General features: G+C 41.1%; 13 protein-coding genes across 36 annotated transcripts; 8 read left to right on the forward strand and 5 right to left on the reverse strand.

Moving 5' to 3' along the window:
* The first annotated feature begins 6,539 nt into the window (after window positions 1-6,539).
* On the forward strand, window positions 6,540-21,377 carry cdk4 (cyclin dependent kinase 4). 3 transcript variants are annotated; one of them, XM_075460813.1, is made up of 8 exons: window positions 6,540-6,789; window positions 13,344-13,578; window positions 13,670-13,805; window positions 13,919-14,086; window positions 16,624-16,733; window positions 18,588-18,638; window positions 18,742-18,877; window positions 20,514-21,377. In XM_075460813.1, the coding sequence occupies exons 2-8, from the start codon at window positions 13,361-13,363 to the stop codon at window positions 20,613-20,615; spliced, it is 921 nt and encodes a 306-aa protein (XP_075316928.1). In that variant the 5' UTR covers window positions 6,540-6,789; window positions 13,344-13,360; the 3' UTR covers window positions 20,616-21,377. The 3 variants fall into 3 exon arrangements, with proteins under 3 accessions (XP_075316928.1, XP_075316929.1, XP_075316927.1); XM_075460814.1 differs by having other exon boundaries at window positions 6,540-6,751; XM_075460812.1 differs by lacking the exon at window positions 6,540-6,789 and adding an exon at window positions 10,840-10,944.
* A 2,562-nt stretch (window positions 21,378-23,939) lies between these two features.
* LOC142377076 (arf-GAP with GTPase, ANK repeat and PH domain-containing protein 1-like) lies at window positions 23,940-41,558 on the forward strand. Its single transcript, XM_075460815.1, has 20 exons — window positions 23,940-24,705; window positions 25,226-26,462; window positions 30,415-30,473; window positions 30,570-30,657; window positions 30,840-30,925; window positions 31,666-31,807; window positions 31,908-32,042; window positions 32,171-32,292; window positions 32,450-32,608; window positions 34,210-34,293; window positions 34,568-34,672; window positions 34,766-34,913; window positions 35,890-36,012; window positions 36,104-36,241; window positions 36,501-36,560; window positions 36,742-36,893; window positions 37,271-37,361; window positions 38,253-38,475; window positions 38,642-38,945; window positions 39,366-41,558. Exons 2-20 carry the CDS (start codon window positions 25,310-25,312, stop codon window positions 39,645-39,647), a joined length of 3,654 nt encoding a protein of 1,217 aa, XP_075316930.1. The 5' UTR covers window positions 23,940-24,705; window positions 25,226-25,309; the 3' UTR covers window positions 39,648-41,558.
* Window positions 41,559-47,525: 5,967 nt separating this feature from the next.
* Window positions 47,526-54,712, reverse strand: LOC142377782 (phosphatidylinositol 5-phosphate 4-kinase type-2 gamma-like). Of its 2 annotated transcripts, XM_075462096.1 has the most exons (10): window positions 54,539-54,712; window positions 54,348-54,445; window positions 53,533-53,629; window positions 52,835-52,984; window positions 51,093-51,239; window positions 50,805-50,843; window positions 49,258-49,371; window positions 48,934-49,192; window positions 48,672-48,775; window positions 47,526-48,550 (listed from the first exon to the last, which is right to left on the reverse strand). In XM_075462096.1, exons 1-10 carry the CDS (start codon window positions 54,686-54,688, stop codon window positions 48,470-48,472), a joined length of 1,239 nt encoding a protein of 412 aa, XP_075318211.1. In that variant the 5' UTR covers window positions 54,689-54,712; the 3' UTR covers window positions 47,526-48,469. The 2 variants fall into 2 exon arrangements, with proteins under 2 accessions (XP_075318211.1, XP_075318212.1); XM_075462097.1 differs by lacking the exon at window positions 50,805-50,843.
* Window positions 54,713-57,671: 2,959 nt separating this feature from the next.
* On the reverse strand, window positions 57,672-60,076 carry LOC142377783 (insulin-like growth factor-binding protein 6). Its single transcript, XM_075462098.1, has 4 exons — window positions 59,643-60,076; window positions 59,100-59,128; window positions 58,697-58,816; window positions 57,672-58,583 (listed from the first exon to the last, which is right to left on the reverse strand). Exons 1-4 carry the CDS (start codon window positions 59,950-59,952, stop codon window positions 58,479-58,481), a joined length of 564 nt encoding a protein of 187 aa, XP_075318213.1. The 5' UTR covers window positions 59,953-60,076; the 3' UTR covers window positions 57,672-58,478.
* A 1,397-nt stretch (window positions 60,077-61,473) lies between these two features.
* spryd3 (SPRY domain containing 3) lies at window positions 61,474-78,340 on the forward strand. Of its 3 annotated transcripts, XM_075460823.1 has the most exons (12): window positions 61,474-61,572; window positions 63,323-63,475; window positions 64,019-64,094; window positions 66,487-66,611; window positions 67,252-67,384; window positions 67,524-67,712; window positions 71,922-72,071; window positions 73,591-73,648; window positions 74,850-74,969; window positions 75,069-75,193; window positions 75,290-75,391; window positions 77,485-78,340. In XM_075460823.1, exons 2-12 carry the CDS (start codon window positions 63,342-63,344, stop codon window positions 77,488-77,490), a joined length of 1,218 nt encoding a protein of 405 aa, XP_075316938.1. In that variant the 5' UTR covers window positions 61,474-61,572; window positions 63,323-63,341; the 3' UTR covers window positions 77,491-78,340. The 3 variants fall into 3 exon arrangements, with proteins under 3 accessions (XP_075316938.1, XP_075316937.1, XP_075316936.1); XM_075460822.1 differs by having other exon boundaries at window positions 61,474-61,585; window positions 75,290-78,340; XM_075460821.1 differs by having other exon boundaries at window positions 75,290-78,340.
* A 499-nt stretch (window positions 78,341-78,839) lies between these two features.
* On the reverse strand, window positions 78,840-92,834 carry lima1a (LIM domain and actin binding 1a). Of its 3 annotated transcripts, none has more exons than XM_075460816.1 (10): window positions 92,597-92,834; window positions 89,318-89,460; window positions 88,232-88,277; window positions 84,340-84,771; window positions 82,860-82,914; window positions 82,664-82,761; window positions 81,584-81,662; window positions 81,400-81,431; window positions 81,162-81,295; window positions 78,840-81,071 (listed from the first exon to the last, which is right to left on the reverse strand). In XM_075460816.1, the coding sequence occupies exons 2-10, from the start codon at window positions 89,437-89,439 to the stop codon at window positions 79,979-79,981; spliced, it is 2,091 nt and encodes a 696-aa protein (XP_075316931.1). In that variant the 5' UTR covers window positions 89,440-89,460; window positions 92,597-92,834; the 3' UTR covers window positions 78,840-79,978. The 3 variants fall into 3 exon arrangements, with proteins under 3 accessions (XP_075316931.1, XP_075316932.1, XP_075316935.1); XM_075460817.1 differs by lacking the exon at window positions 92,597-92,834 and adding an exon at window positions 90,497-90,519; XM_075460820.1 differs by lacking the exons at window positions 88,232-88,277; window positions 89,318-89,460; window positions 92,597-92,834 and adding an exon at window positions 85,624-85,727.
* Window positions 92,835-95,564: 2,730 nt separating this feature from the next.
* Window positions 95,565-116,766, forward strand: znf740a (zinc finger protein 740a). Of its 14 annotated transcripts, none has more exons than XM_075460826.1 (21): window positions 95,565-95,899; window positions 97,747-97,909; window positions 98,117-98,299; window positions 98,787-98,903; window positions 99,549-99,669; window positions 99,938-100,021; window positions 102,123-102,206; window positions 103,470-103,553; window positions 104,049-104,132; window positions 104,601-104,684; window positions 105,087-105,170; window positions 105,922-106,005; window positions 107,806-107,889; window positions 108,297-108,380; window positions 108,746-108,829; window positions 109,277-109,360; window positions 110,721-110,804; window positions 111,264-111,347; window positions 112,849-112,932; window positions 113,380-113,498; window positions 113,709-116,766. In XM_075460826.1, the coding sequence occupies exons 2-21, from the start codon at window positions 97,865-97,867 to the stop codon at window positions 113,880-113,882; spliced, it is 1,935 nt and encodes a 644-aa protein (XP_075316941.1). In that variant the 5' UTR covers window positions 95,565-95,899; window positions 97,747-97,864; the 3' UTR covers window positions 113,883-116,766. The 14 variants fall into 14 exon arrangements, with proteins under 14 accessions (XP_075316941.1, XP_075316947.1, XP_075316951.1 ...); XM_075460824.1 differs by having other exon boundaries at window positions 95,566-95,899; window positions 98,787-98,933; XM_075460825.1 differs by lacking the exon at window positions 95,565-95,899 and adding an exon at window positions 96,078-96,258 and having other exon boundaries at window positions 98,787-98,933.
* A 1,934-nt stretch (window positions 116,767-118,700) lies between these two features.
* On the forward strand, window positions 118,701-121,568 carry LOC142377784 (single-strand selective monofunctional uracil DNA glycosylase-like). Its single transcript, XM_075462100.1, has 2 exons — window positions 118,701-119,195; window positions 120,246-121,568. The coding sequence occupies exons 1-2, from the start codon at window positions 118,803-118,805 to the stop codon at window positions 120,774-120,776; spliced, it is 924 nt and encodes a 307-aa protein (XP_075318215.1). The 5' UTR covers window positions 118,701-118,802; the 3' UTR covers window positions 120,777-121,568.
* A 1,719-nt stretch (window positions 121,569-123,287) lies between these two features.
* On the forward strand, window positions 123,288-131,083 carry LOC142377081 (calcium-binding and coiled-coil domain-containing protein 1-like). 3 transcript variants are annotated; one of them, XM_075460839.1, is made up of 14 exons: window positions 123,288-123,387; window positions 124,007-124,155; window positions 124,280-124,382; window positions 125,332-125,534; window positions 125,690-125,902; window positions 126,037-126,185; window positions 126,272-126,341; window positions 126,549-126,803; window positions 126,882-126,995; window positions 127,296-127,391; window positions 128,318-128,405; window positions 128,481-128,650; window positions 129,798-129,880; window positions 130,182-131,083. In XM_075460839.1, exons 2-14 carry the CDS (start codon window positions 124,024-124,026, stop codon window positions 130,207-130,209), a joined length of 1,704 nt encoding a protein of 567 aa, XP_075316954.1. In that variant the 5' UTR covers window positions 123,288-123,387; window positions 124,007-124,023; the 3' UTR covers window positions 130,210-131,083. The 3 variants fall into 3 exon arrangements, with proteins under 3 accessions (XP_075316954.1, XP_075316956.1, XP_075316957.1); XM_075460841.1 differs by lacking the exon at window positions 129,798-129,880; XM_075460842.1 differs by lacking the exons at window positions 126,037-126,185; window positions 126,272-126,341.
* On the reverse strand, window positions 130,988-171,409 carry LOC142377082 (retinoic acid receptor gamma-A-like). 2 transcript variants are annotated; one of them, XM_075460843.1, is made up of 9 exons: window positions 171,252-171,409; window positions 156,763-157,144; window positions 137,351-137,499; window positions 136,053-136,194; window positions 135,773-135,936; window positions 135,454-135,630; window positions 135,086-135,290; window positions 134,696-134,854; window positions 130,988-134,111 (listed from the first exon to the last, which is right to left on the reverse strand). In XM_075460843.1, the coding sequence occupies exons 2-9, from the start codon at window positions 156,932-156,934 to the stop codon at window positions 133,792-133,794; spliced, it is 1,488 nt and encodes a 495-aa protein (XP_075316958.1). In that variant the 5' UTR covers window positions 156,935-157,144; window positions 171,252-171,409; the 3' UTR covers window positions 130,988-133,791. The 2 variants fall into 2 exon arrangements, with proteins under 2 accessions (XP_075316958.1, XP_075316959.1); XM_075460844.1 differs by lacking the exons at window positions 156,763-157,144; window positions 171,252-171,409 and adding an exon at window positions 148,467-149,034.
* Window positions 171,410-185,285: 13,876 nt separating this feature from the next.
* Window positions 185,286-196,156, forward strand: LOC142377083 (nuclear receptor subfamily 1 group D member 1-like). The gene is made up of 8 exons (XM_075460845.1): window positions 185,286-186,131; window positions 191,460-191,771; window positions 191,865-191,953; window positions 192,059-192,203; window positions 193,668-194,230; window positions 194,349-194,534; window positions 194,658-194,868; window positions 194,962-196,156. The coding sequence occupies exons 1-8, from the start codon at window positions 186,029-186,031 to the stop codon at window positions 195,156-195,158; spliced, it is 1,806 nt and encodes a 601-aa protein (XP_075316960.1). The 5' UTR covers window positions 185,286-186,028; the 3' UTR covers window positions 195,159-196,156.
* Window positions 196,157-203,791: 7,635 nt separating this feature from the next.
* Window positions 203,792-206,322, forward strand: faim2b (Fas apoptotic inhibitory molecule 2b). Its single transcript, XM_075462101.1, has 12 exons — window positions 203,792-203,806; window positions 204,240-204,291; window positions 204,454-204,521; window positions 204,628-204,692; window positions 204,798-204,851; window positions 204,932-204,982; window positions 205,101-205,140; window positions 205,239-205,276; window positions 205,400-205,487; window positions 205,580-205,675; window positions 205,930-205,983; window positions 206,077-206,322. The coding sequence occupies exons 1-12, from the start codon at window positions 203,792-203,794 to the stop codon at window positions 206,224-206,226; spliced, it is 771 nt and encodes a 256-aa protein (XP_075318216.1). The 3' UTR covers window positions 206,227-206,322.
* Window positions 206,323-207,565: 1,243 nt separating this feature from the next.
* LOC142377084 (RNA-binding motif, single-stranded-interacting protein 2-like) lies at window positions 207,566-237,429 on the reverse strand. The gene is made up of 14 exons (XM_075460846.1): window positions 237,277-237,429; window positions 224,984-225,150; window positions 219,512-219,570; window positions 219,133-219,224; window positions 216,096-216,253; window positions 215,879-215,958; window positions 215,642-215,751; window positions 215,388-215,431; window positions 215,124-215,217; window positions 214,825-214,875; window positions 214,356-214,466; window positions 214,155-214,235; window positions 213,541-213,628; window positions 207,566-211,632 (listed from the first exon to the last, which is right to left on the reverse strand). Exons 1-13 carry the CDS (start codon window positions 237,346-237,348, stop codon window positions 213,548-213,550), a joined length of 1,200 nt encoding a protein of 399 aa, XP_075316961.1. The 5' UTR covers window positions 237,349-237,429; the 3' UTR covers window positions 207,566-211,632; window positions 213,541-213,547.
* Between the last annotated feature and the right edge of the window lie 15,816 nt (window positions 237,430-253,245).

Genomic DNA, 253,245 nt, shown 5'->3' on the forward strand with positions numbered 1-253,245 from the left:
TGACCTCTCATATGTTAAATGCTTCAACCAATTGTGGTTTTCTTAACGAACATGTAATCGCTCAATGTTAAGCTTGACTATTCTCTGCAGAGATTCATAAATGCACAGCAAATGTATATCAAAAAGGTGACTGAGAGTTTAAATGCTCTGTTAGAATCTTAATGTGCACAACACTTCATTACATTTCCTGATGTCTTTAAAACAAAAACAGAACAAACAGATTGACAGTCGACTAAAAGACAGAGACTGATGGAGAAAGGACAAATAAAGGAAATATGGAATGGCTTAGGCAGGGCTGTAGTCAAGACCACCTTTGTCGAGTCCAAGACAAGTCCAAGACCAGGACCGGTCGAGACCAAGTCAAGACCGAGTCCAAAAGACTCGAGTAAAGACCGAGTCCAGGACAGAAAAGAACAAGTTGTATGCATGACAGTATAAAGTCAATAATTTTGGATTATTATTTGTTGATCTAAAAGCAAAAATAGTGTCACAACACCCAGGATTTGTAAGTATAACCATTCCCCTTGATATCACATAATCTAATCTAAAGAAAACAGAATGATATAAGGTGATACCTATAGTTACAACTGATACAAACTCCAATCCACTACTATTACCAATGCTAAGGTACCAGTACTGAGCATTTGAGCAACTAAATTACAATATAGCTTCACTCCAGACATAGACAAGAATGACCAGTATTACCAGTGTACTCCTATGGTTGGTTTATGCCTTCCCTGGAAAAACAATATTGTATCATTTTGTTATTTAGATGTGCGCTAATGAGAAAGACATCTATTTTTAGAAAACATTAAAGTTTGGTTAAATAACAATAAACAGAGTGCAATTTAGAATATGTTCTTTTTATTTCCAAAAAAAGTGCAGAAGTTGTTTACGGAGGACACACACACACACACACACACACACACACACACACACACACACACACAGAGATTGCACTCAAGGAGTAAAATCAATTGTAACAGTGGTATACTTCAAAACCTTTTTTTAACAAAAAGTCTAACAAGAAAAACCAATCTGAGTAAATTATCGACAAACTTTTAGTTGCAAACAGAATGCAATACTCTAAAATTTGTTGATGATTAACTCAGATTTGTTTTTCTTATAAGTGAAGTAAGTAAAACTACTAATGTGAATGTCTTGTGAATTAGTAGCTTTACTTACCTCACTTACAAGAAAAACAAATCTGAGTAAATCATCAACAAATTTTAGAGTGTAGCATTCTGTTTGCAACTAAAAGTTTGTGGATAATTTACTCAGATTTGTTTTTCTTGTAAGTGAGGTAAGTAAAACTACTAATGAATGTTTGTGAACAAGAAAAACAAATTGTGTAAATTATCAACAAACTTTTACATAAATGAAGTTTGAAGTCGTCCCAGATGTCTCCGAGATAGTCGATTTGCAGAATCTGCAATCTGCCCTGTGTTTTTTTTTCAGTGATGTGCTAAGAAATTATTTGTGTTTAGTAAAACCAAGTTTCACTATAGCGGAATTGGCCGACATCTTCTCACTGTGTGTGTGAATCAATAAATGAACGATAAGGATCAGAACGTTGGCAAGGCTCAGATGCAGGGCGCGCGAAAATAAACTGGTGTGTGATTGGTTATCAAGTGGTTACTTTTCCCTTGAATATTGTAACAAAATAAAGACGCCTGGACTCGGTCGAACCAAGAACCATATTTGGCAAGACCAGTGGCCGAGACCGAGACAAGTCCAAGTCAAATACCAGCGAGTCCGAGACAAGTCCGAGACCATAAAAAAACGATCTCGAGTCTGGACTCGAGTCCAAGACCGGACTCGAGTACTACAGCCCTGGGCTTAGGTATGATTTGTTTGATTGCGGTAAACATCCAAACAACAGAGAAATGATAACACATGTTCATCATCCATGTAGTAACATAAAACCTGATAACAGAACAGAACACAGAGGAGGCCGCTGGATCGTCGGTAAGATAACAAAGGGTTCAGCGACTGTTAGTGGACTGTGGTAAACATCCTCACAGAAACTGGTGTAATACCTTTTGTTTGTATGGATCTGTATTATTTATCGATCTTAATCATATATTACGCATTTGGACACTTATTTTCTTTTCAAAGTGGTTACACAAAACATAAGACACATTATCAACACCGAGTACAAGGCAAACATTATTAGATTTCTCAGCACAGCCACTGCTTGTCCTGATAACAGCTCAACAATTTCTCCATTCTCTCAATCAACCTCATGAGGTCGTCACCTGAAGCTTTCAAAACCGTTTTGTAGGAGTTCACACGCATAGTAAACTCTCGTTGTCCTTTTTTCCCTCACTCTGTGGTCCTACTCATCCCAGACCATCTTAGTAGGTTTGACTGGAAGAGTTGGGTCATCTGAAGCAGCACTTACTGCACTTACAAAGCTCAGAGGGGACCTTTGGTCACTGCTGTAATTGTTGGTCAGATGTGCCTTAACTTCTGATTAAATGACAATGTCAGCGTCCACCCACTATCACCTCTCCTCCCATCGCAGTTCACAATTAAAAACCACTCATGCAGTTTGCCTACATGTACCGCCTGGTTGCCCTTTTCTTTTCACCTGACGAAGACTCAGCAGTGGGAACGAAAACATCCGAAATTGAAAATAACGAGACCAAAGTATTCACAATCCACTCTCTTTGTTTCTTGACCAAGGCTACTTTCTTATTTGTCTTGTTCTCTCCTAACAGTGGTTTCCTTGCAGGATTCCTACAATAAAAGAACAATAGAAGGCTTTAATCTGAGGTGGCATTAATCATTGATTTGTGAGGGTGGTAATCTATTGAACCTCTCCTGCAGCAGAGGTTTTCCTGGGGGAAGTCCTCATGAGAGCCAGTTCAATCATAGTGTTTGATGGTTTTTACCACTCCATTTAAAGTAACAGTCTTACTGTTTACTGAATGAACGCTCTTGGTATTTTCAGGCAAAAATGGTACTGTCTCTTTCCTCAACTACGGAGAGCAATTTGTGTTGTAAACATTAGCAGTTAAAAACTGATGTGGGTTATTTGCCATATGTCATATCAACTTACAAACAAGTGAGGTTGTACGGCCTGACAGGGCCTGTTAACTGATTAAGATTCAGGAAAACTTTGTTCATCCAAAATGGGCTCTTCAGTTTGACAGCCTTCCCAGTTCTCACAGTTAAGCTCGAGCACAATAGCCTAACAGTAACAGCAGTAACAACATGTCAGTGGCAACAGATCAACATATGATACCTACAGGTTGCCTCATATGAGCGGATCATCTGAGGATAACAACATCAGAATCAAAAACATAAACCTAAAGAAAACACCTACTGTCTGTATTTAGCAACGTAACAGCAGAAGGAATAAATAAACTAGAAAAAGAGTTTGTTTTCCTCAGGGGTGCATAATAGCGCCACCCTGAGGTTATAAAATCAAATTTACTCTAAGAACATGGCCAGATTGACTAGTAATACCTACCTCCTGTTTTTTGGACTACTTGTATCTTCCAAAGTGAACACAGATCTTGTAGATGTAAATGAGAATGTTAAGAGACTTTTAATAAAAACCTGAAAAAAAATTACACAATACATTTCTAGAAACACCAAAAGAGTTCAGCGTCCACATGAAGGGGATTCTTTGTTGTCCTTGCTTGGTAACTGACTCTGTGTTTGCATTAAACTTAAGTGAGGAGTCAAACACTGTTCCCAGATACTTGTATGTACTCACAATTTGGACGTCCTCACTGTGAATTCTGGCAGTTAAAAAAAAAATGTAAAAGTCACAATAAGACCCAATCAGGCAGCATAAGATAAGAGGCAAACCTCTCAATCAAAATCTGAGGCTGTAAACGCTGAAACTGAAGGGATGTAAGAGCGACTGGTCTGAACTCATTCAGTTCTCTTGATTTTTTTTAAATTTATTTTGAAACCGATATTGTAACTGGAGTTTTCCATATTGTAGCTATCTGGCCACACCTGACGCACCCGTGAAAGGTGCCTCACTGATCTGCAGCATGCGTCCACAGATTGCATCACTGCTTTCCTGATATTCACTCCCCTAAACAGAGTACTGACATATTGCTGTGGTATCACAATACCATTCCCATTTTCATTCCTAAGTATGAGAGACTCTCTTAGCTTTGAAATATTTTCTTGAGAAAATCAGAACATTCAAAAGGAGAGGAAAAATAAATTAAAGTGTTTGGCATAACCTTTCCAGCTGTCCTCCCTGTGATGCTGGTTGAGATATTGTCAGCAGTCACCCGGGCAAACAAACAGTGGCTACTTTGAAGTCTGAAAATGTTCTTTTCTGGGTTCTTTTGTAGTTTTGACATCCTAGGTGATGTCCAAAAATAGCACGTGTAAATGATAGAATTGGTAATGACTGAATAATTGCAGCTGCTTTAGTTTCAGGGTCCTGGTATCGTGCACATTGTTAACACACCGCTTTGACTTATGGGGTCATGCAACACTCAGTAACAGACAGAGCCATTATTAACAGCTGCACTTTTCCATTCAGCCTCTTCCTCAGAAATCACAAGAACTGAGTCAGTGAGTTTTTTTGCCTGCAATCCTCCTGGTGATGCAGAAAGCCCTCAGGTACCTTAACATTTTTACAGAGGCAATGCTTTGTTTTACACTTGTCACAGCCACTGAAGAGAGTTATGCCATTTTCAATATACTGCCAATGCCATTTCTTTCTTACAGCGTTCACTGTCCTACCCGCTAGCATGCTATAGAAACTCAGGAACTGTAAAAGCAATGAAAGACTGCAAATGGATTTGTTGTACACAGCACAGAGCAAACAAAATGTAACTCACCAACTGGGATCTTATTTATAGACAACCACAAGTCCTCCATTCACTTGTTTTATTATCACATGTGCCAGTGCAGGCAGATTGGGGAGTTAGTTTATAACCAATCAAGATCTCTTTAAAGAGTGATAATTACCTTTAAAGTTAGTGACTTTAAAGTAGACTCTTTATTACACTGACTCACAATAACTCAAACTGCATACAGTCCATTTTTTTTTCTCTCTGTGGACCCCTTTATAAAAGTAAAATTGCTGAATTAAATCATCTTTATACACAGTGTGGCTAGCACGGTGCAGTTAATCTTTTGTAAATATGTTCCAATAAAGCAACGGTAGACCTCAGTTCTTTGTTATGAAACTTAAAAGATAAGCACAGATGAGATGGAGAGAACACTCGGTTTTTCACTGATTTCTTCACACTTCGCTTACATTGTTTTGTTAAATAAATATTTACATATTTGAATAGTATTAGATATTGTGTTTTTTAATGTAATAATTGGATGGATTGGATTAAATGTATGCACAGGCACATGAAGATGGATGTGTGTATCTACTGGTTAACTTATGTTAATTTGTTTAACAGGACATATATTTCTCTTGTGTGTATCTTGGATGCACTTTTTTCTATTGTTTTCTTTAAACAAAGGCGATCCCATTTCTTTATTAGAGTTTGGATGAAAAAAAAGAATGATTTACAGGTTTTTAACCCACTCAACATGGAAGATAAAGTTATCTCTGGTCCATAAATACATATTTAGAACAGATAGAAAAAAATTAGTTCAGTTTAACTGAATTTTTAAAAGAACAAGCAATGAATCTTTACCATTAACTGCACAAATTTCTGGTTTAACTCCTTCTACCTTTATGATAGTGGGATATTTCTTGTCGTCGGGCACTATGTTTGCCAACGCGTACCACCGTTTGTAAGTACCACCCCTCCAAGTCAAGTGACCAATTCCGCATCCAAGTTTCAAGTCTTTACATTAACAAGCTACAAAGCTACCGTACTCATAGGGAGGTAGGAGGGGCAGGGCGTGGATCCCAGTGCAGTTACACATGACACTTTCAATCGTTCATGTATTTACAAAGGCGGGACATAATTGAGACCAAAGTATGACAACTATTTTTGTCAGTTCTGACTGAGGTATGATTACTTACTAACACGAGGACACTTCACTAAAAACAGTTCTGTCACATCCTGGTTAGGTTTGGGCAACAGCAGTACTTGTTTAGGCTTAGAGAACAATCATTAGGGTTCAAATAAAGCCTTATACAAGACCATTTCAAGAAAAATGTGGGATTCTGTGTAAAACTGAAATAATATCTCATAAATCAACATTTTATGGACTACAGAACAATATTAGTTCATCTTGAATTTGCTGGTAGCACTTGGTCAAGGGACAGTAGTGATCAGTTTATCGAACCCTCACCTTGCGTCAGTCGAGATGCTCTCGACCAAGCAGACGACTGCATAAAAAATGGCTCACTTACAAGCTCAACTTTTCTGGGCATAGTAGCTCAAAGTTGCTAAGCCCACATGCAAACATTTAATCTAATAACGCCTACTTTATACTGAAAGGACTTTTTGTCATCATTCTCATCTTGTTTTCTTTTCTTTTTTAAACTAAACAAAGTGGCAGGAATGGGCTTCCATATCACTGAACAACTTGAAAGTTTTTTGTACATCATTTGCTGGTGACTACTTTGGCTCCGCCTCCTCACAGAGTTGCTGGAAGCAACAGGAAGACAATCGAAAAAGAGTGCAAGGCTGGGAGGAAAAACAGTGGAGGCCCAAATCATATCGGCTGATTGGCTTCTCCACATCAGAGCCACCGCTGGGCTGCAAACTTCAGCCTGGACCTGCTGTCCCCCTCCGACCCGGTTCTTTACGAGTTATACGTGGCAGATTCATGAGCATGTCTTGCTCGTGGAGCTAAAGTAAGTTTACCTGCCGCTGAAGAGGGGAAACAGCCGAGGTAAGCACTGTGTGACTGTCGATTACACTAAACTGCTCGTGGTTTGCGTGTCACTTTGCCAGCGGATATGCATGTAGTGTGGCACAGATGTGAAATGAAGGCTGCAGTCGGTGATCCGTCTCCTCCGCCACCGGCTGCAGTTTTCAGGTTTTCCTCCGCCACGTCAGGGCCCATGTGGCGGAGGGGGGGGGGAGTCCGTGTAGCCTGTTGTTGCTATACTTTCTTGCCAGTTTAATTAACAAAGGAGCGCAATGGAGGAGCACCACGTGTCTGTGTGTGCTGGCCTGCTGATCCCTCTCAGCCTCCGCCCACTGGTCCTCCGGGTCACCGGCCTGCTTTTCACTTGCTCGAGCAGTAAATGAATGAAATGCGGGAGATTAAAGTCGGCTTCTGTCTTTCAGATAAGCAACACAGACTATTTTATGATATCAACAGTAACCGCTGTTAATGTAGCCTAGTGAAACTTCAAGGTGTGCTAAAGGCTGCCTTCTGGTGGTGTAAGCTCCTCTGTTACTGGAACAGGAAATCAGAAGATGTTTTTAGGGTGAGAAGTCATGAACAGCCCCAGGAGGACATGGAGCACAATGAAGGAAATGGAAACACCCCATAACGTCACTTTAAATAAACTGTTTTATACTAGTCTAATAAAAGTGTGAGGGGAATGAAAATGTTTCTTGACTTATTGTTTGGGGCTTTATTGATTAAAGTTGCTTTTTAGGGTTTATTTTTCCCGCATGTTACAGTTCTGAAAAGTTCCAAAGCTCAAAGCCAGCGTAAACTCGCCCACAAAAGACTTTGCTCCGTAGCTGCTTGAAACTAGTCATTTGCAGTTCAGGCTTTTCTTCCATTACTAAACAACATCACAACGTGAAACATTTGCCTACCGGCTGGTTTAGCATGTCCCTCAAACAGAAGGTGCTGACAAGTGTGACTTTGGCTGGCTGCAGCTGACTTGATGGTCAATAAGCATTTTGGATTGCGTTAGATGGATTGATAGATACTTTATTCATCCTCAGGTGGCGAATTCAGGTTAGGAGGACTAATACTGAACTTATGCACGTAAACTTGTTCATCCAACCAAACTCAAAACTGGGCGAACACACCCAGATACTGTGGTCGGGGATAAAATCACTCCTACATGTTCGTCTAGACTCAAATGGGCCTTGGTGCTCCAAAATGTAATGTTTTTGTTAAAATAGTAAAGTATAAGTGTATGCTAACCCAGTGAACTTTCCAATAAATTCACATATCTTTCTATTTCTTTTGCCAGGCGGTTAAACGCATCAAAATTGTGGCTGAAAATCGTCCCGTTAAGACTAGGTGTCAACTCGCAGTCACTTAAAACATTTGGAGACTGCCACTCTGCTCTAATAAAATTCAGATTTTATTAACGCAGCGTCATCTGACAAAATCATCATTAAAGTAACTTGAAGACATCTGGCTGTACTTGCATGCAAGATGATCTCCACAGAGAAAGTAAGCGGCAGAACTTGGACTTTTACACTGTTCTTGCACAGTCCACAGAGTCACGACCTCTGACATGATTTGGTCAGTAACTCACTTCCCCTCCCACGCTACATGTGTACTGGGAAAATGTGGTCCAGTTAACTGAGGAAGTTTTGTAACCATGTTCACTGAGAACTGCAGGCAATGTAAGATGTGACGCTGGGTGGCTGTTAATTAACCTGGGCGGACTGCCCAAGGATTAACAACATGTGGGGGCCACTAAATTACTCCTTCTCAAACGGTACAGTAATTCTCGAGCAATATGTTCTTACAACTCTTCCGAAATTAAACCGTAGTATTGGGTGTCCGTATGTACTTTTGTGATTATACAAAAAGATTGATATGTTACCATTTGGCTTTGAGAGGTACCGTATACGAGCAAAGGCCTCTAACCCAGCAATGGAGTAGAATAACAGTATTGTTCTGCAGTGCTGCAGAGGGACCAGTGCTGGTTTTATTCTACTGTAGTTATTTGGAAAAATGACCAATACTAAGGATATTATTAGGCTAATGATTCCATGTCAGTAGTAAAATTGATTGATCTGAACCCTTAGAAGTTTGCGCGTCTTGTTAGTTTTTTAATCGATTGAATCACGCAAAGACATTTTTTTCATCATTTATTTATTTTTGTGTAAAAGATGTCTCTTGGGTATGCAGTGGGTTTTGAGGTTTACTGAGCTTATTATCGGTCCGCTAAGGGGTTACGCACATAGTTTAGAACCATACACAAACTGGCTTAAAGCAACACTCGAGAACCATAAACCTATGCGCCTCTGACTGTTTTGAAGTTCACCTACCTTTAGTCATGTGCATGCCCGAACCTAAAACTGCCCGAGTACGGGCAGATTCACGGTTCACGTCTTTGCTTTCCAGACCCGCACCGCCCTGTTTAGCCTTACAGTTGCTTGATATTTTTCTGGGCTTTTGATGGAATCTTTGTGGTCTCTTCAACATGATAACAAGTTCATGTTTATGCCTGTACATGTCTATGGGCTTTCACTGGCTAGTTTCTTTTATGATGGTGGTGTCCAACAACTGCGAGGGAAGCCATTTTATGACTTTCCAGCATCTCGCTGTGGTTCTTGTCAGCAGTACCTATCCATCCCATTCACAGTCTGGCAGAGATGTAAGGACAGACTGCTCCTTCCTCAACAAGGAGCTAACAGAATTAGCACTTATAGCAGACCAAGGGACAAGGTGGCGTTCTGCAGCACCTGTAGTTTAAGAAGATTTCTTATAAGCATGCATGGCTTCATGGCCATCGTGCACCACAGTGAGTCGGCACTGCATAAATACAAGTGAACCTTAGGAGTAAGAAACTGCTGTGAGCACTTGCATTTCATGTCATCTGACGAACAAGAGCGCAGCGGTCTTTGTTGGAGGGAGACTTTAAAGAGAAATGAGATAAGGCAGATTGCTTCTCTGAAGATGACAAGAGGGGCTGTAGCAGTCAGTAGGTCTGCTGGGAACCCTGAATGAATATTATGAACCAGTATATCAGCATAAAATGGGCTCTATTAGGATGTCAGCATAGCCTTTGTTTGCATGTGTTTGCTAATACCCAAATGTAAGGTGGTGCCCCCAGCATCTTTTTTTTTTTTTTTTTTTCAAAAACACCCGTCTTTGTTGTGTGGGCACCCCGAGGGAACCGAACTTTCTCACGACTTTTCAGGCATCCAATCGCATTCCCATTGGTCGAAATTGTCGTTGTGGTAATCAGGAACAGATGCAGGCCTGGCTGCTTCCGTTTGTCCTGAGTGTTAAATGCTAAAATGCGTCGGGTAGAAATGGCCAAAACAAGCCGTTGCAGTTCAGTTGTTGTCTCTTTAAATGCTCTCTTAAAAACCCTGCCGGCACGTTTTCCCCCGACAGAACAGACGAACAGACATGCTCTAAGTCTGTTGTGTTTTTCTGTGAGGGGAGCAGTCCTGTTATCTTAAGTCTATTGTTTTACTTAAGTTCTGACATTATTAGTCATGTTGAAATGAATTTGTAATACTTGAATGTCAGACAGATTCTTGGCTGCAGACAGTCTGACTCAACTGTCTTTGCGTAACAGGAAGAAATGCGGTGTCTTAATGGAACATCTCTTCCTCTAAAAGCCACAGTTCATATTGACCACTTCAGTGCTTGTGTTTTGGCAGCAGATTTGAATAATATCATTAGTATGTTACCCTGTATTTTAGCGATGTATTAATGCAGTAGATAAAATCTCCTTCAAAACGTTGAAATGCCAATAACTCCCATATTTAAGCTTTCTGCTCACATGAGATATTAGTGACATTTTTGACTAAATGCTCTGAATTTAACCAAAACAAACTAAAGAACCTTGTTCTGTTATAAATATTTCAGGCTGACGATGATGAAGGAGAGTTCATTATTTATCACAATGGTCACGTTGGTTTTTAACCTAAAGAGATCAGCAGTTTCTTGAAATAAGAAACTCCAAAGAAAGCCCAGTGGTTTCTGTTAATGGAGAGGAAGGGTGGATCTGTGTTTATCTGTTCCACTTTTACTCAGCAGAACTGCTCCTAGTGATTAAGTGAGAGCAAACAAGGCGAGAGCAGGATACGCACAGACACATGCAACTTGTCTCTCACGTGCAAGGTAGGAAGGCAACGGGACACCTTCAGCCGCCTGCTCCTCTGGGTACGTCTTTGCGTTTTCTGTTATGTGCTTGATTGCGCGTTGTTCTTAAGGACTCTTCTTCAAATGTTGTGTAGGTCGAAGGGGCGTAATGGAGGAAGGTAGGTTAGGGGCCTGGCTGAGCGGGGGAAGTCTACCAAACTGGTTTGACAGAGTAAATGCTGAGACTTGAACAAAGAGAAGGAAGGGGTGTGATGACGTTCTCTCCGGTTGTGTGCCTGCCTCCTCCCAGCAGACTTAATGGGTAGAGTGAAGTTCAGGGCAGTGTTGAATGTGCTTACTGTGTTGCAGAGCTGGCACAGAGTCCTGCGTCAAATGTATCCAAATAAAAATGGTGTCAGACTCAACGAGTGCTTTGACTTTCTTTCGAGAGATCAGGTTACTGGCTAATGCAGTTTGTGGACTTCATTTATATTTTGGGGAATGTCAGATCTGCGGTGAGCAAAGAAATATTGAAAGTAGAAATATAGATGTGGGAAACAGAGAGAGAGACGGGAGGCGGATTGGCAGGGAACATGGGACCCAGGAATAGATTGTATAGAAAAGATGGAAGCAGCTTCCTGGTCGAACAAACAAAGCCTGTGAGAAGGAGCTTTGAACGTCTGTGTTCTGTTCAACATCCAGCAGCGATGGCTACACATGGAAGACGGTTTGAAAAGAATGTGCTACTTCTCACCGGATCTTTTACCTCACTTTCCGCATGAGTTTATGGGTGTAAGTTGCTAGTTTCAAGTAATCAATCAGAAACTATTGGAGAAGGATATGAAACAGTGGCGGCTGCTGACTTTTAAAACAGGGGAAGCCCATATTACGCGTTCAGGGTTGTAGTGGCTCGTGCCATCCCAAAGCAGAAGATAGCAAAGTTAAAAAGAATTAGTTATAACATAGCTGTGTCTAGTATGACAAGTATGCCCAGCAAATACACAGAAAGAAGGTATAGACTTTGAAAATTCACACAGCAAGACCAAAATCAAGTATGATGGAATCTAAGGCCTGTAAATGGCTGGATCTGTGGCTGGGTCAGAATCTGTGGAGCATTTTGCCCTGTCATAATGAATACTTAGAGTTTGATGGTGGTGGTAAGTATTCTTAAAAAAGGTAACATTTGTGAATGGGCAGCATGAATTCTAGAAAGAAACAACTAAAAGTATGAGTGAAACTCCGACAGCACTTTCACAGACAACCAGTCTCTTTCGTATCCGCTTTGGGACTGAAGTTCCAGCGTGCTTCTCCCTCCTTCGGCTGCCACAGAATCTCTCACGACGGACAAACACTAACTCCAATCATCACGATACAGCCCATCCTATTGACACGCCCACGTCTAATCTACCCCCAGAGACGCCGGGCTTCCGGAAGTGAAGAGTTTTTGTCGATTTAGCCAATGATGACCCAGAATTGTAGAAAAAAACTTGACCCTCCCGCCCCCTCCTGAAGCCGGGCAGCCCTCGGCTCGGAAGCCTGGCTGTTAGTGGCGGCTTCATAACATGATTTCCTCAGTGAACGGCGGCGATTTCAGAACAAATCACTTCATTAAGCTACAGGACAACATGTTGTAGTTATGAATGTAAATGCAGTATTGGGCATATCTTGTGTTTTGTGAATAACTGTTTTATCGTCAATTTAACATTGAAGATGTAGCAATTTCGCCAGAGAATGGGAGAGGCTGTCCGGCCTCCCGTGTTGTCTCTGAATAGCCGCGGCTGATATGAAATGTAATGATCTTTTCATAGCCCTCGATGAGCTAGAACTGAACGGTTCAGTTTCATCCAGAATTTGTATTACGTAAGCGTGGTCCAATTAATGTTATAGAGCAGCTTGTTTGTCTTTCTTCATGCTGTGTTTTCTCTGTTTGTTGTTACCTGGTCTCACAGAACTTTCCTGTGGTGAGATACTCACAGTACAGCAGCAAACCTCCCTCGCTGTGGATCACAGGGCAAAATTTCTCCAAGGCGATTCATGATCAACAGCTTAAAAACCCCTCTGTTGTGCAGGAGGTCTAAATCGCATAGATTTGACGGGACTTTTTATTCAACGCTGCTCTATTCTTGAACGTAATGAAAATAATTGTCGACATAAATAAGCGAAGGAGCATAAGTCTTGAGTAGAGATAAACCTGGACTGGCACACATCAAGGCCAAAGAAAGTCCCGGAATTGTTCCTGTAATGTAAATGAGTGGTCTTCTCTTTCCATTGATACAGTCTTAGACGGCATTTTAAACAGCAGCACAGAAATGAGCCAAAAGGAAACGATAAGCTAGAAACATTGATCAGAGTTCACCTCCAACAGGAGATTAATGAAAAGTCAGAAGAGTACATTTTCATTTCTAAGTTACTCGTGTTGCGATGACATTAATATAGTGGCTTTTTTTGCCGTAACTTGTGTGCTAATCTTTGTCTTTTAGTCTGTCTGAACGGCGCCATGGCCCACTGCACCAGCATGCAGTACGAGCCAGTGGCAGAGATTGGTGGCGGCGCCTATGGGACCGTTTACAAGGCCCGCGACACCGAGAGCGGGAAGTTTGTGGCTCTGAAGAATGTGCGCGTCCAGACAGACCAAGATGGAATCCCAGTCTCAACTGTCAGAGAGGTGGCTCTGTTGAAAAGGCTCGAGCAGTTCGACCACCCCAACGTGGTCAGGTAAAGACGGTTATCAAAGGGTTGTATTTTTCAGTTTGTGTTGCCTGTTATCACCTCTCACAGCGGACACATTTTTCCTCACTTGTGCCAGGCTAATGGACGTTTGTGCCACCCAAAGATCAGACCAAGAGACTAAAGTCACCCTAGTGTTTGAGCATGTGGACCAAGACCTGAAGACGTATCTAGATAAAGCTCCGGCTCCAGGACTGTCTCCAGACCGCGTTAAAGTGAGAATATTTCAATTGAACCAGACTAAGGCTGCATCGTATCAAACCACATTTTAAAACGATTGAAATATGAAGTTTTTAGTGAAAATACACCCGGGTTCCTCTTTTTGTAGGATTTGATGAGGCAGTTGCTGTGTGGCCTTGCGTTCCTTCACTCTAACCGTGTGATGCACAGAGACCTGAAACCAGAAAATATTCTGGTGACCAGCCAGGGTCAGGTGAAGCTGGCCGACTTCGGCCTGGCCAGGATCTACAGCTGCCACATGGCCCTCACTCCTGTGGTAAGAACGTCTGCGTGTGATCTGTCCTCCAAACCATAATGGTTGTTTATTATTCTTAAGATGGTTTTTCAGTACAGGGGAAAAGTCTTAATTTTTCTATATACATTACTGGGGAAAAGTGAAATGGATGGAGCCATTCACTGAAACGTTTACATGTAAAAAAACAAAAAGAGTTTCTACAATTCTAACATTTCTTGAAGTAGTCTTCAGGAATAGTTCTTCAGGCTTCTTGAAGAGCATTTCAAAGCTCCTCTTTGGATGTTGGCTGCCTTTTGTTTTGTTCTCTCGTCCAGACGATCCCACACTGCTTCAGTAATGCTGAGGTCCCTGCTCTGGGGAGGATTTTTTTACTCCATAAGACCTTTTGCCACCGATTTCCAGTCCAGTTCTTGTGTAACTAAGACTTTCCGCAGTTACTGTCTATCATAGAAGTTTCAACGAGGTTCTCCGTTTAAGATGCGTTTGATATCGTAATATTTCCCTGTCGGCTGCGACCCTTGCGTAAACACGCTTGTCTGCTTTCTGGCTGAGGAAAGACGAAACCGATATCACTTTCACATCTAGCCGTGTTGTGAAAAGTAGCAGATGGTTGGCTTAGATGAGACTGGCAACAGGAGTTAGCCCAACTCTGTCCAAATGTAACACTTATCTGTCCACAAATACTAAAACCTAATGCTGTATGTTGCATATTGGTTTTTAGAAAATATGTAAAACATCCGGTGTTGTTTCTTTGATTGATTTAAAATTGGAAAAGTGCCCACATAGTTCCCCAGTTCGGAGTGTGGTTTGTACGAGGTAGTGACCTCTATCGTGGCTTCAATTCCAGATAGAAGCCACTGCTACAGCTGAACCGCAGCCAAGTGCATCTCAACAAGATGATCACTGTCGTCTAATCTGTTACTAGTTTGAATGTTTTTCATGTCCCTCTATAGTTTTTTTTGATCCCATAAGGAATTCTGGCTGAAGGGCTATCGTATAGATGCGGTTGATTTTTAGAGGCTCCTCCTTTTTAGTGTAGAGGCTGAATAAGTAACACAGTGTGTAAAAATGGAAACGCATCATGTACAAAAACCACAGTGTTGCCGTTTATAAACACAGGATGTTCAGTCAAATAAAAAGATTCGGTGTCGAGTTGTTCGGGAAGACTTTCGGGGTTTAAGGCTCGTGTATACTTCGCAGCAGTGTGTCGCAGTGAGCTTGTCGCAGACACGACGCAGTTATTTTTGATTTATGCCTTGAAGCGCTGTCTGCGCTATGTTAATCCCACGCCACAACGCAAGAGGGACAATCACGAACAAGCTAGGATTGTGGGTGTTACGGTTACGGAGGTCATTCAACAACAATGGCAACTGGACAAATGCGCACTTTGATTGAGATGCAGCTGATCGATCTAGAAATAGAAGAAATATTGCTACTACTGGAGCTGGCAGAGAGGCGAAAGAATCGTCACGGTTAGCACGGTTAGCGTCAGCCGGTTAGCAAACCGGAAATACGCATAGTGTAGAGCGGATGTAGAGTTGACCAATCAGAGGCCTCCTTTCTCTCCTCCCTGCGGCGATGTCTGCGGCACTGTCTGCGGTGAGTTACAATTTTGAGGAGGTGCACCAGAGTGTCTGCGTAGTGTCTGCGTTAACTGCGACACACATGCAGACGACCTGGTTTCCGAGTATAAATCAGGCTTTAGAGTACCCACTGTAACCGGAGAGTTTATATTTCGGAGCATGGACTGAAAGGTGAAGTGTCGGCTTTCACCTTGAAAACATTTGCAGCTTTAAGGCTGGATGTCGCATTGTTTCCGACGGCATCCGCTCACAGTGTGTCATTTCAACTTGGTTATCTATTTTCAGGCGCTCGACATTGTTTTTGATACAGCACACATCTTTCTGCCTACTGTATGTGGGCGTTTTTATATTCAGCCCTTTTTGTTGACTGAACATAGTTATGGCTGGCAGCAATAGCTTTCTGGAGTCTCGGCCGGTTGCCAAGAAATATTCTGGCACATAATGCCCCTAAAACCATGACGTGGCATTTCTACCTAACATTTTTTCATAGAATAAAGAGGGTAAAATTTGGAGTCGTGAATCAGCTGCAGATATGCAGTTTGGCAGATTTTGTGATAGTTTTGTCCCTAAATGCAAAACACAACCAACTTAAAGCAATAAGCTTTTGCTCATATGAGCGTTTCTTTCAGTAGTTGACGAATGGTCTGCAGCTCCATTGCGACGATTGAATACGGCTCTCAGTATTTTCACAAAAACAGACCGTGTTCACATTGTTGATGTTTAGCAGGTCGTGTTTACCAGTTTTTTAGCTCGATATTTAAACTGCAGTAAAGAAAAGAAAAAGAAGCTGGACACCTCAAAGGTAGGAGGTTGAAATATTAGTAGCGTGCTTTGGAAAAAGTCAATGGAAATGAGCAAAAAGTGCAGGTGTTTTGTTAAGAAAATGCTCTTTGCTCCTTTAAGTTTCGTTGCAGAATATTCCTGTTGGCATGTCGTCTTAGCGATGTGTCTCGGCTCTGTGTTTGTGTCTCGCAGGTGGTGACGCTGTGGTACCGACCTCCTGAAGTTCTGCTGCAGTCCAGTTACGCCACTCCCGTGGATATCTGGAGCACCGGCTGCATCTTTGCTGAGATGTTCAGACGCAAGTGAGTCGAAACGTCTGATAAGAGTACTGCTGCTTTACTGTAAATTACAAGGAATTAGTCATCTTTTTTTTTTTTTTTTTTTTTTTTTTTTTTAATCGGATTAATGATATTTTGAAGAGGGACGTCTATCCAGTATGTCGTCATCTGTAGGTCCAGGATAAGAAACAATGTTTGCCGCTCAATGACCGTATGCCAGAAATGATGTGTAAAGATAAAGAATGATGACTAACGATTTGTCCCATCTTGTTTTAGATTTTTTTTTCTTTTCAAATTCATTTCTGTTACTTTAACGTCTCACTAATAGGCCCATAGGTACGTGCGTGTGCCTGTAATACTTGGGCTGCTTGAGAAATAGCAGTGCTGCTTTTTGAAGAGTTTTGGATGAACAGTTCTGTCATAGTTTGACAACCATCAATTCCCTACATGTGACACTTTTATGGACCCCAGCCACCACCATAAGTCAATTCTCAAGCTGAAATCATAGGCTGTACATAAGTGACAGGCTGGCCACCCTGAAATTTCCCATTGGTATGTGGACTGTGATTTAGTGGGCTTGGGTTGTATTTTCTCTCACCTTCTTGGATTTTTTTAAGAGCCAGAAGTGATTTACAAGGCGTGGCTGACTGAGGACCTGGGGGAACTCCACGCTTGTCCCTTGTTTATGGGCCACCGCACTCACCTTCTGCAGGATATTATGTTCATCTTCATGTCAGAATAGAAACTGTTGATACAAAGTTGCTTTGAATAAGAAAACTGAAACCTTCATACCGGGCTGTGAGCTTATTTATTTCTGAGTCAAAGTGGTGCATTTTAGCATGGAGGTCTAAGAGGATTAGATTGAATTTGAAGCCAGCCTTGAGGAACTGCAGTGTTCAGCACTTCTACATTGGGTCACATTGAGTCATCATCCGTCTTCAGAGGCTGCTACGTGTTAATTAGTCATGTTACTTTTTAAAAAGAAAAAGAAAGAAAAAGCTAAATTTGCCACAAGAGCGACACCAGACAAGTGTTTTCCTCCTCATTGAGCAGCTGTCGGGCTCAGCAATAGACCTTCCCCTCTGCCCAATATCATATGTTTTACCTTTAGAATTTCATGCAAATATGTCTGTAACTTTTGGAATATTCCTGCTGACAAACCGTCGCCAACACAACACCTCCTCCTAAGATTTGTTTTAGGGAACATGGGTGCATTGCCACGTCTGTCTGTAGTGGACATGTTTACACATTGTAGCACATCAGTAATGCAAACTAAAGACATAAAGCTGTTTTTATAATATTTTTCACGGCCCCATTCACTGACACTGCTCTATCAGATGTAACAGATGGTCATTTGATATGTAATTCACAGATAACCACAGCATTACCGGTAAGTTTTGTGAATGAGCAGCCTGAGGTAATGTGTTGCCTCCCAGATCAGCTGAGAAACAATGCAGTGCAGCTCAGTGATACACGCAGTAGCTCCACCTGGTGGTGAAAATGACACACTGCATCAAATTATTGGCTAACGAGGCTAAAGGAGTAAATGCCTGAGAACGATTGCTTTATGAACCGTTTACACAAATATGATGATGATGATGTAATGACACAATGAGAAACCCGAGGCAAAGTCTTTCAAGGTCATCACTCATAGCATAGTATTTGTTAGTAAACATGGGGAGGGGGTATGATGCTGCAAAGTTTCATATACACAAGCATTTGTGTTTGAAATGTCAAGCGGCTAATCTGTGTGTAAAGAATGTAGAGTTGCTGTTTGCCCTCAAGCACAAATGGCAGAAAAAGCCGAGCAGCTGTCAAATTCAGCCTATTAATGAAGCTTAAACTCTGTGTTTTTTTTTTTGTTTTTTTTCCTTTTAGACCTTTGTTCCGTGGAGAATCAGAAATGGACCAGCTTGGAAAAGTTTTTGAGTGAGTACCTCATGCGTTGCATCTCATTTACCTTTCGAGAAGAGCCACGAGCTGATCGATCATGTGGCTCCTTTGTGATTTCATAAGTTTCCTGCCCTTTCAGAGTTATTGGCTTGCCACCTGAGGAGGAGTGGCCGACCAATGTCACAGTATCGAGAAAAAACTTCCCCCCTCTCATGGCTCGCCCGATCACAGATTTTGTTCCAGACATAAATGAGCAGGGGGCACAGCTATTGCTGGTAAGACTCATGAATTAAAAATTAAAATGGCTATCTGTCTTGCCTGGCTCTTGATTCATGTCTCAGCTGCATACAGAATTGATATCAGGACAATCGCAGATAAGCCTGTAACACTAGACCTAAGAATTCACCTGCTTGTGGCTAATGTTGCTTTTCTAGGTGTGTCAGTCTGTAGGAGACACCAGGACTCACTTCAGGGGATCTTTTGGCATCACTGCTAATGTGCTGATAAACCTTAAACGATGACAATGATGATCCTTTAGTGTCATATGACTGTGGGATGTTTCTTGCATCACAGCTGCCTCATTTTGCGGCAGTACAGAAAGACTAAAATTTGGGAAAGAAAAGCAAATGAACTAGAATAAATAAATCCCTTTAACGAATAAACAATGATTCATATTTAGAATTTTCAGGAGTCATTTCAGTCTAATTAATTCCTCGAGTCAATTTTTTTTTTAAGGAAATTTACACCAAATGTTGCTTCTCTGTGACTGAACATACAACTTTCTTGGGTTTTTAAATTGGACAGCATGTTGTACTCTTTTCTGGATTAGGATTACTTTATAACTGAAAGATGATTATATAGGAAAATTACAAAATTTTGTCGACCATATTATGGTCTTATCACAGCTAATTTCTTTTAGGCTTTTTATTCCTCTTTGTTTTACCGGTTAAAGGAGTCGTTTATCACTTTTCAGCCATTTTCTACTAGTTGCCTGGCAACAAGCCATCCTGTGGAATATAACTGCTGATTCCACCGTTGGTCTTAAGAGTTTAGAGCAAGACAACCGGCTGCCGATATACAATGCAGATCAAGTTTTTCTTTTTTATTGTTTAGGATTTAAAGTTGGCATGTTTTTCTACAGTGCAGCAAAAATGTATGTCTGTAATTTGTTAATTTGTTTGAACCTTTTAATAGACCAAAGCACAAAGGAGATCGCTTTTACTGTCTTCACTGTCCAAATAGATTTGATTAAAATAAATTCAGAATCGGATGCCAGCAAAGCTCTCAGAAGTCAGAGAGGGGCATGCTTACCATTATGTTACACCACCCATCCTTTTAACAACACTTTGAATTATGTTGTAACCGAGGATACCGACTATTGGAGTTTTGCAAGAAGAATCTGAGTTTGTTCTTACAGATTTCAGCTGCTCAACAGTCCCGTGGTTTATTTATTTTTTTATCTGATTTTCTTCCTGATGCTGCTCCATACATTTTCAATAAGCTGCCAGGCAAGCATGCAGTTTGTGTCTATGATGAGATGACCTTTCTCCTCTGTGGCATGTAGAAACAAAAGTCTGCTTTTTCCAAAATCAGATAAACGGTAGACTATGATCACAGATCACAAGTCCACCATCTTTCTGTCCATCTGAGATGAGCAGAAGTCAACCTATCCTAGAGCCTATAGACCAGGGCCATTCAGCTAACATCACTCCCCATGATGCCTTGTACTGTGTGAACAACAATGGTGGGCCACAAGTGGAGGGATTTGCACTAATATTCTAAAAGCAAAACCACCTTGAGGCTGTTAAATACCACATTTATTTAATCTGTGATCATGTTAGTCTGATTAACCATACAAATCCTATTAGTTGGGCCACGGCTCTGATCTTGTTTCCTTTCTTTTTTCCACAGAAAATGCTGACCTTTGACCCATTGAAGCGGATATCAGCTCTGAATGCACTAGAACACCCATATTTCCGAGACGAGGACACATTGATTCAGACAAGTAGCTGAAATCGGCCAGTAAACGACGCAACAGTTTTCAACTGTGTCAAAGATTAGAATTTCACTCTCTGCGTTGCCTTTCAATGTGTATCGGTTATGCTTTGGAATTTTATTTTGTTCTGACATCAAAAACAAGGATTAAACCTTAGAGAAAAGCACGGAGTGAACTTGAGGGTCACCGGAATGCTTTTCGACTTGTAAATGTCCCAATTAATGACATTATCATGCCACTTTTTAAAGGACAGCACCAGTGTTTTTGACGTTCTGTATCAGTCATCAGCAGGAAATGAAATGCCTGTCATGTCGTCCGAGTTGCTGCTCTTGTTACATTGTTGAGCGTCTGGCAGAAGTGACACCCCTAGAGGGTTAGATTCGGGACTTTTGCTATGTGTGTGTTGATATTTATCAAAAGAACGATGACACCATAAGGCTGTGACGGGCTATTAGTCATAAAATCATGATCGATTGTATTTGAATCATGAAGAAACGGCAGTAGTTTGAAGCAGCTGTGGAGAGACGCACAAGAAACGCGCACATTACAAAAATACTGGTATTGCCCTTACATTATCTCACCAATTAAAAGTATTGTTTTTGTGGACTTCATTTCATGTTTAACATTTTTTGTTATGTCGCTGTATGCATCTGGAGTCAACCAGCATGACACCCATGAATAAAAAAAAAAAGCAGTTTTAATCATAGTCAGACTTAAATTGTGTTTTAATATACTGATGACAGTCCATAGAAAATGAATAAATGTGAATGTTGAATATATGGCTAAATCAGGTTGGGTCTTTTTTTTTTCACTCTGGGTTTGTTGGATGAGTCTTAACTTCTTCACGTAGTTAAGTATTAAAAGAAAAGAGGACGTGATAATTTAGGATTGCCAAAATTAGGGAGAATAAAAAGCTCCAAAAAGGCTACAGGAACCACATAAAGTTGTGAAGCAGAAGTGTCGCCTCAAAAAGACGACTCCAATATTTACCCAAAATGCAGTTCTGGAAGACTACTTTTTCTTCTAAAGGGTCAGTTTTTTTAACATAGTTCTTGAATCTCAGGATTTGAGAATGGAAGGTTTCTGAGAATAATCCAAGACAACCCTGATAACAACACCTGAAGTAATTTCCTGAAAATAGTGTAATAATAATGTTCCCTGTTAAAGCAAAAAAAACTTTTTTTTTCAGTGCGTGCAAGTATACATTTGGGTGTCTGAACTAACTAAGAACTCAAAAACTCAGACAAACACACAAACCAGGCATTTTGCTTTGAGCACCATTAATCTAAAAATGAAATATTGGACATGTAAGTAACAGTTGTTCATGCAAGCTGCTGAAAATTTATACAAAACACAGAGGAAGGGAACAACACAGGAGTTGCAACACTGGCCAGCAGTCTATGTTCTGCTGTGTCTGTTTTAAAAACTTGGGCTGTTCAACACATCACTGGTGATAACTTCCCGCTGTCCATCGTTGAACTCCAGACAAGGGGATTATAAGTATTGCAATAAAATTGTCAGTCAACTATTTATTTCAGTTTGGTGTGTGGTCAGAACAGAATCGACTATATACTTTCTCGTAGGGCTTTATTTAGTACTGCAGATCCTGAGAAAAAGAGGGGAGACGTGGAGTCGAGTCACTCCGTGACCTAAAATAATCTGCATAAATTCATGGAAGCTAATAGAGCTGCTGTGGTGTCTCTCTGTGTTATTTTTCACCAAAGCATGGCACAGACATTAGATGAAGACCAAAGGAAATTGTTTCACTTATTTCACCAGAAATATTTATGCAGTTTTTCTTCAATTTCTGCTTTTACAACCTCATCAGCACCTAAAAATGTGAAGTAAACGGAGCTAGAAACTGATTACGAAAGTATGTGCAGCTGCTCTTGAAAATAGTGAAGCTGTGGTCGCAATGTTGAATGAAAAAGAACACTGGATAATGTCTCCTTAGTTAAGTTAAATATAAACAGTCATTGACCAGTGATGAGGAATTATTTGTTCTCGGCATTTGAAAACTTTTCTATGAATTTATTTTATATGATATGAAATTATTGTCCTCCAAAGAGTGCCTCCTCCACCGAGGCCAATGCTGTACTTTTTGCAGTGTTGAAGAAACTATTATAAGCAACAAAATGTCATTGAATTTGTTTTGTTGGCCCATGTCATAAAATTTGAATTGGCAGTTTTTTCATTACCTTGTTAACAACCTTCTAAAGACAGACAAAGACCACATACCTCCTCGTAAGCTTCGCTTTAGTGGAGAAATATTAGAAAAATATGCTCTTTCCCTCTTGTCAAGTAAATAATGGTAGGAAATATTCTCTCTGATGTCTGTAAGTAGGTTATACTGACACTATCAGCTGTTGGGCTTAGCTTGGCATAAAGCATGGACCAAGGAGCTGCCTGGTCCAAAGGTAGCGAAATCCACCAGCTCTAAAGCTAAAGTACTCACCTGGACAAAAACCAAAGTGTAGTTGTAACATACTTCTCTCTCACTCTTTAATAAAAAGCCATCTTCATTTTGATCCTCCATCTTTTCCAATTTTTTTTGTTGGTAATGAACAGACATCACAGTGCCTTTTATCATCCCATCTGGCTCTCTAAGTGAATACATTATGTGTATTTCAACCCTTAAATTCAATGTTGTTTTATGTTCATTATAAAGTTAGCCATAGTGGCTGTATTTCATTGAAATACAGAAAAGTTCCCTCTGTTAGTGAGATCAAATTAAAGTTTGTCCGAACAGTAAATCTAAACGTATAAAAGATCATTTGTGTGTCATGAAAGAAATGCATATCTGTCCATCTCTCAAAAGGGTGAATCATAACAGCTCCATTTTTTTTGTGAGAGTTGACCTCCTTTCAGTTTAAGGTGTTTTAGTTGTAATCTCTTATTTTGTGGGTTAGAATTGAGGGGCTGACTTTAACTGTGTAATGATGAGAAGACTAGCTGCAAGCAAAGACAAGTCTTCTTCTTGAAGAGATTGTTTGGTGTCTACAAAATGAGGTTTTAATTGTGAGCATTTTTTGTACTTTTATTTCGTCCTATATCTCCTCTACTGCATATTTTTGCTCTCCCAAAACCACTGATTTGCACTGGTATGCACTGTTTCTCCTTATTTGCCCAACTATTCAATGTTATATCATTCAGAAGAAAGCAGGCGTTTTCCTCCTTTTACCACCTGCTTGTTCTCTGTCTTTTATTACCATTTATATGTCCACCCTGTGGATGCACACAGCTTCATTGAGAGAGAATATGTTGTCAGGGAGAGAAAGCCGGAGCTCCCTTTAAAGAGAGTGAATAGAAAGAGCTAGAGACAGAACAGATCCACCGGTAGGAGCAGAGCTGAGGTTTTTTTTCTCCCACCTCCCTCCTGTCTCTTTTGTTGTGTCGGCACAGATAAAAATCTGTTTAACGTGGGCAAGGACCACCACCGCTGGCACCTCAGAGCAAGCTGCTCACTCCCAGCCTGATTTCAGAAGCTTCATCCATCCTGTGTGGAACTGGTTGTGCGGCAGGCTAACGGCGGGGAAACGGGGAGCTGCAAGGCTCAGTGGCAGCAAGAAGAAGAGGAGGGAAAAAAAGGAGGAGGGGCTGGCTTTGGTGAGCTGGTGGGCTTCCTCTGCCTCACAGACACATTTTATTGACTTGCTAATTGGATGAGGCTCTCGGAGGAGAGGATGCAGTGACCGAGAGGAGCTGCTCTCCAGAGGAGGGATTCAGGCACAAGAAAGCATCGCTTGGCTTGCGTAAATCCGGCTACTTAATCTCATTTTCTTTCCTTTTTTTTTTTCCCGCAGACATAACAACAGATGTTTCTGAGCATCTCTCAGTGACCCTCGCACCGTGCATATAATTTTATGCATGACATTGTCGAACGGAGGCTTCTGTTGCCAGACGCTTCGTGACTGAAGTGAATGATTGCAATTTTTCCTGCTCCCTTTCACCTGTTTTCATCTTAGGCTCATCAGCTGGAGCTATTTTTTTCTCAGCCTTCTTTGATATGCCATTTGATATGGATGGTAATCTGATGGCTGGATAAATTCTTCATCAGATCAAACGCACAAGAAACTGTGAATGGATTTTCTTCAGGAGAAAATGAAGGTATGATATGAGCAAAAAGCCGAGACACATACTGTAGTAAGGTGGCATTACTTAACCTGCATTAATTCAATCCTGGTTAAAAAAAAAAACGAAGGTACTGACTGTTGCATAATTACAGGCTGAAATCTGTGGCACATACATTAATTCTGAGGAAACAAATGTCTTTTTATATATGACTGTGTGTCTGGTAGATTTGTGTTGGATGAATTAGTTAAAAAAGGAAAGCAGAGAGGGTAGGATTATGAATGAATCGGGGAAGAAACCAGTAGTAGTGGTGTGCACTGAAGAGGAATAATGGAGGCATTTTAAAAAACAGTCTAGACTTGTTTAACCACTGGGTCAGCCCCCTCAATACATTTAGGAAATTTGCATTTCCCAGTCTTGTTTCATTTTTGTAACTGACGCCAAGTTTTTACGAGGTATAAGAAATGATAATATGGGATGACTGTCAAGTCCACTAGGCTGACATCAAATAGTCGGTTTGATCTTTCTCATAGATTTTATGTTTTCTCTGCTTTAGTCTTGCCCCGTTTGCCATGACTGAGGTGTGCAGGTCTGGTGAGGTCAGAGAGCAGGTGCCACCATTCTGAGGTCTGCTGTCCCAATGAGCCAAGCAGCCAGCTCACAGAAACGCACCACCTACCTCATCTCCCTCACTCTGGTGAAGGTTGAGGCTGTGCCAGATGATGTTGCAGGGAACCAGACAGAGGCTCTTCCAGAGGGGGAAGGGAGCCCTAAGAGGGAGAAGGAAGAAGAGAGGGTGGACGTGAGCCTTGCGCCTGAGAATGCAGAAAGATCTTTATGTGTGGAAGTGGTGGAAAAAGAAAACACACAGGTGGAGGAGGAAGTGGAACAGGTGCGTGTCAAGTATGGCAGCCCCACTGAGAACCGTGCTAAGGCTGAGAGGAGAGAGATACACGCACACCAAAAAGACATTGTGTTAGTAGGTAAGAGCAAAGACACTTCCTTTGTACATCAACCTGTGAAGCAAATGGTTAAAGTTTACGGAGGAACTGCCTCTGAGGGAACCGTGCGCAGAGAGGGACCTCGCTCAGATGCTATGCGCCCCAAGACAGAGCTCTACCGGGAGCCTCCCATGTTGTTCCTGAAGGGTGAAAATGGAGCAGACTTGAACAGCCGGTCACGTTCTAGTCTGCCCTTTTCCATCCCACCACCAATCAGCCAGCACCCTGAGGTTGTAATGAGGTCACATGCAGGAGGTAACTCTGCATGCTGGAGGGAGCTCAGAGAGGCCAACACAAGCTTGTATCACTCTGCTAAGACTTTGGAACGAAGGGATAACCGTATTGGGGACCAGTCCCCCTTAATGGCAGCTACAACTATGGGGCCTTACAGGGCGTCCTGGGCTGACAGTGACGGCAGAGGCACTCTCATTCGACCCGGGGCTCCCATGAGTGGAGGATTTTCAGGCGTAATGACCCGGGACAGCCCTCAAGGGGAGAGATATAAGGCAGTTTGTGTCTCTTTACCTGCCCCTGCTGCCCCTGATGTGCCCAGGCCTAACAGAAAAGGTACAAGTCGTACCCTTGACAACAGCGACCTACACTCCCTCTCGGAGGACCTGAAGAAGGCGAAGGAGGGCCAGGGAGGAACGATCCAGCGAGCTCCTCCTCGTGATCGCAAGATGCTCAAGTTCATTAGCGGGATTTTTACCAAAAGTACAGCTGGACCTCCCAGTGTCAACACTGCAGCTCCTCTCTATCCAGCTGTGGAGAGGGGCTCGAGTGAGGAGGAAGGTAGGCCTACATCATGCCTCTGCTGCACCTGCACACAAAACTCACCATCCCCGTCGTATCCGATCATAGAGCTATTAACATCATGACTTGAGATCATTTTTTACAATCTGTGTGCTGGACATACTAAACAAAATACAGAGGACTAACTTCATCTTACGTGAAACTATTCTCCTCGAAAAGGTAGTGGGAAAATGCCATCAGATTTGTTGATTTGCTTCACACACAAGTGGTCCCATGGGTTAGAGGATAATTTAGTTTTATGTGTTTAATTAGAGCCACAAATGCATCATTTATTTTACTCTCTTTGGAGTTGGGATACCCCCCCAAAAAAAGTCCAAAGCTCTTAAAACAGATTCAATTACTCAACATTGTATCCATTTTGGACAGTTGCGGTAAATGATCCCATTTGAAATACTCATTTATAAGGTGAGCATAAATTGATTAATGCAATTTAATTACATTTGGCTTCACTGTCAATATAAATTACCTGTAGTTATTTTCGGTGGATGAAAGAGTTTGAAATGAGTGCATGTGTTAACACAGACTCGTGGTAACTGGTGATCAGTATCATTTTGGTGACGCATAAACGTTAATAACCTGAACGGACACCACAGTTTAACCTCTCAGTGTGTCTGAAACGTCATGTGTGAGGGCTTCATAATAACTTTCCTTCAGTACATTTGGTGAAGATGCATTCACGATCAGATAATCAAAATGGTCTAGGAGGTCAGGGTGGGCTTGGAGCATTTGGCTTTAAGGTTACGTAGCTTTCTATTTTTTTTTTAAAAAACATTCAGTTATTGCTGATTTATGGTATAACTAGATAAACCATTTAATGGCAACGTAGGGCTAAAATGTTTAGCCCATAACAGAAAAAAACGATGGCTAAATGTGAATACATTTGTTTGCTCATTGCTTAGGTAATTTATATATGCAAATTCCAAACATTTTTAGTTTCAAGTGATGCGTTGATTTGAAAAAGGCTATTTGAATATTTTACCTTAGGGCTTTATATTTCCTCAACTTCAAGACATTTTATTCACAGAACAATTAATTTCTCATGGCAGTAAGAGTCAGAAAATTGATGATGGAAATAATTCAGTCACAGCCCTGCATTGATCTCTAGGTTGTCCCACGAAAATGGATCTAAATGTCAAGTTAACTACCTTCCATGAAAACAGTAGCTGGCTCTGTTTGATCCTCCTCTGTGGAGAAAAGATTAGAACACCAGGTACTTGTGCGATGATTAACTGCTGCTGCAGAAAAGAAAAAAAAGCTAAAGTAGCCAAAAGATAAAACATAATGAAAGTTGAAGACAATATTTTCAAGTGTGGCCAAAATCATTCTTTATCCGAACAGAATGCCAAATCTTAATTGCTTTGGTCTTTTTCTTCATTTTCACTTATGTATTCTTTGTGTTGGATATCTGTTTGAGGACTTACTCAGACTCCAGACACTCAAACAAGCTGACTCTGGATCAGTGTTGTCAAAAACTACAGCATTCATGACAAATTCATGCTTTTCTATCGGAAACGAGGGAAACGTTGCAAGTTTATAATTTTTTAATTGTTATTGACATAATCATGACCTAAATTCATAATTTTTTACAGAAAAATTATGTTTGACACAGCGTATAGGATTGAAGTAAGCTCAGAATAATTTGTCAGGAGTAAGTGGGACATGAATAATTAAGGTTGGGGATACACAGAGCTGTGTTCATCACAGGGTGAGGGGAGAGGGATGGAGAGGGAACCTGCTACTTCCTTCTCTGCGCATGCAGTTAATCAGCATTCAAATGGAGCCTATTCATTTGTCAGTGCCACGTTGTGTTTAAATGTTTGTGGGCAGCATAGTCAAGGTCGTGCCACAATGAGCCTGTAATGATGTATATAATGTCAGCCGTCTGATGACGGATGAAAATTAATGATCGGATTTAATTCAGAAATTATTGGTCGGCAGTGACAAAATGTGACAAAGCGTCATGTGTGCACAGGTGGGCATCGTGTCTTGATGCCGCTCACACAAATTGCTGTATCCATGAGAGACCATTTATTGTATAGAGACCCAGGCTGGAGGCTTCTGGAAAATGGAGTTGCCATAGCAACAGCAAGCTGTAAGAGATGCTGTTTGGTCTTTGGTGTGACGCTCTTGATGAAGGGGATCTGAATGTGGGGATTGCCCGAAGATGGGGATGAGGGAGAGTGGCGGGGGTTTAAAGTTAGAATCTGTGTCCCCAGACAGAGACAGGCTGACACCGCTGCTCCGCCCAGCACAACATGACCCAGCAGCTTTGCAGTGTGTCCACGTAAATTGTGTCTTTGTCATTGTCTCTGGTGGTAAATGGTTACCGCATTGATGTAAATCTGTAAGCTCTTTCGTACTGTAGCTCAGACTGCATATTGGTCATCTTCAGCGTCGTATTTGCAGATGTTTATGGTGTAGGTTATGGCTCTGTCTGAGCACGTATGTTTTATTGAATGTTCATTCACACACGTATCTTTGCTGAAGCTTTGCTGAGCTAAGACACTCAAATGTTAATACCGGTTTAGTGCACCTCCTCTACAAAGATATAGTTAGCCTGTCATTTTTTGTAGAACATAGATTGATTCAGCTAGGTTCTCTAACATACAATACAATACTTAAGTGAGTACATCTTACACAATCATATCACTTTTCAGTGTTATTTCTAAGTTGTTAAATAAAACATTTCCTTTTAGGAACAATCAAAAACAAATTCCACAGATGGGAATGTTTTGAAAGTACAGGCTCCAAAAAAGACATTCATAGTGATCACTGATGCCCAAGCTGGAAAAATTGCAGTCACTCAAACTGAATTAGTTACATTTGGGATTTGTCTAAAATCTAACTCCATGAACACTCCATGTAAAATGTGACCTGTGAACAATAGAACTTTCCTAGTTCTTGCATTGTGGCTCCACAAGGAAATGACTCGCCAAAACAGCTACAAACTCTGATGGTTGGACAGTAGGTTACAGGAAGATCAGTGGCCAACAGAAACGAGTGGTAATGTGGGCAGCAGTCGCCTTCCAATCGGAAGGTCAGTGGGTTGACTCCTAGCTTTGTCAGAGGAGTAATATTCCAGCATGATAACAATCTGAAGCGCGCAGGAGTTTTATAAGGACAAAAAGGTTATATCTTGTTGACTGACTCCAATCTACTAGAACACCTTGGAGGCATTCAAATTCGGGAATGGTAGAGAAAAACAACCCTGCAAGGAACAACTGGAAGAACAGCGAGGGCAAGTCATAATGTGTGTCTGGGTAGCTGAGTTTCAACAAATCAGAACCAATAAAGAGAGTAATGTAAATAACTCCATAAAAACAGTTTTACATTCACTTTTAAGAAGTCTTTTCTTCTCCTTGACAACAGAGGGTATATCTGTATTTTTACCCTTTATTTAAAGACATTGTCACTCCCACACCCTGAAACTACTGAGGATTATGCCGCCGTAATGTCATGGACAAGTCTTTCATATCTTTGAGGAAAAATGTTACTGCTGAATATGATGATAAGTGAGTCGTGATTTATATTTCTGCAGAGTTTAGAGACAAAAATATGTCCATGACCTCAGAATTGAATTAAAGAACAAGCGACAGAGTAATAAAATAATAATAACAATAATAAATTTGAACAATTGTCATCGTGCAGTAACTCCTTTGCTATGACTCACTATGATAAACTCAAATTCCCCTTGGCCCAAGGAAGAACTTATTAGAGGGTAAATGGTCATTTTTCTGCCACAGTCATTCTAAATAGAAATTTCTTCCCAGTCGGTTTAGAAGATTAGCCTCATCCATAAGAGACTGTTTATTGAGGCCGTGGCTGAAGCAAAGAAACAAAAAGTTGTGGGCTTCTTTTCTCGTTTCTTTTATTTCTTTTATCTGTGAATCCACCCCTCCCTTTTTCTTCTAATGCTAATGCTTTTCATCAGCTCCATGCACCAGCAGTCAAGAGTGGACAATGAGTCAAACAGTCCAAGAACTTCACCTGGTAAGCACGAAGACCTACAGAAACCTTAACAAATCTCTAGGTTTGATTTGATAGTAAGTAAATGTTCTCTCTGTCTGCGTTTGTGGTTCTTTTTAGGGTGTTTTGGGAGGTCTGTGCAGTGGGAAGTCTGCTCTTGTCCACAGACACTTAACAGGAAGTTACCTGCCACTGGAGAACGCAGAGGGTTAGTTTTGCATCTCTTCATTATCTACAACTTCTATGTCAGATGTTTTAATTTTTCATGCAAACTACATTGTATGTAGATGATCCAGGGCAGTGCTATTATCGATTTCGCTAGCAATTTTCCTGTTGCAGCAAGTCAAAATGTTTGAAAAGACAACTCTTGTGATTGAAAATGATCACCAGGACGGCAGTACATTAAGGACGTGCTGGTGGATGGACAGAGCCACCTGCTGATAATCAGAGAAGAGACAGAACTTCCAGGGGCTCAGGTGGGTTTGAAACCGACCTTAAAGGATAAGACCGGTTTTTTGACATTGGGCCCTTGATTTCACATTATAACATGATGTTCTACTCACCCCTGCTTGTTGTTGGTCATTTGGAGCTGTTCCGAAGATATTCGCGAGGCGTCTGGCTGCTCTCTTGAGATATTCGGCCATGAAACGGTTTCCTATGGGCAAGCTTATACAGGCACAAACAATGCTGTTTATAATTTATTAATTACTGTACACTAGCACTGATAACGTGGAGGTGCGTCGCTTACTTAAAAAAATCCGGGTTACTAATTTTGAATTTTAGCCGAATGAATAAATAGGCAGCAGGTCTGTGGGCTGTCTGGTAGTAGCACGACGAGGACGTCAGTAACACCCACTTTACGACAAAAAAATCAAAATTACAATAACCCGGATTTTTTTAAGTAAGCGACGCACCTCCACGTTATCAGTGCTAGTGTACAGTAATTAATAAATTATAAACAGCATAGTTTGTGCCTGTATAAGCTTGCCCATAGGAAACCGTTTCATGGCCGAATATCTCAAGAGAGCAGCCAGACGCCTCGCGAATATCTTCGGAACAGCTCCAAATGACCAACAACAAGCAGGGGTGAGTAGAACATCATGCTATAATGTGAAATCAAGGGCCCAATGTCAAAAAACCGGTCTTATCCTTTAACCTGTGAATGTGAACAGTCTTTTATTGTAAATTCTGACCGCTATTTCACCCTTTCCTTTAGTTTTCAAACTGGGTGGATGCTGTCATCTTGGTCTTTAGTCTGGAAAACGAGGCCAGCTTCCAGGAAGTTTACAAAATCTACCACCAACTCGCTATGCATCGGCCTATCACTGAGATACCTTTCATAGTCGTTGGCACTCAGGGTAAAACTCTTACACTAAACATGGTCTTCGGTTCCAATGCTTGCGTACACAAACTCTTACTGTAGGTAAGCAATTTCTGCTTCTTTTTCTTTTTCCCCAGATAAGATCAGCAGCACCAACCCAAGGGTAATAGATGACGCCAAGGCCAGACAGCTCTGCTCAGATGTCCGGCGCTGCACTTACTATGAAACCTGTGCGACGTACGGCCTCAATGTGAACAGAGTTTTCAATGATGGTTCGTGTCCCTGTCGAAGCCATACGACAAAATGAAGGATCGTATTGCAGAGGATGCACACATCTGAATACTGTGTGTTTTTTTTAAGATCTCATGCTTTATTTATTTGTTCGGTATTGTCTCCACAGCTGCTCAGAAGATCATGGCAGCCAAGAAGCAAGCTGCTTTACTGGCTTCTTGTAAATCTCTTCCTAACTCTCCCAGTCACTCTGGAGGCTCCACGCCAGTGTCCGGCATCTTTCCAGGACAGGTAAAACTTACAGACCGTTGGTTGTAAGCTGTCTGTTGTAACATTTATCCTCTGCTACAGAGTGTATTTTGTTGTGTCAAACTTATTTCGTCCTTGTGCTCACTTATCACATCATCCTCTCCCTCCCCCTTCTGCTCTGTCTCTTTCCACTCTGTAGGCAAGTAACGGGGGTCAGAGCAGTGATTATTCTTCTTCACTTCCATCCACTCCTGTGATCAGTCATAAAGAGATTGGCAGAACACTAAGAGGGGAGAAAGCAGACAGTGCTGCCCCTGGATCCGTCCGCAGTGTTCGAAGGCGCACGCCTAGATTTGCTGTAAGTTTAGTACAAACTCCAGCACTAATGCCTTCTTACTTAATGAAGGGATAGTTACTTCTTCTGCCATTATCACCTAACATGTCCTGACGTTTTCATGCTTAAGAACTAAGCTGTGAATATTTTATGCTTATATTTGCATTATATTAGCCATGCGTGTTGACCTAAATATAAATATCCTTGTCATTTACTCTTAATCACAGCAGCTGTACTGTTTTTCTGACATAGCCAAAAAAAGCATGGTATGTGAAATCAACCATCAAAACGATACAACGATGCACGATGATATGGATATATGCTTCATAGAAGGGCTTTATTTGTTTAAGCAACACACATGTGTACCTTATAAAAGAAGATGAAGAAGAATATGTAAAATGTACAGTATAATGAATGAGTCAGTGGCTGTGGCCCATGTTTGTTTTTCAGGTAATCATTAACTTGGTTCTTTATCCATCAATTGGTGTTAAAACTTGGTGGGTTCATCAGCTTATTTCCTGAAGTCATTTATATCTCTGCCCCTGAAAACAGCTCGACTCTCTGATTCGCATTCATTCTAACTCATATTTGTGTCCACCGAAAGAATTCAAGTCTAATATTCAGTTCTGTTTTGTTCTGTGCCTGTTGCTCTGTTAAACATCTGTCCTTTTGCTTCTAAATGCAACATGTGCTTACATGTTACATGATCATTTTGTCAGAATGCCCTGTCAGGCTGGGGTTGTAGCATAGCAGTGAATTTATCAGATATTTCTTTACTGGAAAATGTAAAGAAAGAGTTGTTGACAAACCTTTGGAAAAATAAAAGTGCAGCAGAGACGGGATAGTATTTCAAATCTTCTCTAGACATCTCTAGAAATCTCATGAATGCATTGGGGTGTTGTCTTTATACATCTGTCAACATCTGAACTGACGGCGTCACATGTGGACGGGTGTACTCACCCTGAAAACAACATGGATTGAATCTCTCAGCCAACAGTTCAGCATCTGGAATGCGAAGACCCTTTTTCTCAATAAAATGTTCAGAATTACACCTTGTTTAGTTAACAAGTCCTGCTATCCTTTCTCCTTTACTCTTATCACTCTATCTTAAGTCTCTGTTTGCCCATAGTGTCTAAAAGCCATTTACAGAGGCGTCAAGATCGGGAATATCTTCCTGCAGCCATGTGTCTGCTTTCATGATATTTCTGCTGTATCTTCATCATTGCTTCAGGCTTGTCCATGTTATTTGATGTCATATTCCCCATGATAATCGCAGGAAGTAATGGTTTAAACTCTCCCTTTGTTTGGCTCTTGCCATTCATCTGTCACGTCTCCTCTTTAACTCATCGGGATTTCGAATCTTATTGCTGGCATTAGTAGATTGTGGAAAGCTCCAAAAATGTGTAATGTATTTTCAATGTAAAAAAAAAACAGTAGGTGAGTAAGTAGGAAATATCATAAAGATACAAAGAAAGACCCTACACGACAGTAGCTACAGGCTACCACTAGTGTGGTGCCAGTCTTAAATTATGATCAACATTGATTACAATGATAAGTGAAAATCTTAACAAATTGCCTCATTCTGACCTCTGATGCAGCAACTGCGCTCCTTTCCTTTCCTCTAGGGTCGGAGAGGCAGTGACTCCAACAGAAGGAGTGCAGACTATAAGGGGGATTTTGGCAGTGGACGCTACATTCCCATCAAGCAGGTAGGACACAGATTTGCACTTGATACAGAAACAGATATGATGTCTCTGATTAATATCAGTCGAAGACATTGCACCAACACTCAAACACTCAAAATGTGTAAAGCCAGTTTCATCATGTGGAGTGATGAAGTGCTGCGATCACCCATACCGGCCTGATGAATAGATGGTGGGTGTATTTGGCAGCCGGCAGTCATTATGATACAGAAATGTGTGAAAGGAACGCACGAGCCGTGAGCAATGAATTCTCACTGTTCAATTTCCTTACCCCCGTCAGGGCATCCTGCTGAAGCGCAGTGGGAACTCGCTTAACAAAGAGTGGAAGAAGAAGTATGTCACACTGTCCAACGACGGCATACTGTCCTATCACTCCAGTGTCAATGTGAGTCGGTGTGTTGACACGGTGCTGTGAAGCATTATGCTGCTGAAAGCATGACTGATGTTTGATGGCAGTGGCTGATGTTTGGTTTGGCAGGAGTATATGCTGAATACCCCGGGGAAAGAGATGGACCTGCTGAGAGTGACGGTAAAGGTACCGGGAAAGCGACCGCCCCGTGCTGTGCCCACGTGTGGCCCCCCAGCAGGGCTCAATGGGCGGGTTAAAGATGTTCTGGGACCTGAGGGTAAAGACTGCACCGCACACCAAGTCATGATGTGAAAAATTCTACTTTTAGCTGCCTCATGAAATACACCCATACGGTAGCTAAAACAATCCCTTTACATTATTATAAATCTACATAAAAGTAATAATAACAATAATAATAATAATAATAAGAAGAAGAAGAATATAATTTTCTTACTATTTTGAAATAAATCTCACATAAATAAATGCTATTCCACTGGGAAAAAAAAAGCTTAAGCTACAGTGTTTTGGTCCGAGCTCTGCAAGAGAGAATAGAACACATAAAAGTCAAGTTATATAACCGATATTTTTCAGCAGTTTATCAAAGCAAATCAAATAATCTTTGTATATCAGCCTGTTCTTCGCCAAATCTACTGAGCAACACAGAAAGTGCACTTGTTAAGCTTGGGACGCTCTGATGAGGGGTGATCACTGACAGTTCTGTTGGTTATTTTCAATTTTACACTATTACTTCATAATTACGTCACAAGACCATGTCACAAGGGCTCTTTCTATACAAGCTCTAGCACAAAAACTTTCATCTCCATGCACAAAATGTAATAAATGGGCGTCATCTGTGTGTCACAGACAGCAACATCTGAAAACAGCTGTCCCACTGCGATAGACAAACACTTCCATGTGCTTTTGGTTTTGGTGGTAGGCCGAGAGAGCTGCTCAACCTTGTTAACGTCGACATACTCATTCATCACCTCCATCTGTTTTTAAGTCACCTCCGCTTACTTACAATACCATAAAATCTTCAGACTTTCAGCTCAAAATCAAAAACAGTGTCATAAAAAAAAAAAACATTATTAATTTACTAGACAGAGCAAAATGATCAACAAATTAACCAAAAGTATCGAAACTAAATGTTGCTGCCAACCTCAAACACATATCAGCTGTTTCATAAATACTTTTATACTTAATGCACGGCTTAATCATCACATTTACGGTTGCTTTCACATCTGTTGTCACAGTGGGTGCAACTAACCTGCTCCAAGTGGAGGAGATGGAAGGCCTGGGGAGCGCGTTGTTTCTGAGGAGTAACATAGGTGGGCAGCGATGTCCTTCTACACTGTCTAATCATGCTCAAGGTGTCGGTGAGTAGGCTGAAAGAAGATTTTTATTTAGATATTCAGCTTATAGCATCTAAGGTAACTTGATAGATTTCCCCCTTGCTCTGGTTGCTAGATTCTGCAGTTGAGGGAGTCTCCAGCTCTTCTTCTACCAAAGATGTGGGTTCTGCCTCCCCATTGACAGACAGGAAGAAGAACCGCAGAAAGAAGAGCATGAATCAGAAAGGAGATGCAACCATGGGCCAAGCAGATGGTACAGTTCACAGTGAAAAACTTCAAATATATGTCAATGAACAGCATTCGCTCTGTTCCTTGTAATCAAAGCAATGATCACATTCCTCTACTTGTAGTCTAATTTGACATTATAGATTTTCAAAGAATCAATAATTGATAGCGTGACAATAGATTGAAATATTTAACATGTACATTGTGTTATGTAACATATATAAAACATTAATCTTTTCCTCTCCTCCTCTCTTTGTCGTTCCACTTCTTTCTTCTTTCTCATGCAGCCAAGCGCAAAATGTGGAAACTCAAAAGTTTCGGTAGCTTAAGAAACGTAAGCAAGACAGGTAATGTCAGACTGTGTTTTCACATAGCTTCAATAATGCCTTTCAAACTCTGAGCGAGCCTCTGTGCATGCCAAAGTGTCCGACTGTGTTTCTGTCACATTAGATGAAAGGTTTCTGCACAACAGTTCAGGAGGTCAAAGTAACATGTGCTGAAAAATCTGTTTGTGTGGTCCTATGTCAGATGAGGACAATTTTGACTTCCTCGTCGTGTCAAGTACCGGCCAGACGTGGCACTTTGAAGCCCAGAGTGTGGAGGAGAGGGACTCCTGGGTCCAAGCCATCGAGAGCCAGATCCTGGCCAGCCTGCAGCTGTGTGAGAGCAACAAACACAAGGCAAGAACCAGCAGAACATATGAGTCGTGATATGGTTATTTATCTGTTTATATTATTTATTTTTGTTTGTTTGTTTTACAGTCAAAATCAAATGATAAAACATTAGTTTAACTTTTCTTTTTTTTGTCATTGTTTAACACATTACAGGCTCTGTTTGTTTCTGGGTTATTTCTAGTTATATGTGATTATTCTTTTTCTTTTTTTAAGTTTAAAGCTGGGCTTTTAGGCAGTTTTATAAATTGTCAGTATGATAATATGAGCCAATCTTAACCAACTTTTTCCAGAACTGTAAATAACCATACGAAATATCAGCAGTAATTTGGAGAAGTTTGCTGGTAGTTGGTTTCTTGTAACCATTTAACGGGGGTTTATCACAGGATCGCAAGAACAGTCAGAGCGAAGCTGTGGTGCTGCAGGCCATACGCAACGCAAAGGGGAACAACTTCTGTGTAGACTGCGATGCTCCAAGTTAGTGACACACTTTTACAGTTTCACTCAATAACCACATTGCATGAGTCTTCCTGCTGTTAAATAAAACCTATGTTCACTGTAGCTTCCTCTCAACTTTTATAGTGTTTTTTTAGTTATGTTGAGGAGTGAATAACATGCAGAACTCTGTGCATAATATCACTGGAGCAAAGGGATGTGATTCTCTCTAAATGTCTGAATAGAGCTTTTGACATCTTGTGGTAAAAGTGTTTTTAAAATGTACATTAAAGTTTAAAACATTGACAATGTCCTGCTTTAGAATTTTAAAGAAGGTGATCTGGATTTTGCTCTTTTTTCCCATGTTCCACCTCACCTACAAGCTTCATGAAACTTGTCATGGTGGTATATGCATGATCTTGCAAAAAAACTAGCTCAAGATCACAAACTGACATCCAACAGTATAGTTACGACGTAACGAATGTTGTCAACTCACCTTGATCGGACAAAATTAGACAAACAGACATTTTACATGGTAATGTAACAAGAATCTCAAAAATAATCATTGTTCTTTTTTTACGTGTGTTTTAAGTATATTTTTTTACATGCTTTGGAAAAAGACGTGCTCTTTCTCTCTGTATTATAAGGCTACATGAAGTCTGATAACTTATTCAGATTAAACTGATTACTTAAACTCACATCTTAATTCAGTCTTTGGAATGACTTATTTACTTTTACAAGGATAATATCTAGCAAAGAAATTGCTGGAATTAGAAACTAAATGAGTCCACAAACATGCAGGGTTAAAAGGCAAATGAATGGTGTAGGGAATTCAGTAAGCAAAAGTTCCAAAGATTTTATTTGATTTAGATTTAGTTCAGTTTCAAACGAGTTGTCAGCCTAATTAAACGTTTGTACCATTTTTTCTCCAAGATCCAACATGGGCCAGTCTGAACCTGGGAGCTCTTATATGCATCGAGTGTTCTGGGATTCACAGGAACTTGGGAACCCACCTGTCACGGGTTCGCTCACTGGCCCTCGATGATCTTCCCCGAGAACTCACGTTGGTTCTCAGTGCCATCGGCAACCACATGGTCAACAGTACATGGGAGGCGCGCACAATGGGCCACCGTAAACCAGCCCCTGATGCCACACGGTAAATGACTCACTGCTTCAAAATCAACACACTGTTAGAGCTGAATTTTTCACTCTGAACTTTTCCCACATATGCAGCAGCAGTCGACAAATTTGGAAATGGAAGTGCTCATTGTGATTCTGCATAAGATTATTCAGCTTTTCCCTGTTTTCCTGTGCTTGTCTAGAGAGGAGCGGGAGTCTTGGATCAGAGCCAAGTACGAGCAGAAACTGTTTGTGGCGCCGTTCCCTCCTCCCACCCCCAGCGATGGCCCAGACATCACTTTATCCGGCCGTCTTCTGTTGGCAGTGATGGAGCGCAATTTGCCCAAGCTGCTGCTCCTTTTGGCCCACTGCACGAAGGAGGACATTAATGCCCCTCTCAGCCTGTCGCTCTCCTCCAGGTCGCTCTTAGCGTTGCGGCTGCCTGGCTCTGCCCTGCACGCTGCCTGTCAACAAGCTGATGTGGTGATGACGCAGCTTCTTGTTTGGGTGTGTTTTTCTCTCCTTCTTATCTATTATATCAATGAAACCTTCGAGCATGTGATCTAATTCCTATCACCAAATAATTACATTGCATAGGAACAGACATAATGTTTCAGTGGAGTTATCAACAAAGTGGTCAATTACTCTAAAATTGTTCATCACAGCAAATGTCATGTTGCATTATGCAAAAATTTCTGAATGATGACTTGCAAGTAATCAGATTAAAAAAGATGACTCAGCAGACAACCGAAGGTGACCTGCATATGTAAAAAGCCATAAAGCTCACTAAATGATATCTTCTTGAGATCATTTATGATGGCCCTGTCAGGTCAATGTTGACCTTAATTCCACATGATAAATCTTCGTTAAAGTGAGAAGTATCTAATAATTAATCCGTCTCGTTATGCTCTGTGTTTCTGTCTTCAGTATGGCTGTGATGTCCGGTATCGGGACGCTCAGGGGCAAACAGCTTTGGCTCTGGCTCAAAATGCCGGCAGCCAGGAGTGTGTTGACATCCTTCTGCAGCACGGATGCCCGAATGAAGCGGCCCCCTCTGTCGCCACGACGTCCGGTTTCGCATCGGCTGCCACATCCAGCTTCCCAGTTGCCATGACACCAAGTCTGACAGTTGCCACGACACTTAAAATCTCAAACAAGAGCAGCAGCGCCAACTTGAGCTACAGCACCTCCAGAAGAGCAGTATCATAATCTCAATGTGATGTGGCATAATGTGTGCGTGTATGTGAGCTTGTTGCTTTGCCCTCATAGTGTCCTGTTCATGCAGACAGGCGAGTCGGACATATTGACAGATGTTGCATTCCTGGAGCCAAATGGGGTTTTAGAGGTCCATGTTTCAGGGATGAGAATTGGTGAGCATGCAGCGCTAGAATGATCTCACCAAAACAATAGCAGAAGTTTTCCCACCTACACAACATCTGTGTATTCAGATTTAATAGGAATGTACTGAGCAGTTTCAGAGTCATATCTCATCATGCAGTCAATAATCAATTTTGTTCTCCACTCAATTAAGAACGGGAACTCCGCCCGTAGCCTCAAACATCTTATCTAAGCAGCTAAAGCCCAGAAGTAAAAAAAACTGCAATAAGTTTATTTTTTGATGGAGGGATGTATTGAATTCTAAACATTAAACATGGCAGCAGTTATTAATTCTGACACTGAATGTGAGTTTTAAATTCACTGGTCACTCCGCGCATAAATTATGTTTTTGTGTAAGTCGATGTGAAAAACGTTAGTGACTGGAAAGGGAAGGGTACTTTAGGGGATGAAATAACTGTATAAAACAAAAAAAACACATTGAGAAAAGGCTAAGATTCTAAAAATTTAAAAGTGCTTAATTTCCCAGTTTGTCAATGTACGATTTGTACAGTTTGTCCTGTGTATAAAACTCAAAGTTTTACTCGTTGCTGTTCAGAGATTTACTGTACAGAGTTTTGGTTCTGTTCTCCTTTGATAAGCACCTGATTATCTGAGATTTTTATGTTTGTTTGTAACAGTGTGTCTGACATAAATACTGTATAGGATGTGCGCATTATGATGCCAGCATTAGCGTATTATTAAGGCGAGTGTAATACTTGACATGTAAATGAAGAAGTGAAATGACTTGATTTTGACTGAATGTAGACAAAAACAGATGAGTTCATTATTTCAAATACTAACATGTTTTCCAGATGATGCAGTTTTCAACTAATATTATTCCTGATGTGACTAAAAGAAATTAAAAGTATGTTTTGACTGCTGAAAGCTTCTCATCTATAAAACCTGGTCTCCAAATGGCTCAATGGTATTTCTAAGTGTCTGAAAATAGAAATGCAACAGAAGAATGTTTCCCGAATTTGAGTTTTTAAAAACAATCCTCTTGCAGTACTGTATGTATCTTTGTGTTGACCTAAAGCTGACTTGTTCTGTGATGTGATGCACATCTCTTTCCTTTTCTTTCACTTATGCCATGACTCACAGAGCATCAGAGGTTGCTGCCCATGCTACAGTGTTTTGTTTAGGGTTTTTAAATTTGTGTGATTTTATTGACTTATTTTCACTCTCTCATGAACTGTAGACTTGACTCCTGTTAGGCCACCAGAAACGTTGCATTACATAGACTGGTGTTCAGAGGGTTTTGTGGGAGATGCAGTGATTCAATAAACAGCAGCCATCGTTCTGCGCTCAACCAGTATTTAAACATGAGTCCCTCTGGAACAAACCGGCTCTTATTAAAAGCCTCTGCTGCCTCCGACCTACTTCTTTTTAGGTTGATGTAATGGATTCATTTATAAACCATATTACCCTCTCTGAGGTGGTTTGGGTTTCTCATAAACCAGAGACAACAGTAACACAGTATGCCAAGCAGGAGATTATCATTTTTATTTTTTTCAATAACTGTAGATGTTTTTGCTGAAGATTATGACTGAAACACAGGTTGTTGCCACTGTAAAGGTGCAATATTATATAGATGGGTAGAATCATTAAGGAAAAAGCAACTGTGAAGTCAGTCAAGTGTGACCATGTGCTGCCAGATCAAGTCTCTGCAACTCTTTTGCTGTGACCGAACACGTTCCTCCGAATGATATTCCCTCATTTGGTGATTTGATGGTGGCGATAAAAAGCGTTGTCTAATGTATTGATTAAAAATCTCTCTTGTTCAGCAGGGCTGAGTTCTGGTCACTTTGAAGGTCAAAGCATTTGATACACATTAAACTGTTCGGTTACCGCTTACGATCAATAGATGGAGGCATGGTGACCCGGGAAAGGCTGCTTCTGTCAACATCCATCTATAAATGTTTGATCGTAGAATAAAGGTGATCACTCACAACGCCGCACATGCCCTGATATGGAGGACATGACAAAGGAGGATTCAGCTCATTGTAACATATCACTTGTTCCCACATCTCTGCCCCATCTCGGTACATCGCTGCCTGTAGCTTTTGCATCAGTAAACTCAAATGTACATTTAGACATTTATATATAGATATTATTCAATATAAACATCTACATATATATAACAAATCTATATTTATGTGTTTACATTGTTACATATATTTATATGTATAGATTTAAATATACATGTGCATACATCCCTTGTTATATGTTTGTAATGAGGGTTCAACCCTACTCTAAAATCTCTTGCTATGTTACTGTTAATGGCAGTTATTGCTCACGCAGTAAATCTGTCAAATTCTCCACTTTAGCACAAATCTGAGGTAATGGTGCTTTTAATGAGGCTTTTCACTTTATACTTATTTTACATGGCATCTCAAATGGATATATTCAACTTTTAATGGAAATGTAAAAACCTTTTACTTGATTACATGTACCAAATTTCTATTGCAGGATTTTTTTTTTCCTAACAAAAACAAACGGAAAGGGCGAAGCTGATGACATGTCCTTCTACAAATCCCGTAGTTTTAAAATGGCGGAGCGACATGGAGACATTCATTGGGGTGTTACACTGTTATGTACATTCGCATGCTGAATATAAAGAATATAAGAACACTGCACTTTTGTGATGGAGGTAATTAATAACGATTGAGGTAATACTTGTGAATGATAAGACTCAAATTTGTTAATAGACAACATGAAATATTACACATTATGGCTTTAAGGCACACGTCGGCATTTCTCGTTATTTTCTGAATTTGTACAAAACTAATAATTGATTTAAGGAGAAACTAATCAACAGATTACTTCATGATAAAAATAACTATTAATTGCTGTTGGATTCAATGCAGTTCAAAATAAGCTGTATGTCAACAACAGTGAAATCCTGCTTTAACATTAATAACACTGATGATTGATTATTGCATAACAGTCACAGGGGACTTTTTTTAATGCATTTACTACTTTTATTCATAAAATCCTTTTAAGGTAACAGGTAACAATCATTTTACTGAAGTGCCATGTTCAGGAGTGTACTTTAACAACATGGTGTTAACACTTTTATACTTTTTGCTAAAAATGGGAGAAATTCGTCATGTCCTTCTTTGTCACTTCAGGAAGAGCTTCTCTTCTGTCTATTTTCCGTACAACACATAATGTACGGACATGCAGGTCATCAAATGTGAGCTGTTAGCTCTTGACTGTGGCTCTAAATTGTCACTGTCTGTTTGTGTTAAAACACCAATCGAGCAGTTGTTGTGCTTGAGGCTCCTGCTGTCTCCAAAAATGAACTCTCCGTCAAAGTGAGTTAAATCTTTACCTCTTTCCATATTCATACAATATTCTAATCTACCAAGCCAAATCCATGTTTTTAAACATACCAGAGAGCATGGTACGTCCAGAGACTGGATGTCTGATGCTGAAATGTGCCATGACACAAAGACAGGTTCTTCCCCCAAGCAGTCACTCTGTTGAACACCCAGGAATAGCTCCCATCCCTACAGCGAACATAGTCAATCAAACTGTTCTGCTCATCTACCTCATCTGCACCTTAAAAACTTTGATCTTAGTTACAGTATTGCTATTAATACATTGTTATTGCACTGAATTGCCTTGCACTACAGGTATATCTAATCCTTAACCTGCCTACTCTGATATTACAATATTGCACTATTGCACAATTCTCACCCTCTTCAATTGTATTATTGCATTTTGCTTGTACCTGTTGAGGTGTCCATGACCATGGTACACTGACAGGTACAACAAGAAGGCGGACATTCCCAGCCGCACACCCCTCTGGACAATTGCATTCCCACCCATAGTGCCTATTTATTGCAAATGTACATACTGTATTTATTATTCTCATACACAGCCCTATTTTACCACCCATACTCAAATTCCATTCTTACTGTTCTGTATTTCTAATTTTTATTCTTTTATGTTATTGTTGAGTGTTGTACTTTGCGAGTGAAGTTTTACCGGAGTCAAATTCCTTGTTCGTTTAGTCAAACCTGGCCAATAAAGCTGATTCTGATTCTGATGTGATGAACCTGTTTGGAATAATCTGCTCTGCCCATTTCTCTACATGGGTTTATTCAGGTTTTTCTCTTTCATTTGTCACCGGTCTGCAGCTTCTGTTCAGTTATGTATATGGCTATGCAACTAAAGAAAAAACTCTCATGGCCATTAGCGTTAAGGCACTACAAGCTCAAAAAGGAAAAAAATGTGCAGAGAAAAAAAAACAACTCATCAAGGTCACTCTTAATAGGTGAGTTAACGGTTGTGAAAGGTTTCATTGAACAGCGGAAGGTCACTGAAAGCTACTGAATCATTGGATTTGCGTTGAGTTTTTAATTCATACTTTTGTGGTACAGAAGTACCTCTGAAATGCTTGTGCTCACAAAACTATGAAAACTTACAACATCCTGCAGTGTGGAGCCAGATTTTAGGTCCAGTACAAAGACAGTGATTGGAACCAAAACAACCAAACAGACTTAATGGTACATTAAACTCATTTTCTTAATCAAGCTCCTCTGATTGTATTAATGGCTTTATAAAGAAAGTTGTTAAAAAAAATAATCTCAGATTTTCTTTCATATCCTCATTTCGCTTTGACTTAAAGGATAAGACCGGTTTTTTGACATTGGGCCCTTGATTTCACATTGTAACATGATGTTCTACTCACCCCTGCTTGTTGTTGGTCATTTGGAGCTGTTCCGAAGATATTCGCGAGGCGTCTGGCTGCTCTCTTGAGATATTCGGCCATGAAACGGTTTCCTATGGGCAAGCTTATACAGGCACAAACTATGCTGTTTATAATTTATTAATTACTGTACATTAGCACTGATAACGTGGAGGTGCGTCGCTTACTTAAAAAAATCCGGGTTACTAATTTTGAATTTTAGCCGAATGAATAAATAGGCAGCAGGTCTGTGGGCTGTCTGTGGCAGTAGCACGACAAGGACGTCAGTAACACCCACTTTACGACAAAAAAATCAAAATTACAATAACCCGGATTTTTTTAAGTAAGCGACGCACCTCCACGTTATCAGTGCTAATGTACAGTAATTAATAAATTATAAACAGCATAGTTTGTGCCTGTATAAGCTTGCCCATAGGAAACCGTTTCATGGCCGAATATCTCAAGAGAGCAGCCAGACGCCTCTCGAATATCTTCGGAACAGCTCCAAATGTTCAACAACAAGCAGGGGTGAGTAGAACATCATGTTATAATGTGAAATCAAGGGCCCAATGTCAAAAAACCGGTCTTATCCTTTAAGCTTCATATCCATGACGCTCGACTGCGCCTGGATGTCCACTCAGTGCTTGGAAAAAAGTTAAATTTCAATGGTAATTTAAAGGAGTCCCAGGAATGTGTGCCAGGAGTACTGGGACGAGACAGGGGGCTAAATAAGGACAACAATTACTGCTTCACCACTGAGAATATATTTCAAATTAGCACATGTACAGTTAGATCTATATCACTCAGTTACATTGAACAGTAAGATGAATCTTCTCAAAAACTTTTAGTCAAAAAGTTAAAATATGGCAAATTAATAAAGGCTAAAATATCTGACTAAAAAGCTCTCTGCTTTTTAGGCTTTCCTCTTTCCCCCAGTGTCTTGCAAAGCCTTTTGTGCAAAGTTACAAAGCATCAAAATCCAAAACCAAGTCCAAGGCTCCTCTCAAACAACCTAAAATGCCAGGGTTATCTTCCTTTACCTCACGGCCATAAAAAAAAAAAAAACTTTGTATAATGCCTGCCTATTCACTTGATTTGCCAAACCAAGAACAAAGAATGAGCAGCTGTCTTACAATCCACCATTCTTGACCAATAGCTGACCAATCGGAGCATGCTGTGCCTCTCATAAAGGGAGTATTGAAGAAACAAGAGCTCATTTAGTTTTTTTTTTTTTTTTTTCAAAAGGGATATGCTAATAAATCTAATATATCTAATAGAATGGAAAGCTCCTACTTGAGGGGTGAAGTAAATGTAAAAATATTGAAGCTGATAATACATCTCCCTCACTCCTTACTTTGAAGTGTAAAACAGAACACGGCGCTTTTTCCTTTGAAAGTATTTTTAGACTGTAGTATTAATAGTTTTACAAAAGAAGGACTTCAAGTTCCTTTTTTCTTTTTTTTTTTTACCACTACCAGTACTAATATGTAGGCAAAAAAAGGCTGAAATTATAGCAAGATAGGGTTTGTTTTGTTGATGTGAAATTTACTCAAAGCACTCTGAGAGTGAATTTCTGAAAGATGCCTCGGATGAAGCTTTGACCATGTGAAACAGAAGTTACATATGCGCCTGTTTGCATAATTCAGTTTAAGATGGAAAACCACATTCAGGGGAAAGACTGTTTTTTTTACTCAACAGTCGATCAAACATATCATTCCCCCCTGTGTTTCCTCATGTACATGCACCAGCTGTGCTAAGAAAAATTTTCCGGCAGAGCGGCGTGTATCTTTCTCACAGTTGTACATTGATAATAAAATTTCACACAATGTAAGGAAAGGAAAGGAGCGAGTCGTTCTGGCTCTAACGAGAGCTCTACATACACAATCAAGTTTCTGATGCTGGTCAAAAGTCATCTGCTTTAAAAAAAAAAGAAAAAAAAAAGAGGGCGAACGGTGATTAGACAATAGTTTTGATGAAAATATGGGGCTGCTTCCTTACAAGAGGATAAATGCTGCAAACCAGTTTGTTTTTCATGTTTTACGGAACCACCGGCACTCTTCACAGGACTGGACAGCAGGCAGAGAGAGGACATACTCAAAATAAAATGTATGTTTCTGCATGAGGGAGTATGTTCTGTCTGTCTGTACAGGTAAATACAGGCCGCTAGTAAACTCTACATGATGCTTAGCTCTCTGTCATTATCAAAAGTGGTCTCTTTCTATGCTGACATAGCGCTGCACCTCATGATCTGTGCGGTCTCTGAGGGAGAAGTCACACGAAGAGATTTTGAAAGAGAGAAGAAGAACCACTGGCAAAAAACACTCAGCTTACTGACTAACGGGGTAACTTAGATGGCCTGAGACAAAGTGACATCACGACAGATCCTGAAATTGGTCAAAACATTGCAGATTCACAATAAAAACTGCATGATTACGTTTTCCTTACTCTATTCCCTACAAGGATACAACTTAATCAAGTTCTTATGTGATGATGTCCACAAGTGTTTGACCGCTAACACTTATAAGGAGACCAGGGGGATGGTGGAAGGTGCCCATTATAGACTTTTGTGGATTACCATGCAAGAAATCAATGGTTTGAGACTCATATTGCACATATATCTTCTTTGTTCTTACTTCCCTACAACTCACAATTCTTTACTTTTCTAATGCGCTCTCACCTGTAAATGGTTGGGTTAGGTGTTAGGTGTACAATCTCGGACATTGACAAAACTACGGATTAGACAAGAAGGACAAATGTATGAGTTAATGTCAAGTGCCTAAAAGTGAAATAGCACTCACAGTTGATAGGGGGCAGGCTCCAAAACATCGTATTCTCACTTTCAGAAAACATCAACTACTCTTGGGAATAATTAGTCAATAAATGTTTCCTATGAGTCAGTATGGTGTGATTCACAGCCAGATGCCGAGCAGTGTGCATAATTACACAGATATTCGGCACATTATTGTTCAGTCAATTTTCAAATGCCACTCTCAATTTCATTTATTTCATCTGTGTGCTGTAGAGCTGCACGGTTAAAAAACAGTCTGTTAGAATTCAGGGTTAGGGGTGGTCCATGGCGTGGTGGGTTGAGCAGGCGCCCCATGTACAAGAGGCTATAGTCCTCGCTGCAGCTGGCCCCGGTTCGAGTCCCTTTGCTGCATGTCGTTCCCCCTCTCTCTGCCCCCTGCTTCCTGTCTCTCTTAACTATCCTATCCATTATAGGCATAAAAGCCCCAAAAAATGATTAAATAAATTTAAAAAAAAGAATTCAGGGTTAACGTAACAGGGGATGTTACGTCAAAATATGTTAGTGATGTTAAATTTGCACTTGACAAGAAACAGATGTAAAATAGCACCAGCTGAAATCTCCCATTAGTGCTCAGTGTAAAATGGGCAATGTGTTGTTCTTAACTGAGACCTGCAGAATCAGCCAAAAGTATGAACATCTACGGCAAGTCTAAAATAAAGGAGTGAAATCGGCATTTTAAAAATAAGCCATGAACACTCTCACTCAAGCTGTTACAAGGGATATTGCCACTGGAGGAATTCTGGACATATCAAGAAGAGAGAGAAGACTATTTTTTCTTATCAACACCCACTCGGGCCGATACATTGTTTATTTTTCAGATTTTATCATTTATGTTTGGCTGCCACCCAGAGTCAGGAGTGTTGAACAGAAACATAAACTGGCTCCAAAGAGGACATTTTCTTTGAAGTGCATTGAGATGACACTGTTGTGATTAAAAAAAATAATTCAATTGAATTTAATCAAATTTAGCTCTTTATCTAAATTCTTCACTTAAAATAAATGTCGTATTGCAGTGCAGAATAATATGAAGGGCAGAACCATATAGATGATTAATTCAACAGTAAATCTCGAGGACTTCTTGATGTTGATTTGTCACAATGTAACTACTGCACAGTAGAACCCATCATGTGCCAAACGCCGGTCCTTGAACTAGGCAAAGATCTTTGTGATGAACTCTCTGAAACGTTTGGCGTACTGTTCGGGATAAACTGTTGAGATTTCAGCTCCAGCCTATAAAACACACACAGAAATGCGACTGATTTAAGATAAGTGAACAGAACATGAAAGTCGCTCCTTAGTTGGCAGAAAAAGACACGTTAACTGATCCTTTTAAAGGAAACTGATGGCTCACCCCGTGTTTGACAGCCCTGGCAGCGTGAGCAGCTTTCTTCTTGGTATCGTACTGCGTCAGCACGTCAATCAGACCCATAAAATACACCTCCCTCCGGGGTGCACCTACAAGGGTGTGATTCACAGCATTGGGTGAGTAGCATTGATCTGCATATACAGTATGATCTTATATTTGCAGCACAGTGTGAGATGACGTTTAAGTGTGTCTCAGCGCTTCTGTAACCTACTTAAAATTACCAGAGAACTCAGCTGTCAGCACTCACCTACAGCGCTCTGAATCGCGTACATGTCCACATACGGGTCGAATTCCCCAGGACCCATGGATTTGAAGGAGTTCATGTAGCCTGCAATACCTTCAGGTGAGGTAGAGCACGGAGGAACAGCCAGGCCATTTTCATCCTCCTCTTCCTCATCATAGGAAGACTCCATCTCATCCTCCTCCTCCTCCTCCCTCTCGGCTCGCTCCACATCATGGATGCCCAGCAGCAGGCTGTAGTCCATGATCCTCATACATACTAAAAACTGCAGTGACACACATTAATACAAAAGTCAAGAAAATCCTGACTTCAAACACAAGCAGCACTCACCTCGATGTCTCTGTTGAGCTTGTCCATCATCTTCTCCTTCTCCTCTTCACCCACGTAAACCTTTTGCATGTTATTAATGAAGTCTGCATCCTTGTATGTGGGCAGCTCTTTCACCTGGACACACGGAGTGAAGATCAACTCAGTTACATTCAGCCTAAACATGATACTATTCATTAGCATTTTTTTTTTCCCATTTTAGCGTGACTCGCAATTCTATTTTCAGTTACATCAAACACTATTGCTCCAGATTTTGTTTTTCCAAATAAGATGTGGAAAATATCAAAGGTCCCCACAGCTCTGTAGTAATTCAGACTTCACCCATTCAACCGGATCATATAAATCTAGGTCAGCGCCGCTGCGGGCCACACAGGCTGCTTTTGATGTTACTTGAAAAGCCCGTTGCCGAGTGATTTTTCTCGACATTCTTTTCTGAAAATCTGATCTTAAAATCCTGTTTGTCACAAACAATAATAATCCCACGCTGTCCACAGTCCAAAAAGAGAGACACTCTTGGTTTGCAGGCAGAGATATAGCCCGCCAAATCAAGAGGAACAGCTGGAAAACTACACTTTCAAGTTGACTGCAGTGACACAGCAGAAGAGGTTTTCAGCTGAGTCATGCTCTTCATTCACAACACAAATAATCCTCGTTATGTACAATATTTGATCTACTTCTCCTTGAACTGAAGGCTGAACTGGAAACTTACTTTTTCACCTTGATCATTTTTTTGTTTGATGTTTTGTTCATATAATCAAATGTGTTTAAAAGTCACTTTAGCAATTTCAAATATGAAGGTTTTCATCGATTGAAAGAAGTCAGACAGGAATTTCTTTAATGAGTTCTCCTGTGAGAACAGATTTATCAGAATATCATCTAATAGCTTTCCTGGGTATCTTGGGTGGCGCGTGAGACTTTCATTCTTTAATAAAATGCCTATGTTAGAGGTTGCAATCTTGAGGTTTCTGGGCATTCATCATCTTCAGAATTCTTCATTAGTCACGGTGAACATCGGCTATTCAGGCTGGTCTGTCTCTTACGAGTGTCCAGGCTTAAAGGGGTTGATGTAAAGACAATTCAAAAACCTGTACACCAAACAGTATTTTAGTGGCTTATCAAGTACGGTAATGTAGTTAGGATAACATAAAGCCTTTTTTCGTTTTGCAATTCAGGCCGCATGTCACAGCAGACTTCCTGCCAGTGCAGCACCTTTCGATTTGTTATAAATTTACAACAAATACTTAAATCTATTTCCTTTTCATGCCTGCCTAATGGGCCTTTACTCTGTATTTGGGCCCCCATCGTTTAAGCTACACAACTGTGACAATAACATAATTAAAACAAAGACTTGCCGGTACCCTTGCATGATCCTCTTTATCATCTCTTCGCTAAGTGGAAATAACAGTGATCCATCTTTTCAAGCTGACAACTTTAGTCTTCATCACAACTTTAATAAAGTTGCTCCCTTCAGTAAATGGCCTGTAGAGCTGCTGTACTGCAGGTAAGTACCTCATACTTTTCTTACAATCTGTGCACTAATCTGATCTTACCCTCTCTTTAAAACTTGCTTCGCGAGACGGAAGGGAGCCCTGAGGAAGAGAAAGACCATCAGTATGACTGTTGAGTCAAACTCGAGTATTTGCAAATACTCAGAAAACTTGTGTTGGTTAATTCTGATCAATTACGAGGACCTGGAGGTCAGTGTCATATATGATAAATGAATGAAAGGTGGTTATGGCGAGACCGATGTAAGCCAATGATTGTCAGCAGTCTGTGTGATATGACGACACTGTACTGACCACATCTTTCTTTAGTTACCCCACTCCTGCAGGATTTACCTTCAGGTCATACTTCCTGTGTACGTGCAGTCTGTGGCTGAACATGTTTCTCATCACTAACAGGCAGGTGTCCTCACTCTCCACAGTCACCCTGTACATGGCCAAAAACTGGGGAAGCAGTGTGCTGCCATGGCAGGTGACAATAAGCTGGAAAAGAGCAAAAAAGGAAACATCACAGTAGCATGAGGCGACACATTCAAGATGAGTGCCCTCCGTCAATGGTTGGGTTGAATGGTCTTCCTAAGGATCAACTGGCATGCGGCTGTGATTTCTCTTACAAAATTCTTAGCAGAGGACACATTGAAGCACAAGAGCGTACAGTTCATCCAATACGCAGTCCTTTCAGTGGTTTCACATTATCGGATTGATCTATCAACTCCGTCTTACCATAATTTGTGAAAAAGTTTATTTATTATTTCTGTTGGATTCACATATAATGACCCCAAAATCATCCCCTAAACAAATCCTTGCCTTATCTGTATCATTAACCAACATGAACCATGGCTTAAAGCATGTCATTTCAAGGCTATTCACGTCCTATGTCAATAAATCTAAAGCCTTTTGGGTGTCATTTCAGTTGGTTTTGCCCTCACTCATGTCCCCACAAAACACTGCAAGTTCAAATCTTCATGGATAGAGCTGCATCATGCTATAACTAGTTTACTGTTGAAGGCAGCACGACTGCGCCTACATTTACTTTATTATCTCTGTTCCTCAAAATATCAGTAAAAACAGAAAAAATCTTTTCTTGATGTGTGCTAGGGATGCTTAGCTTTATCGATCAAACATCGGTATCGGCAGCAACTCAGTTTGTTGATAGGATAATATCGACCATTGGCAGTGGCTGATAACCAGGTGTGTCCTGGTTGTGTCACACTCACTCTTTTAGAGCTTTATGAGGCCATTTAAGCACCGAAACATCAGTGAGTTGGCAATGATTTCACACACTAAAGTTTTTTGAAAACCTTTTTTTTTGTATGAATTTACTGAAATACTCCAAAACTGTGAAGTTATTTCTTATAAGGCATTAAAAGCCTTAAAAAAAATGCAACTGAACTCCCGAATGGGGCCTTTCTGTGTGGAGTTTGCATGTTCTCCCCGTGTATGCGTGGGTTCTCTCCGGGTACTCCGGCTTCCTCCCACTGTCCAAAAACATGCATGTCAGGTTAATTGGTGTCTCTAAAATTGTCCTTAGGAGTGAGTGTGAGTGTGGTTGTTTGTCTTGTTTGTCTCTGTGTGGCCCTGTGATGGAATGGCGACATGTCCAGGGTGTACCCTGCCTCTCGCCCGATGACCGCTGGGATAGGCTCCAGCTATTGTAGCCATATTGTCGTCTTTAACATTGGTATTGGTCTGGAAACATTCGTAATACCATTTGTAGTACTGTTCTTCGAAAGCTCCGTTTAAATGTAAAAACTGAACCATGGTTGTGTGTCAATATTTCTGGAAGGAAAACTCTTGAACTGCTTGAAATTCTATTCATCTCTCAGCTTTGATGATGTGAGTGCAGTGTGTTTGCCATGGCAACCAGGGTTATTCTAAAAAGGGTGCATACTCTCCTACAATACAAATTAAAGAAAAATAGGAAAAATGAGGGTAAAATATGTGAGTACAGGAACACGTGATAGGATTTCACATTTTGAAACCATTCAGGAATGTGAAATATTGTTTCTTAAAACCTCCTGCTGCCTAACAACAGAGGTTTAAAAAAAAAAGAAAAATCCACCTTGTGTCGGTCCTACCTGGTGATACTCAGAGAGCATGTTGTGCATTTCTTCTACCTCCTCACTGGAAATTTCTTTTACCACCAAAGTGCGGTCATATGATGTCAGCAGCCGTCCCACGCATTTCCCCTCCTCATCTTTGATTGGAGAGCTGCGGGCCAGAGAGACCTGTGGAGGCACCATAGGCACAGTCAACATGCGGCAGAAGTGAGCTACCTCCTCCCAGTGAAAACATTTACATTTTAACACCTGTTCACTGAAACATTCGACCAAATTTAGTATGTAAATTCAAAGGTTTTCCTCTAAAGGGATATTTGGGACAGATATTGGAGCCTCATTCAACTGTGGCACTAATGCGCAGTTAGTTTTTAACACAATTCTTCCTCAGTAATGCGACTTATCAGCATGTGCTTTAAAGGGCTCATACACCATGCTTCCCATAATTGTGTGTTAAGCAAATGTGTACTGCGTGGAATGGACAACGACTCTGTGCACCACCTGGCACATGCAAATATGACACAAAGACATGCAAATGTAGAAGGTAGGAGATCAATAAAAAGTATCTGGCTTCCACAAAAGGAAAATGCTCAAAGCCATCTGTGTGTGAGAGTCTGTTTCCCTTTGTTGCATCCTTCTATTTTATTCAAAACAGTGATAGGTACCGTCTACACTTTTATTTCTGTCACATCATAGGCTTACTTGGGGTGAACTGATACCTGGTAATCTTGATCCTCAATGCCAAAGCGCTCTCGCAGGTTTCTGAACACCTGTGGACAGTACTCTTTGAATTTGAACTGTCCAGGAAGATTCTCTCTGAGGAAGAAAGACACAGTTAATGAAATAATAAAGTGCCTATTTGATCTTTTGCCCCATTAATCACAGAGCATCTATGATGTTTACTGATATCATTAATCTGAATTGTTTTCAGGATCTTTGCTGTTGAATTGCTTCCAGATCGATGAACGTTAAAAAACAACTTTAAGTCATTACAGTGAATTCTAACCGAAGTAAGAACACTTCTGCTTGAGAAAACATATTTCACCATTCCTCCCACCTCTCTCAATGAAATCTTTACACAACCTGGATTCCTGAATGGATTAAGGGATTACTGAAAGCCACTCAGTTTTACTGAACCCGTGTAAAAACTGAACCTCATGGGAGACTTTGTGTAAAGCACTGCTTTCATTATTAATCATTATTCTTCATCTGCGAGGAGCCCATCGCGTTTGCAGATAAACGGGTCATCTTAGCTTTCATCTCTTTCTCTGAATTTTCATTTTACTCATCCATTAAAATGCCTCACTGGGATTAAACTTTGCAGTGTACACAAAAAAGGCATAAACCAATGAAAATAATCATGCTGTGGTGGTGCTAAGGTTTTAGAGAAGCGTCGTTAGTCTGCGAAAAAAAAATAAAAAAAGGTCTGCTCTTGCTGTTAAGTGCAGATAAGTAAAGCATAAGAGGACAACACAAATCTGTGCAGTTCACACAGGTTGACGGTCCCCACAAAGAGCAGAGCAGAGCACAGTACTTGTTGAAGAGGTGGTTGATGACTTTGATCTTGGTGCTGGCTTTGAAGTCGTCTGGGAGCAGCATGACAGGTACGGGCACCTGGCACAGGTCATTAATCTGCGCATGATCAATGGATAAATAGTTAATGCACACTTTTACACTCAGGCCCACACGAACTCACATCTAACGCATCTTGCAGCCCACATGTACCGAATGATTGACTCCCCACATCAGCACGCTCAGCACGGGGTCACTGGCTCGGAAAACCTCCACTTTCTGCTGCACGAAGTGTTTCTTCTTGGTCTTCCTTTTGGTCTTCTGGGTGCCCAGAGGGCTGGAGGTGGCACTGGGAGAAGACATCGCACTTTCTCGGATACCAGTGCCTCAGTCAGTGAGCAGTCTTGTTGTTTAGTGTGACGTACTGTTTATGCAAAGCAGGCTGAAGTCCGCCTTGTGGTGTCCCAGCAGCAGCTGTGAACCAGCGCGCTCCCCCTCAGCGACGTTTGGTCGGTGCGCGTCCAACAACAGTGAAACAGGCAGGTGTAGCCCCCTCAACACCGGCAACTGTATTACAGGCTGTATTGATTTTAAAAAAAAGTTACCAGAATGTTCCTTATTTATCTCACGAATGGGATACTTGGTTTTAATGTGAAATAAAACTGCGTGTCTGATATTTGACAGGCAATGATTACACTTTGGCCCAAAAGACGTTCTTATTTCTGGGTCTTGCAAACGAATGATTGTTTCTCTTTTTTTTTCTTTGCAACAATGTTTTGGTTCTTTGGAGATGAGGTATGGCCACAGTACAAAAAGAAATTCCCGTTATAGGTGAATACAAGCGCCAGTTTTTACAAAGTGTAAGTGAGATTATGCTTGTTTGGGCTGTTCCACTGGAATGTGTTCCTGTGTGTGTTTCTGTTTTTGTTGTCACCAAAGTTCAATACTGTTGCTTCTGCAGCTCTTATGAAAAGAAATGGAATACCAGATGGTTTTGGTAGAATCACTCATAATGTTCACAGGAAGCAGTGAGCACCAGACTAGAACCACAGACAAGTGAAAAAGAAAGTACACCCTCTTTCAACTCTAAAGGTTTCACATGTCAGGAGTTGATTAAAAAAAAAAACCCTCTGGTCTTCAAATTAGGTGAATACAACCTTGGATAAACAGCAAAACGTGAGGGATAATTCTGTGTCATTATTTATTTAATAAAAATTCTGCCAAAAATAACACAATCGATGGGTTTTTGTGCTTTAGTTTTACTCTGTCCTTTAGTTTCTTAGTTTTCCTAAATCACTTCCTGTTTTATTTTGATTAATCCTAATCTTTTGTTAACTTTGTAGGTTTCTCTGGTGTGTTTCTCCTGTTTTTTCTTTGCCCTTTACCAGATCATTGTATGTTGTTGTGCTTCTTAGTCAGTTTCTTGTTGTTATGCTGTCCGTTGGTTGGTTGGTCCACCCGTTGTTTCCCTTTAATCCTTGTTGATTATAATTTTCTCTCAGCTCTCTCTCAGTCTCTCAGCTGGCCTGGGAACGCCTCGGGGTCCCCCCAGAAGAGCTGGAGGAAGTGGCCAGGGACACGGACGTCTGGGTTTCTCTGCCTAAGCTGCTGCCCCCGCAACCCGATCCCCGGAGAAGCGGCAGATGATGGATGGATGGATTATAATTTTTTTGTTTGCAGTTTATTATTCTTGCCTTGGCAGTTACTTTGGTTTTCCTACTTGTCTTTGCTTCCTGCAATAGTCCAGCATTTGGGTTCTCCACCTCCCGCCCCACCATGAACCATGACAAAAAAAACAGTCCACTCTCACTGTTTCCACAGAAATGAAGAGGATAAGTAGCAGCCAGGTGCTGCAAAATTAAATGAATAAATAAACATTTAAAAAATTGGTTAATTGCCCATCAGCAGGCCAGAGCCCCTCTGTATGGGGCGGCCGTGGCTCAGTGGTTACAGTCAGTCGTCCAATGGCAGGTTCGATTCCCACTCTCGCCACTCAAAAAGATTGGTGGAACTGACAGCTGGAGGGGTGTCAGTCCACCTCCTTGTCACAGCCAAGGTGCCCTTGAGCAAGGCACCGTACCCCCATGCTCCCCGGGCGCTCTGAATGGCTGCCCACCGCTCCAGGTTGGCATCTGTCTCTATGAGTGTGTGACACTGTGCATGTGTGTGTCAACAGGTGCCAACCTGGATGGGTTAAAAGCAGAGGACAAATTTCGTGTGTATGCATGTATGCATGACAATAAATCTGATCTTAAAATGTCTTAAAAAATTGAAAAAGCTTAAATAACATTCTTCTTCAGAACTGAAGAAGCCTTTTGGATGGGAGGTGAAACATCTTCAAGAACCAAGAAGAAGTCAACTTGGCCTCAGGATGACCATGACCTCGATGGCTGAAAGTCAGTGGTGGTTAGCACTGTTGTCTCACCGAAAGAGGGTTTTAGGTTCAAATACTGGTTGGAGCCTTTCTTCCATGTTCTCCCCATGTATACGTGAGTTCCCTCCGGGTAGTCCGCCTTCCTCACACTGTCTAAAAACATGTTAAGTTAATTGGTGACTCTGAAATGTCCCTAGGACAGAGTACATGGTTGTTTGTCTCATTTTTCTCCGTCTGGCCCTGTGATGGACTGGAGGTGATCTGTCAGGGGTGTACTCCGCCTCTTCCCCAATGGCAGCTGGGATAGGCTCCAGCCCCCCTATGACCCTGAATGGGATCAAGCAGGTATAGACTGTCTGAAATGACTGAGAATCAACACTAACATTCAGGTGTGTGTTAACACAATGCCAAGGAGGAAAGACATCAGTGGAGCCACTGATCTCAGAGGAGCAGCTTTTCCTACTCATCAATATATGGGGGGTTATAAGGCCATTTTCCAAACAATCTAGAGTCCATCATTCTACAGTGAGAACAATTATTTACGAGTGGAAAACAATCAGGACAGTTTCCAATCTTCCCAGTCTGGAGCGGGTGTATTGCCTTGAACGTCGATGAACTGAGGCAATATTTCAAAGAGTGGGTTAGACTCCCTCCTTAACAGTGAAAGAGACTGATAACATCATGAACTAATTTATTTGATTTCTAATAGCTTAAAAAGTACATCCTGGGATGTACTTAACAATTTCACACACGGCTTCCACGTTTTGGCTGAGATTTTGTCATGTGAGGTTGCATTTACATAATTTTGGACCAGATTTTATTCTTATTTTTACAATTTTGTCCTGATATCTAAAAACCCTAGAAATGAAAGAAGCTTTGTGAACCTTCACGCAAAATCAAGTGAGAGCTTACAAGCTGGAGGCAGCACACATTTTTCTCTGCATGGATTTGTTTAATGAACAATATTTGACTGTAGAAATATATTTAAACATTTATTTTTAAACATTTCCTTTCGTAATAACAGCTCATAAAATAAACAAATAAATAAGTATCTTCAGGACATTTTTGTAACACTGCATCAGTACCAGGCTAAACACATCTCAGGTTAAGATGCTTAAAGATACCTCTGGTCTCTGCTGTTACAGGTTGTCACTGACATTATGATCAGTATTGATATAAATAACCATAATAAAAAAAAAACATAAATAGGATTACAGGTGGGGGAATAAATGTGGAGATTGTATGCAGCAGTTACAGTAACACAGTTATAGTGGTGTCAAAGTAAAAAAAAAAAGAAAAAAAAGAACATACTGAAAATGAATAAATATGAAACACTAAAAACATATTTAAAAAGAAAACAACAATGAGCTAGATAAAGACTTTTGTATTCAAAACTGGTACGTTACTATATATATATATAGTAACGTACCAGTTTTTATATATATTTATATATAACATGACATTTGTTTATTTATTTGCTTAATTCCCTACAAGTTGCTACAAGGACATTCTTCCTGGTGTCCGTGAACATTGTAATCCACATATTAATGCACATCTAATACAAGCAGATGTGAAAGAATCAATTCAGCTTAGTTTGATCTTGTTCAGCAGAGGGCGCAAGGTGACAAAGCCTCATCTGACTGTGAAACGGATTTCTGTGATGGAAAGGTGACTTAAAATGACCAACGAGATGCTGTGTTCTGTTTGCGTAGTCTTTGCTTGGTGCTCCTTCATGTCGGTCTCATATTGGCAATGAAGCTTCAGCTTTCTTCATGCACTTCAACAACTCAGGCTGCCCCTCTGTTTGGTGTTTGATGAGACGGGCATGCCGTTCTCGTTCACACACCAACACCTCCCACGCTGCTTACCTCGGGACGACCAACACTGCACAAACAGACAGACTGTGAGGGCCTAAATCTGAGCAGCAAATACATCTGCTCTTTCTATGTTTTTTCTTCTTGTTAAGTGTTCAGTCATTTCCTCATCTGCAAACTCACCTGCTTCTTTCTGAAGAACCCGCGCTTGTCACAGTTGGGCATGTAGATGTCATGATTGGTGTTAAATAAATGGGCATCAAGACCTTTGATAAGTGTAGTTAGCAGTTTCCGACATGGAGCCTGTAAGATGAGACACATGGAGTATGTAGTATTGCTGACTTCCTGTCAGTTTTGTGCTATTTCACTTTTAAGAAAAAGGACCATATGTGCCATAAATGAATGGCTTCAGTTGTTATGAATTAGGTTTATCCAAAAGATTAAAGTCTACTTTTCAAGATAATTAATCCACATAAAAACACTGCCATCACTAAATCAGAAAACCAAAGAAAATTTGCATGAAAAAATACTTCACATTAACTTTAGCTTCAAAGCTATTTACAGTGTACATATAGAGGACAATTACCTCCTCTGGATTCCCATTAGGAACTGGGTCTAGGATAACAAAAAAGGAGAAGGACAAACACAACAAACACAGTTCAGTTATTTCTATGGGAATATATATTCAAATCAGTACAAAATATAAATCAGCATCAAAGCCATTTGACTGTAAAGATGCACATCTTTTCAAATACTTCACTGAAAATGTTTTGTTCTTCATTGAATGATAGCCATGAAAGAACCAAATGGATTCTAACTACTGCAAAACCATTTTCATACAAACTAAATAACTAAACATCATAATAAAAAAAAAACCAGAAACACAGTTATAAAATAAAGGTCATGTGTCTCATTCCAGATTTTCATTCATATCTCAATATCATAACTTAGTCAAGAGGAGAGTGATTAAATGTGATTCATTAGTTTACAACTCTGTTAAAAGTAAGTAACTAAATCATTAATCACATAAAAATCTATTATGACTCCTTTCCAACTGCATATCCAAAGCTAAAATCAGTCGTTCATTCATGCCAGCTTCCAAACACAGAGAGTATTGTGTAATTCTTACCTAAACCGGGGACCTGTTTAGTCGGGGTGGCACTGCTGGCATTACAGCACACTCCTCTGCCCTCCAGCAGGGCACGGAGGGGCCTCTGCTCATCCTTTGGAGGTTCACAGCGCAGACCGTGAGAGCAGCTCAAAGTGTAGACACCACATGGCTCTCCAAGAGCCAGAGAAGTGGCGTTTAGCTCTCCAGGCAGCTGACTCGGGGAGAGCTTTCCCTTACAGGTGGGACATCCTCTCGATGGTGTGGTCAGTGGGCTTGAAAGAGCTGTCTCCAGGAGCAGCAGTACCAAGATGTGGACATGCACAAACATTTTGCACTTTCCACTGATGAATGGATCCAGTCTGACAGAAATGTTTTTCTCCTAAAAGATTTCCTGTTCTAAATGTTTTTTAAATCCTAAGATTGTTATTTCAGGGTGGGTATTATTTCTTACAGCCAGGACAAAGTGATGAAGAAGTGCAGAGACACCCCTGGCAGCAGCTTTTAAAGAACTTAAAGTAGTTTGAAAAGGTATGGGAGGGATTATGGATTATGTTAGCTTTTGGTCAACTGAGCACACCCCCATTTGACATGACTCTGACACATACACAGCCTCACGCATGCTCATACCGTTTGTTGTCTGTCATCCAGGAGGAGTGTCATTTTTTCTACACCGACATAAATCACAGGTGATCGCTATTTGCTGCTCCATTGCGTTGCCTTTTCCCCACTTAGAGAGCCATTTATTTACGGAGGCAATGCTTTAATGTGAGAAGCAAATCAAAACCCAGCAAAAGAAGAATAAATCTTCTTCAATGATCGTTAACTTGACAATATTTTCATGCTTAATTGAACATTACTCTTATAACTGATAACTGAATAAATACAGAAACGATCAGGGAAACTAAAATAAATTAAACAGGAAAGCCATCAGCAGCAGGTCATTCAAGTATTAATACTGCCACAACAGAGAGCTGCAGTTAATTAAGAGTTTCTAAGCCCCAATTTTACTGAAGCTAAAGATTTTTCTTCTTTCCACCACATAAATGTGTCAACTAAAACTGCTCATTTCTTCAGTACTGCCTTTCATAGAAAGTCTATACTGACCATATGAAAAATAATAGTTAAACTAGTTCAATATATATACACCATGGTCATGACTATGGTGCATTATAAATAAATTCACAAGACATTATATCGCGGAAGTACAGCTTTTTAAAACTTTATAGATGTTCATTATAGATGTATTGTAAGTCAATTTATTGGCCTCATAAGCTTCTTAAACAATATAAATATTTTCTCTTTTCTTACATGGTCACTTCACCGTCATTCATCTCAGTTTTTGACATTGTCACAATTTTCTCAAAAGAAAAAATATATAAATATATATAGAAACTATAGCCTTTAAACAAACTCTGCTCAGATTATCTCCGGTTACTCAGGGGAAGTGACTGACACTGAGAAGAATAACTAAGAGATTAATAACCGTGGGCAAGAAAGTCCCACCCTGTACTTTCCACAGTCTATGAGTCACAGACACGCTAAAACAGTTAACTGTAACATCAGACATTGATAAACACAATGTGAACACACAATGTCAGCGACAATAAAATCCACGTGAAGCTTGATAAACAGGATTAGAGGAGCGTCTCTATTCAGAAAACCAAACAAAACCACAGGCAAAAAAAGGGGAAAAAAATAAAGAAATATAATAAAATAACTACACACACACACACACACACACACACACACACACACACACTCACACTACCACATTGTGACACGTATGACGACACGGCACTGCGCAGGTTAAAGACTGTATTTATCCTCAAATCTGATTGGTTCAGAGGGCGGGACTTCCGGCAATGCAGGTTGGACATAAAGTGACAGACTTCACCTCCTTAAAATTGGAAGAAAAACCGAAGGACGACGCGTTACGAGTAATAAAACAGTAAGGAATCAACGTAAGACAGTGGGGCTTTGAATAGTCTGGGTCTAACCAGAGGTATATCAATGTTTACGTGGTATAATCCGCCACACTGCTCGATAGTGTTGTAACGCTGGAAACAGCTAGCCGGCCAACTGAGTCCTCCGTGTAGTGTGGAAATGCTAGGCAGCGTTTTGTAAATCGAAGGAGTTAACACGGAACTAAGACAATAATAATAACCTCAGATATTCATTTACTTTATCAAAACACCCGACCAGTTAGATCGTTGAGTTAATCGCATTTAAATCACGTTAGTCGCCACTATACAGAAAAATCAACCATACTTTCCCTCCATGAGTATTTTTCTTATTTTGAAGAGGAACAGACATTTTCGGTTTCAGATAAATGAAATTATAGTATCGGGCAGCAGAGGCCATTAATTTATTTGTTGATGGATTAAATAAAAAGTCTACCTGTAATACCTACAATTTGACTTTATTGTAGTTCTTTATCAAACTAGAGTAAATACGATGCTTTTGTTTCTTCATGCTACATTCTTCGTAACATCAGTGATTTTAGATTTGAAATGTCATTTGAAGAAAAGAATAAACTTGATGACAACACCTTGGGTGTTTGGAGTGATATGGTTTCTTTTAACCGTTTCTGGCATTTTTGTACACCAAAGGACTCACGAACTTGGAAAAAAAATCCCTTACTAATCATTTCATAATCAGATTTAGAATTAGATTTATATAGTGATGTGTTGAGTTCGTAGTTGGTGTTTAGATTTCTGTCTTAAACTGAGATAAAGTCTGGGTTACTCCTATTCACAGGACAATGTTTTGAGTAGTTCACCTAAGGTTAAAGACACCTGAGAGAAACAACTTGCTCTCATGGGGCTACCAGGGTTTTGGATTCGCCTGTTTGCGGTGTCACGTCCACGTCCAGGTCGTTGCTTGTCTCTGGAATGTGGGATTGAATGAGAATGGAAAAACACAAACTCCTCACAGGAAGGATTTGGCCCTGAGGATCAAACACGGATCTCTCCTGTTGTTAGGCAACAGTAATGATCGTGTTTTGGTCACCTTTTTTTCTTTTTCAAAGGAGAAACTGTGCTGTTACTACATGTCCCCCTGGTGCAGCTTACAGTTTTAACAGTTGCACTGATTTTGATTGTTACAGTGTTTCTCTTTGACTTAAGTTGTGGTTAGTTATGATGAACACAAATAGCCTACGTAAAGGGTACCTCCAAAAAACCTCTCCGCTCATAACTTGGCCATTGTTGACCAATGAGCAAATGTAAATTAGTATTGTTTTGATGAGGATTCTCAGTCATCCAGGTCGTGGTTTTCATAAAAGCTTGAATAAGAGCAACTGGACTTCTTCTTGGATGTTGAGGACACTTCACATCTCATCCGACAAGCTTCTTATTCAAGCTCTTATGAATTAGTGTTGTGCATTCTTCAGACATGTAAATTCTCATATATATTTGGCAAAACTGTGCTGTTAAAGTCCGATCAGAAAAGTGTCCAACACTCGGTTTCCATGTGTATTTTCTTTTTGATAGTGTGGCTTGTTATTGATTATTGATAATTCCCACTAAAAGTAAAATACATAAGGAACATGAGTGTCTTTCCTGCTCTAACTCATCAGCATCTCACAGCAGTTCTTTATTAGCTATACTTTTTTTTTTTATTATCTAATGTCAAATCAATCAAAGTAACCATAAAACTGTAAAACAAAGTCTTGTCTTCTATCTGCGTTTTTGTCCCAGATTGTAATGATTTTCAGACATGGACGACATAAATCTCCACTATCGCTTTCTGAACTGGAGGAGACGTATTCGTGAAATTCGAGAAAATGAAGTTCGAGCTGTGCGCTACCGGGAGCGGCTCAAGAGGATGCTGAGAGATGGAGACATACTCAGGTAACAATGCCAGTGTGTGTGAGCTGAAATCGCAGACACTGATTTACCCTGCCGTACTTTCTACAGTGTCAGCACCCCACTTTGCAAGCTTAAAGGGATAGTTCGCCTCTTTTGACTTGAAGCTATATGACATCCCATATGAGTAATATCATTTATTAATATTTTCTTACCCCCCGCTGCGTCCTGTGAGCCGAGTTCCAGCTGAGTTTTAGCGTTGACGAAGGTAGTCCGGCTAGTTGGCTGGGGCTACAAAAATAAAGCGTTTTGCTTCTCAAAACAATATGAGTTCAAAAGAGTAATACATTTGCATCACAAAATCGTTGTCCAGGAAAAAGTCAGACCTCACAATCGCTTGGCGCTATTTTCTCTACCTTCGTATCACTGCATGCTGCCGCCTGCCGACAGCCACGCCTGTTACGGTGTTTACTGCTCGGTCTGCACTTCGGTCTGCACGGTCTACACAGCATTGCAGTAAGAGGCAAACTATCCCTTTAAGTCTGATGAAATGTTTTTTTTTCTTTGTCCTCTTGATTCTCAATGCAGGTATCACGGTAATTCAGATGAAGTTGGCTGTTTTGTGGCAGCCCGGCCGTTGTCCAAAAGGAACCGCTACTTTGAAGTAAGAGCTGATGACTTCCTCTCATCTCATAGCTGTGCTTTTAACACGGGGGTTGTTACCCCCGCTGATCTGTACGCCACGGTGCACATTTCCATGAACGTGATGTCCTTGGTTTTAACGAACCGACAGTGATGGGGTTAAACGCGTTTCAGAAAGTCACTTTACTAGGAACAAACACAACTCTGTGGTGGAAATTGTTTCATGGGCTGAGGAATACTTCTGAAAACCATTGTCGGTGAACAAAAATTTCGTCGGTGAACAAAAATTTCATCTCTGCATCTTCAAATGCAATTAAAGTCTTGCAAATAGTAACGAAATGGCTTCCAGACCCACTGTTGCGTTCTCTAGAACAAAATTTGTTTAAAATGAAAACCCAGAAAAAGTGGGAAAATGGTCCTATAGTGCAATTAATGAAGATTTAAAATTCAGTCTGGAAATCATGGATGCCGCTCCCTTCAGACTGGGAGTCTCAGTGTGGTTCCATGTCCGTTCTGCGCTGGTACTTTGCACAGCGTGTTGCTGCCTCTTGTGCGCTGTTTAGAAAAATACGTGGAACATTCTGGCCCCGTTGTCGGTCCTTTAGCTTTGCCCCTAACACAGTCAATGCAGAGCTCAGACGCCTGAGCGTGAAGTGACGAGATAAGAGTAGAAAAATGATTAAGAATGTCCAGTGTCGCTGTTGCCTGAGCTTTTTTTTACCTGCTTGGTACTGTTTAAGATCAAATGTGTTATTGGCAGCCCATCCCAGCTCAAGGTGAGACACCTTGCAACCAACCTCGTCAGACTACCTGCCTTATAAATCAGTATACCAGTCTTTAATGTTGACAGAATGTTGACCCTTTCTTTGAAAACCACTTCAACCAGCAGCCTATGAAGCTCTGATCGCCTATAGGCTTGTATATTACTGTACTGTTGTTTTTTACAGATGTAAAAGCGCTGCATTGACAGTTGCTGCACTGAGACGCCGTAAATTTCAGTGTTGTTTTTGACTCGAGGGTCTGATGACTCAGTTTACATCTGCCAGAGTGGTTTTGATATATCCAGACAAGTCCCAGCTCTTTGCTCATTGTATTCTTCTTTGTAATCTTGATACAGTAGTGCACAAACGGCTGATGCCAGTGACTCTTTCTGAGCAACCCATGCTCAAACTTGCCTAAACAAAAGCATCCTGCCTAAAGTCTGGTGAAACAGTAACTCAACCTTTAAACTTACGTGCGCTTCACCCTTGTGACTCAACCTAAGACGCGCTGTGCAGTAGGAGGGAGGAAACCATGTGCGTAAATGATTGTTCAGTGGGTGCTGAATGTGGATCTGCTCAGAGATTTTAGGGTTCATGTGCATGTTTTGGAGAAACTTAAGTGTATTACTTGTTACTCCAAGAAAGCAGTGGTGAGTCATGGGAAACGACTTAAAAGTTTCCTCTTCTCCTCACTCTGGATTTGTCAGTAGTGCGTCCATGTAGGGCTCCCTAGGAATGATGTCATACTGTCAGAATTCAGTAATGATAACAATGGTGAAGGCCTGCTTTTTATTTAGGGGGTTTCAGTTTGAACCATCTCGCAAAGTTGCGCTATGAAATGTTATCTCACTTTGACTGGGAATTCTATCAACTTTAAATAAAAGGAAGCAGTTTCTACTGAAAATTAAATGTAATCGTATGTTAAAAAAAATTGGGAAAAAAAAAAAAAACTTGAACGGACCCTGAAGGAACCTCTTCTCAGGAAAATGAATCGGCTGCACTCGAATGGCATTTCAAGGCTATAATAAACATTTTAAAAGCCCTTCTTGGGGGTTCGAAAGTCCACCACAGTGAATAACATCTTCTTTTGAACTGCTGAATGGATTGTGACGCCCTGTGATCCACTCGCATTTGTTCCATCAACAAATTAGCTCTGCCCCATTCATCAGTTTATGACTGGTTACCTGCTAAACTTAAGACCTTCCCATGGACTTTGTTATGGTCTGTGCTAACAAAAGCTGTTGCCATGTTACCATGACAAACACAGATGTCGACAGGCATGGTAGTTCATCCATTGTGGGCGCGATGCCACGCCACAAAAAGCATTTAACTTAAAGCACTGCTGTGTTTAAATACCGACTTTCAGCTGCTTATGTGTTGTTGGTATTAATAAAAAGAAGTAAACTAGCTATCTTAAAACCTGTTGGCTTGGGAATAAACTACATTGGCAGGAGCTTATGCTTAAATGCTGATTATGTTAGGATGTTGTTAAATTAATGTGAAAGGGACCTCGCTGTGAAAAATGAAAGTCTGGTGAGACTGCCATCTTGAATTTGAGGGAATTGTAAGACAAATCTCAAAAGAGAATAGGTTTGTAGCTGTCGGACGTGTTGTCTGACGTTGCTTGATGATAACAGACTGTGGTCTTTCCAGGTGACTATCGTAGATACAGGAGTGAGGGGGATGATTGCTGTTGGTTTGGTGCCTCAGTTCTACAAACTGGACCATCAGCCCGGCTGGCTCCCACATTCTGTGGCCTTTCATGCCGATGATGGAAAGTATGTGACCGTCATCTTCTTCCTGCAGAAATGCATGACATAAAGGCGTAGCATATTAATTATTTTCTTGCACAATTCAGACTTATGGATCTTATGTGAACATTAGTGACGCCAAACACTTTAGTTCAAGTAGTCTGTGTTTACACCTGGCAGGCTAACCAAAGCATGTTCTTTATAGTCGGTTAAAAGTTCAGTGGCATTTTGGGGAAGGGCCTGACTGGGCCCATGATCAGATTTTATGCCTACCTTACAGAAATTCTTCCTGCTTTTAGTAAAAGCTTTGCCAGTTAGAGCGAGAACAGTACTTTCAGGAGGTATTTTAAAGAACTGAAGGAAGTTTAGAGAAACAACCTGTTTCGGTTCACTACAAGTCAGACGACATGAGATTTTCATTAGATTTTGGCATTAGACAGGTGAGGGTAAATCATGTGAAATGTAGATGCTGCATGTTTCATGTTACATTCATTTTACAGAAGCTTAAACTCCTCAGATATGAAGCTTCTTCTTTTTTCACTTTTTGTAAATAAAATGAATCTCATATCATTTGTTGAAAGTGCCATTTTTAAAAAAAACAGTGCATTTCTTAAATGTCTTCTGATGTTGTTTTTGACTTGAACTACTTCTGCTTGCTTCTCTGCAGGCTGTATAATGGCAACACTGTGGGGCAGCAGTTTGGTGCTAAATGCAACAGAGGTGACAAAATCGGCTGTGGGATATCGATGGACTCTGACGATGGACAGTTAACAGTGTTTTTTACCAAAAATGGGCATGAAGTAAGAACCCCATTACCACAGAATCACTGGAGACACAATATATTCAACCAATACAATTGGCATATCTCTTTGCGTCCTTTCCTGCGGGTGTTAGATCCTTTTTTTCCCCCATGCTGTACCATGTCTGATGTGTGCGCAGGTCGGCAGCGTTGACATCCCAGCATCTCCTGATGCTCTCTACCCCGCAGTAGGGATGCACTCTCTAGGGGAAGAAGTGCTCCTGGACCTGAATGCTGAATGGGGGATGGAGGAAGATGATGGACAAATGATAGTTGATAGTCACGAAGAGTACTGGAGCCGTCTCCATGACGTCAAGGTGACTGGCACGGTAAGTCTTTGAGCAATAGATAAAGTGCCTCAGGTGGGTTGCTTCAGTCAACAAAGCAAAGCCATATCTCCAGTTAGGTTTGTTTAGTCAGTCAGAGTTGTACAGTGACTAACCGTGTGTGTTTTACACCCATGTTTTCAATGCTACCCTCCCGTAATTTAAACAGCCTCGAATAACAAGTATGATAGTTATATTTTTTACGTCATACCTTATTGTCATTCATTGTGACAATCTCATTTTCACAGTAACCTTAACCTTCAGTAACTAACTGGATAGACATGAAAACCCGAATACCAGATTCCAGCCAGTTTGCTGGCATGTCTCATAAAGACATAAATGTCCATCACCAAAGATGTTCCTCCTAAGAAAAGCCAGCCAGCTGTAGGGCTGGCTGGCTTTTCCTCATAATTTCCAGGTCCTTCCAAGTCCTTCCACTTCTCAATCTACTTTTTCTCTTTGAGCTATTGTGTATTCAAAGGCACAAAGTCTAAGTTGCAACAAAAGCTCAAACCTGTAGAATTACAAGCACAAAGCAACACTCTATGTGTGATGTGCTGACTACTTTACATAGCTGGCTGTCTGAATTGCTACACAATACCAACGTAAGCAGCAGGGCAAGTTATGGCGCTCTTCCACTAGCTCGCTTCGGCTCGGCTCGGCGCGCTATTGCGTGTTTCCACTAGCACGTAGTACCTGCAACCAGGTAGATTTTCCGTATCACCTCAGCCCTGGTTCCAAGCGGGCCGAAGCGTTACTAAAACGTGACGTCAGCCGACTGCCTTCCACTGATTGGCCGATGAGTGTCGTCACTTTTCAATACTGTTTTGTCTGGCGGCCAGGAGTCTTCTCTGGCTCTCTTCTCTTGACTTCTGTGCGACACAAAGCCACAGGGTGAGCAGCAACACGAGCGCCTCGATGTCCTCCATGCTATCCTCCTCGTATGTTGTTGTTGTTATTCTGGTCGCGCAGCCGTGTTACGGCGACCCCGCCCACGTTGAGGAGGCACGAAGTGATACTCGGTTGTAATGGAAACACAACCAAACCGAGCCGTGACGAGCTAGTGGAAAAGCGCCATTAGAAGGCTCCAACTTGTCAAAGAAAATGCTTAATATGACCAACTTGAAATCTGATTGGCGAAGACATACAAGGGTTTTTATTTTAGTGACTTGTTGGACCAACTGTGGCTACTTTCAGTTGGAGAGGAGTCGACAGAATAGAGTGAGGACTCGCCTTTCTTCCCTCCCTTCTGCAGAGAGGTTGAACATTTCATTTTTGCTTCCCTGAAAAAGCCATAATCTGGATGGAGGCATTCACATGGGCAAGTTACCCCTGCCATCAGTAAGGATGTTTGGCTTCGTCCCTTGTGTTAGACATTTATTTCCAGGTTTTCTGAAACTTATAATGTTATCATGTACAGTGGAGGATGCAATCGCAGATTTCTTTGCAGTTTTTACACTGCAAAGCTTTATTCTTAGAGTGTTAAACTATTTTCTCACACAGTATTGGACAACGTAAACCTCTCTGGACCACTAGTCAGATCTATGGAAGAAATGTCCACATTGAAATTTGTTCAGAAGTTTGGTCCATAGTAGTAACTATGGCCAAGTACGTAGCAGATCTAAAAAGATAGGGATAGAGAGAATTAGCCAACACGAAAAATATTTCCTCAAAGGAACTACTCGACCCCTTTGACGTCAGTGCTCCAGTGTTTGTGTCTGACTCAGCTGTTGAGGAGTCACTTGCATGCATCTATTTATCCATTGTTTCTTCTTAGTGGGCTCTGTCCTGTGTGAGCACAACCTTAAATCAATAACAAGTCTGCATGTAAGCAGTTAGGATTGGGGGGAAAAAACAGACGCATCAATAGCAGGGAAAGAGTAATGGTGTTCTGGGGGATTTGAAAGCTCTTGGGGAACGGAACAGTTTTGCTGTAGTTAATGGTGTAAACATAGGAGGTTTGTTATTATGCACCCTGCTTCTCTGGGATTATTATTGTTTCACAATAATTCAACACAATCTCACACGAATCTTAAAAAAAAAAAAAAAAAAAAAGAATTGCATCCAATTTACTTTTTCCATATCATTTACTCTTCTCCTTTTAATAATGTGAAGAAAAAAAGCAGCTCTGCCATCACCTCCTTTATGAACTCACCTGAGCTGGAGGCGGAGGCCATGCCAGTGCATAATCAGACATGCCTTCACTAGCAGAAAGATGCTATGCAGTCATTATGATCATTTGAATAAACTCTTCCTTTGGTTTCACATAGTCCAGCTGACGCAACTAATCAAACTTTAGTCTGCCAAATCAAGCTGTTTCCATTGATCTACTTAAATAACTGAGAGAGGAAAGAAAATGTGATGCCTCATTAGCCTTCTAGAACTTTCTGACCATAATACATCGCACATTATGACTGTTCGTAGAACAGAAGCAGCCTGGAAATGAAGCAGGACTTCGGCTCTTGAACTTGTTAGTCTCTTTCTGAAAAGTCCCGTGATGTGACTTTTGTTGTGAATCGACAATGAATAAAATAACGGATTCAATCGTAATTCCATGTTTTTAAAACTACAGCCACACTTGTCACAAGGGACTATAAGATCAGAATGTCATGTTGCATACCACAACATATTGTAACTCTAACATAACAAAGGGCTACACACCTATCAGCCATATCATTATGACCACTCGTCTAATATTGATTCGGTCCTCTTTTGCTGCCGAATCAGGTGTAACATGTAAAGGCATGGACTCCTGGATCTATTCTGTGGTATATAACACTAAGCCATCAGGAGCTGGTCCTGTAAATTGAAAGGAAGGAACTCCACGGGTCAGATTTGTTTGAGTAGCACACTCCAGCCCTGGGACTGAGATCCGCAGGCCACGTCAACGCCCCAAAGTCATCATTTTGGCTCCACAGGTGCATTACCTAGCCTCGGGCCACCTATAAAAGTGTTGCACATTCACTTGCTCACCGGTTCACCACTTATCTTGGACCACTCTTGGTGGGGTCCTGACTGCTGCAGGCCAGTAACATCAAACAAGCTGCAGTTGTAGAGATGCTACTTCTAAGCCTTCCAGCCATCGCAGTTTGGCCCCGTGTTAAAGTCGCCCACATTCTCGCACTTTCTAATTCTTTCTTTCTTTAGACACATCTACTTTAAGGACATAATGATCACTTGACTGCTAATATATCCCACCCACTGACAGGTGCCCTTGTAACAAGATCACCAATAATTTTCACTCCACATGTCGGCTGACATAATGCTCTGGCTGCTTGCTCTAAAGTATTGCACTTTTTAGAATTGTTGTGGTTTTTTTGCAACTACTTCAGCCGAGGTTCCAAGGAATCCGAGTCATTACTTTAGGATGATGTGGAACGCTGCAGAGCCTTGATTAGTCAGAGAGAATCATCAGCAGTATTACACACCCAGCCACACTTCTTTATTCTGCGGAGTCGTCTGAAATTCTGTTTTAAATTGTTTTGAATGCTCATATTGCATATTGTGCACATGACTAACAAATGCATAAGAATGTGCAGTAACCTGAGTATGTTTGCACAGGATGATGTTGTTGTTTTTTTTTTTGTTGTTTTTTCTTCTGCTGACTGGAGTTGGTCTCGGCTGTAACTTCCAAAACAAACTCGCACCCCTCTGAAATAAAAGTCTGTTAGAAGTTAATTTAGAGCTGTGACCACTCTTTACTCCTATTTTCGAAGTCTCTTTGGATGAAAACGTTTGTTGGGTCAATGTAAGAATCACTAACTCGCGGGCGCGATGACGAACAGCTTATCCCGCCCACAGTCAGCAGACGCTCTCTGTAAGAGAAAATGAAGCATGGACGAGCAGCGCCGAGTTGAACCGTTCTGTGCTGTGAAGAACAACGACATAACTGACTCGGTTATCTTAGCTGCTTCCCTATTTACCTGATAACTTGGCTAACATGTGCCACCAAAAGCCACAGAGGAGACGAAGCCGTAGCCGCGGAGTTTTCACTTCAGAATATTTTGATTTGTTGCTTGTGACTTTGAACTATTTATACATGAGACTAGAATGATTGTTATTTAAAAGGTTACCCAGAATAAAGTGGTTTTAAATGGTAAAAGTACTTTAATGTGGGTAAAAAAAAAAAACCTTCAAACTGACTCTGTTTTAAATGACTGTTGTAAGTGGTCATTCTAAGTGATCTGTATGTCTTATCTCTCATGTTCGCAGCTGCTGGAGTACGTTGGGAAAGGGGAGGGCATCGTGGATGTGGGCTTGGCTCAGGCCCGTCGACCTCTCAACACACGCTTCCATTATTATGAGCTGGAAATCACAGACGCTGGAGAGAAATGTTACATTGCCCTGGGGCTGGCACGCAGGGTGAGAGCCTCCTCCGTTTAGTCAACACAGTAATGATCACGTGTCATTGAAACGGATACAGGGCATAATTTTCAGTACACACTTGGTGGTTATAAGTTGGTAAAGAACGCTTCTCTTTCCCCCCCTTGAACGCCTCGTCAACGGTCTCCCTCATATGCGCCACTGGTCTCACTGTTTCCACTCTAAGTGATGGATGAGCGAGGGAGGAAAAGCTAACAACTGAATAAATATTGTCTCATTTTACCCTCACGTCTGGTTTTCCATCAAATGCAGCTTGTTCCAGTTACATGTTAATCTACCATGTAAATTGGACAGCTCGAGTTCGAAATGGGAAAGCAAATGATCAGATAAGATGAGAACATCAGCTTGTTCTGTTGTTTTCTCTTAAATAAATGGGGTGGGGGGGGTTTGTCAGTCAGGCTGTAACATTTACTGTTGATATCTTACTTAATTGGTTCAGTTTTACGGTGTTTTGATTATAAATAATGATATCCAATAACTTGTATCTTGAATGTTTGCTTTTAAATTAAATCATAAACTGAGCACATCCTGTTTAGTATAAATAAGAGTCTGCAATAATTGTAGAGGGTGTGTTATTTTGTGTGTGTCGTCTTGATGACTGATATGAAATGAAGTGCGGCTCCCACACTGTTGCTCGTGTCTCTCGGTAATTGGGCTCTAACTGATCGAGCGTCGCTCGTAAATAAAAAAAATTTAAAAAAAGTTGTGCCGCTGCTGGGATAGCTCTCGCAGCCCGGCAGATGATGGATTATGGCAGCAGACAACCTTGCCGTTAAGTTCCCCTGACTCCTCTCCTGTTAGTTCCTTTGTGTGGGCATGTCGTGCCCCCGGGTCAAATGGTGTGGAGAAAAGGGCTCTGTCATTTTGCTAAATGTTTTCCAGGAATTGTTTTTCTCAACGTGTCTGCGGTTTGATGGAGCATTATAAATCCATCAGACGGCCATTCCTGAGGTTTTGTTCCATCCCCCGTCATCTCCTGCAAGGCACATCAGTCTGCTGATGAGAAGCTTTACCTCTTGCTCCAAAAGAAAAAAAAAAAGAAGAAAAAATCAAAACAAATCTCTTTCCCTCTTAACTCTTCGATGTTCAATCTTAACATTTCATGCTATCATCTTCCCAGTGGCCTGTTTTAGTACATGTTGCTGTGCCCACCATCACTTTAGTACTCAGGCTTTTGAAAGTTCAGCCACCAAAAATTTTGACTTAGCACCTGTCAGATGTACATGATACAGGAAATGGAAATGCATGACCCCCCCCCCTCCCCCATGCATAAAAGTTGCACGTTACGGTGAATAATTTTCTGTTTGACAAATAGTCATCAAGTTATCTGTTGAAACCCAAAACTTTACATAGAAAATAAAGTTTCTCAGACATTCACTTGATTTCAGAAATCATAAGACACATAATACTTGGAGATTTACAGTAGTTTGGTTGCTGTTTTTGTTTTCAACTAATTTATCTTGTTTTTTTTTGTTTCTTTCTTTGTTTTGTTTTTTAGGACTACCCGAAAAATAGACATCCAGGTTGGAGCAGAGGATCCATAGCTTATCATGCGGGTGAGTCATGCCTGATTAGTCTGAACATAATCTTTAGACTTCAGCCCCAAAACAACTTTAATGGCATTCAAAAGGCAGTTGCTTTAACAGCTACTCAATGCTTGCAACACATGAAAACGAATGAGAACACAGTCAAAGGAGAACCAAAAGGCCTTGGATGCAGAGTTTTGTGTGTTATGGCGACCGCGTGGATGACATCGCATGCCTTTGTCAGATTAGCAGTGGGAGGATGGAAGCAATAACTAAGACTGTCCATTATAAAGTGTGTGTGGTGTGTGTGCATATCTCCACAGTTTCTCCACAGTATGTTATGACGGTATGCCAGTACTGTTTCGCAGCACTTCATGCACCTCTTTCCTCAGCGTTTGACTCTTGTTTGGCTAAACCATTGGTGATAATGTGATCTGGAGTCAGTTCCATTGCCAGGTCTCTGAAACAAGGCAGTAAACTCACTGAGGTCCTCTAGAGTTCCTGACCAGGGTCAGTAGTTTTTTTATGAGGTCTATTGATCTCACTGTGTTCATGATGATGGAACGTTGTGAGATAGGGTTCCTTTGGTGAGAAGTTTTTATTCTGCGGGCATGTGCTATGTTGCTATATTAAAGTGGGAAGAAAATCAAAATAAATCTCCCAGCCTGCATGTCCAGAGGGTGGCGCAGCTCCAAAACTGCAACGAGCAACAGTCCAAGCGAGGCTGATACATGGTGTTACATGCTTGTTTTTCTCTACGTCTGAACATATATGTCGTCCCAGTGTCACATTCTGAAGTCTGTATCATTTTGTCATCAACAATCGGAGTGATGAAGATACAGAAATGTCACATTTCTGCGAAAGTTAGAAAGGAAATGTATATTTAAAGATGATGTAATAGTCAAAAGGGTGTTGGTGGATACTGTGTAGTTTTCTTTTAATCCTGCTTGCTTGAGACTGCCGGCGACTGCTGAAAAGGGTTACCCATAACCTTGGAACATTTAATATAGAGTGTCTGTATGAATTTCTTGCTCTACTTTCCTCATGACGTCGAAGTCGTGCAGATCACATGAACGGAAAGCTCAATTGCCCGTTTGTGTGAGTGGAAATAAAGATGCTACAGGGATGGCACATGGTGTCATGTGTTCTGATAAACGCACCCATGTCTCGTCCTCTGTATTTTCACACTCTTGTGGAATAAAGCTTTAACTGGCTTCCTTGTCCTTTGCAGACGATGGGAAATTGTTCCACGGCAGCGGAGTTGGGGACGCATTTGGGCCACGCTGCTTTGAAGGGGACATCATGGGCTGTGGGATCATGTTTCCACGTGACTTCAACCCCGATGGTGGAGGTGAACATCTTTGCATTGTTCCCACATTTTTTTATTTATTTTTTTTGCCTCAACATGTGCAGCCATTAACCTTCGTTCTTTCTGATTGGTTTCTTTCAGATGACGCAGAAGACTGTGACCTTGATGTGGTTTCTAAGCCCAGCGAGGTTCAGAATGACTTGTATGCAAACAATGAAGATGAGGAGGACGATGAGGGAGAGGATCCTGAGGGAAGGAAGGTCATGGTGAGATGCTACAATGCAGGAACATTAAACCAGGGAGTCCTAAACTCTCAGCACAGATATTCACATTGTTTCTCTTGCGCTCTTGTGTTGGAACAGGTGTTTTTCACCCGAAATGGAAAGGTGGTGGGAAGAAGGGAAGTGGCTTTACCCGTAGGAGGTTTTTATCCCACAATTGGAATGATGAGCACGGGAGAAAAGGTTAGGGTGGACCTGCACCCCCTGAGTGGCTGAGTGGTGAAATCAGAGCAAGGACAATTGATTGCGCTCTGGCAAATTTTGGAGATCAGGCAGAAAATGATCCCTCCATGAACAACAAGTTCCCAAATTTCGCTCCAGTTTAGGGGGGGAAGACGGCTCCTTTGTGGTGTGAGAATCACTGGACATGCTGGCAAAACGTTTTATAAAGACTGAGCAAAATGAAGTGTTCGTTTTACATTTGTGCCTAAATTATGTGCTTTAATGTGAAATGATTTTATACTGTAAAGAAACAGTTGAACCAATCAGAGATTTATCGGGGTAAAATGATATTTTTGGACAATTTGATCAGAGTGTGAAGTTAATGAAATGCCAAAAAGGGTCTCACCAGAATAATGAATGTAAAGATCCAAAAGGAGCAGAACTCCGGCTCACAAGTGGACCCTATTTATGAGCAATAATATAAATCAGCATGTGTGTGCCACTTTCTCAGCCTGCAGCTATTCTGCAGTCTGAGCTCCTACTGACGGCGTATTACTGACACTCAGTGGTGAAAGAGCTCAGACGGTCTTCCAAAGAAATAGCCGTACACTGATTGGGCGGTGGGTTTACTCTGCGAGGCCCAGTCAGTAAAACCAGCTGCTTTACTGCTGTGGCTCAGTGAGCGCGGGTGCTTGCTCTGACAGGGAGTCATTCCATAACTTTTATCACAGCATATTTTGTGGAAACAGCTGCAGCCACAGTCACAGTAAATGATGGGGTATTTAACTTTAATAACAATTAGTTGGATTTAAATCAAAAACGTTTTCATGGCAGTGACTTGTTTTATTGCCATAAGCAGTTTTTGAAAAGCAAAAAAAATCCAAAGACGTTTCGTTTATATCTTCTTTTTTTTTTTTTCCTTTTGTGATTCGAACCCATCTGTATTAAAGCAAGCCGGTGACAGCTACACAACGCATGTGGGGTCGTTTTGAATCGATGTGATACGAGCCATTTACGTTCCATTTTACCTCAGAAGTCAGGGCTCGGACTGACATTCCACCCGAGCTGAAACTATTCCAGTCAAAGTCGGCGTGTTTTTTTTTCCTCACTGACCTGATGATAACAATGAATCGTGGTGCTTATGAGGCATGATGTTCAGATGCAAGTTGGACAGTAATATGTGCGCGGATCATTTTCACGAGGCTTAGAGTAAGCAGGTGAACGGCTTAAAAAAAACAACAACTATAGCTTTTACCATATTTAATGCACACATTCATTTTGTATTTCGAGGCCAAAGTTGATTAAGGTTGCTGCAACTTTACTTGTCGGAAATCCAACTTTGGGGTGTGTTCCAATCTGGAAATACTGACTTCCCAGTTCAAATGGAACAGACCATGAAATCAGAAAGCCAGAGGACGAAGCCCAAAAATATCTACACCTGCCGTTACTGAAGTGACAGCGCGAGTCTGTTTCTTTTTCTTCTTCTTTCTTCTCTCTCTCTTTTTTTTTTTAAACATTTTGATATGACTTTAAATATGTTTTCCTGTGTAGATGTTTGGTGTCCAAGTATAACTAAATATATCTTCTTTGTGCTCATATACCTTACATTTTCCCCTTTGCACACATACATAACTGAAAAAAGAAGCGAGACAATTACTGCTGTCTGTACTTAAATGAATGAAAGAAATGCTGCATGTAGCCTTTTAAAAAAAAAAAAAAAAAAACAACAACAACTCTGAGTTAAACGGAAAGGAAATGACACGATTGGCTCTTTGGTTATTTTGGAAAGGGATACCAAATATCACAACAGGAAAAGTAAATTATTTAAACCCCATCAGGACAAACACTGTGAAGCAGTAATTTTTTTTCTTTTTTTCTTTACTAATTCAAATTTTGAATATTTGCTTGAAGATTTGAATGTTGAAATTGAAGCCATACTGTAATGATTACTTGCTGCTCTCAGGTACATTTGAAAATCACAAGTAAAAGGCAAAAAACGCCTGTTCTGCAGCTGGGTCATTTTGTGAATTTTTGCTGCGTTCATATCAGCTGTTGTTTACTTGTAATCCTGTTGGTTTATTTTTGCCACCATTTTCCACTGTACTTTATTACAGATTTGAAGACGGAAAAAACACTCGCCCGTGAGATCTTTCATGAAGGATCTTCGGGGCGCTTTGTAGACTGTTAGCGGAAGTAAAACGACACCAAACCGACTACACGTTTGCTAGCGTGTAAAAGATTGTGGGGCCTGCTTGTGTCAGCTCACACATTTGTAACAGGGTTCTCTGTGCATCTCTATACAAGCTTTGAATTATTCATGAAAATATGGCAGTAAGCTGTTAATCGCTGGCGACAAATGCATTTAAAGGCTTTTTACTGTTATTCCCAGTACTGTATGCTAATGTTTTTAAATCAGCTGCAATTGCATGTCATTAATGTAGTAAATACCTTTAGATTAAAATACAGATGTCTTAAAGAGCTGGACTAATTGTAAAACGTATGATATAATTTGCAAAGTGCGTGAAACTTCCACACTGGACCCTTTATAAAAATGAGACCTGTGGGAACAGGGGGTTCAAAATGTTTCGCGCTACTGGGTTCACGTTGGACTTCAGACTTTGCTGGAATATTTATTTGAATGAGGATTTATGTTAATTGTCCTTTTTTTTTTTTCTCTCTCGTTTTTAAAAAAAAAAATTAAATTCTGGTTCATTGGATGCCGAGTTGCTGCTATGTGTGCTGAGAATTCACTTGGCACAAAGTCCCATCAGCCTGTACTGTAGTAGGTGTATTCTTTCAGTTTTCTCCATCGCTCAGTCCTGGTCATCACGCCTCTCGTGAGCGAAGAATCGTCTTCTGTTGCCGCTCTTCAGCGTCTTTGTCCTGTCTTTGAGTACATACTACCCTGTACGTTTTACTTTCTCTTTACACATGAATCATGCCAAAAATGTTAATAAATATTTAAACTCACTGCTCCGCTGCTTTTCTCTGACGTTCCTCCCTTAAAGTGTCGTGTGATAACACAATCTTGGTAAACATGATGGACTTACCAGCACTTCTTAACCTATAAAGTGTCTCTGACACATGGTTTAGGGAAGCTAGGGATTGAACCACCAACCTTCCAGTTGGCAGATGACTGCGCTTCCTGCTGAGCTACAGCCACCCCCTTGATGTCATTTGATGTAGTGATGTTGTGTTGACATTTGTCAGTATGTTGGAAGTCTTAAATTACTTATTACAGTATGTGTGGTACTTAAGCAACCCAGAAGGATCTATATAGTTGCAGTAACAACTGCATGTTATTTATTGGGGTGCAATTCACTAAGTCCTCGAGAGGAGAGTAGGGGGAGAGGAAAACGCATTAAACCAGAGGATACAACAGATATTTAGCATCCTATTAGTGGACCGATTCTTTCTTTTAAAGTCTAAACACAAGGGGAAAATAATAAATCTCAAAGACGGCTTCAGCTGTAGATGACCTCAGGGGCAGGTTTTAATTGTGTCATAAGACAAATTCTAACAAAAGAGAAATTGTTGTGCAAACACATGTTCCATAACAAAAAGAAAATACAGTAAAAATGTTTATATACAATGATGATTATGACATGGAAACTGTTTAACTTAGTCTTAGAAGGCCCCAAGAGATGATTTAAAAAAAAACAAAATGCAGATATTACACTGAAACTTTGGTTGCTTACATGGTCTTATTCATTGAGGGAATGTGATTTAAATATTTCAAGACAACTGTTTGCAAAAGCTGCAGATTTTATAAAGTTACGCTTTATATAAGGTTACCCTCCTATCGCGTAATACAAAAAGGCAAATTTAAAATGCACCAGGTGATCCCTTTGCAATTGGTCACTGCAGCGCCGGGTGTGGTTTTACCCAACAAGGGAGAGCTCAGGATGTTCTAGTTTACTGAGCTGTATGTACTGCACATATAAAGAACCTATGATTCTTATGAACGTACACAATCAAGTATTCGCCATAGAAAAATACGTCCTTATAGCTAAATCGTACTAGCATGTAACTGCAAATTAAAAAAAAAAAAAAAAAGCCAATATTAAGTAATTTCTTTGTATTCAAAATGAGCATAGTGGGGATGTACTGAGGGGATACAGTCCAGAAGCAGGACCATAAGGGGGTAACAAAACAAAAGGACAGCTTTTTCATCCCTGAGAGAGGACATGAATTTACTCTTGGTGATTAGCTAATATCCAGTACTTAATAATGCAGAATTCTAGATCCTTTCTACATCCTACAAAGGGCAAATAAGTCCTGCCTGTCACCCACAAAGATGCAATGGTTCAGTTTAACCGAAGTCAATCTTCCAGTAAAATCCAGGGTTACAAAGGTTGGACAGATTTTTGACAATATAGTTAAAACTTTAAAAAAAAGAAGAAACAATAAAACATTTGCACTTTAAAAGTTAAAGGCTGTTCCTGTTAAATGTGTAAGCACAGACACCTATTACACGCTTCTTTGCCTCTCCAATAACAAAAGAAAACCTGGCAAAGCTAAATTTATGTTTCGTCTATAAAACGAGAAAATAAAACTGCCTAAGTGTTTTATGGAGGATGAGGGTGTCGTTGCGATTGTATGGTGATGCTATGCCGCAGAGTCCTCCTCCTCATCGTAATGGCGGTTCTTCTTGATTAAATCCTCTGGACTCAGCTCCTCAGCATCACTTCCTTCTTTGTCCTCTTCCCAGAAGCCCACATCCTGGGAGGTGCGGTTCTGTTTTGGTTGTAAAGGCGGAGAGGGGGAAGATGACATATCAGGAGAGGGGCTTCTCAAAGAGCCCTCCGCCACAGCCATCTTGTCTGCTGCTGCATTTCCTTTTTGTGCTTCTTCGCATCTTTCCTCCTGTTGTTCAAGCGGCCTCTCCAAATCCTCTGAGAGGGTCTTACTTGCAATCGGTGCATCTTCACTTGGTGTTTTAGGCATTTTCTGCTCCTCCTTTTCCCGCGGTTTCACCTTGTGCTCGTCTTGGTCGTTTTCTTTGGGTTTTTCTTCGGATGATTTTTTTTCCTCAAGCGATGCTCTCCAATCAAGTAGGGACTTAAGAGGACGACGGCGCTCCTTTGGACCCAAACTGGTTGTATCATCGCGTCTAACTGCGACAGTAAAAACGCGACTGCGCTCCTTTAGAGAGGTGCTCCTCCTCAAGCTCGACAACTCGGCCCGCTCGGAGCTCTGAAAAGATGGGATTGCCTCGTCCCCTGGAGGCCACTTGGCTCTCCAGGGTCTACTTGAAGGAGCCCCCTCTGTAACTGGACTCAGTGCTGCCGTCCCTGCCTGGCCGTCACCCGCCTGCGGAGGCCAAGCGACCCTCAGCTTACGCTTTTCAGCTGGCCTGTCAGTAGACGGCTGTTTCTCTCCAGAGCTAGCATTTGCCTGCCCTCGTGTCTCCATTAAGGCTTTAAGGTCTGTAACCTTGACCTGTGGGGATGTTTCTCCATTTGAGGCTGCTGGCTGCACATCAGAGCTACTCTCCGCCGGATGTTTCATGCTCACCGGTTGCACTTGCTCTTTTGGTTTCACTGCTTCCTCGCTTTCCTCTCCGTCAGCTCGCGGTTCCCAAAGCTCTTTATGCGGACGATGGCCAAAGCCTTCGTCGTAGTTGCCTTTAGCTTTGAAAAGCTGGCTGAAATGGGGCTTGCAGTAGATGCTACCATGCAGCGAAGCGTAGTTCCCTAGACTAGTAACAAAGTAGCAGTGACATGATGTTACTTCAACACACGATCGTAGCGTCGTAAGACTGGAAGAAATATGCAAAGGAGAGACTTACCTGAGCTTTGTGTTGCAGTGAACGCAGCGGAAGCAGCTTTTGTGGTAAACATGCTGATGAGCCACCATTCTCTCCAGTGGATACACCGTCTTCAGGCAAGCAATGCACGTCTCCCTCATTGGTGGGCTGAACTTCTGCAAAGAAAAATGCAGACGTTTTCGCTCACGCCACAGGAGGACTGAAAGATTTTTTTTCATTTAAATGAACGGCTCATCCAGGTCTGACCCCGACAACTCACCCTTGGCACTTTAGGTTGTTCTGCGCTCTCTCCTAAAACAAAAGAAAAAACTGGATGAGCTTTGCTCAGTAACTGAGAGGAACAGGCAACGCAAACGAGCTGTTGCTCTGGATGCCGGAGTAGTAGATGTCATGATATACTGCGCAAATGAGTGATGTCGCTCGGACTATCCGGTAAATCTTACCGTTGCACTCATTGGCCGGTGCGTGTTTCTCAAGTACAGGTGCAGATGTTTTCGTAGGAGACATTTCTGGAGCCGGACCCTGCAAGAAACACAGAGAGAAGGATGAAGATAATAAATCGTTAGGCATGTCCATGACTTCTTGTGCAGGAATGAAGATTAAAAAAAATAGAGAGAATGGTGCAAACAATAAAGAAACTCTTGTGATAACGATCATAAATCATGGAAAGAAATGGCTCTTCCTTCTTAACAAGTTTAACTGGAGGTCAGTCATCTTAAGACTTTGATATTTTCTCTTTTTTGACAATTTCTAGAATGTAATGGCTAAGTGGTGTGACTGAGTGAACGGTTATAAAGTGTGATTAGATTATCTCTTTCTTTAGAGTCTACCACAGATTATCGGTTTTTTTCGTAGTTCTTCATCAAAACTAAACTAGTTTCATTTTTAGTCTGCAAACACTGTACAAGTTCCCGTTATCACAGTCAAATATTTCTGACATTTCAAACTTCTGACCATGGTTCTTGTTTTTGATTTAGGAATTTAAAGCCACATACTTAAAAGACCAAATGTGAATGATCTATTATTATCTACTATTGATAAGATGCTGCACACTGAACTAACCCTGGACTTTCTGTCTTCCTTCCCCCTTTACCCCCCCATTACAGATGTGGTATAACTCCACCTATTTACATTTCCAATCAACTCTGATATTCATTCAGTATTAACTAGTCACCGGATGGCAAGTGTTACTTTTGCTCCAGCCTCAAAGTTTTCTGTGTCTCCAAACCTTTTCTTCTGTCTGTCTTTTCCTGTTCTTCAGATCCCAAGGACTCGACAGCCTGCCACCACCCGCCCCTGTTTCCCTGACATTCCAATCTGGCTCAGTTTGGACAGAACCCCTCCTGGCTCCAGCTCCCAGCTTTGAATCTTTGGCTCAATTCTTATCCGTGTCTTTGCATTAATTACAACCTACACCTGCAAACCTCCATATTTGGGCGCCCATCTCTTCATTTGGTGGCGGTATTTTTGCTGGTTACATGTTTAAAACATGTCGTTTTGAATTGATTTTCTACTGAACTCACAGAGCGGGTAGTCTCTTGTTTACAAACAGCAGCCTTGTACTTGGCCATCTTGTCCTTCAGGGATGAAGACTCCAGCACTTTGTCTATCCCAGACAGACCTGACGCAGAAGAGATGATCAAGGTAAATGCGTCTGCGTGCGTTTATCATTTAACAAAAATGTTGCTGTATTTCACAAATGAGCTGATCTTTGCTTACTGCTGTGTTGATCCATGTCCTCTGATGAGGTGCTGCGTATTGCCGTCCTGCCTCCCTGCAAGAGAGAACAGACCGATGAGAACAGAGCCAGATTATGAAAGCAAAGCTATCAACTTGTGTAAGGCCCAACCCCGTTTTTCTTTTCTCTAGTTGCTTTCAGCAGAGCTTAAATGGATCCCTTCATTTTTTTTTTTTCAGTGTATGTGAGGAACTGTGTCACCCATTTTCTTCTGCCTGCCTGTGTCTCAGGATGCAGTTATGCATTTATTCACCCATTAAATTAAAGCCTGCCGGGACAAAACTAAACTAGGATTCGTATCCTGGTCTTATATTCTACCCTGTCGGATCACATGGATACCTCAGGTGCAGTGTCATACGATCATCTTTGGAACACGCTTTCTTAAAAATCCAACTACAGACACCACAGACTACAGCAAGACAAGTCAACAGTGCCCTGCGGTAAATAAGCTCTATAAGCACGATATCCGCTGCGACTGCCACATGGATGTGTTTGATCTGCAGTCAAAACACCCACAACTACCAAGAAAAATGAGCTCTGTGGTTGTGTGTGTGTGTGTGTGTGTGTGTGTGCCTGTAAGCGCCATGTCACTGACTCAAATGAGTAAACCAGAGGTTAAACTCTCAGCGGTTATCCTGCACACACGAATGGAAAGGAGTTGAACAAAAAGTGGTTCAGGCTAAATGAAATGACATGACAGGAGTGACGTGTTCCTCTCATTTGAAACTATGCTAATTCAAAACAGTACACACACGAAAAAAAACTGAAGAAAAGAAATCCAGGACTGGGGAATACACACTCCAGCTAATGAAACGTTCAAGATAAAGACGGTAGGTGCTCCGAGGTGATCCTGTGAAGAATGAGACAGGCCTTGGCCAGGAATGTTCCTGCATTCCTCTGCTACAGAAGCTAAAGAGTGGAGCGCTTGTTACTTTGGGCCAAGATGGAGAAAGGCACAAAGAATGGCCGGGAGAGATAGGGATGGGTGGGGGAGGGCCTAAATCCAGGTGGAAAAAGGCCTCTTCAGAAAATGAAGAAAAATGACAAGGGGAACATATATATTGGACAATAAAAGGATTATGAGGGGACATGAGAATCTTGAACACAGTTATGCCCAACTCTGAAGATTCCTGAACAGGCAGCAATACTCACCAACATGTGATTTGGATCATCTTTCTCATCTAAAGAATTACTCTCAAATCATATTCCCGATGTACAATTGAAATGATTCCGCAAGCGGTTTTCCATTAACTTTTCTTTAGTGACTGATATGGCGCCAAGATCCTAAAGTCCCTATGGTGACCTCCATGCATTGTTCCAAGTGAGAAACATCTTTTACTCAAGAGGAGTTTTATATTTTTTAATATTTTAATTGTTCTCTCTCATCTCCTCTACTTTATACAGTAGACAGTCGCAGGATTACAGGGAGCAACTTTTTTTTTCTTTTTTTTTTTTTTTTACCTTGACCACGGCGTCTTCTCCTCTCTCAAACTTCATCTTCAGGTTGTTCAGTGGCACTCTGGGTTTTTCATGTGTGGCACACGGGCTGGTGGGAACTTCTTCAGGCTTTTCGGGTCTTCTGCTTGTCACAAGCTCATCCCTGTCCATCTCTCTCTGGTCTTCGCCCTCCGGAGCTGCAGGCGGCTTCTGGACTCGGCTGGCTGTGCGTTGCCCTCCCTGATCGGTCAGTGGGGCAGGGCTCTTCGCTGGGGGGCTCTCCTCGCTGATAGAAGCAGGCTTGGTCAAGGGGGGAGGCCTGTGGCGAAAGCTGGACTGGTTTGGAGGTGGAACAGAAGGAGTCTTGTCCTGATTTAGGTTTCCTGATTGCTCCCAGCGCTTCTTCAGAGCACTAAGGTTGCCAGAGCGAAGGGAGGATGTAGTGCTCTCAAAGGACTGTAAAGAAGACGAGATGAAAAAAAGAAGAAAGAAGTTCAATTTGAATTGAATGTTGATTTGAACTTAAAATAACTTCACAAAGACTGACCACCACAAGCAATAATTTCATCCTTTAACACAGGCTAAATCAGAAAAGTGTTTCTATTTGACTGTTGTAGACAGACAGCTTCAAACTGAGTTCCGTTCACTGGAAAAGAGGAAATGCCTGAATCTCAGCTTGGCTCCGCTGATAGATTAGGCAAACAGCTGTTCAAAGCTGGTCCAGCAAGTAGATACTGTTGCTGCTGAGGTCTTAAAGGCTGGCTTATGACAGAGATAACAGGGCTGAGCATGCAAGCAGATTTTTCAGCTGCATTCCTTTCCTCATGACAATTTCAGCTCACTCAAAAAATGTCGGGAGTTGGCTTTGTTCACCCCACATTTACTGCCTTTGGCAACAAAGCACTGAACAGCATGACAAATCAACAGGAGGCACAACACGCTGCTGCTGACGGGAACTTCCCTTAATTACAAAAAAGAAATGACATGTAGAAGAAAGAGGGCACGGACATGAGGGTAAATCATCTTAGAAATCATAGAGAGCAAAGTGAGGTTTTCTGTCACGGGTTCCTGGACAAAATCCGGTCGGTATCGGAACATTCTGAAAACAATGCGATCTCATTCCAACCACAGTTCCTCAGAAAACAAACTGAAAATATCATTTAACCATACAAGAGTAACCAAAACACATTCCCACCTCAACCGACAGATATGACAGAAACAAAGGAAATAAGAAGTCAGAGAAGAGCGGTTAAACAATAGAGACAAACCCCAACAAGGGAGAGAAAAAAGAGACAGAGGCACAATTACTGTCTTTGTGAAGCTAGTCCAGGGTGAATGGAAAAAAAGTGGATAGTGACGAGATTGTTCCCCATTTTTCAAGCAAACAGAAAAAAAGCAAACGAACAACAAAAAGAAACCTTTGGAATTGCGATGAAATGGGCAAACTAAATGCAACCGCAACTAAACAGCGAGGAAAGTGAGTCCTTCGGGTTAGTCCTCCTCAAAACGTCTGCGGGTGAGAGACGGCAAAAAGGTCGAGCTCTCCCAGATGATAGCAGCAAGACAAAATCTGCTTGTGAGAGCTGGTCCAGCCCCTTTAACACCAGGAAAGTGAAAGAGTCAGAATACCCAGGAAACCAGAGCAGGAAATGATACATTCAGGGAAAAGTTAACTCTTTGTTCACTGTGAGGGCTTCGAGCTGTTTCCACAGATAGTGGCTATCTGGAAAGAATACAGCTGAAAAATGTATCCAGAGTGTGTTTCTCAACAGACTCCACAAATGTTTTAGATACTGCACAAACATTTAGGCTCAAAAGCTCAATTTAAAACGAAAAAAATAATGTATTAGCTGTGGTTGAGTTAGCTGAATTGTGACACAGTTAAATAGAGAATTTTGAACACTGCTTTATCAACTGAGCTCAGAAATAAATTCCTTTACCAACAACAGGTTCCAATGGCAGGCCAGTCAGTTCAACATCATACTATGTCATGGAAAATGACTGCATTTTGACTCAGGGGTTACTCATGATTATGTCTGCTTCTGAAAGGATTCGCCAACTCAGGTGTTAATCTTTAAGCGTTTGGGAAAGCAAGTTGAAACAACAGTCAAAAAAAAACATCTGCGGCAATCAGGTTTTCCCACCGAATTATATTAGTAAGCAGGATCATAATTCAGTTGTGAGAAAATCTAAAAAGCTTGTGGTAAATATTAATTTTTCAAAGCTCTTTGGTTCTCTGTTCGGCTCATAAAAAGAGCCTTTTGTTATCACTTTGATGACTGTGAACATTCAGCATCAGCTGTTTAGTTGCAAATTAACCTCAGGGTTTCGTGGACACGCGGGTCACATTTTAGCCCTTCTGGTGAAAAATTAAGCAATTTGTCAGGCTTGGAAAGAATGATCTCTGAGGGCGACACTTTAAAAATTCACCGAGGTAAGATTTTACGCGGTCCAATCAACCTCTCAGAAATGTTGACATCAATCTTTTCAACAAAATCCATGACATGAAGTGGGAGGGTAGGGTGAGTCAGCAAGTTATGACCCAATACTGAACAATCGAGGCAAGATAAGGAAGGACCGCACACGTTTTTTACAGTCACACAAACAAATTTAGTCAGTAAAGAGGCAGGAGACACATACAAAGTTATCCCACAATGTGATGACTCTTCAAAAGCTAAATGAAAAAGAACAGAACTATTTCTCAGATTCTTGTCACATAAATGATGCCGATCAGTGACTCCGTTATTGATATATACAGTAAGTGACTGACTAAATATATATGTTTCCTAATGCATTCTGTCACTTACATACGTGTGTGGGATTTTATCTAAAGGACTAATCTCATACTAGTTCCAAAAGCCCCCCGTTCCCCCCAACACCCCTCACATGCACACACATAAGCAGATGGTAACTCGGCTCAGACACTCAACACGAGTGTTATCCACAGTACACTTAAACTAGTCCTCTGAATGCAAGAAATTCAGACACTCACGAAAAACTAGATGCAAGAATTTGAACCATGAACAAATCGATCAAAATGAATCAGACTAGTGCATTAATTCGTACAAAATAATACTTAACATGACAACTTGAAGTTATGATGATGCTTGGTTAAAAAGTCCCAGTTACAGCTGCAGCTAGGCAGGACAGTTACCCTCTAATCCATTCACATCATGTCTCCATAGGAGAGGGGAGACGGACTATTGTCAGAGTCATTACCGGCATGATCATTAAACAAAGACCGAAGTTGCTGACAACCTTTTCAACCAGCTGCTTCACACAGATGCTGAGAAACAGTCATCCTACTTCACGCAAACCACAGCAACGTTACCTCGTATTTCCTCATGGCATTAGCTGATCGGTTACTCATTTGATCCAGGTTTTATCATCAGTCTTTCACACTGGCAAAGCAGCTAACCTGCAGTTGGAACCTCAGTAAGCATTACAAGGGGATTACACTGAAGTAGGATTACGGGTTTGATAGGGAGCCTGTCTTAACAAGTAGCCAATGAGAGGTCAGCCAGGACAAGACGTTTGGCTCAGACAACATGTTGGCATGGTGAATCAGTGAGTATGTGTTTGTCTGTGTGTATTCCTCATCACTACCCACTTTAATTAGTTTGCAGCCACTGAGCAAATCGAGCAAGACATGCAGCACTAACGCACCTCATTTAATCATCTAGTTCGCTGTGAGAAGCTTAGAAGAAGACAGGAAGTTGTAAATCACCAATTTATCTACTTGACTGTTCATCTTGGAATGAAAAACCTTAACCTGTATTTGTCTTTCTTGTATCAAATTCAGGACCATCTGAACACGGGTTTAATTAAAGTTGGATATATCTTTCAAATGACCGCCAACTGGAAATGAAATGCCTCTGCAATCCATCTGCTCAAACTGAGAAAGAGAAATACTTACTCCTTTCTTCTTCTCTGCACTCGACTCTTCAGCAGCCTTTTGGTACCTGAGGGGCAGGGAGATAACACTGACCTCTGGTGACTCAAAACAAGAAAAAAGCATCATGCTTGTATCACGTTTTTCCATGTTTTCCCCCTTAGTGCCTTGTTGGTTGGTTAACTACTTTGAAATTGTAATCTAGATTTTACTGTAGCTTTCAGCTCGTGTAAATATACGTCTTCAATTTGACTTTTGATATGTTAATATGTTTTACCCCTTAATGGCTAGGGTACACTGGTGCTTGACGGTTTGACAACCTGCTAGAAATGTGAGTATTTTTCATGATTATGTCAAGTTGTCCTGGCACCGACACAAGAAAATATTCTCTACCTCCAACATGCTTCTTCTGTTCAAAATGCAGTGTTTTCAGTGCTCCAAATGTAGGGCTTGTCATCTAAACCAACATGTTCTCTTCTGGCCTCATCTGTCCACAAAACATTTCCCACTGATCTTCTGACCTGACCACATGATTTTTAGCAAACTGCAGACAGGCAGCAAGGCTATTTTTGGACAATACTTGCTTTCTCCTTGCAGCCCCGGAATGCACGCCATTGTTTTTTAAAGTTTTTTTCCCCTAATGATGGAGTCATGAATATCAACATTTATTAAAATAAGAGAGGCTGTTCACTACTTAGAAGCTGCTCCATCTCACAAGGGAGGGTGGTCTTTAAAGACAGTTTTGTAACCTTTTTCGAGCCCGATGAACATCCACAACTGTCGTTCTGAGATCTGTGGTGTGAAGATCATCCTTTGATCGAGCTCTATTTGACTGATTGATTGCAAACGCCTCATTTTCACCTTCAAGTTTACTGCTAATCCAAGCAGTCTGACAGAAATTTAGGTCATATTCATGTGGAAATATAGAACATCATAAAAGGACCATTGACTTTTAAGCCCCACTGTATACAGGATAGTATCATATTAAAGCGTATTTACTATTCAGTAGTACTTAATATCATTTTTACCATTTCCTTTTGGATTTTACAAATAACAAGGGTAATATTAAGAGCAGAAAGGAACAGTTAACATTAAAAAGCTGTTACTGACTTGGTGAAGCGTTCAGCAATGGCGTTGCTTTTCCCTCGGCCACCGACCAGTGACAGCTCCCTGGCAGTGACACGCAAGGACTGTGTCGCCCAGGACCTTCGGTTAAATGGGCCGCTTTCCATCTCTGCCAACTACCTGATGACCTGAAACACAAACACATCCATTGTGTCACATGTGTCAAAGAAAGCATTTGGTATTAATCGACTTCAAATACGACATCTTTTTTTTACTTAAACTTAAACTGCAGATTGATCTTCTAGTTGCAGTTATATAATACTTATATTGTTATCATACCGAGATACGCTAGAAATATGTTTGCCTTCAGTCAGCAACCGGCTACACAGCTGCGCTGACCATGTAATGTTTATAATGCTCCCATGAGCTTATTTTTGGAAAGGGATGCAAAAAAGGAATTTGCAGCATTTCTCTCCCACAACCATAACAATAATTCATATTTTCGTATAATTCCATGTGTTAATGTTTAGCGACTTTTTTTTAAACACACAAAAGAAAATTGTTGACAAAATTGAAGGTCATCTATAAGATAAATTAAACACACACACTTTCGATCTTGGAGGGAAGCACCCCTAAGAGATATGCAATCAACACCAGCAAAAACAATTAAAAAAAAAAAGTTGTTTTTTTTTCAGGACAGAATTAAAGGACCACTTCTTCTTGCCTGTATCTGTTAGCAATCAGTTCATATGAAGAAAAAAAAAAAAAAAAAAAAAAAAAAAAAAAATCACAGTAGTCCATCATAGAACATCAGATTCATGAGAACGTTGACGTCATTGTCAGTGTTTGTGCATGTAGAGGACCTGTCTTCTGTCTGTGATCATCGATAGGTTTATCACATGCTATCTGTCACTTAAATCTCCCCACATCCGACTGCCTGATACACATTCCACACAGCGAATGAACAGGTATGTGCTTTACAGTTACGTATACAAACAGATGAGTGTGTCAACATGTTCAAACTCGTACGGCAGCCCGTGCCGCATGACTGCAAAATGGAAACGCAAACTGAGAGCAGCTAAGCGGAACGAAGGTACATTATCATTTACAAGAGGCCAAGTCACCAATGGCAACGTTTCACAGAGGACGAGAAGGGTAACAAGCACACACTTTTCATTTTATTCCACTATGACAAACCCATTCTTTGAGCGCTGAGACACGAACCTCTGACGGTTTTCAGCGGCTGAAAGGACAGACGACAGTGTCAGGCCACGAATCCATTCAGCAGACCTCAAAAACAAGTCAGAAAAAATAAATCTAAATGACTGCTGACTACAGGTGGTTAAGTAGTGATCGCTTATCTTCAGATCTGGGCCATTTCCATCAGGCACACCCACAGGATTACCTCATTGCTCAGACTTTGTACTGAATTTCAACATACCCCTTAGTCAATACACTCAAAAATAGTCAAACGCAAATACAGCCCTCACTTGACCCCGAATATGATCCGTTTAGATTAATACTACATTAAACTGATTTATTTCATAAAACAGCTTTTCTATGTAATTATTCCACTTACTGTCAACATAGGGTTTGGAATTGTACGTTAGCAGAGTAAAAGTATTTAAAAAACATAAAATACAGTGTTAGGAGGGACAATCCATCGCCAAAGTACTTCCACCGGGCTTTCTTATCTAAATTCCTTGAGGCTATTTATTTACTACTTATTGCTACAAGATTTTTCTCCTGACAGACAAGTTGGTTTTTACATTGTCCGCCAATTAACCATATGCCATTTCATGACTGCGCTGAACAGGCGTTGTTCATTAGTTCGTTTCTTGTTTATAACGCAAGTCTGTTTCCTGGATGTTAAGGCTGAAGCCAATCCCCCGAATGCAAAGGAAGGGACACACCTGGGACAGGTCACCTGTCCTCAACAGAGCTAACACGAGTTAGCCAAGCTCTTCTGCATGCATTTGAAACAACACACAACAATAGATGAAAATGAGTAAAAACAAAGGGGCTCCTCACAAAACAAAAACATGCAGGCTTGAGAACCAAACCTGTCCTTCTTGCTACAAGAGAAATCCCACTAACAGACAGCAGAAACAGAATAGGGTGGGGCCACAGGAAGCTTTTTGGGTACAGCAAAGGGTTTGAAACACCTTTAAAACGTTAGGCCCTAAAAGTGACTGTTGCATGACTTGGAAAGCTAAATCTTAAAATAAATAAAAAAATTGAAAAAAAACTCAACTGTTTTCATTTTCAAAAAGTCCCTTTCAACGATCATGACAGCTGTTGAACAGCTGCTATAGCCACTATAGCCACCAGGTTTCATGGAGGACTCCACAACCTTTGCCATTTACCTCTCCGAGTGTGAGCTCACAACAAGAGAACTGGCTGAATCAGCAGTATCATGGGTTACGAAATTTAAAGATTAAAGGACTTTTCAGCCGTGGCCATGTTTCAGCAGGGGATCAGACACACGTCAAGAGGAGCCTTGCATCCATTATAGGCTATCTCACACAGGCTAAAAAAAAATTGGGAGGGGGGGAGTTTATCTCATTGTTGGAATAAGATCCCTCTGTCACTTTTGAACAGTGAAATGCGGATATACAGACATTTAAAACCCTCCCTAGTTTTCCATGACACAAAAATCCCCAAATTTGGCAACACTGAGTCATAAGTAATGGTGACTCCACAATGCTTTGCACAGAGTTGATCAATGAGTTAGTCATCTTTTTAAGTTTTTTAAAAAAAAAAAAAGAAAGAAAGAAAAGCGTCGACTGAGCTGTTCATAAGAACACAACTGAATCTGAGCTGGAGAGACAGTCGTGAAGTATGCAATAAACAGACATGATTTCATCAACGGCAGCCAGCTCAGAGGCTAACATGTCATCTGGAGAACTTTAATTACAGGTGTATCACGGGCGCTTGGAAAAGGCAGTTGTCTGTTTGACACGAAGAAAAAGCCTAACTGGGTTGCAAATGGCAACAAAAAAAAAGAGGCTATACGGTTCATACCACGCATACATATATCAGCCGTTTGATTTAACTGTATGCAAGTTCGTTTCAGACAGAGGACGATGGCGACTAGCTTAAAATAAAACAGCTGGACTTGTATGAAACCGATCATTTCGAAGACAGTCGGACCTCTGAGGACAGGGCTGAGTGTGCGCACGCGCGTTTATTAAAACTTCATTACCTAGCCCTAAAAAGCCCCAAACCACAGACCACTCGCTCTTGTATGAAGAAAGCATACTTTTGACGTTATTTACGACTATTATTTATGTTCCTTTGCCCTTGCTTTGAGTTTCGCCCTACCTGTGGGAACTTCCGTTGAGTCACTCCTTTGGTGAAACCTGCGGGACACCTGACACTTTCTGCTGCCGCTGGCTGCACGGAGGCGGAGTGAGCGCAAAGGTGCAATGGAAGTGGAAGAGACAGCTCATGTGATCTTTATGCACCAATGACCTTCGGCATTACATTACCCTTACCTGGTATAATTCGGTTAGTGTGTGTGTGCGTGTGCGTGCAGCACAGAAAAAAAAGTTCCTTAGAACGGACAGGGTTGTGCTTTTTTTTTTAGGTGAAAGAGAAACTAGGGCTACGGCTACACGAAAACGAAACGAGGTTTTTTTTGAAAACGGGTACGAAAATTCTTGCGACCACACGGAAACGCGCTGCTGTCCAGACGAAAACGATGAAACGATGCAGTACACACGCCACTGTGTCACGCCACGCTGTGAGACAATAGAGAAGTGTTTAAATTGGCTCACAGCGTCAACGTGTGACTGACGCAAAAACGTTTTAGCTGTAACAATGGAAACGAAACGAGGCCGTTTTCAAACTTTCCCACTCTGGAACCCGTTTTCAAAAACTATCGTTTTGGGGTAGTGGGAACGCCGGCTCCGTGTGGCCGCGACAGCGAAACGATAAGAAAAAGTATCGTTTACAGTGAAAAACGTTTCCGTGTAGCCGCAGCCAGGTCTGCTGCTACTGGAAAGAAAACACAGATAGCGCACCGATTGTCCACTATCTCCCCAGTTACTAGCATAACAACAACAACGATGATGATAATAATCAAAGTAGGAGCTAGAAAAAGAGTTCACACAAAAAGTCACTCAAAATCTTTTTAGATAAAAAAAAAGATATTGGTGCATATGCAGAGGTACATACTGTATAAAACTATAACCTGCCTTTCAATTGTAGAGCAAAAGGGAAGAACAGAGTGTATTTTCAGGTTGCATTGGATGTTTGCATGTTATTTGCCTCCTAAATAAGATCAAACTGGACGATCTGGACAGAAAGTAGACCATGCACAGCATCCACTTTGCCCAACTCCCTAAGTCCTTGAATGAAGCAGGAGCTCTTATCTGCCCCTAGGTTGTTAGAGAATCAAACTAATCACTCGCGGGAATGGGGCCAAGTGCAGTAGGTCAAAAGAAAAGGAAAGTGGCTTTTGACGTTCATTCAAAAGATGAAGCTACATTACTGTATCTGCTCACTTTTGGAGCAACAATTCTGATCATTTCCGGCTTTTTGTTGTCCAGGAAAGAGATGTTGCTCGTTTAAAAGCACTAGGCGACGTACTTTCTCAAAAGAAATCACACCATTCAGTCTCATCATTACAACAATGTAATGATGTGCATTTATTACCGTACAGGGTTTAACATTAGCCACGGCAAGTACAGAGGCTGATAAAACCATCCCAGACTAATCGGTGGATCTGATGAATTTTATTGCAGTGCTTATAAAATAAAAACACGGCCGGTTGTTACAGTCCCCTGCATCCCTACTGGCCTTGCGGTGGCAGGACAAAAGTCATTGGGTGGTAAGTGGACTATCATTGCCTTTATAGGCGGCACCTGTGGAGATATGGATAAAAAAGCTCACCCAGGTGAGGCAAAGCTTATTTTCTAGCATGTCCTAAACTGTAATGTTTCTAAAATCCATAGAAAAACGTTATTCTTCCCCATGTCCGTCAGTTATGATGTGATCAATGAGCCAGGCAGTGATAAGAATATATGAAGATAAACAAAAAACATCTCCCAAAACTCTATATCTCTCATTACCCGTCAGTTCTTTCCTTATTCCTTTAAAACATATCAAAATGCCATAAAGAAGAAGTGGACAAACAGACACACCATTAATATAGCTCATAAACTTTGAGGGTCTCTCTGCCATTGTTTGTAGCTCTTACTTACTTTCACAGACACCTTCCTGCAGGTGTCTGTGGCTCCAGGGCTTATTTATTTCTGATCTGTGGTTTCTGACCCGACCAACGTGCTCAGTGCTTTACCCTTTGTTTTTGTTTCTTCTCTCTCTCGGTGTCCCTATAAACCCTGACCAGTCAAAGCAGATGGCTGTCCCCTGTCCCAGAGTCGAGATCCAAGTCCTCCTGTCAACAGGGGACCTTTCCTCCTCCTTGTGCCAGCTCAAAAAGGGAATAGTTAGGGTTCGTTCAAAGTAAAGACCACGTTAAAGAGATTCAGAAAAACTGAATTGGGAGGAAATTCTGTAAATGCAAAACACAGAGTAACAGAAAAAAGAACTTTCCTCCAGATACAGTGAAGCAAAAGAAATCACACTCGGAAAACTATTCTGAAAATACAGCGAGGAAACAGAAACAAAAAAGTTGGTGAGATTTGCCTGTTTTGTTTTTGTACTATACTTTTCTTAAATTTGCCTTTAATGTATGTCTGGTTGTGCTGAGTGAAATGTTGTACTTTCTACTCTTGTTTTCCTTCCAGAAACATTTTCTCAAATCAGTCTATGAGATTTTTGTTTTCATTATTTGCATTTTTCTTCTTCTTTTCTAGAAATGCTGCGTTTTTAATTTATTTTCTAAAGGGAAATTTCGTGTCTTCCTTTTTGCTGCTGTTTTTTTCTTGAAACGGAACCATGTTTTCTGAAACTTTGTGTCTTTTAATTTGTTTTCATACAAAATTAGGGTGTTTTTTAGTAAACACCCAGCATTCACCCAATGTAAACTAGCAGATTTATGAGAACCATAATGGAGATTTCTTTTAGAGATTATAAGGAAACCGAAAACAGAGGCTGAGGTGTGCAAAAGAAAGAGAAATAATTCCAAAAACGTACCCTACAGTTGAAAATTACGTCATTGTCCGTACGCTAATAACACTGAAAACGTTTTTAAAAATGCCACGATGGCAGTCACATACATAGCACAGCCAGTCATCAGTTTAGCCTGACGTCTGCTTCAGCCAAACAGAGCAATGTGGTGGTAGACTGAAGCCACTTCAAGCCCCCCAGTGGTCGTCTCCTCGTCCCTGTTCTCTGTCATTTTAAGTGCTCACTCCCTCTTTCTCATCTGCCTCTCTTCGGTCGTAGACTGTATCTGCTGCAAACTGAGAGGCCAGAGACAACGTACAACCGACATAACGTTAGTGGGCGTCCAATCTCCACATCAGGGATGAAAATGGACTAAAAGCTTCGCCGGTTGTTTCGATTCAATCAACGCTCTCTGGAAGAAGAAGATGAGCCTTTTCTCTTCGCCTAAGGAGGCTTTGCTGCTGTTGTGTGGGGGAGTGGGTTACATCCTGTGGCGTTTCCTGTGTTTGTAAACTAGACGGCACTGAAAACGTCTGCGAGTGAGGCTGAAAGGTATGAAAATCTTTTTTTTAAATGTATTCTTTCGAAGTGCGATTGGTTTTAATCGTGCAACGATTGGCCCGCTTTTTCGTGTGAAAAAAAACCCCACGCTCGAGCGACGGGAGCAAAGGGGTTTGCACATTGTTAGAGCGTCAGTGTTAGCCAGTGCTAGGTCGCTAACAAATGTTAGCTTAATGCTCGGGAGGGGGGAGGTACTCGCAGCGACGGCCATCACGAATGTCTTTATCGCCTACCCTCGACTGAAACCAGTTGAGCTTGTGTCTTTCAGTAGTCTCACGAAGAAAAAAAGAAACGATACAGTCTGAGACATGTGTACTCCCGTTAAGCAGATTTATCAAATCGATGACGAGGTGGGCTTAGAATTTGTTAAATTAGTGGCCTTAACATTACAGTGGGCGAGGGCGCCAGCGAGCAGCTAGCTGCTGGCTAGCTGATGTTAGCCAGCTTGCTCAACATCAGCAAAACTAGCGCTAGGTTGGGTGGCAATGCGAAGGCCACTTTAGCTTGTGCAGGGGGGGAAAACGTTTGTTTACATGCAACGTTATGTCGGAGTCATTTAATCTTTCTGTTTAGCACTAACACAACTCCAACAAATGCAATGGAAATTATATACTTATTACCCAACTCATTTAATTAGCATGAGCTGTGTTAGCGGTCCGCTAGCTGTCTGTGTTCTTACCTACGTTATCTCACGTTAGTTGACCAACGCAAAAACAGTATAACGGTTCAATTGACCTGCTAACCCTCTGGATAACGTTAACTTTTGCGGTGGCAACCAAGCTTCGAAGTTAAGTTGTACCATTGATGGACATGTGTGTACTAAAAATCTAATGGACACAAGCTCAAGTAAATTTTCTCTCCGCTTATTGTGCCCTCGTAGAATTTGAGTTAAACCTCATGTCAAAATGCAAAACGCCACCCGTCTTGTTGCATCTGGATGCCATATTGTTGTTGTAGACAGAAAGCCTTTCACACTTGTGCGTGTGTCCGTTGATGAAAAGTAACGGATTACATTTGGTCAAGGAGTGTAGTTGGGTACAGCTTTAAGATGATTGTATTTGAGTAGTTACATTTTATGGCACTCAGCACTTATAAATATTGGCGTTTCTTTCCCCCTATTCTATTTGACGAGTTTAGCCCCTTGTAACTTTGAATATGAAGATTTTACCCAGAAATGACAGAATGCAACATGCTGTCTGGTGTCTCACACTTAACAAAATAAGTCTTTAGTCTGGGGTGTATTTCACACATTTAGGTTGTAAAGCTTCACCAAATGTTGAGTTATTTCTGTGCTTCCTATGTGGTTTAATGTCGGATAATATCCAAATCTGAGGGAGAGAAAATTTCTTTCACTCGGTGCCCATTAATTCAAGAGAAACGCACTTAAATAGCGGTTTATGGTTTTATTTAGCAGCTTTATAACTTTTCGGGCTTATTGAATGCTGAGCTGTGTTTTGTATTTTACTCTCAAAGAGAACCTTTTTTTTTTCTTGTAGAAAAAATTGATGCATGTGTGTTTTAGAGATGCTAGTGTTCTTGACGTTAAAGACACTATTGAAGATGCCAGTTATTTCATCCCTCATGCTCACTCGTGTCAATGAATTGTTGTCTTTTGTCTTGCTTGTGCTGTTCATTCGCAAATAACTGTCAGTCATTCTGCTGCTTGATCTCTTTTTCAAAGTTAACTCTGTTGCTGAAGTCATTTACTCAAACCTTTGTACAAGTAAAGCACGTGTATGCCTTGCATTGTATTTTGGAGTATGAAGCCGTAAAGGCAGCAGATGCAGCCGTTGTGATTTAATGTTTGTCTGTTTCATCCACATCCTCCTCTTCTTCAGTTTTAATGCTAGATGAGTGAGGTGGGTGTGGCTTCCCACCAGCCCGACCATCCTGACTGACGGATCTCTGGATGACCTTGTCCCCACCCCTGTCCCTGCGCTCACATATACCACAGCAATGTCGCATCTGCCCAGCAGCTCAGTCCGCGACCATATGAAATGGGTTTGTTTTGACAACTCCAAAGTGGTTACAAATAACTTTACTTGCAGTCTTGTGTCACTCAGGATGTTGTCGTTGGTGACTACCTTGGCAAACGCCGTGTCACTGGCAATACTGTCTTGAGTTGTAGATATTTCCGAAATTACAGATTGCGTTGTGTGTACGATATAGTTTGTAAAGTGTTGCTTCTTATTTCTTTTTTGTGTGCAGGCGGGGCTGCTTGGCTGCGAAGCTGTCCTCTCCAGCATGGCCCTGATGCAGGCCAGTTCAATGGCTGCTCCGCCAAAGAAAATGATGGCTCCGCTTGGCCATGGACCACCTCAGAGAGATGGACCTGACCGTGCTCCCCAGAGCCATATGATCCTCCCATCTGGAATGAGCTGTCCACCCCTGGTTAGGACCCACATGGGAAATGGGGAGTGAAAATGGGGCTTTTATTAGTGTAAAGGGTGTAAACCCTTTGCTTTAATGAAATTGAAAATTAGATTGTGGAGGGAGTTTCTCAGAGAATGCAGTCTTGATGATTTATCGTGATTTAAACCCCCCCCCCCCCCCCCCCCATGGTTTACTAGAGCGTTGGCCTTTTTATTTGGAATATGTCTTAATGCCACATGCTTTTAAGGATTACACTTTTCGTTTCAGTTTTATGTTTCCTAGCCAGCAAATGAAAGGGCAGATACTCATCATATGTCGTTGCACAAACCCACTCGTATACAATTGGCTTACGCAGTTGGCAGTGAGCATAATTGCCACAACTAACATTCATCCCTCCATTTTTAGTCATGGTCAGATACTCTTTGTTTGTAGTGTTTTAAGGTTTTTAAGGTTTTCAGAGACGGCTCTGAAAATAGGAAATAATTCACTTTCTCCCACTTTCCAGCTCATCCGGAAGGAAGGTGATTTCCAAGCTCCCCGCTTGCTGGATGAGAAAGAGATGAGAGCCAACGAGGACATGCAGCAGAAAAAAAAGAACAGGAAATCAGTAACGCCCTGTAAAGTGAGAGAACAAGAAGGAAGGGGAGGGAAGGTCAGTGGCTATGACTGCTGAATGGGGAAGGGTCTCTGGAATTTTTCTTATTATATAAATGAGCCTTTAGCTCCTTGTGCCTAAATATTTCCCACAGCATTTAACTTTGCTGAAGTGTTGGCTCACTGTGGAGCTTTCATGGGTGCACATTCTGTTTGTGTGGGGGTGGGGGGAGGAGCACAGGGAAGATGTGGAGGGGGTGGAGGTTCTCTGGAGAGGAAAGGGGGGGAGGGGAGCAGAGCAAAGCTGAGCACAATAACTGCAGTTGTGTGCATAACAGGGAGCAGTAACAGGAGGGCATTAGGCCATTGGAAGGGTCTGTGGGGTATTTCTGCTTTTAAATGGAAGTTGCAGATGATAGAATGAGCACCAAGCAAAACGTTCACGCTCCTCTTGTTCATACGAAAGTTAGTTCAACTTTGAGGAGAAATAAAAAGGGAATTTTCCCCTCCGTTTGTGAAGAGTTTCTAGATGCACCAGTTAAAAAAAAAAAAAACTTTGCCATTTGTGTTGAGATAAAAAAAAAAATTAAAAAAACAATATTTTAACATGAATTATTAGTGAGTTGTAAATGTTGTATTAAACATGTTTGTGTTCTTTAATGCGCCCCCTTAGGGTGTAGGTGGAGATGAGAATGGTCCGGCATCCAAGGTGCAGAAAAATTTTATTTGTGATCACTGTTACGGAGCTTTTAGGAGTGGCTACCACCTGAAGAGACATATCCTCATTCATACAGGTATGGTTCATGCGTTGAACAGCTCGAGCACACAGTAAAGCAAGAAAAGTTTTTTTGTTGTTGTTGATGTTGTTTTTTTTTATTGCCTGAATACATTAATAATTGTTGAAAGAGGCCTTGAACGCTTGAGTTGGACTGAATCTAGGAGTGTGCAGCAGCTGTGAGGTTTTGCAAAGGCCTGCTTTAAACCTTGTTTGGTAATAGCTTTTGCCTCACAGCTCATTGGTATCTGTGGGGACTTGAACTAAACTGGTGCTCTTCGGTTTAGGGGAGAAGCCGTATGCTTGTGCCGTATGTGACATGAGGTTTATTCAGCGTTACCACCTGGAGAGACACAGCCTCATTCACACGGGTATGCGTCCTTTAACCGTGCCCATATTGCATAAGTCTGACTACGCATGTAGTCGTGTCACATGAACAAAGGGACAGATGCTGAGAATTCATTTTGTCTGTGGACAGTAATTTCCAACAAAGCCAACCCCCTTATTATGTTCCTCCCAAAACTGCATGCACAGTCTTACAAATGCTTGTCCCCAAATTTTAGGATCAATTCAATTAAGCCAGCGTGGTCCAGTAGTCCAGAGTCCACTATTAAAAACTCTTCTTTTTTTGTTGTTGTTTTTTTTTTTTTTTTTCTTATTTATTTATTGTACATCCAGTCGATATCCTGTTTTGTGCATATTAATCTGCACTACCTGTTGAATTTTATTATTTTTTTTTTTTTGGCTGAATATATGAATCCTCATTATTTAAAAATTTCTTTTTTTTAGGTTTTTAATTTATCTGTAAAAACTGCTTCTTTCTGGTTTTTGTCATTGATGACTGTCGACCTGTTTTTACTTATTTTGCTGTACTCCATTTACGTGTTTATAGCTCAGTGTGGGCCAAATAATTACATTACTGTCCTTGTATACAAGGAGTGGAGGGTGATTGGTTTCTTGATTTGACGAATGTCAGACTTTCCCACTGTAGGTGGCGATGTTCTCCCTTTCAGCTTGATAGTCGTGTGTTTCCCCAGTTAAACCTGTTGTGGCATGGACCAAAACAATGGCCGAATGATTTAGCCAGTGGACAAAGTCGTGCGATGAGCATAACAGCTCTGAGTATTTTGTGGGTACGCTTTGTGTTCTTTTTTTTTTTTTTAAAGCTCATTTTGGCTTTAGGTATATGTGCCAATGCTGATCGGTCCTTCAAAGATGTCAACTCGTTACTTTTAGTCTTCACGTGGGGAACAGTCGGTGAAGAAAAAAACGACCTCCGATCATCTTTTCCTAAACTGTCAAAAGCATCATGGCTTTAAGGATATTCTCTTTAAGCACATTGTCCAGTACGATCCTTTGCTGTGCACTAATATTACAAGTTTGAAGTGAAGTCAGACTTCACTTCACTGAAGTCACATCTGACCGCCCTCGCTGCTCATTACGCAATCACTCCCGTCGAAGCTTCCGTCCTAAAATGCGTCGTGTCTACATGTGGACCGCCGACTTAAAAAAGGCTTCTGGCACATATTCCCGTTAGAGGTGTTGGTGTTGAAGCAGGTTTGTCCCGCTAACTTGACTTTCCAACTTTTTTTCTCGAGGATATTTAAAATAAAGGAATAAATAAATCATTTGAAGGTATGTTAGATTCCCAGGTTTTTTGTTTTTTTTTTAAACGCCAGGTCCAGGGACACATAGTCGACCACATTCACTTTTCAATAATCCCGATTTATCATTAAAAGTGCTTCTACTGGAATACTTAGACTTTTGTTTTCTAATAGTTCTAAATATAAAAGCGATATTGCTAAATTGGCCATAGCAGTCAGGGTTAGCAGAGAACGACTTTTTGATAGTGGACTTAAAAACAGGCTCAAACTTGTGGACCCCCCCCCCCCCAGTGTGCAGATTTGAAACCCTCTATATCCAGGCTGAAAGAACATACAATACATACCCTTTTTTTTTTTTTTTTTTGTGTGTGTTTTTGTACTCAAAGACTTGTCCGGCCGGGGTGGGGAATATCTGCATGGACATCAAAGGACTATGTCTTTTTATCTTTTATCTTTTTTTTTTTTATCATATACATTGCAAATTAAGGGCTTTGATGGGGGAAGAACATTTGCATATTATCAATATCGGCATTACACTTAACACAGTTTTGTGGTCATTGTTTGATAAATATGCCCTGTTGGTAAGCCAGCTTTCTTCCAAGTCAGCAGCTACTGCCCGAGCATTCACGATAAGAACATGCATCAGTATTTAACAGACTGACTTGGGTTATATGTATGTATTTAAGATATTTAATTCCAGTAGCTCATTAGTTTTGTTGAGCACTCGCTCTTTTTTGGCAACTACCATCTGTTCTTCCCGTCTTCTACTTTACGTTTTGTAATTATTTATTTATTACCCCCCATCCAACAACGTTATCCCCTATTGAACAGACTGAATAGCTAATCATTTTATGCTTTGTGTGTGTAGGGGTGAAGCCGTACGCTTGTACCATGTGTGACATGAGGTTTTTCCAGCGTTACCATCTGGAGAGACACAGACTCACTCATACGGGTATGCGTCCTTTTACCGTACCCAGTTTTTTTTTTTTTTTGGTTAATATCAGTTAAGTTGTAGTCTCTGAAGTGAAGAACATCTGTCTGAGCATCCATAAAAAGCAAACACGCAGGAACAAAAACAACCCTTTAGGATTGAATCAGGGGAGGGAAGGTAAAACGCAGTAACTTTCAATGTGTCGGGTCGGGGGCTTTGACTAAATGTTGACTGGACTGCTTCTTTGGTCTGGTAGAATTAAGAAGTGAAAATCCTAAAACAGATTAATCTTATAGCTCTGATTGTTTGATGGTTGAGGAGTGCATAAATCCTTACCGGTGACCGTTGTGGGCGTTTGGTTGTAGGAATTATTTAAATTTTTTTTTTTTCTGATGTGCTTGCTCTCTGACTAATTTTGCAAGTGGTCTGATGAGATTATTACCAATACTTTGAACTGTAATAGAGAGGGTGCTATGAACCTAACAACAGACGGTGTCATAAACAAACCCTATTTAATGTAAGGCAAACACTTTAACACTAACCGTTATCGCAGTTGTTTGATATTGCTCCTGTGGACTCGTCAAAGTGCGTCAGTTTAACAGAGCAAAGGACCGTATCCTGTTAATTTAGTTTTATTAAATGCAGGTTTTTGATAGTGATGCAAGTTTTTATGTAATTCGTAAGAACCAAAATTGTGAGTAGACTTGCTCATTATCTTGTAAGGAAAGTAAAGCGCATGCAAACGACCTCCACTTGGACGGATTTGCTTAGGCTCTGGAATATCATGGGGATAGTCCTTTGATGTCCACTCCTATTTTAGGTGCAGACAAATGGCCGCAGCTCTTCTTTATTGAATCCTAACTCTTTGGCCTTTTTTTTTTTTTTTTTTTTTTTTTTTAAATGAATGTTTCCATCTCCCAGTTGCTTATACAGCTTTGTTAGTTGCACGTTTGGCAGATATCAGAGTTGAAGCTTTTGAAAACTGAAGTAGATGATCACTTTGTACACGTACGTCTAATGGGAAAACAAAAATGTAATAAATGTGTTTAGGAAACGATAAATATATTCTCAAACTCAAAGCTGAAAGCAGTTTATGTTTCTTAGCTGTGTAGCCACTGTTGAACCCTGTTACTACTCATGTGTCATTTTAAAAACCAACAGCCCGTTATTTGACTAACTTCTAAAATGCTAGATACCCGCCCGGCGATGTAATCTGGTGTTCATGAATTCCTTTTGCTACTAAAGAAACCTCGTGGCTAATATGTTGATAATTTGTGTGCGTAGGGGTGAAGCCGTACGCTTGCTCCATGTGTGACATGAGGTTCTTCCAACGTTACCATCTGGCAAGACACAGCCTCACTCATACTGGTATGCGTCTGCTCTCCATAGTTTATTGGGTAGAGTTGTTTCAAAAGTGTCTCATCTTTCCAAGTTAAGCATTCAAAGGTAAAAGTGTACCTGTTCAGACGCATTGGGATGTATCCAGACATGTATGAGGAAAGTGGAACATGAAGCTTTAGTTTTTGTTGTAGATGATGTGTATACATATTGGGCCTGTGTGTGTGTGTGAATAACTTCAGCTTTTCCCCTGCTGAATGCTCTGCTTTGTTCTGTGCAATCATCACTCTGTTCTGACATAAATTTTTCGGCCTCTTAATGACACACTTGTCATGACGCATCTCTGCATAAAAACTTAAAAACCATTCAAAGATAAGCGCGCTTTTCTTGTTGTTGTTGCGCAGGCCGATGGTACAATGCGTAGAACCAAAAGAAGAGCTCCTGTAAGGGAAGAGTTGTCGTGCATGTGTTGAAAGTCACATTTTCTGTTTTCTAGCTGATATTTACGTACTTCTATGTGTGTAGGGGTGAAGCCATACGCTTGCTCCATGTGCGATATGAGATTTTTCCAACGCTACCACTTGGCAAGACACAGCCTCACTCACACGGGTACGGGTTCACCCTGCTCTACTTCACGAGTGCCCAGATGCCCAAATTTAAGTTTGCTGGTCTCTTGTCTGTAGAATTATGTCTAGAAAAGAATACCTTTTGAACAGTTTATCTTTAATGTTGAGGTATATTAGGAGTACTTTTCAGTTTTTTGCCGTAATCCTGTAGGCAGTGGACAGCTTTCCCTTTTAATTAAAACCTCACCAGAGTGCCTGCTTATTACCCTTCACTGGAGTCTTAAAGATTGTTTTTTTTGCACTGAAAAGATTCGTCAGATTCACCAAAAGACATTTTCATTGAGGTCCCTTTTTTCCACTCATGTTGACAGATTAGACCATGTTAGTTGAATGTAGCAGTGTCTCTTTTATTTATTTTTTTCTGGCATGTCTGGATACACAATACAAGTGAGCGTGTTTCTGTTCAGTTCATTGTGTTGTTTTTACAAACTACTTTGCTCTGTGTGTGCAGGGGTGAAGCCATATGCTTGCTCCATGTGTGACATGAGATTTTTCCAGAGATACCACCTGGCAAGACACACGCTCACCCATACGGGTACAAGTTTACTCATCCCTCTAACTTGAACAGCATTAGGAGTTTTTTGTTTGTTTGTTTGTTTTGTTCGCCTCATCTTCAGGTTTGAGGAGACGCAAAGCAATGATCATAGTGTCTTTCACCCAGTTTATATTCTTGATTGTAAAAGATTAGATTGCATTTTAATGTTTTTTTTTTTTTTTTTCTGGTGTGTGTATTGTATTTGCTAATTGCCTCTTGGTTTGGCATGACACCTTTATGTTTACTATGTTCAGAAAATAGCTGGCCACGAAGTTTATAAGATCTTCTATTGACTAAATAACTAGTTCATATAAAAAAATTTAGATGTATATATTTTTTTTTTTTGTAGAGTATATTTTGTGAAACACAACTAAACTAAAATATGGTACTGTATACATTTAGGGGTGAAGCCATACGCTTGCTCCATGTGTGACATGAGGTTCTTCCAGCGTTACCATTTGGCAAGACACAGCCTCACTCATACTGGTATGCTTGAATTAATTGTTCCCCTCTCACTATGAAACCTTTCCCCTTAATCAATTAAAAGAAAGAAAAAATAAATGTTTTTGTTTGTTTACTCATAAGCCCGTCTACTTACTATCATACAGTTATGCCATTGTTGGTAAATTAGATCACATTTTTAGGCTTTGTTGGAAAACTGTCCACTGAAAAAGTGACTCTGTCAGTTATCTCGAGTACTTGTAACACTGTAGTGGTACGTTTGCATGCGTTTTTGTTTCATACTCTACAGGTTTTTTTTTGTTTTTTTTAAATTATTTAATGGAAGGCACATTGCACTAAAAAAAAAAGAAAAGCATATTGAGTGCAGGCATCACCCGTTGACTCTGTGACTTTAACAGAGGCGATGTTTTTCCTGGGGTTCAGATTGGGGGGGGAAAAAAGCGGGGGGGGGCGCACTGTCGGCCTGGTGCATTTTGAACAAGTTTCAGCGTGAAAACAAGAAAACCCGTTTTTCACAGTTTGATTGCTGGAGGATAGAATATTCAAACTGGACCAAACTCGTCTCATTCGATGCCCCACCTGAACTCTAGATGTCTGCAACTCACGAGGTTCTTTTTAGTGTGATGTCTCTCGCATAATTCTGTTATTAATAATGCATGCCGTGATAAACGATCTGAACAGTTTAATTTGGGGCCTTGGTGTTGATTACCTTAGGCAGTGTTTATAGAAAAAAAAAAAAAAAAAAAAACTCTTAACAGTGTTGTGTTGTGTTTAGGGGTGAAGCCATACGCTTGTACCATGTGTGACATGAGGTTCATTCAACGTTACCAGCTGGAGAGGCACAGTCTTACTCATACAGGTATGTCCTCGTGTTTATTTAACCTCGGCTCCCTCTCTCTCCCTCTCCCTCTCTAACTTTGGTGATGCATGTGCCGCACATTAATGTTCACACGGCTGCTTCAAACTCGAGTTTGTATTGCTTTTTGCCACCGAGCCGACAGTTGCTACGTTGTCATGCAGCGTCTTTGTCATGTAACTTCCTTCAGCACATGTATAATCATACCTCCCCCATACTTTGTATATGAAATGACATGGACAGCCTTCAAGGAAATGCCAACATTGCTCTGGTTTTACGCTCAAATTTGCATCGCAGGCCAGCCGGAATATTTTAGTTGGCCGCAATCTCATGAAAATGTAGTTCCACCTCATTGATGCAACTTTCTCGGGTGCGCAGAAGAATCCTAATATGAACCGTTACGTAAAAGGAATTCTTTATAACAACCATGCAATGCACCGTGGCTGAGAAGAGAACATCCAAATGTTAAACATTACGAGTATAAATCTTATCATTCGTCACTTGCAGATTAAATCATTTTTTTTTCCTTGGGGATGAAACTCGAGTATAATTTATCTGTAAAATGCAGAAAGAAAAAAAGAATGATCGTCCTTTCTCATGTGAAACTACCACATTCAGATGGTTGACGCACAGTAAAGAGCTAAATCAGAGATTGTGCAGAGATTTGATCACATTTATTTAAAAAAAACAAAAAACATGGAACATTTTCTGTGAAACATCTGTAAGTGTGCGGAGAAGGTTGAATCCCATTTCTTTACGTCACCTTTATAGAAAGGTTTATCAGCTTCTGAACTGACTGCTGTGTATTCTGCATCAGCAGAGTGGGACCTTATCCTCGGGAAGAGTTTTAGACCAATATCGAAACCCCCCCGTTTAAGAATAACATGCAAATCTAGAGCCGACTGCCCACACAGTCGTCATTGTGTCATTTCACATTCAAAGTATTGGTCAGGAAACTGCATTTCCGTCGTTATGAATAGTTTATGTTTGAAATCATGTTTGCACAAGGCTCTTCTCTATTTTGTCAGTTGGCTTTTGCTTTGCAGATATTTGCTTTGAAGATGAAACAGAGCTTTAATTTTACTCGGATGATAAAAAAAAAAAATCAGTTACGGTTCTAAGAGTTACTTCTTTTTAATGTGAATCATATGTTTTCCTGCTAAAGAACCAGCATGTGTAAAATTATGTTGAACACAGTTTTTTTTTTTTGTTGTTTTTTTTGCCAACTGCCTAAAATTGTCCCAACCTCTGCGATCAGCGTGACAAAAAATGATTTAGTGGGACAAATCATGTTCCAGAAATCTTTTCTATGTTGAAAACGTGAGCATTTATTGGCATTGTGGTTTAAAAAAAAAAAGAAAAGAAATTAGCTATTGCACCTTTTTTAGGAAATATGCATCCAAGGAGTCTCACCTCAGTTTACTGAACTGCTCATATGATCAGTTGTTTTTATTTTTTTGGGGAGGTTGTTTTAAAGTCCATTTTGCTTTCTATCCAGAAGACTGTGATTATTCCTCAATTGTTCAATTCAAACTTTGGCCCCGAGACTTTGAGCGTGTTTGTCGTAACTCGAGTTGTGGGGGGGGGGCAAAAAAAGCCAATTGGAATCGCAGATTGTTGTTGCGTGCTGGAGTTTCCAGTTCAAACAAAAGCGCTGATAAGTGCAGCCAAACTTTACTTTACTAAGCAATTAGTAAAGTTTAGTGTCGATCATTTTTGGCAGTTGAGTCTTTTTTTTTTTTTTTTTAAATAAAAAAAAATATATTTTTTTTTTATGCTAAAGCTGGTACTTTGTGTGTATAGGGGTGAAGCCGTACGCTTGCACCATGTGTGACAAGAGGTTTTTTCAGCGCTACCACCTGGCGAGACACAGCCTCACTCATATGGGTATGCGTCTGCCAATCTTAACCCAGTCACAAGAATAGGATGCTACAACATGAGTATGCTTGATCTAGTCTTGTGTATCTGTATTCATACAAAATGCTGTAATTTATTCATTATACAGAATGACATCATCAGCTCATGTGTTGTGTAAGTGGATTAAAGAGACTCCATTTGTGTAATTTTAAAACCAGCATCTTATTAAATCATATCTGTACCCTTGTAAGTTAAGACAATGACATTGGTTATTAACCACAGATATCAATTTAGGCCAGATTGGCTTATTTCTTTATTCATGAGATGGGAGACTAGATCTTTTTTTTTTTTTTTTTTTTTTTTTTTTTCCTTTCTTTTCATTTTTTCCCTTTTGTTGCAGAGGCACAAAATTAATTCTCTTGATGCTCTGCGTTTAGGTGTGAAACCTTATGCTTGCACCATGTGCGACATGAAGTTTTTTCAGCGTTACCACCTGGCGAGACACAGCCTCACTCATACGGGTATGGGTCCGTGCACCGAACCCATGACATTCAATGTTAGAACTGTGCACATTCTGTGTTGTCAGCTCACGTCAGATTTTCTGCTCGCTCATGTCTAAGGGAGATGTCATGTGTAAAGTCCAGGGTGTTGTCAGGACCAGTCAGGATAACCAGACATTTGCATCATTTTGTTGTGATGTTTGTTGGTTATTTTAACACTGTGAAACTGGTTTAAAAAAAAAAAATCATAATATTCTAAAAGAATTCTGTTTTTGCATGAATTGGCGATTTGTGTGGTTAATAACCAATAGCGTAAAGATTTGTTTCCTATAATTAGACCATGGAACGTGAGGTGAAGTGATGTAATGTTGCTACTTTGCATTTAGGTGTGAAACCTTATGCTTGCACCATGTGTGACAAGAGGTTTTTTCAGCGCTACCACCTGGCGAGACACAGCCTCACTCATATGGGTATGCGTCCGCCCACCTTACCCATGTCACAGAGATCAAACTGTATTTGCATTTTGTTAGACACAGAGTCAGACACCTGTGGTAGTTATCCATTCGCTCTCAAACCGACCAGAAGAATGCTCTTAATTAAGCCTCCTGTATCTTATTTGCCTAAATGTAGCAAGTCTCAGTACATAACGACATGCAGCACTGCAACACCATCAGCTCATGCGATGTGTTAGGTTGTGGATTTGAATTGGTTCACAGAGTTTGGATGTTTTTACTGGAATTGGATATAGTTTTTTCTTTCTTTTCTTTTCTTTTTTTCAGAATAATTTCACATCATTTGTAACGGTGGTTAATAACCCATCAATCCCCTATAGCTGTTTTAAGTGTAATGCCTATTGATGGATTGTGAACACAAAACACATGCAGCTTGAACATAATACCTCAATGCTCTGCGTTTAGGTGTGAAACCTTTTGCTTGTACCATGTGTGACATGAGGTTTGTGCAGCGTTACCACCTGGCGAGACACAGCCTCACTCATACGGGTACGCCTCAGTGCACCTGTCTACTCACAATATATAGGTCACTGTTACTTTAGTCTTTATTGTGTCAGTGTCGACAATGTTACCAGCTTTAAAGGAAATCCCTTACAAACTATTTTTTTGGGGGGGGGTTGCATAAATTCTACCAAATTCTAAGGTGCTGTTTACACATACCCGGGTATTTTGAAAAACGAAGACCTTTCCCTTCGTTTGTGCCTTTCGTTTATACACAAACGGAGTTTTTTCCTCCGAAAACGAAGCTAAAAAAAAAGTCAGGCAAAAGTGGAGATTCTTTAAAAACTCCGTTTAGCGTTTGTGTGTAAACTGGTTGAAAGAGACGAAAACGGAGTTTTGGGAATGGAATGAGGAGTTGTCGTCATAGTACAGAGCCCCGCCCCTATCCGCCATGTTGGCAGGATGCTAGCGTGAAAACCCCATTCTCTCCGTCCATTGTTTATCTGGCAAGCATGGAGGTGCTAGCAGCATTTCTGTTGTTGAGAGCTATACTCGCGTGTGTAATTTTGAAAATCACAGTCATACTATAATTGAACATAAGACATTTTTCACGGCTTTAGCAGTTTTATAGTCCAGCACAACGTGTAAAAGTAGCTCAGTCTCGCTATCAGTCCACACACATGAGCCTGGCGCCATATTTTCTTCTTGAAAAGGATCCGGAAGTTCTTCCTGTCAGCGGTTCTCTATTAGGCTTCTGATTGGCTTGTGTGGAATTCTCATTGTTCTAACACTGCCACCGTCAGGCTTGGCGTAATTTAACAGCTCCTGATAGCGTATTTATGCGGATCAATGTAGACGTGGTTTTTTTTAAAAACGGGGCTGTGTGCACCTAGTTTTTTTTTGCAAACGAAGGTTAGAAAATATGCGTTTATCAAAATACCCGGGTATGTGTAAACAGCACCTAAGAAAGATTCCAATGCTGTGCTTTTAAAACTGTCTGGTTCCTGTTATTAGGGTTCCCCACATTTGTTAGAACAAGACAACACTTTATTTATTTAAAAAGCACTATTGTCGAAAATTCAATGCTTGAATAATCACGTTTAGTCTTTCCATTTTAAGAAGCTGATTGGACCAAATATCGCTTCCTATTTGGTTTATTTGAAGCCTTTTATTTATTTATTTATTTTTTGTAATTGTAACACTAAAGAATAACAATGGCAAGTTATTTAACATTGAAGTAGGCTCCAGCGGTTAGTTGTGCAGTTCTTGTTGAATCACGTTTGAGATGTTGTTTTGTTTTTCTGCATGAAATTGGCAAATGTGTGGTTAATAACCAATCATTTAGGTGTTTATTGTAAAAGAATGGAACGTGAGGTGAAGTGATGTAATGTTGCTACTTTGCATTTAGGTGTGAAACCTTATGCTTGCACCATGTGTGACAAGAGGTTTTTTCAGCGCTACCACCTGGCGAGACACAGCCTCACTCATATGGGTATGCGTCCACCCACCTTACCCATGTCACAGAGATCAGCCCTCACTTACTTTATGGCAGATATAGGTTCATGATGTCTGTAAGATGAGCGACATTTTCACTTTATCAAAGTTATCCTGCTTTGTTTGTAAAAGAAACATTTAAACAAGTCTTGCTCATTAGTAATTTTAGGATTGTGATATCATCAGCTCATGAGATGTGTTTAGATGTGGATCCATTATTCGATCAACACAACATGATGTCTTAATTGTATTTAGTGTTGGGGAGGGTTGTGGGAGGGACCCAAAAACCTTAGCATGTATTCTTTTGGATGGCTTTGGAAGTTTTAACAGGTGAAAAGTGGTTAACAACCCATCAATTGAAAGTCAAAGTTTTAAAGTACTGCTGTTTTACTGATTGATGGATTGTCAAACAGTAAGAAAAACTCCTGACAATAACATATTGATGCTTTGCGTTTAGGTGTGAAACCTTTTGCTTGTACCATGTGTGACATGAGGTTTGTTCAGCGCTACCACCTGGCGAGACACAGCCTCACTCATACTGGTACGCCTTAGTGCACCCGCCCTCTCACATTACACACAGAGGCTTTAGGCGCCAAGAGTGAAGTGAAGATGTGACACGAGTCTTTTCCATCAATAAGCAATAAGTGATCTTGACAGCCTTTTTAACAGCTCCAACAGTCCCTGGTACAATTCAGCCAATTTATTATTTTTTTTAAGGTACCCGGCTGGTACCGGTTGTTTGTTCCAATTTCTGAGAACTCGTCGCTGCCGTTTCTTGATTGAATGCAGTGTCACTGCCACCCAAGGTGATCCTAGACACAAGACTGCGTGTACTCGGTGTACCATCTGCTGCCGGGCAGAATAAATTAAGGACAGATCGACTGTTTAAGACGGCGACGGGTCAGAAACCTCACATCTCGTGTGTCTTAAAAACTTTTTCACAGTAGTGTAAATCAGTTTTTTTTTTTTTTCTTTATTGTGCTACACGAGGAATCCTGTAGTTTGTATCTCAATACAGTCACTTTACAGAGGTGATTTCTTACGTTTTGTCATCATTATGTGATACATTTGCCCGATCATAAAGTTGACAACGGTTCTAGTAGATGCTCAGAAATGCCCGAGTCCTTCATCTTTTCTCTCCTAAACGTTCATCGACATTATTAATTTATTTATTTTTTTTAAACTGCCCCCATGAAGTAATCCGGCTTGTTTGTCGCACGATCCTTTTCGAGCAAAAAGAAAATGTTGACGGCACCGTGACCACAATTGGCTCTTGAAATAATTTCTTGTAAGGAATTGAGAATATGTGGAAAAGAGAAAAATACTCTTTTGCAGTGGGGTTTTTGCCTCGTTTAGTCTGTAGTCATTAGACGGCTAAAAATTGGTTCTCATTCTCGTCATGCACGCAGACGTAGCCGTAGGTGCAATCTCGGCTTATCCGAAGCGCACCAAGTTAAGAAACCTCTTGTTTCTTTCAAAATGAGGATTTTTGAAACCCAGCCATATTAACATAAACCCCTCTTTTCGGCCGCGTCACTTATGAACCAGCTCCCAAACAACTCTTCTGCAGTCGCTACCCTAAAGCCTCTTACACACTTGCATTGTGCCAGCTGATAGCCTGTTGTTGCGTTTGCTCGACGCCACATGAGAAAAAGAACGGATAGCCGATCAAAAGACAGGCTTATAAACTTTGAGGAAACACTAGGGGGGAGGGGGGGATAACTATGTCTTTAAAGTGTAAATGTAGTTCTTGTAGATCTTTAGTGAGTTTTTTTTTTCTCTGCAGTGTTAACATATTTAGCTTCATTTTATGTTCAACTATAACTTGACTCTATCCACAGTTTAACTTATGGTCTGAATTGCATGTTTGAGCATATCAACAGTGTTGCTATAGAGAAGTAACTGCACGATGCATTCTTGTGTAGGACGAGTTATCTGTAGATATTTAATCCTAGAGTCAGGTCGAGCTTGAAACTTGTTTTTTTTTTTTTTTCCTTGCACTTTGGGGGTGGTAGGGCTAATATATTGCTCTGTGTGTGTAGGGGTGAAGCCGTATGCTTGTTCCATGTGTGACATGAGGTTTATTCAGCGTAACCACCTGGAGAGACACAGCCTCACTCATACGGGTATGCGTTCCTCTACCGTACCCCTTGTTGCTGAGAAAGGCACCGATACTTGCAGGATAACCACAAACTCGAGTTTGGATCGTCAAGTCATTTGATGGGATGTTGAACCAGTCTCAAAAAACGGGCCCCCAGTTTGTGGGGGCCTCTTATGTTTGCGTAGATCTGGGCCACGAAAACAAGAAAAATTCCATTCTCATCTACACATAATGAGTTGATGACAAGGCCTTTTTTTTTTTTTTTTTTTTTTTAAAGAGCAGTTTTCAGATGCTGAATGTACACTGATGTTTGATATTTACTGATAGGGCAGTATTTGTTTTCCCCAACTTCTTGTAAGTGTTGGAAATGTATTCTGCAAAGAAAGATTAGTAAAAGTAGCAGCTGCACAGAGTTTGTTGGCACAAGGCTCTAAAATTGATGCATTGACTGTGTATTTGTGTGCTCTTTTAGGAGAGAAGCCATTTGCATGTGACATGTGTGATATGAGGTTTATTCAGCGCTACCACCTTGAAAGACACAAGCGTGTCCATAGTGGAGAGAAGCCTTATCAGTGCGAACGGTGCCAGCAGGTACGTACGAGTTAACTTGGATCAAACGGATGCTACCATCCGACTTGTGTATTCATCTACTGTTTGTTCCAATCGTTTGCATTTCTGATGTGCGAAATGTTCAGTTTGAAGAGCTCCGATATCTTAAGACAGAGCCCTTGTTTTTTTGTTTTTTTTTAATGAAAACAGAGATTCGGTCGATTAACTTTGTCCAATTTGTGTCTCTTGAAGAACTTTTCACGCACAGACCGGCTGCTGCGACATCGGCGGTTGTGCCAGGGTCGCAGCGTAGCCAAAGTGGAGAACCAGCCGTGCTGCGAGCCACGCCCGTATCCCCAAGAGCCCCCACCCGCACCCCCTACCTGGAGCCCGCTGCATCCACCTCCGGGGCGGCTGGCAGTCTGACATTCCACCTTCCCTGCATTCACAACATCGCAGGAGATGGGACAAACCTTTGTGTTTCCTTCTCTCGGCTCCGTGCAGGGTGGCGCCGCAGTCTAGCACAGACTGATCCCGCAGCTCCAGTCTTGGGATTAATAATGACAGCGGGGACATTTGTTTTCTGGGATTTTTTTTTTTTTTTTTGGCTTTTGACTGTGTTCCCTTCCTTGTATTTTTTTCTCCTCCCTTCTTTTTTTAAGACGAGAAGTTTCTGTGATGAACAGTGGTCCTGTTTTGTACTAAATCTTAAGATTTTTTTTTTTTTTTTTTTTTTTTTTTTTTTTTTTTTGAAAAAATAAGAGGTTTTTATCATTTTAAAAAAGGAAAAAACAATAACAACTGTAAATGGTGGTACTTCGGAGGGGCAGTGGGTGCTTGTCCTGATTTTCTTTTTTTTTTGGGGGGGGGTGAAGTGGTGAAGAGAAGTATTTGAGCTTCCATACGGTTTTTATCTTAAATGGCCTATTTTGACTCAACAGAACTGTCACTCAAGTGGAAATTGCTCAAGCTGAACTTTCCCCGCAGGTAAAGCGCAGACCCTCCTCTGACATCTCATTTATGGACCAGAGTTTGTCTGCTGATGCGAGCCGAGCTCGGGACTCTTCACTGAAAGCGACGTCTGGCTTTATCAGCGGGGGAACATCCAGTTTACGATTTCTCTGTAAATAACTGAAATGTATATTATTATTTCACTATGAAACTTGGGTGGTGCCCGTGTCCCCCCCCCCCTTTTTTTTTTTTTCTTTTTTTTTTTTCCATGTACACAATGGGTCAAAAAGAAAGTTCAAATTGAGTTTGGTTCAAATACAGTCTGTTACCACTGTTGCAGTTTAGTCCTGTGGGAACCTGAGTACCTGAGTGTGTTATCAAAAAGGAAAAAAAACAAAAACAGAACAAACTGTAATATCATGTGTAAACCAGGATGTCAAAGGTCCTCCAGATCCTGGTGGAAAAGGATGCAGGTTGGCCAGTTGAAGTCCCACGATGTTTGTACAGATTGTCACATTGTGAGATTAGCAGCAGTATATAAATCTTGTGGCCTTAGTATGGTTGTCTCTTTTTTTTCTTTTCTTTTTTTTTTTAACTGTTTATTGTGGATCAGATGCATTTACTTGCCTTTCATTGTCATGGTTTTTGTTTGGTTTTTAATCTCTAAGCTGTCATGGTTACTGAATGTTGATGGTTTCAGTGGCGCTAAAACAGATTGTGTTCTTGTGCTGAGAGCTCGTCTTGATGATGAAAATGAAAATTTTAGGTCATTGTTACGGCTAACGGTAATTGTAACAGTTTCTAAACCGAAAGGAGCCCCCTTTGACGGTCCTGGTGAGAAAACTAGAGTGCTACGTGGTTTCCTACTTCAGTGCTTTGCGTGGCTCTGCGACACACTAACAATTGCCTTTTCATCCAAATGTTATGAGTTGGTGTGTAATGTCTTATGTCATTGGGCATAGCCTTAAGTTAGTTGCAGTTACACAAGTTATCATTGTAGTACTAAATGACATTGTAACAAAGTATTTCTTTTACTAGTTATGAACTACGATCGTACTCTGGAAGTCTTTTTTTTTTTTTTTTTGATGAAAGAGACGGCTGATGGGAGCTGCTGCTTGTTGAATCTCAAACTTGATCCTTTTCCCTTACCGATGAGCTGATGATCAGATCTGTATTGTTTAACATTGAAACGTCGGTGCTGAGTGGGAAGAATAATCTGCAGGCGGCCACAGTTTTACTTGGATCTTTACTTGGATAAGAGGTTTTGTTTTTTTTCTTAATCTTTAATGAAATGCGGAGATGGAGTCCCACAGTGCATCATCTGCTCTCTTTACGTTGTGATAAACTTGCTTTAAATGATCCAGCGACTATATATCGAGACAAGTTGAAACGTGCAGATAAGGGATTTGGTTTTAAGTGACTCGATTAAATAAAGTTGCAAACCGCGCAGCAGCAAAAGGGCCAAGTTTGAGGAATGCAGCCATTTGCTTTGGAAACACTATTCCAAAATCTGTGGAAGGGACACCGCTGGTGTGAGCACATCTTCTCACTTGTTAATACCTTTTTGTCGTTTTTTTTTTTTTTTTAATTTAATTTTATTTTGGTATTATCATTCTCATTGTTGAAATGCAATAGAATCCTCTAGTGTCGGATCATGTGTCATAAGGTTGAGTTTTCATTGTGTTTCCTGAACGGTCAGAGGAAGGATTTGTCTGGCAGTTTCTCATTTTGATGATCAATTCAAGGACCTTTTTTCTTCTTTTTTTTAAAATTTTTTTTTTAATTAATATTATGATGATGAAATTGTACACTGGAGTGAAACAAAAAGAAAAGACACAAACGGAGATTTGGATTTTTTTTTTTTTCCCTTCAATATGTCACAGATTTTTAGGGTTTAGACAAAAGCCTTTTTCTCAACTCGACGTGGAAAGCAGACAGAACAATTTGGATCAGTACAGCTGTGGGAGCCCAGTATGTTCTGTGATTTTTGACATTAGCAGATGTAGTTCCACAGGAAAATGTTTTCTTTCTTATACAAAGTCCCTGGTATTTGTAGTAAATTATATTGGTAATGGTATTAGATGAACAACAGCATAACAGTAGCTATCACAGATTAGTTGTTTTCTTTATTAGTCTTGCATGCAGAGTTATGGTCCTCAGTTAAGAATAGGATCTTGATATTGATTATTTTGTGTAGGAAAATGAGTGCATAAGAATAACTTCCTAAAAATGTTACAATGATTATTGTAAAAATGGGCTAACAAATATGTACCCTTGTGATCCAATTAGTTTCAACTGTATGAAAATCAGAGGAGAGGCTTCTTACTATTATGCTTAAAATAAAAGAATTTGTAAAGGACTTTTGTATGTTCCTCATTACCGAATACGAGACGAGAGCCTGAGAATTCTGATGAAGAGAAAAATGTTGTCGTAGAACAAAAATGATCCCTGCCGCTCGGGTGTCTAAGGTCATATCTTAAAATGGATTATTTGTGTAACTCTTGTTGAAAACTAGAACAACTGCATCACATTCACTTTTTACATGACCGAACCATTAAATATGTGAGTGTAAAGTGTTGGGTCCACAATTAAAGGTGAAATATCCTCAGCTTGCCAAAATGCTTTTTTTTTTGTTTTTTGTTTTTTTTTGTTTTTTGTTTGTTTGTTTACTCTTAAAACTACTTGAGCTGGTTTTAGTACTTTGGGAAAATTTCTACCACCAAAACCTGCCGGATGAGATCAATTCTGCGTAAAAAGGCGATGATTTTGATGAAACGTGGCAGCCCTGGAAGTTTTTCAGTATGAAGTAAAGTCGAGGGTTGATGTGGGTCACTACTGGGACCTTTCAGTAACATTTTTCATGTTCATAAAACATTTTATTTCATGGTTTATTGAAGTGAAATGTCACTAGTCATGCTGTCCAAACTGTACTCAGGTAAAAGTATGTTTGTATGAGCACTAAAAGAAACGGACTGTAAACGTTATATTTTAAAAAAAATATTTCACCACCACATGGTAACAGCTTTTAAATAATTACTGTAGCTCTGCAAATAAATATATTTCTTAAGTAATAATATATTGTGTTGTAAGTGATATAATTCCTTACACCATGATGAGTTTCTATAAGTCTTAATTTGTAAAGCAATGAGTTAACTGAGGCTGTCAGGTAAATGTTATAGTCAAGTAAAATATTTTCCTCCGCAAAGGATGTATTAAGAAACATGAAATATCAGAACATTACACCCCCAACCCACCTCTCAAGATGTTAATCCAGCCATGAAGAGGTCAGTGTATTCAATCGAAAACCATAACAAATACTTTGTCCCTTTGACGCAATAGCATCAGATGTGATGTTAAAGGAGATAAAGAGTAAATACAATTTAAAATATTCATTTCCAATGCACTTTTCAACTCTCCTGTGTGAAGAGTTATGTTTAATGTGATAAACGGAGAGCACCATTTCTGTGAATTTATAAAGATTCTGAATCGGGCTTACAGGGCACAGCGGCAAACAAGTGGTCTGTTGCCCTTAAAACCTGGTATGTGAACCAAAAAAATCATATATAGCCTATAAGTGGTGTAATCTGATGAATTAATTTGAAGGAAAAATTTTTGTGCAGTTTTCAAACAATTCATTCGGGTGTGACGTTATTTTTAATATCAGGAACGCAGTATATGTTGTCGTTAAACGATCTTAGGTACATGACATCTAACAAAGTAATTGGATTTTTCAGTTCACCCGTAATGCATCAGCCCTCCGACTCAGACAGTTGGTTGGTCATTTGTTTCCCTATCTAAACATGATCAGTTCTGTTAACATGATAGTAGAGGAGCAGATTTCAGTTCCTTCTTGGCCTGAAGAAACAGAGTACCAGCATCACATACTCAGTTGGGGCCTTGTGGTCATACGGCCTCAAGTGTTTTTCGACCTCTTGGTTTTTGTACAGAAAAAAATAGAGGAATAGTTTAGCTCTGACAATGTTTCTTTCATTTTCAGTAACAAAGTTCATCCCCTAACCAAACACAAAGCACACATACAACAAAGCATTGTTCCCTTTTTTGTTGTTGTTCAGCTTAGATCTAATAGAGGCTACAGTGATCATTTAACATATAAGAATATATATATTCCCTTAATCCTCAAAAGGAACCCAAAGCTAAGCAGTCTGACCCTGTAAACAGATTTATGTTCTCCCATCATCAGCAACGGTCAGCAGCTTGTTCGGTGTTTTCGCTGTAATGACACTGAAGTATCTGTAGAGGGCAGCAGCCGTTTCAAACTGACAAGACGACGCAGAGGAAGAAAGTACCGTGAATCTACTGTGTTCTGTTTGGTTTATCAAGAATCACAAATAGCCTCAATCATTGCAGATAATTAGTTCTGGGGGAAAAAAATGTATGCTACGGTTTAGTTGGACAGACAGGAACTTATTTGAAATAAGTTATTTCATATTCCCTCCATTGAAGATGTTAGATGGCAACTCATTTGGAAATGAAACGGGTAACTTCGCCTGTGGAGATGCAGAAGGGGGTCTGCCCCTTGGCGTATCAGAGGACCAGGTCTCAAAGCCTCCAAACGGGACACCGTCCTCCAGATTCTTGGAGGCTGAGCTGGAGCTGAACGCCCATCTCCGTGGGCTCACCTTCAGTGAACCTGTCCGCTACATTTACAACCCGCTGGAGTACGCGTGGGACACCCACCGCTGCTACGTGGAGAAATACTGTCAGGCCGGACAAAGCGTCTTGTTTTTAGGGATGAATCCTGGGCCTTTCGGTATGGCACAGACCGGGGTGAGTACCGCATGCAAAAACATACAGGCTGTGGCTTCTAAACGACCACAAGGTTGTAGTTTCAGTGAGTGTAAACAATCTTTCGATGGCTGTGAACGCGGAAGCTACCCCCCAAAACAGTCGTGACGTCATTTCTCACACAGATCACAAAGGACTCAAAGAGAACTGGGTTTTCTTTATTAATTTATTAATTATCAAAGTTGAATTTCACATACACAAATGCAAATTTTTGAAAAGAAAACCAAATTTCTATGTTTTTTTGATTGAATTAAAGCAATAGCCTACTTGCTCACAATTAAACCTTCAACTAATCATAAAGCAAAAACAACAATATGGGCTTGTTCCCAACTTGGGATTATGGACAAACTGTTGTCCTAAATCTTTGTTTTATTTGTTGTTGTTTTTACACGAGACTCCTTGGCACATATGTCAGTTTGTTCAATAGTTTTCTTTTTGCAAGAGTTTTGTGACTGTCATTCTCTTATTATTATTATTATCCTTATGCTCCCCTTGGCTGGCTTTTTTTTTTACGTTATGTACACATTTATATGTCATTATTCTGCTTTGTTGCAAATAAAGTTCTTAAAGAAAAAAAAAACTCAAAGAGAAATGCAAGAAAAATGAAAAGAACTGCCACTTGTACCCTTTTAACTACAGCAGGTACAAGTTGCACATCGGTGCTGGTCCTGAGGTGCAAACATAGTTGTACAACACCAGCGATTCCCGAGACACAACACAGCACTTTATGAAACCCACACCTCGATGTTCAGAAAGCACCACCAAACAGAAAAGGACAAGATTTCACCTCAAACATTTTAGATAAGTGTTTGTTTGTTTTCTTTTGTTTTATGAAAGGTGAAAGAACAAACACACAAAAAAATAAAAATAAAACAGACAGGACAACCTTTACCAAAGCACATTTCATAAAACGTAACACGTTGTTTTTAGTTTTTTTTCCCACAACATTTTCTCGTCCAGTATTGCTGTGCTTTGCAGCTCGGGGCTGCTGTGATTGAAAGCAGCGTGAACAATCTGCTTCTCTTTGCACAGGTCCCATTTGGAGAAGTGAGGTCAGTTGTGGACTGGCTGGAGGTCACGGGGGAGGTCGGTCACCCTGACAACGAGCATCCAAAGCGACGGATCACGGGGCTCGGCTGCACCCAGCGCGAGGTGAGCGGTGCGCGATTTTGGGGGTTCTTCCGGCAACTGTGTGGTGAGCCGACACGGTTTTTCAGGCACTGCTTTGTGCACAATCTGTGTCCACTGATATTCATGAATGCCAATGGGAAAAATTTAACTCCCCCTGAGCTGCCTGCAGCTGAACGGGACACCCTGCTGGCCAAGTGCGACACTGCACTGTGCCAGGTGGTGAGAGCTCTCAACGTCTCCATGGTGATCGGCGTGGGAAGGGTGGCGGAGCAGCGGGCGCGGCGAGCGCTGTCTGCCGCAGGTGTCAGTGCTCGAGTGGAGGGTATCATGCACCCATCGCCCAGGAACCCGCTGGCTAATAAAGGCTGGGAGGAAGTAGCTAGAGCCAAGCTGGCAGAACTTGGAGTTCTGTCACTACTGAGTAACACTTGAGTTGATCAGCTCATCAATGGCAGAGTCTTTCTGACAATGAATCGGGATGTGAAGAGGTCCAGTTAGAGACAGATGGCTTGTTGCACTTCTCCGCACAAACTCCCAGCTTCAGTTTCTGCTCCAAGCAAAGTAACACACTAATGCCTTCCCCAGCGGTTATTCTGATACACACATTGGTATCACAAGTACTGTGAATGCATCTTTCCTTGTCTTCTGTTATCTTCATCTTTCTTAATGGACCAGTGGATGTGGCGGCATGGCACCGGATTATGGAACCTTAAAAAGGGTTCCCCTGTACAACGTGCTTTGTATGCGTCTGTAACGTTTTATCCAAAACCTAAGCTCAGTGTGTGTGTATATTCAGGTTTTTTTTTGTGTGTGTGTGTTTCAGTGTTTTGTTTAGTCAATTAAGACTGTAAATTGAAAACAAAAAATCCGCCATTGATTAGAGTTTAAATGTCCAACCAGATCCAGTATGTATCAGCTGATAAAATGCGAGTTGTGTGGCTTATAAACTGAAGAGTTCTCACTGTTTTTACAGACATTCTGTAGCTTTCTGACATGTAGCATAACCAAATACAGAAACAATGCAAGACTCTAAAAAACATTTAGTAAAAACACAGTTTTATGGAGTAGACTACTAACACTCCCTTTTTATGATATTTTATAAAATCTTTTGGTAATTTCTTTTGAGAATGTATTTTATGTTTTTACACACTGATACTGTTTGACCAGTTTTGTGTATTCCATGGTTTATGCTCTATAAATGAAAAACTTTGTGTTTAAATAAATCTTGGACTGTGAGAAATGTAATCAATTTCTTCCTCTTGTGTTTAGATATGAAGGCTGACAGTCAGATTTAATATTTAGCATATTTGCATACAGCACACAGTAAGTCTTAAGCTGACAGAAAATAAGCACGTCGCAAACCGGAAACTGGAAAAATAGAAATTTGAAGTGGCTTGTGGCGCAGCCAGATGTAGTATTTTAATGTGTCATAATAGGACAAGCGCATGTGTAAATAACGGATAGAACGTCAGCTTAATTTAGCGATTCGCTTAGCTACATCCAACCTTTTCTTGGCAAAACAATTCAGAATGTTTGTGGCGTGAAGGCCTCTGCCAGGGCTGATAGTACAACCTGCCAGCGTTTTCAGTCGTTCACCCACAAAGCACCACGAACTGTTTGCATTTCTAAAATGCTAATGGAGGTTTTTGAGCCTCTGTGGGTTTCTCCATCTACATGAACAAGCTGTATGGAGATCTTCATCCGTCTGTTACTGCCTGCAGCCTGCAGCTGCACCCAGAAATGAAAGTAGTTTTTCTCCAGCACGTAGCCAGGAAGCAGTCCAGCAGTGAAATACTGATGGCATGGACTATGTATAGTTAAATAACACATTTCAAAACAAATATATAGTTTCACCTTTTAGCATCCAAGTAACTAACCACCATATGGAGTAAACTAACAGATCTGGATGAATCTCTAAAGTTTTGATGCACTTTTTTTCAGTTTAGCACAAAATGCAACTGAGGTCGTCAGTAGTGTTTTTTTTTTTTTTAGCTCAGCAAGCACTCAGTATTCCTCACAAAATAAATTATATTTAGGATTTCCGAAGTATGTTGAAGATCTGTTCAAAGTATGGCTAAATGTACGATCCAAAACTGAAATACCAAAATCAGATTACAGTCAAAACTCTTTGACGTGGTGCGTTGATGACTGAAATGAAAATAGGTGCATGCCTGTGCACCCTCCCCGACTTCTCATTTTCAGCGCGTCTAATTAAAATACCCACAAAGAGCAAAAAATAGATCCACATGAAAAGATCTCTACAACTATTTGTTACTGAGCATGAACACATTTCCATGTAAATCGTATTACAAATGATGGCTTCAGCCATCAAGCGTCAAATTTGAAATCTATCACAGGGAAAACACGCCTAGACTGGCTTCTACACCAACAATAGTTTATCTTTAATTTCTAGTTTTAACCATCTGCTACTACCATTTTTGAGATATAATCATGGCTAGACTTTTATTCGTGAATCCTACAAGTCAGACATCACTTTGCGCTGCATTGCCATCCAGTGTTCAAAGTGGGAATGATTCTTGCACAATCACGGAATCAATTTAAAGGTGCTCATATTTTTAGGTTTTCACTCTAAAATGTATACATTTTGAGATAGTTGATGATTTTAACACAAAACAGGATTTTTTTTCTCATTATAAATGACTATATATATGTATGGATTGTGCCATTTTTGATGCCTTGTTATTAAAAGAAACATTACCCCTTGATGATACCCCCCCCCCACGTGTGCCACCACAACTGAGAATTGCAACATGCAGTAACTAGCAGCAACAGATTCCATGTCCAGTGAGTGTGTCCCGTTGTGGGAGTTGAAGTCTGCAGCGCTGCTCTGCTATCTGACATGCTGTGTACTCACGAACTGCACCTCCCAGAAGTCCCCCGGAATTGCTTGTGGGGTCCACAAGTTGAAGAGATGTTGTGAAACACTTGCACCTGACAGGATTGCTCATCACTATCTGCAGACTGATGCAAAGCTCAATGCTCCATGAGATAGCAGAAAAGATCAATTCAACAGCAGACTAAGGTAAGATCTACACCACAGGGTTCCTTAACCATTAAATCCAACAGACGCAGAGTTTAACTTGAAACTGGCTTTTAATAATTTGTGTTAACTATTTCTGTCAGTGTAGTTATGATGTCAAGTTTGTAGTTTAAATATATGGCATTAAATGAAGAGAGCTGTTTGGTTTCTGTGTATGTAACGTACTCTCAGATTATGTTTAGTTGTGTGTAGGATAATGACTTTTTATGATAAATAACTTAAAATATGAACTTCATTACAATTGTTTTCACAGCAGACTGAAGTATACCATGCCTCTGTGATCAATGTATGTAAATGTGTATATATATATATATATATATATATATATATATATATATATATGTATATATATATATATACACATTTATATACATAAAGCATAAAGCATACATAAGCAGCTTGTTTATAAACAAAAAAAATCATAAATATATACATATTTATGAGCTTTTTGTTTATAAACAAGCTGCTGAGCCATAAGGTGTTATGACTATGCTGCTACATTCCTGAGCTGGCTCTGCGATCGCCTTTCATCAGCTGTTCTTTTCCACACTGAAACTGGAGCAGATCAAACTAAATCCTTGAGTGTTTTCTTCTTCAACAGCAAAGCTTCCTATTACCATGGATAAACATCCCACGGTGGTGTTTCGAAATGTGGGGCAACTGTACTTCCCCCAAACCAGAGTGGAGTGCCACTACAGTCTGACATCAGAGCATCAGTGGAGCAGCGGGGACTGGATAGGGATTTTTGAGGTACAACCCCCCCCCACCCCTCGAGCGTGCCTCATGTTTTACTTTAACACATTGAAAGTTGGGACTCAGGGTAGTCACATTGATCCATATTATGTGGCTTAAAATATCTGTTGTCTTTGAATAGATGGGCTGGTCTTCTCTCAAACAGTATTACACATACGCTTGGGCTCTTGTCCCTGAAGGCTACACGGAGAGGACCACTGTCGACTACTGTACACTTTTCCAGGGTAATTAGAAAGTTGAATATCATTCTAAATATATATATAAACATTGGTTTAATATGTTTTCTATTTGAAGGCTTTATCTCTGTCGGATCTCTCACCACATCTAATATCAGTGTCGGTCTGCGCGGTCAGGGATGTGCTCTGTGACTCATAAGACCGTGATGGCATATCATACAGACAGAGTCCTGGTGTGCACTGCTACATCACTATAGCTAGATGAGTGGGTAAACCACTGGAGACCAGCAAGAATGGGCAGTTTCCCAAAAAGTTTTGATCCAGTGGACCTAAAAAGTAAATGATTTCACGGACAGACACATTGTGTACAAAAGGAGCAACTTCACAGTCATCGTTACCCTCCCCAGCATTGGTTGGCTATGACTCATTTCAAGATGCGTAAGCTCTAAGAAAAAATAAACAAGAAGGTTATTGGATAGATGTTTTATAAATGATTAGACCAAAATGAGATTTTATGGTTTAATGACTAACTAAATTCCAGCATGAAGAGCTTATCCCATCTCTCAAAAATGGTTTATACATATTTTGCTGCATCTAGATTACAATAGTTTGCAATATTTCAACCATGAATTCTGAATTAGATCAGTGAATTCTTAAGGAAAAGCACATATACTTCAACCAAAGAATGGGGAAATAAGATAAAAGATAGCGTTTGAGAAATCAAAGTTCTGACTGCAGTTTAATGGAAAGGTTGTGGAAGGACTTGAAGTGAACAGTTCATGTGAGGACACTAACCAACACTGCCGAGTTAAATTTCTTCTGCTGATGTGCAGAACCGATGAATAGTTGCCAGAACTTTAAGTTTATTTACCATTCACCTCTATGTGACATTGTTTCATCAACAAATTACCATGTCGTTTTTTCCCCCTGTAATTATATTATTTAGTTTCTCTTTTTCTATTGCTAAAAAACAAACTCTTGACCACTGTTTGTGCAGCATCCTACCTGCCCCGCCCCAGTTCTGTGGAGTACCAGTTTGTATATGTGGATAAGATGGGAAAAGTGTGTTCCCAGAGCCGTCCCTTCAATTTCTGTGCTCCCAAGCCACTTGAGGAGCTGGAGACTCTCAAAGAGGAACAAGATGAGGAGGATGGAGAAGAGGAGCTGATGCTGGTCATCCCCAGGGCTCAGCTGCTGCAGGTGATGGAAAGAAAACACACACAAACATACATTCTACAGATTCCAACATTCACTGAAATAACAAAAAAAACAACAATGGGAAGCATTTCAACATTTCTCTCTGGTTGCTGTAAAAGAGATTAAAGCTGAGGCGTCTTGTTGTGTGTTGTTACCAGAGTCGGCTGGAGGAGAGCCTGAAAAAGCAGGAGGATTTACAACAAGCTTTGGACGTTGCTAGAGAGAAGATGGAGGATAAGAAGGGAATCAGCAAAGCAGCAAGGATCGAATGGAAGAGTGAAAGAGGTGCAATGAGGGAGGAGATCACCGAACTCAGAGATAACCTGAGACACAGCTGCGAGATGCTGAAGAAGATGGAGGAAAAACTTAAGGTATGTACAGGTCATGTCCCTATCCTGGCAAATGTAGAGTGTTCTGTTTCATCCACAAATGCACAAAACAATCACTAAATTGACAAGAAGAATGATTATCCATGATATTTGTTCACTCTCTTTCAAACTGAAAGGATGCGATGTACACTCAGGAAAACCTGACCTCTGAACTGAGTAAACTCACGGCTGAAAAGGCTGAGAATCAGCAGAAAATCAAAGACTTGGAGAATGACATGAAAGTTCTGTCTGACAAAGAAAAAGAAGCAAGCAATGAACTGGAAAGGCAAGAGTGTGAGACTAACATTAGCCTGGACATTTGTCCAAATTCAATTTTGGGCCTCAAGCTAGCCTTTTTTTTTGCTGTTTCAGGCTGAAAGAGAGAGTGAAGAAAATGTCCAGTCAAATGAAACACGACGAGGAAAAGAGAAAGACTCTGCAGGTAACTGGTGGATGCTAGAAAGAACTTGGTGAAAAATGTAGGAAGAGGATAGTTAAACAATATAAGGCCCGTAAAGCAGCACCTCACTGTGACTAAGCCATGTGTGGAGGGTTTGTCAGCAGTGATAGTAAATCCTTAAACGTGTTTGTTCAACTCTAATTTTTTTACTTTACTGTTTCTGTACCTCTTCTGCTCATTTCTCAACAGGTGGAGACTGAGTCCTCTGTGATTGAGGTGCGAGGGCTGCAGGAGCACCTGGAAGCCAGTGACCATGTGGCTGAGAGTCTGCGTCGAGAGCTGAGGGAGCTTGGGACCAGACAGAGCCACACCCACACCGAGCTGCACCAAGCCCGGCTGCAGGTAGCCCAGCTCACCCTACAGCTGTCTGAGGAGGACCTGATGCTCAGGGAGGAGCGGGCCAACTCCACCCTGGAGAGAGAGGCTAACAAACATGCAGCAGAAGTGAGGATCCAGCACGACCTGAGCTATACGTTGATCCATTTTCATCTCTAACCCTGTCTCCATCATTGTTTTGTGCAGACTGATAAAAAGAAGATACAAGAGCTGACCTGTGAGCTGCAGAGGAAGGAGGAATGGCTCCAGGAGGAGAGGGTGGAAAGGGACAACCTGGAAGCAGAGCTCGGAAGAGAGAAAGTAAGCAATCTAAATGCTGCTCAGTTACTATTATCCAAGGCTCAAACATCTTCAGCTCTAAATATAACTCGGGTGCTGCAGTTCTGCATCATCAGTTGCTCAGGACGTGTTTTTGGAAACTGGAGAAGCAGGTTAGGGTTCAGCAGACTTCTTTTATTACTCATATGCTGGCACAAATAGAAAAGCTTCCATGAACAGTGAGCAAACATTTCGTTCCATCATCATGTGATCAGCAGGAAAAGGGGGGAAGCCATGTCAGGTGGTATGATGTTCTGAGGGTAATGTTGCTGCCCCCTGTAGGTGCTGCTGAACGATGCCAAGAGAGAGCTGCAGGAACTGAGGTCCGTTCTGAGAAAGGTCCAGAAAGAAAGAGAAGAGGAGCAAATACACAAGCAGGCAAGAGTTCTTCATAATGTGCCATGATAATTCTTCATAGTATTTTAAAAGGCTTTGTTCATCTAATGGATCATTACATCATAAATATCCTGATTAAATTGAAGCCAAAAAACTTTTCATGAACTGGCTAAACATATGGAGCTCTGACATCTGTGTTTGTACTTAGAGTATTATGTTTCTTACAAAGTTGTATTCATAATAAAACTAGAATATTTTCAATACAATCTCGTCAGTGGCAAATATTTAACATAGAAACCATTTTAAAAGACACTTAATTTACTTTTGGGTGATATATAAAGCTATGCAGAACAGTTAAGGCCTTGAATCTCTTTAGAAATTACATCTATCGAGTGCACTAAAACAAAGTGTGTCAAACGATGAGATTGAAGTGCAGTGAACATGTGTAATGACACCATCTAACAGTGATGGTGATAGTTTTTTTTAGAAAAAGGTTGGCAGTTCAGTTGCAGTTCAGTTCACATCAGCACAAAGGGGTGGATGATATACACAGTATGTTCTGTTCAATTCCTTAACAAATCCATTATTTTTCTGCCTGGTTGAAGTTTACAGGAAGTAACAAAGGGGATATGAGTACATTTACATTTAAAAAAGACTATATAATGTATTTTGTATTTTTCATACTTCTACTTCTACACTTTAGATAATTTGAAATATAACAGGTAAAGAATTTTGAATATTATTGCCACCTTTTGATATTTAAGTATATTTTGATGCAAACTTTTGACTTTTTTTAGTAGTAAAATGAATGGATTCATGATTTTTACTCATAACAGAATCACTCTGCATTTGAGTGTATTTTTCTTCCTGATATCTGCTCTTTTTTTTCAAGTAAGAAAGTATTTTGTAAACTTTGCTGTCTTGTCTCCTTACTTTAAATCTGCTGGTTTGAAACTGAACACTTGTAGGACCTGGTGAACTACATTCGTCAGTTTGAGCAGAAGTTAGGGAATGTACCAGAGACCGAGCCACAGAGCATAGTTACCTCATATATCTGTAAGTAAAGACTCTCCATTTGTGAGCTGATCTTCAGCTTGACTTTAATGAAGACTAAATAGTCAACTTTAACAGTTCCTGGCTCTTCCTCTGAGAGAGACGAGGGTGATGCTCCACCGGCGTCGTCCAGATCAGTTTCTTCACCTCTTTTCGTGCCTGCTCAGCTGGAGCAGCCCGACAGAGCCGAGGCTCCGGCTGAGACAAACACCCAGAGCGACGCTGACAAGCCAGCCTTTGACACACTGGTACGCAGTCCCATTGTGGAAGCCAATCAACCAATAATGTTACCTGCATTTGGTTCCAGTAGAACCTGAGTAGGTTGATATTTGACTAATTTCCCAAATGAGTCCTCAAGCTTTGTTTTCCCATGAGTGCTTGCTCTAACTGTTGTTGAACACCTGGGTGTGGTGCTGCCATAGAAGCAGGCCATTATTTCTCTAACTGGATCAGATAAAAACAAAACATGTAACAATGACATCTGACAAAAACACCAAGACCTTCAAGGATGCTATTTCTACCCATCTTTTTTTTTGTTTAATTATTTTATTTTATCACTATCTTTAGTCAACAGTGTTTATGATACAGAATATAGTTTGATTACTTTAACCAGCAGTATTGTGACAAGTTGAGAAAAGTACATACATCATGTTTTAGATATTAAGCTGTGAGATGAAAAGGCATTTGGCTTATTTTTTTTCAGATAATATTCATCTGATATAAAGAATATCAGTGCTGCACTGCACAAAGATTTAGTTTGCTTCGGTTATATAGATTCTTATCCTTCACACGCACCATAATGGTTTCAAACGGCCTGAGTCAGGCAGAGCCACCTTCAGTAGTCGAACAAAGAAGGAGAAAGGAGTGCCTCTACTTCTGAGATACTTATCTGTTCGCCTTGAGTTTCTGTCCATTTTGTCTACTGAGAGAGTTCACCTGTTTTACCTGCCAATAGTGCTTTTGATGTAATTGGGTCGGTCGTTGCCAGGCTACAAACACAACACCCCGATGCATTCACGGTGACCGCGTCTCTCTGCTACATTTCCAACTTTCCAACAGCATGTTGGAACTGACTTTATTTTCAATTCTTATTTTCTCACTAGAATTTATTCTGCAACAATATGATTTGGGGGGTTAATACATATAATTAATGTCAATTCAATTCCATTTCAATTAAAAAACGAACAGGGTCCTACACCGTAGCAGCTTTTTTTCTGTTTACTGAAGTTTGCTTTCAGACTGGATAACTAACAGTACTGCACATCTAAGAAATGCTACATGTGGACAGAATAATCCACAGTGCCTAGAATTGAAAAGCTGCAGATCTTACTTTGGAAGCACTTGTCAGCATCCAGTATTTTGACACAAGTGTTGTGCTTCTATCTGTTAAATCAGGATGAGAAGAGGCAGCACTGTGTAACCCAAGCTGAGGAAGGGAAGCAACTTATCCTACCTGAGCTTGTCAACCCTGTCCTAAGGTGACGAGTCTGGAGTTCCACCAGCTGCAACACATACACTCTGTTTTAGGAATCCCCTCTAATGATAAAATTTCTTGTGGGGACTTCATTCACACTCTCTGTGGCTTGCTGTTGTTTTTAAAGTTCATAGAGGGCTTTTTCTTTTAAACCTAACAGGCGTGAGTTAGATTGAAATTAGCAGCAGCAACAAACTTGTGTTCACCAAAAGCAGAAGATTAGCACGGAGAGAGGAAAGAGATTCATTCTGTTTTATTTTGGTATCCACAACCCTTTTTTAAAACTGATCTATTTCCCTCTGCAGTGAGCTGGCTGACTCCCCCATGTGGTAACACAGGGAAGACTGGATGGATGGGATGTCACTTGTGTTCCACTGAAATGCTAATTCATGTGTATCATAAGAAAACCAGAAGCTTTTAGTGAGCTTTCTCTTCTCAAAGTGTTATTGACTGTTTCCAGTGTTTTCAAGTCTTAAGTAGGTTCCAGTTCCTTTTTCATAGTAAGTCATACTTAACTCGTCATTTTTATACTTTAGATGGATACTTGAGCTGTCTCCGGACAGCCTGCATTTTATTTTAGTGTTTGTAATTGCTTGATTTCAAGCCCTTAAGTTTTCTGTATATGTTACAACTGCTGTGAGAATTATGCTTTGTGACGCAACCCGTTGGTTTGGATTTCATACACTCTGTGTTGTTTTAGTGCCATTTAAGCCCCTGAGCTCTGCATGTGAGCGTGACTCCTGAGACCGTGACAAATGTGTGGGTGTGCTTTACGGTCAAGTGTGAAATGACCTGTTTCAGCTCTCTGAGCACCGAATCGGGTTGGAGGAACGTGATGGTTTGTTCATGATTCTTTTCTTTACTGATAGAGGCTTCTATCAGTAAAGGCCCATCAATAAAAAAAATCTAAATCCAAACAGGTGCCGATGACGGTATGATTTTTTGGGTGAACATGTGTGAGGTCTTATTGGTTTAAAAGACTATCTATCACTTTGTATATTATCTTACAAAGCAGAGATCCTGTGAACTGAAATGGTGCATATAGATGCTCTTCTATCCCATGTCATATAAAGGTGTGTAAAGTGCGGTTAATGATGACAACGGAAAGATCTGAGACCAAAAAGCGCCTTTATCAAAATACAAGAAACAACACGTAACGTATAAGCAAATAGCACGCAACAAGGAAAAAACACAAAGAAAAAAACAAGCAAACGTCGTATTAGCTTCTCATACAAATGTGAAAAGAGGAAATCGATAAACCCAGTTTTTGTTTTTCATGGTAAGGCTGCATGTGCACGTGTCATCTGAGATCAAAAGCAAACTGAACTATGAGATCACATGAGAAGCCTGAATCCCTGAACATGTTTTCGCTAGGAGTCAAAAACGTGAACAAACAGCAACGACAAAATGTAACAGAGATAAGTTGTATCCAGCTTCATTGTCAAAAAATGTCCCGTCATCACAAATTATAAAAAGTGAATGTATATTACGCCAAGTAGCAATATAGGCCTACTCCCTTGTAAAGGAGCCTCCAAATGTCCTATTTGTCTTTGGTCTTTTTTCTTCTCTTTAATTGAGAGCTTATGTATACATGAATAAATGAATGAAATAGAGGTCTTGATGACCTCCTCCATGGCTTGTTTATTGCACCAGCTCAAATTCAGAAAAAGAAATAGGTTTAAGATATAGACAAAAAAACAAAAATTCTATTCAGATATATCATGTTTATATAATGAAGAAGATGAAGAAGCGTATTCAAATGCTTGACAATCAATACAACGTGTGTGACAGAGGAAGAGAGAAGTTCTTACGTTTCCATCTTTTAAAAGCAAAGTCACAGATTAATTGTCTCAGGAACATAGTCTCCGCCTCAGCGTTGCTTATTTAACGTATCTTCCGTCTCCTGCATTGCTTTGAATCTGGTGCTAGAGACCTCTTAGAAAAAAACAGCCATTGCTTTAAAACTGCTGGCGTGGTACGACAACAGTCATGGCCATCGATGACCTGATTTTACTGAAGGCATGTTCTATTTATGCATCGCACATCAGTTTCCTTTTCAAACTAATTCTAACCCTCATATCAAATTTACTCTTCCATTAGAAATGGTAAAGTAAAAAATAGCAAAAAGAAAAGAGTACAAACGAAAATTGGAGTATTTACTGAACAAAATCCACTTTTTTGAATCCCTCATTAAGTACAGCACACATGAGCACAGGTCATCCCCCGCAAAGCATCTGTTTGCTCATCGATTATGTCGGATGGCTGTAAGCTCACGGAAGTGAAATTGAACATTTGGTTCCTCCATTCTTTGGGCGATGCCTTTTGTCTATATGCAAATCTTTAGTAACACTCCTTTTTTTTTTTTTTAATGCATTTTAAACACATTTGTAAGACATTGAATGAATTTACGAGGCATATCAAACTTCTGTACATATGTCGAGTATCCAGCATAACAACTAATAACAAGATCTGCAAAACATTTTACATGGTGGACATGACAAATTATGAGTCACAAAACCCTATGTATTTCAAACAAACGGGCCAAAAGTTGTCGTACACGGTCAGAAACATTTAAGCTCTATAAATGCATCACAATGTCTTATAAGCAAGCAGTTACCATCTCCTACTTTTCTTTTTCTTTTCCTTAATAAGAAAAACTCTTTGGATGCTATTAGCTGGACTTCTTACCAGAAACTCATTGGATAATGACAGTAATGTAGTCACTCTTGTTTAGCTTCCACTCACACACACTCCCACACACACCCATGCACACACGTACACACCTAAGGCTTTTGTGAAGTAAACTGTCTGTAAAGGTTAATTCATTGGGATACCTTTGCCTGGTATGTTACAACATGCAATCACACAGTTAGAACATCAATTGTTAATCATCCCTGCTCTGTGTTGTATGCGTAACGTCTGATTGGGCACATTTACATTGTAAGAAAATGCTGTACAGGCAGGCGAGGCGAGGCTCTGACAGAATCAACCTGAGACTGTGTGATGTCAGTAAATCCACCCTGCAGATTCAAAAGGTTATTTTATTTTATTTATTTTTTTAAGGGTATTGTAGACAAGAGGTGGAGCTATGTTGTTGTTTGTCTTTTTCTTATTTGGCACCAGAGTTACAATACCAGCTGAAGATCTCTTCCTCTAACTCTCTGTCAGATTAGGCTGTAGTCATCAGATATTGTTATGAAATGGAAACTCGCACACCATGTGACTTCCACGCTCTGAGCTTGAGTCCTGCTCATGACTTCCTGCTATTGCTTTTCACTCATTGTCCAACAAAGCAGAAAAGCACAAGGTTAAAGTTTAAAAAAAAAAAATAAAAAAAAATCACAAATGTCCAGTCAAATGTGAGCAAGAGTCGATGAAAAATATACAAAAGCACAAAGCCCCACAGACGGGCATAAAGATAGAAGTGTATACATGCGTAGAAAAACCGTACGATGAAAAAATAAGTTGCATTTCTCCGAAAAGTAATAGGAGTAATTCCGAGAGGATATTTGTGGCACATGGATCCCACGTAGAGTTCAGTTGTTGCGATGTATTTTTGACATCAATTTTATACAAAGCATAGCCCTTAACTGATGGTAGAGGAGAACATTTTCTTCTGCCCAACAATTCTTTCTCCTCTTTTTGAAATATGCTCTGAACAGTCACGGACACAGTGACATTTTTAAAGGCGCCCTCATTAATCCACTGAAATGTAGTGCTTTTTCTTCTTCAATTCCTTACTTCCTATATTGAATTTAACACATTTTCCTTAGAGTCAGTATGTACAGTTTATATATATATATATATAAAAAAGCATCATTAAAAGATGTCTAGGAGCCTAAATGTGTGAGGTTTCTGGTGTTGCTCAGTGAGGCTCAGTGATCTGTCAGAGGAGGCAGCATCATCTCGTCCCTCTCACTGCGCTTTCCCCGTCACTGCTTTCTTTTGGGCGGCTGCTGCCGCCTCCCCCCACAGCTCTCCGTCACTGTCCGCCCCCCGCTCTCTCTCCTCATCCCAGTAGTCGTCCTCTTCCTCCTCCTCTTCCTCCTCAAAAGCCGACTCATATGTGGGCTTCTCTTCTTGCTTGATGGCTTGAATGGCAGGGGGAGCCGCTGCGGCGCTGTCAGAGGAGTCACTGCTATCCTCAAAGGCCTCCGGGTTCTCCAGCATCTCCCTAATCAGAGGAGGCATGGGGCCTGGTATCTCTGTCTTCAGTGTGATGGCTCTTTCTGCACCTGAGGATACATGCATATTCAATTAACTCTTTATGTGCAAAAGTGGGATTAAAAGCAACAGAAAAGCTGGATGGTTTGCTTTTTTAAGGGTTCAAAAATGAACAGATGTCATCTCATGTAACAAAAACAGTTACACCATCTACTTAAGCTATGGAGATGATGGCTTATTTGTGTATGGCTATTTTTTTTTACTATATTAAAGTTTTAACTACGTATTACGTTAACATGTTAGATAAATCATTTCTGGTGGAGTTTAAAAGTAAAGTTTTTTAAAAAATGCATTCAATGCAACATTTATGAACTTAGTCATGAGGAGTTGAAGAGGCGTACAAAGCACATCAGAAACTCAGGTTGAAACTTTGGGCTTTGCAACTGTGCAGACATTTTAAATGCACAAAAATGAAATAAACACAAAAGAAAGGGAAAAACTCCCCCAAATCAAAATATGATTCCTCGAAATCTTGTCTCATCTCTGCATTTTGAGGTTTGGCAGATGACAACTGAGGTTTGCTTTGAAAATTACTTCAAAGTTGTGGTTATGCTTTGTAAGAAGATAGAACAATAAAAACACAACACAAGCTGACCTTTGGTGCTGATTCCTCGGAGGTCTGTGACTTTCATCAGCATGCGGGGAAACATGTGAGGCTTGTTCGGGCGTCTGCGTCGAGTGTAGATCTTCAGAGCCTCTAGGAGCGGCTCCTGCAGCTTGTCTACCTTCTCTGGCTCTTCCAAGTCCATCCGGTCTGCAGGGGAGGGCAAGAAGGATGTACCAGAGTTAAGAGGAAACGTTAGCGATCTGACAAACGGCTGTCAGGATGAGATAGAGATAGCTAGAAAACAATGACACACATTACAGGCTCACTTCTAATTACTAAACTATGAGAATATCCAAGTCATAATGTCTTTCTGTCGACATGTCCATTACTGCAGGGGAAGATGATGTGAACAGATACACAGAAATGTCCCTGACTTACCTCCGCAGATGAGACAGATAGCACTGAGGAGCCCTGTCTCTGTGTCGTCCATCTCCAAAGGCAGAAGCTGACCAGCGAAGGCAAACACCAAATCCGTGAGCGGGCCAAAGCCAGCGTTGTGCATCTGGGTCCTGTTGAGAGTCAGGCCATCTGAGAACGTCATCGTATCCTGTTCTGGGGTGTAGCGAGTGCATATCCTTAGCATCTATACAAGGGAAGAAAATGAGAAGGCAGACAATATTAAACAGTTCAGAGTAAATATATGGCAGAATCCGAATCTTGTATTTTATTAACAAGTGAAGCAGCATGAAAAATGACAAAGCTTTAGGGAGTGATCGGTGAAAGAGGTAGGAACATGGGGCTAGTACCAGGATGTCCAGACATGCAGATTTGAGGAGGGTGATCTGGTCAGCGATGGTGAGCGTAGTGAAGCCTGGTAGCCGCTTGGCAAACTCCACAATCTTTATAATGCACTTAGTAGAGAGCTCACTGAACTTATCCCAGAGGCCCAAGTCCAGCTGTACTCTGTGGTCAGCACTTGAATTCTGGGAGAGAGAAACAGGGACACTTTTTTTTTCTCTGTGGGACCGTGCAGAGTCCGTACTGTGTGTGTCTATCCTGCAAAGCGGTGAGCTAATGCTGGAGTGGACAGTGTCCTCTGAGGTGAATATTTTCAAAACAACTCACTGTGGTGTATTTTCCTAGTTGGCACAGCGATGGAAAGGTCTCCTGGTGAGCTTTGCTGACTTTGTTAACCAGCTCCTCCAGCTCCCCACTGAGTTCATAGTTGTCCGGCAGCACCACTTCCTCCTTCACATCCTTCTTTTTCTTGTTCCTGTCGTTACGCACCGCTACAGGTAAAAAAGGGGGCCAACATGAGACATTCAGTTGCACCTTTGCCATTTCATGGTAGGGAATTGTACCTTTAGAAATAAGCCACTGAGACCAATTCTTCTAGCCCACTGACCTTCTTTGGACATGCCGACCTCAAAGCACTTCTGCAGCCGGCAGTACTGGCAGCGGTTACGGGTCACTTTGTTGATCTGACAGTTCTTGTCTCGATGGCAGGTATACACCATATTCTTCTGGATGCTGCGCCGGAAAAACCCCTACAACATAGAAAAGAATATACATTGTACAAAGCCTCAGAACGAGAAAAAACAATCCTCTGAAGTTCTCGGAAAATGTTTCGTCTCCTCAGATAGAGTCCTCTTTGTTGGTTTAACATAAAGACTGGAAACGGAAACAGCTGACCTGCCTTAGCTTTAAAGATGCTTAAAGATGGATTTTGTTACTTTCAGGCAGAGCCAGTCAGCTGTTTACCCTTGAGTGTCATCTTTGTGTGAAGCCTCTTACATAACAGAGAAATACAGACCTGTTAATACGGTCACGCTATTTAAAAATCTGAAATAAAAAATAATGCAATTGTTTGAAAATATTTTGAACCCAACATTTAACTAGAATAGAAATGTTGAGACTGACAAACTTTTAAAAAAATTTGGGGCAGAGGCAACAAAAGCCCAATAATATATATATATATATATATATATATATATACATATACAGTACAGTAGAGGTTTTTGGAGCAACACATGCTGCCACCCAGACGTGTCTTTGTCAGAGAAGGTCAGCAGGACAATGCCAAACCACTAAACCACACTCTGCTCATACGACACCAGCATGGCAAATCTGTCCTGCTTGCAGTCCAAACTGCAAGCAAAAAGCTCAAGCGAAAACAAGAAAAACATTTCACTCTCAAAAGTACAGCAAATGTTCTGGTGGTGGGAAAAGTACCCCAACCTTTTCTTAAGTTTGTAGTGGGCTTCTATTTCAAATGAGTAGATATTTTTTCAGAAAAACAATACAGTTTCTTACCTTCAGAAATGAAAATGACCCATTGTTAAACTGTAAGCTTTTTTTGGAAACAGGACGCATGGTCGTGGTTAAATCTTTCTCAGTAGGGAAGTACAGAGGCACAGTTCCCAAATTGTAAAAGTGTTCCTCTAAATAATCTAATGGTCCCTCTGCGAACTTATTCAATTTGTGACAACTTCTTGATTACATTTTGACACAATACCCATTTGTTACATTACTGATGTGCAGTAATGGTCAGGATACACTGGGGGGCAGCTCAACAGCAAACATTCCAGCTACGCTCTTCACATTTTGTCAGGCTCACGAGGTTCTCACTCTTTTCAGTCGACATGAGCTGTTCAACTTAATGTACTTTCTGTAAACTCTTTATGTACCCTTGGCTTCATTTACCTTGCAGCCCTCGCAGGAGCTCACTCCGTAGTGATAACCAGATGACTTGTCCTGGCACACAAAGCAGGGCTTGTAGACCCGAGGGGGAGGAGGAGGGGAGGGAGAGCTGGGCACCATCTCCTCTGAACTGGTGCTCTGGGTCTCCACCGCTGCAGGACGGGGGGAGAGAAAAGTCTCTTATTATATCAGCATGTTGTTTACATTAACTCTTTGAAACTATGATGAAAGCTAATGCAGCAACTGATTAGGAGAGAGTGGTCAACAAACTACCCCCAACCCCATGCAGGCCACCCCATGTGGCCAGAAGGCAACAAGCTCAAAGGCAGACATTTTTAAGAGAAAAAGAAGGGGGGGGGCACTGCTGATTGACACAGACTTAAAAGAGACACAATTAGCTGATGGCCAGATGGCCCTGCTGATAAAATGCTGATTGGCAGCTGAGATTTGATTGGCCTCGCCATTTATTGGAGAGCGGGGGGAAGGGGGGAGGGGGGTGGGGCAAGATGCCTCTGTTGACTTTTTGACTGACATCTGAATTTTTGTGTGTGTGTGTGTGTGTGTGTGTGTGTGTGTGTGCACATGCACGCGTACAAGCTCACAATTTTATTTGAAAGGCGGTCCAACCAGACCTGTCCATATCCCCCCAAGCCCCATGTGAACAAACAGAGGTGGGATGTTTATGAGACTCGGCTGTCTCCCTCTATTCCCTCTCACTGTCTCGCTAAAGAAAATGGCACACTGTATAACACCATATGCTGCCCACAGGCAGTCATTGGACTGCCGCTTGTGAAAAAAGGTCAAAACCAACAATGTAAACAGATGCTGGGAGGTTCATCCCACCGTCAGCACTGTGGCTTCTTATGCTTCAGTTACTGTAGAGCAGAGAAAAATAATCTAACAGTAACATGCCTGGTGCACCTTTAAATGTAATGACTGAAACATGAACAAATTCCATTAAACATACCTTTCAACTTTCACCTTCAGTCACCCTAACTTCACCTCCCTCAGCCCACTCCCACCCCCCACTCCCTTGTTTCCTGGCCCTAAATTCCTCAGTGCAGGCTGGACGGGGTTTAATAGTTGCCCAGGCTCATAAGAAGTCCTATAAAGGTTGTGTCTCGGATGGGAAGGAGGCCCCCGGCCAGGGTGATGGCCTCTTTATTGGGATCCAGTCACCTTGGTCAGCTATTCACATCAACAGCTCCATCTTTGGATCCCTTCCTTGTAAAAATAAAGAATCTGGGGGTCAAAAACCCCAAAGTCACAGCCCCTCCTGTCACCTTCAATGGACAGCACGGGACTGAACCAAATGTGGCCTCCAACCCCAACCTGAACCCGCAGCTTGTCATTAACAAGAGTGGTAAGGTTTCAAAAACAGGGAGGCAGAGGCACAAAGGAATAATCTAATAAAAACGGAGAAGGAAAAACGAAAAGAGAACGAAAGGAGAAGAAGGAGGTGAGTCTGAGGACACAAATTTCTCAGTGACTGAGAGGTTAAATTCAGTCCTGACTATTTAACTTTGACCTTGACAGAAGAAGGCCATTGCTAATGATCAGCAGCCTGCTTTAAAATCCACAAATATGTGTACATATGATCCTATCATCATTTGAGAATCACTGCAAAAACTTCAAATTTGATTTCTTGGTCAGTCGAAATCAAAATGGGCTGTTTTGAAATGAATGTCACCAGTTTTAACAGTTTGACTGGCTTCAGCATATTCAGTGTAAATATTCGCGGTTCCTTTTAAACCTGTTGGTTAACAAACTGACTAAATAAGGCTTTGGGATATCAGCTAGAAAAGACTGTTTGTAGATGTCAACTGCAGTATCTGGTAAAACTATTAATCTAACATAGGAAGTTGATCCCAGTTGGATGATTTGAAAAACTTTCCATGTCCCTAACTGTTCTTGACACAGCTATATGCAAGTGTGTACAAGAGTCACGGGGGGTGACTGTTTCTCTCACGGAGCACTTTTCTGAAAGGGTAATGCAAAACACAACTGGGATCACTGCAGACCATCAGCCATTCATTTCTTGATGACACGTGTGAATAAATTAAAATATTTCTGTTGGTTTTAAATCCCCCTTTGAGCTTTAAAAACATTACCGTCACTTCTAATTTGTTCTTAGCAAACAGAGATCTTCAAGCCATCGTGCAACGTTGCAAGTGGATCCATTGTGAGAGCACGGCATTCGAGTTTATTCTGTTTCCACTGTCAAATAACTCTGTGTGAATATGTGCTGCGTTACAAAAAGCCAGAACAAAGTAGAATGTTTCTTTTTTTTTATAAAGTTCTGAAAAAAATTACTTTATTGCACTATATTTCTTTAGAATACAGGCTGCAATCTGTTTAAGCCCTGTGCAGCTTTCTTGTGATAAAGCCTAATACATGCATTCTGATATGAGACAGATGCACTATGTGTTGCACTGACGATGACATGATCCGCAACTCTACTGATGAAAATCTTTTAGGGAGGCCAAATCTAAACAGTACTCAGTTCTTCCCTTTTTATGAAGAATTACGGGTTAGACTTTGACAGGAAGACGTACAAATCAGGAATTCAAGTGGAACGATAATTACTCTCCAACAGGAAGGATAAGAGAAAGAACAGAAAGCAAAACTTTACCAGAACATAACAGTGAGTAAGCACATAATTAATATTGCGTTATCTGTTCTGCGACTCAAGGCTTCAAGAATGCACAGACCTGCAAACTTCCGCTTTCTCACTCGTGTGGATTTGTGAAACTAAACAAAACATTTTCAGGCCATTTTGAGTTGTATTTGACTTTTTTTCTTTTTTAGACTTTATGCAAATCATGTAAGGTATCAATCAGTTTAGAAAGTAATTACCACAGGAACAAATATGGAGATTAATTCATAGGTCATAAGTCATACCTAATGTGTTGTGCATTCACCAGAAAAGGTTGCAAATAATCCGCAGTCTTCTATATATTTAATCTACAACAACAGGTGAGACCAAACTGTTGAGCGAGACTCATGTTTCGCACATAACTTAATGGCAAAACAAAGAGGTGTTTAGTGAGCATTAAATAGCATTATGTGCTAAGTTTTGGGTTATGAGAGCTGCGGTGTAGGAGGAGGTGAAGGAGCTGAATGAGTGGCACTGTAACCTGATCACTGTTTTCTGTTTATATAGTAACACTGACAATGTAAAAGTGGCCCTGAGAGAGTGAGTGGAAAATAGCTCCTATTGAAACGGAGACGCTGCATCTGGCGCCAGCAGAGAGGTAGTGACTGACACTGTCTGAAGGTGGTGAGAGCGGGCGAGGAGGGACGAGACTCAGAGAAACATGACGAAGGGAGACAGGGTGGGAGACAATCGCGCTGAGGGCAGCCATACAGGAGGAGGAACAGGAGGGGGGGGGGATTTTACCTGGCTTAGAGAAAGAGGGCGAGGAGCCAAGACCTGTCAGCAGCTGTCATCACCCTGAACTGAGCTCAGCCTCACAGGCTTGGCTTGAAGAAAATACCACTCTCTTCTTAACCTTCAACTCACCCCTTAGAGTGTCACAACATCAATCAGCACACAGAAGAGGCAACTTGTTTGAATCAGCCACCCTGATGCAACTCCTGTGCAGAGCCTCACATGCAACCGAAACTATAAATCTAACCTGTCATTCGACATAGTTCCCATGCCAATATTCTCTTCTCAGAACAACTAAACTTCATCTACTCAAAGCCTATTTGAGTAAGAATTGTTGATCAGCGACACCACCAGACAATATCATTCCCTTATGTTACTTTACTTGATCCACCCATCGTGTGTTTCCATGTGGCTGTTCCTTCTCCCTCTTCTCCCGTTTCCTCAGTGTTTGTTGTTGGATCAGCACATCTCTGTTTAGACAACAGAGGCCCTCTCGGAAAGCAGACACCTTCCTTATCAGCTGTGATGCCGGAGAGTTAGAGCTGAATCAAGATATTACCCCAGAGGACAGTTCACAAAGCCATCAATGTGAAAATATGTTCAAGTGAAGGGCTAAGAAAATAAGGCAACATCAGCCTTAAGATGTTTTTTAGCTGTTTAACTTTTCAACTGATTTGATAAAATACTTCCAACATCAGACGGACTGCAACTTTAAGGACTAACTTAAAGCTGCAGTCTGCAGGATTTGTTGTTGTCATACGTAAAGTCCTAATTTTTGGCATTTTAAGAGTTTACATGATCTATCAGAACGCTTGAAGTTGAAAACGGTGACCTCCGTAGTCGCAAAATGCAAGAAATGCTTATTTTTTAACCGAAAAATAAAAAGTTATTCAACTTCCTGTCCCGCCCCATCAAAACACATGAGAACTCGTGCACGTAGACGTGCACGCCAGATGCGCTTACACGACTCCTCATTCATCAACTCACCTGTCATTTGCGATCATGGAAGACACAGTAAGTAGACAAGCCCGTAATGAAGTTCAATAGTCCAGATAAATAAGCGTGGGGACGAGCCTACCTTGTATCGCGCGTGCACAATCGGTGATTGACAGGCAGCAGAGCCCGGCTCATAACCTGATTGGTTACCTTTTACCGGTCCGGTCTGCAATTTTGTAAACAAACCTGCTGGCTTTGGAGGGACCTAGCGGGACATATAGGGGACCTAGAGAACTCTTTTTTTTTTGTATTGGGGTATTTAATGTACTACTTTCAGAATCCCCGGACAGTTCCAGGCATTATGCTTGAAAAAGAGTTGCAGACTGCAGCTTTAAGAAAAAAAATTAAATCAGAAAATAAATAAAAGTTGGTTTTAGTTGTGATTGTTTCCTCCATTGTCTTTGTGCCTAAAAAATATTCAGTGTTTTTAGTCTGCACACCTGTACAAGAATGAAGTATATTTCATTTTCATTTCATCAGATATTCTTATGATCACCAAAGTATATTTTATGAATTAAGTAAAGTTAAACGAATGAACCAGAAGTAGACGTGCAACTGTGCCATTTCAATACTTTCTTCCATTAAAACAGTCCACAACTTAATTTAAAGTATTGAAGTAATAAAAGTGTCATTCAAGTATGCTTTAAATATAAGGATAGAAAACTTTGAGCCCACAACATGTTTACTTTTGTACGGCATCTGTTCAATCATCTATACTGCAAGTGAAGGTAATTGATAAGTTACACTTCTGGGCCATTTTCTGCTTTTTTTTCTTTTTTTTATTACAAACATACATGTTCAAGTACACTTAGTAAACTAGAAGGTTCAATGGTTTACTTGTAAACTTTAAATTAACATCATGATGACACTTTATTGTCTATAGCTTATCTAAAGTACATTTTTTAAAACAGCTGACATGTTACTTTAGCTGAACTTGAAGTAAACTTGACATTAACTCACAAGGGCACATACATTTCTCCAACAAATCATTAAAAAAACAGATGCATACTGTAGAAGTTTGGCACTTTTGAACAAACTTCTGTTTTGCACAGGTGGTGACTGATTTGAGTGCGTCTATTTCATTTGCGATACTGAAACATGCTTCCAACTAATGTGTGCTGCAATACACGTTTAGCACACAGTTGAACTGTTTCCCAGAGCAGCTGTGCAGCTGTCCATTTGGCACCGGGATGAGCAACAGCACTGATAATTTGGCGTGAAAAAGCTGACGTTTCAGCAGCACAGAGTTTATCTGTCATTCAGCTTTAACAAGTATGTGAAAATGAACAGACAGCGAGTGACACCTTGGGCCATCAAGCTTCAGGAGATTAAATGTAACTGCATGGATGTACCGAACATACAGCACAGAGACACACATGCGGCTTTGTTTACAGTCATCTTGAAGGTGTTGTATCATTCTTTTTGTAGAATCTGACTAGCCTAAATAGTATGACCCATGTGGACTGTAGGATCTGCAGGGGCTCACATTGTCTGACAGAACCAGATATCGGCCTCACAGTGGAAAGAGCCGGAAAATATGACGTTTAATGTTTTTGGGATATATAACACTAAAGATTCTGACTTAAATGACTGTATTAATACTTTCTTGATGAATACAATTCCTAAGAAGCAAAACGCCATTTAGATTCACATCTTGTCCTCCTCCTTCAGTTCTCAAAATATTCGTTTGGATGTCAAGTTCAACTTTTGCCTGACTTCTCACCCCGCAAAATGTTCAGCAGCACACTGTGGAATGTGCATGCACATGCGAATATATGTGTGTGTGGGCTGCTGCATGGGTCAGTTGGAGAGTGTGTGATGGCCTTCCGTGTGAGTTTGAGTGCAACAACATTCACAAACATGGTGAGGAGATACGGGGAGGAAACACTGTCACGTTAAACAGTCAGAAAAGTCTTGACAAAAGCCATTTCAAAGGAAAATGTCAACGTGATTAGACAGTTTCTGATTCTGTGACATGAGCAGAGATTTCATTAAAGCAAATAAAGCGAATAAACAGTGAAGGAGAATTTCAACTTCAAATATGCTGAGCAAGTAATTACCATGAGGGGGGGGCAGATCTGAGAGACAATCCCTTTCATCAGCTGTTCTAAGTTCAATACCAGTAGACCCCCTCCCCTTCTTCCCTCCCCCGAGCTCGACCCTCACTAATAACCCTCTTCCCCCCTCTGTCCTCTCCTGCCTTCCAGCCCTGGCAGGAGGAGGAGCCCTTCCTGTCATTGGCAGCGCCTTTTAAAGGAAAGGCTGTGAAAACCAGGCTACTGTCCAGGAGATGGCTCCATAAAAGACAGCATGAAACACTTAAAAAGGAGGCAGGGACACAAAAAAAACAAAAAAACAACAACACACAAGCAACAGTGTATAAAGGCACACACACACACACACACACACACACACACACACACACAGGCACACTTGCAAAAACAGAAAGGCTGGAAAAGAAAGTCTTCATGCAGCTGTGAGACACGCCTTACACATGCTCGGCAGAAATTTGGGCCAAAAGTGGATAATTCACAGTATATTCTACATTCACAGTTCATCAATAATGTGATCATAGTGCAAGACAAAAAAAAAAAGTCATAGTCATTCCATACTCTGTCATGGTCAAAGAGTTCATTTTTGTCCTGAGAGTGTGGGGGAGGCTGAATTTTATGGGGCAAGTTGTTAAATTTAGGTTTGTCCCTCCTGTCCCTCCTGTCCCTCCTGTCCCTTTTGTCCCTTTTTTTTTTTTTTTACAACACCCAATAAACCCAGTATCATTTTTCCCCCTTTTTCTGATAAATAAAGTCTATCCTCACAACCGCTTCTCAAACACACCCTCTCTGTAGCTTTAAGCATATGCAAATGTATTTGTAAGGCTGCCAAGTGCACAAAACCATCAGACAACATTGTAACATTGTTACAAGATTTTGAATAATTTCTTATTGGATCTTGTTGTCAGAAAATAAATATGTGGATGCAGTATGTCAGGGTATTAGGGTAATACAGGCTTGATAATGTTGTTACTGTTGTACCTTGTTCCTTACTTTAATTTTGAAAGTGACTAAAACGTGTGCGAGCCTATCGCAACTTCCACTGGGCAAGAGGTGGGGTAAAGCCTGGACAGGTTGCCAGTCTATGACAGAGCAAACAACCACGTAAGCTCACACTCACGACCATTCCAGAAATATATCTTAATTTAACATTTTTGGACCGGAGAAAACGTACAAAGACAATATGAAAACCCAGCTGAGATTTGAATCCGGAACCTTCTTGCTGCAAGGCGACAGTGCTATCCACCACACCAACGTGATGTTCAGAACAAACTCTGAAAGTTAATGTGGTTAAGACAGGACTGGAAGCAACGATCAGACAAGTTGGAACAGGCCTTGTTGAACCACACAAGATGCAGGTTTTGTACTCAGGAACCATCACTAATCAGCAGCAAGGGAATGCGACTTCAATTTTCACACAGGTTTAGACTGAATAAAAATTTTAAAAACTCAGATCGACTGTTTAACTGCTCTTAATCTACTTGCCATGTGTGCATTGTAAACAGACGAGTTTAGTCAGAGTCAACGGAAATGGCAGTATGATGCAAACTAACTGAAAAATCCATCATGACATCTTTTATCTTTTATCTGATTATTTGATGTGACCAGAGAGACAAAAATGCAGTACTCTGAAAGATGACACAAAGATACGAATAAAAAGACATGATGTTGGTGAGATTTGTAATTTGATCAAAATAATAATAATTAAAAAAAAAAGTAATTAACAATAAATCCAGTGTCTTTACTATCATGGTAAGCTACAGGCTGAGTTGTGTTATCAGTCAGAGTACAACGTCTCTTTCTCTCTCTCACACACAAACACCGATGCTGAACAAAGTGACAGTGGAGAGGCATTAAGAAGACAAGAGTAGAGGCCTGCACTTCACAGTGACACACATAACCAAACTGTATTTAAAGGCATAGTGGCACACTTTTACAAGCTCTGATAATCTGATCCCTTCTGCTCCAAGAAATACAACATCCACTAAAAGCTCTCAAATCCTGTAAATAAAGCACACATGTTCTGTCTTTATCGGTGTCAGTCTATAACAGCATCTCCCATTTGGATCCTAGTTAGCTGTGCTCCTCCTGTGTGGTGATATGAAGGGTCTATTGTTTGACCAGCTTTGAAGAGCCAACTTTAAAGAGGGTGCCAAAGGAAAAAAAAAGAAGGATTATCACTGAATGAAGAGGAGAGGAGTTTTTCCCCTCGAGGGCTGAAACACCTTGAATCCCAAATTCCAGCTTCATCCTGCCATTCTTCTCTGAGCCTTCCTCTCTTTTAACTGCCCCTGCCCCCACTTAATCTCTTAATTGACCCTTTCTAATTGTAATTGAATCATTAAAAGCTCTTGGTTACACAACACAAGGCATGTAAGCCGACCCCATGTGTGAGCAAAGAATAAACTCAGACACACACACACACATAGTGTTGGAAGAGGGAGAGCGGACAGACTTTGGCATGTCCCTGCTCCCTTTAATATCTCCTGACGCCGAAACAAAGGAAGGCAGAGAGGTGCTGAACTGCCTCATAAAAAACACAGGAAAAGATGATCCCCCCCTCCACACACCCCCACAAAGACACACTGTTGAGACGGTGAGCGTCAAACAGACACCGAGAGACAAAATGCTCAGGAATGTAGATGCTCAGCGTCCAATGGAAAATGTCCACAACAAATAATCATGTGTCGACTTTCTACTTAAGCTTGGAGATAAATCAATCAACAGGTTATTGGATGATGATTTGAATTTTTAAAATAGTAATCAGAATGATTCCAAAATATTATGAAAATGAAAAAGATTTCAAATGATTTTGAAATAAATAAGTGTGCAAGATAACAAATAATCAGAACGGTCTTATGAAGGAGTATGGTGTTATGTCAGCTTTGTAAGTAAGTCTGAACTAATGATAATATTCTGTTAATCAAACAATCCAAAATTAGGAAACAAAATGTTTGACCCAAAAAATTCATTTTAAAACACCGGATGAGAAGGGGCGACGATTGGGAGATTTTTTTGTGGTAATCAGTCAAAAGGTTTGTCCATTATTTTTCTGTCAGTCCCCTAATTATTTAAACAATAACTGATTTTTGTCCAGCTTTTTGCAGTAGATTTTGAACCTGAGCCTCATGTTGAAGAGGGTTTAGTTTAAAACTATGCTGATGACTTCATAAACAGGCATACCTGTGCTAGAGTAACGCTGTTTTCCCACTGCGGCTGTCAGTTAGTGGTAACGTGGAATTTAGGATCACAATACCCATAAAACCCCATCAGTCACTCAAAGAGCATCTTTTTAACCTTTCACTCATGTTGAAAGACACAGCACACTTTTTCTTTTGCTCCTATTAGACTTGCAAACCAGAAGCTAAACCATATTCCACATATTTACAAAATATAAAATAGGAAATAAAAAAGAAAAAGAAAAACATGATTAATGAGCATTGGTGGACATTTGTCTTTCAGGCTGGCATCTGGCAAAGCTCCTCAGCGAGTTGAAACAGGCCCTGCTGTGGTGTTTGTCATCCTGACTGCTCATCCATCATCATTAGTGAGCACTGTGAGCTTGACAGTGTTTAATGCACTGGTATTTAAATAATTACTGAAGATAAATAGGCATAAGGTACTCAGCGGGAACTTCCCAAATTATTGGAGAGAAGTGGAGAGGATGTTTTTTAATTTTTTTTTTATTGTTATTTTTTTTTATCTCAGCCTGGTGACACACAAATAATACACCTCTGTAAGTCTGATTCTATAGACATACAGAGTCAGTGTTTGATTTTCCGGGTCGCAGAGCCAAGTGCAATCAAAGAGTGTGAAAACAGACTGCATGACAAAAACAAAAGGTCTGCTTATTATTTTACCGGACAGAGCAGATTTTCCTCATTTATCTCTGCAGTGTTTGTACGTGTGACTGTTTCTGTGTGCTGATTAGATTTCTTACAACACTGTATTTTAATACCTGATGCAATCTGTGGCTTTCCTGCTCAGGAGCTATCAGAAGAATGTTGAGCTTGTACAGATAGGTAACAGGGAGTGTTTGCATATCATGTGATTCTTACTTTATCTATACAAAACTAGCTTCTCGTGTAGTCATTTATTTATCGCTTTAAAGGGTAGTGCCAAAATGAAAGTTTGATGTGACTTTTTCCATTTGCATCATTCTAAAAGAAAAATAAGAGATTGAGCATGATTCCCTCAGTCCATATCCTCATTTATCTTTTGTAAACAGAGTGTGTCGGACTAAGTGTCGCTCTGTGTTTGAGTGTGTCAGCCAGCGTGTGATTTCAAGGCCCATTTGCCTTCAGTCTGTCAGTGCTGTTTCTGTTTGGACATTGGCAGTTGCTGTTTTCTGGACACATCACCGGGTTAAGTCCCTGCATTGTTTAAAAGAGCTGTCAATCATGTGAAGTCATTCATAAAGAAAACAAACGCCATGATGTATAAATACACTCCCCAACTCCCTCACTCACTCTCACAAAGCACACTAAGCACATAAACAAACAAACTGCAGGGTGAGAATGGGTACATATAATCGAAAGGAATCTGACTCTTCCTGTGGAGAGAGCTCCATGATAACAAAACCAGGACTCAGATAACCACACACACACACACACACACATATACATACAGTCAGACACAGAATGGCTGTTTTACAGACTGATGGACAGGATGGAGTACTCACACTGAACGCTGCTTGTCCCGGCCCAAGCAAAAGGGTCCAGCCCGGAGAAGTAAGGGGTGGCCTTGCTGAGCATGCAGGAGCCTTGCCTGGATACATCGAAGAGGGGCCGAGGGGCCAGCCCCAGAGCCTCCATACAGTCAAACATGTTCCGCTCAAATCTCTGCAACGCAGCCACCGTCCTCTGCTTTTGTTCTGCAGCCAAGCTGAGAGAGGACCTCAGAAATCTGCTTCCTGTGAAGTAACTTAATGCCCCGCTTGGTCCAGGTGTTCTCTGTCTGTCTGTCCTTTACCCTGCCACTGCCCCCCTGGTCGTCTGGCCTGTCTCTCCCAAACTGAGTACTCTACATAGACAAAATCTCCTTGCTCTGGCTATTTTTCGCCTGACTTTATCTCTTCTCTTCTATCCAAATGTATCTCTCTCTGCTAACAGATCACTTGCTCGCCTTCCTGCTTTGCTTTGCCTGCTGTAACTGATCTCAGCTCCCCTCTTGTTGGCTCGGTGGGCCTCTCACACTCCACCACACTCACAGCAAACTATCTGCCCACTCTCCCAGCACTGACAAAGTGGGTGTGGTTAAGGGAGAAGAAAGGGGAGGGAAATACAGCTCGAGGAGGTGTGTCTCTAATTTCTCATTGGCCATGCACCAAAGACCCTCTCCTTCCCTGTATTCTCCAAGTTTCAAAATCACTCATTTGAAATATGAAGAATAATGAAAATGAAAGCACATATTTATTGGCTTTCTCTTTGCTCCACTGCAGAGGAGTAAAAAGTAGGCTCTCTCACAAATGGTACCACTGGGCCACCTTGAGCTAAAAAAGAAAATCACAACTCCAGCCGTAAAGAGTTGGTTAATGAAGCAAAAGGTGGTGAGAGAAAGGCTGCTCAGCGAGTTCCTTTGCAATTTTTTTGAGAATACATTTTGGCCAGTGGCCACAGAAACACATATGCACAGAGCATGCATTATCCCTTTAAATCAACAACGATTTATTATTCTTAAGTGTTTGTAAAAAAAAAAAAAAAAGGCAATCTAATCAAAGAGCTAATAATAAATGCTACCTGATCATTTTTATTTATTATTTCACCTCAAAATAACTGTAATTTTGTGTGTAAAACAGAGGTCTGAGACAGTAGTTCAGTTCTAATAAGTTTATCTACTTTCTGAGAAATACTTGGGAAAAAAAACATCAAAGAAAGGGTTCCATTCTTTTCTTAATCACTGACAATAGAAACATTACTCTTCAAATAAGTTGCATCGCAGTGTGCGCACACACACACACACACACACACACACACTGGGAAATCACAATTATTTTCCAAACATTATTGGCAGGAGCTCTATGTGAGACGACGAATGTTTGCATCGGCCGAACCGAACTTTGTCTGGACTTAACCCAGTTAGGTCCGGAGTATGAATTCTGGACAACAGAGGCAGGGATTCGCTGCAAGCGAGTGTCTGTGCTGATGATGTTTTTTTTCGTGACGATGTGCTTGAAATGGAAGAAGACAAACATCTGCATCTAATATGAAGATGCAGATGAAAATGTCTGGGGCGATAATAAATTGAGGATTGAGTGTTGGTAAGGGTAAGAGTTTCCATGGCAACTTATTGGAATGAATTGGTTAAAAATACATTTCTATTTTTTCTTCATAACTGGTGCAAATTTGTGGAAAATAAAGCTTTAAGGAAAAGAAAACGTAAAATAGAACATAGATGAAATACAGGACTGAGAATTTTATCAAGCAAGACTCTGCAACCTTGTGGGCTCTTACTGATTCTCCCTAACTGGGTAAGACGATGAATAGTTCACATTTTTCCGTTTGATTTAAATTTGCACATCATATTCCTTTATTTCTTAGCAATTCATCCATTACTACTGCACAAAGTTTCATTTATCTCCTCAGCCTTCTCTTTTCCATTTTTCCATTTGGTCTTGGCATTCGTTTCTATTTAATTGAATTTTTTTCAATTTGGTACAAATGGATTCAGTTATCTTCCCTCCCAGAGATTATTGGAGACTTTAGTCAGACTGAAGTGCAACTCTGCTGAAGGCGAACCACACTGGGCCCAAGTCTGGATAGTTTGTATATGAGACCAACTCACCCTCCCTCCTCTTCTCCTCCCTTTCCTTCCCTCGTTCAAGAGGGATGAACTCTGGAAGAAACCCCCACTGGGACCCTAACACCCCCCCTTCCCACAGACAGACACACACCGACTTCCCAACTTGTCCTGCCTGTGGCTTCATACCTTCCTTCATACACTCCTTTTGTCTGTAACTACATTCTGTTTGCTTTGTTTTTCTCCTGCTTTTTGTTTATATCCCTCCCAACACCCTGAATCTATTATTGAATATTTTCCATTGTTATTGTTATTCTTATTAGGAGGGATAATACAGGACACCCTTTCTGGAGTAGTTTTTTTGTTATTATTTTTTTATTTTTTTATTTTGCCAGTATCCTCTCAGTTATTCCCCTCTTGTTCTCAGCGAGTGGAGTTTTTATCTGTTCTTGTGTTTTCCATGGCCAGCCAGCGCACACACACACAAACACACACACACACACACACACACACACACACACACAGCACACAGCAGTGACGCACTGCAGGGAGCAGAACCACACAATATCAGCCTGCTGAGCTCTCTCCACACCTTGAGACAATTAGCCTCCCTGACTCACAGCACCCTGCCCCCTGTGTAGCTGCTTTGAGGAGAGAAGCCCGCAAATGCAACAGGGAATGCGCTGAAGAAAAATAGTTGTATCACTTTCCTTCACTTTTACAAAGCCCACGCTCTTTTAGCAGAGCAAATTGCTACTCTTTGAAACTTAAAACACGGGACTCTCCAGCCAGCTTCGTCCCTTCCTCCTTCTTTCACAACTTGTAAGAGGAGCGAGTCGCATTACAACTATTCAGAATCAGGTTCTTCGGCTATTCATCCTGTCGTCATGTCTGACACAAACACACAGGACTGAACAATGGCTTCTCTTTCTCTGCCTGTCTCTGCACAGGCAGTTCCTCCAGCTCAGCCACAGTTATTTGCACAAAGTCTTGCTGCGGTCATCAATAAGAACACCAATATAGTGAGGCAAGGAGCGCGAGACTGATGTTTGTGATATTCATGGGTGTTGGAATGTGCAGCATAAAGAGTGGCAATGGAAATGTGTGTGTGTGTGTGTGCAGACACACTGACAATTATGTGTGTGCTTAAACAGAGTGGCTGTGATGACAGACAGAAAGAAAAACACACAAGCCTCACTCTGTGCCTTTAGGTTCAAGTTACTATCACACACACACACACACACACACACACCGAAAACATTACAAAGAACAAGATGTTACTAGCACAGAAATTACGAAAGGACTTTGTGTTCATTGCTCAAAAACACACTTCTTTCTCCCATGATAGCTCTGCACCGAAGCTTCTACTACTGCAGGGCACTGAGTGATTTAGCTGTGACATGAATATTGATTTAGCTGTTATATATATATAAAAAGAAGATGAAAATCATTGCTTCCAAATAAAAAAAGAGAGAAATATTTTCCCACCCTGGTGAAAAACAGAGATTGTATCACATGATTTGCATCAGTTCCAGGAAGCTCTTGGCAGAAAAAAAAACGGCCAAAAAGACTTGCATGTGTGTTTTTGCCCAAATCCAAATGAAAACAAGACAGAAATCACTGGCAGAATACACTGCAGGGTGCTTTTGATGTGGATACCCACTCATTTCAAGTCCAGGGATGTTTTGAATTACATCTCATTAGGCAACAAAGTCCAGACTCGGACTCTAACTGAGAAGAACCTGGTCCGAATCGATCTGCATATCCTACTTAAAACTTTTACTGTAGTTGTGTGCGCTTTGGTTCACACTGCACAAATGAGATCAGTGATTCACTGAAGCTTATAAGAGGCAAGTCCTCCCTTCTGAAAACAGAAAGACCCCTGTGTACTGAGTCACAACAAACTATCATCACCCATGAGAAGCTTACAGAGACAGTGCGGTTATTTTTGGGTCAACTCCTTCCCCACATCATGATGAGCAAACTAGTGAAGTATGAGAAAAGACTACTATCATACTAAAATGAGCTTTACAACAGCTTTGGAATTCGAAACAGAGAGAAAAGAATAAGAGTGGACAAACTAATTGTGTTTGGAGGTTCTCGTCTCACTGCAGCGATGCAGGAGTGTATTGAAGCTGTGATCAGCACACAGAGACATCAATTTTGTGTGCGGTTACAGGTTTGACTAAACATGCGGCCACCATAGCGGATGGTGTAGCCAGAAGTGCATCAGACCTGAAATCTCCCTGGAAAGGAAGGCAGTGTAACAACTCATCTGAGTTCCCTAAAAAATATGACATCTTGGAGCAAAGATTGATCATTTGCATTAAGTTCAGATTTGATTAACTCAAATTTGTGCTGTCGGCTGCAGAGGTTTTACGACTTAGATATCTTTATTTCTTTGTTAAACACAATAACTCTGCTTTATACCCCAAAGATAAAGAAGACTTTGTAGTTCTAACTTGTTTTTACCATATTTGTTTTGTTTATCCCTGCGTGTTTCATCAATCTAGTTATTTTTTGTAAGCTTAGACTTGTGTAAAAATGTAAAAAGATATAAAATGCTTCTTAGAAACCTGTATTCTACCTAATGGCCAGCAGGAGGCAAATCCTGTGGCTCCAAATAGAAGTCAGTTTGTATGCAAGCTTAAAATAAATGACTCAAATCCTTCCTTGATTTATTACCTCCACAAACATTTCCCAGATGAGTTAATGGTCCCAAACTTCAGTTTAAGTTTTCTGAAATTCCATTTAGAGTGAGATAGACGACTAAACACATTGTGCTTTGGGGATTGTGATTGAAAAGCTGTCACCAATTGGGTGTACACAGTGTCTGTGGCTCTATACCTCATCCAATGCCTGCTCATAAAGTCTGATTTTAGGGGACTGTGAAGCTTTCCAAATGTTTTATTCTAGGATACAAAAGATAAATCTAGAATTAAACAATGGGGCTGCATCCATCATTTATACACAGCGTGTCAATAAGTCAATGCTTATTTTCTATTTGTTAGTAAATCCGCAGGGCGCTTTTTCAAAATTCTCTGTGAATTGATTTGCAAAAAAATAAAAAAAAACATGTTGTGAATTTTGATGTCAGGATTTTCATAATAAAACTCTGCATTGTACTTGTAAGTTTAAGGGGCAAGAGTGAATGTATGAAAGGCAAAAACTCAAAGCTGGGCAATTATTTGCTAAATCAAGGCGCTGACCTTCAACTTACAGAAAGACAATATGATTCTGCCCACCACACAACCTCTGTAAGTCAGGAAATCAAACGTGTGAATCGTACATTTGATTCTACATTGTGTTCATTGTTTGCCATCCCTCTTCTAAATCTTATTTCTTCTTTTCTTTCTGTTAAGCAACAAGTGAAACGTCCATACCTGACAGTCTCTTAGCCCCAAGTGATCCTATTATCATCTACTTAAATGACTTAATGCTGTCCGTCATATCTTTCTATCTGTCTGAGTATCTGCATAAGTCCCAGAGGCGACATCTAAAAGATGTAATCGCACAGTGAATGCTGCTAGCCTGCAGAGCCCCCTCTTTTGGAGATTTGGAGACTACAGAAAATAACTGCAGATCAACACACCATATGCATGGACACACACACACGGGCTCACACTGATGGACAGGAGTATTCGGCAGGTATTTCTAAATCTGATAAGAGTCTGACAGTAAGGCTCTGTAATGTGTCTGTGTGTGTAAATCATTGGAGTCAAACCACGAATACAAGGTCGTTTTTTTATTTTATTGGAGCTTTATTACCCTGAACTGGCATTCAAAACACCAGTGTCAACATAAAGTTTTTCGAACTCTCTCAAGTTTTGCCAATTTAATATTTTCACACCTAAATATGGATGGAGGATTTTGTTTATTTATGAAAAATAAAAGACTAAATTATTCAACTACCACGAGAATTCAGACCCTTTCCTATAACAATTCCAACTGAAGAGTAGTGCATTCCACTTATTTTTAATCAGTGGCTACTTGAGATGGCTCTTCAACTTAAATGGAGTCCTAATTTCATTACTTGGACCTAAAATTTAGGAACACGCCAAATAATGTCGCACACTTTATGCTTTATCCAGAGGAAACAACCAAGCCATGAGGTTGAGTAAATTGTCAGTGGCCAATCATTCTGACATGCACTCAGGGGCAACAGACATTGTTGAGACAAAGGTAAAAAACAAGCCATCTGTCACTATAAATGTGATCCCGAGTGCCATAATATCCAAGCTGAGTACTGACTCCTTAATGTCATCCCCACAGTCAAACACGATGATGGCAGCATCATTCTGTGGGGATGTTTCTTTGTAGCCCTTCTTAGACAAAATCACTAACACCTGGTAACATCTGATCCTTGAGTGCAATGTGAAAATGTATTAGGTCCCGCAATCACATGACTGCAGTAGACGTGAGTTTTAATCGACTCAAGCTCAGCTCGGCATCAGTGGGAGCACAACATCTGGGTGTTTGTGCTAATTTTCACTGAGGAAGCTGCGGCTTTAACATCTCACATGGAGGCTCTGAATCTGAAAACTAGATCCACTGATATTCTTTTTTTCCCCACTTGTTGAGAAGAGAGCTGGAAGCTTAATCTCTGTTCTGCTCTGTGGTGTTGATGTCTGCGATCCAGTCTGAAACTAGCCTCGGAGAATCATTATCATAGACGATTATAGAATTATAGAAAACAAAGAGATGTCCTGGAGTGACCCAGCCAGAGTATCTCCAAAGATACCTGAAAGTGGTTGTACACTGATGCTCCTTATTCTAGTTGAGATCAAACATAACGTAACTGGATAAACATCTACAAGAAAAGCAAATCAAGAGTCATTCCCATTCAGACCTGAAGCGTTCATTGCAGTCAAAGGTACTTCATAGTGAAAGAACTGAAAATCTAAATTCCAAATTTTAAATTCATCATAAATTTGAGAATATTGCAAACTTCCCTTAACACCATAAATACAGGAATTACTAACGTAGATGGTGAGAGAAGATATAGTGAAAGTATAATGAAAAGAAATATTATTAGTATAACGTTGCAAAAACAAAGTGCCTCCTTTGTTTGATGATGAAAGTGTTGCACATTCATTATCAATAATGCTATGTCAATATTTTAACAAAAGAAATGTTGCTCTTTTGTATGAACTAAAAAGCAACTTTGTCTCAAATCTCTGCAACACCTTGACTACAGGGAAACGTATCCTATCAGATTTAGTATTTATGGCCCTAAAAAAGACCAATGAGAAAGTTGAGATAAAAACAAGAACCATTAATAGAAATAAGTTATTTTTTAAAGAAACACTATAATAGAGGAAGTCAAGTCCCTTGAAATCTTGAAGTGTGTAACTGTAGTTCATGAGTGTTTGCCAATGTGAAGTGCAATAGCACCCCCTGTGATACAAAAAGGGTACTTTATGTCCCACTACTAAAGTGGGATAAAATGAAAAACTCCCAATTGACAACTTCTGAAGCTTCCATCCTTTGTTGAAGACATTCCTGATGTAAAGAAAAAAGTTTGATACAATGAAGCAATAAAGCAAATTACAAACAGGGATCGGATTATGTTCTCTGTTTTTCCAAGCCTGCCTTCTCTAACATCCACCCGGTTTACCACCGGGCTTCTTCTCTTCTCTTCTCTTCTCTTCTCTTCTCTTCTCTTCTCTTCTCTTCTCTTCTCTTCTCTTCTCTTCTCTTCTCTTCTCTTCTCTTCTCTTCTCTTCTCTTCTCTTCTCTTCTCTTCTCTTCTCCCTTAGTGCATGATTTAAAGCCTAATTCTAACCTCAAATTGGCCCTGAGGACTCGGAGTCTCTTCTGTTTTACACCACACGGGGGTCAGGGGACAGACATTTGACACACTATCTTGTCATGTGCAGGGGTGTAGGATTAGGATTTCTTGCCTTCCGACTGTACCTCATTCTAGTTTAGTGCCTCGAGATGAAGTTTGTTGTGATTTGGCGCTATGAAAATAAACTTAATTGAATAGTTTAAACTTTCACGATTAACATTCGCAGTCTATTTGCACTTTATTCTAATTAAGCGGAATTTGATACAGTAACTCTTAAGATGATTGTATTACAAAACTTTGAGTTAAAGAGAGAAACATCAGTAACCTGTTGTCAAGTTATTTGGGGAAAAAAAAGAAAAAAAACTATGGATCAATGAATTGCCCCAAACTGACAAACAATTTTGTAAACACAAATCTTCATGTGTTGTGCCGAAGATTGATTACTCACACAATGCAGCCATCTCTTTGGGAAGGTCTGCTCCAAACCGGCCGAAAAGATGGCTGCTGGCCAGCAGGTCAAAGGGGGAGTGGCTCCGCATGGAGTTAAAGGTGAAGGGGTACATGGCACGCGGGAATCCCGTCATGTGTCGCACTTGGTGCTCTCTGTTTGTTGCCATCATGAAAAGTGCAGTTGGTAATTCAGGTGACTTTTATCTCTGATTATCTTTTTTTTTCCTCCCTCTTCTTTGTCAGGGGCCTAAAGTGAGCTTGAAATAAGCTTCTGCCATCCAGCAACTATCCAGGCGGGCCACAGAGAGGTAAAAGGGATGCTGATGAGGGAGAGAAACCTAGAGGGAGGCCAGAAAATACGTCCTGTCCAGGTCCACACTCTGGAAAAAGAGAGAAAAAAAGATGGAAGGATTAGATCCTGAAATCTAACAGTGGTTATTACCTTGAAGGCACTCAGAACTGATGTTAAGTTTCATCATTTAAAAAAAGGAAAAAGAAAAAAAAGAAAAGAAAATCCTGTTAAAACGGGGAACTTTCTGCAAGGAAAACTTGAAATATCTAAAATCCAATCTCCAAATACAAAAAAACCCCAAACGGATAAGAACATAAAGAGAAAGTGTTAATAAAACAATTGACAGTGGAGAATCAGAGGAGTGCATCACCACCCTTCTCCTTTTGTCCGTCTAGTACTGCAATCATATGGTGTTTCAGGCAACACCATATGATTTCAATCAGCAGAAGTGTATTATAAAGGGTTTCTCTGTTCCTTCTGCCAGCCTGACTGTAGCCAGCCTACCCGCAAATAGCCATCCACAACATGGGCAGTTTTAACCCTTTATGTGAACAGACACACACACAAAACACCATTTTGATTTCACCGACTGCTCTCGACTCTTTTTTTTTTCTCAGAAAATGACATTTTTAAAATCTAATTGTGCAGCCCTTCCTTCATTTTTCTTGATGGCTCCCACCCCCTTCAGAGAATTCACGAGTGGGTGGAGTTAAACTCTCTGTGGTGGAGCTGTGGTAAATACAGCTCAGCCAAAGAATGTCTTGTTGTTTTGGGGATTGCTTCAGCATGGGAATCAAACACCCGGGGTGGGTAAGAGGCAGTATGAGAGAAATAAGAGTTTACAAATGTCCAACACTCAACTACTATGAGTAATACTCTGATTACACATGCTAAAATCTGCTGAATATAAAAAGAGGATGCATACGTAATTTGTTTTTCAAAAGCTAACCGCTGTCACGGTCTCTTATTTATGCATTTGTTCAGAGTGAAACAACCACATTTTTTGGCTCTATTAAACTATAAAACAGGATTAATCTGACAATTTTGATGGAGCCCTGGACTCAAACTGAGAACAGCTGCTATGTAAATGATGATTAAGCTCCATGTTAAAAAAAAAATTACACTTTATCTGACAGCTCACCTGGAGTGAAGTCAATGATGTCAATTACAATTACTCTTCCACCAATCCTGCCTTTGCGTTGGAAATAATTAACAGTTCGGAATCATTAAGTTGCCGCTATTGTGCCACATCCAACATTAGCTAAGATGAATCCTCTTGTTGTTTAATGTTGCAAGTATTCAACATTATCTGGGAAAAGACTCCAACCAGCTGAGCATCCAGCAAAACTTCAACTCCTGTGAACGTTTCATCAAGACCTGATTGACAATCATTACTGGTGAAGGACACCAACCTGACCTGATAACAATCTCTGTCTTCTTTTCAATAAAACTGTATTTTTTTTTTACAGAGATTTTCTATTTTCCATTATATACTGGCTCTGCTTGCTTGGAACCTCAGCAGAAAAAAGAAATGAAGAAAGCATCTGGTCATGGCCAACGATGGAAAACTAAAGGTAAGAGCAAAATCGAGCCGATCATCCCGCACAATGGAAAAGCAGTTAGGTTTGTCCCCTCTGGCTACTGTGGCAGAGGCGAGCAGCGGTGTCTGTCAATATAAACTGATTGTGATAAAAGCTTTGAAATCCCAATTTTCTGAGGATTCAACACAAATGAAAACATAATTATGCAAATGAGTGTATATTGCATTAGAGGGAATCCTATCAGTTAACCAACTGATTCGCCTTCTTATGATTTTAATTTGTAAGATTTGTGTAGGAAAAAAAGCAATTCATATTGTAAATACTGGCTGTCGTATAATGAAGGAAATTCATGATATCTCCATCCAAAAAAGATTTACTATATATGATACAATAATTTGGCGGATGCTTTATCCAAAGCGACTTACAAGTGAGAAGCGCATTGGGGGGCAATGTGGGGTTCAATATCTTACTCAAAGATTTTTTCAACATGTGAACTGGAAAAGTTGAGAAATGAAACGCCAATTTTTTTACTGAAAAATGACTACTTCACCTCCTAAGTTATGAAAATCCAAAAAGGGAGTGGAATGAGTAGAAAATGGCGTGCAAGAAAGGACTTGTGCACAAATACCTCAGTTCTGTACTTGAGTAAATACTCTTGATTAATTCAACACACCTAATTGCATAAAGGTTAAAATGCTGCATAAAATGTAAATAAAAACAATGCAAATTTGCAAAACAAATATCTTGAATTTTATGGTAGCTAAATGTCTCAAAAAAAGTTGGGACAGAGGCAACAAAAGGCTGGAAAAGTGGTACAAAAATGAAACAACTGGAGGAAAATGTTGCAACTAATCAGGTTAATTGGCAATAGGTCAGTAACATGGCTGGGTATAAACAGAGCACGCTGGAGAAGTAAATATGGACAGATGTTCAGTAATCTGCCCAAAAAAAATCTGTCTCCATGTTATGGAGCAGTTTCAGACTAATGGCACTCAATCTAAAATTCTGAAAACTTTGAATATTCTGTCATCTGCAGTTAATAATGTCATTAAACATTTCTGAAAATCTCTAAGAGACTTGTACACAGCTGAAATCAGCACTGGATGCCTGTGACCTTCGGGGCTCTCAGGCAGCACTGCATTAAAAACAGGCATGAGTCTGCCGTGGAAATCTCTACATGGTCTCAGGAACACTTCCAGAAATCATTGTCTGAGAACACAGTTCACCGTGCCATCCACAAATACAGATCAAAGCTCTAAAACGCAAAGAAGAAGCCGTAAGTGAAAAAGAGCCAGAAGTGCTGCAGTCTTTTGAGGGCCAAAGCTCATTTAAAGTGACCTGAGGCAAAGAGGAAGATTAACTGAAAACTGAAACACTTTTTGGAAGCCATGGATGTTGCGTAATCTGCACTAAAGAGGAGAGGGATCATCCAGCTTGTTATCATTCAGATCAAATGCCTGCCTCTGATGGCACGAGGGTGCATTACTGCATATGGAACTGGCAACTGGCATCATATGAAAGAACACCATCAACACTTCCAGGGAAGTGCCTTGCATGTTTCAGCGACACATTGCGAAACCTCATACTGCATCTATTACAGGCTTAGTAAAAACACCAGAATCCGGATGCTGGACTGGCTTGTCTGGAACCCAGACCTTGCACCAATTGAAGCACCATGAAGCACGAAATATAACAAAGAAGACCTAGGTCTGTTGAGCAGCTAGAATCCTCTATCAGACAAGAATGAGACAACGTTCCTCTCTCAAACGTCCAGCAACTGGCCTCCTCAGCTCCCAGATGTTTACAGACTGTTGTTAAAAGAAGAGCTAATGCTACATCTTGGTAAACATGGCTCGTTCCCTTCCCACACTTTTTTTTTTAGATAATCTGTTTCCAATCAATTCAAGATGTATTTTTTATATGAAATCGTGAAACGTCTCACTTTCAACATCTGATATGTCTTCTGTGTTCTGTAGAAAATAAAATATGGCCTTATTAGATTTGAAAATCAATGTACTCTGTTTTTATTTCTACAGAGTTCCTTAACTTTCCTGGAGTTGTGTCTATATTACAGACAACGGATGTCAGAGTCAGAGGTTGCCCAATCCTTCTGCACTATTCAGCTGTCAGAAATGTGGACATAATAGAGCAAAAAAGCTTATTTCCATTGTCGTGCTCAATTTTGGTGATGAATAGAAGCTTAATATTGAGATATTTTCATAGTTCTCATTGAAAAGCGGAGTGGACAAAAAGTTTTCCATTAATCTACTGCCAGGCATCTATGCTGCTATTATTAAAGCAAAATCCTTCCATGTCCTTTCTTCCCATACGTAAATGCTCATACAGCACATGGTACACATTCACACACAAAGCCACAAAGTCAGCTCTGTGAGTGTTGTTTTTAAAAGTCATATTTCCCATTTTGACATATTTTCTGTAACTGCTTGGCTCTGCTGTGGTTTTCCTCCAAAGCGAGGGCCTGTTGGGGAGAGTCCCTGCAACTGTTTTCACAAAGACCTTTAGTGTTTGACCAAAAAAAGAATGTCAAACACAGGTTGGATGAGTATGAGGTTATTCAAAAAGCGGCTACACACATGGCTTGGAATGGCCCTATTTTGAAAATCATATGCATACACATGCCTGTCTCGAAGCAGAATGCAGAAATATACAAGATTGGACATGTAAGCAGAAGCAGTGAACGTACACAGATGTTCTGTGACTTTAATCATGTTCATGGGCAAGCAATCAGTGGAAAACACACAACGTTCACACACTCTGAAGCACCATTGACAGCGGCAATTGACCTTGAAGAATGGAGTAGTAAATATAGGACAGAGGATCCTACCACAGATGCAGTGGCTTTAAGAGGACTGTTTAACCAATCAAATTCAAAGAGTGAAATCAGTAGTATGAAATCCAGATGTATAAAATGATTGGGATGAAGAAAAAATAAAGTGCAGAAAGCTGAGAAAAAAATAAGGAAAAGATAGAGGGAATGAAAGGAAAAGAAAGAGAGAGTAGGGAGTTTCAAACATCTGGCAATCCATGTGTAAGAAGCGAGCGGAGCTCCATTAATTGGAGCCATGCTGGAAAATAAATTAATAAGAGAAAGAGTGGACTGTGGTTAAACAGCATGAGAGGAGGGAGAAAAAGAGGCCAGGGTGGTTGTAGAAAACACACATAAAAATACAGAAACAACTTTATTTCTACTAATAAATGATGAAATAAAGTGTGCCAAAGCAGGGGAATGGTTTCTGTTTCTCTAATGAGTAACTCCCCCGCCCATCATCCTCCCTCAAGGGGAATACACCTTGGGTAGGGCAACAAAAGCAGTGCTGTGGCTCTGGGCCTCCAGGCTTCAATGCTGCTTTTATGAGACCTGGCTAGGTCAGGTCAAACTGGGTCACCTGGTCCCGGTCCCGCTGACATGCACACACACACACACACACACGCACGCGCACACACACACACACGCACACACACACACACACACACACACACACACACACACACACACACACACACACACACACACACACACACAGAGGAACTGATGTTCCTTTTCCCAGACTTTGGGGATTAAAAACAGATTTGGTGTAAAAATGATGGGGGTTTCCATCTCTTTTTCTTTTCCAGCAATTCACTTTAGACAGTATTATATGAACTTGTTTTTGCAATACTTCCATCAAACATGCATAGCTGCAACCACAGTCAAAGCATAAATTTTGTTAATTCAGCTGTAAACTGTTGACATTCAAAAACAGCTTTCTGAGAAGCAGTTTTTTAAGGCTTTTGTCTTGGGTGCAAATGCGACTCGTTTTTTTTATGACTTTCTTCAACACAATTCAGCTTGAGGTTATAGTCATGAAACTACACTCACACACACAAAAAGAAAGAAATAAACTTAGTTTTATGAAAGAGAATCTGTCCATATCCGTATTGTTTAGCATTTTTTTCTAGCAGCTCACCCCACCTAATTTGTGACAACGTGGTTTTTCTGTCTTCCGTCTCCCTTTGTTAGGATTAACCTATCAAATTAAATGCTTTACTTGCACAAATCATGTATGGGCGTGCGAGGGGCATGCAGGAAGAGTGCAGGACCTTGCAAAATGTGAGCGGCATTCATTGTAAAACATTTTGCCTTTTGTTGCTTGAAAATGGTCTCATGTTCTTTCAGTAAAAAAAAAAAAAAATCTCTTCTCTTCTCTTCATAATAAAATCCTTGGGCAAAAGAAAAATCTCCAGAACTCTCTGATTCAGCAATCTTTTCTCTATTTTATAATTTGATGAGGTTTTGTCTGAACTCACATGACCGCAAGTTATGACGACACCTGAATTTTGAGATGATCCTTCATCTTTGTCTTTGTGTGGACACTTATTGTAACTATGCAGACACACTTGTGGCTGACTTTGCCACAGCAAGAGGAAGAAAAACAACAAAATAAGAAAATAAGGTCTATGCCATCCTACTTTTAAATAAGTTATAATTAAGGAGTGGAAAACAGAGAATATTCTCAGATACCTTCATACAACTACAGCATTTTAAGGTCATTGTGTATATATACCTTAAATATCATGTTACAGAGCTGTGAAAGCATTCTGAACGGACCAATCACAATTGTGCCTGCTTTGAGGAGGTGGACGTCAGGTTGTATGTCGGCTCTGCATTGATCTGAGGTGGAAGCACAAGTTTACCATCTGGAAGTGACAGAAAGCACCTACCAACACAAGCCCCTCAGTCCACACAAAAACTGTTACCTGTGTTTTTAAGACTTCTCATCCCTAGGGACAGTTTTTGACAAACTGTTTCGTGGGGTGATAAATAGAACAGAGGAACACAGAAAAGAGACACAACATTTACTCTGGTGTGGACATATATATAACGAGCCTGGATTTCAACAATAGCTAAATGTTTCCACACGATGTTTCTTGACTGGTTGGCTGTATGATTTATTGCACAATCAATTCCTCCTGCTGTGGCAAGACAAATTCCTGTTTCAGTTTTTATGTATTTTATACATGAGGATTTCGCAGAACATTCGTCATAGCCGCTGTAAATTTGTTTAGCTCCAAAACCCGTTTCTTTTTCAATTTCCTCTTTTGCATATTGAATAAAGAATTTATATCTGTGTGGTGTTGTGGACACAGTGTTGCAGCATTTTCAGGGAACTAGATGACCAGAGAATTAAAGTTAATCCTTAGCTTTACAGTGCAATGAGGGCCACATTAAGGGTTGAGTAAAGAGTGAGATACAAAATAAAGTGTTTTTTTGGGGTTTTACTCAGTCGGCGAGTGCATAAACAACAGCCTCAGATTAAAGGGGAACTCCGGGGCATTTGAAGCGCGTTTCCATTGCTAGAGGTTGTCAAATACTGATAGTAGGACACAGAGAGGTGCAAATCTGCGCTCCCTGTGTGGAGATCGCGCTGTTCGCGTTCAAGTATTTAAAACATTACAACAATATTACTGGGCATGTATTGTTGTAATGTTTTAAATACTTGAACGCAGTTTTTCTAGAGAAGATAATTGTTTTGTATATGGGATTATCGTCCATTGACTCTTTTGGGCTTTCACATGCACACGCCTACCGACAAGAGGTAAGTGACATGCTGTTTATAAAGTTGTTTTGTAACGTCCCCATGCCAGTAATGTGAGAACCATGCATATGGTTTTGATGGTAAGGCTTGTGACTTTATTGTCGGATGGTTTATAAAGTGGTGTGACGTTTCTGCTGTGTGCAAGTTGTTGTTTTACGTGGAAGGTTTAGCTCTTGCCCCTTAGCCACCACGTATTTGGTTAGCATGACAGGCTGCGCAAACAGCGCAATCGCTTCACAGGGAGCGCCGATTTGCACCGGTCTGTGTCCTACCGTCAGTATTTGACAACCTCTAGCAATGGAAATGCGCTTCAAATGCCCCGGAGTTCCCCTTTAAGTGTTTGTAGATACTGAGCTGGACCATAATGCATAGGTCAGGCTTAACAGAACTGATACTGCTCCATAACAGATGAATACATTATGAAAACCCATCCTTAGAAGACCCTAAAGTGAGAAGGCTACTTATCAAGGAAAAGTTAGTAAGAAAATATATAAGTTAAGTTTAGAAACTTGCTGGTTAGAATGTATCACTTGCTCTCAATATAAACAGATTTTTTTTTTTACTGAGTTAACCTATAGTCAGCGTAATTCAATGACATAATTTACCCATAAGGAAAAAGATAATCAGTAACATAGCTCTAAAGCTCTGATATTCAGCCAAGCAACTGCTGTGAAAACCAAGCCAGAACCAAATGCATACTGAATCATGTATGATGATTACATAACCCAGTTTATTGCTTAACTAAAATGAGAAATAACTTCAGATTTTATGTCCTGTCCTCTTTCATTAGTGTCATCAACATCTTATTTTTGTCGTAATCTTCTTTTTTGGGGGGGGGCAAAAGCACAAAATTTCTCTTCGCAGGGATGCTTTATTTGAAACAGGCTTGTGTCATTTTATACTGTTTTATTGATTCCACTCTGTTTAGAAGGTGATTGGTAAGTATGTCACACATTTGTCATATACTGAATTTAGGAAAAGAAGGTCAATCTAAACATCTTCATCCAACAGTCTAACTGTAGAGGTCAGGCGTAGCACACAGAGGTAAAACAGAACTCATGTTTGGAAGACTTTCCGCTTCTGTAAAGCTATGACTGCTCTGCACTTAAAGCAAAACAATGTAACTTCTCAAAAAGCCCACTATGGAGCTCCCCCTACAGGCTTGGAGGTAATATAAGGTTACACTGTTGTAAATACAACACCCTTTCACTTTCACGTTTCACGTTTGTTGACGAACCGGCGAGGAGTCAGAAGGTGCAAGCTATGTCAACCGAGAAGGTAAGAGTAATCAAATGTACCTGGGAGCGTGAGAGGGGTCTATTTGTTTTTGTGGTAGGTGTGCCAGAAAGCAAGTCGAAGTACTTCCGCTCAGCTCCCGGGCCGCTCCAGCAAAGTTACATAGCGCAGTTTTTCCAACTCAGACCCCCGAAGGGCATAGGAGACAGGCCAATCGTAATATTAAAACTCATTCTAGCCGCACAATTTTTTTCAAGCTGTTATTTTAAGGTAGAAATGTTACATAGTATTGCTTTAAGAAAAAACACAGTCTGTCAAACACAAATGTTAAAAGCCCTTTCACTTAATTTTTTTTTTTGGGGGGGGGGGGGGGGGGGCAAGACCAAGCAACAAAAACCAAAATGTCTGCTTCTTCACTTTTATTTTTCTGGATTTTTTTCCTCCTGACTGTAAATACAATCTACAGAGTTGTGCTTTCTCCCTACAGCTATTGAGTAACATTTAAATCAAGGGTGATGTATGTTAACTGGAAAATAGGCGGGTATTCAGTGGCAAAATGCTACAGGCCTTCTCATTTTGTGTGCGTGCTCATTTGATAATCTTTGTATGGTTCTTTTGTGGACATGAGTTTTTCTTATCTGCCATTCTTTCCCTCTCTTTTCTGAAACCTTTTTACTATTGTCAGTGCGTGCAAACACTCAGTATTTTATGTACTCAGCTTCTCTCAACTTGAACAATAAAGATGTATTAAAAGGCCAGTGTAGAGTTATGTGTTTGGTGATGGAAAAAGAAACGAAGAATGTGCGTGGTTTTGTTGAACGTACAGCGGAGCAGATGTATCTATGGAGACGAAGTGGCAGGGAAATGAAAAGTAAAAAAGGACAAAAGGAATTTTAGAGTCTGAGTGGAAAACACTCTTCAAAAATAGTCAAATGCATTATCAACAAAAACATGACGTCAGCAGGGACAATTACCTGTAAACCAAAAACCACAGTCAAATCTTACCTATTTTGACAGAATGCAACCAGAGATGAGCTGTTCTGAACACTCCGAAGGGAAAATGCACATACTGACGCACAAATGCCATTAACGAGGAGAAAAAACACAGGCACCATCGCCCACAAACAACATAATCAATTTTCCAACAAATGGCCGTTACTATATTTCATGTCAAACTGACGTGTAAAAAATTTCTTTTGAGAAGCACAAACACTACTTGGCCATAAACCATCAGTGTCTGACAGCCATCATACAGCCACAAAATGCTTCTGGCTGTGGTGCACACATATTTTCAATTTAGGGATGCAATTATGCTGTTAGCTTTGTCAAGAATGTACACGGAGATGTATATATCAAGCCTCAAAACACTACTTGATATATGTTTTTTCCGAGCATTATTCCTCAGAAATCTGTTGATGAAATGATTGTCAGTTGTTCATCTTATGGAAATTATTTCCAGGAGACAGAATGTAAACTGCTTTGCTTGGTTTGTAGAGGTTTCATAGAACTTTGAGGAGGACAATTTCACATTTTGATTAAATAAATGAACTCACTCCGTTGTAGAGAAGCAAAAATACAAATCTACAAAAGCAACTTGTGTCTTTCAGGACCAGAAAGTCACTGCATCCAAGAAACTATTTGTTTTGTTGGTGTCTTTTCCTGTTTGATGACTACTTGAATACGTTTTAATTGTGAAATATGGTGTTAAATAAAAGTAACAATATAAATGTACATGTAAATATATCATTTTGAATTTCTGGACTTTTTTGATGATACAAGTGCTGTTGCTGCTGTCAGAGACATGCTAGCACCAGCAAAATCAGATGTCTTCGGCCAGGAATATGCAGGCTTTTTAATTGCCCATTCATGAAGCAACTTGCTCCGTTGTGGGTGTAATTGTTCACCTACTTGCCTGTGTACTGTGCCCATTACCCGAGGATTTCACTACGGGGCACACCAGATAACTCAGACTGCAGAAAAAAAAAACATGTCATTGGCACCGTCCCCACTTTGTTTCTCCAACAGTTTCCTCTGTGCACAGATGTTTCCAAAATGGTGGTGATCTCTCGACAGCTATTTTGACAAATATATTTGTCACTGTGCAGAGGCAAAGATACATCATAAAAAATCTAATTGTGGAATTTCCCTACAAGCTTGTCTTCAAAATTTCCCACCATTTTTACCAACCTTGCCAACCCTATGACCTTGCACCCGGTCACATGCACCCTATGGTCATCTACATATTGCAGCTTGCAAACGCGTAGCATTCATTTAAGAAGACATGCGCAAACAACGCTCCAAACAAATGCAGGATACACAAGGCAGCCATGATAAACGCATATCCATAATTAAAAGCACGTACTGTATATTCCTGGCTTTAGTCAGTGGCCTTTGCCTGAGCGTATCAAATAGTAATCACAAATTAAACTTAACAGCCAAACAAAGCAATGTGACAGAACTGCACAGAACATGATTAAACTCCCCCAGCCCAGTCTCACAAGAAAGCGTGTAATATGTTCGTCTACATCCGAATTGTAGAGTCATAATAATGGCCTGGAAATTGTGAAATGGCAACATTTTTCATTGTCTTTTGTCATGCAAAAGGAGGCACTCAAGTGACGTGATTCAAACCTGTAACCGTGTACATGTATTTAGAAATATTTAAGCCTCACCATGTGAGCTTTATCCCTGACTCCAACCAACTGTGACAGGAAATTTGTGATAGTTTTGCACTATTTGCAGCATTTTTCATTTTGCAAAGAAAAAGGAAGGCTTGTAACATTTTTTAGAGCCTTGAAAATTTGGTCATTTAAACATCTTTGACTTTGCTCAACAAGTTCACGCAGTTCAAGGCATACCGTAAATTAGTTACGATCCTGAAAGGTCAATGTAGACATATAACGATTTAGTGGGCAAGAAAGTGTTGTGACTATACAATTTCTGAGTCGCCATTGTGAGGCTGAAATATATAATACTGTAGCTATTGCGCATTATGGTGTGAGACTGTGTTAATCCCACAAATGAGACAACAACTATTCTTTCTATCAAAGAATGAGCTCACACTGGACATCTTCATCAGCACGCATGTAAAGTCTGAAGTAGATTAAGAGAGTTGTTGAGAAAAGTGAAGAAGAAAGTAGAAAAAACAGATATTCTTTCATTTAGAAGTGACATTATCTGGCATTCCTTTGGCAAACTATTCATCCATTAATCAGAAGTGTCAGAAAAGAAAGTGTCACATACACTGCACATATTTAAGCTGTCTGACACATATGCAATAACAATGAGTGACTTCTGTGTTAGCAGTGCTGAATGAGATGATGTTGGTGATAGCAATGTTTCATACAACACACAATGTTGTCATTATGTGGAGGCTACCCTCTGGGCTGCTGAGGGTGTCCAGGTCGGCGCTGAGGTCAGCCCCCGTAGCTCCAGGCTCAGCAGCTCGGCCACGGGTCAGGCCTTATTTAGGCCTTAGGTAGGCAGCTTTTCATTTACCATTAAAGTCAAAAGTGACACTCACACACACACACACACACACACACAGACAGACACACACACACACACACACACACAGACAGACAGACACACACACACACACACGCACATGTTCAATTTGTTTCTCGCTGTTCTTCCACATTGGAAGTATGTGTACAGGACTTATAGTTTAGCCCATAATTGATAACTCCGAGAAGCTCTACAGACTTACTAAGACACACTCATCCATTAATTAAAACACAAACAAAAAAAAAATGCAGAGAAAGCAACAATAAATGTCACAAGTGACTTTGAAACCCTGAAGCCAATGGGAACCGTCAACCCGAACCGCAACCAGTGCAGAGCTCTAACCAAATCCCTCTAAAATAACTCTCTATGGACACGATGTAATTCTGCAGAACAAGAAAACATTTGTGTCCTCTGCTCTCAAAAACAAGCTGCAAACGGCCGTGCCTTTGTCGTGGAATCTCTAAGTCTCCATTTATATGTAGCAACCCAGAGAACAAACCCATACAAAATTAAACTCAGCTGACACGCACCAGCAAAGACGATGGAGAATTCTCCTTTTTTTTCCTCCTGATAGTGAGGAAATAAAGGAGAAAGAGGTCAGTGAGACAGGGGGGAAGAAAGAAAGACAGAACGAAAGAAAGAGAAGAGCCAGACATCCTTCTCAGCCTGAGGGGCTGTCATTCTTCAAAAGTGAAGAGAACAAAGATGAGAATGCAGTGCAGTCAAAGAAGTTCTACCAAACGCACCCTAACACATGACCATGCAAGAGCACACAAACTTTTCCAGTAGCTTATTCTCTGCGCGATGAAGCCAAAAGAAAAAAAAAAAAAAAGACTTAACCAACAACAGATGCATACTGAAGGTTTTGTAACGCTGAGTCTACTCTATAGAGTAGCTCTACAGGCACCCACCAACAGAGAAAATGACCAAGTGGCGAAAGGCATGTCAGAGAAGAGAAGGGGAAGTAACATTCAGAAAGTCTGTTTTCCACAGTGTGGTCACTAATGTACAATGTTTTGTTCACACCCACTTGTTTATGCTCTTCTTGTAGACACGTCCACTGTTCCTTTCGGACACGCTGATTAACATTCCTCCTGACATTAAGGAAAATTAATCTGGTGATTTGTCAAGAGTTTGCTAGAATAGCTCGTAGCGAGGCCTTGTGTTGCCGCGCATAACATCGAGTGGCGTGGTGTGAGCGCTCATCAGTGTAGTGTGAGTTGATGGATGCAGAAAGCTCAGATCAGCTGAGAGGAAGCACTTAGCATGCAAATACCATCTTAATCACAATCATCAATCAAGCAGCCCATTTGTATTTATATAGCACACGCCGCACAAAGGATGCTATTTGAAATGATTCAGCCTGTCTAAAAAGAGCTTGTGTTTCGATGTGAGGAGGGGGGGTCATTAAGTTTATTCACACACATATTCTATCTTACAAGCACACGCACGTAATGCAAAGCAGCAGCAGCGGTCAGACGCACACCAGATTGCCTTGTGATATTCGACATAGCCTATTTTAGTGTTTCCATCCGGCTTATGTAATTGTGTGAAAGGGAACCAGTTTATATAACCTTCAGGGGAGCTGAGTGACTGAGTGTGTACACACTCAGGTAGACTAGACCTACTCGGCCATTTGTGATGTTGATGGAGTGATCCATCAACTTTGACAGTCCGTCTGTTGGCGGAGAGCCTGCAGGCTAAAGCAGCCACTTCGTCTGCTGCTGGTAAATGGTTTGAAATTGTTAGGAGGTTGACCAAAACTGATGTTTGCCATCGTAGAAAGTGGTATGCCACGTGTTGTTTAGGGGATCTTCCAATATCTAATGTCATTCTTGAAAAATCTCTGGAATTTCAGAGTCCATTTCAACTGATTTCCTTTTCTTCTGCACAATAATGCGATCTTTCTTTGTGAATCGAAGCTAGTGAAGCCAGGAATAAACACCTAGATGTGCTCTCATCAGTGGGGCAAACAAATGAGGGCAAACTCTCATCTCCATAAGTATTCATCCTCTCACACGCAGCGACTTGAGAGCACATGCGAGTGCTGATCAGCTTTCATTCCCTTCCTTAGCTGTTTCTGTTGTTCTTTCTGCCCCTCTCGAAATCTCTGTTCTCAATTAAAGCTGTCCTCAGGAAACTCAATCTCCCGGCTCATGCTGTCTCACAAACACACACACACACACATAAAAAAGAGAGGCAGAGGGACATGGGTAACACATCTTACTCATGCTCTGACATGTCCTCTGTCCATCTCCTTGTCTCACAAACAGAGGGAATTTATGAGGAAAACGGGAGTGAAAAGCAAACTTACCGAAGGTACGATGTGAACTGCACACGGGCTGCTGGTGTTTGGGATTGAGTCAGCAGAGAAGCGAGTTGAGAAGGAGAGTAGTAGTTGTGTTTGTCAGTCAGAAGTCCGTCTCAGAGCGACGACAGAGCTCAGCCTGTTGCATTCCGCCTCCCTCTCCTTTTCCCGTCTCTCCCTCTCGCTAACATACACCCTCTTTCTCTCTTTCTCTCGTTCCTCTTGAAATCATTGTGTACTTTGATTCACAAACCCTGCCTCTGTCACGTGATCCAACACTTCAAATATACAGCACATATTTTTACCAGCCACAGAATGCCCCAAGGCAAGGAAAACAGGGTTCAGAGAGCTTAGGTTTCAACTTGCGGCCCCCCCCCCCCAACCCCATCCTCCTCTCTTTCTTTGTCTCACAGTGACTTTCTACCTTCACTCCATCTACCGTATACTGTCAGTCAACACTCTTTAGTTGGATTACAAATGTGCGGCTGTTTGCTCATATTTATTTCTCTTTTGCTCACTATCCAAGGATAGGCTGACACTTAGTCTCACAAGAGAGCAGTGCGAGGGGCTGCACACCTTTGGGGGTATCAGTATCAGTCCCTGGCTTTCATTCCATGTTTGCAGCGACTTGACTTTGGGACTGAGGCCAGCGGACGTGAAAGACCACTGGATCAGGCCAATCAAATACCTTATTGTGACGAAATGTGCCTGATGGGAATTCTCTGATCTAAATTCAACACATTCAAAAAAGTTGTACTAAAATGTATAATGAAGATGAAGCCCGTGAGTCCATCTTTACACACTCATTTATGTACATTCAAAGTGTTACAGATATAGGTGGAATACATTTTACATACAGTTACACCAAGCCTTGTATAAATGTTAGTTGACTTTATTAAATCTCCAAAATGCAAATGACTATGCTGTTTTCCATCTTGCCTGGGTTGAGAAGCACAAAGGGCCTTTCTCTTTGCAGTTTCAACAGCTTTAAATCTATTCAAGTTGACTCTTTTCCTCCTACAGGATTTTCCTAAGCAAATCAACCCAGTAGTTTTCTGGTAAGGAAACATTTAATGGAGTTACATTTGATCCGTGATGAGATCAAACCTGGCCAGTCAGCCCTTGAGGGGCAGAGCTAACTGCCTCTTCATGTCAGAGATAAAACTGTCTGCTACTGTCTGGCCTCTGTGGCAAGTCAACCCACTAAAGAGCCATCCGGCAACAGACAGCAGCAGCAGTGCAGGCTGCCTACCTCAGCAACAGCTTAGCCTTACATTTACTCGTTACTCTCAGTTTGATCGTTCAGTTTTAATGAACAAATATTGTCAAGAATTAAAAATAATAATAAATACATTTGTCATGCTTTATTACAAAGTCTGAGTGACATGTAAATATATACTTAAATAGAGGTAGTTAAGGATCCAATGGTCACTTGTTACAAACAAAAAACATTGCCATTAATTATAGCTCGCTTAGAGTTTGAATTTATTTCTGGAAAAAAAATAAAACTAACAGCTTGCATTAATCAACGTATAAACCAATTAAATGTATGTGTGCATAAGTAAGCCAAAAGGCTCATTGTCACCAGCATCAGCTGCTGTGTCTGTGGTGAGAGTTATCACACACTTCTAATAGGTCACAAGATATGATGGAGAGCAATTACTTTGGAATGATACGACAAGCTGTACATTCTATCTTTATTTAACATAGCATGCTTTTGATTTCAAAATTTAAAGGCATAGTTCGCCTCTTTTGACATGAAGCTTTATGACATCCCATATTAGCAATATCATTTATTAAATTTGACTTACCCCCGCTGCGTCCTGTGAGCCGAGTTCCAGCCTCGTTTTGGCGTTGACGAAGGTAGTCCAGCTAGTTGGCTGGGGCCACAAAAATAAAGCGTCTTGTTTCTCAAAACAATATGCGTTCAAAAGAGTAATACATTTGCATCACAAAGTCAGACCTCACAATCACATGGCGCTATTTTCTCTCTACCTTCGTGTCACTACAGGCTATGTAGACCGTGCAGACCGAAGTGCAGACCGAGCAGTCCCCTGCTTCTGAGCAGTAAACACCGTAACAGGGCTATCGTCAGGTGGCTGCACGCATTGATGTGAAGGTAGAGAGAAAATAGCGCCAAGCGATTGTGAGGTCTGACTTTTTCTGGATAACGATTTTGTGATGCAAATGTATTACTCTTTTGAACGCATATTATTTTGAGAAGCAAAACGCTTCATTTTTGTGGCCCCAGGCAGCCAACTAGCCGGACTACCTTTGTCAACCCTCAAAACAATATACGAGGCTGGAACTCTGCTCACAGGACGCAGCAGCGGGTAAGTCAAATTTAATAAATGATATTGCTAATATGGGATGTCATACAGACTGGCGGCCTGTCCAGGGTGTACCCCGCCTCTAGCCCAGTGACTGCTGGGATAGGCTCCAGCCCCCCTGCGACCCGACCGACGGATTCAGCCAGTATAGAAAATGGATGGATGGGATACAGCTTCATGTCAAAAGAGGCGAACTATCCCTTAAGACAGACATTTGGTTTTGTTGTTGCATAACTCACCACACCACCCTGTTTACATTGAACTTAAAATAATACTGGGGATTTTTTTTGCCTTTTGGCTCCCCCCATATTTATGAGATATAACACTAGTGTCATAAAATCAATTCTCCGTGGGAGCCCTGAAAATGTACAGCCATATACGATATTTTGTCATGGTGAAGACGCCACAAAGACACCATCAAAGCCCCACAAAAATGTCAAGTAAAGGTAAAGCCAAACTGCGTGGAGCTGGGCTAGAAACCAAAGCTGTGATCTGTGGAATCTCAGCCCCCGGGCATTTAGGGCGGTTTCAGGCCTATATGCATAACAAAAGTCAATGTAGTTTCAAATTATTCAGAATCCCATAGTTTTAAGGTTCACAAACTTCTCTAGAGAGAGAGAATGAATGACGTGGAAAATGTTTATTTAGAAAGTGCAGTGATTTACTTTAATTTCATAGACAGTGTAAAAACTAAATATTTATTAATGTTTTAAATGAATACATAGTTATTTCTAACAGTTGATGTTAACAAGAGGTTAACTTTCACTAATGTTCATACTGGCAGACGACTGTTCCTCTGTCTGAACTACAACCATCCCATATATTTTCAAAGGGATCGCGCACAACCACATTCTACTCACATTGCAAAGGCATGGCTGAGGAAGATGAGGTTATGGGTTCCAGAGTGGCCCAAATGCAGTTCTGACTGCATGAGTTGCACATATAATGGGACAAAGTACCTAAACACCTGTAAACCTTCATCGCTAGGTATCCTCAAAGCCAGAGCGTGTTGTGAAATGGAATAAAAACATTACAAATTGTTAAAAAATGTACTGTCCCAATTTTTTATTTATATTTCTTTTTGTAATATGTTACAGGCCTGAAATACAACAAATGGTTGCATATAAATAAAACTGATGAGAGGGGAAAAAAACACGCAAAAGAAACAAGAGATATCTTCTAAGTTTTCTTTAGAATGACTGTTTCCTTATTCTTTTGCGTTTGCATTTTTCTTACCATCCAAACTTTTCCAGCTTTGGGACTGTGCATGGAGTATATTACAGAACGATGACTGCAACACTGTTATTTAGTTTTGTAATGCAAATACGGCACTGGAAAATTGCTTTAAATCATCATCCTAATCAAGTGTGAGGCTTCTGGCTGTGAGACTTATTATGGCATTTTTCAAAACAGTGAAGTCACAACATGAACCAGTCTTGGGTTCACTGCTGTAATCATCTGGGTTGGAGCCACTTTTCTCAGCAACAGTGCCAGTTAGGAAGTTGAGAGGTTAGTGCTGTTTGTGTTTTACGTGTCAATGAAATGTCCTCAGAGGAGCGTATAATGTCTCAGTGAGTGAGAAAGCATCTGTGTATTTCTTAATGTATTTGAGCACCCGCACATGCATTTGGATTCGGACACAGGTCTTCAGGCACATTAAAACACATTTAATGTAGCGTAGTGTCGATTATCAATAAAAGATACCGATGGAGTAGGAAGATTAGGGCATGTGGAGGTATCTGATGTGGCCTGCAGGTAGTGTTTTGGAGGCATGACCTCAACTGGTCTACAGACGTAAAACAAAGAAGAAAGGAATGAAAGAAAACAGAGGACGAAAAAAGAGGGGAGCATATAACCTTCTGCAGAGCTTGAAATGGGGCCCTTTTTGGCAGCAAGCAGTGGAGAAACCGCAGAGCAGTGCGACTCTGGAGTCGAGGGGTGGAAGAAGCAGGAGAGGAGGGGGGGGGGGCGCAAAGGACAAGGAAGCCGGGGAGAGTCGCGAGGGGGGAGAAGAAAAGAAACTGGTAAGGCAGAGGGTGCAGACGTTAGGTTTTAATCAGCAACAGGCTGTTGGTAATGAGATCACTATCCCACTGCTCTCAGATTGATGTCATGTGAGGCTCTTTGGTGCAGAGAGAAGCATGCAGGAGATGACAGGCATGCATGACAAGCTTGCTCGCTTGCTTTCGGTACACAGACATACAAGCATGTATGCAGAATCGCAAAGACAGAGAGATCCTCGTACAGCCCACAAACCAATTAACACGGGCACCGCGACTCACACAGCACACAAAGAGCCTTTAATACACCACAACACCCTGCTATTAATTTTCCTCTAGCAAGAAAAAGAGCTGACACAAATATAATCACACCCACACATACACTATAAACACATTTCAGGTCCCAAGGCTTCTTTATGTATTTTCTGTCTCTCAAGCTACTAAACATGCCTACACACAAAGAACATACTGTACCAGTGGCGAGGTTTGGCTAGACTTGCAGGCGAAAAAAGAGGGAGCAAACGAGGAGAGAAAACAAGGGCTGGGGGAAGAAAAGGAGGGAGGAAAAATGGAAAGGAGTGACACCGGGTAGCAGTTGGTAATTTGGGGTTGTAAAGTTTAACAAACAACTTGAGAAATCAAGGCGCTACGTCACTAAGACACGGGCAAACCCTTATGTTTATAGAGAGATTCACAAACAAGCCACGCCACAGATGTTAAGTAATTCTACATTTTCAAAGCAAATCTGCATATTTGCTGTTGTTTGCAGCAGTATGTGGTCGTGGCAAAGTAGAGACAGAAAGCGGATAAAAAAAAGAAAAAGACGGTCAGGGATGTACACGTGCATCCAATGAAGAGCAAATAGTTTTTCCTTTATAAAGTTCCTCCAAATTCAACCATGATGTCACTCTGAACCTGTTGTGAACCCAACTCTGTCAACCACCATTACCGTCTCATCCCCTCTCTGTTCCCAATCTACCGCTGTACCTCTCCATCTTCTTCCCCTCTATCCCCATCTTGCTCTTGGATTTCCACTCTTTATCATTCACCATACAAAGTTGTCTGGTTACATTTTCCTTTTCAACACAAACTGCTAACACCCCCAACCCACCCTCACCCGTACCCCACCCCCCCCAAACACACACAACACAAACTGCTCACAGCCATTTGGAAAGTCTCTCGTATAACAAGGACAGTTTTAATCAGAACAAGCTGGCATATTTTGGCCACGACCTGCGCTTGTGGTAATTCAATCAGAAAGAAAGTCAAAAGAGGAGGAGAGAAAAAAAGAAAAGGGGCACAGGGAGGGTGAGATGGAGAAATAAGAAAAACAGAGGGGAGAAAAAGGAGACAGTGGGCGGAAGGGAGGGTGGGGTAGGGGTTGAGTGGTTTGCAGGAGTTTAATCCACATGTGGAAGTGATTGTCTAATTACAGCTGATACGTGTAAGTGTTACTGCCTGCAGGACAGATGGTAATTGGAGGGTGCAGCGCCATGAAAGCTAGATGATTGGACGAGGGAAAAATTAAGCTGGTTAAATTGGAGGAGGAGGAGAACTCAGAGAGGAGTCACGGTCGCTCCTGCCTCATCTTCTGCTCCTTTCCTCAGCTTTTTCAGCCATGACTGACTGTAGGGCAACTAATTATCACAAGATATTATAGACAAGATTGAACTTGTTGAATGAGCTTCGAAGGTGCTGGAATTGCAGAAATGATAGTGGTGTCAATTTTCTCATTGATTCTGATGAAGAAGCAAAAGTCTGTTCTCTCTCATTTTATCGCTGTTTCTTTGTGGTGAATTTAGTTGGTTTGTTGGTTCTCTGCTCTCCCACAAAACAATCATCATGATTTGATTCTCAATTCCTACTTTGCTGCTGTCATACAATAATTGTTGCCTGATTTCTCTGAGCCAATCGGCCATTCTCTCCAATCTTTAAATATCACTGTAATTCTGTCACGCTGCTTATTGGATTTCACACAACCCTTCCTCTCCTCATCTCCTCCTAATCTGAGGTCTACAGGACACATCGAACCTCTCAGCCGTCGCCTAACTCCACCACCATTAGAGTCTAGACTGACTATTCGTGACTAAGGTGCAAGCAATTTACCAAACCAATCCTAACTGGTTTCCTCGTCAAAGGTCCACATCTATCAATCCTCATTACCCCTTCTAACACAAAAGTAAACCGGAGGGGCAGTCAGAGTCCATACTCTGCGCCATGACCCACTACCCCACATCACTTTAAAGAAAGTGATAAAGCTGACCTAAACTTTAATGGATTAGTTATTTTCCCAGGCAGCATGCATGCCTTCACCGAGCCTCCTCAATTGTACATAACCTTGCTGGCACACAAACTGATGGCAGTGTAAAATAATGAAGTACTGCTCACAGGGGAGTATGTATTTAAGTCCTTATAGCAGGGGAACAGATTAAGAAATAAGAAGAACGTGTTGCATTCTCCAACTCCATGTGAATTTCTCCTTCATTTATTTCAGATCAATGTTTCGGCTCTCAGGCTGCCTTCAAGACCAGTAATCACAGTAAGGCCTACCCTTACTGTGACACATTAAACTGCTTGGAGACAGTGAGAATAGCACTGTCCCCCTCAGGATAATGTGGCACCTCTTCACAAGAGGGCACCTGTAGACAGATCTCAGCAGATCTTTGCTGCGCTCTGAAATGTCTGTCTGCCTGTTAGAAAATGTCCTCTGGAGAATAAACAGGAGACTGTTACTGCTGTCTCAGTACAGTACTAAACTTAGCCTTCTTTGTGCTGTTTATAAGGAGACTAATAAGGTTTCCCAAACTTTGTTTGGTGTTGGACTTACATGCCAAATGAGGCCAACAAAGTTTCCAGAATATCAGAGCTGTTTGATCACGTGCTTTTCTCCATTTTACTAAAGGCTGCTGTTCTGTACATTCCTCTTACAGTTCTGCTCAAGCAGCAGTACATCCTTTTCTAAGAAGAAGAAGAAGAAGAACTTAAGCAATTTCCTACAAAAACAAACAAAAAAACTACAGACTTTTGCTAAAGAGCTCGCCTCTTCCCAAAGTCTTTTCATATCCAAACAGCCCCACAGTACAATACTTTGCTGTGAAGTCTTCACAGTACAATACATAGCTGCAGCATTTTCTTGTTGTTTAAACTCACCTCATCCTGCAGCGGAAACAAATCTCCATCCCCAAAGGTTCTCCTCACCATGGTAACCATCGAAATGGGGAGAGCTGCAGTGCCCCCCTCATGTGTAACATAGGAGCTCAGTGCTGCTGCAGGTGGCGCTGTTTCTGCTTTTCAGCTGAGGAAGGACAGTAAAAGAAGGCAAAGCTGCAACTGTTTGATGTAAAATGGCATGCATGCCATCATCACAGGCTTTTTTTATTTAGATTCTGCACTTCTCCAGCCTGCCATAAGGTGCAATTTTTTTTATCCCTGAAATCTCATCAGCAGGAGCGGGTGATAAATCTATGTTACAAAGCAGGCACTGCTTACTGATACTGTATTTATTAAAATTAGACAAACAGCCCAAAAGCTAAGAGCAAGGTTATCATGTTTGTTATCATGATTAATCACACCGTAACACCGCTTAACTTACTCTGGATGTCTAAGAAAACGAACTAAGCCCACATGCACAGAGGATCACAGCAATAATAATCACGCTATAAAAAACAGCTTGGCCACTGAACGCGCAGCTATATGAAATACAAAGGCTATAAAGCCTTTACATTTTTTTCAAAAAGTATGGAATATATACAAACATGTGGAGCTGCAACATATGGCACAATCAAAAAAAAAATTAGAACCGACAGCACAACACTACAGCATAAAACTGAGCAGTGAAGTTTGTGCCACAGCAGGTTCTTTATATTACACTACGACTTTGAATGTGACATAAATATGACACTGGAAGAAACTGTTAACGCTGAGCGCATCACAGTGATCTATGGCTCAGGGCGTCACCTGTAGGAGTAAAAATGCTGCCATGTGACACACATATCTTGTCAACGCAGTGAGTCACTAGCTTTAGCACACTGTGTAAGGAAAACACAAAGAGGGATATCGGGCTTGACTGCCCGTACTCTTAGGCGCTCTTTACAACTCTCATTAGAGAACCAACGCTAACGTGCTTTGAGCCAATATTAAACCTTCCTTCATCTGCTCAGATACGTGCTCATACGTCCACACCCCATTCTGAGCTCAGCCTGGAGACGGCAGAGGGTTTTAGAGCCTATATAATGTTTACTTTGGAAACTTGTGAAGATATTAAAAGGTTGGTCAAAAAGCCATGACAAATAACTGGAAAAACATACCTCACATATCCGTGCTAGAACTGCCCCCTTGTGGGAAACAAAAAGCACCAAAAGTGTGCTGCAGTTCAGAGGGACAAGTCTGAGAGAAAGTCAAATATTATTTGATTAATAATTTATAGTTAATAGTTTGTGAGATTATCCCCCCCCAAAAAAAATGTGTCGATAAAACATGTGCGGTTTAAAAATCAATAAATAAAAACACACAGCTTTCTTCTGTTTTCCAATATGTTCCAGGACAGTAGTTGAAAAGGCACACACTACCAGGACTGAATAACGCTTCATGTTCACATGACCTGAACCTTTGTTCAATACAGTGTCGGTGACATTATTAGACCCATCCGTAATATCCACCAGAAGTTAGCTGCGTGGTTTATTTCAACCACGGGGAGGCGCTGTTTAACCACTTATAAAAACCACTGCAGCCCCAGGAACGTGTCCGAAGGATCAGTGAACCGGAAAGGCCATCCAAATTTAGATTTTTTTAATGTGTTCTGACATGTGAGAAATGTCAGTGCAGATGAAGTCTGATATGCATTAGCAGGCATTATGCCACAGTTCGGGAAAATTACATTTAGAATTTGAATGAAAGTCATAGAATCTCTACACATTTGACATACATTTCAGCACTTAAGAGACTGAGTATGAAAACAGTAGGATACTAGACCCAGACTAAATTTTCTAACATTGGAGAGGATATTTGACGGTAAACAATCAAATTAACTTGAGTTTTAAGGTAAACTTTCATCGGAACTGTTGCTGCAGTTAGGAAGTGTTTTCTGTGACCTGCAGTGACATTTTCAATGATGACGGTGATGGGATCTATAGGAAGCTGAAGCTCACAGTTGATGAATAATCTACAACTTGTTGAATGTAATTACATATCTGCTGCTTGGTTGCGAAATTAACCATTTGCCATGGCAGTTGAATACATACAGGGAAGTAAAAATCCCTTCAGTATAAACTGAATAGGACACGCGCAAAGTCCTGCATATCTTCTGAAGGCAAGAATTTCAAAGCTGTACTTATCGGGATATCAGTACTAAGTATTAGCCCCACGTTATTAACTCAAAGACTTCAATGTGCAGTTCAAATGTTAGAGGGTATGTTCAGATGAAAACGTTAACTGAACAATGATGGAAGTCAGCTAACCTTCTGTTATTGGATCCTTAAAGCCGACACAGGCAGATCACATTGAGATCTGATGAGCAAGAGACTAATTCCATATCAAACACTTCATGACCCTCTAGCCTCATTCCCAACCGGTTGAAGCCTGTGGTGGGGGAGTTTGTGATTCAGCTCACCTATCAGGAATAAGAAACCCTCCTCAACGGGTGAGATATGTGACCTAAATTTAATTCTTTTGTGCGACTGCCAGGCAGCAACAGGCGGTTTGTCTTTCTGTTGGGACGCGGCGGTTTCGGGCACATTTAGGCTATTTTACGACCCTCATGTTTTCACAAGCAGCTCCTGGCCTACATTCTGTGTGTCCCAGCCAATCTCCGGCGATACTTTGTCTTCCACAATCTGCGGAGAGAAAGGAAACGTGACGGAGGCGGGGGAGGGGTGCTGGGAGTCACGGTGAGTACCGCCCTTTCCGCACGTGCCCGCGTTCTCAGGGCAAAGATCGTCTATGAAGGACAATCCAGCCGCTCCTTCCTCTACAAGTTTCCGAGATCGAAACGTGCGCCCAGTAGCCCGTGCGCATGCGCCCAGCTTTTTAAGTTTCGTTTTAAGTCAGCAATTGCACGGAAATAGACTTTGGACTTTGTGTTTATTACTACTACTACTCTTATCATCATTATTATTGGAAAAACATGTTCATATAATCTATCAATAAATATGACAAGTAACTGTTAAATGCATTACTTGTTACTTGTCTTCCTACCTCACATTAATAGGAGAGTTTATAGCATGTTTACACTTATATAGCCTTCTGTAACTATTTAGTTTGCACTAAACTGCAACACTGTTTTTATACTGTCCTAACAGAGATTTCCATTCATGTTGCTTTTCCTTTTACCTATTTTACCTACTTTTTCCAACAAGATGAGAACAGTGCTCTCTTCCCACAGACTTCCCCTCTTATAATGAGGGACTTACATCTCCAAAACTGTGGTTCTCCTTCAGGACAGTTATTGCTGACGATGCTTGGTTCACATACATTCAGAGAGTCTTTTGCATGCAAGGGCGGAAACACAACAAGCAATGAGCCATTTCCCCTCAGTAATTTTGGGATGGCTCAACAGTATAATATGTGCTGATGCTGCTACGTGACTGCCCTCGTTTCATTGCAGCTCAGTATGAGAGTCTCTTCTGTGTTGTTGCAATCATAACGGGTTATTACAGCCATGTGACTTCCAGTGCCGCTTAATGTTATTTCTAAAAGTAATTAGGTTGCATGATTGCTGCTGTTAAAAAGAAGCCAGTAATGTTACTAAGACAATTGCTGAGAAAAGTTACTTGTGACAGTACTTTCTACACCTTTCTACACATGAACATAACCCCTTTGTCATTTATTTTCCTCCCCGATAAGGTGCACACTTTATCACTGGTGAAGGTGATATAATGCAATAAAGTATGTACCCTAGTCTAAAAGTTCTTTTTTGATGTTTTTGGGTCGCCAACTATCTGGCGACTGCTGGAAATGATTCATCTTGTCAAAGAAGAAGCCATATGTGAACATGATCCAGAAATTCTGCTGTCTTCTCTGAACCAAAGCTCATTAAAAATGGAATGGAAAACTGTTCTGTGATGAGACAAATCAAAAAAAAAATTTTATTTATTTTTTTAAATTATGGCTAGAAGAGAGAGGCCTTCCAAATTTGCGATCAACACTGAGTTCAAAACCTTGAATCTCTGATGTTATGGGGGTGCATTAGTGCCAATGGACCTGGAAACTTACACTTCTGGAAAGGCACCATCAATGTTGAAAGGCATATAGAGGTTTTAGAACAACATATGCTCCCATCCAAATGATGCATATTTCAGCAAGACCATGTTAAACAGCACACTACATCTGTTATAACAGCATGGCTTCATAGTAGAAGAGTCCAGGTGCTGGCCTGCAGTCCAGCTTTCACCAACTCAAAACATTTGGTGCACCATGACATGTAAAATATGACAAAGAGGACCCAGGACGGTTGAGTAGACAGAAATGGGACAACATTCCTCTCCAAAAAGTCCAGTAACGGGCCCCCTCAGTTCCCAGATGTTTGTGGACTGTTGTTAAAAGGATCCAACCCAATTATAAACACAGCCGTGTCCCAACCTCCTCCCCAATGTGTTGCTGCCACCAAATCCAAGATGAGATAATAATCTGTTTTCAAGCAATAGTAAAACCTGCAACTTTTAGATTTTGTTTCCGATGTTCTATTTATGTTGTCTCAGTGCTGCATTTGACACTGTGGATCACAGTATACTGCTGAACAGGTTGGAAACCTGGGCAGGACTCAGCGGGACAGTCCTAGAATGGTTCAGGTCCTACTTGGAGGAGCGGAGTTATTTTGTGACTATTGGAAGTATTCAATCTGATCGAGTGGCTATGACATGTGGAGTTCCTCAGGGGTCAGTTCTTGGACCCCTTCTGTTCACCTTATACATGCTGCCTCTGGGTCAAATTCTGAAGAACTCTAAAGTCAACTACCACAGCTATGCAGATGACACACAGATATATCTGGCACTGTCTCCAGATGACTGCAGTCCTATAGAGTCATTGTGCGACTGCTTAGAGCAAGTCAAAAAGTGGATGAACCAAAATTTCCTTCAGTTAAATCAAGAAAAAACTGAGGTCATTGTGTTTGGCAACAAAGAGAAGAGGTTTGCTGTCAGTAAATATCTTGAGTCACTGTCTCTAGAAACTAAAGACCAAGTCCGGAACCTCGGCGTGCTGATAGACTCAGACCTGACCTTCAACAATCATATCAAATCAGTCACCAAATCAGCCTTTTATCAACTTAAAGTGATAGTTCGGAGTAGATTCACCCTGACCCGGGTCATTTGAACCGTGACATCCAGCCAAGTAGCCCACCCGAAGTTTTTTCGACCTTGGCTGAACATCAGCTGAATTACTGAGTTATCCCGAATAGCTTAGTACAAGCGCTAATGGAACCTGGCAGTATCTCCAAAATTACCACAATAAATCACATGCCATGACACCAAACTTTTACAGTAGTACAAATATGGTCTGTACTCACAAAACGATGTATTTGGAAGTTTGTACATAGTCCAGGAGTTTATTATTATCAACACAAGCCTAATAGCTTCTCTGCTGCTAAAGCTGCGTCGATGTCACTTCCTTGATCTGGGAGCTTTAAAGTAAGATGAGGGTTGATCTACTACTGTAGACAACAAAGTATATGCTATATTCTACATGAATTTTTATTAATTTTTATGTTGAGCAGCCTTGCTTAGTTGTCTACAGTAGTAGATCAACCCTCATCTTACTTTGAAGCTCCCAGATCGGTCTTCTGACTGGACTCCCCCAAAAGAGTCTCAAACAGCTGCAGCTCATTCAGAACGCTGCAGCCCGAGTTTTAACCAGAACAAAGAGATCACATCACATCACCCCAGTTCTCAAGTCTTTACATTGGCTCCCGGTCAGATACAGAATAGATTTTAAAGTTCTGCTACTCGTCTACAAATCACGGAATGGTTTAGGTCCAGAATACATGAATGACATGCTGGAGCCCAGTTCAAGACACGGTGAAGCAGCTTTTAGCTGTTATGCTGCACACAACTGGAACAAACTACCAGCAGAACTGAAATCAGCCACAACTGTAAGCACTTTTAAATCCAGGTTAAAAACATTTCTCTTGGTTTAGTTTATATTTTTCTTTTCCCCCTCTTCTTTGATTGCTTTTCATTTTTATTCTATTTTTTTTCTCTTTAAATTGCTTGTTTTTATGCTGCTTTATGCTGTTATTTTAAATGTCTGGTCTTTATGTAAAGCACATTGAGATGCTGTGATATGAATTGCGCTATATAAATAGAGATGCCTTGCCTTGCCTTATGAGATTTGCTTTCCATTTTCATTTACACAGCGCCCCGCGTACTCATAACTGTAAATTATACTGGCTGCATTCTGCGGGAATATTTTCTAATATTCAAATTTCCAAATATTTATTCATTATTAATCCTGACCTAAACTTTATTTTGATTACATAGGACCCGGGACCCATTGTCATTATATGAAAATGAGATAAATTACAATACAGTAACATTCATATAAATGTTACTTCGCTCGACGCTTTCATTCTGAATAATAGTTTTTTTTTTTTTGTTCGCTTCCCTTATGCAGTCCATGAAACGATGCAGGAGTGATACCTCTTGCATCTCCTTACTATCTCTTCCTCCTCTCTCCCGCTTATCGTCAAGCCCCGGGAGCTCATTAGCATAAAATCTGTGTCAGTAGGGCAGTGCGAGCTCACATGCCATGCGCACATGTTGGAGAGCTTTTAACTGGCATTCCGATGTCGAACGAGTCCAATGTACCGTCTCCACGCGCTGCTCTCGGCCAATGAAAAAGTGGGAAAGAGTAAAAAGCGTGGGCGCGTGAGGGGAGGAGTGGGTGAGATGTTTTCAAAGAGCGTGACAGAGAGGGAGAGAGAGCATTCCTGATACACATCAACAAACAAGCATTCGCAGGGGCACAGAAAGAGAACAGGAAAGGAAAAAAAAAAAAAGAGTGGTCACATTTCTCAGGCACCTGAAAACGTGCTGCGTATTTAAAGACGCGTGTGGCTTATTGATGAGAGGGGAGTGTTTAAACTACTTCCACTCACTGATGTTTTCATGGTGACTGTACATGGCAAAGCTGCCTGAATGCGTTTGGACTTCTGTCATTTAGAGAAAGCACCTCACACAGTGACATCGTTCCTACAGCCTGGCATCTTAAGGTGTAGCCTGCAGACGGAGAGTCGAGTTTGGAGAAATACTTGGATCAAATAAGAAATCCGAGCTATTTTTATTTGATTTTTTTTTTTTTAAAGAAAAATATATTTCTATCTTCCACTCTGCTTTTCTTCGTTGACCGAGTTTTCTCTCCCCCCCAATGCCCTGCGTACACTCGTTTCGGCGTCAGCTTTGGGATACACTTTATTTGCCTTTGCAGTTTAGGACTCTTTCACCTGTCTCAACGAAACTCTTGAATGTCCAGCAGCAGCAGCGCGTCCAGCATTGAACGCCTGCATTTATACAAGGAAGAACAGAACATCGTGGATCAACTAGGAAGCATGGAAAACAGCCCGGGTGGTAAGTAAGCTCTATATTTCAGCACATTTATTTTTGCTTAAAGCCAATGAGGGGGGTGATAAACCTGTCTCAGAGCCGTTGTCAGTTAATTTGAGCGGGGCTGAAACAGATGCACAGCACTTATATATGTCAGATATTACTTGTAACAGTCTAGCCGGTGAGATTTCCCGCATGTTTTCCCCGTCTCTACCACAATAACTGTGGAATGGGGTGTTTGTAAAGATGTTTTATAGGGTTTTTGTTCTTTTCTGTTCTGTTAAACTGCTGTGCGCAGTCATATTAGGCACCCAGGAAGCTGTTTTTTTTTTTTTTTTTTTTTCTCAGTTTACCCGTAGCACAAACACGGGTTGGCTGTAGTTTGGACATTTCTTTGCTGTTTTTTTGTTTTTTTTTTTAACTGTAATTCGGCTGTGCAACACGTGGCGTGTTGCCAAGTGCTTCTGGGTGGCAGATAGTGGAAGGTTTTTGAGTGAGTGATCCGAGCACAGGGAGGGAAGTCCTCTCCTCAATCTTTATGGCGGACTTCCGATTTTTCTACACGTAAACAAAACTCACGTGAAGCACGACCTAAAACGACCCCTGACCGGGAACGTCTACTTTCCACACTGCCTCTCTTATCTCGCCGTGTGTTTACACACTTTACTCTCATCATATTTGGTGTCATAAAAATCATAATAATAATAAAAAAAAAAAACTGTTATGGTCCATTCATTTGGGAGTTTGGGGCAGTTGTAAAATAACCAAACCTATTAATCTTGATCTAGCTTGAGGTACATTTCTGTTTGTTTGAAGTATTTTTGTCTTTTGCCTCCAAACGTACATGAGAAGGTTGTCTGGGAACAATCGCGGCCACTAGGTCACACCAGTTATGGTGCCAGATTCATCCCTCCATACGTGACTTGGAGAGCAGCTTACAGAGTAAACATCTGGCCCTGCCAGGACCTGGATACCGATCTAAATGTAGAGCCGATGATGAATGGGTATCCTACGTTACTCATCATGCAATTGATAGAGCAATTCCGAGTCAATTGCCTTTTTTATTCCGCGAAAGCAAGATACTGTAAATGCTACGACAGTATATGGACTCGGGTGGTTTAGAATGTATTAGAAATGTTGACAGTGACTCACTATGAAACTGGATAGGCTGCAGTATCTGAGCGCTAAATGTGATACAAGACAGTGACGTCAGCGCTTATTTTATTCTATTCTATTTGTTTGTTTTTACTACTTTAATTGTTTTCATATCTTTACTGTATGCTGCTGCAACAAAACAATTTCCCAAATTGGGATTAATAAAGTATCTATCTATCTATCTATCTATCTATCTATCTATCTATCTATAATTGTCCTCTCAATAGGCCTATAGACAAATATCTATAAAGTATGAAGCCATTACAAAGTCCTTGAACAGCGGATGTATTCATTTGTTCCCCGCCCGGTGCACCCTGGGTAGAAACGGTCGTGATGTTGCGAATCATGCGCCTGATTTTTTTTTTTTTTTTTTTTTTTTTTTTTTTTTTTAATACGCAGTCACCCCGCCTTGCTGGAGCTGACAGCACGTGTATCCAACCCCGGCGTCCACGTGCCGCGCGTGTTTTTCCAAGAACATCGCTCCTATCTGTAGCTCCCCTCGGTCGCGCGCATGGCGCTCGCGATCAGCCCACTAGGGGATTCCTCACTTGTCGCTGACACAATGGTCAGTGGGTCAGAGGGGCTTAGCAACCTTTTTCTCTCAGCTTGAAATTTAATGCCGCAAACTGGTATGAAATGATGAACACCGAGTCTCGTTTTATACGAGCCTGTCACACTAGGTGGCGTGAGAAAGGGCCTATTAACCTACATTTGGCGGCATTCAGCCCCGGTTTTTGGCTGTCATAAGTAATCAGCGCCAGTGACACGCCACCATTTCTGTTTCAGTGGAATAGTGTCATAGTAACACGGCGAATGATGGGATGAAACCACCCCCCAGGCTGTGAACAATGACGACAACAACAACAACAACAACAAAAAATCTTAATTTGGGTGACGCTGTGGGTAATTTTCCTTCGAGAGGATGTCGGTGGATGTGATCACGTGTGAAAACTAATGCTCAGTGAGATGTTAATTATTCACGATAAGATCTTGCACATGTTTTTAAGTTTACAGACTGGCAGGATGATTATAGCTTACCTCTAATTCCAGCCTGTGTGTGTGTTTGGGTTTCATAGAAGTCAAAGGGAGGATTGATATCTTAGTATGTGGGCATCGCACCAGAATTCTCTGAGTGCCGCATTGAATGAACTCCAGGACATTTTGGGAAAAGTAGCCATGGGCTCTCCTTTCAGCTTTGCTAGTTGAAGATTAAACTGAGTAATAACCACGAAGAATGTGGGTGTAGTGGCCGAATGACTAAGTTCCAAGTCTAGTTCAGTCCCGGATTTAAAAAAAAAAAAGTAGTGTGACTGCAACGTGACTTTTTTTTTTTTTTAATCTGAGGTCATCATGGCTGTCACTGACTGCTTCTATAGCAACCTAAGTGACCATGTGACATGAAAGCACCAACACTGTCCGACCGACATGCTCCAGAATACTTCAGAGGGGGTTTGCCATTTTAAAGAAGTATGTTATGCCAGACATTTTTAATGACAAGTGTCTCTCTGACACATTGGTGCTTGTGTAGCAGGAACATGACACCAGATTCAGGACTTTGTCAGACAGTCACACAGAAATTAAAAGACCATTTATACTCAGGTGGAAGATGGTGCTTCTTCTGCTCGGATCGAGCATAACCTGCTTTTTTTTTCTTTTCTTTTTTTTTCTTTTGCGGTTGACCTAATTGCAGCTGGTCTACTTGCAAACTTCCTCAAACAAAATTTGGATCAGATTGTTTGCTCATGCTGCAGTGAAATATAGTTCACAGCCCGAGAAGTATCCTGCTTGAGTGCTATACCACTAATAAGAGGACACATGAGATGGAACCAGCCGTTTCACGTGGAGCGAGGCTTAGCACCCATGCAGGGTAGTAAATGTTTACATGAGAGCAGACAGGCTAGTCCGGGGGGGGGCTTCCCTACACATGACAGGAGAACTATGTTTATATAGTTTTCAGCTCACGTGAGAGGGGAGGTCAGAGAGGACCGGAAAGAGGAGGACCAACATGTTTTACTGTACTTTTTATGACCCAGTGTAACCACGGGTCACATGTTACCTGTGCACGAGCCCTGGGGGGTCAATATTCCCATGGCTCCGGGAAGTTGTGACGAGGCGCCCGAATATGGAAGGTCTTTACTCCAGGTGGGAGGGGATGTGAACGCACAGAGTGGGTGTGGAGCTCGCGTGACCTCGGGCTCGGCAGGTGACACGCGTCCGCATAGCTTTATCTCTCTCACGAAGCAGACATGGGCGTGCACAGGTAACATCTGTGTGCGCGCTGAGGTCACAGACCGTAGGGAGATGGCAGCCGCCGCTACGCACAAGGCATAAGTACCTCACCGTCAGTGTTGACACGTGTGAGCGGTGGAGTTAAGGAGGCACTTAGAGCTGAGCAGAAATGCAGCACGTGTTTCCTCAAGGAGAGAGGAAAAAAAAAAGCGTCAGAGCCAAGAGAAGCCCTTTCTCTAATGGTTCAGGGTCCTTGGTGAGAACTCTACACAGAGTTACCGTGTAGACCATTCAAGGGTATTACTAACTCAGATAAAATAACACAAACAGATGGACCAGCCATCTCTTTTTTTCCTTTTTTTTTTTGACCATTATTGCTGGAACTTGTGTGTTTTCAAACCTCAGCTTGTAGAAGGACATTCTTTGGCTTAATGATTATTTTTGCAGCATGTACTGCAGGTCTGGTCTAAACACAGCTACATATCTGACACAGTGATCTAATTGAAACAAAACAAAGATTAAAGTGGGGGAGGGAGGGTAAATTAAGCACAAATCTATCAAATCAACAATTTTCTGCACTAGTAGAGGTTTTCTCTTCCTCTCGCACTTTTGTTACAATGATCTGATAAATATAAAATCATCCCTGTGAACTGCCGTCTTTCCTCACTGACTCATCTAAGTGCACTAATGCATGCCCTGTGCTCACAAAGGGAAATCGTTTCATGGTGTCAATGCGTCAACGTGACTGCTACCCTTTGCACTGCCCCTCATGGCTCTGAAGAATGCATCAGCTTATAGTAGCCGTGCCTCGCTTGCTTTCCCCTCTGTCTGTAGTCGCAGCATTATAGCCTTCTCTATTCTAAACGTGATCTGCCCTAGCGCTTGTTATGGTACTGCTGCTGTTGTCTACACGAGACTGCGCAAAGAGCCTTGTGAGCCAGGCGGGAACTGTGTCAAGAGTCCATGTGAGCTCCTGGTCAGGTGGCTGGCGGAGAGATGGGTCTGCAGGGCCAAAGTGGGGAGGGAGGCAGAAAGGGAAGGGGCGGAGGGGCGGAGGGGAGGAGGACACAGAAGCAGGGGGAGGGAGCGTAGAAAAAGACTCAAATCTGAAAGCAAGCTGGCAGTGAGCTGGCTGCACGTGAGGGGCAGTCTTTCTTCTAGCAGGGAAGAACACTGACTGCAAAACAAAGAGGGTTGGAGGGGGGGGGGGCTTGTGTTCAGGGGTGATAGGGCTTTTCCGATTCGATGCGATATCCCTAAACATGGGCCTCTTTATGGCCGGTCTTTGGCTTTAAGTGTGAACGTGTCGAGACTTACTGTCGTGTTGGAATACGGCATGCACGTTTTAAGGTGTTTCCTATTCCGCAGGCTTTTCTGCGTGTGCGTGATGCGATACATAATGGGCTACTGTGTCACAGAACCTCAGTTAAAGGGTCAACCTTGTCAGACTACAATTTTCAGATGATGTTGTTGAACCGACTAACATGTTATGACTATTTGTCACGGGCGAGAGCTGGTTCAGCCAGCAGATAAGCCTGTTTATTATCTTTATTCATTCACGCAACAGAGTTCAAGTGTCTAAACTTCAGAGATTCCAACGAACATTCAGACATCTTGTTTTAAAAGAAAAAAGTGCTGCCAAGATTTGGCCCAATGTTTTTCCTTTTTCCTGTGTTTTCATTCTAAATGATCACATCCGACACCAAAAGTCTCTCAGCACAAATATCCAGGTCAGGGTTGTTGTTGCTCTAGCTGTGACATTTTTTTCTCGGAATTCACCAGATCAGATTTCGGCTGTCCCAAAATGGTCAGGGTTTTGTGTTTGTTTGTGAGCGTCTGCCAAGTAAGCTCTCCGCATCAAAGTAGAGCATTGCTCAACGCTCACACTCTCACCTACATTGTGCATGTGAACAGTGACCCAGATAAAGATCGTGGAACTGAGTTTTCACCTCTTCTCTGCTTCCCTAGGTGGTGTCATCTTGTACGCTGGCTCATGCGGCAGTGCCAGTCCAAGTCCTGGCAGCCCTTCAAGTGGTTACCAGACCCAGTCGCCGTCTTCCCACTCGCAGCCCTCATCCCCCGAGGGTGTCTCCTTTCAGGAGATCGGATCCCTGAAGCAGAGAGGCGAACAAAGGGGACGAACTGCTTCCCCCAAAATGGTCTTTCAGTTTCCTGAAGTGAACAGTGCTCCAGTCGCCCAACTTACGTCAGTTTCCTCTGCCACCTACGGCCACCCCACGGTGGCTAAAAGGCCGTGTGGTTTCACCGGCACATTCACCAGTAAGTACTCATTTTCCTCCTTCCTGTTCTCCTCTTTGCTTGTTATTGTGTATATTTACACTGTCTGATAATGGATGCGTTTCTCTTTCATAGAGACCGGAGGTATGGTGCTTTTGTGTAAGGTGTGTGGGGACATCGCATCTGGGTTCCATTATGGCGTGCATGCCTGTGAGGGCTGCAAGGTGAGAAAATAATGTTATGCTGTTATCATTGGGCATACAGACACAGTGCCACAGAAGACCCTCTGCCGAGTCTTTATTCTTACGCTGTTGGTATTCTGTGTCCAGGGTTTTTTCAGACGCAGCATTCAACAGAACATCCACTACAAGATGTGTGTGAAGAATGAAAACTGTCTCATCATGCGCATGAACCGGAACCGGTGCCAACACTGCCGCTTTAAGAAGTGTCTGTCCGTGGGCATGTCCAGAGATGGTGAGAAACAGTATTAATGTCCTTATAGATAATATTCAGACATAAAAAAAAAAAACTAAAAAGTTACAGTTTATATATTGTGACATATGTAATGCAGGGTTACTCAGAGCTTTATAGATATAAAAGAAATGTCCAACTCAATTCCTTTCATGGCTTTGAAAAAAAAAAAGCAAAATTCCAAACCGTTCGGAAGCAGATTCACGCTCGCCTCCCTCCTCAATATAAAACCAGGTTTTCTCCTCATCTTTGCTCCATCCTCCTCCTCTTGTCTTTTGTCCTCCCCCTTCCTCCCTCTTTCTCCTCACTGTTGTTTGATTTATGGCAAGAGGAGCTCTCTCGAGTCCCAGTTGTCATCGGTCATGTCGAGTGAAAATTGAGTTTATTTTGGGAAATTGGAGCACAAAGTTGTTGATTACTACTTATGATTACCGTGAGCTTCGGTCCTCCCAAACAATCATTTGCGACATAATTGTATTCCGTCTCGTTAATCAGGAAAGCCTTCATGGCTCGGCTGTAATTTAGAACAATATTGCACCAGCTAATCTCCTCCTCTGCATTTTTTTTTTTTTTCCACTCGCAGGAGTTCAATCTCTCGGGGTAGTTCTAAACTAGGCGATAATAAATCATGGTTTCTTCTGGAACAAACATTTTTAGTTGACCCAAAAAAGCCAAAGTGTGGAAGGGAGGAATCATCTGCTAATTCATCAAATTGCAATCGGGGAGAAGTATTTAACACATTCCCGTTTCCTCGGCATGTCCTGAGAGCATTTTAGAAATCAAAGTGTAACATAGATACATACTGTTGGTTACATCCACTTTTCCTTTTCACTTTAAGTCTTTAACTTTGCGACAGAAGATCTGCTGGCAAATGAATCTTTAATCATTCAGTGTCGGTCCACCTTCAGCGTTCTGCCTCTTCAACACCTGCTGCTCGCGTCTTTAACCCTTCCACTAATCATTCACGCTGTCACTTTACTATTGACGCCAGGTTCAGTGCTGGTGACCCAGTGACCTACTTCCGCAGAGAAAGCGAGAGCTCAACTGAAAGGCAGAAAGAGGGAGAAAAAGTGGAGTGGGGGAGGAGACGGTGTAGTGTACAGCATACTATAAATAGGACTGTCACTGGAGGTGCAGAATTGAAAAAAGGGGGAAGGGAGGACTGTAAAGGCTAAAGAGCAGGATGAGGCAAGCAGATGAGATGCAGGTTTAACTATTTGCTCTGTGGCGTAGCAGCTGTGATGGAGACAAAGTCTTGGGATTAGTAAAACGCACAGAGATGAAAGCTTGTGTGTCAGATTTAGGATGTATATTGGAGCAAGAACTGTGTTTCTCAACAATGGTGGAATGTGAAAATTTCCACTGCCTTCAAGGTATCGATTAAAGAGCTGCCAGTAAGGCACCGACTGTTGGCTGATGCTGAAATTCTAACAGACGATGCTCTCTTCTGCTTGTTATTCTCCTCAGCTGTGCGTTTCGGTCGCATTCCCAAGCGGGAGAAGCAGAGACTACTGGATGAGATGCAGAGCTATATGAACAGTCTCAATGAATCTGCTTCCATGGAGATGGAGGTGTCATCTCCCCCCGACGCCCCCTGCAGTCCACAAAACCAGGTCAACGATGGAGCCGGCTCCATACTGCAGTCTTACCGTGGCGACGAGAAACCATTCAAGATGGCCAGCAGTCGCAGCAACCACAGAGCTCCCTCTTTCAGGAGTGGTGCCGTGCAGGAATCGGCCATATCCCACACATCGGCCCAAACACATCAAACAGTTCAGGCTGAGCAAGTGAACCTGACGACGAGCTACCGTGTCCCCACAAGCCTCCCCGTTGCACCCAGCAACCATGAAAGCTCCACCAACACGAACATTGACAACGGCAATTACAATTTCTCCATTCAGAATCAGTGCCCAGTTAGCGGAAACCGGTCATCTCAGGCATACGCAGCCAATCAGAACAGTTTCCCAGCCAGTGAATTCAAAAACCAAAATTCCTGCCCCTGGAAGCTGAACGGAGGAGCCAAAGTGCTGGTGAGTCTCCTTTTTGTTCCAACTGAGTCAGACGAAATCGGTTGCATTAATGTGACGATAAAGTAAAAAAGTGCTTTTCCTCCATATTTATTTCTTCTTTTTGCTCTGCTTCCTCCAGGCATGCCCCCTCAATTCGTGTCCGGTGGCTCCAGCCAGTCGCTCCAGCCAGGAGGTGTGGGAGTCTTTCTCCCAGTGCTTCACCCCCGCCGTTAAAGAGGTGGTTGAGTTTGCAAAGAGCATCCCAGGCTTCCAAACCCTCAGTCAGCATGATCAGGTCATGCTGCTCAAATCTGGCACCTTCCAGGTACGCCTATTTGAACAGAATTTGTGAGTGGGACTCTGTAGAAGTTCCCCCTTTTTTTGTTTTTTGTTCCCCCCCCCCCCTCGAGTCTTTCCTGATGTTGACCTGGTGTTGTTCTGTCCGCAGGTTCTTATGGTGAGGTTCTGCTCCTTGTTTGACCCCAAGGAGAGGACGGTAACTTTCCTCAATGGACAGACGTACTCGCTGGCGTCACTGAGAGCTCTTGGTATGGGCTGCTTATTGGACGCCATGTTTGACTTCAGTGAGAAGCTGGGATCTTTAGGTCTGGAGCCAGATGAGATGGCGCTTTTTATGGCCGTCGTGCTGGTGTCTGCTGGTAAGACGAGAACTTGTATGAGCACATTATTATCATATGCCAAGAGTCGTTTCCTCATGCCTAACCCCACTTTCTCCTTCTTTCCTCTGCCAGATCGCTCTGGTATAGTGGAGGTCAGAGCAGTGGAGCAGCTGCAGGAGAATCTAATAAAAGCTCTGCGTTCACTCATCACCAGTCGCCGGCCGGATGACAGCACGCTCTTTCCGAAGCTGCTGCTGCGTCTGCCTGACCTACGCACTCTGAACAACCAGCACTCGGACAAGCTATTAGCTTTCCGCATAGACCCTTGAGTTGAAATTGCTCACGGCTTCATGGGGTATCTGCTTTTGGGGTCCCGTTTGCTCCCTGTGCAAGTCGGGCTTGCTACATTCAGCACACGGCCCCCTGCACAACGGACATGTTGTTTTGGGAGCTGTGCCAATTAAGATGCTGTGACAGAGAGGACTGGGGGGAAAAATATCAGAGAAGAACATAGGCACAACAGGGGGGTGGAGGCACCTGAACTCAAGAGTTGCTTCCAGTTGGACCGCTAAGAAAAAACAAACCGTATTCTTCCTAAATATTCATCTGAGTTCGTGTCAAAAGCGCCGCCACCTGGAGTTTGTCAGAGGCCAAAGTTTTGGCCCTGAAGACCAGAAAGTAAAGAGAGCCTGTTGTTCCTCACCAGACTTTGTTCTTCTATCCCAGCGCACAAAGCTAACAAGACGGACGGACATATTCTTGTTCAGTAACACCTACCAATAAAGACTTCCTACCGTACATTCTTGCTATAAGTGTAAAGGCATTTTCCATACATTGAGAACCTCTTAAATCTATATAAAGTATAATATAGCAATAGCAGTTTCTGACACACAGTTATGAAAGCTGTTGTGTTTGCCCTGTTGAGATGACATAAGCTATTTTCACAATATTTTGCCATGTGAAATATCTTTATTAAAAATCACCCATTTGTGATTGAGATATGTTTCATTTCTTTGTTTTTTTTTAAAGAAAAGAGACTAAGCTGAATTGTATTTGTACACGGTAATCAGGGAGAAATTATTGGTCATTTCAGACCATGTTTGAATGGCTATATATTGAGGTGTTCTGCTGTATATTTTGTACATAACCATCTTTCTTAGTTTGTTTCATTACTAGTTTGCAGATTCTTGTATATGTAAATTGAATTATTGTTATGCCACCACACATAATGGACTGCTCCACAGACTGCAAATTTGAACCATGTGCTCTGAGTATATACTTTTTATTTGAAGATATAGAATGGAAATAAACGTATCGTCGATTTGAAGCCTTGGTTTGTGTATATTTTGTAAATATTCATAGAACACAGAATACAACTATTAAATACCATTATACAACCTTTCTCCTTGTGCTCTGCTTCATTTTCTTTACCATGATTCTGTGGCATACCATGGAGCCGTAGCCTAGCAACTGAGGCAATAAGCCAATCGTACGTCAGGACCGAAAGCCATTTGGATTTTTGTTCCCAACAAGGAACATCTCCTGATTTTCTTTTGGGCGTGTCAACAGATGCGTGTCATTTCAAAGACATTGTGTCTGTAAACGCAAAGTGATGTTCAAGGCCAAGAGGACACAATGACATTTTGTCTCAAAAGAGATGAGAACTGGGAGGCAACTGATATGGATTTAATGACGTATGCAAGTATGCCACTGAGGGGACAGTTGCACTGCAGGTTGAATAGGGACTTGAGTTAATAAAGAATGCTCTCGTTGGGTACAGACAGGGTAGAAGGCAGAAGGAGGAGCTCCCACTGCTGCTATCAGTGTCGTCTGCTGCAAGGCCTGGGAAAGTCATCTTAGCATAAATGTTTGGGAACAGTTTCCATAAACAGCAACTCTGACCTTCAGAAGTTTGCATGAGTCACGAGCATTGTCTTTTTTTCTTCTAAATGAACAAACAGGAGCAAATGAAGACATTGTGATAACCTAAAAACTACTAAAAGACAGATCCACACAATTTTGCAAACTGCGGACGGGCACAGATTCATGTTTATATTTCCATTTTTCCTTGTGCCATTGAACCCGTGCTTCTCCTTGATAAACATTTAGTTCAACTCCAGAAGAAGCTGTGACTCCTCATGTCGTTTATGAATCATCAATTACCCCCCATCAGGCGATCCTCTGCAGTAAGGCTGTGTTTGGAGAAAACAATGTGCGTTCTTTAATGCAAAGAAGAAGAAGAAAGGGAGATATAACCAGCAGCAGCCAAAAGCATCCCTCTACTTGTCGTTCGATTTCAATGTTGCTTGAGAAAAATAAAAACTGGCTTTCTGAGAGCCTGAAACCAGTTGGTTCCCTGCCACAACCTGTCAGTTTATGGATCATGATGCCACCTACTGGACAGGACAGTCACAGCAGGAAGACATTTCACCCCCACAATATCTCAGTCTCACTGGTAACACATCTGGCCTATCACACAGATTTAATCCCGTTTTTGTCTGTGTGTGGGTATTGCACGCCAGAGTAACCTCTAAGTCACAGCTAATATTAGTGCTGTAACCAACACAACTTTATATACCATCACAGATGAGAAAATCATATCAGCACAAAGTCTGTTTGGTGGTTGATCAGTAACATTTGATCATGTCACATGATCATTGGTCGAGAATGAATTTTTCTCAAAGCAATTTGATGAATATAAACTTGGGCCTCTGATTTCTTTCTTTTTTTTTTAATCCACCTAATTCAAATTTTGACTTTGAACATCATCCCATAAAGAATTTAAGGGCTTTGAAAATATAAAATGGAATCCACAGCTCAACGAAAAACACTAATTTTACAACAATCGCGTTTGAAATTCTTAATGTATCCAGAACAACATCATTATATTTTTCCTGAGGTGTTGTTGAGTTTTCTTTTCATGTTGCTAAAATAATTAAAACACCAGCAAATGAAGTATTCGTTCAGTTTGTTAAATTTTTATCAAAAAAGTACTTTGATATTTTTGGTTGGCATCTTTTAGTTTTTTTTTTTTTTTTTTTTCCATGTCTGCCTTGTAGACGGGCAATGAAATAAATGACAAAGGCAATATGAATATAGATGTTTAAACTACTAGACTTGAATCTGATACAGGTCTTGACTGCCTTGCAGGAAATTTTGTTTAGTCGTCTGCTGCCATCTAGTGGCCGTTATTATATATACAACGAAACGTTTTGTGGACTTGTGAGTTGTTTCTGCTTTTCCCAAGGGGACAAAATCTGCTATTGCAAGCTTGAGAGTGAATTTTTTCCCCAATCAACGTGTGCATTTGGGTTTCATCTGGTCTTTTTAAACTACAAAGCTGATTTGTTTGTTCCTTTATTGCTTCATATGACCTGAAGTAATTCAATGTATTCACACAGCTGGCATCATGAAACAACAGTCATTTATCTATACAATACCCAAACACAGTGGTTGAATTTCACCCTGTAAGGTACAGAAATGGTCCTTCAACTAAGGTTGAGCTAGATTTGATCCCTTTGTTGGGTGGTGTGAAACTAACCATCTGCATCTTAATACCACCAAGACAAAGGATCTGGTAGTGGATTTCCATAGGAGGAAATCTGGCCCCACACCCATTTCCATCAAAGGTGAGACTGTGGATGTGGTCCAGGATTACAAATACCTTGGAGTACACCTGGACAACAAACTGGACTGGGCCAAGAATACGGAGGCTGTTTACATGAAGGGCCAGAGCCGGCTCTATTCCCTGAGCAGGCTCCGGTCATTCAACGTATACCATCATGTTGAGGATGTTCTACCAGTCGGTGGTAGCCAGTGCCATCCTCTTTGATTTGGTGTGCTGGGGCAGTAGGCTGAGGGCAGCAGACGCCAACAAGATCAACAAGATCATCAGGAAGGCTGGCTCCGTCCTGGGGGTCCAGCTGGACTCTTTGTTGGTGGTGTCTGAGAGGAGGATGCTGTGTAAACTGCATAGTGCCCTCGACAGCAACACTCACACTCTTCACCAGGTGCTAAATTGCTAAATTGTTCTAGAATGCGCTGCTGAGGGTGGCAGCACGTTGGAGTAGCTCTGTACCTCACATTGAGATTTTTCTTTTTTTCTAAATTTCATTCCTGTTATTTCTTGGAAGAAATTGCATTTTTTGGACAACTGTTCCTTCCTGCCTTGGATGCTGTGCAGCTGGATTAATTTTTCCCAATACTTTTGTATATTTTACTCTTTTGTCATGATGCATAACCATAGCAACAAGGTGGTTTACAACAGGGAGCAGCTGAATAACATTGGAAAAGCAGAAATAATTCGACAACTGAAGCCAGAAATCCCACTGGAATTGAAAAGGAGGCGTCGTGGATGCAGAGCAGGAGCAAAGAGGAGAGAAAGAAAGAAGAAGTTCAAACCATCTCTGCTATCCTGCATCATGGGAAATGTAAGATCGTTAGCTAACAAGTTGGATGAACTTCTAGCCTTGACAAGGACTCAGCAAGAATATCGGGAATGTAGCATTATGTGTTTTACTGAGACATGGCTACATGATCATATACCTGACTCCAGCGTCTCTCTGCCGGGCTTCCTGACTGTACGAGCAGATCGAGATTTAAAGAGTAGCAGGAAAAGGAAAGGGGGTGGATTGGCAGTGCTTGTCAACAACAGATGGTGTCACCCAGGACATGTTACTGTGAAGAGTCGTATCTGCAGTCCTGACATTGAACTATTGGCAGTAAGTTTTCGTCCATATTATTTGCCAAGAGAGTTCACCAGTGTTGTTTTGGTGGCTGTTTACATTCCACCCTCAGCTGTTGCCGACACTGCATGTGATGTCATCAGTTCCGTTGTTGCTAAGATACAGACACAACACCCCAATTCTTTTGTGGCAATATCTGGTGATTTTAATCATGCCTCACTCTCTGCTACACTGCCAACTTTTCAACAGTTTGTCAGCTGCTCTACCAGAGAAAACAAGACATTGGATTTGTTTTACACAAATGTCAAGGATTCATACATTTCCAAATCAAGACCTCCCCTGGGTAAATCAGATCACAACCTTGTTTTTCTCTGTTCAGCATATAAACCCCTTGTCCAGAGACTACCTGTCACAAAAAGGACTGTTAGAAAGTGGTCACATGATGCTGAAGAAGCCTTACAGGGTTGTTTTGATGCAACCGATTGGATTTCTCTTTGTAAGCCACATGGAGAGGACATTAATGCCATGACTGAGTGTGTGACTGACTATATAAACTTCTGTGTGGACAACATCATCCCCACCAGAACAGTGAGATGCTTCCCTAATAACAAACCCTGGATCACCAGTGAGCTAAAGGAACTATTAAACAAGAAAAAAAGAGCCTTTAGGGAGCGAGACAGGGAGTTACTGAGGAGTATACAGAAGCAGCTCAAAGTCAAGATCAGAGAGAGCAAGGAGGTGTATAGAAAGAAGCTTGAGAGTAAACTGCAGAGGAACAATATCAGAGATGTGTGGTCAGGAATGAAGAAGATCACAGGCCTCAAACAGAGGGAGGATCGGATGGATGGAAGTCTGGACAGAGCAAATGAGCTGAACACATTCTTCAACAGGTTCAGTTCAGGAACAAGCTCACCATCCTCCCCTCCTGTTCCCAGCCAAAGAGACATCCCACCCTCCTCTGACCCACAGCTTTCCTGTAACATCTCCACCTCCACCTCAGTCATGGATTCTTCTGCTTCCACTAGTTTGTCATCAACCCAATCAGGAGATGCTGCTGTCCCCTTTGCCTCCCCCTCCCACTTTTCTGTTTCTAGAAGTCAGGTGAAGAGGCAGTTGGAAAGACTGAACCGGAACAAGGCTGCAGGTCCAGATGGTGTCAGCCCCCGAGTCCTGAAGGCCTGTGCAGAGCAGCTCTGTGGGATTCTGCAACACCTTTTCAACCTTAGCTTGACCCAAGAGAAGGTACCACTGTTGTGGAAGACATCCTGTCTGGTTCCGGTACCAAAGAAAACTCACCCTTCAGATATCAATGACTACAGACCTGTTGCACTGACATCCCACATCATGAAGGTCCTGGAGAGACTCCTGTTGACCCACCTGTGTAAGCAAACCAGCACATATCAGGACCCCCTGCAGTTTGCTTATCGCCATGGAGTTGGAGTTGAAGACGCTATCATACACCTGCTTCAACAAACCCACTGTCATCTGGACAAAGCAGGCAGCACTGTGAGGATCATGTTCTTTGATTTCTCCAGTGCATTTAACACAATCCAGCCTGATCTGCTTCGTCTGAAACTCCAGAAGACTCAGGTGGAGGCCTCAACAATCACCTGGATTAATGACTACCTGACAAACAGACCACAGTTTGTCAGACTGAAGAATTGTGTGTCTAACCAGGTGATCAGCAGCACAGGAGCACCACAGGGGACTGTACTCTCACCATTCCTTTTCACTCTGTACACTTCAGACTTCCAGTACAAGTCAGACTCCTGTCATCTACAGAAATATTCAGATGACTCTGCAGTTGTCGGGTGTATCAGAGATGGACAAGAAGCTGAGTACAGAGAGCTGGTGGACCGCTTTGTGGCATGGTGTGGGAACAATCATCTCATCTTGAATGTTAACAAAACAAAGGAGATGATTATAGATTTCAGGAGAAACAGGGTCAGATCAAACCCTGTTTCCATCATGGGAGAAGAAGTGGAGGTGGTTGAGGAATATAAATACCTTGGTGTTCATGTGGACAACAGACTGGACTGGAGACACAACAGTGAAGCCATCTACAAGAAAGGACAGAGCAGACTGTACTTCTTGAGGAAGCTAAGGTCCTTCAAGGTTTGCAACAAGATGTTGCAGATATTCTACAAGTCTGTTGTTGAGAGCGTCATTTCCTCTTGCGTCATCTGTTGGGGCAGCAGCATCAGAACCAGGGACCTAAAAAGACTCAACAACCTGATAAGGAAGGCTGGTTCTGTTCTGGGGACGACTGTGGAACCTCTGGAGACAATAATGCAAAGAAGGATTTTGCATAAAATCAAGAGAATTATGGACAACCCTGAACATCCTCTCCATGAGACTGTTATCAGAAAACAGAGTCTCTTCAGTCAAAGGCTTCTTCAGTTTGGATGCAAAACGGACCGCTACAGGAAATCATTCCTGCCTACAGCCATCAGCATCTATAATAACTCCTTGATTTAATTGAGCTACATCAACATTTAATTTCCCTCTGGGATAAATAAAGTATTTTTGAATTGAATTGAATTGAATTGAATAACCTCGCACAGAAGCACCTTCAACAACAGACTCATTCCACCCCTGTGTGAGACCGAACGCCAGAGGAAGTCCTTTCTGCCTGTGGCCTTCAGACTATTTAATCATCTATCTCAGGGTCAGTGGAAACACTGCGCCCTTAGGCCAAAATGTCACTTATCCAAATCACTTGTGTGTATTTTACTGAGGCTGCTAAAATTGCACATTGCACAGGTCTGTATACTGTATTGTATTTACCTTCAATTAACACCTACAAACAGTAATTTTGTTAATTTGTTAAAATCATTCAATTACAGTTGCAGAGCTTAGAAATCAGCATATTTTCATACCTTGATTTCTAAGGTACAGTGATTGTAACCTAATAGGGTACAGCTGGAACAACAAAGCATATGTACCTTCTTGGGACCATTTCCGCACCTTGATTTCTTAGCTTGTGTAACAGACATGACTTCATGCCAGTGGAAAAATAGACTAGATATCATCAAGAATTTCCATCAGTTTATAGAGTGAGATTAATAAGAATTAGGCTATCTGTAGGCATTTTTACACAGAGGCTCCCTTTTGGTTTTATTTATAGTTTTGTACTTATGAAAGTGGCAAGCATTACCATAAAGACGAGCAAAAATAGATCAAAGGTGCAAGCTTGCTGGTAAATCTCCATGTGTGCTCCATAATGATCTTAACTTCTTGCTGATTAGTCTGAAGTGCCTGTTACTAAAGCAGCCTCTTACATAAAACCTGATGTCATCAGTTTACCTGAACCGAAGATCTTGTTCCCATATCTGTCGCTGGACAAAAAAAGAAAAGAAAAGAAAAGAAAAGAAAAGAAAAGAAAAGAAAAGAAAAGAAAAGAAAAGAAAAGAAGCCACAATGAGCAGCTTTACTTGACTGCCCGTTTATAGAAAAAAAAAAACAGAAAAAGGGCTGATACATGACTGATGGCGACTGATAATGACAGTGATGAGCTTGGACAACAACATATTTGAGTTTGTCAGTAAATATGTTGTTTTATATGAGTTGCTCCATCATTGTTGATCAGTAGAAACTGTGGGGTGTGAGGTGTGTACGTCTTTTAGCTGCTGACAAAGGGGATACAGGAAAAGGTTTATCATATTATTTTAATGTTAGACATAATGTGAACCCACAGCATGAAAATCTCTGTGCTGATCATCTGTATTTTTCCCCCCTCGATTTCCCCAAAATGGGATTTGTTGGGTAACGCATATGTAATTCAGCAGTGTAAGATCTTTGAGTTGATCTGGTGAGCAGTGGAATGATTAAGTGTCCTGAAACCATTGAGAAGATCTATGCCGGCAAAGAGAGACGGAAAAAACCCCAAAACACCCCTGTTTGGGCCAGCAGTGGTACAGTCTGGCTTGATCCCAGTATTCTGAGACTACCTGAACTGTTCTAGAGCGACTTAATAGGCTGAGCGGAGGGGTGTTGTGGATCAGGGTTAGAGAGAGATTAACCAAATGAAGACCTATAAAGCCCCCGTGTAATCCACACACTGCACACAATTTGAGAGCAACAACTGCTCCACAAACAGCATCTTTACTCACACTCCCGGCGTGTTTTGGAGCCAAACAAACCACATTTAAGGCAGCAGGAGGTGCGGGGGATTTCTTAGGATTTGGATTTGAGGCAACTTTCCACGAGCAAAACATCTCACCAGGGACCTTGTCGTCCTCAACATCAGCAACAGAAAGAAGCAAAAAGGGGAAATCATGAAAAAGGGAAAGGTTTGTTTTAATCTGCTATATAGTTGCACTGTGGGTGAATAAAATCTCTATTCAGTATTGATTTAAAACCATATTAGTTCTTTCTTGAGCTTGTTTGAAATGTCGTCTCATCAAGGGGGTTCAAATGATAAAGGTATAGTCACGAGACAGGACTGTGGGCTACATGCGTCAAATCAAATACCAGCGAAGTCAAAGACGTTTCATGATTTTTGAGGATCTGCAAAAGCAACATGATTGCGTTCATCTGTGTTATCTAAGCTGGCTGTAACAAAACATTGAGGCCCTTTAATGAATTAACGAAAGCAGACTGCTCTGGAGTCAAAACACAAAACTGTAAATGTTTCTTTTGTGAAAAGGAAAACTATTTATGAATAGTAGAAGTACACACAAAGTTTAACCATTAATTATCCCACTGCTTGTCATTCTTTCCCAGCAGGTGAGCGACAACGACAACGAGCCTCCCACCTACCAGGAGGCGACAGCAGGTGAGAAACCACATACTTGAAGTTTTAAGACATTCTGTTGAATATCAGATGTACAATGAATGAAAACACCAGCTGAAAGGTGCATGTTTGGTAAAATAATAATGTTTGTGAAAGACACACTTTCTGGAGATCAACCCTTTTGCATCTCCTCCCCTTCTGCAGGCTATGGAGATATGGAAGCCCAGTTCGCCTGGGACGACAAGAACATCAGGCGGACTTTCATCAGGAAGGTACCGAAAAAAAAACCGATTAGATCAAGCAAATCACTCCAGTGCAGAGGGGTGCACACCAAAGCAACATTTCCATCGCTCTAACAGAGTGTTTGTCCACCCACAGGTTTACGCCATTCTCTTGCTTCAGCTGTCTTTGACCATCGGAATCGTTTGTCTCTTCACATTTTGGTAACCGCTGTCGTATTTCTCTACTGCTCCATCCGCCAAAGTTTGTCAACTTGGCTTCGCTGTTACTGAAGTATGTGCATCTAACCATATTTCCACTTCTTTCAGCGCTCCTGTGAGGTTTTATATTCAGACTCATCCCGGCTTGTACATGGCATCTTAGTAAGTAGGAAAACACCATAACACACATCGTCAACCCTTTTCTTTTACATGCCATATTAAGTATTCTCCCATTCTTTTAGTATGCTGTTTTTCGCCACCTACATTGCGCTGTCCTGCTGTGGAGAACTGAGGTAAACACTTGCAATTTATACGTCACAGATTATTTTTTGACAACACAGAGGAGTATGGTTACATATGAATTTGCAGAATATGATATGAAACGTGTATTTTTTCTTCCTTCCTAAACAGGAGGAAATTTCCCTGGAATGTCACACTGTTATTTCTCTTTGTAAGTATTAAATACAGCAGCCTGCACTGAACTATATTACCATCTGTGCAAAGCATACACCTAACTGTGAGTGTGCTTCTTTTGGCTTTTCCTCACAGACTGTGAGCATGGCCTTCATGATGGGATTTGTGTCAAGGTAAACACTCACCGGGGATGTGGGGACATGCTGACGAATCTATCTGTGTGGGAAACTTTCTCTAAACTGCTTTTCAAACTGGAAAAAAACTCTAACACAGGCACGTGTTTGTGCTTCCTGTAGCTTCTACAACACCAAGTCGGTGATGCTGTGTCTGGGAATCACAGCTCTGGTGTGTCTTTCCGTCACCGTCTTCAGCTTCCAGAGCCGGGTGAGACGAACTGCTTCAAAGTTCTTTCAGACACACACAAGCAGCAGAATTTCTGTTGGATGTTTTTCTCACTTCTCTGCCTCCCGTTGCAGGTCGACGTCACTTCCTGCCACGGTGTCCTGTTTTCTCTGACTATGGTCATGCTTCTGTGTGCCATCACCATGTCTATTGTGGTCCCTTTTGGATACGTAAGTTCGCCTCCATCCCTTATTCTGGAACAATCCATTCCAGCACTTCTAGGAGGTAGAATTAGCTGAAGTTAATGATGAGTTAAACAACAGTTGCAGCTTAATGCCGTAAGTGTTGCCATCTGTGTTCAGGTGTGCACCTATAACGGGGGATTAGCCTTGCAGATAATCTTACACTGTCCTGTCTCGCTCAAATTAGCATGCCGCTGTCCTCCTTGAACGTGTTTTGTAATGCTTTTCATCTCATGCTACAGGTTCCCTGGTTACATGCTATCTATGCTGTGATAGGAGCCATCCTCTTTACTCTGGTAGGAATCAGACGCTTCAACTTATCCTTAACACTATCAAGTTATGCATTTTTTAACACTAATTTACTCTCCTCCTGTTCTACATTGCCACAGTTCTTGGCTTTCGACACCCAGCTGCTTTTAGGGAACAAGCGCTACAGTCTGAGTCCAGAGGAATACATTTTTGCCACCCTCAGCCTCTACCTGGACATCATCTACCTGTTCAGCTTCCTGCTCCAGATCATGGGAGGTGGCCGCGAGTGAAGCATGCCTTCAGCCGTGATATTGGAGCTCTTGACAAACTCAACCAACTGGGAATCCCCCCCACCGACCAGCATAAGAACGCATCAGGACTTTTTGTTTTTTTGATTAGAGCAGTCCATTGGATCCTTAATTGTGTAATCCCATTTCTACAATCCTTATGTTTTCAACACAGTGCCCTCCCTCGCCTAACGATTGTATCTGTTTACGACATTCTGGCCGTCCCCACACAAATAGTATTAATAGATAAAATCAGCTTCCTTTTTACCCATCACTGGGCCAATGATTGAGATTCAGGAAATGTGCACGTTCAAGCTCAGCAGGGTTGACTTTGTTTAATAACCTGTTCTGCTAGTAATATATATATATATACCCACTTTTATATCCATTTTTAAATGCCTATCATTATAGATGACACATTCAGTGTTTTGCAAACATGTACAGTATATGTGTGAGACATTTGTGTAAAGATTTGTGTGTGTGTAACCTACATTTAGATGTTTCAAGGAACTCAAAGGGAACAAGATACAGTACTTTAATGCGATTAGAAATGTTTAAATTCAGATTGTTGGTTGATTGTGGCCTTTTTTAGGTGTGAACAAAAAGGATTTTTGAAGCTTTCTGTTCAATAAAGAGGTTTTATTCAACAAATCCAGATGTGCAATGCTAATATTCTTTTGTGTACATTTAAGTTTGAGACTCCAATTAAAGCTACTCAAGAACAACATTGCGTCTCGCTGCGTTTACAGCTGCTGCAAAAACTGGGGATTGTTTTAACAAAGACCTGCTGTTTCATTAGTATGACCTTTATTCAAACATTTAACGTGGAGGCCGTAATTTGAATTTCCCTCGGGATTAATAAAGTATCTATCTATCAATCTAATTACAGCTGAGCAAAATAAAACCTGAACTCGAAGGCACCCAAATGAGAACAATAAACATTAAGATGAGCAAAAGTTAAAAAAAAAAAAAACTTTAAAAAAATATATATATAACTACAGTTCATGGCTGGGAAATCCTGTCGTGTTATCTCTGCACATATTTTTGTTTTTGTCATTTGTGCCATGTGTGTATTTATGACTTCCTGTCCGACTTTTATTCAATTATCTTTTTATTTACCCCAATATTATCTATTCAGTGTGTGATTTAAAGTTCTCAAAGTACACACAAAAAGCTCAAAAATGTATAGAAATGATGAGCAAAAATTAAAACTATAAAAATCCTTGCCTGGAAATTACATTCTGAGGATAAGTGGATTTAGAAAAATGGACGGATGACAGGGTGGGGACTTCTGTATGTCAGCTATATAAGAAAGATGAAAAATAAACAGTTCACCCGAACATTGAAACAAGGCTTTTATTAAAAAACAAAAAAAAACAACTGACATATTCAAATTCAAAGAGAAAAACCAAGGAAGAAGTAAAATCTTATCTCAATCAATAAAAAACACAAGTTAATGACAATTTAGCAACTCTGGCACAGGAAGACAAAAGTAGCCAAGTGGCATTTGCAAAATAATCAAATATCAAAACCTCTTTCCTCTAACAAAACTGTACAAAATGAGTTATTGTATAAATAAGGAAACCATTCACAAGCAGCTAGTCAGGCGGGTCCAGTGAATTTTCACACTCACTCGGTTCATGCGCTGTGGCGCTTTTTTTTTGGGGGGGGGGCTTTTTTGAGCATCAATTGTTTCAAAGTTCCAACATGCGACATTTTCTGCAACATAACGGCAGAAATGCAACACCATAAGCGTACTAACCTTTCACCAGAGTGATTTATATAAAAACTGCTGCGGGTTGTCCACCCAGCTAGTTTGCAATGTCGCGCCAACATGGTACTACCGTGGCTCAGAAGGGACAAAACATACTGGCTCGAGTGCAGATATTTTGATAATCGTTATCAATTAATTCCATCTTTTGTTTTAAGCCTTTTCCTTCACTTTGGAAGGAGAAGGTGAAGAGGGTTACAGTTTGTGAGGCTAAATTTCGCTACACCCCACCCGAATCATCAGTGTATCATTTACTACGTGTTGAGTTACTTTTGCCGAACTTCACAGATTGCGGCGACTCGTGTCAACCAAATGAAAGAACAAGGAAACTGTGAAAATCCAGATTGGACAAAACCTGAAACCACCTGCTTGGAAATTCTGTTTTAGCAGCAAAATGATTTGAAACTATGAAACAAGCCATCAAATTGACATTGGGATGGACAGAAATTGCATTTTATTAAATCGACGTGGAATAATAAGTGCAAGGGATTCTTTCCAATTTCAAATACTTTGTACTATCTACAGAGTATACTATGATTCTTAGAATTTCTTTACCTCTAACGTAATGAAAAATGCCAGTTTGTTTCGAAACATCATTTCCTACAACATTAGCTCTGCTGTAAAAAAAACAACAACATAAAAACAAACAAAAAAAATAAATAAACACTGTCTTGTAACACGCGGTCATTTCATAGTTCCAAAATCTTGTTTTTGTATTAAAAGTGATGGCTAATACATGGAATATCATTTCTCTGGACATTTCCTTCATGATGAGGTGAATCTGAAAACTTGATAGTCACTGTGTCATCTGGACAGGTCATAAATCATACGACAAAAAAGAAAGGAAGGAAGAAAACACACAAGGAGAAACAAACAGAACGGTAAAAAGTGGAAGGAAGGAAGGAAAGGCTATTTACAAAAGCGTCTCTCGTGTCTGAAAACTCTCGTGTTTGACACCACGTGACAAAGCTGCGCTCTGTGTTCCTCCTGCACGTCAGCTGAGTCCGTCTCCATGCACTCTGCACACTGCTGGCATCTCCATTTAGGGATTGCATTTAAAGAGAAAGGACGAAAAAAAAAAGAAGGATCCCGCAGACATATTTTGAAACCGTAGTCATGATGTGGAATATCAAGTGCATGTTTATACCCCTTATTGCCATCGTTTCTCTTTCTAAATATATCAGAAGCCAAAGACAGCAGTTTTTCTGTGACAGAGAGCTAAAAAGTGGGTGGCTACAACATCTTTGGTTGCAGAAATATACACCAGAAGCACACAGCAAAAAGTCAAGTGTGGAAAAACAAAAAAGGGGGGGACTCTGTGAACTGTGAGCCTCTGGACAGATGTTATCTGCTTCTCACCGGCTTCAAACATTAACGGTTGCGGGGCAGCACGAAAAAGCGCCTCGTAAAGCCAACAAACGCGCGGGCCGCGACTGACCCGGCGGCGTCCGAGCAAGCCTGCTGCCATTTCCGTAGTATATACAAATGAAAGTCAATCCTGGGAGGAATCCGGCAGCTCACCCGGAGAAGAAACGTTAAGGCGTAGCTCGAAATTGTTTTTGCTGTATTTTAGATCACTCACAAATTCATTCAGACTTGCTGTCTCACTAAAGGCTTTAAGAATCGTCTTTAATGGCACTTCCATGGTCTAGTGAGCAGTCCTTTGTAAAAACCATTATTTCTATTATCTACATATCTACAGTTTCTGGTGTCTGTATAAATTACAAGTCTAGATATTTGGATGAACGTGGTGACATGAGCTTCACTCGACGTGCTGACCGAGATTTGAACGCACCGAGCTTGTTTGCACCGCGACGCCGATCCGAGTCTTTTGGATAAGCACCACATTAAGTCATTTGTTTTGGTTCAGCTCTCCATCCTGAAAGGCTCTCTGCGAATAGGCCAGACACAACGTCAGGAGAGACAGACGACGCAAGGCTTGGAACGGCAATTCATGTGAGAAGAAAAACATACAAAAAAGAAAACTTGATGTGCACAAGAAAACGGCATCAATCCATTCGAAGGGAAAAACAACAACTAACATCTACTCTCTGTAAAAAGCTAAACTCAAAGGCTAAAATCTAGTCTAAGACTAATTCATCAAAGGTAAGGCAAATTCGCAATTCTCAAGAGACAGACGAAAGAAAAAACAAAAGACAGCTAACTTTCTACAAACTGAAAACTCACGGATAAGAGAATCAAACTCAGGAGACAGCAGCATTGAAAAAAAGAGAAAGACTCACAGCTCCCTTTTGCATCAGACTAATTATTCTCAGGGATGTTCCAAGTCTTCTGTTTTAATTTACCTCATTGCTTCCGCTAAACTACACTTTAATTTAGTAACTGCATTGTTCTTTGTACACATAAAAATCCAACCGCTCTGTTCTAAAGCACGTTCGCTCCATCCCTACGACAGAGGATGAATTTAAGGATACCTGATGGTTTGCCACAACAAAACCGCTTAAAACCACTTCTCATAAACAGGGACGTAACGCGAGGTTACATTCTAACACACAAAAAAAAGGACGACTTTTAGCACGAACGTGTCTAATTTTGGTGTTTGTTTGTTTTTTTTAAGATGGTAAACACAGGACCAAAAGCCACCTGACCGTCAAAAAAAAAAAACTCCCCGAAGAGTCATTTTCATGAGCTCATTACTGTGTGGGGTAAAGTCCATTTCAGCCCGTTAAATAACTTCTTTTCTATAAACGCAGGCTTCGATGATTAAAAACCCGGAAAAAATAGAACTATAATTCAAATATAAATATAAATAATTGATTGTCTTTTGTTTCTCTTGTGAAAGAATGATCTAAGGTAAGAAAAGAGAAAAAAAAAAAAGCCAACGCCACTAAACTAGAAACGTGTTTTTTCGTATCATCTGTGCGTGAATAGAAATCTCGGCAGCAGTTTGGGGGGAAGAAGTAGCTTTAAAACGGTTTACCTCCCACAGTGAAGAGTGACTCCACACAAGCAGGCCAGCAAAAGTGTTTGTAAGGTTTTGGAAATCCGTACAAAGTTGTTGCTGCTGCGAATAAGAGCATCAGACAACAGAAATAAGGAAATAAAAGTTTACATATCTTACAAAAAGAAGAAGAAGAAAAAAAAAAAAGACACGTTGTGTTTCAACTCTTCCTTGAATCACTCTGAAACGTCCAGAATGCTTTGTTAAAAATAAGAATTTGTTTTATCACATGCACAAAAATAATGCTCTGTGTCTTTTCCTCCTCTTTGTAAATATTTTTTTTTTTTTTTTTTTTTTTTTTTTTTTTTACATCCTTTGTTAATGTTCCTCTCTCAGTTATCAAAATAGATCAAAACGTCTCTGGAGAAGATTCCCACCTTTGGTTGATCAACTCTTGAGGATGTGAACAGAAGAGTCCAATGAAAATAAGTGTTGTCCTTTTACTTAAAAAAAAAAGAGAAAAACACAGAAAACAGACACACACACACACACACACACACACACACGCAGTCTCGCGCACACATAGAAACAAACACACTCACAGGCACACGAATGTTCCTTTTGTCATCCATGTTCAAGTCCGGGTGCTTGGTGACGGTATGGAGCACAGATCTCTTCCAGCCGAATCCTTTTTGGTTGGACTCATTTCGTGCCCTCGGCCCCACCACGCTGGGAGCTGAAAAGAACACGTAACTCAGCGTTGATACTTTGAACCCACTCAACACATTGTACACAGTTCAGAAAACAGCGTGAGTCTGAAAATAAAAAGGTAGAATTTTCCAACATTCTTCTGTAAACATGTGGCAGTAAATCATTTCAGGGTGTTTCCATTCACAGTACACATCATTGTGTCACTATCTCACAGGCAAGCAATGAACTTTTTTCACTGAATGCGCTCTTGATTACTTCAGCATTTAGTAAAGCGCACACAGAATGCACAGTCCAGCGCACATCTTAGTTATGCAGTCAGTACTTGGTACACTGTTGCACTTACATTAAAACATGTGAACTTTCAATTCTTAGTGTCTCACGAGGCATAATCAACCTGCCAGAGTGAAGCAACTCGAGTAAAGGTATATTATCAAATGCACACGTTATACAAATGTAACGAACCAGTATGTTTAAACGCATGTTGTAAGTGACTGTCGGGGGTTGGGCTCAGCACTACGATATGAAACCATCCGATTTACATTTCTGAAATGAAACCACAGGATGTAAACACTGATAAGCAGTTTGCATTATTGGGCCCCAGATACGTGGGTTCATCAAAAGACAGCACAACTCATACGCATAACTTCTTTACAAATGAGTCTAAAGCCCCTGACCAAAGCCAGCCAAAACATTCATAATCAATCCACATTTATAAAACGCACACCTTTTACTTGGAATGTCACAGCCAGGCTTATTTAGCTTGTTTGAAAGAGACAAACGGCTATAAAGTGGTCGCCCAACAAACGGTTTGATCCCCCGCGTCCTCGCTACACATGTTGCAGTGTCCTTGGGCGAGACGCTGAACTCCACATCGCCCCTGAATCTTTCCTCACTTGCAAGTCGCTTCGGATAAAAACATCTGCTAAATGAATGAATGTGACGCAAGGCCGGGTACATCCGAAGAGTCTGCGTTCCACCAGGACTGCAGACATGCAAGCGGCTCTATTCATATTATCTTTTGCTGCGCCGAAGCCTCCCACATATGGGCATGTAATCGGTCTACGGTACACTGGAGAAGTCTGGATAAAGTTTTTCCTAAAAACAAGCATCCATGAAGTTCTTTTGCTTCTTATCCTCTGAGTCTTTTTTTTTCTTCTCCTAAATAAAGACTGGTCCAGGCGTACTTGATGTGCACAAGTCTCGTGCATGAGTGGATACAGAAACTGTAAATGGTCTTTAAACGTAAATCTGCAGTGCAGTGAATGTAAAAATTCAATCAGGAGTCCAAACACTGCTGTTTAGGTCCATCAGTAACAAGTTTCTGTATTTTACAGACGTCTATGGTGACACATATGGAACAGTACATGTGTGTTTTATCCATCACAAGCATACGTCAACAGCGATGATGTAGTTATTTTCAGACATGAATTTCTTTCATCAATCTGATGGTTACTGGAAAGGTCAGCGTCATGTCCGTTATCTGTGACCTTTTCAGACACTTCAATGCTTTAGGTTCATTTTCGGATTCATTCAGACATAACCACAACACCAATAGAAAGACCCACGGGCATATACACAATATTCCCCATTCTGGTGGACGGGACAGTACGTGGTATGTTGGAGGTTTCTTTCTACTAAAAAGTCCCGTTTCCCTGTCACGTTCTAATCATCCTGACAAGTGTGCGGCAGTTGTACAAAACAAAGTGGACCTGACCAGTTAAATATGTAGTTTTTCTATGTATTTCAAGCTTAAACAGGTTTTTTTTTAAAGCAATAGCTCCACCTTCATGACAAGTAGTGTTAGTTTGGTCAATTCATTATTGTGTCACTTCTCACGTCGTCATCCTTAATTTTACCCGTCAGACACTTTAGAAAACGTTTCCTGTGTAACTGTCATGTGTGGGACAGTGCAGAGAAAACTTCACTGTCCTACCTTAGCTTCACTTGGTGTGTTGGTATGAGTAGTTTGTGTGTTCTGCAGGAGTCTCCATGGTGACCTGTTGCTGTTGACCACCATTCTCCTGAGGGGAGAAAAAAAAAGACACGAGAAGGGTCTTAATAAACCGTGTGTCCGTTAATCTGGTTTTAGGCAAACAGAGAACGACAGAGTATTCCAGCTGAACTCGCCACCGATCACATGTTGTTTTGTGGACGAACAAAGAATAAATTCTGCCTTTGAAAATAGATCCTGCTGACTCCCGGAAATCGTCTTTATAAAGGCTGTGCTTTACACGTACCATCTACCATCTGTCCTCATCTGCTCCGGTTTCACATCTGATTCAATCCTATCCATCTAACACCTACTTTATTATTCCGTTTCATCCTGTTCATAACCCGGCCCATTTCTCTTTAACTGTGCTTCTCATCCCACAGGCTACAACCGTCATCACAGAGCTCCAACATTCAATAAATGACTCAAGACTCCCTGCAGGTTGATTCTTTAACAGTCACCTTCTTCACACAGTTTTTGTTGCATTACTTATTCCTATACGTGTTTAAACGATACATCTATGTCACAGATTCACACACATGCAAGCAGCTTCATACCTCTACTGGGACACTGGAAGGAGGCACTGGGGTGTACTGGGGGATGTAGGTCCCCTGCATAGTAGTGTTGGCCGGAATATACTGCAGGGAAAGCAGGGAGGAAAACGTCCGTGAGCCTGACAATTTCAAGGCCATTTTCTGACTAATGCACTGTGTGACTGCGGTTGTATGTTTGCAAGTGTGTGTGTGAGTGGGACTGACTGTGCCTGTGCTGCCCATGGTCAGGTGGCTTAATTGCTGTGTGAGAGGTCCCATCATGGAAGTGGGCTGGATGGACATGGCGTGATCCATTGTTGGGGTAAGAACTGTACCCTGTGAGTGCAAAGAAACGCACACATAAATGAGAGACTGTTAGTCACTCAGTGGGTCTACATGATGAGATTAATTCGATTATAGCTGTAGTCGGGTTATGCTCCTTATTTGAGCAAGGGTAATTATCCTTGGATATATGGCGGTGAATGAATCAAATCATTGGCAGAAAGCATGTCATACGATAGGTGGCGCTGTACCCATTTCAACTATTGCTAATAGAGCCACTTCCGGCTACTCGGGCTAATTTCAGAGCTACTTTGACTTGGCTTTCAATCTGTTTTAACCTAGTTTGTTGTGGTTGAATGGATTTCATATATAAGCAGGTGGGGGCAGGAGATGGTGTTGGGGTGATACTCACAGCTGGCTGCATGAGGTATGACTGATGGTGCATCCAGGATGGGCTGTGTACCTGTGGACCAAGGACAACATTTATATTCCGTTTCATCTGTTGTGTTCCCCTCTTAGCCCTAAATATGTAAATTTGTGGAGAAAGGTAACAAGAAGAGGCAGAACCAGCTCTGTGAACTGACAAATTGTAGATGTACTGAGGGGAACAGCACAGAATAGCAACAAAAAAACATATTCACATAAGTAAAGATTTAAAAAATTAAAAAAAACATTGAATTATTGTCATTTGGACACTGTAAAATGTCCCACCTGGTAGGATGAGACAGGAGAATGCATGTAGGGCGAGAGGGAAGTCTGAGCAATCATTCTGTTTGGAGCGAGACTGTAAGGTGAGGGGTAGAAGCTGCCAAACAGAGCAAAGTGAGAAGAAATCATAAAAGACAACCAGCGAAGTAAGCAGTATTTCAGTGCTGCCCAGCAGAGGGCAACCTTTCACCAGAGTTAGCAATTTCTGTTTATCTTCCTGTTGGGCTGGGGCTGTTTTCAGTCAGTCTGTGCATACCACTCACTCACCCATTTTGTAAGGCTGCGGGGTCATATGCAAGCGTCATTCCTCCCTGGGAAAACAATACACAGGATTCAGAACCAGTGAGATCATGCAAACGCTAGTGCAGTGCAATATGTACTTAAACAGCCAGCTCGGACAGAGTGAGAATGATCAAAAGCTAAACTTTTGGAAAACTTCTTGCTTTAATTACTCAGGCGATTTATAAAAGAGGGAAACTGCGTGCACTGTAAGATCGATAAGTCAAAACTGGCCATGTTACCGTATCTCCATCTCGAGCCCAAGGCCTCCCATTTTGGAGGTACTTCCCCTGACTCTGCCTCTTCTTCTGACCCCCGTCTGCAAACTTACATAATAAGGGCTCTGTGGGCGCTGAGAAAGCAACAGATCAAACAAGAGAGTGAATTCATTGATCACAGCAGGGGGCAAAAACCCTCCCCTTTGGCACAAACGACAACAACGTCAGGTTTCTATAACACAAAACAAACAGTCCACGCACCAGGCACTCCTGGTGGAGTCTTGATGAACTTTCCATTGAAATGCTGAATTATGGCCTCGCATTTCTCTGTGGACTCCATTCTGAAATACAGTCAAAGTTTAATCTAATGCCTCTTGTGGAGTCCTGCGTGCATTACCGCTAAACTACACAACACAATTTCAACCGTGGCAGAAAACATCCTCCAATCATCACAGAGCAGCATTTAGCGCGGTCTGACCTGGCGAATCCAACACCGCGGCTGGTCCCGTTGGCATCTCGGAGGATGCGCGTAGAAATGACCTGGCCAAAGGACTTCAGCATGCTCTCCAGCTCCTGCTCATCCATAGACACCGGCAGGTTGGAGATGTAGAGGTTGGTGGGGTCCTGCTCCTGTTGCTGGTCAGAGGGAGGAAGGCAAATCGATTCTCACACACGCGCAAATATTTTTATGGTATGTAAGAGATGTGCGACTGAGATTGCTTTGGTGCAGAGTGTCTCAGACGAGGATATCTAATCATATAAGCCCCAAAGTGCTTTAGTTTCAATGCAACATCTATTTTTGCACACTTTCAAACAACACAAAGGAATATCTTTGTTACGTTAAATTTCTTTCCCCGTGCGGCAGAAATATCAGTCCCGACAGCAGTAAGATGCGTCATCCCATCAACATCTGCTGCTGCTCTTGATGCACCAATGTTTTATCTGTGCACAATGTCAGGCACCGTTTTCTAACCAGTTTGGATCAAATGCTTTTATGCAGCTGTTATCTGATCAATAAGCTAGAAACCGGAGTAATTCCTCACCAATATCTTCCACTTTGAGCCACTGCCTCATCCACATGAACACTAAACACCCTATCAGTTGCAAATGCTACTTTGTTTGCAATGCAGAAGTCACACTTCTCCATACAATTTGGTCTAATCGGGAAATCTCGAAGGATGCAAGTAAACTAAGAGTGAGGATTGTTCTGAGGCATATTTTGTGGCCATAGCTAGAAAGTGAAACCTTGTGTGACTTTGCAGAAGCACACAGGAAGCCAGGCATGAAGTTTAAGAGTTCACAGAGCAACAGGAGCCTGGCAACCAAGAGAAAAGAGGCTGGACTAGAGAGAAGCGAAGGGAAAACAGTGAATGAAGGAGGAGGACAGAGTGAAGGGAGGGTGAGAGAAATTAGCAACTTGAAAAGGCTGATATTTTGTGCAGAAGCAGGCAACTAACAGGATGAGACGTAGCCAATGTTGGGAGTAATTTTGGCTGATTAAAAAGGAGGATGACAGACAAGAGCACAACAGGAAAGGAAGATGGATGAGTGTTTACTGCTTGACAGGCTCCTGCCTTTCATCAAAGTATAATCTATTTCAATCATTCACCACTCTGTCATTTCTCCAGTGTCTACTTCTGGAGAGCGTTTTTCACTGTGCCATAACAAAACTGCCAGATATTAGGGAAATATGTCGAGTTACAATAGTTCCAACATGACTGATCCAAGCAACAAAGAGGAGAGGACATGCAGCATCCATACATCCGTGCAGGGCAAAGTTGACAGGAGAGTTGAAATAACAGTAAAGAATTCCCGACAGACGTTAAAGTGTGCCAAGAGCTTTCGTAAATGATGATTTATTGCTTCTGTTCTCAATCATGAGCCACCTAGAGAGGAGATAACCTATTTTCTGATATCGTAGGCATTATGGGTAGCATGTCCATTATATAACACAGTGGCATACGGAGGGAGTTTAGAGCTCAGATGAAACGAAACGATAAAGGGACAGGCAGAACATTTTTTTTCTCCACTGCTCTCTGCTCGTCCAAACAGCGTCCATGCCAAATCCACGACATATTCAGAAGCAAAATATTGTACCCAGCCTCGGCTCATGAATGGGATTTGCTGAGGTATCTGTGTGCCATTCATTTTCTTTTCTTTTTTGCGCCAGGCCCTCTGTGAGCCATGTCTGTCTGTTAAGGTGTGTCTCTGTGTTGACAGATTTGCCAGCTTGTGTGCCGAGTAGTGCATGTGAGCTGACGTCTGAGTTGGAGCAGGGAGGTAAGAAGGGATCTATTTTTACCTCTACCATTGTTCTCCTGCTCCTACGCATGCAGCTCCTCTGGGCTCGCAGCCTGGGGGTCAGGGTGGCCCGTTCAGGGACCGAGCACTCTCTGAGGACAGCCAGGCGTGGCACAACGTGTTTGTGAACAACACTCTGCAGGTGCAACTGCTCTTGATATTGATAATAATTGGACGTTAGACTATTGCTCGTTTTTTCTGACCCGAAGTGACCCAGTGGGTCTTAGCAGCTGTGTATATTTAGGTTTATATAGTGGTTATCAACACCTCTGACTGAGCACATGCTGTCTGGGTGAGTCAAGTTTTGGTGTCAAGTTGCTCTTGTCGAGTGTTAAGAGACGCAGGATTGTGTGGCACTCTCACAGAGGAGATGCAGTGAACTTAGACTCTAGGTTTAGTTGCACCGGACTGGTTGAGGTCACCTGGCTGCATGTATCTTTTACAGTTTTCCAGAGCAGAGCTGAGGGAGACCCTCGTCTTACATTGCAGCTGGTATGTTTGGGTGCAGGACAGGGGGAGGGGGGCAGGGATGCTTTGGCGGGGTGTATTAAGTGGTAGTGTCAGTCCCAGGCCTGGGCCCAGACGACGGACAATGCCAGTTCTTTGTGCATGTCGCATTGACAGTGGGTGTAGTGGCACCCTCCCCTGGGTTACCCTCAAAGAGGAGCCTGAGAGCCAGAGGGATCAGCTTAATGGGCCGACAAGAGTTGCTTTGACTGCAGACACTCTGACAAAGAGCTGAGAACAAGCGCTAAAACTGGAGCAGGTTAGAAACACACACAGGATGTGAAGGAAAGAAATGAAAAGGCAGTGAGGAGGGCGTGAAGCTACATGACACAAAATCAGGATGAAGGACAGGCAGAAAGGGCTGACAGAGAGGATGAACAGCTAAAAACAACAATACTACCGCTGCTCATAGCAAGCCTAAAATGAGTCTGGCTTATGACAGTGTTCTCTTACATTTCTTCCAACAAACAAGAGTTCATTGTGTATGCTTGCCAACAAGGTAACAGTTTACCTTTGACATAGTAGAGTGGATGCTTGTGTATGTGATTAGAAAGGGATTGTAACTCTGAAAGGTCCAAGATGAGCAGAGGGTTTTTTGGGATCAATGGGGTGACAGGGTGAAATGGGTTCTTTATGTCTGATTTAAAAGTAAGAAGTAAGAAGAGTGGCAGCTGGATGGAACCGATAAAGAGTTGGTTGATTCTTACTTTGGCCATCTGAGCCTGGACACCGGTGGATTTCAGAGCTGTAACAGCTTTCTGTGCTGCTGCTGGACTGTCAAAGTCCACAAAGCCATATCCTGTCAAAACAGAGAAATCAGCGCTAAAAATTTCATGATGTAGCTACATAACAACACCAACCATTTCTGTTCTTTTAAAATGAACTGAAAGCCATGTGTCAGGATAAAAGCTGGAAGCAGGTGGAAGTATTACTGTACATGTTCAACAGCAAGATATTACAATTCAGAAAACAATATTACGAAGTAAAAGCAATAAGGAAGAACAACTATGACAACTCCCCGATTTGAAAATTGAAGAAAACAAACAAAAAAAAACGAGTAAATAAGAAAAACCCATTTTTATTCACCTTTACATTTGTTGGTGGTTTTATCCAGGATGGCCTTGGTCGACACGATTTTGCCATACCTTTAGGGACACAGAACAATGCAGAGGGGGAGAAAAAAAAAGGATCAATTACAGCCGAGGTGACTGTGGGGCAAAGAGAGGAATCTGCTCCGACCACATGCATACTGACATATCCACTTTCCTCAGGATGCCTGACTACAGGTGTTAACATGAACACATACTTCCTTCCTGTAAGCAATTTTGCCTCTTTAATGTGATTTAAAGAGCCACAGAAAAAAAAAACCTTGTCTGCCTCCACCCGTCTGTCTTTGTCCGTCTGTGGAGGCTGTACAGTAAATCTGTTTCACTAGGTTGTTATTGACAGACAGGAGACAGCACCTCAGGGCCCAAAACAATTTGTTCCCAGTCTGTCTTTTCCAGACACACACAGAAAAAAAAAAACACACACTTACACCCTTCATCTAAATACAGCTCTGCTCTCTAGTATTTTTAGCTTAAACAATGTCGATGCACATCCAGACACCGTCTTTCAAGGGATCTTACTCTGTGCTTGATCCACCCAACAAGAGCAACATACCCTACTGAGTTTGCAGCTCATTTCAGACTGCGGCTGTCAAAAGAAACACAAAACAAAGGGGCAATCTGTCAAAGAGCAGAATCCATAAGTGCATTAATACAGAATCCTAAATACTCATAGTTTGAAGACTACCTTAAAAGAAGTAAAGGAAAGGTGTTATACAAGATGCGTCTACCGATGAAATGTGGTGTTGTAAGACGGTGCATCAGAGCAACAGAATAATAGACCTGCCCTTGTCTGATGAATTCAGCCAGTGAGGGAGGCTGGTGTTCCTGTTTGGTCGACATGGCGTCTAAGCGGAATGCACACTGTAACCTGATGCTTCGCCCCTCCAGTTTGCCTTCCTTCCCACCACATCCCTCTCCCTCTCTCCGTTTTTCCACCCTCACATTACAAGCGCACCGCTGGGTCCTACGCTCCCGCCTCATTAGTGGACAGAGGACATTTAAACAGGATGACTCAGACCCAACCAGACGCCTGCAACGGAGACCTGTTCCCGAAGACGCCCGACTTTAAAGTTTGGTTCTTGTGACACTCTTGCTCAAGTGTACACAACTCGCATCCCACATCCCGGCCCTGCGTGTTTATGTCTACCCCAACCCTACACACGACTCATTTTAGTCATGTAGCATAGAAGCTTACAGCATATAGACAAATACTCATTTCCTCACTGCATTTCCAAAATGTTATGTTTATCCTTTCTCACAGTCATCCAACAGCTGCAAAGCAGAGATGAATATATACAGTGTACACAAGCGCCATATAGTCTAACAGATATTCCCTCAGCAAAAATGTGACACAATTTCCCAGTCAGTCACTGAAGTCAGTGACTTCACGCTGGGTTTTTGGTTGAATACACACTGAAGAAAGTGTACAGAGATTTGGAATGAAAAGAGCTGGAAAAGGATAACTGAAAAAGGGAGTTTCCGGTTTTATTTCGTCCTGCACATAATGATTTAGGCATATACATAAAAAAAAAAAAAAAGAAGTTTGGTGTGCAGATTATTGAAAAGTTGGAATTTAACTGCACTGTGAGTGAAATGAACGAAGTGAGATTTCTAACTTTGTCTTAAACGCCTGTAAAGGGAGCGAGATGCCTTATGCGAGAAGCACTTGTTTTTGTTTCTCCTAGAAATGGTTTGTCACCGATTCACTTAGAAAAATAATTGGAGTTCCTATATTTTGACTTATTGAGCCACATCATATACATCTGACACCTGGCTCTTATTTACCTGGATTCAAGCTGATGCCTTCAGACCGAACACCCTACTAAAGACTTAAAAGACACCCCTAACCCATATATGGCCATTTGAAATTCTTCTCAGCAGCCACTTTTTCCCCCCAATCATTTAGGTTTCCACCTGAACAATAGCCCCTTCGACTCACTTCTAAAGCTGAAGTCCTCTCTCCTCTCCAGCACAGTGACTTCTCTGCAAATCTTCTGCATTTACACTGAAGTTCTTGTTTCCCAAACCAACCACAGATTGCGGACCAGCCTTGATTTTTAGCTCTGACAGTTACCGAGTGCGGTCAAAAGCCATGTAAATTCCCTCGGTGCAACCAGTATTTACAAGGACCTTCTAAATAAAGGCTGGAATGGTAACAGTGGGGACTAAAACATGGAAATTAAAGAGGGAGGGTCTGCCGTGTAAGAAGCACGATCAAGCCAGGGTGTATCAGAAGGGGTCTGACTTCTTCACAGAGGCGTGTTGTTGCTGAGAATGAACCGTGACTAATGTTCACGAATCACCTCTGTGACGTACAGCGTAGCCCTGACCTGCAGCTGACAAAACCAGTTTGGGTGCTTTATAACTGGCTTTATCTGCATGTGTGTCTGTGCTTGTAAGGCCATGTGTACAGGTTAGGCTGTTGACAACCGTTTTTATCTTTAAGTCTTCATCACAAGCCTCTGAGTATGATCCGACTCTCCCTCTGTGTACCTCTAAAGCCTGATTTATAGTCGGTGACGCAAGACGCAACGCAAGACGCAACGCAAGTCCTTGCGTGCTTGCGTGTGTCACCTCAATTTTCTAAACTTCACGCAAGACGCAAGCGCAAGCCACTGGCTGTGTTCGAAACCGCCTACTACTTGAAAACGGCATACTCATCGATCAGACAGTATGCAGAGCGTTTACACACAGTGCACTTCACTCCTCCCCAAGCCGAAATCAGCCGGCCTGAAAAGCTGATTTCCCTTAAGCTATAAACTCTGTAAATATATAACTTTAGCAACATTTGAAACATTTTCAGGCGAGAAAGTAGTCGTTTAGACCCCCAAGGTGTTGAAAATCTGACAAAATACCAGCTATTTACAAGAAGAAGAAGAAGAAGAAGCATGGATCCAGTCGAAGAGAGACTTGCCGAAGAGGTCCTGGCGGTGAATTTCCTTTCATCGTAGTAGGCTTGTCATTGAAAAAACCCGCTGCTCCACCTACTGTCCTGGCGGTGAATCGCCACGCAGCACACGCAACCGCCGACAAAGCAAAATGAAGCATAAACGTCTCGAGCCATTAACACAAGCGCAAGACCCAAGCGCAAGGGCAGTTAAAAGAAGTATAACTCAGCCTTAAGTCTCGATCATTTTGCAGGCAATTCCTTGTTTTCTGTATCCTCTGCTGGATAAACAACACTGGAAGTGAACTTGAAAGCAACTGGGAATGGCCTCAAACTATTCAATTTCACGTGTCCAACACATGAAAAGCGTCGCTCTGGAGAGCACAGATGTTTTCCGTTCACTACACATTTCTGTGCGACTCTTTCACTCATTTAGCATCAAAGTTAAAAAACTTTTTCCAGTTAGTGTGGACTTCAATGAACAATCAGCCACAGTCAGAGTGCAATCTTGTGAATCTTAAACGACATGTGAACAACACGAAGCACACCATATAGCTGTAACGTACTGAGAGTTAAAAACAGTGAAACCTGATACAACCACTTCTCTCATTCAGAAAAACATCCAGAAAATAGCTTTAAATAAAAAAAATAAAGCTCCAGTCCATCTTTGGGTCATTTTCTTGTGAAAGTAATATTCTATTAAAATGTTCTAATTTCTGAGATAGTGTTTATTAGAAGAGCACAGTAGATCTGCGTGAAGCATTGTCTTCTTCACCATCATTACTTAACATTTTGGAAAGTATACATAGTGTCACTGCAAGGCTAACTTAGACCAGCATAAAGATGAAAGCAGCTTAGTAGCTAGCGTGACAGTGCTCAAAATTTAAAGTACCAGCACCCCAGAGTCACTTTATAACTAGTTTACAAATGTGTACATGTAGAATAAAATGTTTTTTTTTTAAATGACAGTGTCACTGTTGCCTGATTCAGATGCTGAATGGTTGTTTTCTGAATAGTTACATCGAGTCTTCGTTTCCACTTTTGTTTCTGTATCTGCTGAGGTCTAACTTAGCAAACACAGAAAACTGAGCATGGAGCTGCATTTGATCTAAATGGAATCAGGCCAGATTTTTCCCTCTTCCAGCGATCAGGCGTTGCAAAGCTAACGTGTTTTGGCTTCAGGATTGTACGTCTTTGACTGATTTGAGAGTGGCGTTGATCTTCTCATCGAACCCTCTACAAGACGGTGAATGAACGGGTTGTCGAGTAATTCCTTTAAAAATGAAAGTCAAGACCTGGAAATTACATTGTTGCTTCCAACCTTATAATCGCTCTTCTTGACAGTACATATAGTAAGCATAGTATAGAGTGTCTGGGTCTGAAAAGCGTAGCTAATAAAGATACTACACTAGTTCTTTCTAGTGACCAGTAGAGTGTGACTCCTGTGGTTGCAAAAATAAGTGTGACTACATCGAAGTCTTTGAGAAATTGTCGTCGCCTGTTGTATGTCACTGCTCGATTCAAATTCCACATGCTTACATAAGACTTGAGTGCATACCAAAGCAAACTGAACCTCCACCTCCTCCTAACCCAGCACAGATATACAAAACCTAGACGCTTTTTTTGGCCCCAACGCGCTTTGCCACAATGCATCTGCGGTTTACAAAATCAATTGGAACTTACTTTATTCTTAACTTCATTTTTCATCACGTACTTGCACTAAACATGAGAAATCGGATATAAAGCCGGTGACTATTTGGAGTTGAGTCCAGTTACAGCGGTCAGCTCTAAAATACAAAAGTGCCACAGCTTCGCATGGGCCCAGATCGATTTATGACATTTGTTTATTATTTCAGCCTCTGTGAGTCCCTCCAAAAATGGAAAAGTTTTGCTTGATAATGTATAAATAGGTTAAATCCACTTTGATAAAGAAGCGGCTACTATGCGACCATGTGACACATATGGTATTTTTGGCCCAATTTTGCAGGCTAAACAGATGCCATGACACAAACGTAGTTAAAAACATTCCTTGTCTCCAATAGTTTTCTTGACTAATGCAAATAGTAACCAAATGTAATCCCAATATGTAACTAGTATCTAAGTTTTACACATCTATGTTATCTCACAGTGCCTGCCCATGAGTGTCTCACATTAGGCAGCGACTCACAATAAGTAGTGACTGGACCTACTTCTCATTCGATTTATAACCTCAGAAATTAGTTTATAGTTGGGATCACTAGTTTCAAGTGTTATCCATTACAATACAAAGTTAATCTTGTAAACTACTGTCCCATATGGAATCAAATAAGAAAGAAAGCGACACATGCTTAAGGACGAGGTTACCTCATCTTTGACAAGGCAATACTGAAAGGGCGTACATAATGCCGGTCGCATTCTTCCCTTCTGTCAAGCTCCAGCCTCTTTTCCAGTATGGGTAGAAATACAATAAAAATGGCTCAAAAAGCCAAGGGGGCTTTTTACTTTGGCAGTATCCATCTTTTGAATACAACCTATGGTCGCTTTCATTAAATTCCTACAGAAAAACGTTTTAAAACAACTCACGGTTGACAGAGTTTGACCAGGTCTTGATCCGTGGTTCCTGGATGGAGGCCGCGGATGTACAAGTTCGTTTTGCTCAGCTGTTCCCCTCCTCCGCCACTGCTATTGCTGCTGCTGTTGGTGTTGGGACTGGGGGGCGCCATCTGATGGCCGGAGGACACATAGGCCTGCTGCATTACGGAGAGAAAAGAAAAAAAAACAACATACAGTTCAAATAGCTTTATTGAGCATGAGCAGAAAACAAAAAAACAGAAATAACTGCCAGTATACGTGAATTTCACTGGTCATTGATGTTTTTATTCAAAGTGTGAAAAACTCAAAGGAGTGTTTGGAAATGTGGAGAGATAGAAAGTAATCGTGCATTAAACAACTGATTATGTGGGAGCCGTGAAAATTGATATCATACAGCCCTCATGTCAACACTCAGTAATACTGCTTTCTGAAGGGAATGTGGGGCCTCTTGGCTGACTACTCCACATAAGGAAAAGGGGCCTCTTGTGCTCTCTCAGTGTTGAGAAACTTCAGTTTTGGAACCACAAAACAGATCCAAAACCTTCGATTTTAAAGATCTCAGACCGACATTTATCCAGTTTCATGATGCAGAATCAAATGATAGACTAGATGCTAAGAAAGTTGGCTAATCTCTGTCGTCCAACTCCTTTATTTTCTCTTGCTAAAAATCAGATCTTTCAAACCAAAATCAAATCATTAGCATATGCTCAAACGTGCGTTTCTCTCTGTTCTTTCTAAAGCCTCAAACTCAATACACAGATTTCCCCATATCAGTCTCAAATAGAGTTTAAGGGTAACAGTTACCAAGATCCTGAATGGAGAGATGCATACACAGGGTTAAGCTCAATTCACAACACATACAGTCAAGAGAGGTCATTTAAAGGGATGGAAAACAACACCACCAAGAGCTTTTACAATAGGACAACACCAACATTCTCATGTTGCAACCATCTGCGCTGACCTCCGCCTCATCTTTTCCTTTTAGTTGTTCCGTTTTATCTGTCTGCGAAGACAAAGTGGCAGTGAAAGCTAGTTGTAAACTGCAGCCGTCAACTAGTCGGTGACTCACCACTATGAACATTAGGGGATGTTGCACAACAACCCGTGCATCATCTAATCTCATCTCTCCATGGAACCGTGTCTGTCCTGGGAGATGTCAAACAAAAGATTGCGTAACCGCGCACACGCATTTCTTTTTCTTTTGAATAAATAAATGTGGTTTCATTATCACTTTGCCTGTCAAAAAAAAAAAAAGATCTCTCTCTCTCTTTCCAGGAGTACGTTGAGTGGCTGTTTTCCAAAGTTGACTGACGCAAAATAAATAAAGCACGACTTCCGAGATGACCGCACTCTCCGGAGCTGGCACATGTTGTGTCGGCTTCGCTGTGAGAAAAATCACTTTAATCGCGTTTATCTAGATTTCTCAAATCTAACATTGCACGCGATGAAATTTGAACAAGCATACTCTGTGGCTAAGCTGAACAGAGCGCAGCTGTGAGGCTGGAGGGTTATATTAAAAACTGACTGGACAGAGTTGGCAGGGGGACAATGGGTTAATTTAATGAGGGAGGAGAGGGTCACCGATCATACTGGTGGTGTTTAGGAAAAGCCCAGCAGGAAGACATGGTCAAAGCAGGACCACCTACAACATCAACCCATTCCGCTAATTAGACGCCATTCATGAGGCGCGGAGCCCCACAAGGACAGCCCCTCTGACCTCTACTTTGTCAGCAGCGTGGCAGCAACCTTGGCAAAAACCAACTCGTTCCTCTGACCTTTGACCCCCGACTCGGGTGTTTTTCATGATAGATTGCTTCGAAGGAAGCATGATTTTCTCAGTGTCAAAAGAAAGAGAGGAGAGTGTGTTCGTGGCTTGTAATGTCGGATTGGAGATTTTAATCTGTTACAGTCGTGCCCACGGCCAAATTAAAGTAATTCAACTTGCTTTATTTATTTCAACATCTGACATCTGTAGTCGGAATTAAAAAGGCGACACATCTCCAATCCTGATTACATAAAGCATTGTTCATTTATTCTTCTTTATTCTTTTTACATTTTGCTCTTCTGGGCAAATACAGCAGGAGTCTGCCGGCTGGATCTTCTATAGCTCGTCACAGTGTAATTCATGATGACTAAGTTTTGGAGGCAGCTAATTTGTGAATGAAAGAACAGGAAAGCAGAGACCTATAATCTCATTTATACACTCTTTACCAGAGTGCCAAGCCCCCGTCATCCTCCAGACACAACCGCGTGCATATCATTACAACAATACCTCTTAAATCACCAGTCTGCTGCCACACACATGCATGCACACCGTCGACTGCGTCTAGAAATCTTAAAAGAGCTGTATATTAAAAATATATATATATATAAATGTAGGAAACTGAAGAACAAAACTTGGTAGTAAGTGGTGTGGGTATGGTAACATATCACTAACAGATTCTAGAAGGCGGATGCTCCAGTGGCTCTTCATCAGGCTTATTCGCAGGCTTAGGTTGTACTTTAAACTTAACAGTGCTACTAAGATCAGTTGGTCAGATATTTTCAAAGCTGACAATGACAAATTGTAATCATCAAGTCAAAGCAGCGTATTTGCTGCATGCGCTTATTGGTGGTCAAATCCAGCTCAGTCATTTTGGAGTCTACGTTAACTTCCATCAAAACTATGAGGCTGCCAAGAAGCGTATCTGTCAAAAACTGTGTTTTGGTGGGACTTCATTTTGTTTCTTCAACTGTATATGAAAAAATAAATAAATCAACAACTATGTTTTTTGCATGTTGATAGACTTGCAGAGGGGATTCATGCATAGGAAGTGAGATTTATTGTTGAGCTAAACTCCATGTTTGGTGACTGGATAGTGTCACTGGTGAGTGAATAGCCTTCGAACCTCCATCAAGTGTCTCTCCGCCTGTTTCTATCTCAGCCTCTGCCTGTAGGACTTCTCCGGCTGACCCGAATTTGACCCATGGGATTCCATGGATTTCCTGGCTGTTGGGAGGTCTGCCTGCCTTCCCTGCCATGCTCTCGACTGAAGCCCCCCGTCCTTTCATCAGGCAGGAAAGAGTCATAACTGTCTGACCAGCTGATCAACTTACAGCACATGTTTGTGTGCAGATTTACGACGTGCTACGAGTTAAACTGCTGGGCTGTTGCTTTGCATCTACTTTTCTTTGGGACCAACAGAAAATAAGCTATGGGAATCCTTTACTTTAGACATAAAAAAACACTTCAAAACAGCTATTTTATTGCACGGTGGCATTATTTTTATTACCTATTAATCGTGCTGTGCTACTCCAAACCAAATTCTCTGTCTCACGCGCAACAGAAACTATTATACATACTATTAAAACTTTAAAGCTACCTGCCAATTATCCATAAAACTTTGAGACATTATATGCTGTTAGCTTAGGGCTGGGTCAGGACTGCCTGTCTAGTAAAGAGGTGAGCTGCACTACAGGCAACGAGCAGGAAATCCTCTGTCTGTTCCTGATCTTATCACACACCCATTTGTATGAGAAGCTCTACATTCCAACCAGGTGACAGGGACACCAAACTCACGTCCCAACTCGTTGTTCAATCCTCCTTCCTGTCTGTCTGTAGCCCTCCCCTTCTTTTTGTGTCTTTATTGGCGCAGATTTACTCTGAAATTGTCTGTTTCTTAAGCCCTTTTCAGACATGAGAGATGTTAGATTAATGGCTTTATCAGTCTCTTAAAGCAATGGCATTCAGTCATGAGATCGCTTCATCTCGTCCGTGCGGTCTCATTCACATGAGACTGAACAGCACATCAAGTGAGGCCAATCGTTCAAGTCATCGTAGAGTCAAAGTTTTTTTTTAATAACATGTCACATTACTGTAAGGATTCACAGAAATGTGCCAAGCACACAGTGGTTGCATGAAACATAGTGGTAGTGGATTTAAGAATATCACTTTGTTTTAGCTCACTGAACAGTCTGTGTTACACTAACTAATGTTTTGATCCCAAAATAACTCGGATTAGGGTTGTGCCGATGGACGATATCATCGTCCATTGTCATTTATGACCCACCATCACGATGGATGGTAACCATCGTGATGCCACGCCCACTTTTATTTTTATTTTTTTCAAACCGAAACACAATGGCTGTGGCATTTACCTTTTTTTTTTTTTTTTTTTTACTGCAAAAGCTTTAAAATAATTCGTCATGCACTTCACTATAGGCCTATGATATCACAGCAGAACACCAAAAGGAAAGAATAATAAAAATATAAGCGCAAGAAAAATAATCAAACAAACATAAAGCATGACTTGCCTGTAGCCTACCGAAACACGCTAAATTGTAATAACTTAAAAGGTTAAGAGGGCCGACACGGGTGCAGCCTATTCCAACATATTTACATGTCAATGTTTCTGGCCAAAAAAAACCAACATATTGACGTTGTCTGGCTTTAATAAGCTGCGGACTGGCGTGACCACACTGCCCGCGGTGCTGAAAACTCTTTCCGAAGGCGTGCTGGTAGCGCATATAGCAGAGATACTTTCTAGCGATTTTTGCCATCAAAGGAAACCTGCTCTGGTTACTTTCTCTGGTTACTTCCCATAGTTTGGGAAAGTTTCTGAATGCCTAAATGCACTGAGTTGCGGCCATGCGATCAGCTGTTTCTGTTAACGAGCGGAGCAACTGAACAGCCGGATCTGGCACGGGCCATTCAAACGCAATGGAAGGATGTTTTTTCCCCCTTACAGCTAAAGCCTGGGAAGTCTGTGTAGAATCATCACCATGTAGCTTATATACTACCGTTTTATTATTATTATTTGATCATAATTGTATTATTATTATTAGATCATGAGTCGTAGCCAGCCCCCCCCCGCCGCCGACGATGTCATCGTCCATCACGATGTTTCACTGTAAACATCGTCTTTTGCCAATTAACAAGACATCGCCCAACCCTAAAGGCGGTAGCATGGTTGCCGCGTCTGTCACGGCGGTGTCGCACCGTGACGTCAAAATGACGTATCAGGCCTGGCGCTTCCCTTGAAAAGACGGCGCAGCGCGTTGTCGTGCACCAGTCGATTTTTGTAACTTGGCGCGGCGCCGAGCACAACGAACCGGATGGACCGATGTGAGACCAGGCTCAGTGAGGAGGTGCGTTTGTACAGCAGCTGTACGAAACTGCAGTGAAACAGAACAGGGAGCACGTATGAGCTCACAGAGATTGGCAGAACTTTGGGGAAAGAGGGAGAGTTCTGTAAGAATGTGTGGAAGAAGCTACGGGACAGATACGTGAAAGCAAAGAAGAGGGCAGAGACTCTGTTGATGCCGGGGGCTTCAGAGCTTCACCTCTTTTAACTGAATTAAAAAATTAAAATGATCCGAAAACTGCAGCAGAATCATTAATTACAGTGTTCCTGCTCTTGACAGCGGCATTGTTTTCTTCTCCACTTTCCTGATTGTAGAGTAGAGGTAACCTTCACGTAGCAGCGCCCCCTCTGTGACGGAGAAAATTGCAACTACTGGCGCACAACGACTTGCGCCACTATATAGGGTCCTATGGCGGGCACGAACTCGTGACGTCATCAACACCGCTCGCGCGAGCAGACGCGGCAACCATGCTAGAGCCTTAACTCGGATGTTGCATTTTGTCAAACAAAACGGCATCGGATGGGATGGCTGAAAATATCGATACGGTGCGACCGGCAGCAAAAGCTTCGAGTTCAGCTCAAACGCCTAGGATCTGAGTTTTCTCTCATTCATTCGGTTCGAGCACGGAGAAGAAAAAACAACTCGGTTCGGCAGCAAGTTATCATGGGCAAAACCAAAGAGGAGGAAAGTTTGAACAGCCCTCTTAATTATTCATCAGAAGGGATATTTTGTTTTATTTTGTTTTTCAAGTTGGGTTGCGTGAAGAACTTACCAGTAGTAGGTGTCTTACCAGGAGTAGACAGCAGTCAGAGCGATTCTAGTTTGGAGAATCAGAAGCTAGAGCTAAAGCTAAAAGCGTCAAACAAACTAGAGGGAGACCATTTTTCACCATCTAAAACGGCTCAAACCTAAAGAACGTGAAAGTGGTTTAATATAAGAGGAAGGCCAGTTCTGCGTAGATCGTTTGTGCAGCACCACTGTTTGTCGGTGCGCTCAAGCACAATCCAGCTTGCAGCACCATTGCAGTAATACGGACTGTGTTCGGCGCGCCCAGAAGTAATGCAGGTCAGTCCAAGTAACATAATACAATACAGCGTTCACGCGAACATTGTATTGTATAAAAAAAATGTTACAGAAAAGAACCCGGTTGCTCATTCAAACATGACGGCGACACGTTTGGTCGCAGTCTAATTAATGGAAAGCAGTGCTTTCCTGAAGGGGGCTTTGATGTTAGTCACATCTTGACGCACATGCACAGTGCTAATGCACACGCACGCATGCCTTTCAAGCTGGGTCAGGTGGCAAGGGCGGGAGAGCTTGGAATCAGATATTTGAAAGCACTGGCCCACAGCTCAGCAAGAGATCTCACTAAATGTGAGACACACCGAGTACCTGGCATCTACTGCAGTATTTGGCAACCGATTTCTGACAGCTGTGCTTTCTCCAAGGACTCCGTCTCCCTTTCTACCTGTTCACCTTGGCTGGTTGATGCAATTGGCACTCAGATGAGTCCAAAACATCTGACACAGTACACAAAGAGACAGATAAACATATACCTGGCAGAGAGCCAGTGGGACAAAGGTGGCTGAACAGAGTTGAGCAAGGAGAAGAGTCACTGCAGAAGAACAGCTGGTTTTATACAGTTCAAAAGCAGCCCAGCCAACAACATGTGTACGTTATGCATTCCCAACCTAGTTGTTGCAAACATTCATTTGAGTGAAGTGCCTTTCATATCCAAATATCATCTATGACATAATAAAATATGGCTGAATGCGTCGATCGCTTTTAAAAGACAACTAGACTTTAAACTTTAACAGTATAAATGTCCCATTAGCCAGTGAAACATGAGATGCAGGATTGCAGATCCTTCATATTCCTAATGCCGTTCTGTGATATTATGCTCTGCTTCTGACGCAAAGACGATATATGGGACCACTGGGTGTCGCACTAACAGAACAGCAGAATCTGAGCCCAAGAAGAAAAAGAGATAAAGAAAGAGCCCAAAGGAAAACCGAACTTGGAACCCTTAGAGCAGCTGGTAGATCTCTGGGTCTCGTGACAACCAGAGGAAGGTTTACACTGGCATTATCCCTCTCTTCGTAGGAGACTTCTAAGAAATTACAACTGAAACTTTTGATGTTTACATCTCTCCTAATGGAAAGTGTGAAAGGGAGGATAAGGTTAGGCAGAAGCTGCTTTTCATAAACACCAGTATGGGAAAGGGGCGCACAAAGCAGGTCAAATTCAAGGTGAGAGAGTTTAGGTTGGTAAATTTATACTATCAATATGAGCCAAAATGTTTCCGAACTGGAGCAGCAGCGTCTTTTGAATCAATGCTTATGAGCAAGGTTCATAAAGACTAAACTGAGTTCTGTCAGGTGTGTTAGCGCATTAAGAATGCTGCGCATTTACTATTAAATTTGACACGTAGATCAGTGGGATTTCTATAGGATTTGTAAAAACCTTCCCCATTTCTGGTCATATAACATTCTCATTCCCAACCACTGTATATTTTCATATTTCTCTGTCGTTAGGGATTCAGCAAGTTTGCTGCGTTCTACAGTGGGTTTGTCAGGGTTTGTTTGTTGAAGGCGGCTGCTGCTGGAAATGGGATTAGTAGGAGCTGGGAGATTCAACCATTAGATAAATGCATAAACTGTAACTCTACACCCCCTGCCCAAATTTTTCTTGACACGCAACAGAATCAACTGATTTAGTCTTGATACCAGTCCTTTTTTTCCCCCAATGAAAACATGGATTTGTGTAAGTTTAAAAGCTCCATAACTTTCAGAGTGTTTGCACCGTTCGTGACAGGGACGTCTCGAGTCAAGCAACAGGTTTTAAAACCCCGCCCAAGCGTACACAAACTTTCATTAGCCTGACACCAACTAAGTGAATTGGCTTCATGTCAACTGCATGCGTACTCTGGCACTCTCAAACGGTGTCGTGGGCATGTCTGTATATAATTCTAAAGAGGTGTAATGAATGAGCAGGTTCAGCTGCAAGATGTTCCACTAGGACACCTTAATCTCAGTAGTTTCCAGTTTCAGTGCCCTACAGCCTAATGTACAATATGATCCAAACAATCCCAGTGACTTTCCATGTTTAGTGTGTTCACCACAGACCATACACAATTCACATTGCTGCTGGCGATTTTACACAGCAGTAAATATATGTTTAGTTTCAGGTGTTTGTCTTCTCAGACTGCAGCTGGTTTCAGTTCCTGTTACTGTATTAGGAAAATGTGCTTGAGTAATCAATCACAATGAACATTTAGTTTACCCTGTTTTTTTTTTTGTCAGAGCTACATGGCTGCTGATGCAGGCCGAAGCACTTTGTTTGCGCCCAGATTTTCACATAAACTCAGCACTGGAGTATTGGAAGTATTCACAATGATTTCAAGTAATCCATCCAAATGAGTAATAATTTTTAACCTTAATTTTTGTCAGAAAATTCAAATAATGAGGGGCCTATTTATAAGTGCAAGTGAGTCGTTGAGTTTTCGACTCATCGATCTAAACACAAATGTCCGATGTTTCACTGAGGGCTAAAAAAAAAAAAAAAAAAAGAAAGTAGCTGCTAAGACACCCACATAATTGTTTCACGTGACTCCACAATTGCGTTTTAAGGATTTGTGGGTGCAAGCAGCCTTCAACTAACAGCAGGTAGACAGAAAAAAGGGGGCAGACAGAGTGGGGGAGGTCATGCAGCAAAGGGCCCCAGGCCAAGACCTGAGCCCGGGCCGGCTGCGTTGAGGAACCGCAGCCTCCGCACACATGGTGCCCGCCAGACCAGCCAAGCCACACGGCGCCCCCACAATCACATTTGAAAGGCACATAAGAATAAATTTGAATTCATTCTTGGTAATAAGCAAAAACGTATTTTATGACATAAAAACAATGAATTAGAGGGCTTAAGACAAGAATTCAGACACGGCTACGTCTTAAAGCGTGTCGAGTTAAAAGCTCTAACCTTCTGATTTTAAAAGTCATTGGAGATGTCACATGAATGGCCTTTTAAGTGCCAACCTTACATCGGTGCCGTACTTTAATGCTCCACTTAGTGTATTTCTTACATTTACATTCATCCATAGTTGCTCTTTGGCTCAGTAGAATCTATGTTGAGGCATCAAGAGCTTTAACTCACAGCACTAAGTTGACATTTGCTGGAAAGGACTCCTGGCAGGAAGAGAACAAAAATCTTGAATGAAAAAAAACAAAACACGCCATTCAATGAGGCCCTGACTGAGACCCATGATACCTTAAGAAGCGCCTCCTCTTATTTTTCCATCCAGGAAGCTTTTACACGGAAACCATCCAAATTTGATTTGAGAACATTAATTCTCTTTATTTGAGGGAGGAAATGAGGTGCTGAGTCAGGGGAGGAGCGCCTGGCTTTAAGCACAACAGAAACTTAATGACTTCTCCGTCATGGTAATCACCTCGCTCACACAAAGAACGCTTTCCTCACTCCTCGACAGGTTTACTTTGCATTCAGATTTGGACTTTGTGTGCTTATGTAGCTCAGGTATGGAATAAATGGGACAGAAAGAATAAGCGGGAAGAAGAAGTGAGAGGATAAAATGTTGAACTTGACCCCTGTGTGAACTAGAGCTTCGCAGAATTGAGGACCCCAAAAGGTACTGCGGTGTAAAACTTTTTCCTACACCGTAACCTCCTTTTACATTAGTAATTCGATACTTTTCTAATCTAATTATTCCTTTGAGGACAGACTAAACACAATCCGAATTACCCGTAAAATGTCATTAGCCCAGTGGACAATGACTACCTGTCCACATCAGGCATTTATAACCGAGGCATACATAATAACTAGGGAGACTTATCGGCCTAACATCGGTATTGGCTCGTTAACTGTAATCATCCCATCCCCAAACAGGATAACGTAAACTGAGAAGCAGCTGTGTGAAAAAGTGCGTCACAAAACCTGGAAAAAGAATCACTCAAATATGCAATAAACATTGTAAAAGAGAGACATGTGTGTGCCCTTTTATATGCGGGCACATACATGGACAACTGCAGGCTCTGCGAGCAGCACTTCCTCCTATCATGTTTTTTTGCTTGCAGGACCATTTTTAGTCCACTGGTATCCACAGAAAGAGGTATTAAGCACATATAGCCTGATAATAAAAAGTCAGCAGACACCAAGTCATAAAACCAGAAAGTTTTTCCTAACCCTAACCGAATGTGTTTGTTGCCTAAACCTGACCGCATTCATTTAGTCTTTACATCCAGCTGTGCATCAGCGAAGAAAGCCAAGGTGAACAAATATGAAAACAAACCTTAATGAAAGCCAAAGTAAACAAGTGAAAACAAAGCTTGGGTCAAAAATTACAACAAAGTTAGCCAAAAAAAGATCTGTGGTCGTTTTCTCCTGGAACACTTACCGCCCCCCCGGCCTACTTATCTTTTTAAAAGTAAAAACGCCCAGCCAAGTTTCAGAAAAACTCATACGTCTGTTTGGGATGACTCTTGTTTAGAAGGACTGGTTATGGGATAGTTCAATTTAAGAGTGAGCAGTTTGACTGTACTATCAAGTTTAGTTAAGAACTGCTGCTTTATACTTTATGAATCCGTTGTATTATGCAATACTGACCCAAATTGACCAAACTCAGTGAAAGAAACTGCCAGCGCTCACTACCACACCCTTAATTATTCACACATATTGTGCTCCCTCCTAAACTGTATCACTTAACATTTTTATTAGACCACTTGTCATTTAAAAATGGCGTGTTTCAAGAGTCTTCTCACAGCGACCAAAAGCAGCCCAAAAGGAGCTCGAGTGAAGAATTGCATCAAAACGCGCATTCATTTCAAATCCAACATGAGCTCATTCAAATGAATTGTAAATTTTGTGTACTGTACTAATACTGTACACTCCGGAGGAGCACGAATGTTGACATCAAATCTGTGAGGATGAGCAGCCAGGCGCTGCCCGGGATCACAGAAAGACAATATGTCAATAAACATTTTCAAAGTGCCTTTCACAGTTCAGGAACAGAGTCAGTGAAAAAATAGAAAATTAAAAATGAAAAAAAGCAGACGGGGCAGAAGGAGCCCAAGCAGATCCAATGGATGTAAAAATCACTATATGCCTTGTGTGATTTAATTATGGTCCACAGAGAGGACACACTTGGTATGCAGGACCAAACAGGAACACACGACTCAGAAAAACTGAATTTAGGAGGCAAATGTTGTTGTTTTTTTGTAAAACACACACACACACACACACACACACACAGAAAAACCCCAACAGAAAATTAGTTTTGCCATCAGTAGATCGAAAATTAGAGAGACACTTGGTCCTGAAGTTATTTATTTGCTTTTGTCCCACGTCATAAAAAGGCGGTGACCTGTGCATCTAAAGACGAGTTCCGCTCACACTAATGTAGAGAAAAGGGGACTTTGTCAACAGTCAATGTAACCACGAAAAGAGCGATTCATAATTCTGGGAATGTAGTCATCATGGTCTGGTGGGATTTTCAAGGGGTGGGGCATATATTCCGCTTTCAGATGGGTAACGAGGGGGGGGGGGGGAAAGAGGGAAAAAAAGAGAAAAATGAAAAGAAAAAAACTTTGCGAACTTACGCGGCAGCAAAGACAATGAAGGAGTAGATTTAACAGGAGATACGAAATCTGTCCGAAGCCGACGGAGGAAGAGGCAGATAGACATTATTTTGTAACATGTTCCTCCAGCCTGCCTGTCTCCCTACCCCCACTTCCACAAACACATCCAGGCTCGGACGCGCTATCCCAGCACGGTACAGTTACCCATAAAAGTTGCTCTCCACCATTGACTTTTTCAAATGAGTGAGCAAAGCCATATCGACATCTTCCCTCTAGGACCCAAACATATAAATACTACTACATAAAACACCAGGCGCCCAGCGTGACAGGACCGAGCGGCAGAAAAATCTCCCACCTTGACATACCACGGAGCGGGGCTGTTCTTTGAGCTGGATATTTACTCCACGAAGTCTCAAGTTAAAATTCAGTCCATTTAGCTTTTCAAGGACACTGCAGCTCACTGTCACAAGCCCCCCTTTTTTTTTTTTTTTTTTTTTTTTGCCGCGACAGACGCGGGCTCGTTGCCCTGCAGGGCGAACGAGGCGAAAAATGTGGGAAAATCCCGAAAGCTTTTACCTTTTTGCTGTTTCTGCTGTTATAGCCGTTGTATGGGTTGATTCCTGCCCTTGGCGGTACGGAGAGCAGCATTTTTCTCGGCGCTATGTCCGGAGCGGCGAGCACAGCCCAGGCTGCCAGCTGACGTCAGCAGCTGGGGAAGTGAGAGCCTGGAGTCCCGCTGCTTGACTGAGAGTGGTGCTGCTGCTGCTGCTGCTGCCGCTGCCGCTGCAGGACAGGGGCCCCCGCTGCTGGCCCTCAGCCTCCTGCAGGGGTCCTGCACACTACTCTGGGGGGTCCAAAGAGAATAGGGGATTAGTTCTGATTCATTCACGGCCCAGTGTTAGTTCACCCACCAGGGGATTTATAGTAGAAACAACAAGACTAAAATTGGTTTTGTTGGGGTTTTTTGTTGTTTTTGAATGACCCGTCCTCCTTGCATTACCATCATTGTGTCTACATTATTGGACACATCCTCAAAAATCCTATTAGATTTCGGTCACGTTTAAAAACCCAACAGCCATGACAAGCACATGACAGTAGCCACATTATGTAACTGTAACCATATCGAACATATTACTTAAACCACGGTGAGGCTTTGTTGGGATGTGTGAACTGGAATTTTGAATACATTTTTTTGCAAAATATACCTAAAAGCGGAGATGGATCAATTTAACGTAAACTATTGCAGCAAATATATCTACATGGGTCTGCTTTGTGGTGGGGTGGTTAGTATTTTTACCTCACAGCAGAAAGGTTCCTGGTTCAAATCTTGACCGGAGATGTTTCCGTTTCACTGCCCATTTTTAAAACTCGTCTTAAAACCCATTTTTATTCCCTGGCTTTTAACCCAGCATGAGACTCTGTTTCTGTTATTGTTTTATTGTTTTAATATTGTTGTTGTTTATTGTTGTTTTTGCATTGTTCTTGTGTTTTATGCCTTGTATTTTGTGTTGTACAGCAGTTTGTTTCAGCCACGGCTGTGTTAAAAGCCTATATAAATTAAGTTGAGTTGAGTTGAGTTGAGATAGTTTGTAAGTTCCCTCTTTGTGCTGCAGCCTCCTGCCACCATAAAAGCATGCATGTTAGGTTGACGGGTGACTGCAAACTGACCCTTGATGTGAGCATACGTGGTTGTTTGTCCTGTTTCTTGTACACTACCTCTTGCCCGGTGGCAGCGGGGACAGGTTGCAGCCCTCTGCCACCCCCTGAATAGGATGAAGCATGTTTAGTAAATGAATGGCCAGGAATCCAATATGGAGTCCCAGCTGTGCCAAAATCTAGTTCAAATGTCCTCTGAACGTGTGAAATAACAATTTTCATTATGTTTGTGCTGACTTGAATTGTACTGCAGTTGTGCTAAAAAAACTATGTTTTGACAAACCGAACCATAAAATGTCCCTAACTTTAGAGCTTCAAGACGTAAGGCTGGAAAAAAAAAAACGAAAGCTCAATGCTGTCATAGTTTCAGCCTTTACCTACCACCTCAGAGGCATTAGTCAGATGAAATACACTCTTAGATCCTCACGGAATTAATATCATGACAGCTGTGTGAATTTGTTATTGAGAGACAGATTCTTGGAACTTAGTAAAGAAATGACAAACGTCAATAAACCTAATCAGTGCATGAAGTGTCCTGCATCAATATAGAGCAGGGCCAGCTGAAGACAGCATTGATGTAACCTTTGTTCAATAGGCCGACATATTTTCAGAGTATTAGAACTTCCCCACCTTTTAAACCCGCCTGGAGTGTGTGTTTTCTCTTTGTTTTGTTTTTGTGTTTGTATTGATTGTAAAGCATTCACACTCAATGCTGATCTTTGTCAAATAAATTGCCATGAAAAACATTTCAATCCATGTAAAGTTATGTAAGATTCCAGCAAGGGCTTCTGGCTCCTTTTACCTTGCACTTCAAAGTTCAGTCAGGTCACACAAGTCGGTCCTTCCTGCAAATGAATATGAACGTTGCATCACATGCTGTGTTACAGATCTCTGCTTTTGACATGTACTATGTATTATGCTCCGTAGTCCTATAGGTGCTACGATAAAGGGAAGTGTGATCATTCTTTCTGTCAATCAGCTATTTTTTTTCTTGCCACGTCTATTGCAAACAATGGTCAAAGACAGCAATAATGTAAATACTATTTTCTCACATGACACAAACAATCTGATACACTGACCTTCTTCAGGCTGCAGTCAGCAGTTAGCATCAGCTGAGCACAACTCATTAAAAGACACATCTAATCGACAGTATGAAGAAGAAAAAAACAGTGTGGTCCGATCGTTTGGAGCTGTCACTGTGCAGAGGGTCAAATGCGTCTTATATCCCCTTTAACGATATCCTGCAGCTTCCTCTGAAGGTCACAGACGAAGGCTGTTAAATCTCAGTCGCACGTACGAGGTACTAAACCTAAACATTTGCCATCAGAGTGTGAATGGGTGGTGACCTGAAATTACCTTTCACATCTTGTCCATGGTTCCCTGTTCACTTGGGCTTCTTATCTACAACTGCCATATTCAAATGCCTTTTCACTTTATCCTGCTGCCAGAACTTAGTTGAAAAATGGATCCCAACACAGATGGAAACAGGAACCTAATTCCTTAAATGCAGCAGCATTGAAAAGAATCTGTAATAATTATCAGTACTGTAACACAGCAAGGCACTGCTTTTATCTCATCCTGTGTCCAGCTATTTTTTACGACGAGTTAAAAGTTCTGTGTGTGATAGACAGTTCATTTCATTTGGAACTCGCTGTAGTTTACTTGATTTTCTTTTGACTGTATGCCAAAGCTTTTGCAAGAATAAGTGTGAGCTAATAGTTTCCCAGTATACCAAAAGCCCAATTTTTCCACAAGCAAAAAGGTGTCATCCAACGTAAAATTTTAGGAGGAAGACATCTGTTGGACGGATCGACACAATCTCAGAGGCAGAACTAAGTTCCCCATAAAACTGTGTGGCTGTTTTTCAGATGAGATGAGCCGCATGAAGTTTTCTGTGCAGTTTGCAATTCTCTTTTGAAAAAAAAAAAAAAAATGCAAAGACATTTTGTATAAGTAGAATTACAGTTCGGTGTGTGAACAGATATTTCGAGTCTGCTCTCTTAAACAAATGCAGTCTCTGATTGTCTGGTTACTTTACACATTGCACTTGTCAAGTTTACCAAAACTACTAAAACGGTCGCAGAAATTTAACTCCTCTCTCCAGTCGAGTGAGCAGAAGTCTCTCCTGCCACGGACTGCTCATCTGTGAGCACCGCACACTGCACCATAAAGTGGCAAACATGGCAGTGTGAACAGCCTTTTTGTGCATTTGAATCCTGAGCACATTGTGCTCGCCTTCATATATTTCAGTCGAGCAGCTTGCCTGTGTCTGTTCATTCACTGGGATTCAGGAACATGTGAGTGACAATGTTGCACTCAGCAAAACCTCAGTCTGGCACCGCCAGCTACTTTGACGACATGTACATTGTTTGGATATCAACAGCCTAGTTGCTAAGTAACCCAGCCCCCTCCTCCCCCAAGTGTTCTAGCCTGTGAATCCATACTTATTACCTCCAGGGTAGAGAGGCTGTTTATGTGTATGTGCTCGTAGGCATGTGCATATCAGTGTGTCAGTGGATTGCCGAATATTATACGTCGGGAATGGAGGAAGTAATTGTTTTTTTGTCTTTTCCTTTTGTTTTCTTGATCGATTGAGGACTCAATTTGGAACTGAACATAAACATCGAAGTGTTTTGAAGTTCAGGCCAGAGTTATGTAAATGAAACTAAAGCCTCACCTGGACCTATTTTGTGTGTTAAGGTTTTTGTTGTTGTTGTTGCTGTTATCATCCAACATTATCACTCATCTAAAACTTATTCGGTTCATTTTTGCATATTTCAGCAGAAAATTACAAGTAGCTGCAGCAACAAGTTCCTCATATACGCTATTTAAAGACAACAGCACATGTTGAGGAAATTCCACCCTTTGCCTGCATTAACAACCAACACACCCAGCCACACACACAAACACACTCACATACAAAACAGCATTAGTGCAGTGGGGTGGGGGTGCCTCTTTCATCAAAGTGGTGCTGTTGTTTGAGCGGAAGGGGAGCCTGTGTGTGGAGGAGAGTGGTTGTGAATGGAGTGGAAAGGTTCAGAGAGTTCATGTGCGACTGAGGGTCTTGGTCATTGTCACTGTCGCTGTGGGGTTCAAGGTCAGTATGGCTCACAGAGGGAGAGCAAGTGAGAAGTGAGCAAACGGAGGAAGAAGCGAAAGTCTCCATTAAAAGCACAACGTTTGAACACTGTGTGGAGGGAGCAGCACACGCTACATGAAGGTGAAAGTAGAAATGTGCACACTTCTTTATTTCTCAAATCTGCTTACTCTTTGACAGAAGCCATTGGCTGCGTTTGACACCTGCTTTCCATCAGAAAACGGTTAACTGTTAGCTGCATTTGGACACAGTTGCTGCAGTTGTGTTAAACAAACTATAAAAGCTTTATTTACATATTATCCGTGATCATTTTCATTTGACACGAACCATCCATCCAGCGACAGGAGTTTTGGTTTGCATCTGCCTGGCTGCTTAGTGTCAGTGATAGTCGAGTAAATTTCAAAATAAACTATACTTCAGGATAATGAACACGCTGTAGAGTGCAATAAAAAGTGCAATTCTGAACCCATAAAAGGTAGCTGGAGATTTACTCTAAGTTGAGTTTTAATTAGACCCTTAATGTAATGAATTACATATGTGAACTTCAGATATTGCCCCCTCTCTACAGCAAAGGGGGGAACATTTTGGCAAGTTTTAGATCTCTGTTGTGGAGGATAACAAGCAATAAAATGTGCTCAAAAGAGTTGACAAACAAATGAATGTACGTGCTCGCTTCACGTGAGAATAGTTATTTAACATGTCTGCAGAACAGACCACACACACACACACACACACACACTTACTCTCATCAGACAATCAGTCAAGCATTCCCTGTGGTTGGAATGTGTTTTTCAGGGAGAGTGTGAAAGAGAAAGTTTTGGCAGGGGAGGCTTGAGGAGAATGGATTGGGGGGGGGTACAATAAATATGTTCCCTGTGCTGTGTGCACATAGACCAAGTATCTTCCTATTTCATGGGTTGATATAGTATTGCATAGGATTATGTTTGCTAAAATTCCACAATAATCCTGAAAGGAAAACATCAGAGATGTGCTTGTGCTTGTGTTTCAGGAGCCAGATGTAGATGTGCACTCATATAGTTTTTTTTAACATCTTTTATTCTTGATCCCCGTGTTAAGCATGGTAGGTACGAGTGTCTCTGCGAGTATCCGGTCCACCGTGTTCCCTCTGCGACCTCTTCACTGAGGCTCCACTACGAGCTTAACAAAAGCGCACAAGGTTTGGGGGGGCTCTTGGGAAAGGCAATTATCAGACCCTTGACTGCCAAGATCCTCAACCTTCTTAACCCTTTTTTAATCCACCATTGACTTCACTTCAGTGTGCTTAGTGTTTAATGTCAACACAATTTAGATTAAACTTCGGTTGCAAATGTTGCCTATTGTCGAAGCCATTTCTGGTTTCTTAACTCTGTCAATCTTTAAATATTGGCTTTTTTTTTTTTTTACTAAAAGAAACATAATAAACAAAATGTGTCAAAACTGGTTGTGATTTCGATTTGTTTATTGACGACTCTTTGTTTTTCATGTTTCCTTTTATTGGATAGTCAGATAGTTGTATCCACGGTCAGCATTTGATAATTGCCAATTCATCCCAACAAACTTGTAAATTTGCTGCAATGTCAATAAAATGTGTCCTTCGAAATATAAAATGACTAAAATAAACTCAGCTGAGTAAGGCTGCACATAGCCTTAAAATTTTGTCAGTTCTGTTTTTTCCTTCCCCTCCGCATGGTTTAGTAACATTTTTTCAGATTTCTATCTTGGATTGTATTCAAGGTAAACACAAGAAACTTGTGCTAAAGGAAAAAAAATATATATATATATATGGACCAGACTCAGTGAATAATTCCCTATACTCCCTGTATAGACCAGTGAGCAGTGCTGACTAACATGTCATTGGGGTCATCAGGTGGGAACCTCCTTTCATCAGTGTTTCGTCTAGTTGGGCCCACGACACCTCCAGGAGGCTAGACAATGACCACTGGCGTCCCAGAGTCACCCACCTAATGCCAGCCATCACATTATATAAATGATTCAATACTGGTGCATGAAATCAAAACTCTGTTTATGAGATGCATTCGTTCTGTAAAGAGTTTCTTGGCTTGCAAGAATCTGCAGAATCCTCTGACTGTGAGATGGGTATTATTATGCATATCTGTTATTTAGCCTCTTTTTTGCTCAAATAGAGTAGGTCAGTAAATTTAAACTCAAAATTTTGCAGTCATCGATGGCAACTGTCGATAAAAGAAGTTCTCGGGCCTCCTTGTGGTAGAAGAGTGCAGACATTCTTATTAGTCTCTGCAGAACCTGGAAGGACAAAACCAAATTCTTCTTATTTGCGTTTTGTTGGGTTGACTGGTTTTCTCAACATTTTTTTTTTTTTTGGAGAGGGCAGTTCACCTTGAGTCTCGGCTGGAAGTAATCTGAGCAACAGTTTTGGGTCTAAAGAGGCAGATGGAGAGCCTGGTGATGGAGCGGGAGGAAAGGAGAGAAGGGGATGAAGGCAGGGGGAAGGGGAGACAGAGCTAAGCGGATGGGGGAAGGGCTGTTTGTGCATACTTCAAATTCCTTAGGTGTTATCAGCATTGCCCGCTCCATAATTGTTCCCTTCGAGGTGGGAGAAAATAAAGAAGAAAAACAGAAAGACTGTACCACACTGTAAAGTTTCCTCTTTTGAATTAGAAGTCATAAACAAGGGGTCAAGATCTAAGAATTCTAATGCTGACATTTTGGACTCCACAATTCTGATCTCCAGAATCAGAATTCTCCAGAAGTGTGGAGCATGTCTGGCTTCTTTAGAATTGATAGATTGATTGATTCACTGATTAGATTTACTTTAAGCAAATTACAACTCTTTCAAGAACAGCCCAGCACGACATTTAAATAAAATATCTTGTAAGTTTCCACGCCCTTCACTATGTAAAATAAACATGTTTTTCCTCTTGATCTTATTAAAATCCTTTATCCCTGTAATCTAAGTTTAATCTACTTATATAAGTCAAATTTAAGAAGCTTTTGGGCCATGATGATGCCCCCCCCCCCCCTCATACATTTTGATGATCCAATTTTGTCATCCAGCATTAAAAGGCTTTCGTGCATGGGAAAGATTAGCTGTTTCCTGCAGATGAGAATGATAAAGTAATTACTTGAAATATCTTTTTTTCCCTCACAATACGGCTGCAGCAATACCTTTGACTGTCTTTCATCTAAAGGGGGAGACGCTGCATTAGTGGTACACACACACATACACACAGAGAACGTAATTCTGGGAACTTTGATTGATGAGGTAATCCATCTGGCTCCAAAGCAAGGGAGGGGAGAAGGAGAGCACCAGCAAGGGGAAAGCAGAAGATGAGTAATGATGTAGGTCCAAATCATGATGTCGATCAGAGATCCAATGCATGTGTTATGCATTCAAAGAAATGTTTAATTAGTAGCTTGTTAAAAACACCAGAGAGTGATATTAAATCTGTTTAAAATATGTTTTGTATTCTATTGGTTGGGTTGAAAAGAAGCAGCACAAATCTGTTTCTGCACCTTGGATTTCAACCTGGCTCCCATCACAGCCGCAGCAAACTAGGCGGAGGTGCATCAGTGGTCCTCCACTCGTGGATGAAAGAATGACACATGAAATACTCGCGCCAGTCATGACACAGAACAGATGAATGGTGTATTCGCTTACTCCAACAATAAAATTGCCCTGGAAAGTAACTCACCAGCAGAGTAGCAGAGGACTCCTAGCACAAGACTAACAGCCAGCAGTTCTACAACAGTCAAGACCAATGATTCTCCATTCTAAGATATGATGATTGGTCCTGCAAGAACAGGACTTATTCAGGCAGTTCTAGTATTGCCAGATAAAGTTATAAATTGCTATCTCGTTGCACTTATATGCATTTAGGCTTTATATGAATTATAAATGGTAAAATGTTGACCTTTACATACAACAACAAACTATAATTAGAAAGTAAAGAGATTAAAGAAGGATATCATACAAGGCAAACCCATAGGACTACCTTACTCTGTAGACACCCCCCCCCCCCCCTCTCTCTACCACACACTGGCCTGCACTAAGACCACTTTATCCACCAAAGGTGCAATATTTCATTTTTCACTATTCTCATAGGTGCAATATTACGGACTACCTCCTGCTCTCATGTGTGTACTTAACTGTTTATATGTATTTTTTTCTTTCTTTGTGTTACACACTTATTTATTAGGCTTATCAAACCAGGACTTGAGATCTAATTTCGTACGGTGAACAATTACATGTAAGCTGGTATGACAATAAAGAATCCATGAATCCTTAAACTTGATTTGCCGATTCATTTTCATCAAATAAGTCTGTCGATATGTAACACAACTATAGCCTAAAACTTAACCGAGGGCATCCCGTCACAGTGTAATGATGATGGTGATGAATATATATGAATTAAAGATTGGAAATAATCAGTAACTTGTTTTTACATGAAAGCAAGCTCAAATATCAAACTAAGCCATTCGAGGTGTCTCTGTTGTCTCTGTTACTGTGATACAAAGCCAACTAATACACTTCACTTGAAAGGAAACTGTGAACATGATCCAAGTCAAATGAGTAACACATGGGTTAATCAAAATGTTTCAACAAGTCATCTGCGGCTTTTGTTTTGAGGGTGTACAGAGGATTGTGAAATATGTTGTACAACACGATTCTGTTAAACAGATGATAACAACAACATTGTTCTTGTTGTTCTCCTCACATTATTTAAAGTGAAAAAAAAATCGTCTTTCAAAAATATTTAAAACGGAGAGATTTTAATTTAGTTGGACAATTGTTTAAGAATGTACAGTAGTGAGTGTAAAATGAAAAAGTCAATGGGATATCTCACGTCTGTGTTGTGCTTCCATCTGCTGGTAGACGGAGATAAACGCCACCCCAAGCCTGACAGGGACGGATCAAAAATTGCCAAAATGTAGACTGAAAATAGGTGCACTCCGTGGTACAACACGCAACTGTGTACATTTAAACAGACATTCATTTTCAAATCTAGGCTAAAAACCTACTTATTTAGGATTGGTTTTAATACCCAGTAGTATGATGACACTTTTATCTTATTTCATCTTATTTGATTTTGTTGTATTTTATTGCTTTCACTGTTCTTTTATTGTTTTTATTTGTTTTTACTTATTTTTCTCTTTATTTATTACCTATTGTTTAGCACTTTGGTACATCGTAATGGTTGTTTGTAAAGGGCTGTATAAATAAAATACATTTACATTTACATTTACATTAAGAAAACTGTCGAGGAAATGGCGTTCATTTGATCCCCGGAATGTTTGGAATGACAGGTTTATAACATGATGTACTAAAAAAAAAAAAAAAAAGAGCATTGTGTAGGGCTAGTACTGCATATTATTCTCTGCTAATAGGGGAAAAAAGAATAACCCCAGGTTTCCTTTCACAGTGCCCAGGCTGACAGACTCATAGAACTATTGAACAATGCCTTTTCTCAACACTTAGCAACAATGATTTAATGGTCTTTTATACTAATATGAATTGTGTCAGTTTGAAGAGACATTTAGCTTTGCCATCCTCCAGCTGGTGGGTCATAATCTTTGATGCCACAACTTTAAAAACTGTTAAAAAGCCTGATTTAGACTCTTCGAAGGGATAGACAAAGCTATTCTACCCCTACTAGACTATTTGATAATGTTTTACCCCTTATCAACACCTCTGTATGCATCAGGTCAATCTATCTCCATCAGTTACACAGCAGGCCTTTAAGTAAATGATGATGTAAATATGTGAATAGTATGTGCTCCCATACCAGAGCTGATTATGATGTTCCACAGGTTGCCAGAGGTCTAAGTAAACTAATAAGATACCGAGGTTGCAGGCTTGTCTTGAAGATGTAAAGACTTGGATAACTAAGATTTTTTACTCACATTACATTTTACTTTTTGAGATTCCCCATTCAAATTAACTTTAGATGTCATTACTTTGCTTTCCAATGCTACTGTGAGGAACCTTTGAGTCATTTTCGTCTTTTAGTTTAACACAGGACTCTTGAGTGGTCTTCTTTCAGCTCCGTAATTCAACCAAAAGCAGGAACATCATTGCTCAAAGGGATGCTAAGAAACTGAAGTAAGCATTTGTCACATCCAAGATGGACTATTGCAATGCTATCCTTTTTAAGTGGGTGTCAAAATAACCCCCCCCTCCCAAATGTTTTAGCTGATTCAAAATATTGCAGCCAGAGTACTGACTGGCACTGACAAGAAATAACACACTTCTCCAGTGTTAGCCTTTCTACATTGATTTACTGTAAAATGTAAAGTAGAATTTAGAATCCCTCTTATCCTACAAAGCCCCTTGATGGCATATCTTCATCCTACCTTGAAGATCTTATTGGTCTTAGCTCCCAGAGCGCAGGGTTACTTGGTTCTCAGACTTTCCACATTTGGGATGGGATGCAGAGCATTTTGCTGTCAGGCTCTTGCACTGTTTCTCTGCAATATTTGTTTAAATATTTTCTTTTTGTCTTTTTCGTTTATATACATTTTAACCATTTTTTCAATTTGCTTTATTTGATTATCTTTAATTGCTAATCTGTTGATTCTTAATTGCAATCGTGAAAATGCTATCCATGTTCTTCGTTTACATTTATTTTCCTATTTCCATTCATGGGTCCTTTGTTACTCCACTAAGAACATTTGGTTGCATTTCTGCTTCGGAAGTCATGTATGAATAAAGATTATTCAAATGTGAGTTGTTGCTTCAAGTCAGAGGGGCAGATGTTCAGCTGAAAAGTAATTTTCCATTCTTGGATTTGTATCACAGGCACACTATTTGGGTTCCTAAATTAAAAAAAAAAACAAGAATACATGCATAGAGAAGGAACTCCCCAGTAGTTATCTAACTATGTTTAGACTCTTTGACTCAATGCTGTTCTGGAGTTGTACGAATGGAAACAATAAATCCACTCACAGTCATCACACAGAACAATTACATTCAATGTATTCAAAGTACTTCATTTTGATATCAGAAAACAGGACATAAGGGCATAAACGAAGTGGAAACATTGAGTGACTGGTAAGAATTGAATTTAAAAACACTAAACTCAACTAAAAAATTAGAAGAAAATGATAGTGTCTTTGTGATAAGACGAATAAGCAGCTATTTTCACCAGTGATGCAAGTGATCTGACCTAAAATATACTTCAACAGCGATGCAAATATTTTGGCAGTCACAAAAATCAGTTGAAGTTGGTATAACACTGCCATCTTCAGGCAAAGTGGCCTCAGAATTACGTAAGTGTGTTTCACATGCCTGTGGTTTGCGTCTGAGTGTTTGATGACGTCCAACTTGTTTCGATGTTTCTTTTCCGCACTAGTTTTAGCCTCTGTGTCATTCCACTCTTTTTAACTACACACATGTGTATAGTTCAATCAGGGCTGCACAAAGAAGATTACGGGAGGGGGAAAATTGACAATCTTGATTGAATTAACATCTGAGAGTCTTGTTTGAAGTAGCATATGAAGTGTCTGCCTCTTTAAGTGTCACGGCCTCATTTCAGCAAATTTAGCTGTTTCATTAAAACGGCAGTTTCTCCCCAAGCAAAGGCTGAGCTCAGGAAGAATAATGTCCCTGACATCAAGCGGACCTTGAGATTTTCCCCACAAGTGCCAATAACATTCTCTGTCTCAACAGCTCTGTGGAGTGTTTCACGGGATATTATTTCATGCTGAAGCTCATTATGAGCGAACTCTCTATATCTTCTGTATTTGATCATTTTCTTGAAGCCTTCCTGAAAAAGGTTGATGAAAGAAAAATGAATACTTAAAGGCCATGAGTCACTTCGGAAGTATCTCCAAACAAGGCTGTTTTTTCCTTCTTTTTTGACACAAAGGACCCTTTGTTCTTTGGATAATATTGCCAGTGCAGACCCACTAGGTGTCAGTACTGTACAGAATCACTGGACAGCTTGAACTGGCTCAGGTCCACCTGTCAGTACAAAACGATCCAGTTTACTTGGACGTACAAACAACGTCAGTGCCAGATTGTTAAAAAAGAAAGAAAAAAAGATACATTTACTTTGTCAGGATGCCTCTGTATGCATATTTTTTAATGTCTGTGCAAGATTACCCGGTACTAACAGTAAAACCTTTTTGCATAAATGCTGTCTCCAACATGTACAAGATGTAAATGAAATGCAATCTCTTTTCTCCAGTTATGTTGGGCTGCGTTAGAGCGTTTCCTTGATGTGTTTCACAGAAAAGGCAAATGAAAAATAAACTAACAGGAATGATTTGGTTTGAAGTCAAACTTGAATCACAAATATTAGAATTTCAGACTTGTTATGGAAAACGTTGGTCAACACGCTTATGACGCTGTCAGCCTGTAAATGATTCACTTCTCTCCAAAAATCAAAAGAGGAAGAATCCTGAGCAGCTTAAGGTTGTTTAAAGCAGAAGTTTGGGCCTGGGTTTGAAAGCGGAAGGTCGGCAGCACTCGATGCGAGATGATTATAAGTAAATGAAAAGACTGTTTGATGTGTTCTCCTTCGACTGAGAGTCAGGGATGGAGCAAAAAGAAAGTGCTGGATGGATGTGAGCGTGTATAGCTTTGTTTCATTTGGTCCACCATCTGATTTCATGACTGCGTGATAATTGCTTTATTTTGTTTGGAGAATGGAACATTTTCCTTGTCACTGTCTGTGCTATTTTTAATAAATGTAAGGCAAGGCAAGGCAAGGCAAGTTTATTTTTATAGCACAATTCAACTACAAGGCGATTCAAAGTGCTTTACAGATACATTAAAACAGTAGAAATAAAAAGCAAGATTTAAATTTTAAACAAAAAAAAAAAGAAATAAGAACAATAGATAGAATCAGATAAAATCAGTAGTTAAAATGAGATTAAGTTTTGAAACTCAAGCTTCAGATTTAGAGCTTTATTCAAATGCAGCTGAAAATAGGTGTGTCTTCAACCTGGACTTAAATACACTGAGTGTTCCAGCTGATCTGAGGCTTTCTGGGAGTTCGTTCCTGACATGTGGAGCATAGAAGCTGAATGCAGCTTCTCCATGTCTGGTTCTGACTCTGGGAACTGATAGAAGACCGGATCCAGATGACCTGAGGGGTCTGGAAGGTTCATACTGGGTCAGGAGGTCACAGATGTATTCTGGTCCTAGACCATTCAGAGCTTTATAGACCAGCATCAGGACTTTAAAGTCTATCCTCTGATGGACAGGCAGCCAGTGTAAAGACCTCAGAGCTGGACTGATGTGGTCCACTTCTTTGGTCTTAGTGAGGATGTAGAAAAGAGATGGATTGAAAAACAATCATTCATTTCCATTTTTTTTTAGTTTAGGGGGACTGCTTTGTTGAGAGGACATTATGAGATCATTAGGATTCAAGAATAGGAATTAGGATGTTATTTAAGGATAAAGGAATCTAAAATGACACACAAGCCCCAAAAAACTAAGCATTAGGCATAATTGAAATGTACTCTTTTTCTGATCAGCAAAATCAAAGCTTTTCGCCTGTTTGTCATTGGGATACACTCGTGCTCCATAACATGTCAAAAACAACACACCCAAAAACAAGGAGGCGTGTGATCTGCAGCTTGTGAAAAGCTTTCTCACAAACAAATGGTCTTTGTCACTGTCTGTTTGGAGTTAGATTTGATTTTGCCACGTAACCCAAAACCGGTAGAGCTATTAACTCACAAAATTCTGCTCGCTTCCTACTGGGCTGTAGACCATCACTCACAGGGCTGGATTTTCATCTTTATCTGAGATACAGGAACAGACAGCTTATACAAGATTGTACAACAATGCAGTCGGGATCCTGGAGTGTCAGGAGACTCCTGCCAGGAAATTGACGGTTTACAGCATCCTCAGTGGCAGTAGGAGTCTTGAAAAGAGAGACTAGACAAGCTTCTCACTATGTCAAAAGGTTATACAGAGAAAAAGCCAGACAAAGCCAAAAATCATTCCTCAGTGTTTCCAATGGGAAAGCAGTGAGGGGTCCTGCGATTGTTGCTGCACGGTACCAGCTCCTAGAAGTTGACCAGAATGTCAGCTTAGATGAGAGTTTGATCAGAGAAGTCATGTAATCCTATTACACATCCTCCTCTGCCCTTTACAACATAAAATAAACCGAGGACACCGCCTTCTTTGAAGGCGTCACATGACCTCTTAACTAATCAGACTTAAAGATTGTATAGTACTTAAAGGGGTGCATTCAGAGTGGCAACTTATCTTTCTGAAGCGCATTCCCAACGATTCAATCTATCTTAATAAAATTCTATTATTTCTTGCTTTTACAGTGAGAAACTATTTCATGGGTAATGCAGGCAGAAGCATGCATAAGCTACCAGTCATGGCCACAGACGGCACTACACAATAAAAGTGATGAAGCGAGGCAGCCGATTTTTCAGGATGACTTCTCTCTGTGGATTTTTCATGCCTCATTTAGACTATTGCTTCCTTCAAAGTCTTTACTTCACAAACAGAAAAAGCATCACACAATTGGTTTACGTGACCACGTGGAGACTCCTCTAAATGTCATTGAATGCCACGCTCTCAGTCTTTGTGAAGACAAGATCTAAAAGCGCACCGACACGGGGGCTATATGAATCCAGCTAGTCGCCACTCTTTTTGCCCTGTCAACAACTCATAAATCATTTAACGGTGCTACGTGTGAGAAATTTATTTTGAAAGTTCAGTCACAGAGCTTGTGAGCTAACTATTCTGGCTGTCTTTCGTGGCATGAAAGACCAGCTGCCTTTCTGGTCTTTCAGATAGATATGATATAAAAGACAGAGAAAGTCCCTGGCTGTTCAAAATACAGTCAACAACGAAGTGTGTTGGTTCTAAAATAGCTCTGAGTCCGACAGACCAAAAGTATGTCAACTTCTCTCATGAAATACAAGAGCCAGTAAATCAATGTGCTTGTGGTGCCTTTAAATATAATGTCACAGCTGAATAATTGTTAGGGTTCAAATCTACTATTTTTGTCCAAGGTTTCAAACCTCAAACTCCACCCTCTTGTCCAAATATGATCACTTCTTGCTCCTAGGAAAAAAAGATGGCAAAGGCCGAATGCCAAATCAATCCGCTCTCTGATAGTGCTGCAGGGGCCAATTCCACCAGAACCTGCAGCAGGTGGAGGGTGGGCTCATGTGCAACAATACCCAGATGACAAAAGCTGGGAAGCAGAACAACAACCATTGTTGCCAGCTGCACCCCTGGACAGGACTGGCCGGCTACCAGTTACGTAACTTTAGACCCAACTGTCTAAATGAAGGACAAACTTTAAACATTAGATTAGATTAGATTAGATTCAACTTTATTGTCATTGCACAGAGTTCAGGTACTGACACAACGAAATGCAGTTTGGCATATAACCAGAAGTGCAAAAAGCAGTTAAAGTGCAGAGTATGTGCATATGTAAAGTGTAGTAGTGAATAAATACAAATGTAGAACGAAAAGGTAGAATGGAATAAGTACAATGACTTACACTGTGAGGTAGTAAGGAATAAATGGAATGAGGTAGTATGAAATAAATACAATGAATACAATACGAAGTGAATCTTTAAAAAGAAACACCACAACCAGAAGTATTGCTGTTCAAATGTGTGAAAATGAAAATGTAAAGGGATTTAAATCAAAGGAAATGCATAATAACTAAAGCATGTACTCTTAATCTTAACTTTTATCTATCTGAAATCCTACTTCTGTGTCCAGGAAACGCTTTCCCTGTTTTGTATTTCAAAATCTTATTTTGTGAGTTTTTTTCTCCTGGGAACAGCTAACTTAAACCTTTTTCCACTGACATATTTAAAGAGAT

Source organism: Odontesthes bonariensis, chromosome 3 (genome assembly GCF_027942865.1).
Source record: "Odontesthes bonariensis isolate fOdoBon6 chromosome 3, fOdoBon6.hap1, whole genome shotgun sequence".
Classification (NCBI taxonomy): domain Eukaryota; kingdom Metazoa; phylum Chordata; class Actinopteri; order Atheriniformes; family Atherinopsidae; genus Odontesthes; species Odontesthes bonariensis.

Bases quoted from the DNA above. Each gene is read 5' to 3' on its own strand.
- LOC142377783 (XM_075462098.1), bottom strand. From the start codon at position 59,952: ATGTTTGTGCATGTCCACATCTTGGTACTGCTGCTCCTGGAGACAGCT. The intron at 59,129-59,642 runs GTAAGAATTACA...TTGTTATCCTAG, and splicing joins TAAACAGGTCCCCGGTTTAG to ACCCAGTTCCTAATGGGAAT. The intron at 58,817-59,099 runs GTAATTGTCCTC...CTCATCTTACAG, and splicing joins CTAATGGGAATCCAGAGGAG to GCTCCATGTCGGAAACTGCT.
- LOC142377782 (XM_075462096.1), bottom strand. From the start codon at position 54,688: ATGTCTTCTCCCAGTGCCACCTCCAGCCCTCTGGGCACCCAGAAGACC. The intron at 54,446-54,538 runs GTACATGTGGGC...GATCATGCGCAG, and splicing joins TGTGGGGAGTCAATCATTCG to ATTAATGACCTGTGCCAGGT. The intron at 51,240-52,834 runs GTAGGACCGACA...GCTCTTTTCCAG, and splicing joins TGCTCTCTGAGTATCACCAG to CTTATTGTCACCTGCCATGG.
- LOC142377081 (XM_075460839.1), top strand. From the start codon at position 124,024: ATGGATAAACATCCCACGGTGGTGTTTCGAAATGTGGGGCAACTGTAC. The intron at 124,383-125,331 runs GTAATTAGAAAG...CTGTTTGTGCAG, and splicing joins CTACTGTACACTTTTCCAGG to CATCCTACCTGCCCCGCCCC. The intron at 125,903-126,036 runs GTATGTACAGGT...TCAAACTGAAAG, and splicing joins AGATGGAGGAAAAACTTAAG to GATGCGATGTACACTCAGGA.
- faim2b (XM_075462101.1), top strand. The intron at 205,141-205,238 runs GTAAGTATTAAA...TTTTCCTCACAG, and splicing joins TCACACTGTTATTTCTCTTT to ACTGTGAGCATGGCCTTCAT. The intron at 205,277-205,399 runs GTAAACACTCAC...TGCTTCCTGTAG, and splicing joins ATGATGGGATTTGTGTCAAG to CTTCTACAACACCAAGTCGG.
- cdk4 (XM_075460812.1), top strand. From the start codon at position 10,878: ATGCAACTTGTCTCTCACGTGCAAGGTAGGAAGGCAACGGGACACCTT. The intron at 10,945-13,343 runs GTACGTCTTTGC...TTTGTCTTTTAG, and splicing joins TCAGCCGCCTGCTCCTCTGG to TCTGTCTGAACGGCGCCATG. The intron at 18,639-18,741 runs GTGAGTACCTCA...CTGCCCTTTCAG, and splicing joins CAGCTTGGAAAAGTTTTTGA to AGTTATTGGCTTGCCACCTG.
- spryd3 (XM_075460822.1), top strand. From the start codon at position 63,342: ATGGACGACATAAATCTCCACTATCGCTTTCTGAACTGGAGGAGACGT. The intron at 63,476-64,018 runs GTAACAATGCCA...TTCTCAATGCAG, and splicing joins AGAGATGGAGACATACTCAG to GTATCACGGTAATTCAGATG. The intron at 66,612-67,251 runs GTATGTGACCGT...GCTTCTCTGCAG, and splicing joins TTTCATGCCGATGATGGAAA to GCTGTATAATGGCAACACTG.
- znf740a (XM_075460824.1), top strand. From the start codon at position 97,865: ATGTCGCATCTGCCCAGCAGCTCAGTCCGCGACCATATGAAATGG. The intron at 107,890-108,296 runs GTATGCGTCTGC...CTCTGCGTTTAG, and splicing joins ACACAGCCTCACTCATATGG to GTGTGAAACCTTATGCTTGC. The intron at 112,933-113,379 runs GTATGCGTTCCT...GTGCTCTTTTAG, and splicing joins ACACAGCCTCACTCATACGG to GAGAGAAGCCATTTGCATGT.
- LOC142377784 (XM_075462100.1), top strand. From the start codon at position 118,803: ATGCTACGGTTTAGTTGGACAGACAGGAACTTATTTGAAATAAGTTAT. The intron at 119,196-120,245 runs GTGAGTACCGCA...CTCTTTGCACAG, and splicing joins TCGGTATGGCACAGACCGGG to GTCCCATTTGGAGAAGTGAG.
- LOC142377084 (XM_075460846.1), bottom strand. From the start codon at position 237,348: ATGCTGCTCTCCGTACCGCCAAGGGCAGGAATCAACCCATACAACGGC. The intron at 214,467-214,824 runs GTGAGTATCACC...TTGCACTCACAG, and splicing joins CATACCTCATGCAGCCAGCT to GGTACAGTTCTTACCCCAAC. The intron at 213,629-214,154 runs GTATGAAGCTGC...TTCTCCCCTCAG, and splicing joins CTTCCAGTGTCCCAGTAGAG to GAGAATGGTGGTCAACAGCA.
- lima1a (XM_075460816.1), bottom strand. From the start codon at position 89,439: ATGGAAAGCGGCCCATTTAACCGAAGGTCCTGGGCGACACAGTCCTTG. The intron at 82,915-84,339 runs GTAAAAAAAAAA...TCTCTCTTGCAG, and splicing joins GAGAAGACGCCGTGGTCAAG to GGAGGCAGGACGGCAATACG. The intron at 81,296-81,399 runs GTGAGTTGTCGG...TTTTCTTTGCAG, and splicing joins AACAACCTAAAGTGCCAAGG to AAGTTCAGCCCACCAATGAG.
- LOC142377082 (XM_075460843.1), bottom strand. From the start codon at position 156,934: ATGATGGCAACAAACAGAGAGCACCAAGTGCGACACATGACGGGATTC. The intron at 136,195-137,350 runs GTAAATGAAGCC...TCTATGTTGTAG, and splicing joins GCTCCTGCGAGGGCTGCAAG to GGGTTTTTCCGGCGCAGCAT. The intron at 135,937-136,052 runs GTCAGTGGGCTA...TTTTACCTGTAG, and splicing joins GGTCGGCATGTCCAAAGAAG to CGGTGCGTAACGACAGGAAC.
- LOC142377076 (XM_075460815.1), top strand. From the start codon at position 25,310: ATGAGCCAAGCAGCCAGCTCACAGAAACGCACCACCTACCTCATCTCC. The intron at 30,926-31,665 runs GTGGGTTTGAAA...CCTTTCCTTTAG, and splicing joins CAGAACTTCCAGGGGCTCAG to TTTTCAAACTGGGTGGATGC. The intron at 36,894-37,270 runs GCAAGAACCAGC...GGTTTATCACAG, and splicing joins GTGAGAGCAACAAACACAAG to GATCGCAAGAACAGTCAGAG.
- LOC142377083 (XM_075460845.1), top strand. From the start codon at position 186,029: ATGTCCAGCAGCAGCAGCGCGTCCAGCATTGAACGCCTGCATTTATAC. The intron at 191,954-192,058 runs GTGAGAAAATAA...TTCTGTGTCCAG, and splicing joins ATGCCTGTGAGGGCTGCAAG to GGTTTTTTCAGACGCAGCAT. The intron at 194,869-194,961 runs GTAAGACGAGAA...TTCCTCTGCCAG, and splicing joins CGTCGTGCTGGTGTCTGCTG to ATCGCTCTGGTATAGTGGAG.